This window comes from Chlorocebus sabaeus, chromosome 11 (assembly GCF_047675955.1).
Source record: "Chlorocebus sabaeus isolate Y175 chromosome 11, mChlSab1.0.hap1, whole genome shotgun sequence".
NCBI classification, from domain to species: domain Eukaryota; kingdom Metazoa; phylum Chordata; class Mammalia; order Primates; family Cercopithecidae; genus Chlorocebus; species Chlorocebus sabaeus.
In genome coordinates, this window is record NC_132914.1 from 129,411,536 (window position 1) to 129,696,296 (window position 284,761).

General features: G+C 57.7%; 1 protein-coding gene and 3 long non-coding RNA genes across 9 annotated transcripts; 2 read left to right on the forward strand and 2 right to left on the reverse strand.

Moving 5' to 3' along the window:
- Nucleotides 1-500: 500 nt before the first annotated feature.
- On the forward strand, nt 501-27,419 carry LOC119622613 (uncharacterized). The gene is made up of 4 exons (XR_005239224.2): nt 501-587; nt 23,665-24,625; nt 24,937-26,951; nt 27,320-27,419. It is a non-coding gene; the product is annotated as an uncharacterized lncRNA (long non-coding RNA).
- GALNT9 (polypeptide N-acetylgalactosaminyltransferase 9) lies at nt 25,913-147,271 on the reverse strand. Of its 2 annotated transcripts, none has more exons than XM_008005283.3 (11): nt 146,651-147,271; nt 112,749-112,929; nt 89,889-90,055; nt 88,406-88,580; nt 84,760-84,957; nt 74,117-74,234; nt 32,506-32,691; nt 30,220-30,357; nt 28,296-28,391; nt 27,263-27,430; nt 25,913-26,738 (listed from the first exon to the last, which is right to left on the reverse strand). In XM_008005283.3, the coding sequence occupies exons 1-11, from the start codon at nt 146,886-146,888 to the stop codon at nt 26,592-26,594; spliced, it is 1,812 nt and encodes a 603-aa protein (XP_008003474.2). In that variant the 5' UTR covers nt 146,889-147,271; the 3' UTR covers nt 25,913-26,591. The 2 variants fall into 2 exon arrangements, 1 of the variants encoding a protein (XP_008003474.2); XR_499572.3 differs by having other exon boundaries at nt 26,632-26,738; nt 27,263-27,513; nt 146,651-147,163.
- Nucleotides 147,272-147,504: 233 nt separating this feature from the next.
- Nucleotides 147,505-151,897, forward strand: LOC140712895 (uncharacterized). The gene is made up of 3 exons (XR_012094706.1): nt 147,505-147,840; nt 149,084-149,228; nt 149,334-151,897. It is a non-coding gene; the product is annotated as an uncharacterized lncRNA (long non-coding RNA).
- A 44,196-nt stretch (nt 151,898-196,093) lies between these two features.
- Nucleotides 196,094-209,118, reverse strand: LOC103239443 (uncharacterized). Of its 5 annotated transcripts, none has more exons than XR_012094637.1 (4): nt 206,819-209,118; nt 202,042-205,150; nt 199,894-201,674; nt 196,094-199,301 (listed from the first exon to the last, which is right to left on the reverse strand). It is a non-coding gene; the product is annotated as an uncharacterized lncRNA (long non-coding RNA). The 5 variants fall into 5 exon arrangements; XR_012094636.1 differs by having other exon boundaries at nt 199,894-201,678; XR_012094638.1 differs by having other exon boundaries at nt 199,894-199,970; nt 200,351-205,150.
- Between the last annotated feature and the right edge of the window lie 75,643 nt (nt 209,119-284,761).

Below are 284,761 nucleotides of genomic sequence, written 5' to 3' on the forward strand. Positions count from 1 at the left end.
GAGACAGAGGGGCCCTGGGAGGGAAACAGAGGACCCGGGGCTGCTGGGAGAGGCTGTCCTGGGAGAGATGGCGGCTTTCTCCTCCTTTTTGTTGCCTAGAACGTGCACGTAAGGGCTGGGGCTCAGCAGCTGCCGTGAGACCTCCAGGAAGGGAGAAAGGAATTGAAGACACCTGATTCTGATGTTGAACTAACGCTCCTAATTTATGGAAGGCGTCGTTTTGTAGGGGTTTCTGTTTCTCACAGCTGAAGGTGACCCTTAGCCGATCCCCTCTGCCAAACAGGATGATAATTTGGGTTTTGTAAGAGGACTCGCTAGGAAGAGGATGTCTGGAACATGCATTTGTGATCTTAGCTTAGTTAGAACACAGCTCAGCTGTGGGCGTGTTTTCTGTCTTAGATAAGACGGCGGATCACCTGCCAGGTGAGGTGAGCGCGTTGAGAAGTGTGAGCTGTTGGCTGAGGCAGGTCTGCCCTTGATGACGTGGATCTCGGGAGGTGGGAAAACACATTCCCGATTCATCTCAGAACACAAGGAAACGCCTCGGATGGCAAAATGAAACCCTGGTAGCCGAGCTGCTCTGGAAGGTGAGGAGGGCTGGGCTGTGAGCGCCCCGTGGTGGAACTGAGGCACCGTGGGGGACTGCTGCGGGGTTGGGCCGAGCGCAGGAGGAGAGGGGAGCCCCCAGGTCCCTGCCCACCTCGGCGAGGAGGGGCGGTGGCTATCACTGCAGGGGTTCTCAGGGCTAACTGCTGAGCCACTGCGGGGCGACCCCACCCCCACCACAGGCCGCGTGGGAGGTGTCGTGCCCTGGGGGTGCCATGCAGAGGACATGCCTGGCCTCCGAGAGTGGCAGGAATGCGTTCCCTCCACAGCGGAGGCTGAAACGTGGAGCTGCGGTGTGGGAGGTCGTGCTCCCTCTGGGGCTCCAGGGCAGGGCCCATCCCAGGCATCTCCGGGGTGCCCTGTGTTGGTACCTGGTGTCCCGTGGCCGCGTCCCTCCTGCTCTGGCCTGTGTGCCTGTGTGTCCCCTCCTCTACTTACAAGGACCCCACCCTAAGTCAGATGGGCTCTTCCCAAGCTCCTCAGCTAATGGACGTGATCCTGGTGTGTGTGGGTTGTGGGGGCCTCTTTTTAACCCAAGGGACCGTGGCATCTGGACGTGGCTCTTGTGGAGGGGCTGAGTTCTGAGCCCACCGAGGGCTGCGCAGGGCTGTGCTCCCTGGCCTGGGTTTCTGGGGCTGTGACAGAGCACCCCCAGTGCCAGCCCCACATGGGAGGAAGAGGGAGTGTTGGGCACGTCCCTGCCCCTGACCCCAGGGCTGCCAGGTCCCGCTGAGGGGATCCCACCAGCTTTGGACAGATACCCCCCAGCTCAGCCCCCAGCTCAGCCCCCAGCTCAGCACCGTCATTAGGGCTGCGACATGCTGTCCACCTGCCCCACCTGGGTCCTGGCCAGAGCGGCTGCTCCAGGGGGCCTGGCTGCCCGAGGTCTCCCCACATCCATCCCCTGCTCACCTCGCCTTTGGCTGGCTCTGCCCACTCCCAACCAGAGGGAGCCTCAGCCCAGAGCCTTCCAGCAGTGCCCGTGCCCTTGGAGTCAGAGCCAAAGACCTCACCTTGGCCCTGGCTGCACCCCTGAGGCCCCCTTGGCTCCGGGAACGCCCCGGTACCCGCCTCGGCAGGGCGGCCCTCCTCTGTCTGGAGGCTCTTCCCTGATGCCATGGGTACTAGCTGCCCTTCCTCAGGCCTTGCTCCCATGCCTCCTACCCTGGCCCCAGCCCAGGTGCCCGGCCCGGCTAGTCCCCTATTCCTGCTGCAATGAAGTAGTGGCTGGAAACTATTTGGTGGCTTCAACAACCCATTGATCCTCTTGGCTCCGTGGGCCAGAAAACGCAGTGTGGAGGCGGCCACGGTCCTCCTGGAGGAGCCACTCCTGCTATCCTAGTGTCCGGAGGCCACACTCCTGGACGGGGCCCTTCTCCTGCTTCCTGACTTCCGCTTCTGTCACCACATCCCTGTCCCCTCTGATGCTGACTCCCTGTCCCATGGGGGTGAATACACGCAGCACTGTCCTGTCATCCCAGCTGCCCCCCACCTCACACACCCCGTCATCCCGGCCGCCCCCCACCTCACACACCCCGTCATCCCGGCTGCTCCCCACCTCACACACCCCGTCATCCCGGCCGCCCCCCACCTCACACACCCCGTCATCCCGGCCGCCCCCCACCTCACACACCCCGTCATCCCGGCCGCCCCCCACCTCACACACCCCGTCATCCCGGCCGCCCCCCACCTCACACACCCCGTCATCCAGGCCGCCCCCGGCCTCACACACCCCGTCATCCCGGCCGCCCCCGGCCTTACACACCCCGTCATCCCGGCCGCCCCCCACCTCACACACCCCGTCATCCCGGCCGCCCCCCACCTCACACACCCCGTCATCCCGGCCGCCCCCCACCTCACACACCCCGTCATCCCGGCCGCCCCCCACCTCACACACCCCGTCATCCCGGCCGCCCCCCACCTCACACACCCCGTCATCCCGGCCGCCCCCCACCTCACACACCCCGTCATCCCGGCCGCCCCCCACCTCACACACCCCGTCATCCCGGCCGCCCCCCACCTCACACACCCCGTCATCCAGGCCGCCCCCGGCCTCACACACCCCGTCATCCCGGCCACCCCCCACCTTACACACCCCGTCATCCCGGCCGCCCCCCACCTCACACACCCCGTCATCCCGGCCGCCCCCCACCTCACACACCCCGTCATCCCGGCCGCCCCCCACCTCACACACCCCGTCATCCCGGCCGCCCCCCACCTCACACACCCCGTCATCCCGGCCGCCCCCCACCTCACACACCCCGTCATCCCGGCCGCCCCCCACCTCACACACCCCGTCATCCCGGCCGCCCCCCACCTCACACACCCCGTCATCCCGGCCGCCCCCCACCTCACACACCCCGTCATCCCGGCCGCCCCCCACCTTACACACCCCGTCATCCCGGCCACCCTCCCGCCTCACACCTGCAAGGCTCCCTACCCCAGGTTTTCCACCCCAGCCCCAGAGCCTCCAGCTTTGCTTCTCCCTGGCACCTCCATTACTACTCTGGTCCATCTCTGTCAAGCCTTGAGGAGCTGGGCCTGTCCTTGCCCCAAGCTGTGGCGGCCAATGGGGACAGTTAGGGAGCCTCGCAGTGGCCGCAGGCCAGGTCGTTCCCCGTCCAGCCCTGTGAGAGCTAACGATGGCCTCAGATGTGCTCTGTGACCTCCAGAATCTTCTTGCAGTTGGTTCAGGCCTGGGAGGGCAAGGCGTGGGGTTTGCAGGCACTGGGGGCCCCACCACTGTCCCCCTCCCCACCGTGGCCCCGGCTCTCAGGCTTCCAGCCAGGAGGGGCTCTGTCTTGCTTGCCTCTGGAAGGAGAGGCAGAGTGGAGCGGGTGCTGATTTGCCAAGCTCTTTGGAGACTTCTTTGTCATCCTTTTCAAAATAAATTTCCAGAAAGGGACAGGTGAGCTCCTCCTGAGTGTCCCTGTGCTGCTTGTGAGAGGCTGGGATGTCCCCTGGGCCTTGGAGGAGGCGATGGAGGTGAGGGTGTGTGTCAGCGCGGGGGCCGTTCCCTCCCTCCTGTGGTGGGCGGTACAGAGAAGCGGGTTGGCCTGGAGCCCATGGCTGCCCTTCCACAGGGCAGGCGACGCCCCAGGTTGCCTCGTGTCCTCCTTCCTGAGCATAAAGGAGCTGATTCCTGGGGAGCGCTGCCCCGGGGCCGGCATCCGGGAGTGGCAGGTGCACCTCCCCCGTCCTTCTCCAATGTGGTCCGGTGTTGGTGCCTCTCGAGAGAGCCTGTGGTGGAGTGAGGGGCACTGTGGGTTGTGAGGGGCTGCGTTGGGTCCTGTGAGTCCCTGCCTGTTGGGTCACCCATGGAACTTTGAGGGAAGGCCACCTCCCTCGGCAGCTTGTGTGGGGAGGAGGCAGCTTTGCCCATCCCTCTGCCCACTCCCTGCTTCTGCTTCCGGGGGAGGAATTGGTTTCTCCTTCCTGGGAGTCCCAGGGAGGGGCCTCCTGGGAGAGGGAAGTTATCTGCTCAGGTCCTCTCAGGCCTGTACTGGCCAGGGTCATGGCTGAGTTCAGGTGACCCTTCTTTCCTCCCTCCCTGCATCCTTCCTGCCTGCCTTTTCTCATTCATGCTTCCATGTAGTTATTGATCAATGACTGCACCTACCTCGTCCATCCACTCAATCATTCACCTACCCATCCATCCCTCCATCCCTCTATCCACCCACACACGCATCTACCCACCCATCCATCTACCCATCCGTCCACCCATCCATCTATTTACCTATCCACCCATCCATCTACCCATCCGTCCACCCATCCATCTATTTACCTATCCACCCATCCATCTACCATCCATCCATCCACCCTCACACACATTTATCCACTTACTTATCTACCTACTCATCCACCCACCTATCCACCAACTCATCTACCCACCCATCTATTCATCTATCCACCGTTTATCTACCCACCCATCTGTTCATCTACCCACCCCCCCATTCATCTACCCACCATCCACCCATCCATCTATCCTTCTGTTCATTAACCCACTTGTACATATATCCATCCACTCATTCACCCACTCATCCACGAACTTGTCTACCCACCCATTCATCCATCCACCCATCCATTTACTTACCGCCTACCCATCCAATAATCCTTCTGTTCATCCACCCATCCATCCACCCACCCACCCATCCCTCCACTCATCCACTCATCTGTTCACCTCCCCATTCTCCATTCATCCATCCATCTTTCCACCCATCCACTGAGAGAAACGTTTTCTGAGTACCTACTGTGTGCCTGACACTAGAGATACGATAATGAACAGTGCTGGCACAGTCCTTGCCTTCCAGGACCTTATAGTCAAGCAGAGCAACATCAGTGAACGTACTAACTGCGAATGGAAGAACGGACAGAGGTGAAAACCTGGGTCTCCGATGAGACTGTTGAGCTGAGTGGAGACTGAAGACTTCTTGCTGAAGAACCAATGTGTTTTTGTTTGTTTGTTTTATTTTGTTTTTCTTGAGATGGAGTCTTGCTCTGTTGCCCAGGCTGGAGTGCAGTGACACAATCTCTGCTCACTGCAACCTCCGCCTCCCAGGTTCAAGCGATTCTCCTGCCTCAGTCTCCTGAGTAGCTGGGATTACAGGCGTCTGCTACCACGCCCGGCTAATTTTTGTATTTTTAGTAGAGATGGGGTTTCACCATATTGGCCAGGCTGGTCTCTAACTCCTGACCTCAAGTGATCTGCTCACCTTGGCCTCCCAAAGTGCTAGGATTGCAGGCGTGAGACACTGCCCAGCCCAGCGTATTTTAATTCACCGTCAGTCTTTCTGTAACTTGAGGCTGAATGCATTCCTAATTGTGCTGGTCAACCGAGGATACTGCACCCACATTGCCCCGAAAAAGGAGAGCTTGGGTCCACTGCAGATCTCTCCGTGGAGTCTGACAGTGAAACCAGGGCTGGGAGATGGAGGGAACCCATATCCTGGGACAGCACTTAGACCTGGATCCGGCCAAGCCTGAAGGTGGTTTACTTGTAAACTTCTGAATTACATGAAGCAATACATTAATTTTTTTTTTTTTTTGAGATGGGGTCTTGTCCCGTTGCCCAGGCTGGAGTGGGGTGGTGTGATCACAGCTCACTGCAGCCTCGAGCTCCTGGGCTCAAGCAGTCCTCCTATCTCTGCCTCCTGAGTAGCTGGGACTACAGGCGGGTGCCCCCATGCCCGCTACTTAAAAATTTTTGTTTTTTATAGAAATGGGGTCTTGCTATGTTGCCCAGGCTGGCCTCAAGCAGTCTTCCTGCCTTGGCCTCCCAAAGTGCTGGGATTGTGACACGAGCTGCCGTGCCCAGCCCTAAGCCATTTTCTGTTGTTTTCTTACACTTCAAATGAAAATAGTCCAGTCATCTCCTGGAAAGCTCTTCCCAGCCCTTTGTGTTGCAGTGAGGAGGGTCCCGGGCCTCCCTCCTCAGCATCCTCTGCCAGGGCAATGACAGGTGCACCCTTGGCAAGGATGAACCCTCCACTAACCCTCCACTTCCCACAGGTGCCGGAGCCCCAGCCAGGGCCCTGTTCCCAGCGTCCCATGTGGTTCGGGCTTTTCCTTTAAAGAGCCTAGTTTCTGCTGGAAGAAGTGTGGGGTGTGGGTTTGCTGGGTGGCCAGGACATGACCTCAGGCATCAGGTCCATTGGCTTTGTGTAAATCCTCACACTGGTCGCAGAGGGAGGATGGTTTGCTGGCGAGCTGTTGACTAGCTGGGAGCTTGGGGGCAGCCGAGCGTTCGGCAGCAGGTCCCGGAGCACTGAGCTGCGATGGGCTCGCCACACGCCACGCCAGGAAGGTCCTGGAAACACAGGGCTTGATGAAAAAGGCCGTAGACCGAGATGTGCAGGCGCAACATCCTCCTGTAAACTAAACACACAGGAAACGGCACTGCACGTCCCACGGGGTCTTGTGCCTGTGGACAAGTGCCAGACGCTGAAGCTGGGGACCCGGCGGGCAGAGGGGAGGCGAGTGGGACGGGGCTGCAGGGGTGAGGTCAGAGGCAGCTGCGGGGACCCTGATAAAGCTCTGGAGATGGGGTGGCTGACACGCGGGACTCTGAAACCAAGACCAGGCGAAAGGAGGGGCCTTCTACTGGGAGCTCAAGGCCCGGGGTGGGAGCTTCTAGAAGCTGGGGGTGCTCTAGACAGCTGGTTCTCAAAGTGGGGTCCCCGGAGCACAGCAGCAGCCCCCGGGAGCCTGTTAGGAATGCTAGTTCTGGGGCCCTTCTGGCTCAGAAGCTCCGGGGCGGGCCTGCAATCTCTGCTTTTGCAGGCTCTGGCGGGGTTCTGGCTCCAAAGCACCCCATCGTGGCCCTCTCCCCAACATCACTGGTCCGAGGACAGGGCCTCTGCCGCGGGGACCGAGGCTTGGTGGAGAATGTTTGCTCAGGCGTCGCTTTGCCCGGAGACTGGCTGGGGGCAGACATAAAACTTGCTCTCACTGTAAGGATGGATGATGTTTCCTAGAGCAATTACAACTCATTTTCTGGGGATTCACAGGAAATTAAATTAGAGGCCGGTCACGAGAGGGAGGAGGCGGTGGGGAGTGACTGGAAGTGCCGTGGCCTGTGCAGACACAGCAGCGACAGCCTGGAGCTGAGACTGGCAGCTTTCAGCTTGTCACGGGCTCGGCGCAAGACTGATGGGCTCACCTTTGAGCGGCACCTCGGGGTCCTGGGGTCTGTGCCCACTTGCCTGAGAGGAAAGGGATGGGCTGATGGGCTCTGTGGGAGTCTGCTCGCCTGGTCTATTCCCGGAGCCCCTCGGCTCTGAGAGGAGGTAGCCACGCCCTGAGTCAGGGCAACGGCCTGATGGGCCCTGGAGGGGCTGCACCCAGACCTCTTGCCTGGCCGGTGTCCTTGGTGACCCACAGCTGACCACCTTGCTGCAAGGGTCCCTCAGCCAGGAGGAGACCCCTGGGCCCCACTCCACTCATCCCTTTATAGAAGGGATATAGAAATAAGAAAAGAGACTATTTTCTTATTTCTTTTAAAATAAGAATGTTTTCTTATTTTTTCTAAAGTAAGAATATTGTCTTATTTTAGAAAAACTGGAATTTATAACTAATTACAACTTTATTAAAATGAATAACGTAGTTGTGATGTATAATTACTATTTACAATTATAACTGAAAAAATGGAAGAATATTTTCTTACTACAGATGAAACAGAAGAGCAAAATTAAGGCATGAAAAAAGTCTTTGTAAACTCACTAGTGATACGTAATCACTGGTATTTAGGTATGTTTATTTCAAACCTTTTTACATGCATATACAAATACATATTTACTAGGTAGAATTATAGTTTATATACTCTAAAGGCAAAAATTACCTTTATTGAGGTACGATTTGTGTACAATAAAATGTGCATTTAAAAAAGCATTTTTTCTGCCAGGCACAGTGGCTCACGCCTGTAATCCCAGCTCTTTGGGAGCCAAAGTGGGAGGAGTGTTTGAGGCCAGGAGCTTGAGACCAGGCTGGGCAACATGGCAACAAAAAAAATTTAAAAATTAGCTGGGCACGGTGGTCCCAGTGACTCGGGGAGGGTCAGGAGCCCAGGAGTATGAGGCTGTACTGAGCTCAGAGCCCACCTCCTTCTCCTCCACCCCAAACCCCTCCCCCACACTCCAGCCTGGGCAACAGAACGAGACCCCTGAAAAGTGTTGGTTTCTGACTTTTTTTCGTTTTTGAAATCATTTCCGGCTGGCCCAAGTCGAGAAATAATGCAGATGTCCCCAGCTGTCCCTGAGAACATTTCCTGTTCCTTGATCTGTGGCCTGTGGTTCTCCCCTCCCTGTTCCTCTTAAACGTGGGGCTGCGGCTGCCCCTCCCTTTCGTGACCTTGGGATTGTATGACCCCAGGTCGGGTTCTCCCTTGAGATTTAGGGCCACAGATGTACCCGCTGGCCAGTCGAAGGGTGTGACCAGCTGTGCTGCTGAATGCCTCTCGATCTGGGTTTGTGATGTTTCCCTGTGATTAAATTCAGGGAATCCAGTTTTGGTGAGAGAACCACCGAAGCAACATTGTTCCCTGCTCGGAGATGCACCCACTTTACACGTGTAGAGTGGCGAGTCTGACAAAAGCAGCCACAGGCAGCCCCCGCCTGGGGAGCCAGACGTTTCCATCTACGCAGAGGGCAGCGTTCAGCCCAGGACCATGTAGGCCTGCTCCCTGGGCCGCGCCTGCCCCTCCTGTGTTCCGTGTCTGGCTTCTCCCATGGCTGCAGCCTGCGTTCCGTGTCTGGCATCTTGTGTGGTTGCCACCCTGAGTTCCATGCCTGGCTTCTGTCACTCAGCGAGTGTCGTCCGTGTCTCTGAGTTGCGCCCGTGCTGTTGTGTGTAAATACCATTCTGAGAGCTGTTGTTTGTTTAGGGACATATCATGGACTTGTTTTCAGCTTAACATTCGTGCCATTCGTGTGCCCTGGCGAGCCTCCCACCCCCAAAGTTATTGATGTGCCATGGGTATTCTCGGGTTTCTACTCTTCTTGCTGTCGCCAGTGCAGCCAGAGCACCAAGCAGGAAGCTCTGCCGAGTTCTTGGCTTCAGGTAACGTGTCAGACCCAGGGCACGAGCTCCAGTCCCTCTTACCACCACAAAGGAAAGCACATTTCCAGCTCAGTGTACTGTGGCCGACACCTTGCTGTGTGGCTGTGGCCAGTGTCAGCGCGAATCTCGGCTGCTCCAGGCCCTTGCTGTGGGCTTGGGGCCGGCGCTTTACCTCTCTGGCCTCAGTTTCCTTATCTGTTAACAGGGTTGGTGTGAGAATGAATGAGAAGGCGTGCACAAAGCGGGGCACAGCCTGCCCCAATCCAGGTAGCTGCCGGTATTGCTAATGGCGGTCTCAGCAGAGCCACAGTTGCTGAACAGTCCTGCAGAGATGTCCCCTTGGGTGCAGGGTCCCCGGGGAGGAACTGGGGACAGAAGGCAAAGCAGCTGGATCCACCCATGCCTGCAGCTTACTCTTTGCTTAACTGCTTGTTAGAGTTGCCTGTGCAGTGGCCCACAGGATGCTCACAGCTCAGGAAAGGGCAGGGAGAAGGAAGCTCTGTCCGTGGTGGGTGGCCTCAGTGGCTTTGGTGGGCAAAGGTTGTGTATCTGCAGAGACATGTCTATGTGAGCTGGGGGCCTGGCCAGGCTCTTCAGGACTGGCTGGAACTGACTGGCACAGTAGGGCCTGGGAGTGGGGCTGGCAGGGCAGGCCCTTCTCTGTCATCCACCACCTGCTGCAGGGAATGGGTGAGAGTTCAAGCCCCTGGGGGGGTCACCTGCAGGTCAATGGAAGGAGGAGCTGCTCCTCGTCAAGGCTGCCCCAGCTCGAGTCCTTCTTTGAGATTAGGGCTGCAAACATACGCACACGCGCGTGCACACATACCGTGCACACATACACACCATGCACACATACACACCGTGCACACATACACACCATGCACACACACGTTCATGCACACATCCATGCATGCACACAATCCATGCACACGTGCACATATCCGTGCACATACACACGCACACATACATCCATGCACACATGTGCACATACATCCATGCGCACGCACTTCCATGTACAAACACATCCATGCATGCACAGACATGCATGCACATGCATACACACATACATCCATGCACACACACACCTCTCGCTCTCTTGGTCATGTGAGGCATGGTGAGAAGGTGGCTACCAGCCAGGAAACAGACCCTCCCAGGGCTGGGGAGCTTGTGTTTCATGGGGACAAAGCCTGAGTTTGGAAGGTGACAGTTTCTGGGAGCAGGGGTGGGGATTTCGGCTGCACAGAGATACGACTGCTCTTAATGCTGCTAAACTGTGCACTTACAAATGTTACAATGGTGAGTTTTCTGTTATTAGATGAAATTAATATGTATTATATGTGTTCAATATCTGCATAAAATGCATATGACATGTATTATAATACATATAATTTCACACAATTAAAAAATGAAAACAAACGAAGCCAGCACAGCTGCTGAAACAGAGAAGGACTCAGCAGACTTGCAGCTCCGCGTGTCTCCATCGTGGCCACTGCAGGAAGCTTCCTCACTGTGGGGAGGGCCTGTGGGTCTCGGGGTGCACACTCGTTCCGGCCCACAGGTGCCCCTGCATTCTGTGGAGCTTTGGGGGTGTCTGTGTTGGGTGCATGTGGACACCATGGCCCTGAAAAGTCTCGTGTTGGGCACTGCCAGGTTTGCAGGGAGCGTGGGCTCCAGGGAGGGCAGGTGTCGGCCCCAAGGGGAGAGCTAGTGGAGGGACCTGCCCCATCCCCCACAGCCACGCCGAGTCCTCATGTTGTACACCGTCTTTGTCTTTGTGCCTTTTACACACTTAGCAACATGCAACTCCCTAACACACCTAACATACTCTCCCATCGCCAGTGCACACATAGCACACATGCTCGCACACTCAGCCTGCACAACTAAAGTGGCACACTCATTCAGTGCGCGCTCACACCCAGCACAGCACGTACACACACAGCACACACATCCTGCACAACTCACACAGCACACAACTCAGTACACACCCAGCACAACTCACACAGCACACACAGTGCATACACCCAGCACAACTCAGCACATACACAGCACACACACCCAGCACAACTCACACAGCACACACAGTTCACACACCCCACACCCCACACAACTCTCACTCAGTACACACACCCCACACAACTCACCCAGCCCACACACAACACACACACCCAGCACAACTCACACGGCACACACACAACACACACACCCAGCAAAACACACACACTCAGCACGCACACCCCACACAACTCACACACACTACACACCCTGCACAACTCACACAGCACACACACACACAGTGAACATACCCAGCACAACTCACACAGCACAACTCACACACACACACTCAGCACATGTGCACACCCAGCACACGTTCACTCACACCCTGCACAGCTCAGCGCACACACGCAGCAGACGGCACAGGCTCTCACATGCTGGTGGCAGCCGTCAGCCTCGGCTGCTGGAGGGTGTGGAGGAGGCGGGCGGTGAGCGCTGGGTGCTGGGGTCCCTGCCCTTCCAAGCCCCTGCATAGCGGCCCCCTTGGCTGGCAGTGACTGGAGGGTGTGAGGACAAGGCCGCCGGCACGGGTGTGTCCCTTCACCGTTTCCACCTCGTGTGCCTGCCACGCTCTTTTCCTGCCTCTGGTGACGTCTGTCCCCGCCCCAGTGACGGGGCCGCCTCCGACAGCCTGGCCACGGTGCCTGCACCTCCGCTCCTCCCGTCCCTGCACCCTTCAGGCCTGGGAGCCCCGGGGGGCTGACCTTGACCTTCCCACCTGCCCAGGTGTGGCTGGGACAGCACCGCAGCTGTGGCGCCCCCGGGTGGGCAGGAGGGCTGGAGAGTGTGCAGTGTGCTGTGTGGCCTCGCGTGGCTGTGTGGCTTGTGTGATGTGTTTCACGTGTGGTGTATTGCATACGTGTGTGTTGTATGGTTGAATGTGTGGTGTGCGTGTGTGTGTGTCACGCTGAGTGGTGTGTGTGTCGTGTGTATCGTGTGTGGCGTGTGTTGCGTGTGTGGCGTGTGTTGCACGGTTGAACATGTGCTGGTGGAGGCAGCTGTGGCCGCTGACCCTCTGCCCCTGGGCGGCAGGAGGAGAGCCTTGACTCTGAGCACTCCCAGGTATGCGGGTTCTGCAGGGTCCATGCGGGAGGGAAATCGGTTGACTCTGCTCTCAACAGTTGAGTATTTCTGGAGAAGGTGGCAGTGGCCCAGGGTGTTGGTGGGAGAGGGGCTCATGATGGGAAATTCTGGGGAAGGAGCTAAGGGTGGCGCAGGTGCACAGTGTGCCCTCGATAAGTGCCTGGGGAATGAATGCGTGGAGCCGCGTGGCTGTCCTCGGGCGTACGGTGCGTGGAGCCGCGTGGCTGTCCTCGGGCGTACGGTGCGTGGAGCCGCGTGGCTGCCCTCGGGCGTACGGTGCGTGGAGCCGCGTGGCTGCCCTCGGGCGTACGGTGCGTGGAGCCGCGTGGCTGTCCTCGGGCGTACGGTGCGTGGAGCTGCGTGGCTGTCATCAGATGAACAGGAGCAGGGCTGGGCGTCCCTGCGTCTCCCTGGTGTTCCTCTCCTCCTCTCACTCTCTGTGGCTGCAGTTTCTCCTTTCCCTGGGTTCCCTGAGAGCCTAGCCTCTTGGATCTGCCTCTCCCACGCACTGCTCCCTTTTACCTGACAAATAGCTCAAATCTCCCATCCTAACAACAGAAAACGTCACCCCAGGTCTCACTTTTCCTCCAAACACAAAACCGTCCCCCTTTATGTTACTTAGGAGTCATTTGGTTGCTAGTGATAGAAAAACTAACCAAAACTGATTGGGGCAGTCGGGAGTGTGTTGACTCCTGTTGGTAACTGCCTTCAGGTGTGGCTTGATCCAGGGCTCAAACGGCCAGCTCTGCTTTCTCTGGTTTGGCTCCACATTTGGGCCTGTGTGGTAGCCCCTGGTGGCTTCAAGCTCTTGTCACCACAACTTCCAACCTCTGAGAGCCTTTCCCATCCCACGAGTGTCCCGAGAGTTGTTCCGGTCAGAATGTTCTTGGTTGGTGCTCCTCACCGAGCCAGCGTGAGGGCTGAGTGTCAGTGTCACACGGTGCCACTTTCTCCTATCCAGCCGGCTGCCTTTTCTTTTCTTTCCTGGCATCGTGGCGCTGGTGATGAGAGATGCAGTGCCGGGCTGAGACGGCGTGGCACACACTCCCCCTGGCTGTGCTCCCGTCTGGAGGAAAGTGTTCATCTCTCACCGTTGAGTGCGATGCCAGCCGTGGGTGTTTCGTCCGTGCTCCTTATCGAGCTGGGAAAGCTCCTCTCTGTTTCTTCTGAGAGTTTTGGTCATGAATCCATGTTGAATTTTACCACATGCTTTTTTTCTGTGAGATTGTGTGATTTTTTTTTTTCTTGAGCCTGTTAGAATTGTGGATTATATTGACAGATTTAAAAATAATTGAACAAGACTTGTGTCCCTGGGTTAAATGCCTCTTGTATGTGGCATATGATTCTTTTCATATGTTGTAGAATTTGCTAATATTTTATTAAGGATTTTTGCATCTATATTCATAAGAGATATTGGTCTGGGTTTTTTGGGTACTATTTTTATCTAGTTTTGGTATCTGGGAGCTATTAATCCATAAAATGAACTAGAACATGTTCCCTACTTTTCTGTTTGCTGGAAGAGTTGCATAGAATTGGGCTAAATGTTTATTTAAAAGTGTGGTAAAATTTGCCAAACAATCTGGGCTTGGAGATTCCTTTATTAGGAGTTTTATAATTATGTATTACATTTCCTTCATAGTTACAGGGATAGTCACACTGTTTCATGTTGGGTAGGTTGTGGTATGCTGTGTTTTCTGAGGAATTGGTCTATTTCAACTAGGTTGTCAAATATTTCCTTATTTTTTTTTTTTTTTTAAAATAGAGTCTCACTCCATCACCCAGGCTGGAGAGGGCAGTGGTGCGATCATAGCTCACTGCAGCCTCAATCTCCTGGACTTAAGTGATCCTACCTCAGCCTCCAAAGTAGCTGAGACTACGGGCAGGTACCACCTGGCTAATTTTTAAACTCTGTTTGGTAGAGAAAGAGTCTCCTTATGTTGCCCAGGCTGGTCTCAAACTCCTGGACTGAAGTGATCCTCCCGTTTCAGCCTCACAGAGTGTTGAGATCACAGGCGTGAGCCACCGTGCCCAGCCATCCTTGTTCTTCTCACATGTATCTGTGGGGTTGGTAGTAGTGTCTCCTTCATTCCTGATACTTGTGATTTGTGTCTTTTTTTTTTTTTTTTTTTTTTGGTCTTTTTTGCTAGAGGTTCACCCTTTTAAATATTTTTAAAGAAACCAGCTCTTTGACTTTCTGTGTTGTTTCTCTGCTTTGCTTTCAGTGATTTCTGTCATTTTTCCTTCCCTTCTGTCTGCTTGCATTGGGTTGATTTTGTTCTTTTGTAGTTTCTTGAGGTGGGAGCTGTGATGATTGATTTGTTTAGACTCGTGCTGGAGCTTTTTAATTTTTATGTTGTGCTCTCTGTTGTTTCTGGATTACCAGCTGCTTCGGTCCCTGGGATCAAAGAAGCAAAAAGAAAATCCAAAGCTCTCACCACCATGTCATCCTTTGGGTCCTGAGGTCCCTGGCCAGCCTGCTTTCTTCTCTCCACCTGGCAGAGTCCTGTGCTTTCTCATACAGAGTTTTCTGCCATACTTAGTGGGCTGAATAGGGAACAGACCTCTGCTCTGTCTTCCCAGGAGCAGGAGACCCTCCCATTGACTTCTGACATCAAGCATTGGCGTGATGCCAGGGCTGACTTCCCTCTGGTCAGGGTCTGGCTCTATTTATTCCACCTGGATCACGTGCCAATTAAAATTCTGTGTCATCTCTTCCTGAAACACAGTCTACTATTTCAATGTACCGAAGGGGTGGCCTGCCCCTCCACACCTGTGGGCGTTTCTCGTTAGGTGGAACGAGAGACTTGAGAAAAGAAATGAGACACGGAGACAAAGTATAGAGAAAGAAAAAGTGGGCCCAGGGGACCGGCGCTCAGCTTACAGAGGACCCACACCGGCACCGGTCTCTGAGTTCCCTCAGTATTTATTGATCATTATCTTTGCCATCTTAGGAAAGGGAAGTGGCAGGATAATAGGATCATCTAGGGAGAAGGTCAGCAGTAAGACATATGAATAAAGATCTCTGTGACATAAGTTTAAGGAATGAGATGTTCCATTGCCCAGGAACGGGCAGGAGACAGATGCTTTTCTCTATCTCAACTGCCAAGAGGCCTTCTTTCCTCTTGTACTAGTCCTCCTCAGCACAGACCCTTCACGGGTGTGAGGCTGGGGGACGATCAGGTCTTTTCCTTCCCACGAGGTCATATTCAGACTATCACATGGGGAGAAACCTCGGACAATACCTAGCTTTCCTAGGCAGAGGTCCCTGCGACCTTCCGACCTTCCGCAGTGTATGTGTCCCTGGGTACTTGAGATTAAGAGAATGGTGATGACTTTTAACCAGCAAGCTGCCTTCAGGCACTTGTTTAACAAAGCACACCCTGCACAGCCCCAAATCCATTAGACCTTGAGTCACCACAGCACATGTCTCTTGCAAGGGCAGGGTTGGGGGTAAGGTCACAGATTAACAGTATCTCGAATATAGAACAAAACGGAGTCTCTTATGTCTACTTCTTTCTCTATAGACACAGTAACAGTCTGATCTCTCATTTCCCCACAATGTACAGATTAATCCTTCTTTCATGTCAGGTGAATTTTTTTGTATGATAGTTTTAAATAGCTCTCCCGCTTTACTTTGGAAATTTTCTTTCTTAGGGGCACCTATTCTCCCTGTGCGGACTTATCTTTGTGTGTATTCTGAATAATTCATTATCGTTTTTTTCTGTTGCTTCACCCTATGTATTAAAAAAATTTTTGGCTGGGTGTTGTGGCTCATGCCTGTAATCCCAGCACTTTGGGAGGGTGAGGCAGGTGCAGTGGTCAAGCCCAGGAGTTTGAGACCAGCCCAGGCAACACAGTGAGACCCAATCTCTTCAAAACACGAGCCCAGCATGGTGGTGTGCACCTGTGGTCCCAGCGACTTGGGAGGCTTAGGCGGGAGGATCACCTGAGCCCAGGAGGTCAAGGGTGCAGGGAGCTGAGAGTGTGCCCCACATTCCAGCCTGGGTGACACAGCAAGACCCTGTGTCAAAAACTGAAAAAAATCTCGAATCAGTGCCCCCGCCACAAGCATCTTTTCTTCGATGGCTGCTCAGTGTTCAGCTGCACTTACTCTGCTTCCCGCCCCTTTGGGTTTTCTCGTTAGTTTTATATTAGTGTTTTTGGAGCATTCTTTCGTTTATTCAACGCTGTGATCGGTCGTTTTCATTTCATTCTGTTAAAAGTTTACCGGCTTCGATTCTTCTGAAGTGGGAGGTGCCTGCGGAAGGAAGCACTCTTCTACTCCTGGGGCTGTGTTTTCTCCCGGAACGGAAGGTCTTGTCGGCAACTTCTGCTTCCTCTCTTTTCTTTCCCTTTCTTTTCCTTCTCTCTCCCTTCCTCCCTCCCTTCTTTTCTTTTCTTCTTCTTTCCTTCCTCCCTCCCTCCCTCCTTTTCTTACACATCTGAAGAGCTGCTGTGTTATTTTGTTTCTTTTGAATATGTAACAAGTCCCCAGTCCCCGTGTCTTCATTGGGTCAGACCCAGTCAGTTATCCCCGTTCCCTTCACGGCTTCAGACCTCCCTCTGAGCCACTTCCGACCTCCCTCTGAGCCACTTCCGGCCTCCCTCTGAGCCACTTTGGAGTTGGCGGGAGGGAGGGAGGGAGGGAGGGAGGGCTGTGGTCAGCTGAGCCCTGGCGTCGGCTTTGCTGCTGAGAACAGGACCTCTGGCTTCCTGCAGCCCCCAAAGCCGGACAGAGAGACAGAGGTGTGAGCACTGCCCAGGAGGCCGCTTTGGTTTCTGTGGGGACATCAGGACTCACCCACCAGACACCCCAGGAAGGCCACGCTCTGAGGTTAGAAAGGGGAAAAGTCAGATCTCACTGAACTGTGCCCATGAAGGGAGAAATGATCCCAGTTTTGAACGACAGGCCCCAGGGGCCTCGGGATGTCAGTGTGCCTCGTGTTGCCCCCGTGGTGGCCGTCCTGGCTGTCCCAGCCTATGTCGGGCTTGAGTGGGGTGGCAGGTTCCTAGATGAGGAGGAACCGCACTGAGACGCCTCCTCTGCATCTGAACCCGCTGGTCACTCTGATTGGTGGGTTTGTTTTTTGGAGCCGCCCATCATGAGCCACACTCTGCTAAGCTTTGGTCTCGACGCCGAATCAGATGGGGCTCCGGTGGTCTCGGGAGGGGAGGATGCGGTTTTATGAGAGGGGAAGGGGCTCGCAGGGGCCGAGGGTGGACTGCTGGACTCTCCGACCCCGGGCCCTGGCGATGCTCCTCTGTGTCCACGCATTGGTGGGACTGTGACTGGGCGGCACCTCCCCTCCCAGGATGGGTCTGTGTCCCTAGGCCCTGGGTCTCGGTGGCCTTTGATTTGCTGTGGCCGGTAGAATGTGCTGGAAGGGGTGTGCGGCCTTAAGACGCCTCTCTGCTGGGCCGTGGCTCTCCTGAAACACTGCCCTGCACCTACTGCGGAAGGAACGGGCCTGACCTACAGGAAGGTGAGGGTGGGTGCGGAATTTCTCCACAGGAGCCCTGGAACCTGAGGACGTGCCCCGTGTGGCACAGTTTAACTCCAAGCAGGGGTCATCGGGGTGGCCTTGCCTACTCACTAGCCCTTCAGAGCCAGGAGAATTGGCCATGCTGTTTCTGGTTGGAAGACGCGAAGGGCTCTTGAGGGGAAGATGCCGGAAGCCTTCAGGAGCCGAGAGGGGTCCCAGCTGACAACCCGCAAGGAGGCCGGGAGCTCAGCCCTGCCACTGCAGGCCCCCCATGAGCATGCAGGTGGGTTCTTCCCCAGAGCCTGCAGAACAGCACCTGCCCTGCCGGCACCTGGACTCCAGCCTGTGAGCCCTGACTGGCACATCCACCCACACCATGGCTGACTCCTGGCCATGGAAGCTGCGAGGGGATGAACTGGCTTTGCTCTGAGCCACTAGGTACGGGGCTCATCAGAAACAGAAAACTAAGTCAGGAGGCCGTGTGGAGGACAGCCCAGGCCACAGCGATGGCCAGACCTACCTGCCAGCTGCAAGGAGCCGTCTGCTGCCCAGCCTGGCCAGCCCTGCTGTGATCACAGTGACCCCATGAGCCAGCCCAGGGAGCCCCCATGGACCCAGAGAATTGTGAGGACCAGGAGCCTAGTGCTGCTTTAACCTGCTGCATTTCGGGTGGTTTATTTCATGTGTTGTGTGTGGACCCATCGTGGCACGTGGGATTCTGCCCAGCAACTGCTCTGTGTTCTGAGACACTAAAGGCCAGTGCCACGTTAGGCTGGAGGTGGGGGGCAGGGATGGGGGAGATGAGGATGAAGGGGGGATGAGAAATTGGGGGAGAGAGAGGAGGAGGAGGAGGAGGAGGAGGACGGGGGGAGGGGGGGAGGGGGGAGGGGAGGAGGGTGGTGCTGCTCACTGGGCAGCCAGGCTCCGTGCACAGAGAAGCTTCCCTCAGTGACTAAGCCAGGCCAGGAGAGGCTGGTTCTGGGGAATGAGCCGTCTGCTCTGGCCTCTTCCCATCCCGGCTCCATCACCTCCCCAGCTCTGTCCTGATTTCACACAAACCCATCATTCCATTTTATTCCAGAGATGAAATCAATTCTTCAGCTCACCCTGTCCCCATCTAGAGCACGGCCTGAGGGCACGGGTGGGGTCCCTCCCTGCCCAGCGTGGGGGCACCTGGAGCTGTGCTTCTCTCAAGGCCTCCCTGCCTGGTGAGGGTCTGTGCCCCTGGGGTCTGTCTCCCGGCATTTTTCATATTCCATGGGATTCCATCATCCTGACTGTGAAGGGCACACGGACCCGGGTCCTGGCCCATTTGACCAGCTCAGCTCACGCCTGGGCTGTCTGTTCGCCCGTGTCTGTCCATCCGTCCGTCCATCTGTCCGTCTGCTGGCCACGACTCTTCCACCCTCGGGGACGTGTTTTTCCCCCTCTGCTGAGCCTGCATGAAGATGTGTGTGCTCCGCCGACGTCTGCAGTGTAGACACAGCTCCCTTGGGGTGTGTGCAGTGTGGACGCTCTTCTGTGCCTGGTGTTATGATGTGTCAGGTGTAGTGCAGTTCTCTGGCTTGTTTGTGGTGTGTGCAGTGTAGACGCTGCCCCAGTGGGGCTCGGAGGGAACTGCCTGGCATAGTGTGAGGGGCGAGGTGTGGTGAGGGCGGGGCCATTCCTGCAGAGTCAAGCAGAGGTCGGCAGTGGGGGCTGCTTTGCGGAGGGAGTCGGGGCTGGGCCCGTCCTTCCGTGGCCAGCCTCCCGGGGCCACTTCCACGGGTTGTGATGATTGATTGTTCCAGCAGCGTCTCTACCGCCCTCCGCACCAATCGCCTCTCCCTCCCCAGCGCCTCTCCCTCCCCAGCGCCTCTCCTGGCTGCAGGCAGCGCTTGTCTGCACAGCACAGTGGAAGCCGGTGTACACCGGTAACCTGCCCGTGTGCACGTGTACCCTTGAACTTAAAGTATAACCAACAACAACGAAAAACAAAACACCTTTTACTTTGACGCACTGTTAGATTCCCAGGACGCTGCAAAGAAAATGCAGACAGAACCTGTGCCCTCTGCTCAGCTCACACCGTCCCAGGCAGCCTCGGCTCTGGCCCCGCTGGGCGTGGGTGACCGGCTGTGCGGGTTCCGAGGGCACCGTGTGCGCTTGCCCGGGCCGGCTCCCTGCGTCCTGGTCCCTCAGGCTCTCTCCTGCCTGCTGCTCCTCTCCGCCAAGTGCCGTTTCAGGCACAGGCCCCGCCGAGGCTGCCGCTCACTCGAGGGGCATCTGCGCTGCTGCAGCTCTGGACTATTGTGAATAACGCCGCTGTGAGTATTTTACTGTAAGTCTTTGGGGACGTGTCTTCATGCCCCTTGGGCGAATCCAGGTGTGGGACTGCCGGGCCGGGGAGCTGTGAGCTTTCTAGAGAGGTGGTGGCCCATGGTGGCTCCAAGTGCCTGTAGCCTCTCACGCTCCCGCCAGCGGTGGGTGAGGGGTGCCCGAGGCTCACCCGTGTGCCAGTGGGTGCGTTAGCCAGTCCGGCCGCCATGGCTTTCCTCTGCAGCCCGCGGTGCCTGCTGATGTTGCGCCTTTTCTGTGTGCTTGTTGGCCACGCACATGTCGAGGGGCCGTTCTGACGATGGACTTTGGGGGGCGCGACACGCGTGTCCAGTGTGGCAGGTCGGCCTTTCTCTTTTCCCCACAGACCTCAGTGCAGCTCTGCTCCTCAAAGGACCCGGGGAAGTTTCTGGGCCTATTTGGGCAATAGGAGAAGGTCATGGGCTGTCTCCAAAATTCGTGTCCACCCAGAATCCTCGAATGAGACCTATTTAAAGAGAAGGGCTTAGCCAGTGGAACATTAAGATGAGGGGCCCTGAATCCGAGGCTGGTGTCCCTGTTGGGTGACGTGAGGATGCGGCGTGGAAGAGACACATGGGGGTGGGGCGGGGAACAGGCCACCGGCAGCAGAGAGGGGTCAGGCCCAGCGAGCGAGGAGGCGGGAGGAGCCCTGGAGCCCTCAGAGGGAGCCGGGCCAGTACCTGGGCCTTGGACTCTGTTCCTGGGACTGTGAGGGAATCAGTTCTGCTGTCTGAAGCGGCCTGCTCTGGTCCTGTGTTACGGCAGCACTGGGCACAAAGATGGGAGGACCTTGTGACTGGAACTGGGGCAGTCACAGGCCCAGCAGGCTGGTGAGCCAGTGCCTGGCAGGTGGGGAGGACGTGGCGTGAGATGCGGCCTGCGACCAGCCAGTGAGCTCCAGCACGGGGCCTGGTTGCCGGACAGCAGTGAACGGTGAGCGGTGATTCCTCTAGAAGCCCTCCTTGTGTCTCGGGGCGGGAAGCCGGGCACCGCTCGGGAACGGGCCGCTGCTGTGAGGGAGAGCGTCATGAATGTTAATAAACAAAAGAGCCAATTATCCTTCACTGCAGACACGTTTCTTTGCAGAAAATTTAGGAAATACCAGAAGCAAATAAAAATCAAAACCACCCAAGAACGTAACGGCTATGATGTGCTTTCTTCCTAATCCTGAAAGCAAAGCTTTGGAGCCCGTATTATTTCTTCCTTGTTTGAATTAAACACAGTTCAGAAGGAGAAAGTAATTTCCCCAAAGCTGCCCAGCGAGGAGAGGGTGCCCAGGTGTGTCTGCTGCTGCCCCTCTCTGCAGACCCCAGAGCTGTCCCTGCAGCCCCCTCAGAGGGGCCCCCACCCTGGAGTCTGCCCTTCACCTTCCCCTTGCTTCGACCAGAGCTAAACTTGCCTGTGATGAAGATGGGGTGCTTGGGAGACCCCCACGTTCTGTGTGGTTGGGCCCCTGGTCAACACCAGCCTGGCCTGCACCCCTGCTGGGGCCCTTCAAGGCTGCCCCGCCCTGGGGACAGACCCCCCTGCACGCTGCTTCCTGTGGGACCTACTCTTGAAGTCGGTCTGAGCCATAAATGAGACTCATCAGGTGATGGTCATTTTTATTAGAGGCAAAATTAAATTCGGGCACCCATGATCTCTATCAAGAGCAAAGAAAGGAGAAGAGTGACGTGTGTGTTCACTGCTTCCACCAGGAGTGCCTGCTCCCATAATGGCCGCTCCAAGCCCCGGTCATCGGGCTGGGGGAGTGCCTGCTCCCGTAACGGCCGCTCCAAGCCCCGGTCATCAGGCTGGGGGAGTGCCTGCTCCCGTAACGGCCGCTCCGAGCCCCGGTCATCGGGCTGGGGGAGTGCCTGCTCCCGTAACGGCCGCTCCGAGCCCCGGTCATCGGGCTGGGGGAGTGCCTGCTCCCGTAACGGCCGCTCCGAGCCCCGGTCATCGGGCTGGGGGAGTGCCTGCTCCCGTAACGGCCGCTCCGAGCCCCGGTCATCAGGCTGGGGGAGTGCCTGCTCCCGTAACGGCCGCTCCGAGCCCTGCTTGTCAGGTGCCAATGAACCGTGTCAAACAGACGACATGGATTTTTCTGAATCTGCTGCAGAGCCAGATTTTAATTGGATCCATGTGAGAAGCAGGCCTGCTATTAAGTTTTATTAAATTCTATTTGCTCGTATCCTTGCCATTTAAAACATGACTGTTTAAAAAGAAAACAAATACTGGGCAGCCAGGCAGGGTGGAAGGTCACAGGTTTGGGGTCACATGGATCTGGGTGGGACCCCCGGGTTTGCCTGTGTGACGGTGTGTCTTGTGCAGAGTCGTTTTATTCCTCCGAGCCTCTGTTTCTCCTTAATGGGCACAGGAGTGCTCAGTACTACCTAAGGTATTTGAAGAATTAAATGGGATTAAAATTTCACCCTTATTTAAACATCTTCCTCCCTCCCTCGTCCTCCTCCGTCCTTCCTCATCCCTCCTCCTCCTCCTCCTCCTCCTCCTCCTCCTCCTCCTCCTCTTAGGAGAAGAGAATGGTTGCCGCAGTTTTTCTGAAGATCTGGGACAAGGAGCTGGCATTTCTGTAGACCTTGCTCTGAAAGGGTTCTCTTGTGCGTCCTGTCGGTCGCATCCATCGGACTGGGGAGATGCCCTGCATCTCGGTCGCGTCCGTCGGACTGGGGAGGTGCCCTGCGTCTCGGTCGCGTCCGTCGGACTGGGGAGATGCTGTACATCTGGGGGTCTTGGGAGAGTGAGTTGGGGGTGTGCTGGCCAGTGTCTGACACCAACTCTCGGAAGTGCAGCCGTGGCGTGTCGTGTCGCCAGCTGTGGTGTCTGTCTGTCCACCACAGACCGTTTCAGGTGACCAGCCCGCTATCTCTGAGCTTGGAGTTGCCTGCTGCAGGCCCCCCGCTGACCGCCAGAGCCCCAGCTCCCAGGCCCTCCAGCCCATGGGTGTGGGTAGGGGTTTCGGCAGTTGTGAGCCTGGGCCGACTCATCGTCCCCTGGTCAAAGCCTCGGTTCTTCCCTCACTTGGGCAATCGGTCCTCCATATTAAATCCCCTTTGTTTGACTGGTTGGATCCCACCTGATACAATTGGGGTGACCCCAACCAAGGACCCATGGTTACGAAACAGGACAGAGAAGTCCATGAGGAGGAGTGATTGTGCCTTACAGGAAGGGACGTGTCCACACATGTCAAAGGGTTTCGGGGATCACAGTGGCTTTGGCACAGCCCATGGATGGCACAGCCCATGGACAGCACAGCCCACGGACGGCACTGACGTTTTCCTGAGCCCAGGGACTGTGCCGGGGTCAGGGCAAGTGCGTGTCTCCGTCCGTTTGGCATTTTGCTATGTATATAAAGGAACATCTGAGATGGGGTAATTCATGAAGAAAAGGGGTGTAATTGGCCCACAGGCCTGCAGGAAGCCTGGCACTAGCATCTGCTTCTGGGAAGGCCTCAGGGAGCTTCTACTCGGAGCAGAGGGGACGTGGTGAGGGAGGGAGCAGGGAGGGTAGTGCCAGGACCCTTCTAACAACCAGCACCCTCGGGAACTACTAGAGTGGACGTCAGTTACCATGAGGATGCGCCGGACTGTTCATGAGGGATCCACCCAGACACCTCCCAGCAGGCACCACCTCCATGTTGGTCAAATTTCAACCTGAAATTTGGAGGGGACAAGCATCCGATCTACATCAGCATGTCACTGTGACTTAAACAGGTATGGCTGGTCCCCATGTGGGGCACCCTGTGAGGCAGGCGTGAGTCTAGGCCAGCAAGGATGTCCTGGTGGCCACGGCCGAGTGTTGGCCACACAGCTGCGCAGGGACCGTCTTCAACAGTGACACCATGTGGCAGCAGGTGCAGCGGCAGCAGCAGACGTTGGGGCGTCTCCAGCTCTGGCCCACCCGTGGGAGGGTGGGGAGCTCTTTGGATTAAATGATCTTTCGGATCCATGGGCACTTTCTCCGGAACAGGGGCAGGTCTTGAGAGGCGTGTGACCACTTAAGCAGGTAAGAACAGAGGGGAATAGTCAGGGAAATAAGGACGCTTGGGGGTGTCTTTGGTGAAGCAGTGTTCACCACATCGAGGTCGCGCCTATGAAGAGTCTCCTGTCCGGACAGCGTAGACAGTGCCTCACCTCTGCTGCCCTGCAGGGACCGGCCTTCCCAGGTGCTCCCCTCAGGACTCCTCCTGGTGCCAGGGAAGAGGGGCTGGGCCAGGTGAGGTGGGGCCGCCTTAGGCTTCCCCCAGCAGGAGGGATGAACGCTTACTTCCCTGGAGGGCGGGAGCTCTACTGAGGATTCGAGAGTAATTTTCCAGGCGTCAGGTTTTACGTGGGATCCTGTGTGGGCTACGAACAAGCCAGTTTTGACTTGCCTGTCAATTTGCCTAATGAATTGGAGTGTGAGCGAGCCAAGTTTGCACCTGCCATCCTCTTGGTCTAAACTACAGGCACTGCACGTTGCAAGCTAAGGGACTCTGCACATCCTGACTTCGCCTGGGAAGCTTCTGGAGTCCCGTGAGTCTGGCTGGGGGTGGTGGGGGGGGAGGTCCCTGGCAAGCCACTGACTTTTTTGACAAGGTCTGGACTAGCAGAGGGCTGAGGCTTGGGCTGGGGCTGGGAGAATTCTCTGCTGAGAACAGAGGAACTGGGACCCCTCAGGGCTTCTTACAGGAACAGGAAGCAGCAACCAGGGAGTCCCAGAGGAAGGGGTTGAGCAGAGGGGCCATGTGGTGGGTGGGCACCCCAGTGGCAGGGTGCAGGGGGAGGAACATGCCACCCCGGGCTTTGGAAAGAGCAGTGAAGCACAGCCCCACCGCCTCCCCCAGGGCTAGTGGACAGTGAAGTGTCCCTGCAGGCTGAACTCCGACTGGTGACAACAGGTCAGCGTCCTCACTCCCTGGAGACTCGGAGCCTGGACTTGCCAAATTTGGTACCTGCCCATCGTTTTATTTATCTGAGATGGAGTCTCTCTCTGTGGCCCAGGCTGGAGTGCTGTGGGGTGATTTTGGCTCACTGCAACCTCCACCTCCCGGGTTCAAGCTATTCTCCCGCCTCAGCCTCCAGAGTATCTGGCATTACAGGTGCCTCCACCATGCCTGGCTAATTTTTGTATTTTTAGTAGAGATGGGATTTCACCATGTTAGCCGGGATGGTCTCGAATTCCTGACCTCAGTTGATCCACCCGCCTCAGCCTCCCAAAGTGCTGGGATTATAGGCATGAGCCACTGTGCCGGGCCTGTTTTTTTTTAATTTTAGATTCACGGATACATGTGTGGGTTTGTTATGTGGGTATATAGCGTGATGCTGAGGTTTTGGCTTCTAACGATCCCTTCACCCAGGGAGCGGACGCGGCTCTCGACAGGTGGTTTTCCAGCCCTTGTCCTCGTCCTTCTCCCACCTGCCCCTCTGGAGTCCTGGGGTTTTCCAGCCCTTGTCCTCGTCCTCCTTACACCCGCCCCTCTGGAGTCCCTGGCGTCTGCTGTTCCCTCTCTGTGTCGTGTGCACACAGCGTTCAGCTCCCATGAATAAGAACACGTGGTTTTGGTTTTCTGTTCGGGTGAGTTCTCAGGCTGACGGCTCCAGCTGCCATGTGCGGCTGCCGGGGACATGCTCTCCTCCATTTTTCTGGCTGTGTCGAGTTCATGGTCTGTCTGCACACGTGAGGCCACCTGCTGGGCCACATCCCAGCACGGGCGTCAGCCAGATTCCACGTCTGCGGCTTTGTGAGCTACACGGCCATGGCTCAACTCTGCGCTGAGAGCCCCACAGCGGTGGCCACAGACAATAGTAAGCAAATGGGCATGGCTGGGTGCCAATAAAACTGTATTTATTAAAACAGGCAAGGGGCTGGGCTGTGGCAGGGCCCAGGCCCCACCCCCCAGTTCAGCTCCAAGGAAGACACACACAGTGCTGCTGCCTAATCCTCTTTATTTGGTCACTGCTGAAGCAGTCACACCAGCCTCCTAGACACAGCCGCAGGTTTGTCGCCATCCATGTCCCCCAGCACCCCTCTTACCAGACCATGAGGAGCTGCGTTGTGACGTAGGTCTCGGTTGGAGGGCTGAGCGGTTGCAAGGGCTGGGGGAGGCTGCTTGGAGCATGGGAGGCCACGGGTGGAGGACGCCGGGGCGCCGCCCGGCGCGTGGTCTGGGGCTTGGCCACCCTGTGGGGCGTAGGGGGCTGTGGTACATGCAGAGGCGGCGGCTGTCCCAGCAGCCTGGCCAGGAGATTCCGTGGAGAAGGCACGTGTTTGAATTGGCGTCACTGTCCCCAGACGCCCTCCCTTGGGTAGAGCCGCCTGTCCTAGGAGGAGCTGTACTCCAGGTGCAGTGGCTGACACCCCGGCCCCTTGGCCTCTGCTCTCCTGGCCGCACACAGAGCCCTGCCCTGCTGTGTCTGCTGGGTATACCCCGGCCACTCAGCCACACTGGCTTGGCCCAACGCCTTCCCGAGGTCCGTGGGGGTCCAGGCAGAGGCGGGGTCAGTGCCGTGCGTGTTTGATCCAGTTTCTGATCATCCACTTCTGCCCCGAGCACCTCTGCACCACCAGCCGGAGCCCGAAGTTGGCATCTTTGGACATCTCCACCTCCAGGCAGCGGCCCGTGGCCCGGCTCACAATGGGGCCGCTCTGTGGGGACAGTCACACCAAGTCAGCCGGGGTGCAGGCGTCCTCGTCCCCCACCCCCACCCCAGGGAGGCTGCTTCATGCTGTCAGCCCTCGTGCTCATTCTTGGGGCAGCTCGAATGGAAACCCAGCATCACAGCAGCACCCGGGGGCCGGGAAGGGGCTGACGTCAGTGGAGCTTTGAGGATCTCCCATGGTTCCTGCAGAGCAGCCCAGGTTGGAATCACACCTCATCCCCTCCCTAAATCCTGCCTCCACCCTGGGCACCTGAGGCTGGAAGAGGCAGACGCAGGGCTATGATCAGACTGTCCAGCCCGGCCCCTCTGGCTGTGTGACCCTGGCCAGTCACCTGCCCTCTCTGCGAGCATCGGGGCCCTCGAGGGAGCAGCTGATCCAAGGCCCTGTCCCCTGACCACCCACTGCGGCACTCCAGCTCCCACCCAGTGGGCTGGCTCTACTGGCAGAGGTGCCCAGGGGTCCCAGCGGCCCTGTCCCAACCCCACGGCCCCCCTTCCCCAATGGCTGACCTGGGTGAAGTCCCACAGCCGCTGTGTGGGCCTCGCCACATCCTCACACTTCCTCAGGGTGGGCGTGCGGCCCCTGCCGTCATCCACCAGACACTTGGAGTCGGGCAAGAAGGCTGTGGAGCCCAGAGGCCCCAGCTGCAGCAGGCCGTCCGCGCTGTACCGCACCAGCTGGGGACAGGACCACCGGGGCTGTGTGTGAGCAGCGTCCAGGCCCGGGGGTGCCATGGCCCATGCTCCAGCCCAGGCTCTCCCTGGTAAGCACAGAAAGGCTGTGCGAGCTGCCGCGAGCTGCAAACGGGGCCCTGAGTGGCTGCCTTGGAGCCTCCCACCCTGGGAACACTGTTGTGGGTGGCAGAGGCCTGCCGGGCAGGGTCCACGTGGGAATGTGGGCTGGACGGCGCCCAGAAGGTCCGCAGGGCCAGGCTCCCGACAGACGTCATGAACGGGGCTCAGACTCAGAGCATGGCCCCACTCATTTCGGGGAGGACAGGAGTCGGGTTTACTTTGGGTGACATGCAGAGCTCACTGAAAAGCGCCGTGTATGAGCGGAACACGCATTCCCGTGGGGCTACAAATGCCCAGCTCTTTATGGAGGTTGTGGTCAGAATGGCTCGGACCTTCACTATGGCCAGTCCCTGACCACCGATTCCACGGGGCTGGGCCTGCACTGCAGGTGAGTCCCGCCCAGGTGGGGATGGTTTCGCCACACTGCCCAGGCTGGTCTCAATTCCTGGGCTTACGTGATTAAGCAGACTCTGGCTTGGCCGCCCATCATGCTGGGATGACAGGTGTGAGCCGCTGCGCCCGGCCCAGGCTGTTTTCAATGCACCACATTCTGCTGCCTTCCAGGTGGGGCAGGCTGGGAGGCCTCTTCTAGAGGGGCCCTCAGGCTGCTCCAAGCCCTGGGCTGCAGCCCTGGTGGCATCAGAACACCCCAGCAGGCTGGCCCCGTGCCTCTGCCCCAGGGTGCGGGGTCCGGGTGGCCTGGGGTGCTCCCCTTGGGAGCTCCATGGGTGGCTGCTGCTACTCCTACCTGGGAGGACATCCCGTGGCAGGGGTAGAGGATCGCCCGGTCGCCGTCCTCCGCTCCCTGGTCCAGGCAGTAGCCGCTGGCTTTGCTATTTCTCACCTGCAACCAGAAGCCCCCGAGAAAGTCCAGGGTCACCTGAGGGTGGAGCCCCACAGAGCTTCACGCAGCCAGCACCTAAGGAGGTGCTCCCGGGAGGAGGAGGGGGGGCTTGTGGAGGGCTCTGGCTGGGTGGGCTGCCTGGGAAGGGACTTGCTGGACCTCCCGGGAACGGGTGGCCGACCGAGTTTATCACTGATGGAGACATGGACGTATCTGCCATGCACAGATGGAGACGTGGCCATCAGTCTATAGGGGAGGCTTGAGGACGGCGGTGTCAGCCTTTCTCAGCAGCAGGGATGGAGGCCCTAAGCCGGGGGTGGCTTCCCTGCCTTGCCGCCTGCTCCCTGCACCCTTGCAGCTCCCACTGAGTGGGCAGAGACCGCTCGCCGGCCCTGGAGTCTGGGCTGGCCTTGGCTTGGATCCTTGGGAGACCTTCCAGCTTCCACTCCGTCTGGGAAGGAATCCTGACACCACTCTGAGAACAAGCCTGGGCCAGCCTGCTGGGGCGTGAGTTGTCATCGGGCAGCCAACCTCCAGCCACCAGAACGGGCCCATCCGAGATCAGCACAGCCTGGCCCGGCCAGCAGCACTGCCCAGGTGGCCCTGGCTTGTGAGCGAGGGTAGACGCTTATTGCTTTTCTCCACTGCGTTTCCAGGCTGCTGGGTTTGCAGCGGCAGCTAACCCCTCCATCATGGCCACCGCAAGAGGTCACACAGGTTTGAACTGGGACCGCTGAGAAAGTCCAACAGTTTGGATGTTGACTACAAATTAGAAAACGCCCAGCTGCTCTGGGTGGGCGGTGCCTGAGCTTGGCTGATGGAGGACGGAGCGGGCAGAGCAGAAGCACAGGGAGGCTGGGGGACAGGGCGGCACACCGATGCACTCTCAGCGCTGCCTGGGACACCTCTGTGCCCAAGGGACTGGAGTCAGCGCAGGGTGGACCAGGAGCTGAGGGAGGGGAGGCTCAGTGAGGACCATCCACCCCAGGGACCCTTCTCCTTGCCCCATCCAAATGCCAGCTCAGGGCTGGGACACTCGAGTCTCATGGTGGGAGGCACCCTGTCCCCTGCACAGACTGGGGAGAGGGCAGAAGAGCAGCACCTTCTTGCTGGCTTTACAGAGCGCAGTGCAGGTGGGGGCCGGCGGAGACGGGGTCTGGTGTAGCTGATGTGCCTGTATGAGTGTGGGCGTGCATATCACCCATCGTGTGCGTCTGTGTGGGCACCGCATGCATGCGTGGTGGGGTATGAACACGGCTCTGCATGCACGCGTGGTGGGGTATGAACACGGCTCTGCATATGCGGATGCAGATGTGTACACACGCACATTATTGCACCTTGATAAGTGCTTGTATATCTGTGCACACACAGGCCCCTTTGGGGTTCATGCACTTAGTGAAACATACATTTGTGTATGAAGAGCTCTGTGTCTACGAGCAAAACTGTGCAGATGTACACTCATGTCCACGTGCACTTGTACATATGTTTGCATGGATTTGCGAACATGCCTGTGAATGTGTCCCTGTGCATACGTCTAGGTGAGTGCATGCATGCCTGTGTGCACATACATGTGAGTGCATAGGTACGTCTGAATCAGGCATGTGAACACGTGTATGCATGGATGTGACTACACGTCTGCCTCTAGGCAGGTCCCTGTGAAGGAATGGGTGTGTATGGACATGCGTGTCTGCAGGTGCATGTGTTCATGTGACCCTGCACCTTGTGTGTGCATGTGGATGTGCCTGCCTCCCACTGAATGCACACGTGTGTGCGGGAGTCAGAGCGGAAGGCCTGTCGGGCTGAGCGGGGCCCTCGGGGGAGGCGCTACCTCTCCGTACGTGAGGGTGTTGTTGTAGATCCTCATCTCTGGGTACACGTTCTCCAAGTACCACTTGAAGCTGCGGCACTTCAGCCTCTGGCGCAGGGCCAGCCTCTCAGACACGTCCCCGAAGTCCACCCCTGGGTTCTGCAAGGCCAGAAGTAGGCGGGAGGGCACATGAGTGTCACTGTCCCCATGATGAGGTTGGGGGGCTCCAGCGACCGAGTCCCCTCACAGGAGCAGCCTCCCCCAGGGATTTGGGGGCTGAGGCCCCACCCAGGTGGGAACCCCAGAGGGTCCGAGGCAGCTGCTCCCGAGGGGAAGGGCCCTGCTGAAGACCAGCCCCGGCCTGGACAGATGGCCCCTGCTGCAGCCGGCTCGTCCACACCCACCTGGGCCCAGGAACCTCCTGCCTGAGAAGACGGCCCTGCTCACCTGGTGTGACCGCTGGAGGGCGGAGACCAAGGTCAGCCATGTCTACGAGACCAGCCCTGGACACCGAGGCTCGGGGGCTCCTGGCTGGCCCCGCCTGGCACGTGTTGTTATGCATGGGTGCTGGAGAATCAAGTCCACAGGACCCCCCGGGAGGGGACACCGGGGAGCTCACGCCTGGTCTCTCCTGGGCCTGGCCCGGGCGTCTCTTCCCTCTGCTAACTTTGACCTGTGTCCTCTGCCATGAGAACCCACAGCCAAGTGTGGGGTTTGTGTCTTCCTGGGATTGTGGGGCTTGAGGGGCTGTGGGACCAGCACTCTGACGGGCAGCCAGCCCTGAGGGAGCACCTGCCTCCTGCCCAGGGACCCTCCAGGCTCAGGCCTTGTGAGGAAGGCAGACGACTTGGCCTGCACGGCCTGGGCTTGAATCCTGTCACCTTCTGGTGTGTGGCCCTGGGTCAGTCCCTTACCCTCTCTGTGCCTCAGTTTCTCATTGGTAAAGTGGGGCGATCACACCAGAAACTCATTGTTGCTTTGTTATGAGGCTTTGATTAGTCAAGGGGCTCATGCCAGGGCCCTTGGACACAGGGAGGTGACAGGCATTTGCCGGCCTCACTGCCCGGGGGCCTGGAGCCCCTCACTCAGTTGCCCACACACTTGGGGACGTCGTCACACTGCACATTTTCCAAATCACTTCGTGGAAAACAAGGCTGTAGGAGCACCAGGTACCCTCTTCTCATCTCTCAGACACAAGTGCACGTGTCCACAGACTCCTGACCTGCCTGATGGAAGCTGCCGTGGGAGCTGATCTGGGATGCTGGGTTTGCACGGTGAATGGTCCAGCCTGGGGCCCCTCTAGGCCGTGTCGCCCACACGCTAGGGTGCAGTCCAGCAGGGGGTGGTGAACCAATTTAGGGGCTATAGTGGAATTTTTAAGAAGTATATTGTGAGTGAGGATGACTGGTACTGTGGACGCAAAGTGCTGTATGTGGACGGATGTAAATATACACGTGTGTGTGCACACTGGGTCATGACTTAAGATCTGGTTCTTACTGGGGTTGGTGCAAAAAACAAGGCTGTTTCTAAGATGAGTCCTCCCAGAACTCAGGGACCCAATGCCTGCAGTGGCCAGGGAAGGAAGGGGGTGGTTCCCAGAGACGATGGGGGGTGGCAGGATGGGCGGAGGGTCACGACCTCCTGTCTCAGCACCTGCCCTTCTTAGGCTTGTGGGGGCTGGGGCGCTTTGAGAAAAGCCAGAATTCAGGCTCTTTATGGGAAACTGGTCGACTACAAATTAGAAAACAAACAGCAATCCTCGACTTGAAGCAGGTCAGTCACTCACAGGCCAAAACCCAACAGGAAACAGCCAAAACATCCATCCACGAAGGAGGATCCACACAACCGGCCCGTTCACACCGTGGACGTGACTCAGCCACGGCGGGGGTGACCTGGAAAATGTGGTGCTGAGGGCGGGAAGCCACAGTGTATGAGCCGTTCACGAAACAACCAGACATTTGAGGCTGCCCAGGGCTGGGGGAGGGGAGGGGCCGCGCTGGCCGACAGGTACCGTGCAGGGTGCTAAGTGGGGCCCTGGCTGAGGCAGCGGCACCAGGTTGGGGAGAGGCCGCCCCTCTCTGGCTTCTAACCACCAGCAGTTGAGAGAAAAACGTCCACCACAACAGGTTTGGGGTGAGCTGGTCTCTTCCCAGTGTGAGGAAGGCTCCTTCGCAGGCAGACAGCTCACCCGCTCACACCTGCACACACCCGCTCACACCTGCACGGGGCCTCCCTGCGCCCAGCCCTACCATGACGTTGACCCCGACCCTGGGGCGTGGCCCCGGCTCCCGGCCGTGGGGGACTCACCGTCATGGGGATGTTCCAGGCCATGTACACGTGGGACTTGAAGTCGTCCATCCACACCTCGGCGGCGCGCAGGGCGTTGCGCTTGGCATAGTAGTCGATGTCGTTGTTGTAGGGCTTCCTGGTGCGCTCGATGTGGGCCACGCGGGAGCAGGGCAGCACCTCCATGCTGCCACCACACTGCCACACCTAAAGGGAGACGGCACTGGGTGCGAGCGGCCTTCCTGACAGAGGCGGGCAGCCCAGCCAGCCAGGGGCCTGTGAGAGGCCAAGGGGCCCGGCCCTCCATTCCCAGGGCACCTGCAGGCCTGGTGGGCCCCAGGGCTTTGCCTCCTGGGGGCTGTTTTCAGGGGACCCTGCCCACAGAGAAGGTGCAGGTCTGGGCTGTGTCTGGTGCAGGCTCCTCTTTCTCTTGTGTGTTACACGACGGCCGTGGGGGCTGAGGGGGGCAGTTATTCCACCGACCTGAACACTTAACAGGTTTTTCATCCTGTGGTTCCCACCCCCAGTGCTTGTTCTGTGCAGGGAACCCCCCGCCCCACTGCACCAACCACCTCCCCCAGCACCCGAACACACCAACAATCTGTTTACAAACAGCTGCTTGCTGTGCAGATGCCGCTCCACACATCCCCAGAACACAAGCAGCCTGGGTCTGAACAACAGCCCAGCAAATAAACGCCTGCAGCCCCGGCTTTCTGACCCCCACACAGTAGAGATGTATCTGTCACTACGTATCCTTGTGTGCTTCCGTTTCACTGAACACCGCCCTGTCCCGCCACGCTGTCCTGCCTGTGAGGGTTCGTTTTGTGTCAACGTGGCAAGGGACAGAGCGCCGGGACACTTGCTCTCCCCTTATTCTGGGTGGTGTGTGCATGGCCTCTGGTGAGAGCCGTGTTTAAATCTGTCCCCTGCAGGCCTGAGTAGGGCAGAAAGGCTGAGGAAGGGAGTGTTCACACACACTGCTCGATTCGGGCTGGGACGTGGGTCCTCTCCTGCCTTCAAGCTTGGAGCTCACGCCACTGGCTCCCCTGGGTGCCTGCCAGCCGACGGCCAGTCTCGGTATTCTCAGCCTCCATAACCGTGTGAGTCAATTCCTTAGATGAACATCCACATCTAAACCCATGTCTGCTGGTAATCTGCTTCCCTGGAGAGCCCTGAGCCAGCCCCTGTCCCATCCTATCCACCTCTATCCTGTGCTGTCCCATCCCATCCACCCCATAAAATGCTGGTGCCACCCACAGGCTGAAGTCACCATGAACAAAGGGGTCTGATCCACGTGGCCCAAGCTCCGCTGTGCTCAGGTCCTCAGCCCTGAGCCTCCCGCGCTGGACGAGTGTGCCAGGCCCCGGGCGGGCACTGTGCTTGCCTCATCTCCTGAATCCCCCCCACCACCCGAGAAAGGGTGGGCAGCCCTGGCATTGCCCGTTCCCTCCGCGGTGCTGAGAAGGTGCCGAGGGCAGGTTCGCTGTCAGGGCGCACAGGGCGGAGCCTCTGCCCAGCGGAGCTCGGATCCCTCAGTTGTGCCTGGACTCTGGTTAATCCTGGTCCAGGCTGCTCTCGTCTCCAGGCCGTTATCTTAATCATGTCTGCAAAGACCCCTTTTCCCAAAGAGGGCCACCCTCACAGGGCCCCTAGCTGCATCCTCGGGGGCCGCCCGTCAGCCCACCCCAGAGCCCCAGTCCCTCGTGTGAGGAGCAGGGGGCTCCTCCCTCCCCGCGACTCTCTGCCTTCAGGAAGCCAAGTCCCAGGCGGGAGAGAACCGGGAGTCCGCGTCGCAGATCATTTACGGCCTCTCCCACACCACCGGCCGCAGGACAGACCCAGACGCGCTCCCTCCTCGAGGAGACGATTACACGGCACGCGGCTAACGCCAGTCTCCCTGCCCCAGTCCGGCGACCCAGAGCCTCCTCGCTGCTCAGCCCGGCCTGGGACACCCCAGCCCATAGTCCCACGTCACCCACAGGGCTCCGGCTCCTTCCCCGGGACGGTGGAGTCTGTGCTGCTGCGGCCAGCTGAGGTTGGCCTCTGCATCCCGAGGGAGTGAACCGCGTTTCTGCATCGGGTTCACCTCGTGGCAGGAGGGTGCCCTGGGAGCGTCGTGGTTTCTGGGTTTCTGTCTGTTGTCTCTGCTGTGGGACAGCCTGTCTGAGAAAAGCTGGCCTGGAGCTGCTGGGAGCCCAGCCTGGGGTTTTCCAGGCCCCTGAGCCGGGGCTTCCTTTCTGCCTTCGAGACCAGCGTCGGGATTTCTGTTTGCGGCGGGAAGGGGCCTTGCTGGTGAATCCCGTATGCCGGCCTCCCACTCTGCCGATGTCTCCACCTCAACCTGAGACCACCCAGGTTTCACGAGAAGGACGGGGTGGGGCCCACAGGGGAAAGAGCTTCGGAGCCGCCCTTCACTGGAAGGGGTCAGAACAGAGGAAGCTCCACAAGGGTGAGACAGAGCCTCGTCCTCCATCATCCACCCGCCCGTCTTCAGGAGCACCTGGCACACCAGCCTCTGGGGCGGCCTCCAGCAGCTTCAGCCTCCCTGTCTACCCCCAGCACTGAGGCCACAGACTTGGTCCCCCCACCCACCACAGCATCCTGTCCTCGGGCCTCACCCCGGGGAACACGAAGCCCCCCAGGGGCTCCTGACACCTACCTTGCCCACCCCCTGGGTTTGAAGCACCGTGGCCTTCCCAGCACCCCCACGCGCACCCCTCAGGGCCTTGGCACAGGCGGTGCCCACGCTGGGCATCCTTCCCCGGTCTCTGCATGCTCTGCTGCCTCCGGCCTTCAAAGCTCCAATGCCAGAGAGATTAAAGTCACAAAACCGGCCAGGCACAGTGGCTCACACTTGTAATCCCAGCACTTCGGGAGGCCGAGGCAGGTGGATCACTTGAGGCCAAGAGTTCGAGACCAGCCTGGCCAACATGATGAAACCCCATCTCTACTAAAAATACAAAAATTAGCTGGACGTGGTGGCAGATGCCTGTAGTCTCAGCTACTCAGGAGGCTGAGGCAGGAGAATGGCATGAACCCGGGAGGCGGAGCTTGCAGTGAGCTGAGATCACACCACTGCACTCCAGCCTGGGCGACAGAGCGAGACTACGTCTCAAAAAAAAAAAAAAAAAAAAGAACCAAAACCACGGGCAGAGAGGAGCGGGTGCCAGTGCCGGTGCCGCTGAGGGAGGACTGCGGACCTGACCATGACCCAGACAGCAGCTGGGAGGAGGAGCCGAGCCCCCACACAAGGAAACGGCAAATGTGGAGATGGCAGCTGTGCAGTCACCTGACCTGAGCGCGGCACGCCGCACCCCACGAACGGGGACAGTCCCATTTGTCCATTAAAAAAACAAGCGAGGCTGGGCAGCATAGTGAGGCCCCATCTCCACAGAAACAAACAAAAGTAGCTGGGCCGGGTGTGGTGGTGTGTGCCTGCAGTCCCAGCTGCTTGGGAGGCTGAGGTGGGAGGATCGCCTGAGCCCAGGAGGTTGAGGCTGCAGTGAGCCAAGATCACACAACACTTTCCAACCTGGGTAATAGAGAGAGACGCTGTCTGAAAACATAAAAAATAAAAATAAACGTCAGATGTCGCCATCAAGCCTTCAGTGTGAGTCCTCTCTCTACGTCCTGTTTAGGGCCACCGTCCTTGCCCTGCGGCTGGGTGTCTGGACCGGAGGCTCACACCCCTCAGTATGGCGCCACTTCCTGTCCATCCCCGTCTCCGCCTGCCCCTCCCCGCGGCTCAGCTACGCAGGACAAGGTTTCTGTCGCTTCTGCTCACGGCCGCCTCCCAGTGCTCAGAGTGAGGTCCCGCGCACAGTAGGTGCTTGATAAACAGCTGCGGAATGAATGTGTCCCCTTTAGGGACTCCACAGCCACTTACGGCCACTCTGTCCCCGGGGCTTTCTGAGGCGTTGGGCAGATTCCACGCGGGAACCTGGTGAGACTGCTGGCGGTCTACAAGGCCTGCCCAAGCCGGGTCCGCGGGTTCCAGCCCCGTCGGTGTGTGCTGAGCTTGCAGGTGGCACCGAGGCCCCTTCTTGGGTGAATGCAGCCTCAGGTCTCTCGGCCCTCGGGCCCCCACCATGTCTCTAGAAGGACTGAAGCTACGGGAGAGGCTCCTGGGTGGTGGGAGTCGGCTGGCTTCCGTCATTAGCTAAGGACCCGTCACGGCTGGGGGCTGGGCAGGTTCAGTCTCCAGGCTTGGGCCGCAGACCCCTGAGCTTTTGGGGTGTGTGGACTGCCCCCAACCACACAGGCCCACAGCTTGTGCGCCCTGGCTTTTCAGCAGTGCCATTAGCCCAGGAGTGATAAAGTCGGAGAGTGAACCCCCGTGCCCTCAGCAACATCCCCTTTCCAATCCCTGCAAAACAGGGAAAGAACAGGACAGCGCCCCCCGCCCCTACCCTGCACGACTCCTCGGGCAAGCAGCACTGGTGCGCGGCGTCCCCATGCCCAGGGCAGGTCTCTTTTCTGTGTCGGAGTTAATGACCTTGTAATTGTTCACACGTTTTGAAGCCAGGGACCAATACATCATCTGACTGGCAGATCTGCCTCCTGCCACGTTCCCTGGGAGACTGATGCTTATACAGAGGGAGAATTTAAAGGCCCTACCATCGCAGCCTCAAGGGAAACAGTTTAAACCTTCTATAAATTTCAGATAAATGTTGGCAATAAATTCTCCACTCTGTGGGCCAGAGGAGACCAACACCTAAGGATCAGGCAAAATCCTCCTGCGGGAGCCAGAGGCACGCGGCCCACCTCTCAGAGGCTCTCAAGAGGCAGGAGGCCTGGGCCCTCCCCTTCTTGGCCACACTGGAGGAAGATCAGGTGAAGGAGGCCGGAGCCTGGCTGGCACTCTGCGCTGAGAGCAACTGGGGCCAAGCTGAACTCACCTTCTGGTGTCAATGTGTGCAGCTCTCCCTACTGAGAGAGGGACGCTATCACCCTAGGCCTTCGTCACGATTTGCTTGGACCAACAGAAAGGGGCAGAACCCACCCAGTGCCAAGACCAAGCTGGGCCTCGGGAGACTATGCTCACACCAATCTCTGTCTTGTAACCTGCCCACCAGCATGAGGATGAGAGACCACATGGAACAGAGAGAAGCCGCCCAACTGAGCCCATTCCTCCCCACCCCAACCAGCCAACCTCGCTCATCTGGCAGCTGACTGCTGGCATCAGCAAGGCCAGCTGAGAGCAGAGCTGCTCTGTTCCACGAAGGCCAACCCGCAGAGCTGTGGGCCAAGGAAATGGTTGTCTTAGGCTGCAACATTTCCGAGTGGATTGTTACACATCCAAGAGCTGACACATCCATGCTGCTTCGGCAGGCACAGCTGGCAAAGGCCGTCACTCCTGTGGTTTCCTTGCACGCAGCAGATAGTCAGTCAGTACTAGTTAATGCTAGTTACTAGCCATGCATCCCCACTGCCCAAGACAACCCTAGTTGATACCCCTGACTTGGGGTGATTATTAATAACACCTCCGGTAACTCTCAGGTGTCCTGGTTTGGGTGACGATGCCTGTGGTCACCCCCATGCTACCTGACCATCTGGCCCCACAGCCAGGATGGAAGTCCGAGTGTCAGAGCCATTCAAACCACAGCGACTCCATCTTGAACAGGGGCTGGGCAAGACGAGGCTGAGACCTGCTGGGCTGCATTCCCAGACGGCGAGGGCATTCTGAGTCACAGGATGAGAGAGGAGGTCGGCACAAGACGCAGGTCACAAAGACCTTGCTGATAAAACAGGTTGCAGTAGGCCAGGCGCGGTGGCTCACGCCTGTAATCCCAGCACTTTGGGAGGCCGAGGCAGGCGGATCGCGAGTCAAGAGATCGTGACCATCCTGGCCAACATGGTGAAACGCTGTCTTCACTAAAAAAATAAATAAATAAATACAAAAATTAGCCGGGCATGGTGGTGTGCACCTGTAGTCCCAGCTACTCGGGAGGCTGAGGCAGGAGAATTGCTTGAACCTGAGAGGTGGAGCTTGCAGTGAGCCGAGAACACGCCACTGCACTGCAGCCTGGGTGACAGAGCAAGACTTCATCTCAAGCAAACAGGCTGAAGGAGCCAAGACTCACCAAAACCAAGATGGCGACGAGTGACCTGTGGTCGTCCTCGCAGCACATTATACGCTCATTATAATGCATTAGCTGCTAAAACACTCCCCGCAGCGCTATGACAGTTCACAGATGCCACAGCAACACCAGGAAGTGACCCTACACGGTCTAAAAAAGGTGCAGCCCTCAGTTCCGGGAAATCCCACCCTCTTTCCCAGAAAACTCACCAATATTCCACCCCTTGTTCAGCATAGGATCAAGAAATAACCACAGAAGTTAATTAATAACCAACCAGCAGCCCCGGGGGCCACTTGGCCTGTGGAGCAGTCATTCTTCTCTTCACTTCATTTATTTACTTGTCTAATAAACTTGCTTTCACCTTATTCTGTGGACTCGCCCCGAATTCTGCCTCGTATGAGATCCAAGAGCCCTCTCTTGGGGTCTGGATGGGGACCCCTTTCTGGTGACATGAGGAAGACACGGGTGGCTGAGGGGCCGTCACTAACTGCAGAGGCCACAGATGGGAAGATGGCCGACTCCTTCACAGATGGGTGGGGCCCTGGGGCCCCTCGTCTGTAGGCCCCAGGCTCAGGCATCACAGCGAGAGGAGAGACAGGAGAGGGGCCCCTACTGCGCGCGGGCGTCAGGTCAAAAATCCCCCTGTACACTGAGGACTGACGTCATCTTTGGCAGCCCTGTGGGCCTAGCACAGGGCCTGAGGGCGAGGCCATACCATGAAGTCGGAGCTGTTATTCTGGCCGAGACAAGCAAAGCAACAGGGCTTGTAGGGTTCTCCTGGAGGCGCTGGGGACACACGGCCTCCCTCGCGAAACTGTCGTCTAGAGGGGAGGCCGGCAAGGATCAGACGTCACACTGGTTGTGTGTGGACGCAGTCGGAGGACCGACCGGGGCCGTGGGACTTGGGCAGGAGGTGCACCCTGGCTGGGGTTGGGGATGGCTTCCCGAACCCCAGCTCTGAGCAGAGATGGATGATGAGTGGGGTTAACTGGTGGTGACATGCAGGCATGCTTGAGGCCCAGGCTCAGTTCTCCTGGGCCATGGGGCAGTGCAGAGCAGGCATGGGCAGGCTGTGCTGCAGTCAGGGATGTAGGGGCTCGGAGAGCGTTCTCAGGACTCCGGCTATGAGGCATCGTCAGATCACCAGGGGCAGGGTGGGTGGGAGGCACTGTTTCTGTGAGTGAGGCCGGAGCTGTGGCTCCCAACTCCACTGAGTCACTGGGGTTGCATCCACAAACCACCAGTTCCCTGGCCCATGGGCAGCTGGAGGTGGCCGCTGATAGAATCCTGGCCGATGAGGTGTAAGCAGGGGCCTCAGAATGGGGCTCCTGGCAAAGCTGTGACTTATCCCGACTTTTTTTCTTTTCTCAGATGGAGTCTTGCTCTGTCGCCAGGCTGGAGTGCAGTGGTGTGATCTCGGCTCACTGTAACCTCTGCCGCCTGGGTTCAAGCGATTCTCCTGTCTCAGCCTCCCGAGTAGCTGGGATTACAGGTGCCCACCACCACGCCCAGCTAATTTTTGTATTTTTACTGGAGACAGGGTTTCACCATGTTGGTCATGCTAGTCTCGATCTCTTGACCTTGTGATCCACCCACCTCGGCCTCCCAAAGTGCTGGGATTACAGGTGTGAGCCATCATGCCCGGCCTATCCTGATTTTTAAAAAAGGGAACAGCCTCAGCTGGCAGAACCTTTTGCCCCTTTCTGTTCTTTTTGTTAGGGATGTGGATGTGAGGTCTGGAGGGGTGGCAGCCATCTCGAGACCATGAGGCAACAAATACGCACGCCAGAGCCTGTATAACAAGGATGGCAGTGGACTGTTAGAGCCCACACCCCCGCCGTCACCGGTGAAGCACTGGGCTCTGTGTGTTCTGAGACACAAACCTCCATCAGTGCGAGCCTGAGGAACCAAGAGGACGTCTGCTGTTCTATCCCTAACGAACAAAGCGGGCCCAGGAGGTGGCAGCAGGGTGAAGAGGAAGCCCTACAACCTTGTGCCAGGGCAGGTGGGGCCAACCTCGTCGTCTGCAGGTGAACATGAGGCCAAGGCACAGAGGCTTGGTCCACTGCCTGAGGCCACATGGCTGGTGCAGGGTGGCAGGGAGCCCTGGCCACCGGGCTAAGCCTGAAGCTGCCTCTTTGCCTGGAGCTGTGGAGCTGTCACTGAACAGGGCCACCCACCCCTGCCCCTTGGCTCCTGGGCTGACTTGGTAAACCCCTGACGGGAGCAGCAAGCAAAGGGCAGGCGTCGGGGCTGCTGGTGGCTGCTCGGAGGGGAGGCGCTCGTGGACTTGGGCCCCCTCCTCGGGAGCAGGGGAGACCCTGCCTGGCCACCGGCCCCCACAGATCTCTGGGTCTCAGTGCGTCCCGGACGAACATCTGGAAGGTGAATTCCAGGGTGGCGGTGGGCAGGGGAGACCTGACTCTCGCAGGGTGGCGGTGGGCGGGGGAGACCTGACTCCCAATCCTCGACAAGGCTGGAGCTGTCACCGGCAGGGCGGTGCGGAGCGGCGTCCTCACTGTGAAGGGGCGAGCTCTGGAAGCCTGGCGCTGTCCTCCCTGGGCCTGTGGCTGGGCGTGAACCGCTGCCCCCACCTCCGTCTCCACAGTAAACACGGCTGCACCACGCAAGAGTGCCCGGCCTTGCCCGCAGCGCCGTGAACTTTACTCAGAAGCCGTCTCTCTTGCTGTCTTCATTTTCTTCCCGCCACCGCAGTGACCAGATGATCCCTTCCTGGAGTGCCCTGTGGTTAAGCAGTCAGCCCTTCCGGCAGGAACAGGACTTCCTGCGTGGCAACAGGACTTCCTGCGCGGGAACAGGACTTCCTGCGCGGGAACAGGGACCGGTGCGCAGCCTTGCCGCGGGGTGATGTGCATCGCTCCTGGACTCCAGACTCATTTCATTTTGTGGCTCGGCTTCTACGGCGCGGTGCGTAAGAGACCCCCCTGTGGCCATCCCCACTGCTCGTGGGACCCTCTGGCTTCTCGGGCACCAAGCAACGCCCTCCCCGTGAGTACTGGTGGGTGCCAGGGGCGCTGGACACGGCTGCCACACCTTGCATCCCTCAGCCCTGCCTGACCACATGGGAAACGGGTGAAACCTGGGCCTGGAGCTTCTCCCAGCTGCCCCGGACTCTAAACCACCCCAGGTGGGAACCGGCCCTGACCAGGAACCATGCCAGCTGGGCAGGTGGACGAGCCTGGGGCCCCTCTCCAGCCAAGGCGCCCCCGGCTCTTCCGGCGAGAACACCGACCCCGCCCGCCTGCAGCCTCTCAGTGCCCCTTGTGCCCGGACCCTCCTCCCAGCCGCTGCACGGCCCATTCCCCAGAGTCCTGCTGGCCTGGCAGAATGTGCCCGTGAGGGCCCTGGCCACAGAGAGGGACGGCACCGGCCCCTTCCCTTGGTCTCCACCCCCCAGCTCCTGGAAATATGCATTTGCTATTGCTACACCACAAAATAGCATGGTTTTTGAAACATGCTATTAGAAACATTTGCTATTTTTGTAAAAACAAGAATTTTGAAAATCACACACACAGACATCTGGAAGAAACTGTTCCCAGTGGTTATCATGGGACAGAATGTTTTATTTCCTATGCGACATTTCTGTAATATCTGAATTTTCATGCTGAGAATGTACGGTTTTCTCTTTTTTTTTTTTTTGAGACGGAGTCTCGCTCTGTGGCACAATCTCAGCTCACTGCAAGCTCCGCCTCCCGGGTTCACATCATTCTCCTGCCTCAGCCTCCCGAGTAGCTGGGAATACAGGCGCCGCCACCACGCCCGGCTAACTATTTTGTATTTACTTTAGTAAAGAGAGGGTTTCACCGTGTTAGCCAGGATGGTCTCGATCTCTTGACCTCGTGATCTGCCCGCCTTGGCCTCCCAAAGTGCTGGGATTACAGGGGTGAGCCAACGCGCCCGGCCCTGAATATATGACTTTTATCCCTGAAAATAACGCAGAGACATATGCACGGTGCTCCTGACTTCACCAGGCCTCACCCACGGCAGCCTCCTGGGGCCTTGTAGATGACACGACAGTGCCCGGGTGCAGCAGGTGACAAATTTGTCGTGTGTTTCAACTGAGTTATGAGGTGAGTGCAGAAGCAGCTGTGGTCTCGCGTTGCTGGAATGTTTGCCGTTTGATATTGGAATATGTGCTCCAATAAACATTATGTTATTTACCATTTTAATGTGCATTTCTCACTTTATGTTTTTGCTAATGACTTGTTACTTGCTGTTTATTTTATGTTTATTTTAGACTATGGAAATGATGTTAAACAAAAGCAAATTTGAGTGATTTTCTTATTAGAGTTCAACATGGGTCGTAAAGCCACAGAGACAACTCACAACATCAACAACACACTTGGCCCAGGAGCTGCTGACGACGCACAGGGCAGTGGTGGCCAGGAGCTGCCAATGAACACACAGGGCAGTGGTGGCCAGGAGCTGCCAACGATGCACAGGGCAGTGGTGGCCAGGAGCTGCCAATGAACACACAGGGCAGTGGTGGCCAGGAGCTGCCAACAACACACAGGGCAGTGGTGGTTTGGGAAGTTTTGTAAAGCAGAAGTTTTGCCTTGAAGATGAGGAGCGCAGTGGCTGCTGTCAGACATTGACAATGACCAACTGAGAGCGACCATCAAAGCCGATTCTCTCACAACCACACGAGAAGCTGCCGAAGAACTCAGCGCCAGCCATTCTACAGGAGTTCGGCATTTGAAGCAAATCGGAAAGATGAAAAAGCTCAGTAACTGGGTGCCTCACGAACTGAGTGAAACTTTTAATGAACCGTTTCTTGATTGGATTGCGATGTGCAATGAGAAGTGGATTTTATACGACGACTAGTGATGACCATCTTAACGGTTGAATTGAGAGAAGCTCCAACTTGCCAAAAGCCAAACTTGCACCAAAAAAGGGCCTGGTCACTCTCTGACCGTTGCTGTCTGGGGTCACTGTCTTGCCGTCACTGTCTTGCCGTCGCTGGTGGTCACTGTCTGGTGGTCACTGTCTGGTGGTCACTGGCCATCACTCTCTGGTGGTCACTATCTGGTGGCTGCTGTCCAGTGGTCACTGTCTGGCCGTCACTGTCTGGCCGTCGCTGTCTGGTGGTCACTCTCTGGCCGTCACTGTCTGGCAGTTGCTGTCTGGCGGTCACTGGCCATCACTGTCTGGTGGTCGCTGTCCGGTGGTCACTGTCTGGCCGTCGCTGTCTGGTGGTCACTCTCTGGCCGCCACTGTCGGCCTGACCCACAGCAGCTTTCTGAATCCTGCAAAACCATTACACTTGAGAAGTGTCCTCAGCAAATCCATGAGTTGCACCGAAAACTGCAGCGCCTGCTGCCGGGCTCGGTCCACAGAAAGGACCCAATTCTCCACCACAACGCCTGGCTGCACATCACACAACCAACATTTCACAAGCTGAACGCATTGGGCTGCGAAGTTTTGCCTCATCCGCCATATTCACCTGACGTCTCGCCAACCGTCACCTCTGCAGCCTCTCGACAACTTTTTGCAGGGAAAACGCTTCCACAACCAGCAGGATGCAGAAAATGTTTCCAAGAGTTTGTCAAATCCTGAAGCACAGATATTTATGCTACAGGAATAAACTTATTTCTCACTGGCAAAAACGTGTTGACTGTGATGGTTCCTATTTTGACGAGTAAAGGTGTGTTTGCGCCTAGTTGTAATGATTTAAAATTAACAATCTGAAACCACAATTACTTTTGCACCGACCTAATACAAGAAAACGCCTCATGTCTATTCGTGTCCATTCGGTCAAACCACACGTAGCCGCCTTCCGCACTGGCCAGAAACAGCTGTGGATCTGCAGTCTCACCGGGTTCAGCCTGTGATCCACTCACCCCGTCCACCCACTCACGTCCACCTGGCCATCCTGTCCCTCATCCTCTGTCTCCACCGTGGTTTTCCCAAATATTCTCTCTGCGAAAGGCAGCAGGCCCAGAGCTTCGCAGAGCATTTCCCCCTTCCTGTCAAGGGGACCCTGGGGCAGGTCCTTCAAGACCATTTGCAGGAATCAGGAGATGGGCATGGGAAGGCTGAAGAGTGTGTCCAAGTCACCCAGCTGGCACCCGGGGCAGCCAGACTTCAAAACTTGGTCCCCAACTGCAGGCCACGTGATCACACACCACACTCCTGCCCTGCAATCCACGCCTGTGGGCTGTGGCCCGTGTGACGGTTTTACGTCGGCTCAGGAGGTGAAGGTCCCGTTATTCAGTGGATGTGAGGTGCTGCTGGAACCGTGTCTGCAGCTGTGAGTGACACTTGCGTCAGGGGGCACTCCACATAGCAGCAGGCGTGCACAATGGGCAGGCCCCGCCCAGCCAGGCCTCGAGAGCAAAGACAGGGGTGGGGGTTCCCAGAGAAGGACGCCAGCTTTCAGACAACGCAGAAACCCCACCTGGGTCTGCAGCCTTCAAACCACAACACGGAAACCCCACCTGGGTCTGCAGCCTTCAGACCGTGACACAGAAACCCCACCCAGGTCTGCAGCTTTCAGACCATAACACAGAAACGACACGGAAACTCCACCTGGGTCTGCAGCCTTCAGACTGTCACACAGAAACAACACGAAAACCCCACTTGGGTCTGCAGCCTTCAGACCGTGACACAGAAACCCCACCCAGGTCTGCAGCTTTCAGACTGTCACACAGAAACAACACGGAAACTCCACCTGGGTCTGCAGCCTTCAGACTGTCACACAGAAACAACACGGAAACTCCACCTGGGTCTGCAGCCTTCAGACTGTCACACAGAAACAACACGGAAACTCCACCTGGGTCTGCAGCCTTCAGACCACGGCACGGAAACCCCACCTGCTGCCCACCTTAAGGATCTCAGACTTGGCAGCCCCGCAATTGCGTGAGCCAATTCTTAGAATCAATCACTTTCTTTACACATTCACACAAAAATGCACCATAGATGCACATGCGTGCAACACAATCAGGCATACACACACACTCCCACCCACACAGGCACACTCACACACAGTCACACGCACACTCACAGTCACACGCACACTCCCACCCACCCACAGGCACACTCCCACACACACAGGCACACTCACACTCCCACACACACAGGCACAGTCACACACCCACACACACAGGCACAGTCACACACACTTCCACCTACACACAGGCACACACACACTCACAGTCACACACACACTCCCACCCACCCACAGGCACACTCCCACACACACAGGCACACTCACACGCACACAGGCACACTCACACACCCACACACACAGGCACAGTCACACACCCACACACACAGGCACAGTCACACACACTTCCACCTACACACAGGCACACACACACTCACAGTCACACACACACTCCCACCCACCCACAGGCACACTCCCACACACACAGGCACACTCACACGCACACAGGCACACTCACACTCCCACACACACAGGCACAGTCACACACACTTCCACCTACACACAGGCACACACACACTTCCACCCACACACAGGCACACACACACACACAGGCACACTCCCACGTGCACTTGGCTGACCTCCCTGTCAGCCCCTGTGATGTACCTGCAGGGACAGCTCATTGTGTGATCACCCAGGGGCTCTGGGGTCAGCCTTCATGTCTGAGGAGGAGTGTTCCAGGGGACGTGAGGCCCACTGTGGCCTCTGCAGTCTCCAGGAGGCGCCGGGGGCCTGAGGAGGCCCCCGACTTGCTGCCAGCTCTCTAGAAAAGAATGCAGACACGTCCCAGAAGCTGAAAGAGCCTCGAGTGCATCAGCTGGCACGCATGGGCACTGACGGTCCAGAACAGCCGGGTCACGGAGCATCCCTGGAGATGTAGGCACGACTCAGCCCATGTCCACATGCCCTCCCTGCAGCATGAGTCCAGGGGGCACCCGCGACTCTGAGTCCTCAACCACCCCCCTTCCTGCTAGGTCAGGCCTGGGGATGGGGTCTGGGCGCCTCGGTCCTCCCAGGTAGAAGCCGGGACACCACCCTCACGAGGATTACCAGGAGGGGGACTGCCCCCAAGGGCACCTGGAGAAGAGGGAGCCAATTCCGGAGTGCCCCATGTGAGGTCCCTGATGGTGGCTCCTTCGGAGATGACTGGAGAACCATGCCTGAGATTCCACCGGCCCTTACCACGCCTGAGATTCCACCGGCCCTCCCCATGCCGGCGACTCCACCGTCCCTTACCACGCCTGAGATTCCACCGGCCCTCCCCATGCCGGCGACTCCACCGTCCCTTACCACGCCTGAGATTCCACCGGCCCTCCCCATGCCGGCGACTCCACCGTCCCTTACCACGCCTGAGATTCCACCGGCCCTCCCCATGCCGGCGACTTCACCGTCCCTTACCACGCCTGAGATTCCACCGGCCCTCCCCATGCCGGCGACTCCACCGTCCCTTACCACGCCTGAGATTCCACCATCCCTCCCCATGCCGGCGACTCCACCGTCAGCAGGAGCCCAGGGACAAAGGCGGCAAGCAGGAGCTGAGCCCGTGTCTTAATCATGCTTTCATATTGTCTGTATCTGATCCTTTGACATCTGGAACCTCACTGGCCCGAGAGGCCTGTGCCTGCCGGGTGAGCGATTTCCAAGAGCTAGTGAGCATCCCCCGCGCGTCTTTCCAAGTGCAAACCGGCCTCTGTTCTTCACTCTGGGCTGCCATCCTCCCGGCTCAGCCATTCGGGAGGATGGCCCCTGCCCCAGAGCTGCTGAGACAATGGAAGCCAGGTCCCCCAGGCCTGCTCACCCGGCCTTGCCCGTTCCTGGCCACGTCCCCCTCACACCCTCTGCCTCCTGTCCAGCCTGGTGCCTCCCAGGTGGCCCTGCCTGGTGGTACCCCCTTCTCTGGGATCCATGCGTAACAAACCATCTCACCAATGGCCGTTGTCTCCTGGCCTGCTGGCTGCGCTGTCCTGAATAACGATAAAGCCACTTGGAGACCAGGGCAGGCGGTGGCAGCCCGTTCCCGCTCACTTTCTGATCTTGCAGAACAGAGGATGCACACCCATCACAGAGGCCCGTCTCACTGTTCTACATGGAGCCGGAAGATTCTGGCTGACGGGCAAAGCCAGCGTGAGGCTGTGAGCCTGGAGAAACCTGCCGGCCTCTGCAGCACCCTGCGCTGGTGCCAACTATCCTGTCAGTGTCCTCACTGCCGCGCTGTCCTGCCCGTTCAAAGGCGTTTGGGAGGAAACGTGACACGATCACTGTTGGTTTTCAGACGTCGAGTCCACGCAGCTCCGGGTGGCTTTGCGGCCGCTTTGGCAGAACAGATACACTTAGGTTTCATCAGGGCCTCACCTGAGCCCCAGCTCTTTCTCGTGCGATTTGTAGGTGACACAGCCCAGGCTCTCAGGGACAAAAGTCTTTCCTCGCACACCGAGCTGCAATTCACCAGTCCTTCTATTGGGCTGCAGGCCCCGCACACAGACAGGTTCTAAACAGAGTCCAGGACGCAGTGCCCAGCACCGCTTGGATGCCAGTGCAGCCCGGGGAGGATTGCTGGGCGTGGCCCCGGCTCTCGGTGAGGCTGTTTGTGTGCTGGCCTCGGTGGAGAGCACGAGCAGCTCCTCCAGGGAGGGTGCACTTCCTCCCTCGTCCCAAGAGCGCTGCCCTGCCGGGGCTTGGCGAGTGCGCGGACCACTCCGAGGGCCGGGCAAGGCTGGCATGGCCCAGGGTCCACTTGATCCTGCCTGTTGGCTCCAAGACTGAGGTTCAAGAATGAAGCCAGTCATCTTTGTATTATGAGGAAACACGTGCCAACCGGCACCCGGTCCCACAGTGCCAGGCTGGCACCATCACAGCCACCACGTGGCTCACGTGGCAGCACAGACCGGCCAGTGGGCATGGGGGGCAGCCTCGCATGGCCACATGGGACCCAGCACGGGACCCAGGTGCCCTCTATCACCTCCTGGGTGCTGGCCCTCCCTGACTTGCAGCAGGGGTTGGAGAGGGTGCTGGGGGCGGACAGCAGGGTCGGGGGCGCTTCTGGGCCAGGCCCGAGGGGCTGCGTCCCCCTCCCCAATACCCTGTCCAGGGCTTAGCCAAAGGACTCCTAAGGGATGGTGGCTGGACGTGTAGAGGGAGGGGAGATGGTGGTGGGGGACACGCAGGGGCTTGTCCATGTCCATCTAATGAGAGACAGAGACAGACACAAAAACACAGAGAGATAGAGACAGAGACACAGAGAGACATGAGACATGAGAGACAGAGAGACACGGAGAGGCAGACAAAGAAACAGATTATAGAGAAGACAGAGAGACGAAGACACAGAGAAAGACACACAGAGACAGAGGGAGACAGAGAGAGGCGCACAGCCCCTTGCTTCTCTCCCCATGGGGTCCCTCACACAGGGAGAGCAATATGGAGGCTTTCCTGGGAGGGTCATTTGCTGACAACGTCCTGGAGACCAGCACCAAGCACTCTCATCTGCAGGAAAGATGGTGCGTGGTGCAGTCGCAGGCCCAGCAAGGAGCCAGGACCTGGGTGCTGAGTGCAGCCGGCAGCCTCGGAGGACAGGGTGTTTTCTGTGGCAGGAATAGGACGAGGAGGGGGTCCACAGGCAGGCGGCACTGAGTGTCCCCCATGTCTAGCTCCTCCCTGGTCTCCGCTGGGCATCTTCCTTCCTAAGATCTGTGCCCACGTGGCTGCCTTGGGAGGGGCTCCAGCATCTGGGGGGATGAGCCATTTTCTCTCTTTGGGCCACTGACTGGGATGCCCACTCACAAGACTGGAGAGACGCCGTGGCCGCTTCTGTGGCCAAAGTTCACCTCTTCACTTGGCGCCGTTCTGAGCTGGAGGCTTTGGCTCCCACGCAGCCTGTGAGGAGGCGTTTCTGGGCTTTTTGCCCTTGTGGGTGGTCTGCCCTTGTAAGGGGGAAGGAGAATTTGGGGATAACTTGGCTCTTTCTTGACTGAGAGGTTTAGTTGTGTGATGAACTGTGTGTTTCCTTTTGGCTGTTGTGATCCGCTAAACTGTTATAAAATCTGGTTTTCACCTTGAAAATAATGAGGATGAGACTTTACCTCTCAAGTTATGGCCAACATTTGCTCAAGCCCACCTCTCTTCCCTTTTGCCAATATTCCTTGGATAAAATAACTGATAGAATGACCCACACTTCCACCCATTTACCCATCTACTCACTCATTCACCCACCTAGCCACTATCTATCCATCTGTCCATGCGGACTCATCCATCCATCCATCCCCACATTCAGCCAGCCAGCCATTCACCCATCCATGCATCCCACCCATCCATCCACTCACTCATCCATCTATCCATCCACCCATCCATCCATCCCTGCATCCAACCAGCCAACCATCCATAATCCACTCACTCATCCATCCACTCACTCATCCATATATCCATCCACCCATCCATCCATCCACTCACTCATCCACCCATCCATCCATCCACTCACTCATCCATCTATCCATCCACCCATCCATCCATCCACTCACTCATCCACCCATCCATCCATCCACTCACTCATCCATCTATCCATCCACCCATCCATCCATCCACTCACTCATCCACCCATCCATCCATCCACTCACTCATCCATCTATCCATCCACCCATCCATCCATCCCTGCATCCAACCAGCCAACCATCCATAATCCACTCACTCATCCATCTATCCATCTATCCATCCATTCACTCACTCATCCATCCACCCACTCATTCATCCATTCCTTTATCCATCCATCTACCTACTCATTCACCCACCTAGCCACTATCTATCCATTCATCCATGTGCACTCATCCATCCATCCATCCCTGCATCCAGCCAGCCATCCATTCACCCATCCATCCATCCAACCATTCAACCAGCCATCCATTCACTCACTCATCCATCTATCCAGCCATCCAGCCATCCATCCATCCATCCACTCACTCATCCATCTATCCATCCATCCATCCAGCCATCCATCCATCCATCCACTCACTCATCCATCCATCCAGCCAGCCATCCATCCATCCACTCACTCATCCATCCATCCATCCATCCACTCACTCATCCATCTATCCATCCATCCAGCCATCCATCCATCCATCCACTCACTCATCCATCCATCCAGCCAGCCATCCATCCATCCACTCACTCATCCATCTATCCATCCATCCAGCCATCCATCCATCCATCCACTCACTCATCCATCTATCCATCCATCCAGCCATCTATCCATCCATCCAGCCATCTATCCATCCATCCAGCCATCCATCCATCCATCCATCCACTCACTCATCCATCTATCCATCCATCCATCCAGCCATCCATCCATCCACTTACTCATCCATCTATCCATCCATCCAGCCATCCATTCACTCACTCATCCATCTATCCATCCATCCAGCCATCCATCCATTCACCTATCCATCCACCCGCTCATCCATCCATTCCCCCACTCATCCATCCACCTACTCACTCACGTGCACTCATCCATCTATCCATCCACTCATTCATCCATCCATCCATCCATTCCTTTATCCATCCATCTACCTACTCATTCACCCACCTAGCCACTATCTATCCACCCATGCATTCATCCATCCACCCACCCATCCATCCATCCACCCACCCACCCGCTCACCACTCATCCATCCATCCATTCATTCATTTATCCATCAATCTACCCATTCATTTGCCCACCTAGACACCATCGATCCACCCATCCATCCACTCATCTACCCATCTATCCACCATTTAGCCATCAATCTACCCAATCATTCACCCACCTAGCCACCATCTATCCCTTCCTTCTCTCACCCACTCATCCATCCACCCATCTGCATTTGTCCCTAGAATCAGCATGACTCTGTCTAGGCATTGTGCAAAGCTGTGTCATCAAGATGAGGAAAAAACCTTAGAGGCCAAGCAATCCCTGTGTTCCTAGCCCAGGCCTCCAGGAAAAAGGTTGGATGCACCAGAGGTCCAGGCTGACGTGGACGGAACCCAGGCATCCTGACCCCCAGGTTGTCTCACCTGGTATAAACCCAAGAAGTGCCCAGTCAGCACTTTCCCTTTGGCAGAACAGAATTTCCCCCTTAACAAAAGGCAGGGCTTCATATTCACTCTGGAGGAAATTGTGTGCATCCCTTTGAGAGATTTCACATTGAACCTAATTTTTAAAAAAGATTTACAATCTGCTCAGTGTGTCCCTGCCCCTGGAGCCCAGGCCTGTTTCGGGAAATGATAATTCCTCCGGTGTGGCTGTGGGCAACGCCACCCTCTTGTCACACACATGCCTCGTTCTGCAGCAGTGATCCATCTTCAGGGCAGAATCTGCCTGGATTTATCGCTGGAAAGGCAAATCCCATCTCCCAGGGCGCAGTGGGCGCCATTCATCAACGTCAGACAGGAAACCATCTCTTCCTGGATGAGAGGCTGCAGATATACACCGGAGGCAATGGAGGCAGTGGCCACGGCGTTCCCGCCCCAGGGCCAGTTGCTGTCCAGACCCTCCTGCTCACCTCACCAAACACTGAACATCTCAAACAAATGAGAGAAACAGCATCTTCCTTCCAAATAAGTGGTTCTCAAAGTGACCCAGCAGCACCAGTGTCACCAGGAGCTCCCAAGAACCTCAAATTCCCAGACCCCACCTGGGACCTGTGGAGTCAGAAGCTCCGGGGAGGGGCGCCCCGCATTTTGAGCTCTCAGGATGCCACCAATGGAGCCGTTCGAGGACAGCAGAGCCAAGTGCCTGACGCTTCTCACCCGGTCCCACCCCCTCCACACAATCATCTGTCCCTGAAGCCCTGTCCCTTCAATGGCAGAACCACACCTCGTGGCTTTTTCTGTGATGTGCTTCTGTCCTCAGAGATGAGGCTACAGTTTAGTCATGGTTTCTGCGGAACCAGAGCCGCTGCAGCTGTGACAGATGAAACGGTGGGGAAGACATCTGTCAGCACCACAGACATAGAACTCTCCCCTGCTGGTTCAGACGCGCAGAAACAATAGATCAGTTGTTTTAAAAGTTAAAAGTAACATTAGAAAACAAGGTGAAATTCTCCATAGCTCAGGAGGAGCGAAGCCGGCTGCAGTGAGTGGCGTGGAAGCCAGGAGGTTCTGGGGACCGTCAGTAGGACAGGTGCTGGGCATGCAGCTCTGACGTCAATCGGCGGGGACAGGTGCTGGGTGTGCGGCCAGGATCCTGGCATGAACTCAGGGTGGGGATGAGCTCCCTGAGACGGAACAGACGCTGAAACCGCTCTGATAGACCCCTGGGGGCTGCAGCCAGAAGTGTCCCACAGCGAGAGGCAGCAGCACGAGTGCTTGGGCCGGCACACGCCTGGGAAGGGACACCTCCCCAGGGTAACACCCACCTGGGAAAGGGGAAGGGGCACCTTCTCAGGGTGGCACCTGCCACTGGCTTCCATGTCATGAGGCAGAAGTGCCGGGAGGAGACGCTCTGAAACTTGCTTCCCAGAGTGGGTGTTCATGGAATTAAGCTACAACTTCTGTAAAAGATGAGTGCTCAGCAAAATGACAAGGCAGCTGGGCACAGTGGCTCATGCCTGTAATCCCAGCACCTCGAGAGGTCGAGGCAGGAGGATCACTTGAGCCCAGGAGTTTGAGACCAGTCTGGGCAACCCTGTGAGACCCTGTTTTTACCAAAAAAAAAAAAAGAAAAATTAACCTGGGTGTGGTGGCACACGCCTGTAGTCCCAGCTACTCAGGAGGCTGAGACAGGAGGATCACCTGAGCCCAGGAGTTTGAGGCTGTAGTGAGTGATGACTGTACCACTGTACTCCAACCAGGATGACAGCGAAACCCTGACTCAAATAAATAAAAATGACAAAGCACCTGAGGAAATCCAATTCCAGGAGAGTCAGCCAAGAAATCCAACAAAATAAGTGAATTTAAACCCAGAGACAGAAAAAGAGTAATTAAAGAGGTCTTAGGGTGACTGTTAGAATTTCCAAAGACATTGGCCGGGCGCGGTGGCTCAAGCCTGTAATCCCAGCACTTTGGGAGGCCGAGGCGGGTGGATCACAAGGTCAGGAGATCGAGACCATCCTGGCTAACACGGTGAAACCCCGTCTCTACTAAAAAATAAAAAAAAACTAACCGGGCGAGGTGGCGGGCGCCTGTAGTCCCAGCTATTCGGGAGGCTGAGGCAGGAGAATGGCGTAAACCCAGGAGGCGGAGCTTGCAGTGAGCCGAGATCGCGCCACTGCACTCCAGCCTGGGGGACAGAGCAAGACTCCGTCTCAAAAAAAAAAAAAAAAAAAAAAAAAAGAATTTCCAAAGACATTAAGGAATGAGAGACAAGCATTAATCAAAAACGTGAGTTTATGAATCAAAATAATTATAAAAAAAAACCAGATATGAAAAATACCCATGGAAGAAAGTCTCCTAAATGTAAGATGCAGTCATTAACTGGAAAAACCAAGGCTAAGCAAGTGGCTCAAATTGCTGTCTGGATGTGGCTGAAGAGAGGACGTATTCCCTGGAATGCAGAACCAGGAGAATTTCCCGGGACACCCCTCAGAATGGAAAGGAGATGAGAAACAGGAAAGAGACACTGGTAACCTTGAGGGTCAATCGGAGGTCCCACCCACCTCCAGTAGGATTTCCACATGGGGAAGCCACGCACTGAGAAACTAAGGACTGTCCAGATTTGTAGAAACACACAGGTGGTGGCTCACATCTGTAATCCCAGCACTTTGTGGGGGCCGAGGCAGGTGGATCACTTGAGGTCAGGAGTTGGAGACCAGCTTGGCTAACATGGTGAAATCCTGTCTCTACTAAAGTACAAAAATTAGCTGGGTGTGGTGGCATGTGCCTGTAATCCCAGGTACTTGGGAAGCTGAGGCAGAAGAATCGCTTGAACCTGGGAGGTGGAGGTTGCAGTGAGTTGAGATCATGCTATTGGACTTCAGCCTGGTGACAGAGTGAGATTGTGTCAAAAAAAAAAAAAAAAAAAAAAAAAAAAGGGCTGGGCGCAGTGGCTCATGCCTATAATCCTAGCACTTTGGGAGGCCGAGGCGGGCAGATCATGAGGTCAGGAGTTCGAGACCAGCCTAGCCAACATGGTGAAACCTGTCTCTACTAAAAACACAAAAATTAGCTGGGCATGGTGGCGGGCACCTGTAATCCCAGGTACTCGGGAGGCTGAGGCAGGAGAATCGCTTGAACCCGGGAGGTGGAGCTTGCAGTGAGCTGTGATCATGCCACTGCACTCCAGCCTGGGCAACAGAGTGAGATGTCTCAAAAAAAAAAAAAAAAAAAAAAAAAGGACAGAAAGCCTGAGATGGACAATGTATGCAACACCCCAGAAAGGAAAGGAATCCACAAATGCACAAATGTCAGGGCTCTGTGATCAGAGGAACTTGGGGGCCCAGAAGCCCACCCCACAGCCGTTCCTGGTACCGTGCTGCTGGGTGACATCGGGTAAATGCAGCCCACACACATGGAATCGAATTTCAGCAAAAGGTTTCTCAAGTTCACATGAGAGAGTAAAAGCAAGAGAATAATAGGCAAGAAAGTCCCAAAATAGTAATGGGGACATGTTTAATCACTAGACATGCAGCTATTTTATAAATAATTGTATAAATAATAGCTTAGAGTAGAAAGCCCAAGACAGACAGTGGATTGAGTAAGCCTGTGACGAGGGCTGCTCTTCTGTTCGCAGCTGAGGATGGAGATTTGATGAGTGGCCTGAGAAGGCGTCGTCCACCATCTTAAAACCCGATAAAGATCAGCAGCTTCCTCATGTGAAAACACACAGCTCCAAATGGATGAAAGCTTTTTTTTTTTTTTTTTTTTTTTTTTTTTTTTTTTTTTTTTGAGAGGGAGTCTCGCGCTGTCGCCCAGACTGGAGTGCAGTGGCCGGATCTCAGCTCACTGCAAGCTCCGCCTCCCGGGTTTGCGCCGTTCTCCTGCCTCAGCCTCCCGAGTAGCTGGGACTACAGGCGCCCGCCACCTCGCCCGGCTAGTTTTTTGTATTTTTTAGTAGAGACGGGGTTTCACTGTGTTAGCCAGGATGGTCTCGATCTCCTGACCTCGTGATCCGCCCGTCTCGGCCTCCCAAAGTGCTGGGATTACAGGCTTGAGCCACCGCGCCCGGCCGGATGAAAGCTTTTAATTTGAACAAAGAATTGTACGAGTATCAGAAAGATGTGCAGAGGGTCAAACAGGCTTCTCCAAGAATGACAGCAAAGGCACAGGCCATTAAAACACAGATACCAGGCCGGGCGCAGTGGCTCAAGACTGTGGCCCCAGCACTTGGGGAGGCCGAGGCAGGAGGATTGCTCGAGGCCAGGAGTTCAAGGCCAGCCTGGGCAACATGGTGAAACCCCATCTCCTCACAAAAAGTAGATACAGTTCACATTTACTAATTCCTGTGTATCAAAAACTCAACACCATAAAATGAAGCCAGACGAACAGGGAAAGCGCTTGGTCATAAGCGCAGTTCCTGTCCCCAGGGCTAAGGGCTCCTCACGTGAATGAGCACACAAGGGGTGCCGCGAGCAGCAGCTGGCAAAGGAAGGAGGACACGCGGCTGACGATGCGCAGAGCACTCAGGCTCATTAGCCACGGAGGAAACACAGAGAAGCCGCAGAGGCACTTCCTGAGTACCTGTCGTGATTGCAAAAGTGACAATTATCACACTCAATCGGCTCCTGAGTGCTGCAAAACCTGGGACGCCACTTTCTCATGCACGACTGCGGAGGAGATACGAACGCTATGGACACACCCCCCTGCCACACAGCACACAACCCACACCCTACACAACCCACACCCCCCACATACACCCCACACAACCCACATACCCCACATACACCCCACACCCCATACATCCCATACACTGTACATACACATCCCACATACACCCCATACACCCCATATACACACCCCACTGTACATACACACCCCACACACCCTACATATACCCCAAATGCACCCCACACACTACACACTCTACATATACCCCAAATGTACCCCACACACTACACACCCTACATATACCCTATACACACTCCACACACTGTACCTACACAACAGACATACGCCCCATACACTCCCCACACCCCTCCCACACCCCACACACATACACCCCATACATACACACACCACACATACCCCCACCACATACACCACACAGTCCACACTCCACACTGTATATACACACGCCACACAAATAAACACAACCCACAACCCACACACAGTACATACACACCACACAACCCACACCACACACACTGTACATATATACCCCACACCACACAACCCACACCCCACTGTACATGCACACCCCCATACACACCACACAACCCACGCCCCATATGCTGTACATACACAACACCCACACACACCACACCCAAAACCCACACCCCACACACTGTACCTACACAACACCCACACACACACATACACCCCACACCCTGTACATACATACCCCCCCACACCACACAACCGACGCACTATACATACACAATCCACACACACGCCACACACTGTACACATACACCCCACACATATGCCCCATACACACTATAAACACACACCACACAACCCATCGCCCCACATACCACACATACATACACCCCATACACACCCCACAGCTTTTTTGGGGGGAGGAGGGAGGTGAATTTGGCAAATTGTATATAAATCCATGAAAATGCGCGTTTCCTGAGTCAGTAATTTCGTTTCTAGAAATTCAGCCTGAGGAAATGGTTAGGGTTCGAGGAGAGACTCAGACACAGGAAGAATCGTTTCTGCGCCAGATGGAACAGAGGCACCAAAATGGCCCCCAAGCTCGTCAGCAGAACCCCTGGGCACCGGTGTGCAGCTGTGCATGGTGCCGTCCCCGAACGCGTGTGTGGGGAAGTGCACTGCGCAAAGGCCCGCGACCCGCTCCCCGGCCCAGCTCCCCAGCCCCGCTGGCCACAGCTCCCTCCGAAGCCTATGCCTGTGAAAGCACCACCACAGGCCGTGTTACACCGGGCACAATCCTGCACCACAGACAGCGTCTGACAGACGCAGACGGGCTCCAGTGAGGTGCACGTCTCGGCACAGACGGAGGCAGCATTGTGGGCGATTTTTATTGTGTTCTAGTTAACTTATATCCAGTGCTTTTCCATCTAAAACAGTTCTTCTAAAGAAAAGAAAAATGGTATTTAAGGAATGTCTGCACGTGATGAAAATTAGCATTTATTGCACGCTTGCTGTATCCCAGGCACTGAGAACCCCACTGCATTTAATCCTAAAAGAGCCCCAGGGGTGTAGTCTGTAGTTGTATTTTTATCCTTAGTGACAGATGGGGAAACGGAGGCTCGGGGCTCAGAGGCGGCCCTGCTGGTTAATGGGCAGAGGCAGGGTCCAAAGGCAATGTGGAGGGGTCTTCTGAAGACCCCTTGTGCTCAGCGGGGCTTCTCCACAGGGAGGTGCAAACCGACAGAGACCTCCCCGTCCCCACGCCTCCTTGCTCTGAGCCTCAGCTTCCCCATCTGTCTCCTCCCTGCAGCCTGGAGGCCTGGTTGACCTGCTGAGGTTGAGCAGGGGGCTGTGGGCAGGTGAAGGGCCCGCCTTGTAGCCACAGCCTCCTCGGTGGTCTGCTGGGGAGGGGGGTGCCGGACTTGGTGAGGACACCACATGCGGCCCCGGCGGGGGGATGGGAGCGGCCAACCACCTGTGGCTGGTACAAGCCCTTGGAGAAAGCAGCTCTAGAGACAAGAACAGGGCCTCAGTCTCTCTCCAGCCTCTCCCTCTGCCCTCCACTCACGCAGAAAGGAGACACCCCTGGCATCCCTCGGACCCTGGCACTCCCTTTCCCTGAATGTGGGCAGCGGGGCAGCCCAGCAGCACCTCCTCACTCCCTCCCCAGAGGAAGGGTGACGCCTTTCTGCCTCTGGTGAGACAGGGCTTATTAACAGGACTTTGTGTGAACTCACCCCCTTGGAGGATCGCAAAAGCCACTCCCAGGCCCCAGACGCTCTGATGCTCACACAGCCCCCCAGCGGGGTGAGGTCTCGAGGGTCCGGGGTCCAGGAGGCACCTATCCGTGCGCGAGGGGAGGTTTTCTTGTAACACCCTGAGGAGCAGCAAGTCTGAACGTTTCAAGACAGAGAAGCAAACGATTTCCAATTTCCGCTCTGCAGACGGCCTTCCTGGCCCGACTCTCACACTTGATTTCATCCTGACCTTTATTAAGCGTAATGGATGCGATGGACTCATTTGCCTCTAACTGGCTCTAGCACTTTCCTCATTAGATGAGGAGCAGCTGGCGTTTCTACCGTTGCAGAAACGTAAATTAGCCCCAAGACAGGAGAATTCCTCCTCTAATTGCGCTGAATTGATCAGAGAGGCCGCCGGTGTGGATGGGTTAGACTCGGGTGCGCGGGAGCTGGGGCCAGAACACATGGCCACATGGTCCTGGAGCAGACGCCTGTGCCAGTGCATGGGCTGGGGGTTGCCCTCCCCTGGGCATGTACCAGCCTCAGGGCCACAGAGCTTTGTCCTTGCTGATCCCTCTGTTGGAACACTGTTCCCTGCAGCTGCCTCTGCTTCTCCATCCTGGCTCACAGGTCGCCGCTCCGTGCACCGTTCCCTGGTCTTCTCCCCACTTAGGCCTCTTCCCCGCAGGTGGAGCCCACGCCCCGGGTCCTCCCGGGTCACCTCGGGCAAGCCCCACGAGGCGCACGCTTTGTCTGCTTTGCTCTCCGTGGAACCCGAGCCCAGAGCAGCCTCCAGCACCTGAGCTCACTCAGAAGGAATCCGTTCAGCCAATGAATAACTCACTTCCCTTTGACGCCCCACCCGTCCCGCCCTGGCGCGAGCACTGCGGAGAGACTATCCCGATGACTCATCTGTTCCTTCACTAACACCCCGACACCGGCCACACCCTGCTGCAGGCCCTGGGGCCACACTCGCAGGCACAGCACTGCAGCAATTCTGCTCTCACGAGCACACATGTCGGGACGGGGCTGGGAGAGAGGCTGCCTAGGCCTTAGCAGGGCTGTCCCCACCCTACTCGGGCCACACGGCCGGCATGGTTGGCAAGTCCTTAGCTGGGAAGCCACCAGCCTCTCCCCGAGTCCCAGGTCAGACGGAAATCACGGTCACCAGCATCTGTGAAGCACCAACTCGGTGCCAGGCACAGGGTTCGGGGCACCACAGGTGTTCACTGGTTTAATCCTAATAAAGGAATCCTTTCTCCGACGAGGAAGCCGAGGCTGGGAGAAGCCAGGAGCTTGCCCAAGGTCACCGTCCGTCGGGGGTGGAGTCACAGGCTCTCGGCCCCATCTCAGCCACCTCCCTCTGCTGAACAAGCAAAGAACAGTGAAATAAACAAAGAACGCACATTCCCGACCCTCCTGCCAGGCCGACCTGGGTCCCGGCGCCGCCCCCTCGAGCCTGGATGGGCGTGTGGCTGCGTCCATCAACAGTCACCACCGGGTCATCCAAGGCGGGGCATGGAGGGCACCGTAACTCCAGCCTGGGCCACCAAAATTCACGTGCCGCCAGGAAGCCCAGCTGTGGAGAGGCTGCGCACAGCCACCTGCCCCAGCTGAACCCTCCGGAGGCCACGCGTGCCCTGCCGCCATGTGTGTGCGTGCACCTTGCTGGACGTCCCGCCGGCGAGCCTTGTGATGGGGGTCGCCGCAAAGGACAGCAACTGCCCTTCCCGAGTTCCTGACCCCCAAGATTGTGAGCAAAATGAAACGGTCACATTAAGCCACTAAACTATGGGGTGATCTGCTACGAGGCAAAAGGAGCTGGGATACAAACGACTGCGGGGGGGCGGTGGTGGGTCCGTGGGCACCTGGCGTTCGCTGCTGGATCAATGGGCACAGAAAAGGCCCCATAACCCACGCGGGCTGGGGAGCCCTGTTAATCCGTCCTCTGCCAAGGCCACGCCGCCTGGCCCTTGTGGCAGGGGAGCCCTCATGGAGTGGACGAGAAGGCTGTCCGGGCAGGATCCCTTCCCCACAGCCCTTAAATCAGAAGGGTGAGGCCCTGTCCTCCCGTAGCTGGGAGATGGCATATTTTGGCAGGGAGGGGCTGGCTGATAGCCACACCGGGGGCTGAGGTGTGTGTTAACGGGTTAACAATCCGGGTTAACGGGTTAACAATCCAGGTTAATGGATTGATTTGTTGGTGTTTCAGCCTCCTTTCAGCTCATTACAGGCAGACCACACCACAGGCCACTGCAGGGCTCCTAACCTCCATTCGGGACATCTTTGCGAGCCTCTGCTGAGCCTCATGCTCTTCCGGGCACTGGGAAAATAGTGACAGAGGCTCACCCTAGTGCCACACACTCGATGGCGTGAGAGAGGAGACAGCGTGGAGCCCCAAGTGCCACACACTCGATGGCGTGAGAGAGGAGACAACGTGGAGCCCCCTAGTGCCACACACTCGATGGCGTGAGAGAGACAGCGTGGAGCCCCTAGTGCCACACACTTGATGGCGTGAGGGAGGAGACAACGTGGAGCCCCTAGTGCCACACACTTGATGGCGCGAGAGAGGAGACAGCGTGGAGCCCCTAGTGCCACACAGTCAATGGCGTGAGAGGGACAGCATGGAGCTGGCCTGCAAACTCTGAGTGTGTGGGGCAGAAGACAGAGCTGGAGGAGTGAGGAGCCGAGTGTGGGGGGCGCTGTGCACAGTGTGGTCATTGGAGCCAAGACCTGGAGACTGGGAATCAGGCAGTTTCCAAAATGTGCCAAAGAACAAACCGTGTGGGGTAGAGCCAAGATTTGAACCCAGGGTCCTAGAGGAGAGGTGGATAGGAGGAGAGGGCAGAGGGAGAGAGTGTTGGGGGTGCCAGCTGCGGGAACTGGCGCTCAGAAGAGAAAGAGAAGCTGGGGCACAGCTCAGAGGTGGGGAAAGGTACCCGATCTGTTTCCAAACCCCTCAAAGTGCACCGCCAGGGTGGTCAGTGTGGAGTCGGGGAAGGGGGAGACCCCGCCCTGCCACCCACCCCATGGCAGCCAGAGCCAGTCGCTCAGCCGGGGCCTGTGTCCCTGGCTGCCCCTCCGCCCCCGTGGCCCTGGTGGCCAGCCCCTCAGGACAGGGCGAGAGGGTCCTCTGGGCTGGAGTTCAACCCTCGGGACAGGGCGGGAGGTCCCCTGGGCTGGAGTTCAACCCTCGGGACAGGGCGGGAGGTCTCCTGGGCTGGAATTCAAGGTCAGACGGGCCTTTTGAATACAAGCAAATGCCAGCCTCCCTCCCCTAGGCATTGATCTCGTGAATAAATCAGCAATGACAGTCCCACAAATCTTCAGCCAGCTGCCTCCAAGCTCCAGCAGGACAGGCGGCTGGTGGGAAGCGGGTGGGGGCCACGGCCCTGGGGTGGGGGACGCGGTAGGCCTGGGTCAGGGCCAAGGGAGCCACATCCAGTGTGGGGGCTGCGGGCTCCAGGCCTGATGTCTCCGGAGGGGGCCTCGGAACCGAAGGGGAAGACAGCACAGCCTCTGCAGACTTTCCCGAGGCCCCGCGGCACCTGTCACCATGGCTGCCAGGCAGTCAGCTCTGCGAAATTATCACAGACGTGGGGGGACGACGTCTCTCCCTCCCCCAGCCCTTTCCCCTCCCTTCCTTCCCACTTTCTTTCCTTTCTTCTATCTTTACTTTCAAGTTCCAAACTTGCCCTTTGATTTCCTTCAAAAGAGTTCACCCCATCTGTACCTGGTTAAAAGAATCAGCGAAAACCAAAGCCATCGTGAAGATCACCCGGCCTCGAAAGGTGCAAGGTTTCAGGGCATCAAGCCTGGCCTCTGCCAGCCACACCTCCTGGGGGTCTCCTGTGTCTGTCTTGCTGTGCCCCCAATTTCAAGTCCGTGGTGATCCCTGTGGTCTATCCTGGGCACGCCCGTTCGCCCAGGGTTGGTTCAGCCACAGCCTTTGTGGCATCAGGACAGGAAAGCCGTGTGGGCACCGGTCATGTGGCCTCCCACAGCCTGGCTTCCTTTCGCAGGCCCCATGGCTGTTCTCCTCATCCCATCTGGTAACCCGTGAGTCCTGGATCTCTCAGGGTGCTCCATGGGCCATGGGATTCCACCCAGGTCCTCTTCTCCACTGGATTCTCCATCTCTCCAGGAGCCCAGGGCTGCCCTGACCCCAGCGTGGAGCGGCCAGGTCTCTCAGGACTGTGGCTGCTGAGGCTGTGCAGGCAGCGTGGGACCCAGGGCTGGTCGGCTGTGTCCTGACCCAGAGTCTGACTGCCTTCACATGGAGCTCCTGTATCCCCCGTGTACCCTCGGCTGCCCCGGACCCCCTGCTCACACCCGTCCACACCTGCTCACACCTGTCCACACCAGTTCACAACTGCCCGCACCTGCCTACACCTTCTGACACCTGCTTATAGCTGTTCACAGCTGCTCACATCTGCCCACACCTGTTTTCACCTGCACACAGCTGCCCACACCTGCTGACACCTGCCTACAGCTGCCTGTACCTACCTATGTTTGCTCACAACTGCATATACCTGCTCACACCTGCCAGTACCCACTCACACCTGCCCACGGCTGCCTCTGCAGGAGCTGCCCAGTATGGTGGGTGGTGGGTGGTGGGTGGTGGGTGGTGGGTGGGGTCCCCTCCCCTGTGCTCAGGCAAAGGAAATATCTGCTCAGTTCGGGGCCACCTGTGCAGAGTTGGTGGGGCCTGACGCAGCCTCACCACATGGCATGGAAGCAAGCCCGGGACAGCGCTTGACCCGAGCTGGGAGGCCTCTGCCAGGCCTGTGGTGGAGGTTGGGGGGTGGGACTCTACATCCGTGGCAAGTGACCCAAAACCTCTGCACGAGGGACTCCTACACCAGGCCTGCTCGTGCTGCCCTCCAGCTTCAGGGCCTCCACCTCTCCCTAGCGTGCAGCCCAGACCCACGCGCTCAGGAAACATCTGTGACCCCAGCAGATGGGGAGCCGGGCTGCGATGCTGGAGTGGGTGAGCCAAGGTCAGGTGGAGGTCGTGTGCGTTTCCCATGGTTGCCGTCTGCCACGAATTCCACAACCCAGTGACTTGAAGGACATGGTCATGATCTTACGGAAACCAGCCTGTCCAACGCTTCCAACGCTGAGGACGCGGGCAGGGGCTGCCCAGGACCCAGGAGAGGGGGCGTCATCCCAGAGCCCACGAGGGACTCGGCCGGCTGCTGGGTCCCTTATGGCGGAGACCGAGGACAGCCCTTTGCAGGTAGCTCTGGGGTCCCTGGCGAGGGGGACAGAGCTGGATGGGGGGCTTCAGGAGGGGCCGGGCAGGAGTGCACTTGTAACCCCTCTACGGCTTCCTGTCAGGGGGAGTGGAGGCCAGGGCAGGAGCCGCAGGGGCAACGGTGTCAAGGGACCACGGTTGTGCAGGTGCCCAGGACAGGCCAGAGGGCGGGGCCCCGGCACAGGGAGGGGCTGCCCTAGGGACGGGGGCTCCTGGCCTGGCTGACCTGCACGTGGGCCAGTGGAAGGCGGAGTTGGGCAGGCCTGAGTGTGAGTCTCACATCCATCTGCTGTGTGGCCCTGGGCAGGTCACTCAGCCTCTCTGGGCCTCAGCTCCTCCCCGAGGCTGTGGGAAGGGCCAGGAGAACGACAGCCCGATTCCTCCGCCCCCTCATCTGCAGGCCGTCCGCCGGGGGATGTGCTACCATTTACCTAACACACGTCTTCACGTCCACCCAGAGGGTAACTGCGTGAATTTTAACAGGAAACTCCTTATCACTGCCTTAGGAGTGGACCGTTATCTCTTGCCAAAAATGAGAGATAACTGTACAAATAAATACCATAAAATTCACACCGCAGTTAAAGTGGTTGGATACCACAGTCTGAGACTGCGCAGCGTTAGAGGCGCTCTAGAACCCGGCCTAAATTTTCCTCTTGAAATAATCAGAAAGCTTAGAAGAGAACGGGGGTACTTTTCAGGATGAGGGAGAATTTTTTATCTTCATGTGGGGGTGGGGGCTACACAGCATTGACATCTGTCAGACCCCAGGAGCTATGTGGGGGTGGGAGACAGGCAGAGAGAGAGACAGAGAGACACAGAGAGACAAAGAGACACAGAGACAGAGAGAGTCAGAGACAGAGAGGCAGAGAGAGAGACAGAGACTGAAAGACTGACAGAGATCGAGACAAAGAAAGAGACAGAAAAAGAGACAGAGGCACAGACACAGAAATACAGAGACAAAGAGACAGACAAAGAGACACAGAGAGACAGAGACAGAGACAAAAAGACTGGGAGAGACAGAGACAGAGAGAATAAGACAGAGACTGAGAGGCAGAGACAGAGACGCAGAGACAGAGAGACAAAGAGAGACAGAGACAAAGAGAGACAGTGACACAGAGAGACAGGAAGACCACAGAGACAGAGAGACAAAGAGAGACAGAGACAAAGAGAGACAGTGACACAGAGAGACAGGAAGACCACAGAGACAGGGAGACACAGAGAGACAGAGACAAAGAGAGACAGTGACACAGAGAGACAGGAAGACCACAGAGAGAGGCAGACACAGAGAGAAGAATCCTTCTCTTGTGAGGGGCCTGGCCTCACGCAGCCGCCTGCCCGGGAGCTGCCCCGCTGCTGTGAGGCCGTCTGGTGTCTGTGGGGAGAGGAGTGATCAGAGGTTCGGAGAGGCTCCCCCACCCGGGCCGGCCGCTCTAAAAGCAGGAAGATCCACAGTCCTTGGTCAGTTTACAGAACCTCTCCCCTTGGGGCCCATCAGGATGTGTGGTCTTAAATCATGGCCGTTTAATATTCAACAGATGCTCCACTGAGAACAAGTGTGTTTAGGGGAGGTTGCTTGAGAGGAATCCCTCCCTAAACAGCGGGGTTGAGTGGGGTGGTCGCCCTACAGGACACAGATGTGGAACACGGCCAAGTTGGGCACCGCCGTCAGCCTGGGGGTCACCATGCCCCTCCCTGCAGCCCTGGCCCAGCCCTTGCCTCTGGCCTGCAGGCTCCAGGGCTACAGGGAGACCCCACTGTACACCCCACGTTGCCCGGGTGGCTGGTGAAAGGGATCCTTTGGCTTCTAGCCTCCGCGCGTTCAGCGCAGACATGGCCTCAGAACCAGCCCTCAGAATGGGGCAAGTATAGCCTGCCCATCTTGGACCCTGGGTGGCGCTCACTCCAGTCATTGGCAGTGCTGCTGCCGGCCTGGCGTGGCCCCGGGGCTCGGCTGTGGGCTCTGTGCGTGGCCTCGGGCTCGGCTGCATTCCGTGGGCCTCGGACCTGCTCCCCTTCACTCTCTGCTGTGTTTTTCTTTCTCTTTTATTCTGTTTATAATTTACCTTATCTTGCTGAAACCCTTCTGTTTCCTGGCAAGTTCCCAGAACCTGATCACCAGCAGAAGTGGAATGTGCAGTATGATCTATACATATTTACACACACACCACACACCCTTCCCCGGGCCATCCGCACCCACAGTGGCCTCAGTGTCCCGTCCTCCCCACCCTCTGGAGCTCTCTCTTGTGCAGGCCTTGACTCCTTTGCTGTTCTACCTGCAACGCTCTCCAGCTCCTAGGGGTGAATTCCCACTCGTCTTCGATGCCAGAGCCCCCGTCCCCCCAGGGCTGGTGCGCACTTGTCTCCCATCCGCCTGGGGCTCAGCTGCAGGTCCCGGGGCCACAAGGTCTCCCCACCCCTTGTCTCCATCAGCCCCTAGGCACCTGCACGGCGACGTCCTGGGTGGGCAACGCCTCCCCTCATGCCAACTTCTCCTTCAACAGACCAGAGGGCCTCAGGTGGGGGCCCCACCTCGCAGACCTGAAGGTCGGGCGTCCACTCTTTGGGGAAACGAAGCTGGGTTCATAGGGGCAGCTCTGGTGGTGTTGGTCCTTCCCAGACCCCGCGTGTCTCCTTGCCTGGCTCCCACGAGGTCCCGGTTCTATTTCTATTTCTCCCGCCTCCGTCATCCCCTCAAATGGCTTCTGCACAGCCCCCACTCTGCCCCTCAGGCTTCAACCCTAACTGTGAGCCCCAGCTGGTTATCCCGGGGCCCCTGACCTCCACGTGTCCATCGCGGCTCTCCCCACGCACCACCACGCACCAGCCAGCGTTCTGTCCCTATGAAGGCCCTGCCCGCCAGGGGACTGGGACTCAGCCACCGTCGCAGCCCACCCATCAATCACCGGCCAATCACCCATCAATCACCCATCAATCACCCGTCAGTCACCGGCCAATCACCCGTCAATCACCCATCAATCACCCATCAATCACCGGCCAATCACCCGTCAATCACCGTCCCTTGCCAGCTTTGCATCCTAAATATTTCTTGGAAGAGTCCCGTGTCTGCCACACCCCACAAGAAAGAAAGTTCACCCCACTGGGCTCAACGGGAAAGATGTTAATGAAGGGAAGCTTTAGGGATGTGTGGTCAGGGTCATGGGGACAGACGGGGGCGGTGCAACCTCAGGGGCGGCAATGTGCAGTTCTCAACACCAGCAGAGTGTGGCCTCGGGGGCCGGCCACTCGGACCACGGTGCAGCTTCCAACAGCCTGAGGTGCCTCCATAGGCTGAGTGCACAAGTTGGGAGCAGGCAAGGAGCTGGGGGACTGGAAAGCGGCGGTCAGCATCTGAGGGCCTGGCAGGGCTGGGGCTGGATGAGGGGAGTGGAGATGGGGCTGGAAGGGGTGTGGTGATGGGGACAGGTGAGTTGCCCATCCCTCGCAGGGAGAACCGGGTTCTGGTTCTCAGCCTGTCTCCCACCGTAGAGCAACCTCTGACTGCCAGACAGAACACCAAGGTGAAAACTGCCACGCCCCCAGGACGGGGGAGAGGTGGGGGGAGAGGTGGGGGGAGAGGTCGGGGAGAGGTCGGGGGACAGGTGGGGGGTGGTCGGGGGAGAGGTCGGGGGAGAGGTCGGGGAGGTCAGGAGGTCAGCTGGGGGAAGAGCAAACGCCAGGCGTGGCCACAGCTGTGCCTTGTCAGAGGATGAAGGTGGAAAGAACCAGCGGTCACACAGGCTGCCCCGCCCCTCGGAGGAGTCAGGCTGTCAGAAAGGCCCCTATGCTGGCCGGGCGCAGTGGCTCACACCTGGAATCCCAGCACTGTGGGAGGCCAAGGCGGGTGGATCACCTGAGCTCAGGAGTTCGAGACCAGCCTGACCGACAGGGTGAAACCTCGTCTCTACTAAAAGTATAAAAATTAACTGGGCGTGGTGGCGGGAGCCTGTAGTCCCAGCTACTGGGGAGGCTGAGGCAGGAGAATCACTTGAACTCGGGAGGTGGAGGTTGCAGTGAGCCGAGGTCACACCACTGCACTCCAGCCTGGGCGACAGGGTGAGACTCCATCTCAAAATATAAAAAAAGAAAAAAGAAAGGCTCCTGTGTCATGGAGACTGGAGGGAAGCTCTCCGACGGCTGCAGCCAGGGTCCCTGACCCTCGCCCGCCACACGGGTTCACGGTCGTCTCGGCTTTGCTCTGAGCCTGGGATGTGCCATGACTGAGCCTCCTGGCCTCTCACTGCAGCTGGGTTTGGCCCACGGAGCCAATTTTGTTTGGAGGGGGAGGTGGGGGCATTTCTCCCCTGGGCCCTTCCTGCATAGGTCAGTTGTCTTCTGCTGACAGTGGCTCTGTCCCCGGGACTACATCTGCTGGGTGCCCTCCACCCCAGGGCTCCCGTCCTCCCTCACTCTCCAGCCTCGGTGGCAGCTGTGCGCTGCCCGTCCCTGGCACCCTCCCCAGGCTGTCCTCAGTCTCTGCAGTGCGCTCTGTCCCTCTGAGGGCCGCGGCTTTCTTAGGCCCCTGACCCGCTGGCTGGCCTCCTGCCCTGCAGGGTGAGCATCGGCGGAGATGGTGAGAGAAGCCGACACCCACATGGGTGTGTTCAATCCACAGCTGAGGTCTGGTGTTTAACGATCACAACAGTTAAGGGAAGTCAGAATATTAAAGAGCCTGCCAGATTAACTTCCAGCTTCCATTTAAAAAATGTGTAATTGAGGATTGATTCTAGATGTGCAATTTAAAATCAGACAGGATGAGAGGATTAAAGGCACCTACAAACAGTCCTGACATGCTTCACAGAATTCCAGATCTGGTCTCAATTCAATTTACTAAACTAGAATTTTTAAAGCACTTGGTCGGGGGGATTTCTGGTATGAAATCAGGTATTCAAAATGATTAAAAGAAAATAAACATTACATTTATAAGTGCCATTTTTAACAGGCTCCAGGGACTTTAATTAACTAAAGGCACAAAAGCAGTGAATTGCTGTTTCATGGTATTATTATTATTTTATTTTATTATATATTTTTTGAGATGGAGTCTCACTCTGTCACCCAGACTGGAGTGCAGTGGCGCAATCTCAGCTCACTGCAATTTCCACCTCACGGGTTCAAGCGATTCTCCTGCCTCAGCCTCCTAAGTAGCTGGGACTACAGGCGTGCGCCATCACACCTGGTTAATTTTTGTATTTTTAGAACAGATAGGGTTTTACCATATTGGTCAGGGTGGTCTCGAACTTCTGACCTCGTGATCCGCCTGCCTCGGCCTCCCACAGTGCTGGGATTACAGGCGGGAGCCACGGTGCCCGGCCTCAGTGTATTATTTAATCTGCCCAACCTGAGTCAAACAATCGTGGCCACGGGGAAGGAGGCCGTTTTATTGATTGAATTTGTTTCCATGATAGTACACTGCAAGCTTACAGCACATAGGTTTTGAAAGGTGCAACTTAATAAACTATATATAAATTTTTAAAACGAGCCTTAAATCTTTTCTGTGAATAGAAGCCCCATGGGCAAAACACAAAGGAAACCAAACGAACCTCCAAAATAAAAATCCCATAACCTCCAAAATAAAAAACAAAGAAGCAGAAGGCTGGCCGGGCTCAGAGCCTCACACGACACAGTCCCTGGAGGTGCGGCCTGGCCTGAGGGCCCTTAGGTCTCCATATGCTGCAGGAGCCGCCTGTGCCACTGCGGTGCCGAAAGCAGATGCTGCTCGGGGATTCCTGGGCCAGGAGTCCTGCTCCGGGGACATTCCCAGCTCAGCCTCCTCAGACGCGATTTTCTCTTCTGTGAAGTGGGAACGTGAGTGGGGCCCATCTGCCCAGGGGCGTGGGGAGGATTAGCCGGGGTACGGAAGGAAAGGCACTCGGGTGGGGCCTGGCACATCGTCCACGCCCGCTGTTGGGTGACACGGATGCCGGTTAGTTCACACCGTGGCAGGTGCTGTGGGACCATGGTTTATGTGCCTTGTGACTCTCCTGCCCTCCGTGGGGCAAGCTGCGGCCCCATTTACACCGACGGAAACTGTCTCAGGCAGAGGCAGAGCAGGGGGAGGGCTGCGCCCTGTGGGAGGCCCTCTGTTCCCCTGGGCCCCCCCACCCACCCACCCAGCGTGGGAGCTGCTTGCTGAGGGCAGATCCGAAATGGATGCATCTGGATGAGCTGCTACCATCTAACGAGCTCTCTGCACCATGGGGCCGGACGCATCTGTCGCTCCTGTTAGGAGAACGGATTCTGTGGGTCACATGTTTGGAAAGGCCAGAGCGGGGACGACGTCTTGCCTGTGGCGTCTGCGCTTCTGCTGGGAAGACTCGGAGGCTGGGGCCAGAACCCCCCGGAAGCTCCTTCGTGTCCCTCTGGCTGTCGGCTGTGACCTTGGCGAGGGCGGGGCAGAACCCCTGGTCCCGTCTCTACCCGGCTGCTGGGCTTCCTCACAGGAGGGCGTCCGGAGGTTCTGGGAGCACGAGGCGGAGGCTGTGTGTGGATTACGGCCCAGCCTCGAGAATCACTCGGCACGGAGCCAGCTGAGCCCTACAGTGGACGGTCGCTCGGGCCGGCCCAGACTCACGGCAGAGGGGCCAGGCACTGTCTCTGCAGTCAGGGTGCGCGGACGAGGAGCGTGCGGGCCATGCAGTGGGGAGAGCCTGCGGGTCGGGTGTGTCTGGTGGCCGCCTGGGAAGGCCCCATCCACACAGTGTGTGCGTGGCACAGTGATGTGGTCAGACTCGAGGCTGCTGTGTCTCTCCTGGGTCAGGCACCGGATGGACCCAGGCACTGGTTGGTGTTCAGGGACCTGGTGTGAGCCGGGAGTCACAAACATCAGGTGAAGCACCTGCACTGAGGGCCGCCCCCGGCGTCTGTGGCAGAGACGGTGCCACCGCCATTTTTCACTGTGTCTTCTTCCCGCTGTTGGCGTTAGGAACCCCCAAGTGCTTGTAACTGAATGTGCCTGTGTCCACGTTACACGTCCCTTCTCCGCATCTGAATGTGCCTGCGTCCACGTTACACGTCCCTTCTCCGCATCTGAATGTGCCCGCGTCCACGTTACAGGTCCCTTCTCCATGTGTCCCATGTGACCGCACGTTTCCCGGGCTGGACCCACAGGCTACAGTATTTGGTGACGGCCTCTGTGACCTTCAAGGCCGCTCCTGTGAGCCGTGGTCAGGTGGTCCTATCTGGTTGGTTGCACCACGTCTCACAGGCTTCTGTGTCTCCCGGGACTGGACCCAGCACCCTGGGCCCCCAGATCTCCAGCCTGGAGGGGTCCGGAGGCTGTCATGGCACCCACTGCCCTCCGGGACTCTCGGGAGACCCAGGGGATTAGCGGTGAACAGCCAGGAAAGGCCTCCGTGCTTGGGCCTTCCCAGCGTTCCCAGGCATGGGCCTGGGAAACCCGGGTGCACAGGGCAAGTCCTCTGTCGTGGCTCCACTGTCGGGTCCCCAGAGCCACTGAGCCAAGGCCCCTGCTTCCCCTGGGCCGGACGCTGCTTCCTCGGGCTTCCCACTTCTTCAGGAAGTTCAGCTTCAGGACTGCAGGGTGGAAACAGAATCGGCGTCTCCTCCTTCATCCCCGGGTCCCTCCGGAGGCTCCAATGCTCCCTACTCAGATCCTAACTCATCACAACCACACAGCACATCCCTACTAGGAAGAAACTGTGCCCTAAAAAACATGCTGGAGGCTGAACCCCCGACCCTCGGAATGTCGTCTTATTTGGAAATAGGGTCTCTGCCGTGATAACTAGTTAAAATGGGGTTGTCAGGGTGGGCCCCGTCCAGCATGACTGGTGCGCTTATAAAGAGGGGAAAACAAGCCCGGAGGGAAGATGATGGCGGACACGGGGGGAAGACGGCAGCCGGTGCCTGGTGCAGCGAACCCGGGAATGCTGGGCAGCCCGCAGCACCTGAAGCTGGAAGGGGTAGGATGGATCCTCCCCGGAGCCTCTGACCGCCTGGCCCTGCCCTCGCCTGGATTTCAGCCTTCCAGACTCCAGAGCGGTGAGAGGGTGAATTCCTGTGGCTGTAATCCCCGCAGTCTTTGCTATTTTGTTCCTGCCACCCCCGAGACGAACACACCCAGGATCTGCGAATCCTGCACTGACCTCCAGGGCAGCACCTCCGTGTTAGAGACCCAGACCAGCTGGGGCTTAGCTCCTGCCTGGGTGCCCCGGCTCAGACACACCCGTTCTGCCTCCGTGGGGTCCCTGTGAAGGGGGCTCACTGACCCCGGGCAGGCTCCTGCAGGGCCATGGGGGCAAAGAAACTGCTTGGGCAGCACCTGGCACACGGCAGGGACTTGGCTGCCAGCGAGTCTCACACACCCGGCCTCAAAAGCTTCACAGCAACCCCTGCAGGAAGGGGGTTCTCCAAGCGGCATCCTCGGCACCCCACACCACACACAGTCTTTGAAAGCCTCTGCCACCAGGCCTGCACAGCTCTCATCAAGCCTCCTTTCATGGCTCGCCGAGCCCTGCCTGGTGTGACGAAGCCCTCAACGGAGGCGGTAGATTGGGCCGCGCCATCTCTAAGTCCAAACCCAATTTTATCTCTTTTCAGAATAAAATGATGCGTTGAACTTTTCTGCACAAAATACTCAGAAAGCAGATGGGGCAGCAGAGTCACTCTGGCGGAGTGGAACCTCAGGCCCTCCTCGCGCCCCGGCCTCTCCGGCACAGTGACGGTGCCTGGGGCCTGCTCGGGGCTCTCTGTGACCCTGGCCAGCAACAAGCACCCCCTCCGGTTAAGCTGCAGCCTGAGACCCACGCTGCCCAGCAGCGGCTCTGGGGGCCGCCCGGCAGGGGCTCTGGGGGCAGCAGGGCTGGTCCTGTGACAAGTGGGGGATTCCCAGGTCCTCCAGGGTCCTAGCGCTCCACGTCTGGAAGCAGTGTCTCCTCACCTCAGTGGGCACAGCTGTTTCCCAGCTGCACAGGCCCAACTGCAGGGCCTCCTGTGACCCCTACACCCCCTCGTTCCACCCACAAACCGCACGGAATTCATCCCTCTCGCCCCTGTCTCCCTCCTCCCTGGTGGCCCGGAGCCCAGGTCTCCTGGCTCTGACTCGGGGTGAGGTCTCCAGACCCCCTGCGGTCTGTCCTCTGCCACCCCAGGAATCACAGAGGCCACAGGGGTCCCTGGAGGAGGACGCTGGGCCCACTCCAAGCTCCCCCTCCCATTCCACCTGGAGCAGGAGTGGGTGGTACTGAGACGGCCCCAGGCCCTGCCTGCCCACCGCCTCCATTTCTTCCCTGCCCACTGCAGCTGCACCAGCCTCCGGCCTCTGGAGGAGCCGGGTCCTAAGCACAGTGCCACGAAGCCCCTGCCCCGCAGGGTGAGGGCCAGTGTGAGCTGAGGGGGTCCAGGAGGAGAACGAGCTCGGACACTCTGGATTCCCTCGTTCGTAACTCAGCTTCTTCCAGAACTTTCCATCAGTTCCCTAAGCCACCGTGGGAGGTTTGAAATGGGGAAGAGGGTGGGATGGAGGGGCCGAGGCTCATGGTTCTCCCTCTGGGACAGGCCTCACTGGGTGGCTGGGCGGGCAGCCAGGGGGAGCCTGCTGGGCTGGCCTGGGCCTCCTGTGTTCCTGGAAGGCGTGGGGCATGGAGCTGAGACCTGCCCTCCGCAGGCCTCCAGTTCTACACAGGCCTTCCCAGATGCACCCCAAGGGCCCCCCAGTACTACACAGGCTGCACCCCAGGTCCCTGCCATGGCTCCTCATGGGGACCCCAGGCACCCCTGCCTCCCTCTGCACCCTGCCCTCCACACTGAGCCAGGACAGAGGCACAGAGGATGGCTCGGGGTCGCCACCACTGCCCCCGCCCTCTGTGCCGAAGGACCCACTTTTCTAATCCATTGTCGCCTGGGGGCAATTCACATAACAGCAACACACAGGGCTTGAAAAATAAAGTAGACGTGGGAAATGCCATCTTTTGTGATTCTACAGAATTTCTCAGCAATGTTGCCACCAAACGTCTAGCGAGACTCAGGGTAGCCCCTTCTCTCTGTTCCCAACTCCAGCTCAGGGACCGTGGCAGCCTTGGCTGCCCAGCTTGGCTTCCAGCTGCCTCAACCCAGGCTCTGGAGAGGCCTCAGTGCTCTGAGCGGGAGCCCTGGACCTCACCCTGTCCCTAGACAGTGGCCGTACTTGCCTTTACCCCATCCCCAGATGCCACAGCCGCACTCGCCCGCACCCCCACCCCGTCCCGTCCCCGGATGCTATGGCCTCATTCGCCCTCACCCCATCCCCAGACGCCGTGGCCTCACTCACCCTCACCCTCGCCCTGTCCCCAGACACCGCAGCCGCATTCGCCCTCATCCTGTCCTCAGATGCCACGGTCTCACTCAGCCTCACTCTGTCCCCGGACACCGTGGCCACACTCACCCTCATGCCCAGTTCTACGTTCTCGCCACCGTACACCTCCATGCCAGGGTCTAGCAGCCCGATGTCTCCGAAGTACTCGCGGTCCACCACGAAGGAGCAGCCGATCATGGCCGGGGTCCTGGGAGGCAGAGATGGCGGCGTGAGGACCTCGCTGTGCAGGCCTGAGCCCTGCCTGCGGGGCCATGAGCCAGGAGAGCCTGGGAGATCCCACCACCTCCTCCCTCCTGTGCCTCCTCCCTGCACACTCAGATCCCTGTGCCCAAGGTGAGGGGCTGCTGCTCCTCCAGCCGTCAGGACTTGAGTCCCTGGAGCCTGGTGAAGCTCAGCCCAGACAGTGTCCAAACGCTGAACGCCAGTAGATGACAGGACCTGCATTGAATTCAGCTTAGTGTAGAGGTTTAAAAAAGAAGATCAGTCGGCTCATGCCTGTTATCCCAGCACTTAGGGAGGCTGAGGCAGGAGGATCACTGGAGCCTGGGAAGTTGAGGCTGCAGTGAGCAGCTATTGTACCACTACACTCCAGCCTGGACAACAGAGTGAGATCCTGTCTCCCCTCTCCCCTGAAAAAAGATCCGTTTACCTAAGGAGCCCTGTGGTTGCCTTGAACATCATTTCCCAAGCTCGAGTGAGTCACTTGCCCACCTCCCCCATGCTTCATCCTAACTGTGTATCAGGAACCAGGGCTGCACTGGGCAGTTGCATAGGTTGTGCACTGCTCAACTCCACAGAACCTTGTCGATGGCAGACTGAACAACACAGCTTGGAGCTGCAAGTACACAGCCTGTGTAGCTACGTGTAACAGATTGCCAGCTGTACTACACTTCCTGTAATAATTCTAAAATGTCAGCTGACTTAGCCTGGCCCCATCTCTGTGAAATCATGCATTTGTATGCTAGTTTTATTTTTTCTGATATGTATTGAGAGTGCCTTGGAGCTGCAAATCCCTCAGGAAGAGGCCGCATGGACAGCAGTGGTGAAGGCAGGATCTGCAGAGTGGAGCGGGAGGATAAGCTGGTGTGCCATTGTGGGTGATGCCGCGGGCTCATTCATTCATCCCTCTTGGCTTTCTATTGGGTGCCTGGAAGGTGGCAGGGATTGAAAAAGAGGCAAGAAAACCACATCTCCAGCAAGGAGCAGGCAGCATCTGTGTGTTGTAAGGAAGAAGGAACTTCTCATCTTTGCTGAAATATTTTGCCTCAAAACAATTTCCGTGTCCGTGGAGGGCTTCATTTCTTCCGAGGCCTCAGGAGCTGTCAGAGGAAGCCGCAAAGCCTCAGGCTGTCCCCAGATGCCACAGTAGGCCGGCCAAAAGCCCCCGCAGCCACGGTCAAGGCCAAGGCCACCCTGCAGGCCTTGAGCTTCTCCGATCCTCCTCTATGTGTCAGTGCATTCTTCCATAAAAACAACAGCAAAAAGTTGGCCTCTGTCATAATTTAAAAGAAGCGATTCTGTCCCCAGTGACTCAGCCGTCAGAAATAAATGCCCATCAATTGTCCAAGAATAACAGGAGCATTAAAAAGAGATTATCCTTTTCTTTGTGCAAACATCCAATTTGTTCTGTCATTAGATTTCGGCCACAAACCTAACAGTGATGAAATTTTAATACCCTCTTTGAGTTTTAATAGCAACGTTTGATTGGGTAAGTTATAGCTCATCGCTTACGACAGGTATCTCTCCCGTTTTCTTAACAACAACAATCATCTGGCGTGGGAGTGCCTGCCACTGTGGAGACAGCCTCCCCTCGGGGCGGTTCTGCCGCACGTGGGGCACAGGGGTGCAGGGTGGAGGCCCCAGGTCCTGCCTGCTGGAGCTGCTCTGCCCAATGCCCGCGCCTGCCCTCCGGTTCTCAGCTCCGGGGCCTTAATCCAGCCGGATGCCTCTCGTTCTTGTTAGCATCAGAAGTGAGTCAGCCCGGCAGCCACGGAGGGACAGGTGGATACATGGAGGTCTATCCCCGTCCAGGCTGTGGACCGCGATTCCGGTAGAAGGAGTGAGGCTGACACAGGTTGAGACGTGGAGGAACCCTGGAAACGTGGCACCAAGGGCAGGGAGCCAGGTGCAAGAGGCCGCCCCCCCGTCCGCATGCAAGGAACAGAAGAGGCAACTCCACGGGGGCAGGAAGTGGATCGTGGAGGCAGGGGCTGGGGTGGGGGGAGGGGAGTCCACAGAGGCAGGGGCTGGGGCAGGGGAGGGGAGTGGCTCCTTGTGGGTACGGGGTCCCCATGGGGAGGGAGGACGATGCTTTGGAACAGACGGAGGTGGCAGCTGTGTGACACTGTGATAGTCTAAACGCTGCTGAGGCGCGCACTTTAGTGTGGTTAATTGATGTTATGTGAGTTTCACTAAGGGCCCGTTGAGTGCTCTGATCCTCCACAGACCCTGATAACAAGAAAAGCCATCGTGGCCGGGTGCCGTGGCTCGTGGCTGGGCGCCGTGGCTCATGCCTGTAATCCCAGCACTTTGGGAGGCCGAGGCAGGCGGATCACCTGAGGTCAGGAGTTCAAGATCAGACTGGCCAATGTGATGAAACCCCATCTCTACTGAAAATACAAAAAATCAGCTGCGCGTGGTGGCACACACCTGTAATCCCAGCTACTTGGGAGGCTGAGGCAGGAAAATCACTTGGACCTGGGAGGCGGAGGTTGCAGTGAGCCAAAATCACACCACTGCACTCCAGCCTGGGCGACAGAGAGGGATTCCGTCTCTAACAACAACAACAAAGGCTCAGCTCATGCCTACGTAAGATGGCAAGGAGGCAGTGGGTGCTGCCCGTGTGGGTGGAGTCGGGACCCACGTCCCCGGAGGCCCGCAGTGGGCCTGTCGTCTGCACACGTGCACAGGGAGGCCTAGTGAGCCAAGTGTCCATGAACCTGGGATAGGGATGTAAACAGCAGAGCATGTGTAAGACACAATCCACGGAGAAGCTGAGACAAGGGCACCGGAGCTACGTCCTTCCACACGGAGTTCAGAACACGTGGAGAATAACGCACACCGAAACCTCGCTGTGCAAGACCCACATGGTGACCAGCATGCGGTACATGTATGTGCAGATGTGCGAGCCACAAACGCATGGAAACGTCACCTGAGAGCTTATTTACATTTCTTTCACACTCATTTGGTTTTATGAATTTCAGTCAATACAATTTTAACTTTGGTTTCAGTCAATACTTGCCATCTTCAATCAGAGGCACTGAAACGAAAAGTTAAAATTAAAACTGGGGTGCATGAAGGATGGAAAGCGCAGGAAGGCACGTCCAGTTCACGGTGCAGGCTATGGGGCAGGAAGCTGTGAAACAGGCCGGGTGCTCTGCGTCTTGCGGGCTCCCAGCATCCGCTTTCTGGGGAGGGGTGTGGCTGCTTTCGTTTCTGTGTGGCTTGTCAATGGGGTTGGGGTCGCTGACTCCTTAAATCCTTGGACCGCAGGGCCGTGCAAGCCCAGCTCTCAGAGGGGACTCCTCTAGCGCTGCAGGACCCTGCTGGGGCCTCTGGGCCCACACCACCCTCCCAGGTCCTCTTCTGAGCCGGAGAGGTCTCAGGGAGAGCACACTCTTCTTTGTTCCTCGGATGAAGGAGAAAATCAGGGGTCTCCTGCCTGCAGGCCCAGCCCCCGGCAGGCAGGGCTCTGCGAGCTGGAGGGCCCTGGGAAATGGAGGCAGTGCTTGGGGTTCCAGAGCTTTGGAGGGAATTTCTGAGTGGTTCTCCGCTGGGCAGGCCTGATGTCAGCACAGCCCTTGATCCTGGAGGGGCTGGTGGCATATCAGCAGCCTCTGGGCACCTACAGCCTGGGGCCCCTCCTCCTGGAACACGTGTCCCCAGGTGTCCTCTGAAGTCACACCTGAACCAGCAGCCCCGATGAGGGCCAGCTCCCCGGGCCAGCCCCCCCGGCCACCCCCACCTGCCAGGCTGCCAGTCCTTCCCGCGTTCTCCCGCCTTGCTCACGTGTTGGAGGTGCCAGGTCTTAACTGGGATCCCAGGAATCCTCCGGGATGAGGATGGTCCCCAGCGTTTGTCCCGGGAGAAAGGAGCAGGGGAGCGGGAAGAGGAATAGAACAGGGTGGAGGCCAGCAGGGCAGCCATCTCCACAGGCCCAGGCAGCGAGGCCACACTCCTGCCCAGGACTGTCCCATTGACCGGCTCAGGTGCTTCAACTCTGCAGGGGAGCAAAGAGGCCTCCGAGGATGAGCCACAGGCGGCTGTGAACGCAGGAAGGGCAGAGTCTCAGGCACATGGGCGCCTCCCGAAGCTGCATCCCCGCTGTGACGGAAGGCCCTCCTGTCCTGCGGCCACCAACACTGACATTTAATGTTATTTAAAATCTGTGTCTAAGAAGGCAGAGAAGCACGTGCCACGTTTTAGAAAGAGTTTGCATCCACAATGGGAAAAGTGAAAGACTGTTCGTACTTAAAAAGTGAGGTGGCTATTCCTGCACCTGAAGGTCCATTCCCCAGAGAGATCACGGAAACGCCGTCCTGGAGCAGGGCCCCCTTCCTCTGCCCGGGGCGAGCATGTAAATGTCTTGGCTCTGTGGCCAGAAGCCTGGGTGGCAGCCACTCCACTCTGCAGTGATATGCAAATGAAAACATGGCCATGTGTCAATAAAGCTTTATTTATAAATACAGGACTGTAGGCCATGATTCCCTGACCCCTGCTGTACATCCTTGAAAATGCTCTCCACCGAGGCCGGGCGCGGCGGCTCACACCTGTAATCCCAGCACTTTGGGAGGCCGAGGCAGGCAGATCACAAGGTCAGGAGATCGAGACCATCCTGGCTAACACGGTGAAACCCCATCTCTATTAAAAATACAACAAATGAGCTGGGCGCGGTGGTGGGCGCCTGTAGTCCCAGCTACGCAGGAGGCTGAGGCAGGAGAATGGTGTGAACCCGGGAGGTGGAGCTTGCAGTGAGCCAAGATCATGCCACTGTGCTCCAGCCTGGGTGACAGAGCAAGACTCCATCTCAAAAAAAAAGATAAAATGCCCTCCACTGCCTTTTTTTTTTTTTTTAAAAAAAAAAAAAAGACTGAATTTTGCTCTTGTGGCCCAGGCTGCAGTGCAAATGCACGATCTCAGCTCACTGCAACCTCCGCCTCCTCTGTTCAAGCAATTCTCCTGCCTCAGCCTCCCGAGTAGCTGGGATTACAGGTGCCTGATACCACGCCCTGCTAATTTTTGTATTTTTAGTGGAGACGAGGTTTTGCCAGGCTGGGAACTCCTGACCTCAGGTGATCCACCCGCCTCGGCCTCCCAAAGTGCTGGAAATACAGGTGTGAGCCACAGCACCCGGCCCCTCCGTTGCTTTTAATGTGCATATTTACTTTCATTTATGGAAATTTTCAAGCGTATGCAAAAGGAGAAAGATGAGGAGAATGTGTTCTCGGTTTCAGCGATGATTGGCATTGTGTCCTTATTTTTTTCTCTCACCTGTTACTCCCGATCCTCCAGCACGAGGGGAGTGATTCTGACGGGGCTGTTGTCTGTTACTCTGGTCCCCTGTGCGAGGGGAGCGATTCTGACGGGGCTGTTGTCTGTTACTCCTGATCCTCCAGCACGAGAGGAGTGATTCTGACAGGGCTGTTGTCTGTTACTCCGGTCCCCTGTGCGAGGGGAGCGATTCTGACAGGGCTGTTGTCTGTTACTCCGGTCCCCTGTGCGAGGGGAGTGATTCTGACGGGGCTGTTGTCTGTTACTCCGGTCCCCTGTGCGAGGGGAGTGATTCTGACGGGGCTGTTGTCTGTTACTCCGGTCCCCTGTGCGAGGGGAGTGATTCTGACGGGGCTGTTGTCTGTTACTCCGGTCCCCTGTGCGAGGGGAGTGATTCTGACGGGGCTGTTGTCTGTTACTCTGGTCCCCTGTGCGAGGGGAGTGATTCTGACGGGGCTGTTGTCTGTTACTCCGGTCCCCTGTGCGAGGGGAGTGATTCTGACGGGGCTGTTGTCTGTTACTCCGGTCCCCTGTGTGAGGGGAGCGATTCTGACAGGGCTGTTGTCTGTTACTCTGGTCCTCTGTGCGAGGGGAGTGATTCTGACGGGGCTGTTGTCTGTTACTCTGGTCCCCTGTGTGAGGGGAGTGATTCTGACAGGGCTCCAGCACGTGACTCTGTGACCCTCCAGTGAGTGGGGAGCTCATTTCTGACGGGGCTCTTGCCCAGACTCTGGTCCTCCAGGGTGAGTTTTGACGAACTCACTTACATGAAGGTCAGGCAGGTAAAGTACAGGAGAGAAGAGGACTAGTTTCACGTGTTGAACATGATGGAATCAAAGACTCCATCTTCTTTTTCTTGAAAGAGTCAATCCTCTCGGTCTATCGCTATCCTCCCTCTCTCCGTGAGGACCCAACTCTAGAGAAATATTCCCCCAAGTGGAGCAGCGGCATCAGCAAACGATAAACAACACAGGACAGACAGGCTTGCTGGGCGTGGCTGTTGGGACTGGTGGTGACTGTGGCTCTGCTCTGTCCCAGGGAGCAGCTGCAACTCAGCTTCAGCTCATCAAGACTGAGTAAGAATTGGGGCCTAGAATCTTCCAATTTTCAAAGAGTAGAAATCATTTTCACGTAAAATAAGATTTCATGTGAAAATGATTAAGTATTGGTTCTGTCAACCAAGAATAAAATTCTAAGACCCCCAACCAATTGAATGGAGCCCCTTCTCAACAAAAGGCACCCCAAAGTAACCCAGGAAAACCAGCTCAGGTCCTGATGGGAAGGGGGTTTGGACACGCCCCCTCAGACTCTCCTCCCTTTGGAATTCAGGAACACTAAAACAGAGATACTAAGTCTGACCAGACTCTTTGTAGAGATAAAACACATCCAAAATGGCAGTTAACAGGCCCTGAAAGAAATTAAGTATTTTACCCCAAAATATACTTCTTTGATGTATTTTGAAATGACCTGCAATGCGGTCTCTTGTGGGGGACTCCACATTCTGTAGAGACTTCCTTTTCCTTTGGAGGTCTTTTCTGACCCAGATGAGATTAACCAGAAGTCTGACCCCTTTTTAAGTCTGATAAGAAACATTTACAATCTCTTCCTTCTGAAGCTCCTTCTGAAGCCCGATACCTGGAGGTTTCATCTGCATCATAAAACCTTGGACTGCACAACCCCTTATCTTAACCAGACACTCCTTTCTACCGATGCCAGGTCTTTAGATAACAACCAATTGCCAGTCAGAAAATCTTTGAATCCACCCATGACCTGGAATTCCCCACTTCCGGTCGTCCTGCCTTTTGGACTGAACCAGTGCGCCCCTGACACGTGTGGACTGATTCCTATGTCTCCCTAAAACGTACAAATCCAGCGGGCTGCACGCCTGCACGCTGAGCATGGAAGCAGGGGCGCGGCCGCGACACCACCACGTGGACCCGAGTGCACTTTTGCGATCGTCACGCTGGGCGTCCAGTATGGAAGCTGTCCTGGAACTTCCAAGGTGGCCTCATCTCGTTGCGGCTGTCTGCTGTTTCTGTCCCCATGAGGGAGGGCGAAACCCTGAGCTCAGGCAATCCACCCACCTCAGCCTCCCAAGTGTCGGGATTACAGGCATGAACCACCACACCTGCCTTAGTATTTCATTTATTCTTTATAATCAACTTTGGGGGGTGAAATTTATATAAAATGAAATGCATCCATGTGATATTTGCATTTTGGTCCATTCTGACTGATGGAGATCCTGTCCTTGTCCAGGAGAGGACACTGCTGGCCTGGAACTGTCCCAGGCCCATCCCTGTGAGCCCCGAGCCTCGGCCTCTGCCCCAGGATGAGTTTTGCCTTCCGTGGAATTCTGTGTGCAGGAATCACGCAGAAACTCTCTTCCATGTGTGGCTCCTAGGCTCAGCACAAGCCTCTGCATCTCACCATGTTGTTAGGTGTGGAAGGGTCCACTCCTCCCTGTTTCTGAGTATTCTGTGATGCGAGTGGAGTCTGCCCTGCTCCACCATTCACCTGCTGACGCACAGGAGGTTACTGTGAGTAACACCACTGTGAACCTTTGTGTGGAAGCCTTTGCATGTACATATGTCTCATTTATTTTGAGAAAAATACCTGGGAGTGGGATAGGTGGGACACTGGAGTGGGGGACACTGGAGGGGGAACACTGGAGAGGGACACTGGAGGGAGACACTGAAGGGGGGACACGAGGGGGGACACTGGAGGGGAACACTGGAGGGGGACACTGGAGGGAGGGACACTGGAGGGGGGATACTGGAGGGAGGGACACTGGAGGGGGGATACTGGAGGGGGGACACTGGAGGGAGGACACTGGAGGGGAACATTGGAGGGGGACACTGGAGGGGGGACACTGGAGGGGACACTAGAGGGGGACACTGGAGGGGGATACTGGAGGGGGATACTGGAGGGGGATACTGGAGGGAGGAACACTGGAGGGGGACACTGGAGGGAGGAACACTGGAGGGGGACACTGGAGGGGGACACTGGAGGGGGACACTGGAGGGAGGAACACTGGAGGGGGGACACTGGAGGGGGGACACTGCAGGGGGACACTGGAGGGAGGGACACTGGAGGGGGACACTGGAGGGGGATACTGGAGGGGGATACTGGAGGGGGACACTGGAGGGAGGAACACTGGAGGGGGACACTGGAGGGAGGAACACTGGAGGGGGGACACTGGAGGGAGGACACTGGAGGGGAACATTGGAGGGGGACACTGGAGGGGGGACACTAGAGGGGACACTAGAGGGGGACACTGGAGGGGGATACTGGAGGGGGATACTGGAGGGGGACACTGGAGGAGGGACACTGGAGGGAGGAACACTGGAGGGGGGACACTGGAGGGGGGACACTGGAGGGGGATACTGGAGGGGGACACTGGAGGGAGGAACACTGGAGGGGGACACTGGAGGGAGGAACACTGGAGGGGGGACACTGGAGGGGGGACACTGGAGGGGGGACACTAGAGGGGGGCACTGGAGGGAGGAACACTGGAGGGGGGACACTGGAGGGGGACATTGGAGGGGGACACTGGAGGAGGGACACTGGAGGGAGGAACACTGGAGGGGGGACACTGGAGGGGGGACACTGGAGGGGGATACTGGAGGGGGACACTGGAGGGAGGAACACTGGAGGGGGAAACTGGAGGGAGGAACACTGGAGGGGGGAACACTGGAGGGGGGACACTGGAGGGGGGACACTGGAGGGGGGACACTGGAGGGAGGAATGCTGGAGGGGGGACACTGGAGGGGGACATTGGAGGGGGACACTGGAGGGGGACACTGGAGGGAGGAACACTGGAGGGGGTACACTGGAGGGGGGACACTGGAGGGGGGACACTGGAGGGGGACACTGGAGGGGGACACTGGAGGGGGACACTGGAGGGAGGGACACTGGAGGGGGACACTGGAGAGGGATACTGGAGGGGGGACTGGAGGGGGACACTGGAGGGGGGACACTGGAGGGGGACACTGGAGGGGGGACACTGGAGGGAGGGACACTGGAGGGGGACACTGGAGGGGGACACTGGAGGGCAACACTGGAGAGGGTTTTGGGCCTTCAGAAGGAGCTGCTGGTCTTGCAAAGCATCTGCGCTGATTCACAGTCCTGCCAGCCACGTCCAAGAGTTGCGTCTGTGCCGTGTCCTTGTCAACACTTGGTATTGTCAGCCTGCACCTTTCAGCCACCCCAGTGGGCACAGAGCCCCATCTCACTGCGGGTTGAATTTGCCTCTCCCTGGACCGTGGGGAACACCTTTCATGAGCTTTCTGGCACAGGCCAGTCTTCTCCTGGGTAGTGTCCGTTCACGTCGCTGCCTGTCCTTTAGCTGAGGATTGGAACGGGGGGTTTCAGCAGCTGTCCAGGTGGTAGCTATGAGGAGCAGTGTGCAGCCATGCCCTGAAGACTCGATGGGGCCAGTGAGCCTGCTCCTGCTGCAGCTCAGGGCATCCAGAGCCTGCCAAAAACTGTGGGAGGTGCCTCCCATTGGGTTCTCTGAATTTCACTCATTTTTAAAATGTCAAACACAAGGCAATCCTGATACAAGGCAATCCTTACACAACACAATCCTTTTCCTGCTGATTGGGGATTATCAAGTGCATTTTGAATGAAGAAAAATAACCTTCAAGCCTTAGTCCCGGCTCCAGTGAGCCCCGAGGGCTGTACCTGCATCTCTGTGATACAGACAAGCTCTGTGTGCCAAGTTTTTATGGCAAAGGCCAGGGGCCCCAGCACCTGGCCCAACCCTCACCATGGTCTCTGCGAGGGCCCTGCACCAGGCTGTGCTTGGTAGGGGACGTCCCCAGCCCCTGTCCCCCGCCCCCATCCCCCGCCCCCGTCCCCAGCCCCCGTCCCCAGCCCCCGTCCCCCGCCCCCGTCCCCAGCCCCCGTCCCCAGTCCCCATCCCCCACCCCCGTCCCCAGTCCCCGTCCCCAGCCCCCGTCCCCCTCCCCCGTCCCCAGCCCCCGTCCCCAGCCCCCGTCCCCTGTCCCCGTCCCCAGCCCCCGTCCCCAGTCCCCGTCCCCAGCCCCCGTCCTCAGCCCCCGTCCCCAGTCCCCGTCCCCAGCCCTTGTCCTCAGCCCCCGTCCCCAGCCCCCGTCCCCAGCCCCCGTCCTCAGCCCCCGTCCCCCGCCCCCATCCCCCACCTGCCTTGCTCTGCGCCTGCCCGGGCAGGGCTGCCCTCGACCCCTGCTGGGGCAGCTCACCTGATGGGTGCCGACTCGTCGCCGCGGTCCAGCCAGTCCTGCGGGGGGATGATGTACATGCACCAGAGGCCCCAGTTGTAGCCGTGGGCAGCGTTGGCGTACTGCTGCACCTCAAACGTGCTGTACTTGATGTTGTCTATGGCTGGCAGCACGATGCGACGCCGGTCCTCTCGGATCCGAGACAGTGCGGGCTCTGCCCTGTGGAGGCACATCCATGAGTGGGGGCGGCCCCAGCCCACCGCACTCCCCGAGGAGGGTCCACTCGCCCACAGGGAGGGGAGGCCAGGCCCCACCTGGTCTGCATCCAACCCTGCCACCCCCTGCTGAGCTGGACCCACTTGGAAGCCCCAGGGCCCCTCTCAGCAGCAGACCCACCCTGACCAAGGCCTCACCCCTGCTGGGGCAGCCCCTCGAATGCTGCTGGCCCCTGGGGGACGCTGGCACTGGCCACGCTGGCCCAGCTGCAGCGTCTCTGAAAGGCTGCCCAGGGGTCCACAACAGGTCAGCTATGTCTATCACAGGCTCTCCAGCTCAGTCTTCCTCTCTGCCCAGCCCAGAGTCCTTCCTCTCCTTTCTTGTTCCTGTGGGAGCTGCATTCATTTGCAAGAATTAATTGAGGATCTACTATGTGCCATGCCCTGTTCCCACAAATTGGAACACAATCATGAACTAAGGAATAAAAACAATCCGTGTCATGGGGAGCTCGCACAGTGTGGGATGGAAAAGCCACCAGGCACCGCTGTGCAGTGTGGAACCTGCACGAGTGTGCAGTGGCCCTGCTCCAGGACGGGACAGAGGATGAAGTATAAGCAGTCATGGATGTGGTAGAAGGGGCTCACAGTTTTAAGTAGGGCTGCCCTGGGTAGTGACTGGAAGGAGGCGGGGAGGGAGTCTCGGAGGGAACAGCAGTTGCACCGAAGCCCCAGCGTGTGCCTGACGGGCCTGCAGGGCTGGCCAGGAGGCCGGACAGAGCGATAGTATGGTGGGGGGCGAGGAGGGCAGAGAGGAAGGTGAGCAGAAGCCGCCTCCGTGGGCATCAGCTCAGTCTGCGATTCCCCATCCCAGGCAGGGGTCCTGGGAAGCAGGTCAGACACCATGGTCTACCGAAAGGTGAGACGGCTGCAGAGGCCCGCCATCCATGCTGGAGTCCCACGGGGCTACAGCCACCTAGCCACCAGCTGACACAGAGCCCAGAGGCCGCAGTGAGGGGCAGGACGGCCTGAGGGCAGATTTGGGTCGGCTCAGGCAGGGCCGGTATGGGGAGGGGCGAGGCCCTGACCCTGCCTGTGAGACCACGTGGCTGTCCTCACCCCTCCTTCCCATCCTTCTGAGCGTGAGGCCTGGTATTTACCTGCCTTTCAGCTTTGTGAGGAGGATTAATTAATTACTGTTAGCAAAGTGCTTCAAAGATGAAAAGCTCCCTGGAAATGCCAGGTCTGCTAATAAGGCAGAATCCTTTGTGGAGACAGTTATGGGAGGGGTTGCTATTTACAGAAGGATAACTGGGTTTTCAGTTGTGAAAATTAAAGTTGCACTGGTTTAAAATTGCATTTTGGCCGGGGGCGGTGGCTCACACCTGTAATCCCAGCACTTTGGGAGGACGAGGTGGGTGGATCACAAGGTCAGGAGGTCAAAACCATCCTGGCTAACACAGTGAAACCCTGTCTCTACTAAAAAAAAAAAAAAAAAAAAAAAATTAGCCAGGCACAGTGGCGGGCGCCTGTGGTCCCAGCTACTCAGGAGGCTGAGGCAGGAGAATGGCGTGAACCCGGGAGGCGGAGCTTGCAGTGAGCTGAGATCGCAGCACTGCACTGCAGCCTGGGCGACAGAGCGAAACCCTGTCTCAAAAAAAAAAAATTGCATTTTGACGTGACAGACACAAGGCTCCCCCACATGCCCTCAGGCCTCGGGGAGCTTACGCGGCGTCAGAGGGACTGAAAGGCTGCGGGTGTAGTTGTGCAGTGCACAACCTGTGCGACCATGTGGGGTGACCCTGAGGGGGGCAGGCAGTGGAACGCGATTCATGCACAACACATCAGAAGCTGATGAACATTGAGGGAAAGGGGAGCACCCGGCGGAGGAGCGAGGAAGGGGCAGGGAGGGCACAGGGCAGAGGAGGCAGCGTCTCATCAGAACAGCGCCGGCTGGGGGCTGAGATGTCCCAGGAAAGCCGAGTGTGAGGCGAGAAGCCTGAGAGGTGCCAAGTCCCCGCTCAAACCCCCTGATGCTGTTACAGAAACCACCGGTTTTCAGAAGCCCCAAAACGCCAGGTTCCCCGGGGACCCAGCAGGAGGCCCGGGTCACACGCAGAGGGGTGTCCCAGCCAACAGTGACAGTCCCCGGCCTCCGTGTAACCCTGAGATTGATCGTCAGCTGCCGCTTCCCACCAAAGTCCCCTGCGGCAACCACAGCTGGCATTTCCCTGAGTTTAGAGTTTAGAAAAATGAGTCAGGAGAGTTGATATAAAATCTTCAGTTTTGGTTTCTCCAGGAAGTGGGGAAAATGGCCTCCCGGGTCTTCCCTGTGGTTGGGTGGAGAGGGGCAGGGCCTGGCCCGGGGGCGGGGCACACAGCCCTGTGCATGGTGGGGGCGGGGCCTGGCCCGATGCGGGGCACACAGCCCTGTGCGTGGTGGGGTGGGGCCTGGCCCGATGCGGGGCACACAGCCCTGTGCATGGTGGGGCGGGGCCTGGCCCGGTGCTGGGCACACACCCCTGTGCATGGTGGGGCAGGGCCTGGCCCGGTGCTGGGCACACAGCCCTGTGCATTGTGGGCGGGGCCTGGCCTGGGTGCCGGGCACACACCGCTGTACACTATGGACCCCACAGGTGCCCTCTGTGGGGCTGGCTTTGGCGTTTGGATGGGGGCATCCTGGGCTGCCCCAACTCTAATGACAAGAGTCCTTGCACAAGGCAGGGATGGGGAGACAGACACAGGGAGGGCTTGGAGTGGGGGCTGCAGCCTCCAGGAGCTGAGAGAGGTGGGAGGGATCCTTGCCTGGAGCCTCTGGGGGAAACTTGGCCCTGCCCACACCTTGAGGTGAAGTCCTGCTGCCCTGAGCCTCCCAGCAGCGGTGCTTTGTGCTGGTGGCCCCAGGACCCCATACACAAGGTGACCCTCAGCCCAGGACCTTCACGGGTGAAGCCCGCGCTCACTTCCCATGCCCCTCGCACTCGGCTCAGGCCTCCAGGGCACCTGTGGCCACCTCCAGCGACTGAGCAGGGCCTGAGAGGCCGGACGTGTACACCTCAGCCCCGCCCCACCTGATCTGAGGTTCCCGCCCCACGGGGGACACACAGTACCCGAGACTGCTGCGGTCAGCACGGGTCACGTTCTCCCGGGGCAAGGTGGGCACAGACCAAGCCTCACACACGTGCCTCAGAGCTTCTAAGAACCATGTGCTTGGGTGCGTGCTGGGCCTGCCCTCCAGTGGTTCTGCATTCGGGAGCTGGACACGGAGAGGCCGCAGAGGTAACCGAACAGGTGGACTCGGTGGTGGCTCTCAGCCCCAGCTCCTGAAGGCTACGGCGGGTACCCCAGCCCCGGGGCCAGCCCAGCAGCCAGGCTGCAGCAGCACAGCGGCTGAGGAGGGGGATGGTGGAGGGGGACCCATTGACACTGGCTGTCCAGCCTGTTCCGGCCCTTACCAGCCCGTGTTGAACTCGACGTGGGCATCGAAGAAGCCGACAACTGGGGCAGTGGCCGCCTTCCAGCCCTGCAGCCGGGCGCGGATCAGTCCTTCCCGCCGGCTATTGCGGACGATCTTCACGAGGCCCGGGTACCGCTTGTTGACATACTGGTCCAGATTGAACTTGAGCTCCACTGAGGAGAGACAAGATGTCAGCACGCTAGCAGGTGCCGGCAGGCGCAGGGCCACCAAGACCCAAGGCCGGAAACGCTGCGTGCCCCGTGTGGGATGGGTGCCTCGTAAACGTTCTCTTAGGACCCACTGAGCTGCACGCGGTTCAGCGTGGGAGGTCACAGAGATGAGACCCCAGCCTCACAGCGCTGACATTCCCGTGGGAGACACAGCAAACAAGGAAACACACCAGACCAGACAGCAGCCCGTGCTGAGGAGACGGGAGACACAGGACTGAGCAGTCAGCCGTGAAAAAACCAAGTCCACAGATGGATGGGTGGACACACAAACGTGGTCTCTCCATGCTGGAGGCAGGGTGTCCTGATGGAGCTCCCTGTGGCCAAGGGCAAGACACAGGTAGCCAAGCTGGACTGGACGGTCCTCCCCACACACCACCCTCTGCAGCGAGATAGGGCTCAGGAGGGTGGCCACACCATTCAGTCCTCCGCACACAGACCCCAGTGTAGACGGTGCTGCCGGGCTGGGGCCAGAGCTTGCCCCGCAGCCCCACGGTGCAGCCTCTGCCTCCACAAGGGGTCGGGAAGGGCCTGCCTGTGTTTCCCTCCATTTCCGGAGGGAATGTCACGGCTGTGGGCTCTCTGCTCTGCACCTGGGAAGGGCAGATGGGGGACAGGCCTGGGGCAGTGCCAGATCCTTGTTTGGCGTTTCAAGCCTGTGTGCCAGAGGGTGTGAGCAGTGCTGCCCTCAGGGCACCTGAGGCTGAGGAGGGTGGCACTGAGGAACCACAGGGCTTGGGCTCCAGCCGCCAGCTCCGTCCAGCCAAGCTCTGGTGCCTCTGTGGGCATGAGAGGCGGGAGGTGGCACCCAGGAGAGCTCATGCTGGCCTCTGTGGAGGGTGGGGTGGCTGACCCCAACTTCATCTCTACCCGGAGCCTGAGAGGGGAGCTTGTCTGGAAGCAGGGACTTTGTAGATGTATCCGGTTGAGGATCTTGAGATGAGATCCTCCTGGATTTGGGGTGAGCTCTGAGTCTAGTGTGGGTCCTCATGAGAAGAGGAGAGGATGCAGACACAAGGGGAGAGGCTGTGTGACGGAGGCAGAGAGAGGCACAGGCAGCCACACAGTGGGGACAGCATGTACGAGTTATGACAGAGGCTGGAAGGCAGGAGGGACCCCCGTAGCTTTAGAGCCCCGTGGACAGACGGGGTGCGGTCCTCTGTCGCTCCGTCCCGGAAGGCTCCACCCAACCCCAGCTCAACCCAGCTACAGGCAGCCCCCCGTGAGCACTATGCCGAGGCCACGCCCACTCACCATTGTCACTGTTGTCGTCCACCAGGATGACCTCCTTGAGGAGCTGGGAGGGCGTGTGGTTGACCACGCTGTGCACGGAGCGCAGGATGACCGACAGCGCCTCGTTGACAAAGATGAAGACCACGGAGACCTGGGGCAGGTCCTGGGCATAGCTCATGTGTCTGCACCTGCAGGAGACATGGTTTGGGGTGTGGTCAGGGTGGGGCGCACAGGACCCTGGGAGCCAGGGGCACCCTTCGAGGGCTACTGGACAAGGCTTTGGTCCTACAACCAGACGTCAAGGGTGTACAGGGGTCAGAGCTGTTCTAGAAAGAAACTAGTAACAGTAACACAGCACCCAGCACACACACAGCCCCTGTGCCCACCGTCCTCACAGCAACCTCAGGAGATGAATGTCCCCATTCTACAGACAGGAGCCTCCCCCTGGGCCATGAGTGCAGGTGCTGGGATTCCAACCCCAGCTGTCAGCTTCAGGAGCACGTTGGGGACGGCGCTGCTGGACACAGCTGAGGAGCCAGGCACAGCCAAGGAGCCAGCCACCCTCATGGGCAGCCACTTCCCGCCCTGGCTAGCAGCTGGTTCCGAGCCTCTGGTGAGAATTTCAAAGGGACGAGGGCTGTGCGTCACCGTCACATTTATCTGGACTGTGGTGCTCAGCGAGGGAGATTTCATCACTCAGAAAAATGCATTCTGACAAGAAGACTTCACTCCATTAGTCTGTAGAGGAAAAAGCTTGGATCGCACAATTTTCATGAACTTGCAAAATGTGTAAAACAAAAAATCCTGAGAAAGGAAATAGATCTTAGGACAGACTGCGGGAGCGGCTGCAGGTTGGAGGGGAGATGTTTTGGGGTTGTGGGGGCAGAGGCACTCCCAGAGCCCAGCGGGAGAGGGGCAGGGCTGCTCAGAAAGCCTGGGACCAGCCCTGTCCCACGGGGCGGCCCCTCTCACCGTCCCCAAGCACACGCCCTGTACCTGTTTGTTCCTGCAGGTCTATCTCCCCCCATGACCAGAACGTGAGCCCCGGACAGCAAGCTCCTTTTCTGTCCCGTTGACAGCTCTATACCAAGAACCCAGGCTGTGCCCGGCACACAGCAGGTACTTTATAAACATCTGTGTAATGAGGGGACAAATGAAGACTCAAGGGGCCCCACAGGCACCGGCTGGGCCTGTGAAGTACTCATGCCTGTCCCCGATGCCTCCTCGGAGCAGTGGAGGAAGCCGCTGGCCTTGGAGACAGTGGTGGACTCCACCCCTTCTTTCTCCTTCCATCACTAGGTCAGGAGGCGTCTCAGGCCTGGCTGCGGGGCCACATGCACCTGTGCTGAAGAACTGGCAAGCAGCAAGGACAAGGGATTTATGGCGTGAGCATTCCCAGGGCCTCCAGCCTTTTCAGACTTTAGATCGAGGGCGGGTGGGGGCAGAGAATCCCTGTCACCTACGGCACTCATTCTCAATGACCTCTCATTTGATTTAGAATCCGTGTCCGGTACCCACTCCTTGCCCCAGGATATCGACGGCCTTTTATTGATGGATCTCAGCGGCCACTCGCTTTATAAACAAGCTGCCTGCGTGGAACAGAAGGCTTCCCTGCAAGCTCATGGCCGCAGGTTTGAGGGATGGACGCAGAGGCCCCCGGGACGCTGGCCATGCTGGGGAGCGTGTGAGGTGCCCAGGAGCGATGAGGGCAACAGAACCTTCCAGATGCACCCTCTGCTGTCCGCTCAGCAGGAACACGGAGAAGCCGAGCCGGGCTGGCCTAAGCAGAAAGGGGGTTGGTGGCTCATCCGTAGGAAAAGTCCAGGTGTATTTGGTTTTGGGCCAGCCTGACCGGGGGTCAAAGCTCATCAGTGGGACACGGGCCTCTGTCTGCCTTTCTTGGCTCCAGCCTTCTGGCTTGAGTTTAATCTCAGGAAGGCCTGTCCGTGTGGCCAGAGGCTGTGTCCTTGCAGGTCCAGACCTTCCAGGGGTTTGAGTCCAGGGCAGCAAACCCGCCTGTCTTCCCAGGACACGCAGGAAAAGCATCCGTGTGTCTCCGGGCTCTGACTGGGTGACGTGCCCTTCCCTGAACCAATCACTGTGGCCAGAGGAAATAGGGCGCTCTGATTGGCTTATGCTCCATTGCATCATGCTGGGCTCAGCGCCTGGCAGGTGGGGCTCCTAGAAGTGGGGCCTGTGGATGGTGGACCAGCTGTCAGCAGATGTTCCTGACGGGGAGCAGCGCCAGCGTCTGATCCAGGTTCGAGCCCGGGCGCCCACAGGTGAGACCGACAGCCGTTGGGAGCCTCAGTTCTCTGGCACAATGAGGATCCCAACCGCGTCCGCCTGGCAGGTCGTGCGAGGGAGATCCTGCCGGGTCATTTCCACACGCGTGGAGTTGAAGTGTTTTTATTTAACCCCCTGTCACCCACCGGCTGGCAAATGGAAGACAATGAAGACCAGGATGACTTTTCCAAATCTCACTTTTCTGCAAGGCTCAACCCAGCCCCAAGGAAAAGATAAAGGAGCGCAAAGATTTTCCAACAAATCCAAAATGCCCATCAATGAGGAAGGCAAGTCGCTCACCCTGAAGTTCGGCCCCCAGCCTTGTCCTCCTGCGCGCCTGCTGGGGATGAGGGAGAGGCCACGGGGAACAAAGGATGGCTGGGCCGGTCCTCCCTGAGGAAGCCTTTTCTTCCGTGGTGGACTGAACGGTGTCCTCCTCCCACGACCCAGGACATAGTGTCAGCAGGATGTGGGCCTCTGTCTCCGACCTCGGAAACGCGTGTTCTGGCCCGGGTTTAATCTCGGAAGGGCCTGTCCTCATGTGACTGATTGCAAGTAGGATCTTTGCAGATGTAGTTAAACTAGGGATCCTGAGATGACCTTGAGGCAGGATCGGTAGGGTGGGGAGGCCACACTGACGTCCTTGTTCCCTGTGTGAAGCCCCCCTGCCCAGTAGGGGCCCGGGAAAGAGAATGAAGGTACCTTCTTCCTGATGTAGCTTCCCCAATCTCCAGCCAGTCAGCACCCAAAGCCCACGAAGCTCTTAGCTACACACTCCTGCCTTGGAGGGGCCAGGGGCATCTCCAGGAAGCTGCACGCACAGTTAGGCTCCAAGTTCAGCTTACAGGGACCTTTCTGTCATTTTAATAGTAAGAGATACACCCCCAGTGAGGATTCCATATGTAATGATACAGGCAGTGTGTGTTGGAGCACTTAGGTACTGGGCATGTGCACCAACTGCAGGCCTGTCTGCCTTTACATGGCTGACCTCACCATATTTCATGAACACACATGTACAGCCAACCGCAGGTCTGTCTGCCTTTACACACCTGACCTCACCGTATTTCATGGATGCGCACACACAGCCAACCACAGGCCTATCTGCCTTTCATAACCAACCTCACTGTATTTAATGAACACACACGCACAGCCAACCGCAGGCCTGTCTGCCTTTACACACGTGAGCTCACCGTATTTCATGAACACGCACACACAGAGCTAACCGCAGGCCCATCTGCCTTTATATACCCAGCCTCACTGTATTTCATGAACACACACGCACAGCTCCCACGAAAGGACTCCCCTCAAGGCACCAGGGGCTGCTTCTCCCTCTGAGGAGCACTTTCGCTTTGTGACAAACTTCTTTGCCTACTCGTGCTTTGGACTTGCTCTCAAATTATTTTGTGCTGCAAAGTCAAGAACCTGACCCAGCCACCCACTGACGAAGAGGTCATCCTGGATTTAGGGTGAGTCCTAAATCCAACAGTGTCCTTAAAGAGAGGGCAGAGGAAACGCAACATGGAAGCCCAGGCAGGAGGCCACGTGGAGGCAGAGGCTGAGACTCAAATGGCACGGCCACAAGCCCAGGGATGCCTGGAGCCCCAGAAGCTGGGAGAGGCAGGAAGGATCCTCTGGAGGGGGCACAGCCCTGCCCACAACGTGATCTTGGGGTCTGGCCTCCAGAAGGAGGGGGCACAGCCCTGCCCACACCGTGATCTTGGGGTCTGGCCTCCAGAAGGAGGGGGCACAGCCCTGCCCACACCGTGATCTTGGGGTCTGGCCTCCAGAAGGAGGGGCACAGCCCTGCCCACACCGTGATCTTGGGGTCTGGCCTCCAGAAGGAGGGGGCACAGCCCTGCCCACACCGTGATCTTGGGGTCTGGCCTCCAGAAGGAGGGGCACAGCCCTGCCCACACTGTGATCTTGGGGTCTGGCCTCCAGAACGGGAGACGGTGCATCCACACTGTTGGAAGCCACCTGCTTGTGGCCCTTGTTACAGCAGCCACAGGAGATGTTTTGTCTTCTGCTCTCGAACGTGGGGCCGGGACCTCCCCTCCTGCAAGGCGGCTCTGCCAGCACAGCGGTGGCTGCTCCCGGCATTGCTGAGTGGGTCACCACCGAGTCGGGCAAGGGGGATAGGAGGGGGGTCCTGGGCCTCTGCCATTATTTCCTGCTGTCCCTAAACAGGCTCAGGGCCTCCCTTGGCTGGGGGCAGAGACTCAGGTGAGCATCCCGGCGTCTCTGAGAATAAAACGTCACAGACGCAGCCTCCACTCAGCGAGCGAAAGGGCCAGCCTGAGGCGTGATCTGCGTCTGGACGTGCAGTTGAGCTCTGTCCCCCAGGAGTGGTGAGGAGGTGGCATGTGGGCACAGAGAGGGATGGAGGTGGGAAAAGGGTGTGGAGGTGGCATGTGGGCACAGAGAGGGATGGAGGTGGGAAAAGTTGGGCTTGTCCCACAAAAAGGAAGACACCTGAGCCCAGAGCTGGAGCAGCCAGAGGAGGGGCGGGGAACAAAGGCAGGGCAGGAGGCAGGCGGGGAACCAGGGCGGGGCAGGAGGCAGGCAGGGCCACATGGCACCAGCTTGTGGCAGGGGTGGATGGGGTGGGCTCCAAAGCAGGGGCCACCGGAGCAGACCACACAGAGAGGTGTGTGACCAAACTCCCAGCCACTCACTTCAGCACACAGGCTGGCCCATGGCAAAAAGAGCAGACAGGAGGATGGGAGGTGAGCAGCGGGGGCTCCTCAGTGAGGCTAAGACACGCTCCCCTGCACACGCGGAGACCCCACACCGTCGCCTCAGCACCCCAGTGCGCTTCAGGGTAGAACCTGAGCAGCTGATTCTGAAATTCACGTGGGAATGCAAAGGACCTTGGAGAGCCAAAGCAATCTTGAAAAAGAACCAGGTGGGAGGATTCACACCACCTCAAGTTAACACTTATTTTAGAACCACAGCCATGGGCAGGGCAATGCTGGTGTGAAGCTAGACAAAGAGAAAAATAAATCAAAATAGATAAAGGAGTAAGGTGAAGAAAGGATACTGCTTTGGCAAATGGGGAAATACACAAGCGCACACACACGCAGTCACACACACGCACACAAACCCACACACACACACACGCAGTCACACACACGCACACAAACCCACACACACACACAGTCACACACACACAAACCCACACACACACTGACACACACACACACAAACCCACACACACACTGACACACACACACAGTCACACACATGCACACAAACCCACATGCGCTCACACACACACACACCCACACACACACACAGACACACACACAGTCACACACACACAAACCCACACACACACGCAGTCACACACATGCACACAAACCCACACACACACACACGCAGTCACACACACACAAACCCACACACACTCACAGACGCAGTCACACACACACTGACACAGTCACACACATGCACACAAACCCACATGCGCTCACACACACACATGCAGTCACACACACACACAAACCCACACACACACACACACGCAGTCACACACACAAACCCACACACAGACACACACACAGTCACACACATGCACACAAACCCCCCACACACTCACACATGCACTCACACGTGCACACAAAACCACACATGAACTCACGCTCACACACATGCAATCTCACACACAAGCACACTCTCAAACCCATACATGTACACACACACGCACTCACACCCATACATGCACGCACACACACGCACTCACACCCATACATGCACGCGCACACACGCACTCACCCCCATACATGCACGCGCACACACGCACTCACCCCCATACATGTACACGCACACACGCACTCACCCCCCTACATGTACGCGCACACGCACTCACACCCCTACATGTACGCGCACACACGCACTCACACCCATACATGTACGCGCACACACGCACTCACACCCATACATGTACGCGCACACACGCACTCACACCCATACACATACTCACACCCACTCATACCCACACCTACACACACACACACAAACTGAAACACAAACATATGCTCTCACTCACACACACCTTGGCAAGCAACAAACACTTCTCATTCTGGATAAATGAATTTTGATCCGTATCTTCCACCACATACAAAAATTAACCCAGAGTGGATCATTGACCTGAACGTAAAACCTAAAACCATGAAGTCCCTGGAAGGGACTAGAGGAGAAAGTCTTCGCGCCCTTGGCTTAGGCAGAGATTTCTTCAATATGGCAACAAAAGCACGATCCAAAACAAAACAAAATGGATAAATTGGACTTTATCAAAATACAAAAAGTCTGTTCTTTGAAAGACACTCTTAAGAGAATAGAAAGACATGCCACAGCAGACTGGGAGAAAATATTTTCAAAGCACGTGTCTGATAAAGGACTTGTATCCAGAAGTAACACAGAGCTCTCAAAACACAAAAGAAAACAAAATGTCCAGTGAAAACTGGGGAAAGATCAGAACAGACCTGTCAGCACTGAAGATACACAGGTAGTGCGCAGGTGCCCCCCAGGCGGCCGCCAGGGAGCTGACTGACACTTGGAGCCACACGGGGGCCGCTGTCTGGTTACCGGAAGGGCTGACGTGCCCCCGACGTACAAAAGCGGCGTCGATGAGGGTCACAGAGGGGCCAGAACGCCCACGTGCGGCGGGTGGGGATGGGAGGTGGCACAGACCCTTGGAAAACAATCTGGCCGTTTGTTGAAACATAAAACACGTGGATATTTGAGCCTGGAGTTCAAGCTAGGGCTAGAGCTAGATGTCTGGGACTGCTTGCCTCCATTAGACAGGACTGAAAGGCACAGACAGAGGGAGGAGGCCAAGGCCTGAGCCCTGGAACCCCAACCTCAGAGCTCTGCAAAGGCACAGAGGCCGTGGTGCGGCCAGGGAGGACCCAGGGCGGCTTCAGCACAGAGTCGGGGGAGGCGTCGCGAGGCAGCGTCACCTGCCCAACGGCGGCCGAGGAAGATGCTGGCCGAGAATTTGCACTGGGCATGGTGATGGGCGGCCTCAACGAGTGTGATTTCCACAAGTGGCAGGTCCCATCCCCACCGTGGGAAAAGAGAAAGCGGAACCAGTGGCTGTGAGCTTTTCCGAGGAGCGGGACCGCCAGGCAGAGCAGAGGAAGGGGCAGGAGGTCAGTGACGTCCTCTGGGCGGGAGCCACCGAGTCCCATTTGCGTCTGTGCTGCTGGAAAAAGTGGGAGACGGCGGAGGGGAGTCGGGGAGGAGCCTGTGCCGGGTCCTAGAGCCCAGGGCGGGGTGGCCTTCGCCCGGGGCAGGTGCCGCTCAGAGCAGAAGGGTGGGGCGTAGGAAGCCGGGCCTGTGGTCAGACATGGTTTCAGTTCAAATACCAGAAGTGACTGGGAAGAAAGCAGGAGTTCGGCTCCACGAATTCGGGGCCAAGGGCGGAATCAGGAAACAGACACCGCTGGGAATGCACACCTGGGGCAGGTGTCAGACGCACGGGGCCGGAGCCCTGTGGGGTGGCACAGGGTGCCTGCTGGGATCCTGGCCTGACCACTCACTTTCCCGTGTCTAACCAGCTACGCAGGCCTGGACTTTGCCTGCAGAACACACAGGCGAGGGAGACAGGTGCACTGGATCGGCCAGTTCCCCGGATGACTTAGGCCCAGCCTGCTTTATAAACAGCTCTGAGGCCTGAACTGCACAGACAGACCCTCTCACCGAGGGCACCCCAGATGACTTCGGTCTCCAGCTCTGTCTCAGGAGCCACGCTCTGGAAAAAACTCTTCAAAGAAAACTGTTCCTGAGACTGCTCTCATTCAGTTAGTCCAACAAGAACAAGTCCCATTTAGGGACGAGAAAGGAAATAGGGTCACGTCTATTACAGGATAGGGTCACAGTCTATTGACTGTGGCCAAGACAATTGTAAAATATGGGATCGATTAACACTGAGCTTGGCACATAGTGAGCACCTCTGATCCTGGGTGTGAGAAACAGAAGCTAAGTTGTCATAGAGGGGAGGGGGGCTGAGAATCAAACCCCATGTCTCCCTGAAATATGATCACCGGGAACCTCCTCCAGAAGGCAAAGGCAGGCACGGAATCCCGCAGGCTTCACGGAGCCCTGCCTGGGGGCAAACCGGAGAGCTGGAGCCTGGAGTATCCGGCAGGTGATGCCACCTCTGTGCCCTGCCAGGTGCCACCTGGAGATAAACCCCAGGGACAGGAGCCCCTGGGAACAGCTGGCTTCATACGCTAGCTCTTGGGTACATAATGGTTCGGATTTTACGACTGTAATCAATAGGAACCCAATTTGACTTTAATTGACTTCAATTCTTTCTTTAAGAAGAAATGGATCGGATGTGTCTGAGGTACCAGGTGGAGCTGTTGGCCATCATCTCCCGGCCAGAGCCCGGCCACACAGCCACAGCCATGGCCACAGCACCCTGCAAGGGATGCCAGGAAATGTGGTCTTCACTCTGGCTGGAGCCCAGATACATTTCAGAATTCTATCAGGGAGGAAGAGTGGGAGAAAAGTAAGAGGGAGATGATGGTCAGTCATCGCAACAGAGGGAGGAAGGGGAGTGGAGGCGGAGACAGGGAGGCAGAGGCTCAGAGAGAGGAAGGAGGAGACGAAGCAGAGAGACGGGGGGGAGGAAGGAGGGAGGGAGGAGACAGAGGCAGAGAGAACGAGACAACAGCAGCACAGTCCTTAAAAATCAAGCAGAGGGGACAGCAGGTGCCTCAGCCGCTGCCGTCCGCTGCTTCCCCACAAAAGACGCTGTGCCCTTCACTCTGTGCCCCTCGCTCTGCGCCCGTCACTCTGCGCCCGTCACTCTGCGCCCGTCACTCTGTGCCCGTCACTGTGCCCGTCACTCTGTGCCCGTCACTCTGTGCCCGTCACTCTGCTCCCGTCACTCTGTGCCCGTCACTCTGCCCGTCACTCTGCTCCCGTCACTCTGTGCCCGTCACTCTGCTCCCGTCACTCTGTGCCCATCACTCTGCCCGTCACTCTGCTCCCGTCACTCTGTGCCCATCACTCTGCTCCCGTCACTCTGTGCCCATCACTCTGCCCGTCACTCTGCTCCCGTCACTCTGCGCCCGTCACTGCACCCGTCACTCTGCGCCCGTCACTCTGCACCCCTCACTCTGTGCCCGTCCCCCGTGCACCCTTCAGTGCTGTGTATTACTGTGGCAGTAGCGGCCACATGGGGCCACACGTTCTCAGCAGGGCGGTCACACATGAACAGCTCGTGTTTGTCACACGCGAGCAGCTCGTGTTTGTCTCTGAGCCCTGGGGACACGTTTGCCAGCCGTCGAAACTCCAGTCACCCGCCACTGCCAGGGCTCGAGGGCGGGGGGAGGAGGAGACAGGAGAGAGGAGAACGCCGTCACGCCCCGCCAGGCTCCCCAGCTCAGAGCAGCCCCAGAGCCGTCGGGGATGCACCGTGGGGACGGACGCATGGCGGGGACCCCTCCGTGGGACCGGCCCAGGTCTCACGAGGACCCAGGGAAGTGCCCCCTCAACGGGACAGAGTGGGCAATGGCGCGGGGCAGGGTGGGGTCTGGGCAGGTGCTCCTTGGCGTTCTGACGGTGGCTCCACACAGGCCCGCCACGATGCCCCACAGCAAACTTGTGCAGAAGAAAATACCGCAGTACCACGGTCCCACTGCCGGGCGCTAAATTAGTTCCCAGCTTCCCGCGACACCCGGCAGCGGTGGGAGTGCCAGGGCAGGTTGTCGCACATTCCTTCTGGACTTTTCTGTGTTTTCCGCAGGAGAATGCTCTATCTCACTTCGTGCCATTAATGTGCACCTAACAACCTGGCACTCATCACAACCCTTTGTAGACAAATTGCTGTTTAAATTGGAAATAATGCAATACATACGCCTCATTTTTCACCCAGCACTAGTTAGCATAAAATAATTTGTTTTACCCATAATACAGTACCCTTCTCAATGAACAAATTGTCTTTAATTTTTAAAGGGATATTTATCAACCATACATTAAATATAACGATGAATGAAGCAATACAAAGCCTGTGCCCGACGCCCAGTTTAGGAAAAGTGGGTGATCACCCCGGCGTCCACCCCCCTCTGCTTCGCAGGCTGCCGTCTCTGGGCCTCGTGTGCGCCTGGGCTGGGCCTTCCCCATGGCTCTGCCCCACACCTTCCCATCCCCAGCCGCGCCCGGCATGCCTTTGAACTCGATGCCATGGCCGTTGTCTCCCGCACACAGGCCTCGGAGCCCCACTCCTTCTCCTGATGTTTGAGTTCCTGAGATTCCACCCGAGCGGCTGTGAGCTCTGTGGTCATTCTCGCTGCCAGGCTGTGTCTGTTCTATGAAATCACAGTTCCACTCTGCTGGTGGGGGCAGCAGTGGCTTCTGGACTCTCGTTCTTTCTTTCTTCTTTATTTTTGAGGCAGAGTCTTACTCTGTCGCCCAGGCTGGAGTGCAGTGGCGCAATCTCAGCTCACTGCAACCTCCACCTCCCGGGTTCAAGCGATTCTCTTGCCTCACCCTCCCAAGTAGCTGGGATTACAGGCGCGTGTCACCACACCTGGCTAATTTTTGTGTTTTCAGTAGAGACAGGGTTTCACCTTTTTGGCCAGGCTGGTCTCGCATGATCCACCCGCCTAGGCCTGGGGCTCCTGTTCTTGTTTGGCGCAGCTGCTGCTGGCTGCCTCCTTCTGGTTTCCAGCTGTGCCTGAACCAGCTCGCCCCACTTCAGTGGTGGCAAAGTGCTCTTCCTGGGGGCGGGCAGCCCAGGACCCACAGCTGGGCCCCCGTAGGCTTCAGCAGCTCTGTGTGAGCAGCCCTGGCCCCGGCCCGGTGCTGGAGGCAGTGTCCTCCCCATTCCCATGTCACAGAGGAAACAAATGCGAACCGCCCAGCAGTGGCCCCCAAATAACTCAGCCTGAGCTGAACCCGAGGGTTCTTTGTAGGATTTAAGTGGCGCCATTTCTGTCAGACAGAAAATAAACTAAATTTATGGTGTTTGAAAAGCATCAGAGTTGAACGAGATCATGGCATCCGGAGCCGCTTGAGAGCCGCTGTGATTGAGGGCTGGGCAGAGGCGATGCGGCTGGGGACCGGCCAGGAATGTCGGCCGTCGCCCCATCCAGGGAGCACAGGGCGCCCTTCCCAGGAAATTCAACCCTGTCAAGCTCTGAGGCCTTCGGCGCATTTAGCTGTTGAAGGAAGACCCACCATGGAGGGCTCCAACCAGCATTTTCACATTCACAGTGAGGCCAGCCCGTTCCCGCTCCCACCAGCCCATTGCAGGCCAGAGAAAAGCCAGACGCCTGCTCCACGTCCCTCGCACGCTTCTCCACTCTTCACAACAGGCAGCCTGGCCAGCCCCTTCTCACCTCCCTGGGCACTGCGGCTGCAACCCCAGGCCTGGCAAGGTCACGGTGACCTCCACACCGACCCATGCAATTCCAGGCTTCCCATCACCCCTGAGAAGGTCAAAGGCCCGGGTTGCTCAGCCAGGCTGCTCCTTCCACCATCCCCTCTCAGTTTCCTTTGGCTCACTCCCCTGTGGCCCAGCCCCTGGCTCTGTGGCCCGTGCTCTAGGCCTGCTCCTGCCCCAGGGCCTTTGCGCTCCCCACCCCCACCTGGGTGCCTGGATGGCCACAAGTGCCTTCACCCTTCAAGAGGCTCACCCCGTGCTCAACGTAAAATCACACCAGGGCCCCGGCCTCCAGCGTGCTGCTCTGCCTCTCCCGCCCCCACCCCCGGCTTGCTCTTTGCACCCCTGCCCTGCTCTCCTGCCAGCCAGGGCTCCTGGAGCAGGGGTTCTGCATGCGGGTTTGCTGTTTCACCACCTCATCCAGGCACCCAGAACTGTAGACGCACACGGGGCTCACAGTTCATCACTCACGGCAGAGGGGAAGGCAGGTGATGAGCGGGCGGTGTCCAAAGCCTCAAAGCTGTCAGTGAGTCTCCAAATGGTTTTATTTGAACATAACATTAAAAGTCTAAGTTGTGGCTTGGGCTGAATTAGAAGGTACAGCTCCACACGCACATGCACACGTGAACATATGCCACACGCAAGAACATACCCTCCACACCCACACACATGTGCAGACACATCTGTGAACACACCACAGACACACATGTGCACATAGGATACACTGCACACACACGCACCCTCCCCCATGGGCTCCTGGCAGCAGGGGCTGTTCCTATCGCTCGGGTGCTTACCCCACCTGGAAACTGTCCAGTTGTCACCAACTCACTTCTAAGCCATCTATCGGGGCTTCCCAGCCTTAATCCCAGACTGCACGCTCAGCCTCTCCCTATCCAGCCTGGCGTGCAGGGCATGATGTGAAAAGGTTCAGCCCCTCCCTGTCCCTTCTTTCCCCCACGTCTAGGCTGTCCTCGCCAGGCCATGGACTTCTGCTGTTGCCCTGCTCGGCTCCTTTCCTCCTCCTCCCCGTAAAACGTGGGACTCACCCTGGCAGGAACTCCCCAAGTAGCGGGGTGGAGTTCCAGCCCTGGATGAGGGGGAGGACACAGAACCAGGTCTGAGTCAATCAGCATAGCAATAGGCTCGGGGAGAGACGCATGGCCCAGTCAGAGCCAGGAGAGGGTGGCTGGGCTCCGGGAGACAGGACGTGAGGCTGGAGCGGTTGCAGCCTCTTGCAGACAGTGGAGGCTCAGGCTAAGCCCGCAAGGCCAAGAGGAGCGTGGAGAGCTGGCAAGACGCTGGCCCGATGACATTGCCTGAGCCATGAATCCTACTGGCCAATGCCAGGACTTCCTCAAGCCTCGTCATTGCAGGGACACTTCCCTCCCTTCCTCCGTCTCTCTCCCCACTGCCTCTCTGTCTAGCTTGAGCCAATTTGAGATGGATTTTCTGTCACTTGCTGTTGAAGGAGTCCTGCTCCAGCCCAGGTGGATTTCGTGCAAATGAAACCCACAGTATTCAGGTCTGTGTGGAAGCGCTCGCCTATGATCGGCGCGTGCCCTTCGCCTTGTGAACAGGAGCCGTGAGTGATACGAGCGCCTTGGCTGGGCTGCCAGTGTCCATCTGAGGTCCGTCTGTGGGTGAGATGCTGTGTGTGCATGTGCGTGTGCCCAGGTGTGTGTGTGGGAGAAGGGGGAGCTGGATCCCAGGCCTGAGAAGGCTCTTCCTGCTTCGAGAGTCCAGGGCTGCCTGGCATCGAGCGGGCTCTGCCCCACAGGTCCCAGTGAATCCACACTGCAGCAGGAAGCCACGGGTCCCACTGAATCCACACTGCAGCAGGAAGCCACAGGTCCCACTGAATCCACACTGCAGCAGGAAGCCACGGGTCCCACTGAATCCACACTGCAGCAGGGAGCCACGGGTCCCACTGAATCCACACTGCAGCAGGAAGCCACAGGTCCCACTGAATCCACACTGCAGCAGGAAGCCACAGGGCGGGAACCTCAGCTTTCTGGTTTGGCTTCCATGAACCAAGGACAAGACTGGCTTGAAGTTGTGCCCAGAGAGGCCTGCAGAGCTGCTTCAAAGGCAAAGACCACCCAGTGCGAGTGTGTCCCCCTTGAGCTCGCCCGAGGATCCCCCTGCCCCTGAGACATTTCCTTCCCAGGGCACAGACCCCAGGCCTGGACGGAGCCAGGCATGCGTGAAACGGGAAGATGTCAGTTGGGGAACCGGCTGCAGCTCCCACCCCTTGATGAGGAGCAAAACCTGGTAGCTGCCCCTGCGGAAAAGCCACATGGCTCCCCACACGTCTCCACAGTGGTGCCTGGCTTCTCCCATCCTCAATGTCCACGTTCCCCACTTCTCATCACAGACCCGACACGCAGGAGGCTTTAGACAGAGCACCTTCATCAGGAAGCTGGACTAGGCTGAGGTACCTGCTCCCAGCTCCTCAAAGTGCCATCCACTAAATATGCACCGATTAGCGCTGACGGCCAGGCTGCTCAGGCTTCCACGATTAATATGCTTGAAGACCCCACAAACACAGAGCAGGGGCATGTTACTGTGCTGGGATGTAGGACGGCTTCTTGGATAAGGTCGTTCATTTTTATGATTCTGCTTAATTTGGATTTGCCAGTTTTCCTTTCATTATCCCATGGGCCAGTCTTAATACTCAGGACCTATGTTACGTGCTTTGCGGCATAATTAAAGCCACTGCCTAATTAGAAAAGCATCTACTGCCCGACAAAAGGAAATCAGTAACGCAGCTCATGGAGAAAGTGGTGAGGAGTTGGTTTGAAAGTGGATGGAATCACCTGTTGGAGCCAGAACACACACACATGCACACACACACGCACACATGCACACATCACACACATGCACACATGTCCACACACACATGCACACACGTGCACACATGTCCACATACGCACACATGCACACACATCTGCGGACACACACACGTACACACAACACACGTGCACACACACATCTGTGGGCACACACACGGATACATGCACACATGTACACGCAGACACACATGCACACATACAGGCATGCACACACTCCTACGTTCTATGTGTGTTTCCGACGACTAGACCCATCAAACCAAACCAATCAGCAGTGCAGTTTCTGCCGAGATAGTTGGCGTCTGAGGGGTTAAAGCCATGCAGGAAATCCAAGTCTGAGTTTTCAGTGGGCCCGGCTGAGCTTGCTTTTGTTTACTTCTTTAATCATCCATGGACTCTTGCTGAGGCCTGCAATAGCCAGGCGCACCCACCCACGTGGGACAAGATGCAGCTTCCGTGGCTGCTTGCAGGGGATGGAAGACTCCCACAGACGCCTGCTAACATCACATGCCCGCGTGTCACCGTGATGCCATGTCCAGTCTGAGCCATTCCTTGCCCATATCCCTGTCCTTGTTGCATAGCCAGCCTCCAGCGTGTGGCTTCGTGCAGCGACCAGACTGTTGTGTGACTTTCTGCCACCGTTGCCAGGGTTGGCACTGAGGCAGACCTGCTGGGGGGTTCTGGGTTGCAGGTGGAGCGCTGGCACTGGCCGGACGCCTCTCTTCGTGCTGCCCCAGGGTCCGTCCACGTCGACTCCCCGTGTGAAGCGTGTGGGCTGCCTCACAGCCCAGCGGCTCCAGGACTGCTGGGGACTCCCCTGCAGCCCCGGCTCTGCTACCAGCACTGGGCTAGAAGCAACTCACCTTCCCACAGCCGCCCTGAAGGCACGTAGCATCACCCTGGATGTCCTGTCTTGATGGGTGCAGAATCCCACGGGTTTCAAGGGGAGAAACGAGGTTCTGGAAGGTGTGTTTCCATCCATCCTTGGAAAATACCATCTGCCACAATGGGCTCTGTGAAGAAGTGAGATTCTGGAGAAATGCACACCGTAGAACGGGAGCCAGCGCACGGCAGCCCAGGGGCCAAGTCCTGCCACCATCTGTTGCCATGGATGCAGGGTCCCAGCTCCCAGCCATGCCCGCTCACATGGGATTGACCGTGGCCACCCTCCTGCCACAACAACAGGGTTGGGGAAACTGATAACTATCCCTCAACAGCTATCCCCACGGAGACTGTGGGGCCCAGAAGCCTCAAATGTCGACATCTGGCCCTTTCTAGACAAAGTGTGCTGAGTCCCAGGACGTCAGCCACGAGGGAGTCGCTGCCCAGGCATGAGCGCAGCCTGGCGAGGGAGTCGCTGAGCAGGTGTGACTGCAGCCTGGCGCCTGAGCTGCAGCCGGGACTCCGGCTGGGGAGACACTTCTCCAGGGGCTGGGGAGCCCCTGCCCCGAGCACAGCTCTGAGCCTCTCTGTTCTGAAGCTGAGGCCCTGCCTCTCAGTCAGCATCCAACAGTGGCAGCCACAGAAATCCAGGTCAGCCTGGGGAGAGGCAGACGTGCTTTGGTTCACACAATGGCAGGGCCTAGGGAGGAGCTTCAGGTTCTGCTGAACTCAGGGCCTGGGATGTGCACTCGGGGGAGCCCCTCACACGAGGCCTCACTCACACCTGGATTCCCCGCACGTCCCAGCCGAGGCCTCACTCACACCCAGGCTTCCTGAGCGTCCCGGCCAAGGCGGTCCTCAGAGGCCCTAGCTCTGTGGTCTGCACATCTGTGTCCCTCCCACGGTCGCATGTTGAAGCCGTGACCCTCTAACCAGTGACACTCAGGAGGCGGGACCTTTGGGAGTGACGAGGTTGTGGGGTGGGGCCTTGTGAACGGGAAATGGGATTTGTGCCATATTCAAGGGAGTCCCGAGCTGCCTCGCCCATTTCACCCCAGGAGGATACAAGGGGACAGGTGCCGACACCCTGACAGAGACCCTGTGCCAGGCCCCACCCCACTGGCACCCTGACCTTGGACTTCTGGCCTCAAGAACAGTGAGAAACTCCGTGTGTTGTTTATAAGCCACCCGGTCAGTGGCGCCCTGACCACGGCCAGCAGCTCTGAGGCCCTCCGTCCACCCCGGCCCCCTTCCCCTCACCCCCACACCCTCTCTGGTTTTTCTAAACTCCTTCTCCCCATTCTAACCCCACCCTCTGGCCCCTGTGGGCTCTGGAGAAGCCCTGGGGACACTAGGCAGGGGCCAGGCTGCTGGGCTCCCCGAGACCCCTGGGGGCTGGGAGTGGGGGTTAAAGTCATCCAGGGTTTCACCAGGGAGGGGCTCCAGCAAGACCCTATTTAAACCTCCTTCCTACCACAGCGTGAGCACCAGGTCACACCCTTCCTACCACAGCATGAGCGCCGTGTGACGAGACCCTGTTTAAACCTCCTTCCTACCACAGCTTGAACATGGCGTCACACTCCTCCTACCACAGCGTAAGTGCCGCGTGACGCTCTTCCTACCACAGCATGGCCGCCGCCTCACAAGACCCTGTTTAAACCTCCTTCCCACTGCAGCGGGGCGCTGAGAGTGCCACGTCACACTCTTCCTACCACGGCGAGAGCACCGCGTCACAAGACCCTGTTTAAACCTCCTTCCTACCACAGCAGGGGCTCCGAGAGTGCCACGTCACACTCTTCCTACCATGGCGAGAGTGCCGCATCACAAGACCCTGTTTAAAGCTCCTTCCTGCCACAGCGTGAGGGCCAGGTCACACTCCTCCTACCACAGCGTGAGGGCCAGGTCACACTCCTCCTACCACAGCGTGAGGGCCACGTAACACTCTTCCTACCACATGGTGGGCGCTGCCTCACAAGACCCTGTTTAAAGCTCCTTCCCACCACAGCGGGGACACTGCATCGTGCTCTCTGGGTGTGTCTCAAGGTGTGGATAATCCAGACTTCTGAGTTTAAAAAAAATACCAAAATAAAACAATTAGGTATCAAACATACAAGTTACTTGAGGACTTAAAAATAGCACAGCAGGCTGGAACACGAGGCCCCTAACCCGATGGTGTCATCTACACCCACAACCCCCGCCTGGGAGGGTCTGAGCCAGGCAGCCTCCCTGGGAGCCGGTGCTGACACAGCCAGAGAAACCATTCCAGAACCGGACCCCGCTGTCCCCAACACCTGCAGGCCAGTGACTCAGGGCGGCGGAGAAAGCCCAGAGGAAGTGGAGGCGGAGCTGCCCTCCCCGGGGCCGGGCCCGCCGTGTCTCCAGCCGCTGGTTTGGGGGAATCGGGAGGGCTCACTTGAGTGTCCCTTCTCTGCTTGCTCTTCCAACCCGGGACAGAAGACCCGACTGCTGCCAGCACCAAACGGTGTTCCCAGGGCACACGCCGCTCGGGCCGGGCAGGCAGGGCCGCTCCTCGTGCCTGGGGAGCCTGGAGCTCTCGGCCCTGCAGCTGAGGCCCACGGGAGGCCAGGGACATGCAAGCGCGGTGCCCGAAGTCACTTCTAGAGTGGGTTCGGTGTCCCTGAAGGTCCAACTCTGCCCTGACGCATCGGAGAAAATGCCACTAGCCCCCGGTGTGGACGCTGGGCCCCCGGGGAGGCCTCTACCCCGTCACCCAGCCCGTCCCAACAGGTCTCAGCCTCCAGTGGCTGCCATCGGACCACGGCATGGTGACTGTCACCGCAGAGGGCCAGAGGCCGCGTGTGGGACGGCAGGGGCCGCAGGGGCTCTGTGCTCCCCAGTGACCCCAGTGTCCATGGTCTGCTCCGCTCCCCAGCCCCCTCCAATGCGGATTTAGTCTCGTTTCCCACAGGGAACGTGTAACAAGGCTTGACCAATCAGTGAACGCCATTCCCCAGGCTGCTGGCTGTGATTGGGTCCCAGACAAGCACGTGACCCACTACGGGCCAGTGAAAGTCGCCCGAGACTGTCGCTTGCATGGTTGCTGGGGCGGTTGAGTCCTCAGTGGTTCGGTGACTGCAGCTGCCACACTTGGAGCCTGAGGACGGCATGGGCCGGTTCCTCCCTGGGATCTCCCCTCCCCGAGTCCAGGCTCTGCTCTGCCCAGCCCCATGCTGTCCCCTGTGTGACTGCTGTGGGCTTCCTGCCAGGCTCCTCTGCCCTCCGGCTTCTGTTGGGTTCAGTCTTGGGAGGCAGCCCCAGAGCCTGAAGGGTGGAAGGAGTGAGGGGCACCCCCGATCCCCTCCCCACCGTCTTGGCAGTGGTTTCTTCTCTCCAGAGTTACTGTCCCTACCCCCGTCCTCTCTCTGCAGCTCCAGCTCTTGCTGGGCACCTGTGATTCTCGCCCCTGTCCCTTCAGGCCGTGGAGAGAAGAACATTCCAGTGCGGTCATTCCTGGATCAAATCCCTGGATGCCCAGTGTCCACCACGTGTCCTGGATTCACCGTGGTCACTGCCTGGATGCCCAGTGTCTGCCGGGTCTCCTGGATCCACTTCCTGGATGCCCAGTGTCCACCAGGTCTCCTGGATCCACTTCCTGGATGCCCAGTGTCCACCGGGTCTCCTGGATTCTGCCCATGTCCATGTGAGGGCACCATCAATTTCCTGCGAGGATCCTAAGAGAGTCAAGGTACATCTAACCCGAGAGCAGTCAGGGGTAGACTATCACCTAGATCAAGCCATACCTGAAGCCCCACCTTTCAGTTGCCTGAGTCAACAGAGTCCCTTTTTGGGTTGAGCCATTTTTAATTGGATTTTATGTCTTATTGACTGACCCATCCGGATGGCCAGCAGTAAGGGGTTTCTTTTTGGAGGATGAGGGACACCAATGTGTCTTCTCCAAGGTGAGGAGATGCCTGAAGGACAGGAGGCACTCACAGGAGGCCCTGGAGACAGATGTGCCCCACAGGCATCCCGAGGACGCCTGCGGCCTGGCAGCATGGAGACTCGGTGAAGACAGAACCTTGTGGTCTGCCCTGTCTGTGTCTGTGAAGCAGTGTCCGGAAGGGGCCTGTGGAAGCTTCTGAGAGCAGTTAGGGGAAGGGGCCACATCCTCCCCGAAGGGCTGGAGAGGGAGGCAGGCTGTGCCTCCAGCCCAGAGTCGGGAGGAGGCCGGCAGGCAGCAGCTGTGGAAAGGAGGCGGAGCCCCCCAACTCCTGAGCCAGCAGAGGAGGGAGCGGGACAGAGCCCGCCCCAGAGGGAGACGAGACCCTGGGGAAGAGACCCCTCAGGGCGGCCCCACAGCCCCTCCCGGGCTCAGCTTTCAGCCTGCACCCCCGTCTGGTCCCTCAGAATGACTGGGGTTTCCACTCTTTTTCTGTAAAATCTCTAGACTCCACGTCCCCGCTCTGCCACCACCTACCCTCTGTGGGATCTCAATAAGGAGATTTAACCCTTCCTGCCTCAGTTTCCCCATGTATAAAATGGGACAATAACAGGCTCTGCCTCTAAGCTCGCTGCAGGAATTAAGGGAACAGTGCGTGGTCTGCAGCCAGCCCCTTGCCGCCAGCAGTTCTTCAATGACCCCAGGGAAAGGCCGGGCACCGTGGAGATGCTTCCCAGCCATACTCACTGAGCCGCGCCGGGTTCGGGTCTCTCCACCCAAGCTCCTTTTTGGAGAGTGGTCCCTGGGAAGATGGATAAGACCCAGCGTCCACCGGGGTCTGCTTTCTAAGTGGTACGCTTGTGAGGGCTGTTGCAGGTGAATAATTCCCTGTGATCTATTCTCAGGCACCGGGGAAGCTCTGGGTTGGGTGCGGAGCTGGAGAGACCGTGGGCAGGGCCTGCGAGGGGCAGGCGAGGGGCCAGGAGGCCTTCGCGTTCGAGCTTCTCGGCCACATGTGCAGGGGCGGGCTGGGCGTGGGGTGGGTGTTTCACTGGTGTCAAAGCCTCCTCACTTTTTTGGGGAAAGAAATGGGATATAAATACATGTGTAAATATCTATATAAAATTCACATTCTCTAATTCAGGAGGCAGATAGCTGTGTGCCTTCAAACCAGAGTCTCTGTAAACTGGGTTTCTATCAGTGAGGGTATAGAGCAAATGCCAGTTCTTTCAAGGTTCACCCCGATGTCGTCTTCTGTGACATAAGAACGAAGCTGGGACTGGCCACTCCTGCCAGACTTTATCTTGGCAGACGGGTTTCCTGCCACACAACAGCTGCCTAGAGGCTCATAGCCAAGAACGGTGCTCACTCCAGCAGTGAGGCTAGCCCTGACAGCAAACAGAGTTCACCCCCAAATTTAGGACACACAGGAGCCTTCAACCCCACACACACGCACACCCACACGTGCACACACGCACACACGTGCACACACACGCACATGCGCGCGCACACACACACGCACACACACACCGTGCACACTCAGTGCACAGGTCAGCTGACGTGCACCAGCCACTTTCCAAACTGAAGTCATTCCAGCCCCAAGTCTGTAGCTGGCGCCACATGAAAACACCACTGTGTTCTTACTTATGGAGCATGTTTCTTTAAATTGGCCTATTTTAAAACTAAATGCATTTTTTATTTGAAAAGGAATCTTCATTTCACCGCTGCAAATGGAAAGCTGGCATCGCTTGTGTTAAATCATGGTAACCATGAAAATAAGTGAATGAAAATAAAATAATGTTGTCGCACTCTGGATGTGGTTCAGGTGCCGAAGCCTCCGTGCCCAGGCCTCGGCCCTGTTTGTCTAAACGACTCGTGGAGACCCCTTCCAGGAAGAGTCAGAGCCTCAGGAGCTGGGCACGCCTCACTTGCACCGCTGTGCTGTCTAAGGAAGACTCATCACACCTAGAATCGGTTCCCAGCGCGTGTTTGTGGGAAAGGTGTGAAGTGGGCCCCACCTGGCTAGAACAGGGAGCTCCAGCTTCCCACAGCCACCTCTACGTGGCCCAGGGCGCTCTCTGCACCCCCAGACACTGCAGGCCTGTCTGGCCATCTCACGTCCCTCCATCCACACGCGGGGAACCCCAGAGCAGCTGAGTGAACGCCCTGGGAACCACTGCCTGAGTCACAAGGAATGGAATGGGGCTGAGACACGCCTTCCTCCCCCCTTCTCTTCCCTGCCAGCCTCCCCATCCCCATCTCAAATGAGCTCCTGGTCCAAGAATCCTGGTGTCAGGGTCCCCTGGTGGGTGGGGCAGGCTGACCACACCAGGAGCTGCAGAGGGGGCTGCCCTCCCACCTGCCCTCCCTCTGGCAGCTCCAGGAGGAGGCAAGTATGGCTGAGGCCACCTGCCACCACCCCACAGTGACAACGCGGCCCTGCTGGGCAGCCCTGAGTGCCCGGCTTCTGCAGGACGATGCCACCAGGGGCCCTCCCAGGGACCATCCTGTCATGGGCTGGGCTCTGTGGATGGAGACGCAGAAGGGGCTGGCACATCCTGCCTTGTCATGGCTGCTCCCTCAGAGCAGGTGTGAGGGTCAGAGACCAGGCTCCATCCCGAGTGGCACTGAGGCAAAGCCGTAGCCTCCAGGGCCTGGCTCCTGATTCACCCACTCTTGCAGCTTGGGGGGCGACAGGATGGGAGGTGCGCAGGCCACGGATGGAATGGGAATGCCCTTCGCTTCAGACACAAGCGACACCCAGCTCGGCAGTGAGAGGCCACAGCAGGTGGGACCAGGGCTGGCAGGGCCTGACACAGGGTGCCTGTGCTGCATGAGCCATGATGCCTCAGCCCGGCTTCCGCGATCCCCAGATGCAGCTATGGCAGGGGTGCCCCAAGCCTGGGGTAGGCCCTGGGAAGGACGCCCGCAGCCAAAAGTGGGGGAGGGGGAGAGACACACAGAGAGAGAGACAGACAGAAGATACAGAGAGATTGAGAGAAGGAGAGAGGGAGAGATGGAGAGAGAGACAGGAGAAACAGGAGGAGACAGGGAAGACAGAGGAGGCAGGAGGGCCCCACAGGCCGGGGCTCTTGACCGCTCCACTTTCCCACAGCAGACCTTTGCGCCTTTCTCCCAGGAGCCCACAGCTCGGGGGGGGCCACTCACTTCCCCGGCCAGCTCGGGGGGGGCCACTCACTTCCCCGGCCAGCTCGGGAGACCACTCACTTCCCCGGCCAGCTCGGGGGGGGCACTCACTTCCCCGGCCAGCTCGGGGGGGGCACTCACTTCCCCGGCCAGCTCGGGGGGGGCACTCACTTCCCCCACCGGCGCGGGGGGGCACTCACTTCCCCGGCCGGTGCGGGGCTGGGGGCACTCACTTCCCCCACCGGCGCGGGGGGGGGCACTCACTTCCCTGGCCAGCTCGGGGGGGCCACTCACTTCCCCGGCCGGCGTGGGGGGCCACTCACTTCCCCGGCCAGCTCGGGGAGGGACACTCACTTCCCTGGCCCGGAGTGGGGGCGGCTCACTTCCCGGCTGGCATTGGGGGCGGCTCATTCACTCACTTTCTGGGCCGGTAGTCGGGGATGCTCCGATCCAGGGAGATGCGGTCGCTGAGCTGAGCGTTGTAGCCGTACTCCTCATACTTGCCTTCCGCCTCCTGGCCATCATCACGCAGGGTGGCCGCCAAGCCACCCTGGCCCAGGCCTCCTGGCCCCTCCACCAGGCCGATGGGCTTGGCGAGGCCTGGGGGAAAGGAAGAGAGGGAGGTCAGGCAGGCCCAGGACACGCTGCATCTGTACCCAGGAGACTCCCCTCCCGCCCCTCTCCCCGACAGCCACTTCCCCCACCCCTGGTGCAAGCCCAGCAAACTGCAGATGGCAGGCTGCCAGCTCGGGACATTCCAGAAAGTGCACGACTGTGTGCAGAGTGAAGGGCGGTGCTGGGCAGAGGAGGGAGGGATGAATGGGTGGTCCATGGGGCTCTGAAGGCGGTGGACTCTGTGTGATGCTGTAATGGTGGAATTTGTTACTATGTATTTTTTGATTCAGGGTCTTGCTCTGTCACTCAGACTGCAGTGCAGTGGCACTATCTCAGCTCACTGCAGCTGGGCAGCCTGGAACTCCCAGGCTCAAGTGATCCTCCCACCTCAGCCTCCTGAGTAGCTGGGCACACCACCACAACCGGCAAATTTTTGTATTTTTAGTGGAGACAGTTTCACTGTGTTGGTCAGGCTGGTCTTGAACTCCTGACTTCAAGCGATCCACCTACCTAGGCCTCCCAAAGTGCTGGGATTGCAGGCGTGAGTCACTGCACTGGCCAATACTTGTTCTTACACAATTGTCCAAACCCACAGCAGGTGTGACACCGAGTGAGCCCCTGTGAGCCATGGCCCTGGGTGAGTCGCCTGCGTCGGGCGGCGTCGGCTCGATACACAGTCACACTCACGCACGTTCACGCCCGGGCACTGTGCCTGGAGGGTGGAGGGTGCGGGAACTCCGCTCAGTCTCTATCAACCCGAAACTGCTCTGACGGTCAGGCCTACTGATGCTAAAAATATTGACTCAAAAACTGCAACGACTCTAAGTAGATTAGGTGTTTTAAACGCCACGCCACTGCCACCAACCCCACCAGCCCTGACGCCGTCTGCCTGCGTAACTTGAGCTGAACACATATCCACATGCGTGCTGCTACTCTGGGGTAGGAAGAACCGAGCCGTTGACACAGGCAGCAGCCGAGACGCAGCTCACACACGTGACGCCAAGTCAAAGAATCAACACAGGAGACCTCATCCCGTGTGGCCACCGGCGTGAGGTTCAAGAACAGACGGAATCCCAATCCCACCCCACAGCCATCGGGGCGGGACAGGGACCCTGGGCTGGGGCAGTGTCGACTGGAAAGGGGCCGGTGGAACCTCTGGGCTGACGGGGAGGCTCCACGGCTTTGTCAGGGTGTATGGAGTGGGTGCCCAAGGGGGCCGGGCCAGGGAAAGTTCTAGGTGCTCAGTTGTGCTGGGCAAGTGGACGTGCCTTAGGGATGCCGATCCCACGGGGACGGGGGTGAGAGGGGTATCTCCCCCCATAGATGGCACCGTTGGCTGTCTCTGAGCTGGGAGTCTCTGGGGCATCGTGGATTTGGGGGGCAGGTGCCCAGAAAGAGGTGGCATGGACCCCTGGGGTTGGGCTGCCTTTTGTCAGCTTGCACAGAGAGGTCTCTGGTCCTCAGAGGAAGGCCAGTGGAAACACAAACTTGGGAAATACCCGATGCTGACGTCCCACAGCTGCCCGCATGGGAGGGGCCTTCTCTTGTGGCACCAGCTCCTGGGGCCCGGCGGGATCTCCTGCTCCGGGGAGGGAGGGACCGATGCCCTGGGAAGACTCCAGTCTGTGACCCTCCACCCCCAACAGGGCAGTGAGTGGGTTTCTCCCCTCCGCAGAGCCGAGGCTTTGAGCCTCCTGGAACCTCTGGACTTTCTGGAATATTTTATTTTAAATGGATAAACAAAGTGTTCTTATTTATGTAGAACTGAAGGATACAGATTGGACGTACAATTGAAAAATGACACAAATCACTTCCCTTTCTTAATACTGTGCGATAAATACGTAATCATGCTATTTTAAAATATCAATACTGCACTTGCATTTTTCACTTTGGAAAGTCTGGAATTGGATGTCTCCCAGAGGCAGGCACAGCAGCTTCTACCTCGAGAGAGACCTCATCATTCCCGGGGCTCAGGCCTCAGGTGGGGATTGGCCGCCTGGCCAGAGGGTGGCTGAGCGTGATTCAGGACGGTTGCCCGATGCCCGGCATTGGGGCTTTACACCTGGCAGCAGGGTGGCTGAGCGTGGTTCTGGACAGCTGCCCAATGCCCGGCGTTGGGGCTTTACTTTTTCACTTGTAAAATAAAATATGCACAAGTTAAAAAATTCAAACAATCCAGAAAATCATGAAACGGAGAGTTGACAACTGTGTGCTCTGTCTCCTCTCCAAGCGCCACGCTTCAGAGGAGATGCCTTTTTCTGGTTTGAGTCCTTTTCACTGTGTCTGCTGCAGATCCAGGTCTCGCCTCGTCAGCCTGAGACGAGGTCCCCTGACTTCTTGGCATGAAAAATGAGGGGCTGAGCCCGTTTTCACCCCACCTTCTTCCCCTGCCCCCCTCCTTCCCTCGATTTTTCTTAGCTATTATTTTTAGTGATCCTGTGGTTACCTTGGTGGCTTCAAAAGGAATACGTAAGCCTCTATTTCTGGAAGCTCTGACTCTAGCCAGCATCTCCAGACTCTCTGCCTCATCAGATGAGAAATGGGAGCCCTGATCCACCTGCCGCTCAGCTGTGCCGCTACTTTTACACCCCTAAAGGCATCTGTGACACCCACCCTCGGCTCTGTCACCGTGAGTGAGTGTTCACAGGACTTGACGATGGGGTGGTTCTGAAATGCAAAGCAGGCCGGGCATGGTGGCTCACACCTGTCATCCCAGCACTTTGGGAGGCCGGGGCAGGCAGAACACTTGAGGTCAGGAGTTGGAGACCAGCCTGACCAACATGACAAGACCCCATCTCTACTAGAAATATAAAAATTAGCCGGGTGTGGTGGTGCGCATGCACTTGTAATCCCAGCTACACGGGAGGCCGAGGCAGGAGAATCGCTTGGACCCAGGAGGTGGAGGTTGCAGTGAGCTGAGATCGCGCTACTGCACTCCAGCCTGGGTGACAGAGCGAGTGAGGCTCTATCTCAAAAAAAGAAAGAAGTAAATTGACATGCCCACATCAGGATTACGTAGTTACAATCCACCATGGCGCCAGCACGGCATGGACACTATGACGGAAATATCATTCTATCACCCACTAAACCTGTGCTGCTTAATGAAGAACTTTCAAAGGTCAAGACAGTATCACTGATTTTCCTGTTACACTATCAATTTCTCAGAATTATGCGTATTTTGACTTGTTTTAGGTTTGGATCTTGACTTTTCATATGCCCTTTTAGAGAAGACAAATAGATAATAATAATAATATCTACTGAGCAAGCGCCCTTCACACACATTAACATGTCATTCCCCACAACACGCCTGGGACGTAGGCTCTGTATTTCACCCCATTTTGCAGATGAGGAAACTGAGGCTCAGAGAGGTCAGGCCACACACACAGGGTCACAGGGCTGGTCAGCATCAGAACCATGTTTGAACCCAGGCAACGTGGCATGGAGCAGCTCCTCCCGACAGCCGTGCTCTGCTGCCACGTGAGCTTAGGCCTCCTGGCGATGTGACCGGCGAGCACAGCCCCATCTTCCCAGAGATGTTCCCGACTGCAGGGCCGGCCCTCAGTGCCCTCGCCTCATGGCCTTCTCATTCCCAGGTCCCTTTGCATCAATTGTTTGCCCAGCGGCCACCCCCAGGCCCTCCTCACTCTAAGCCTGGATGGGCTCCATCGCCCTGTGGATCCCATGTCTGCTCAGGTCCTGGAGGTCCTCTCACCCCACTGAAGTATGTCTCTAAAGAAGACTGAAGAAGGGTTGTGTGGAAAGTAAACTTGCTGAGCCCTCAAATGTCTGGAAGTCTCTTTCGTTGCTCCTCATGCTGGCTTGATAATTGTGCTGGGTATAGAATTCCAGGCTCGATGGTTTTTTCGCCTCATGCAGCGCCCAGTGCTGCCTGTGAGTGTTCTGAGGTCGGCAGGACCCTCTTTCTTCTTCAGACTGGCATTTTGTTTCTGCCTGTCTCTGGACACTGATTTTTGTTGTTGTTGTTGGGATCCTAGATTTGGTCAGGGCATATCTTGAAGCGAATCACAGTCACACTTGGCAATCCACACTCATGTCGACGTTCAGCTCCAGGAAGTTTGTTCTGTTCATGATGTGACTGTATTCCCATCTGCCATCCCTGTTTTCTCTTCTGTAACTTCTGTTAAGTGAATGTTTCCTCTCCCGGTTTATCTCCTGCCTCCCAACACTTCATTCTCCATTTTCATTCTCTTGGTTTTGATCTCATCGGCTTGATCTCTTGTTGTGTTGCCAGTTAGCCTGTCCCTTGAACTGGCTTTGTCATCATCTATTTAATCCCAAAGGATGCTCTTGTCCTCCAGCCGCCCTGCCTTGCACGAATGGCAAACTCATTTTACTTTATGTGGTTGGCAGCAGCCCGAAAGCTGTCCACATCCAAATCCCTGGAACCGGTGAGTGTCTCGTTACACAGCTAAGGGGACTTGGCAGACGCCTCCAGCTTTGCCTGAATCTGCTTCATTAGCCAGAAGGCGCGGAGGAGCTGCGCCTTCACTGGCCTACGTGCTGTGATCCCATCACTTGCACGGGGGTTAGGGGACACCCTGGCTATGCCGCTGCTCACAGCTTCCTTGCGGAGGAATGAGGGTTGCCAGGCCTCCCACTGAGTGTGTTTTGAAGAGAGAGGCTGCCATTCCCATCCTTCCTCACCCTGGGGCTCCATGCCTCCCCTCACTGCTGCGCCTGTGCTTAAGAGAACCAAGCAGCCCCTGGTCCAGATGCTGCTGCCCACTGAGCTGCCTGATTTCTCCTGGCTGAGGGTCCTCCTTGGTCACAGGTGGGCCACCATCGAGTCTCTGTCCCAGGACTGTGCAGATGGTGGACATGGAGCTCAGGGATCCCGAGCCCTGCACTGGGCGTGCACTGGGGTGAAGGAGCCTTTGCTGCCTTGGATCCGATCTTCTTCCTCGGCTGGTGGAGTCAGTGCTGTCACCACCCCGTAGCTGCTGAGAAAAGCTGCCCGGGGGACACCAGTGCCAGCACTGGGCCTCCCCTTCCCTGCCCACACGGTGCCTGGCACTGGGCTGTCAGTGAAGCCAGGGCGTTGAGGGTGGGGAAGAACAGAGCAAACTCTCCAGGTGCCCGTCCGAAGGCCCCACTAGCTTCCCAGGCTGGAGGCCCCATCTCCAGCCCCTGGGCTGTGGCAGCACCGGCCACTCCCTGTGACCCCCAGTGCAGCTACAGGGACCACTGGCGGCTCCATCCCACAGTGGGTTTAGAGGGATTTGGTCCTGAGCCCTGCAGCCGCAGGCTGGGCGTCTCCACACTTTTACCAGTTTCTTCACCATTTGTCCTTGTTTCCTGGTGGGATCAAGCAACCCTGCCTCTTTGGAAAGAATTCTTTGTGAAAGAAGATATGAGGCCATGCTGCAGATAAGAGACAGGGAAGATGAGAGCTCCAGAAATCCTGCTGCGAGGCACCCACGGCAACCTTCCTCACTGGCAAAATCAGATCCGTGGGATTTTCACTTTTCTGAGCTATTAACAGATCCCTCCTGCTCCAAAGAACGTGACTGGGAAAGCCAAGCAGCTCTGACCGCACCTGCCATCCCAGAGGCTGCCCTGGGCCTGCGCCTGCTCCTGCCCTGCCCTCCCGGAGGCTGCCCTGGGCCTGCGCCTGCTCCTGCCCTGCCCTCCCGGCTGGAAGTCCTGACCCCAGCCTCTGCTGGCACCTTGGCGCTGCATGGCCACTGCCACCCTGAGCAGGACGCCTGAAGCCTCTGAGACCTGGCTCCAAGGCCAGAGCCAGAGTTGGTCCCCAGCCTCAGCCTCAGCATCACCCTGAGGTCACCAGAGCTCCTGAGTCTCCTGCCTGACGTGCGCCTGTGGATCAGACACTCCCGGAGGGGCCTGGCGGGCTGTGTTTTAACAAGGACCCAGGTGGTGCAGCCAGGTTTGAGAAGCACTGTTCTCAGGCTGCGGTTCACGGAGGAGCCTTCACCGTCAGAGGCCTCACCGGGCCTCAGGGGTGCAGGCTGGGGGCCATGGGGAGGCGGCTCCCATCTCTTTGCTGACTCTGGTCAGAGTCATTCGTTCATCTGACCCACCTGCTCCAGGGACAGCTCTCGGGGGAGGTCAATGGTGAAGACCTGGTGCCCCAGGAAAGCCTGTGCCCCCCAGTCCCACCAGCCCCACCAGTGTGTCCATAGCGGTTGCCAGAATACCAAAGTACCGTTGACCACATCATTCACAGATTCTGTGTTTGCAAATGTTCCTACTCCCTAAAATTCATCTGTAATCCCCAAATCGATGCTCGTGGTCTTCCATGGCCATTCACAGACAGGCTTAGAGGGGCAAGATCTTTGGTCAAACAGAGCCAGGCTCCACTTCTCCTTCCAGCTCCGACCGTACACGGGATCCCCCACAATCTCGTCCCAGCTCCAACTGTACACGGGGTCCCCCCATCTCATTCCAGCTCCAACTGTACACGGGATCCCCCACAATCTCGTCCCAGCTCCAACTGTACACGGGGTCTCCCGCCTTCTCCTTCCAGCTCCAACTGTACACGGGGTCCCCCCGTCTCATTCCAGCTCCAACTGTACACGGGGTCCCCCCGTCTCATTCCAGCTCCAACTGTACACGGGGTCCCCCCATCTCATCCCAGCTCCAACTGTACACGGGGTCCCCCCGTCTCATTCCAGCTCCAACTGTACACGGGATCCCCCACCATCTCATCCCAGCTCTGACTGTACACGGGATCCCCCACAATCTCGTCCCAGCTCCAACTGTACACGGGATCCCCCACCATCTCATCCCAGCTCTGACTGTACACGGGGTCCCACCATCTCATTCCAGCTCCAACTGTACACGGGGTCCCCCACCTTCTCCTTCTAGCCCTGACTGTACATAGGGCCCCTCTGCAGCCACTTCCATCATAACCAACTCACTCGAGATAACTAACTCACTCCCAGGATAACCAAGCCACTCCCAAGATAACCAACTCACTCCCATGATAACCGACTCACTCCTACAATAACCAGCTCACTCCTGAGACAACCGGGCCAATTCCACTAAGCGACTCACTCTCATAATAACCAACTCACTCCCAAGAAAACTAACTCACTTCTGAGAAAACCGACTCCCAAGATGACCAGCTCACTCCCGAGACAACCAATTCCCTCCCATGATAACCAACTCACTCCTGAGATAACCAAGCCATTCCCAAGACACCTAGCCCACTCCTGAGATAACTAACCCAGTCTCATAATGGCCAACCCATTCTTGTGATAACTAACTCATTCCCAAGGTAACCCACTCCCAAGTTAACTAACCCACTCCCATGATAACCATTGCACTCCAGAGCTAACCAAGCCACTCCTGAGATAACCCCCTCCCATGATAACTAACCTGCTCCCACCATACCTAACCCACCCACTCCTGAGATAACCCACCCACTCCTGAGATAAGCCACTCCCATAACTAACCCATTCTCACATTAAGGGCATTAGCCCCTTGGAGAGGGCAGAGCCCCGCAGACGCCTCTCAATGCCGTGGTGGGGGTGAAGCTTCCCACGCGGGGGCAACTGGCAACGCATTCACAGCACAGCACTGACCGTGTTCCTCGTGCAGGCGTTGCACGAGCTTTGCCTCCTTTAATGCCCAGGGTTCCCTCCAAGCCAGGTGCTTTTGTCACCCCCATGAAACTGATGAGACTACTGAGGCTGAAGGTTGGGCCCATGGCCAGGGGGCAGTGAGCCCCAGCCACACTCCGCCACAGTGCTCTGAACTGCAAAGCTCTCAGAGGGTGTCCCGGGGGACCGAGAAAGGCACCGCCCCTGTATCGTGTCAGGCAAAGGCGTTAAATAAACAGCCACTAAACCATGGTCACACCCCTTTCAGGAGAGGAAGGGCATCCTCTCCCAAGGAAGCAGGTGACGGTGCCCACCTGGCCTTGGGGACCACGGCTGTGCTTCACTCTGCGCCCCGCTTCACAGATGGAAGTGTTGCTGCGGTGGGCACGTGAGAACCATCCAACGAGAACCACACAGGAGTTTCTGGGCCAAACCAAGGTGCCAGCTGGACACTTCTCCTCCAGGGCACGTAAAGGGTCTCCATCCATGGGGCTGTCCCATCGCTAGCCCCTGCCCCTCCCAATTCCGCCTGGAGGTTGGGATGGCTGTGCGAACATTCACCACCGGCACCCAGGAGGACTGCCTGGTGGCCACGGGGAAGGAACATGCCGTGTGGACACATTCAGATTGAACCTGGTGGCCACGGGGAAGGAACATGCCGTGTGGACACATTCAGATTGAACCTGGTGGCCACGGGGAAGGAACATGTCGTGTGGACACATTCAGATTGAACCAGCCCTCAGAGGAGGGACCTGGGGCCCCACTCGGTGGCCGGAGAGGAAGGCCAACCCCTCCCTGGCAAATGCAGCCTCACCGCTGCCCTGCATGACTTTGGACAGGGCAGGTGATTTGGATGCGGCTCCAGGGGCGCACGGAACATTCGTGTGCCACCTTCAAGATGGAGGGGTCTGCATTTTGCCTTTTGCCTCCACATAAAGTTACGGCCACAGATGCCTTCTGTGCCGTCACAGGTAGAATTCAATTGCAGTCATAGCAATGACCTTCCAACCACCAGGAAACATCCATCAGACGGCAGAGTCCACAGAAACGACTGCCTGACACCCCTGAGAGCTCACGCGTTTATCACTTATTTATTAATTACATATTTAGGATTGCTTATTTCAGAAATTGAACCACTGCGTCAAAGATAGAGAAATTTCACGAACCTTGGTGCCAAGTCACTTTCCAGAAGGTTTAGATTAGTTTTGTTTCACTGCCAGCAATATATGCTTCCACTGCTTTAATTAGAAAGTGCATCACTTCTGATTGGAAAAGTCATAAATGCTTCCGGTAGAAAATTCTACACACACAGACACACACACACACACACTCATGCACACAGGATCACCTGGGGTCTCATGCTGCAGGGAAAACCAATATCAGTATTTTCGCGCTCCATATTATTTTATAAGATCACGTGAACCTCCTCGGCGCAGCTCCATCCACGTATCTGGTGTCTGCCGCCTGCGTTCTGCTGTTATCACTGCGTCTTGAGTATTTTCCCACGTCACTAAAAATTCTTCATAAACATAACTTTTGATGGCTGCAAACATAAAATGTCAGTTTGTAGCTGCGCCATTTATTCCTCCATCCAGTAGCAAAACTCACGGAGCTTCCGCTAAATCCCAAGAGCCGCCTGGGCCGGGGAGCCCCAGGTGGCCCCGGTGAACACAGCACACACCTGCCTGCCCCTCAGAGCTCATGCACACAGATGAGCAGGTGCCAGCCCAGGGCAGCGGCTTCCTTGCAGGTGCGGCCAGAGGCAGGGGCAGGGTCCCCACGAGGAGGAGTCTGAGGGGAGAGAAAGGCCAGGAGGGCAGGAAGGTGTCCTGCGAGTGGCTGCGTGTGCAGGTCGGGGCTGTGGGGGCAGACAGGGGACGATGGGACAGGGTGAGAGCTTTCTGTGCCGACTGGGATCTTGCTTTGAGCTTTGTAGGAAGTGGGAGTGCAGAGGAGCTTTGAGCTGAGGCGGAGAGACGAGGGTGGGCACAGCGGCCAGGCTTTCTACGCAGATAAACCACTCCGGTGACCATCCATGGGGGGACGAGGGTGGAACCCAGGGGCCTGTGCAGAGTCCAACGTTCTGATCAGCCCGGGGGCGAGATGGCATGTGGACATCGACGACTCGGTTTCCCACCCTCTGTCTGTCTGTCTCTCTCCGGACAGCCTCCCTGTGTATTTCAGGACTAGCCATCCCCATGCACACTGTGGCTGTCACCCCTGTGGCCTTCACCCAGCAGTCCCTGTCAGACCCTCCACCGCTGGGATGCAGTGATTGCCTGAGGCTGGGCCAGCGCCCTGAGTGGATTCATCTCCAGGAGAGAGGCCCCCACCCCAGGCATCTTGAGCAGCACAGATCACCAGGGCATCTTCGTCTAACATGAGAGGCAGCTGCTCAGAATCCGCCACGAAAAACGGAAGCAGAGGAGAGATGAGAAGCAGCACCCTTGCCCAGGCACACCCTCGCCTGGGCACACCCTCGCCTGGGCACACCCTCGCCCAGGCACACCTCCACCCGGGCACACCCTCGCCCAGGCACACCTCCGCCCAGGCACACCCTCGTCCGGGCACACCTCCGCCCAGGTACACCCTCACCCAGGCACACCCTCGCCCAGGCACACCTCCGCCCGGGCACACCCTCACCTGGGCACACCCTCGCCCAGGCACACCCTCACCTGGGCACACCCTTGCCTGGGCACAGCCTTGCCTGGGTGGCCTCCTGGAGCTCAATTTGGGGGGTGTTTGGGCTCAGTGGGCCCTGAGGGGGGAGCCAGGGAGCCCCTGCGGTGGAGGGTGCGGCCCAGGTGCCGATGTGGGGCTCCTCACAGCACTGGGTGATGGGGACCAGCAGTCCTGGGTGGGGCTTGGGTCCGAAGGAGCTGAGTCAGGGCTGGCAGCACAGCCTTTAGGATGGCGGCTCTCACAGTGGCACCTGGGCCGGGGGGCCCACCCTCAGGACAGGGGGACTCACGGCGGGGCCCACACTCAAGACAATGGCTCCCACCCTCAGGACAGCAGTGTCCACCTCACCTGGGAGCCTGTGGGGACCACACATTCTTGAGACCCTCCCCAAACCCGCCGAGTCAGAACCCCTGGGGTGCTGGTGCTTGTTCTAACCAGGCCTCCAGGGGACTCCCACACAGGCAGCACTGGAAGCGGCCATCTCAGGTCAGCGGATGAAGCCCGTCCATACCGGAACCACCTGGAGAGTCTGAGGGCGCCGGCGCCTGCCTGCGCCTCCCCCACGGAGTTGACGTAACTGCCGGGGCGTGGCCTGGACACTGGACGTCTAAACCATCCCCAGGTGACTCTCAAGTGCAGAGCAATGGGAGCTGCTGTCTGGGATGGCGAGGAGTCGGCCTGGCTCTAGGCCCTGGCCAGGAGGTGGCCCACTCAGGGGCATCCCGGAGCCGTGCAGACGCCTGTTGGGGGTGGCCCTCCCAGGGTCTAGGGGCCAAGGTCCAGGCGGGTGGGCAGAGCGGGTGTCCAGACTGTGGACAACAAGTTCTTAGGGAAAAGTGGTCGGACATAGTGGCTTGGAGGACACAGCCGCGTCTCCAGGCCTTTCTGGGTCCCCCTACCCGCCCCAGCGCTGCCGACGGAGTGCCATGGGGCACCCACTTTCCCCAGGACATTCTCCACGCCTTCGTCCCTGCTCAGAGCCAGGGACACCGCTTGGTTTTGGAGGCAGTGATTTGACTTGTGAGAGGAAAAGCAGCTTCCTTTTGAGATTCAGGGCTGAACACAAGGCTTCCTCCCCCTCATTCATCATCACTGTGGTAATTGGAAAAGATGGCTCACTTCCGACCACGGCTGCCGAGTGCCCATGGTCATTCTGCTTTTATGGAATCATCATTTGAAGTTCCTTTCTCATGACCTGAGGGAACGCACTTTTCTAATTATAGGAGATAATTTGGAAGACGATCACAGGGGAGGAAACGGCCGTCTGGGAGTGTGGCGGGGAAAGCGATTTCCTCGGGGGCTGACTCCGTTTGTGAGCAGATGGGCAGGCGGGGGTGGTCTGGGCTGTGAGGGGACCTGTGCCTGCTTCTCAGCCACCTCCTCTCAACGGACCCTGAGGAAAACAGGGAAGTTGAAGGATGAATAGATTGTCACTTGGCGTGTGTGTCTGGGGCAACGGGGAGTGGTGGGGACTGCGGCTCAGACCCACGGATTACTGCCACCCAGGGACTCAGGTCCAGAGATGCCAGATCTTCTAAAATTCCAACAGGAGGTGCCGGTGTACAGATTTCTGTCTCTATATGTCAGCAATGAATTCATGTTTTGGAAGAAATGGCATTAGGTTAACAAATACACACTGGGTCTGTCTATATCTGTTAATCGGGCAGGACAGGTGTGGTGGGACACATAACAGATCCCAAAGGCATCAGGCTCTGATGTCTGGAACCCACGAGTCTGTCACTTTCCATGGTCAAGGGACTTCACAGATATGATTAAGTTAGGGGCCCTGAGACAGAGGGTGCCCTTGCACCCAGGTGTACCCTGAATGCAATCACCAGTGTTTATAAGAGAGAAGTGGGCCAGGCACAGTGGCTCACACCTGTAATGCCAGCACTGTGGGAGGCCGAGGCAGGTGGATCACGAGGTCAGGAGTTCGAGACCAGCCTGGCCAACATGATGAACCCTCATCTCTACTAAAAAAAATTCAAAAATGAGCTGGGTGTGGTGGTGAGTGCCTGTAATCCCAGCTACTCAGGAGGCCGAGGCAGGAGAGTCGCTTTAACCCTGGAGGCAGAGGTTGCAGTGAGCTGAGATCGCGCTACTGCACTCCAGTCTGGGTGACAGAGTGAGACTCTGTCTCAAAACAAACAAACAAAAACAAGTGTCTTATGAGAGAGAATTGGGCCAGGCACAGTGGGTCACAGCTGTAACCCCAGAACATTGTGAGGCTGAGGCAGGAGAATCACTTGAGCCCAGGAGTCTGAGACCAGCCTGGCCAACACGGTGAAACTCCATCTCTACTAAAAACACAAAAATTACCCTGGTGTGGTGGTGGCCACTTGTAAGCCCAGCTACTTGTGAGGCTGAGGCAGGAGAATCACTTGAGCCCAGGAGTTTGAGACCAGCCTGGCCAACAAGGTGAAACTCCATCTCTACTAAAAACACAAAAATTACCCTGGTGTGGTGGTGGCCACTTGTAAGCCCAGCTACTTGGGAGGCTGAGGCAGGAGAATCACTTGACCTTAGGAGGCTGAGGCTGCAGTGAGCTGAGATCGCACCACTGCACCGTAGCCTGGGCAACAGAGTCAGACCCTGTCTCACACACAAAAAAGTAAAAGGCACGTGGAGGGAGATTTGATGCAGACAGAAGAGGAAACAGCTGCGTGTGATGGAGGCAGAGGGTGCAGCAATGTGGCCAAGGACGCCTGGAGCCCCCGGAGCTGGGAGGGAAGGACAGACCCTCCCTGCAGCCTCTGGAGGCTGCACAGCCCTGTCCGTAGCTCGGCGGTAGCTCAGTGAAATCCACTTTGGGCGTTTGGGTGCCGCAGCTATGAGAGAAGAAATGTATGTTTTTAGGCCCCATCTGTGGTGATCTGTGACAGCAGCCCCAGGAAAATAATATAGGAGGCTAAGCTGGTACAGCAAGCAGACCCCTAAACACCCTGCCCTGGGCCGACGCTCCCTTGCTGGGTGCTGCTGCCCATTCTGTTTGCTGGTCTCGTTCCAGCAGCCCCCAGGCAGTGCCTGCCCCTCGCGGGTTCCTAGACACTTCTAAAGGCAGGGGAGGCCTTGTGGGATGTGGGGCAGCCCCACGAAAGCAGGGCAGGCCGGGGAGGCAAGGCGGGGTGGGAGGGACCCTCGACCACTAGGGTTGAGACAAAGAGAGGGGCCCGGGACCCGCCTGGTACCTCGGAGTGCCCGTCCTGTAATCCTCACACTGCCCATGATGTCAGCGCCATGCTGTCCCCATTGCATAGACAGTGAGGCTCACCGCGGCCACACAGACCTGCCAGGCTGCGGTTCCTGGGCCCTTCCGAGCTTCGTGTGCACAGGCCGTCCTCATGCCTCATCCGCGGGGCTTGGGATGGCCACACTGTTCCCCCTGTGCCCGAGGAGGCAGGAGGTGGCCGTGGAGCAGGGGTGAGCTGGTGCCCGGGAGGACGCTGCTGGCCCCACCTCTCTGCCCCCAACCAGGGAGGTTCCTAGAGCCCCTGTTTACGGCCCTGCAGGGTGGTGGGCAGAAGCTGGCCCCGCCCATTCAGCCCACGTCCACCGGGCCGAAGGCGTGTCTGTCCCACGTGACACTCTCAGAATCCTGAGTTTTGCCAACATTGAAACCCTGTAGATTTCACCTGAAACCCTGGAGCTCCCGCTTCCTCGGGAGGATCCAGCAATCTGACAGCCCGGATCTGCCACGCATGTCAGAGATGGGCTGGAGTGGATCATGGCCCCCAGGACAGCCACGGCTGACTGGCCCCACACCTCTAGCTGCCCGTGGGACTCACGCAGCCGTCCTGGAGGTCAAGGGATCGTGCCCCAGTTCAGATGAATGGAGCGGGATGGTGGGTTGAATGAGGGCCCCAAAAGCTACCTCCACTCTGAACCTGTGGGTGTGGGAATAAGGTCTTTCCAGGTATAATTAAGTTAAGGATTTCAAGATGAGGTCATCCTGGACTCGGGGCAGGAGGGTAAATCCAGTAAGAAGCATGCTGATTAGACAATGAGAGGGCTCAGATAGTCACAGGCAGAGAAGAGAGGCCACGTGATGTCAGAGGCAGAGACGACGCCACGACTGCCCGGAGCCCCCCAAGTGGGACAGGCCTGCAGCAGACCTAGGCCCCCAGGGGAGCTGGCCCTGCCGGCACCGTGACTTTGGACTTCCGGCCTCCAGAACAGAGACAGAGTAAGTCTCCGTTGTGTACAGCCACCCAGTCTGTGGTCAGTGTTACAGCAGCACCAGGAGTCCCACAGAGGGCAGAGAAAGAGACCACGCGAGGAGGGCAGTTAGAGGGAAAGGGCCCAGCAGATGCCGGGGCCACCACCCATCCCCAGTCCCTCAGCAGCAGAACGATAGTTCGCTTGACGGCAGCGGGCACAGATGAGACCCCGGCCTCCCCGGGTGACCTCGCAGCGGAAGGTGGTGCCCGACTAACACCTAGTCCGTAAGATTCAAGTGGAATTTGTTGGGTGGAATGCCTGAGAAATATGTCTGAAACAGCAGACTGCTGGAATCTGAGGTTTTCGCTTTTTATCCACAGCGCTGTACTGTTTTATTGTGCCTGGAACCAGGACTCAATGCTCGGGGCTGGAGCAGCCAGTGTGTGACCCTGAGGCCGAATGCCTCCAGCAGAAAGGGAGGAGCTGGGATTCACATAGGGCTGGGCTTGTGAGGGTCCCACCAGCCCTCCAGGTTTTCCCAGCCACACCGCGGTTCTGCATTTCAGTCGGGGTCTGTAACACGCAGAAGTAAAGGAACTGAGGCATGCAAAGGCCGGTACTGTCAGAGGCTCCGAGTTCCCTCACCCAGAGGAGCCAGGGCCAAGTGCCAGGAGCGAGAGGGCACCCACATGAGGTCAGGCTGCCTCCCACCCAACAGCCCCACCCAGAAGGACGGTGCTGGCCGTCTCCTGGGGGCTGAGAGCGCTCCAGAAAGGCAGGCATCCCTGCCAGCTTCCTCTGGGTCCCTGCCCCCGAAGAGTCATTTCACACTTGGCTGCCTGCTCTCCCAGCACATGATACCTGGGATATGTGGGCGGCTGTGATTTTCCAACTTGGAAGGAAGTGGGCTTTCACGCTCCCGGCTTCTCTTTGAGTCACGGATTTCCATCTGTCACAGCGACTGAAGCCAATATTCCAAGAGAGGAAACAGCACAAACTGAGAGGTGGCCAGGCACAAGATAATCAGGAGGAAGTGGCAGAGGGAGGGCACTGCTAGGAAGGTGGGAGCCACGTGGGAGCCACGCTGTGCTCCCACGCAAAGAGAAACTGGGCATGGCTGTGGCCCGAGGGAGGTGATCCCCAAACAGCCCAAACCCGGCTGTCCTGTTTTGGAGCCTCCGCCTGTCCACACCCATCCTTCAGGGCACCGGCTCTCCCTGGGCCCATGGCGCTGGCAGCCCAAGACAGGGACTCGGCCCCAGCTGAAGTTTCCCAGAACTGTGGCCTCTTCGAGCCAGACCAACCTGCCTCCCGCTGAAAAGCACTCAGAATGCTGGATTTAAACAACAACATCAACTTCTAAAAAGCAATAAATACCTGACAAGATGGCAAGAAATTGCTAGGCCAAAAGTGAAGGGAAAACGGGAATCAGAGAAATGAGTGGGCCTGCAATTTGCTTTTTTCCTAAGGGGGTGTTCTGAATATTGTGACTTTGACATTTCAAAGAGGGAGAAAGGGGGAAGAAACCAGAGGTGCCAAATAGAAAATTCTCCCTCCATAAACAGCGGTGAGGGTGAAGCACTGGGGGACTCGCCTTCAGGACGTGCAGCCTCGGCGTGGTCCAAGCAACCATCAAGACCTGAACTTGATGGAGGAGCAGTACGGGCAGGGACAGCACGGGCAGGGACAGCACAGGCAGCCTCCAGGAGCCTGGAGGAGCAAACAGAACCCTCTCCAGAGAGGAAAGCTTCCAGCCTAGGCCTTGGGTTATGCCTGCAAATCAATGTTCAACGACAACGACTAGCCTACAGTCAAACGTAACAAGGCACACAAGGAAAAGAAACACCGTGAGCAAGTGCCGGCAGAAAGAACAGAGGTGGACTCCAGACCAGGGCAGCTGCCATGGGACAGCGGGCCCTCCCTCCACCCTCAGATTCCGGGACACCAGCAGCCGCCACCATGACCTTTGTCCAGCAAGCAGGACTCCACCCTGTTTGCAGTGGGGGAACCAGCAGCACCATCACCTTCCAGCACTCCAGGCCCCGTGTCCTTCACGTGTGTGCAACCTTGGCTGTCCACTTCAGGGAGTGTGGAGGGCAGAGGGGAGTGTGGAAGCTGCAGCAGGCAAAGCGTCCCACCAGCTCCCTTGTCCCTCTCTTTATCTCCACTATAAAAATGTAAACCGATTTAATGTGCCTGGCTATTAATTTTGATGATTACAAAGTGAAGATAAAAAGGAGAGACCCTGGTTTGCTTTTGTAGATGTCTCTCTCTCTCTCCCAGCTTCGATTTTATCCACTCTCTCCAAATACAACAGCTAATTTCATTACAGACCGGTCTGTTAAGATTCCCTGGGGACCCAAACTAGTAACATACTGTCAATAGTGAAAAGACTGACTGCCCTTCCGAAACCATGAAGTCATGAATATTTTGCAGGACATGGCAATACCTGTAAAATATATTCTCACTGAGACTAATATGGTGTTTGATAAATCTTCATACATAATACTTGTGTTCAACGAATATGAATATTTATGGGGCCAAAGCAAGGGAGATGGGGAATGACTGGAAGGATCTGGCGGGAAGGATTTCCTGGCCCTCTGCTTCCCTTTGGAAAGCATGCAGGGCTCCGGAACATCCCGTGGCTGCTCTGTGCAGCAATAAATGCCAACCTGACCCAGGTTTGGGTTTAAGGGCGGCTGGAGCAAGGATGAGGGACATTTGGGTGCCCCATCCCCTTGGCGGCCACCTCTGAGAGAAGCTGCAGAGAGGAGCAGAGTGGACGGGCCCCCACCCCTCCCCGCGCCCATGCTGTCCTTTGATGGTGCACGTGCCTGGGTCAGCTCTCTGCTCAAACCCTGACTCTGGAATCTCCTGGAAATGCCCGTCCTTTGGACACAGCCCCGCCTTGAGGGTCACAGACAGGAGGAGACCTCAGGAACCCACACACGGAGGACGGGAGGGGAAACTGGCCCTGCCCCTGGTGAAGCCCTCAGTGGAGTCCAGGGCATCTGGCTTTCCCTCAGCCGCTTGCTTAAGGGGATCCTGCCCTGAACCCCTGTTGTCAGGGGGCAGCAGAGGCTCCATGTCTGCTCCCAAGGTTGATCCCCTTCTGCCGGGGCCCAGGTCAAAGATGAGGTTGTCAGTCCAGCGCTTGTGTCAGTCTGGGCTGCTCAACAACACATGGATGCACTGGGACCCAACCTGCCTTCCTGGTCTTCTCTCCTAGTCCAGCACTCCAGACACTGTCCCTCCTGGTCCAGCGGTCCAGACACAGTCCCTCCTGGTCCAGCATTCCAGATACTGTCTTCCCTTTCTCAATGCTTGGCTGTCCTCACTCTATAGAGTCTCCTCCTATATTTATTCATCCTCCACTCATCCACCCGCCCATCCATCCACCCACCCATCCATCCACACATCCACCCATCCATCCATTCACCCAGCTACCCATCCACCCACTCATCCATCCACCTGCCTCCTCATCCATTCATCCATCCACCCATTCACCCACAAATCCATCCACCCACCCACCCATACATACATCCACCCATCCATCCATTCACCCCCCAACTCATCCATCCACACATCCACCCATCCATTCTTATACCCACCTACCCATCTGCCCACTCATCATCCACCCATCTGCCTGCCCATCCAGTTGGATCGATTAGGACTCAGATCCATCCAACTCCGAATGTGCAGCTCAAAGATTCCTCTTCCATGAAGCTGTCCTGACCTTCCCCTTCAAAGCAATCCCTCTCCTGTGCCTTAGAGAGCAGACAGTGCAGGCTGCCCCCCCACCCCCCGCATGATTGTGAACTCCCAGGGGGCACCTGCTCGGGGCACTGGGCACACCCTGCTGGGCTCTGCATGGTAGGGCAGTCATCTGGTGAATGAAGTGTGAATCGGATCAAACCCTCTCCCCAGTGCCCCCTCCAGTTTCCCGTGGAAGCCGGGAGTTCATGCATCTCGGGCGGAGTGGAACTAGCTTCCGTGGGGTGGAGTCAGGCTAGAAGGTCGGGTGGACCTCGGATGGTGGAAAAGAGAAACCACAGTGGCCTTTGCCGAAGCAGCTCCCAGAGCTCCTCCCATCCAGCATCCTCATGACAGAGGTCTCCGCACGCTCCTCCCGTCCAGCGTCCTCACGACAGAAGTGAATGCTGTTCTCACCCCATTTTACAGACGAGGAAGCTGAGGAGTGGGATGCTGGGCGGCCTGACAGAGGTGGCACAGGGGGAGGTGGTGGGGCCGGGCTCTGAGTCCAGGCGGCCCAGCACTCCAGCCACGTTTTAACCACAAGGCTCTGCACCGAGCAACTAAGATAATCATGGTGGCCTCCCCTGTGTCCACTGCAAAGTGCTCGAGCCTCAGAATATTAACAGGCATTTTCCACAATTTTCTCAAAATAGTGTGAAAATCGCCCCTTGCAGAATTCAGACCCTGTCTGTTCTTTTCCGACTTAGAAATAAAATCAGTGCTTGCTGGATTTCACGCTGGGGCTACACACGGAGCTGATGCGACTGAACTATTCTGTTGGAAGTAAAAACAGCCCCTTTCTGCCGTGGGCCATGGGCGAGGTCGCACAGTGCCTGCTGATCTGAGAAGGTCACGGCTTCTGGGCCAGTCTCTGTGGAGGCCGCCGGTTCGGGCCCCAGCTCTGCCGCTACCAGGCTGTGCATCCACACTCAGCCCTGGTGTCCGTGCAGGAACACAGGGCCCAGAGACAGCCTCCCACAGGCAGCAGAGGGCTGAGGCGCGCACTCATACTCCCCACCACGTCACGCAGGGTGTGAGTGACACGGCCTCAGGGGGAGACCCCTCTACGTTGGGGCTGCAATAAACCGCTGTGCTGGGCCCATTCCAAGACGTTAATGGGGACTTGGAGCCTGAGAAAGGGGATGGTCTCTGGCCCTGAGAAGTCTCCAGAATGTTGGAGAGTGGAGGATGGTGGGGACGCCAGGTCCTGGAGAGGGCACGGCGGGCAGGCAGCCCCTGAAACGGCCCGCCCCCCACCTCACATCTGCAGGTCTTGGGTTCCATCGTTTCCTCATCAGCCTTTCACCTCCTCTCTCACTCGAAGAGGCAGGCAGAGGCAGGAGCCAGCCAGTGGGCTGGGAGGCAACGCTACAGGCCCCAGCACCCCGGTCCAGGGTCAGCTCTCCAGCAGAGGCGTGGAGCTGGATCAAAAGGGGCTCCCTGCCTGGCAGACACGGCCGTGATTCTCCACTACACAGCCTGTGGGTTCTTCCCCAGCCTGACCCCACGTCCCCATTTCACGATGCATTTTTACGTCCCTATTCTGGGAGGAAACAGATTCCCTATAACTGAGCATATACTTCCTTTAAAAATCTATTTAGTGCTACAGCTTCACTAAAAAAGGAAAAAGAAAGAAAAGGAATTTGCAGTTCTCAACCTCAGGTGACCTTGCTTCCTTCCTCCCTGGGAAACAGAGAATCCAGGAGCACTCGGCTTCCGCCTGTGCACAGGGAACGGCCATCGAGGTGCTGCTGGGACCTCCCGGGGCCTCGTCCCTCTTCCTGCCAGGCCGTGTCCCTGCTCTCTTTCCGCCACTTCAGCAAATCCCCCCATGCTCTGTGTGGTCCCTCGGCCACCCTTTCACATCCGACAGGAACGCCCACCCCAGCCCACTCCCTCTGCAGCCACCCAGCCTCCTCCCCGTCTCGAGCACTGGCACTCACATGGGCACTCGGACCCATGGGGACATTTGGTGAGACCTGGGCAGGTTTGGCTCTCACACCTGGGGAGGGGCGGGGCAGCTACCAGCATCTAGTGTGAGGAGGCCAGGAATGCTGCACAGCCCGGCCCACATCCTACACCCCACAGAGCACAGCCTCATCCTACACCCCACAGAGCACGGCCTCATCCTACACCCCACAGAGCATGGCCTCATCCTACACCCCACAGAGCACAGCCACATCCTATATCCCACAGAGCACAGCCTCATCCTACACCCCACAGAGCACGGCCTCATCCTACACCCCACAGAGCATGGCCTCATCCTACACCCCACAGAGCACAGCCACATCCTATATCCCACAGAGCACGGCCTCATCCCACACCCCACAGATCACGGCCTCATCCCACACCCCACAGAGCACGGCCACATCCCACACCCCACAGAGCACGGCCTCATCCCACACCCCACAGAGCACAGCCTCATCCTACACCCCACAGAGCATGGCCTCATCCTACACCCCACAGAGCACAGCCACATCCTATATCCCACAGAGCATGGCCTCATCCCACACCCCACAGAACACAGCCCCCATCCCATACCCCACAAAGCACGGCCACATCCCACACCCCACAGAACACAGCCCCCATCCCATACCCCACAAAGCACGGCCACATCCTACACCCCACAGAGGACGGCCTCATCCCACACCCCACAGAGCACGGCCTCATCCCACACCCCACAGAGCACGGCCACATCCCACACCCCACCGAGCACGGCCTCATCCCACACCCCACAGAGCACAGCCACATCCCACACCCCACAGAGCATGGCCTCATCCTACACCCCACAGGTCACGGCCACATCCCACACCCCACCGAGCACGGCCTCATCCTACACCCCACAGAGCACGGCCTCATCCTACACCCCACAGAGCACGGCCTCATCCTACACCCCACAGAGCACAGCCTCATCCTACACCCCACCGAGCACGGCCTCATCCTACACCCCACAGAGCACGGCCTCATCCCACACCCCACCGAGCACGGCCTCATCCTACACCCCACAGAGCACAGTCTCATCCCACACCCCACAGAGCACGGTCTCATCCCACACCCCACAGAGCACGGCCACATCCCACACCCCACAGAGCACAGCCTCATCCTACACCCCACCGAGCATGGCCTCATCCTACACCCCACAGATCACGGCCTCATCCCACACCCCACAGAGCACAGCCTCATCTTACACCCCACAGAGCACGGCCTCATCCTACACCCCACAGAGCACAGCCTCATCTTACACCCCACAGAGCACGGCCTCATCCTACACCCTACAGAGCACAGCCCCCATCCCACACCCCACAGAGCACAGCCTCATCCTACACCCCACAGAGCACAGCCCCCATCCCACACCCCACAGAGCACAGCCTCATCCTACACCCCACCGAGCACGGCCTCATCCTACACCCCACAGAACACGGTCTCATCCCACACCCCACAGAGCACGGCCTCATCCTACACCCCACAGATCACGGCCTCATCTTACACCCCACAGAGCACAGCCACATCCTACACCCCACAGAGCACAGTCTCATCCCACACCCCACGGAGCACGGCCTGAATCCCACACCCCGTGGAGCACAGCCCCCATCCCACACCCCACAGAAGCAGCTGGCAGGGTCAGCTTACCCAACTTGGGAGACAGGACCCTTGTGCCGCTCCCACCACCCCCAGGCCATACTCTCTCTCCTGCTCCTTCCACTCATGTCCTCACAGTGGGTGCCCAGACCCAGGACTTGGACTTGCCACTCTTCCATCCACACTGGCTCCCTAGCGTGGGGTCAGCTCCTCTCCGGGGCCACCTCACCGTGGAGACCTGTGGTTTTTATTTTTTTTGAGACGGAGTCTTGCTCTGTCGCCCAGGTTGGAGTGCAGTGGCCGGATCTCAGCTCACTGCAAGCTCCGCCTCCCGGGTTCACGCCATTCTCCTGCCTCAGCCTCCCGAGTAGCTGGGACTACAGGCGCCCGCCACCTCGCCTGGCTAGTTTTCTTTTGTTTTTGTTTTTTTTGGTATTTTTTAGTAGAGACAGAGTTTCACCAGGTTAGCCAGAATGATCTCCATCTCCTGACCTCATGATCCGCCCATCTCAGCCTCCCAAAGTGCTGGGATTACAGGCTTGAGCCACCGCACCCAGCCACCTGTGGTTTTTATTAATTCCAGGATCATCCTGGGCCACCTCACTGCGGAGACCTGTGGATTTTATGAATTCCAGGATCATCTGTGAACAGCACAATTGGATCACACTCCAGTGAGCCTGTTAAAAGCATTAATTTGTTATCCATGAACATGTAAATACATCATAATTTTGGTAAGCCTGTGTTGAGATTTTGTTTTTAAAAATCTTCCTAAAAGCTCAAAAACGCAGCCTCCCCAGCTGGCCCCACCTTCGGGCCCCTCCAGCCCCGGGGCCCAGCCTTGTCCCTCCCAACCAGGGCAGGGAAAGAAGCAGGAGCGGTGTCGGTGGGGCTGCTCGGGGGCTGCTGGGAGCCTCAGGAAGATCCATGGTCGACATGGCACCTCTAGATCTCATTATTTCTCTGGCGTTCCACCAGGGTCCAGGATGGTGTTTCAAAGAGCAATTGCACTTGGCTTATTTACTTAAAATAAAACATCGATGGGCACGTTGGCTCACGCCTGTAATCCCTGCACTTTGGGAGGCTGAGGCGGGTGGATCACTTGAGTTCAGGAGTTCAAGACCAGCCTGGGCAACGTGGCGAAACCCCATCTCTATCAAAAAATAAAAAATTAGCTGGGTGTGGTGGTGTGTGCCTGTAATCCCAGCTACTCGGGATGCTGAGGCAGGAGAATTGCTTGACCCTAGGTGGTGGGGGTGAAACCCTGCCTCAAAAAAGTTTAAAAAATAAAAATAAAATGCAGACAGCCAAGGGCCTGAGCACAGCCCCTCTGGCCAGGCAAGCGTGGGTGGCAGGATGCTGACCAAGAGTGCTGGATGGCGCATGGGGCTGGGCGGGTTCTGGGCAGGCCTGACCCAGAACAGGAGACAAGTTGGGTGCTCGGGGAACCCACATGGCCGCCTCTCCTCAGGGCCAGAGGTGGGGCTCGAAGAGCACCTGCCCTTCGTGCCCCAGCTTTCGGTCCAGCCTCCAATGCAGGGGCCTCAGGCCACCAGGGACACGAATCTGCCATCCCATCAGCACAGGGCCGCAGGGCCTCACGGTGGCATCCACGCTTGACTCCCGGCGCAGTGTCGCAGCTGCAGCTGTAGGATCATGCAGAGATGGTGACTTGCAGGTTCGGGGCCGCCCTAAACCTCCTGGTGGATCCTGGGATGTGCACCCTGACTGACCTCCCAGCTGGGCCTGCATCCCGGCATGTGGGCGGTGCCGACGCCTGGGGCCAGTTATGACCAGGCCAGTCCCACAGGGCACTCCTCCCGCCCTCTGCCAGTGGCTGGCTAGGTGCTCAGAGACGACACAGTCCTAACAGAGAGGCAGGAAGCTTGTGTGTCCCCAGACGTCCCTGCGGGGCCTCCCGCTTCTCAGGGCCCTGCTCATGCACACCTGGTGGCTGCACAGGTCCTTGGACGCCAGCAGCGACTCTCTGGGAGGGAGGAGCAGAGACAGACCTGGGTGTCCGTGGCCGCCACCGAGCCACCAAGCCTGCAGCGTGCGTGCGTGCCTGCACGGGAGGGACACTCCCCGTGGTTGAAGTGCTGTGATGGCGAATTCTGCGTCCGCCGAGAGGGCCTTGGATGCCTAGGTGGCTGGAAGTATTGCTTCCAGGTGCGTCTGTGCGAGAGTCGAGTCTGAATCAGGGGCTGAGGAAGAAAGGTCTGTCCTCCCCAGTGCGGACAGGGAGCAGCCCCTCCTCAGAGGCCCGGCTGGAACAGAAAGGCAGAGGACGGCAGCTTCATGTCCTGTGTGAGCTGAGACCTCCCTCTGCTCCTGCCTGTGGACAGCGGACGGAGCTGCCAGGTCTCGAGCCTTTGGAGTAGAAGTTGTGCCATTCTCCCCAACGTGACCCCGGGTCTCAGGTCTCTGCACTCAGGCCAAAGGACCCCACCCGGCTTCCCTGGCCTGCAGCGTGCAGACGGCAAACGGTAGGGCCTCTTGGCCTGCATAGTCGCGGGGCCAGTCCTCACTCTGCATCTCCTCTCAGGTCTCTCTCTATCCACTGGCTCGGTTCCTCGGGAGAGCCCTGACCCACGCACCAGCCGAGTTTGCTTTTCATCAAGCCTTTCCGTCTGGTGCAGGTCAACACCCCACTCCGCCACGCACACAGCTGTGCCCGGCACAACACACGTCCACAGGTCATCTCGGGTCCCTCGGGTGCTCCTCCCACAGCCCCACGTAGACAGAAGGCATTCCTCAGGCCTGGGAGCCCAGCCTCCCGCGTCCTTCTAAGGGCAGCCGGATTTCCTGCGGAGCCCGTGTCTTCTCCACTCCCAGCGTCCTGAGGTCCAGAGGGCAGGGACCCCACCATGCAGGCAGGGATACGAGGCAGGCGCTCCTAAGGAAAAGGGGCGGCAAGCAGCCCCCGCCACTGGGTCACGCCTCACCCTCCGCCAGAACCACTGGGCTGCTGGGTCCCGTTAGTGTTCACTCTGTTAGACTTGAGTTTTCTGTAGCTGAAAATCAAAGATCTCAACTGCTAACAGAGCTGGCGAGCCTCAAGCTGCTCCCGCAGAAACAGCTCCTGCAGCGACGTCCCCAAGTCCGCGTGGGTACAATGTGCCAGGGCCGGCCGCCAAGCCCAGGAGCCTCCCGGCAGCACATCCACATGCGCTTGTTTTGTTTTTATTTGTTGCTGTTGTTTAAACTCAGGCTGAGAGGCACAGAACACCCCGGGGAGAGTGTAGCCCGCAGAGCCGGGAGCTCGCTTCCTGGGTTCTGATTCAACCTGGAGCACACGGGTGCAGCAGACACGGCCCAGAGCCCTCAAGGGCCACGCGGCGCAGACGCCCCCACCTCAGATCTTTCCGGATTCCTGGGGAATCTGTCGTCTCTGCAGAAGCTTGAGTTCATATTACTTAACAGTTTCTTTTAAATCGACCCATCTTTTAAGTTCAATTAATTCGTTTCTCAAATAAGTGATGGGTTGGCACCAAACATAGAAAACATGTATCGTTTTACTAGTAAATATCAGTAAACAGAATGGAAACAGGATGTTGCACTGAGAGTCTGGCCAGGTGTGCCTGTTAGAAAGCCCGTGTGCCCGGGAAAGGCCCCTCTCCGATGAAGAGAGAGGTTGCCCAGGTCAGAAGCCAAGAGGCGGGTCCTGGTGCCGTGGGAAAGGGTGGAGGAGGGTGGATGGAAGCTCCCGCAGCATGATCTGATTCTCTCCAACTCCATGTCCCTGGGCCAGCTCAAGGCCTCTGCCCCCACCAGGCACGCTCGGGGTGGAGAAGCAGCAGCCCACCTCATCTCAGAGGCAGAGGGGAGGTGGGCAGCGCCAGCGGGCGGTCCTTCTGCTGTGCTGGGTGCCTCCTTCAGTGCCCACAGGGACCCCCAAGGCTGTTGCTCTGGGCACCCCCCTTTTACAGACAGGGAAACTGAGGTGCAGGGGGCGTGTGACCGGCCCACAGTCATGCAGCTGAGGAGCGAAGAGCTGGGTTTGAACCGAAGCAGTCGACGCCATAGTCAGCGAGGCAGGTGCCCAGGGTGGGCTCTTGCTCCAGGGGCCTCCTGGCGTCCCAGTGGGGAGGAGGGTGCCTGGCAGTGGGTGGAGCCAAACGCTGCTCAACGTCCATGACCCACCACGGGGCAGCCCCGCCAGGAAGAACTGCCCGGCCTGTGTCAGCCCTGACTGAGGCCCCCATCGGTGCAGGATCGAGGCCCCCGTCGGTGCGTGATCGATGCCCCCGTCGGTGCGAGATCGAGGCCCCCGTCGGTGCGGGATCGAGGCCCCCGTCAGTGCGGGATCGAGGCCCCCGTCGGTCCGGAATCAAGGCCATGGTACACCAGCCGCTCCGGAGACCTTGGTTTCCCGTCTGCTGATGAGTCGCCCGTCTCATCTGGGTCCTGGCAGATCCGAGTGAAACTGAAAATGTGCTTCAAGCAGCGGGGAGACAGGCACCACCAGAGATGGGACCTCAGTGCCCCCGGGAAACGGACACCCACAGCGTCACATCCCTCATCAAGAACCTTCTGGCACGGCCTGGAGCCTAGGAGTGCAGCCAGCCTCCTTCCGAGGCCTATGGGCCGTCCAGGAGACCGAGGCCCGCCCTGGTACCTCATTATCTTCCTCACTCACTTTGCCCCAACCACCCTGACCCCAGGGCCCACTGGGGCTTCTGCACCTGCCACCGACACCCGTTGCTTCCCCCCAATTCTCTCCTGGCAGCTCCTTCTCCTCATTCACAATTCAAAGAGTAGCTCCCTCCCCACCCAGTTGTGTGTGTCCCAGGTCACTGCAGTGGCACCAAACAGGGAGGCTCCACCCCACACACCTGTCCCCTCACACGGGACCCCACACAGCTGTCCCCTGACAGACCTGTCCCCTCACACAGGAGGCCGGGAGTCGGATGTCAGGTGCGCAGGGCCACACTCCCTCTGAAGGCCGTGGGTAGGACACATCCTGCCTCTGCCAGGGCCCCCGGCTGTGGCCACACCACTCCAGTCCCCGCCCCTGCCCCCACGGGGCCTCCTCCCCTCCAACCCCCCACGGTCTCTCCTCGTCTTATAAGGACCACAGTCACTGGATTTGGGGCCCACCGAATCCCCAGTCCTGGCTGAGGGCATCTTAACTAAGCACCTCTGCAAAGACCCTGTTTCTAAATAAGCCATATTCCGAGGTTCCAGGTGGACGTGAGCTTCCAGGCGGGCCCCATTTAACCATTCCGCCCCCACCTGGTACCATCCATCCACATCACTCGGGCCTCCTCATAGGTTTGGCTCTGTCTGAGACCATCGGGACGATGCAGCATGCTCACTCCCCGTCTTCCTCCCTAGGATGTCAGCCCCTGAGGTGGGGACATCTCTGCTCAGGCCCAGGTCCTCAGCGCAGTGCACGAACGCAGCAGGTGTTCACGGCTTTGCCGGGAAGGAGCAGACGTGCGGCGCACGAGGTGGTGCCACTGCCCACAGACACAGGCCTTCGGGTTGAAGAGGCCGGGCCCACAAATGCCAGTTCGAGCACAGCAAGGACCCGGGACCCCGTCCGTGGCTCAGTCGTCCCACAGAAGGCTCCGGGAGGGGTGAGTGTCTGCACAGGAAATGGGGGCATCTCCCTGACCCCAGCTCCTGTCACCCCTTCACAGTTTGCCCCCTCCTACTTCCAGAACTCAGGCAGCACCATGAGCGTCCCTAGGCATGGGGGCGGGGTTTGTAGGCTCTGCGAGGATGGAGGCGGGAGCGGTCCTGGGCGGCCTTCTGGGAGGGCATCATGAGCCCAGGAGACGGGGTGCAGAGCCCAGGGCTGAGCCACTTCCATGCTACAAGATGATGCAACCCTTGGCACCTTTTCAATGACTGGAATATGAGTTTCTCCTTTCTGTGACTGGCAACCAGAGGGCGGACTGTGAGACTTCGGCTGACACCGGTCCCCTCGCTGAGTGGCGGGGCAGCCATCATTCTCCTCACCATCCCGTAAGGGAAGCCCAGGTCACAGGGCTTCTCCTAGGGCGTTGAGAGCCGTGCGTCAGCCTTGCCCCCTCCTCTAGCGCCTCCCGGCTTCTCCACCTCCTTGTCCCTTCACAGGCATCTGTGCTTGTTCAAGAGAGAACGGGCCGCTGACCACACGGGTCTGAAGACACGGATCCCATCCTGCCCGCTTGTCCTCAGTGGGATATCTGACATGGAAATTTACAGACTTATTTTTGTCAAGTTTCCAGCCAATGAAGGATAAACTGTCCTTTCAGAAAATAGTTCCAAGACTCTGGAATACGCAGGTTGCTGAGCTGAACTGTAAATGCAAACACTCAGCCCAGCACACGCCGACGCTGGGGATCACCGCCTGCCTGGGTCGTTCCTAGAAGCTTGGGCTGCTGCGTTTGCAGACAGAAGGCTGCGGACCGGGCCTGCCCCATGCTGACAAGTGGCTGACAAGTGTTTAGGAACTCATCTCCCCCAAGACTCAAAGGTGCAGGTCTGCAGAGAGCCCAGCCTCCGGGTCAAGGGAGCAGGTTGAGTGGCTCTGACCCGTCTATGGTCACATGGGGTCAAAATCCCCAACAAATCCGGGGGCAGCTGTGGGGAGGACGGCTGTGTGCGAGCGCACGCGAGGAAGAGAACACACAACCAAAATGTGTTCATCTCCTCAGCCGGGAAATGCCAGACTCCTCCGAGTGTCAGGAGGCCCAGCGGACGTCGGGAAACAGGAGAGGCAATTCCCAGCCTGTAGCCACGAACCAGCCTCGTCATCGGAGTCAGAGCGGGGGCTCTGGCCGTGGCTAGTAACTATTTTTTCACTTTTTGTAGTAAATTCGCAATCATGGGGAAGCTGTGAAACTCCGCGAGGGCCTGGAGGTTAATGATCCAGGCGGAAAAACGGTCACCACGTCAATGTTGCTGCCATTTTGAAGCGAGACCTGCTGGGGCCACGACTGAAGCCTCCAGGGCACTGCAGCTGTCTTCCCGGCCACGGCCACTCCAGCCGTTTGGATCAGCAACGTGGGATGTTGTGACACACGGAGGGAATTCAGGGGAGGGTAGAGACGATGAACTCAAGCTGGAAAGGCTGCCTGGAACCAGCAGGAGTCATTTGGGAAATAAAACTCACGAATGAATAGGAAAAGCTTTCTGCTGGAAACCGCATTTCCTCGCAAGGAGAATTTCTCAAAGTATTTCCAAAATGGAAATGCTTACGCAGAGCAGACGCTTGGAAAGCCCTTTTTAGAAACCCACACCTGACACCCTCCAGAGCTCTCGAGGGAGGGTGTGCCGGAGCCGGCAGAGCGGGGGCCGCAGGACATGCCAAGACACTCGCCAGGCACTGCTGGGACCCAACCCTGTGTGCCTCCGACCGCGCCTTCTGCACCACCCCATGCAGCTCCGACGGCACTGTCTGCGAGCTCCTGCCTGGCCTTCACTCATCACACAGGACTGACGTCCGAGACCCCGGACCAGCGGCTGTGGACGGGACAAGGGCAGTGTGGGCCGACCGCCTGTCACTTTGACAGCACAGCGTCTTGGGACTGGCTCCCCAAGTTCACGCGCTCAGCCATGCGGTCTGCCTGCCGCTGAAGCAGACGCCGTCGCCCCTGCTCTTGTAGGGGAGACACCCTCCCATCTAGCCTGCCGCCCCTCTGCAGCCACGTGCAAGGCAAGAGTTGGGTGGCCTGGCATTCTCCCCCAACCTCCCCTTTCTCACCTCCCCAGCCTCTACATTCTGGTTCAGCCAGGTCTTCACTGGTAGTCACTCATGGTGCCGGGACTCCTGGCAGTGTTTTGCGTCCGAATTAGAGTTCTGGGCCCCCACTGTGGCGAAGGCAGCCTGGGGAGATACGCCCCTTGGCAACCTGACCACCCCTTCCCCAAGTCCTCCAGCCCCACAGGAAAGTCCCCTCGGCTGCTGCTCTGCACACACTCTGGGGCTTCCCAAAGCAGGGGCTGCGTCCCAGTGGGCCCAGCTTGCAGATATGGCTGTGGGCCATGCACGGGCACAGTTCCATGAGACACCACCCCTCTTCAGGCCTTGCTGTCCCTGGCTCAGGCCTCCCTCGGGCACAGGGCGGGCCTCGGTGGGGCGGCTTCTTCCCTGGGGCACAGGGCGGGCCTCGGTGGGGTGGCGCCTGCCGGAGTCTCCAGGCTGTTCCCATGACACTCAGTCACCTTCTACTCATGGGTGCACTGGAGACACACAAGTGTCTCTTAAGTTCATTTAAACAAAACAATGAATTGCTTGGAGAAAAATCCCCTCGCTTGCTCACTGGACAGATATCCATGGAGCGCTGTGTTTGTGGTACCGCCAGAGGCCTTGGGCGTCAGAGCCGGGACCAGACAGACACAGCCTCGCCCTCAGTGGACACGAGTGAGGTGTCACACGGTCATGAGGGGATGCATGAGGCACGTGGGAATTCCTGAGACTGGAGGGAGCCTGAGTCCGTGTTCCTGGAGAGGGGGGCATGGGCAGGATGAGTGTGAATGAGCGTGCGCCATACCCCAACCTTCTCTGGCCAGCAACCACCTGGCCACAGTGGGGCCTTCTGTTTTTTCAATTTAAACTTTTAGTAACTACAGAAGCCTAGCTCCCTCTGAAGCCAGTGCCACCTCGCTGGACCTCTCTGGGCCCCGTGGCCCGCCCCGTCCCAGCCTCCCAGCTTTCCTGCTGCTCAGGCCCAGACCTCTCAGACCAGAGCCTGCCCGTGACCTGGGCTGGGGCAGGTCAGTTAGACGGAATTCACATGTGTGTGCTCTGAATTTTAGAAACGACCTCCCTCACCACCAACCAACAAAAGGAACACTTCCCATCGCCATCCCCGGCTCCATCCTCCGTTCAGAGCCTTTCTTCCTGAGGGGCAGGAGGGCCGGAACCGCGCCAGGCGGGGGGCAATTCTCCTCTCCCAGCAGAGTGCGTCCAGCCGCCACGACGTGGGCAGCCCTGCTCCCTGGTTGTGACCTTCACCCCCTCCACACCCACAGCAACAAACAGCCCAGCGTGACTTAGCGCTGCCCAGGCCTCGCATGGACACAGGGTGGGCCCTGCAAATGCCTAGAGAAAGTGGGGGCTCTTTGTCTCCCTCTCCCCTTCCCATCCCAAGGGGCTTGAAAATCTTCCTAAAGGCAGATGGGTTTGAATGCCCAGACAACTGAACAGAGACCGTTCCTCCCCTTCTTTTCCTTGAGTTTGGAAGCTCTGAAATTTAGTGTTTATGAGACCCTCTGTGTCTGCTGCATGCACAAAACCATGGATGCTGTCATTTATGTGCAATTGAAGATACTCAGAAGGATGGCTTTTGTGTATAAACATTTTTTCCTTGCCTTGAGCGCTGAATTTAGAAGCAAACCCTGACGTACACAGAGGAGTGACCACACAGAGCTTCCTTAACCAGCATCCCTCCAGGGCCTCATGAATTTGAAACTGCACACATTTCTTAGGACTTCTTTGCCAAGGTCAATGGACATCCCAAAGAAAGGCCACTGGGCCAGCGGAGGCAGGGTGCAGGGAGAACTTCAGATTCCAGGCCCCTCCCCAGCCCGACGGCCCTCCTGCTCCTCCACTCCGAGGAAGACGTGGACTTCCTTCCACCAGGCCCCTCCCAGCCAGCAGAGGAATTCCAGGAAGCAATCAAGGCAGGGAAAAGTGATCAATCCATTTTGTTTTGGATTTCCCCCTCTCCTTTCTGAACTCAGACAGATTAGTATCGAGTGGGAGCTCCCAGGAATCAATCTTGCATCCTGGGATGTCACATTCTGGAACAGGCTGTGATGGAAGCAGGCTGCCTCCTCCAGGGAGCCTTCTTCCACACCTTGAACACCGACGGCCTGTGCCAGCATCGGAGCGGGTAATGCTGTTTCGAACGGCCTCGTGGGGACAAACGTCAAGCCTCTACTGCACTGCCCTCCCCTTAGGGCCCCACCAGGGGTGAGAGTAATTTGGTGTCTCCCACCATTTCCTGGGGCCAAGATTGACTGACTCTTGGGTTAGACACTGTGCCAGGCCCACTGGTCACAGAGAGGAACGCGGCACAGCCTCATCACAGAGGGGGATGGAACTCGGCCTCATCAAAAGGTGGACGGCAGACAGAGCGGACAGATGGTGGGGGCAGTTCAGAGGCAGGCTGACAAGGGAGGAAGCTGGGATGAAGGAAAGAAGGAGAAACGATTTTAAAAGCAAGAAAGGAGGAAGGGGGAGGGAAGCGAAGAGGAAGAAGGGAGGGGAAAGAGGACCAGAGGAGGGGGGACAGGAGAAGGTACTGGGGGCGGCGGGCTGGGGCAGGGGGAGACACACTTTCCTGGAATGCTTCCTGATCTCCCGCTAATGTCAGCAAAGCAGATCATGGGTCCTGGCTTTTTCCACCAGCAAGAATCCCGGCCGAGTCTCACCTTGAAGGGTGAGGCAGGGAAAACGACTCACAGGGCCGAGCTGCCCTCGTGGTGTTACACAACCTCAGCGTGGTGCCAATGTTTTTATGTAATCCTCCGACTCTCCCCATAAAACAGACCACAACACCGTGGCAAGCACACTTCCACAGAGCCATGTGCTATTGCCAGGCACGCCGCCTTCCGGGAGACAATCGCACTGCCGGGCGGCCAGGCAGCTGCTTGAACTACTTTTCTCCCCTCGTGGTTCCAGCTGAATCAGAAAAGATCAGAGAAGCCACAGAGCTCACCAAGCACAGCTCTGCGGAAACTCAGGGGTTCTGTGGGTGATGGTGCTCGGGAAGTCGGGGTGCTCTGAGCCAGACAAAGCTGGTACGACCCCTTGTCATGGGGACTCACCTTCCCTCACACCCCACGGCCTGTCTGCAGCTTGCCCTCAAGAGAGGGTGCGGCTCCTGAAGGAAACACAAGACCACCCCCGTGTCTTCGCCCCCACACACAGCAGGCACATCCGGAGCCCGTGCTTGCCCGCGTAACCCCAGCTCCCGTCACCTCCCACTCCAGCCTGTTACGGATGCTTTCTGGAGGAGGTTTGCTGGGGCTGCCAATGCAGAAACCTGAATCATCGACAGGGAACGGAAAGCCACGTCGGGTAGTGATGTGGGCACATGCAAACTTTCTCCTCCTGCCTGGCGCCCCAATGCAGCGCGGCCTTGGGGGCAGCTGCTCCTCCGGTCCTGCTCCAGGAGGGTAGAGCGAGTGGAAAAGTGCTTGCTCTCAGCAGCTGTGGCCGCTGACCCTGACCTGTGGTGACACCGGTGCTGCCTCTCGGGCTGACCGACATCCACTCGTGATGAAATAGACCCACCAGGAGCTGGAGGCTTTCATGGACTCTGGGGCTCCCAGGTGCCACAACCTGCGTCTCCCTGGGCAATGAGTCCTGCCAAGCCCTGCTTGATCCTCAACTCCATCCTCCCACGAGTCTCAGGTCTCAGCCTCATGCTTCTCCCATCACAACTTTCTAACGAGGCCTTGGGCACCCCCAGGACAGGGGCTGCCTAGCACAGTGGTTGAAGCATTTGGGGTGCCTTCGAACCTCAGGGCAAAGGACACTGCACCAGCAGCCTCCCGGGGTGGCGACCCCACCCTCCTCTTTCCCCACCTTCAAGAGTGGAGGGGTCGGGGCAGCCTAAACCTGACGCCCCCGCCTAAACCTGACAACCCCCACTCCTGAAGCGCCAAGCCAGCCCCCTACCCCACACTCCTGGACCTGGGGCACTGCCTGCTCCTAGAGCCCCTGCAGAAGTTCCCCTGGGGAGTAAGTTTGGAGTCATTGTGGGGGCAGGGGGACTCCTCAAGTCTCCCCTGGAGGGGTGGGTGCCGTGGGGCGGGGGGGGGGGCACCCAGGTTGCTGCCTGCTGCTAGAGGGGCCTCCGCGGCCCCTCCCTTTCCTCTCTCCTGCATATTCCCTCCCACAGGGGCGCAGAGGGGCGCCCACCCGAGTCCGGCCTGACCCATCGCGCCCGGGGTGGCCGCCGTACCCAGCAGGGCTTCCCCTGCACCCTGGCGCCCCCGCTCACCGTTGAGCTGGTTGTAGACCACCTCCTCCAGGTGGTCCAGGCGCTGCAGGATGGCCTCGCGGTCCCCCAGCGCGCCCACCTTGGCGTGTCGGCTGCGCACCCGGCGGTCGCCGCTCACGATGCGCACGAGCTCCTGGGAGCGGCCCTGCAGGCGGCAGTACACGGAGAACAGGACGATGCCCACGAACACCAGGATGTTCACCGTCAGCAAAGTTCGGATCTTCCTGGCCACCGCCATGAACGCGGCTGCAGCGGGGGCCTCACTCGCGGGGCATCCCCAGCATCCCCGCCCGGGCCTGGGCTTCGGCTTCGGCTTCGGCTTCGGGGACCATGAGCCGCCCGGGGCTGCGGGGCTCGGCCGGGAGCTGTCCCTTCAGCACCAGCTCAGCGCGCCCGGCCACGGCCGCCCGGGGTCCCCCAGAGCGCAGGGGGCTGCCCGGGGCTGGGGTCGCGGGGCGCGGCCGGCATCCCCGACTCAGAGGGCGCGGCCCCGCCCCGGGGAGCGGCGAGGGGGGCCGGGGGCGCCGGGGGCGGCGGGGGAGGTGCGGGCGGGCGGCGCTCGGTGTCTGTGCCGGCTCCTGTCCTGCCCGCCCCGCAGCCACCGCGCCGGTGCAGAGTGACGCGGCCTCAGCTCAGCTCATCTGCATCCGCGGCCCCAGGACCGCCCCGCCCCGCCTCCCCCGCCCCGCAAGGCCGCCCCCCGGGACCAGCCCGCGCGCCCGCCCCGCCCCCCCCACCGCGCCCCCCGGGGACCCCAGCACAGCAGGTCCGGGGGCAGCGCGCAGAGCCTGGGCCAAGGGCACACGGGCGCGGGGGGCGGGGCGGGCGCGGACCCTCCCTCCCCAGGACCCGCCAGACGCCCGGGGCTCCCAATGGCCAGCACGGTCCGAATCGACCCCAAGCTTGACCCGAGGGCAGCGGGGCCTCCGGGAATGCCCGGCCAGGGCGGTGTCGCCGGCGTGAATGGGGGAGGGGGCGGCCGGGGCAGGACGGGGCAGGGCCGCTCTGGTGGTCTCCTGCCCACCCCTCCCCAAGCCCAGCTCCCGGCCTCCCTCCCTCTCCCCCATCGAGGGCTGAGGACTGGGGAAGCTGAGTCCCGGGGCGGGTGTGGGGGTGGGGCTTGGGATGCAGCAGAGGACCCCAGAGCCACCAGCAGGGGAGAAGGCCCCGTCCCTGAGCCAGGCTCGCAGGTAAGACGCGAGGCCGCAAACCCCGGCGGCCCCCACCCCCAGCCCAGGCTCTGATCTGGCCCCACACTGGCGTTTTGTGGAGGAGAACCTGGAATCCACGGGAGATGCCAGCCAAGCCACGCAGCACAGGGGCCCAACTTCCAGTCGCAGAATGCGAGCACCCAAGAGACGGGAGTTTCACCCAAAGGCAGGGTTCACCCCTGTGTTCCCAGAGACCGGACACGGAGTGGTGCTCAGTAAATGTGTGTGGGATAAGTGAATAAATGATGGAGCATTTATTTAAGCACCTGTGCTTGGCTCTCCACACAGAGATGAGTAGGACAAGGGGCTTCCCAGCTCTTGGCTCTGTGTGTGTGTGTGTGTGTGTGCGCGCGCGCATGAGCGTGCATGCATTTGCCTCTGCGTGCCCATGTATCTGCATATGTGCATGTCCGTTTGTCAGCGCACATGCATGTACGTGTCCACATGTTTCCGTGTGCATGTGTCTGTGTGCCCACCTGTGTCCATGTGTCTGTGTGTATATCTGTGTGTGCATGTGCCTGCGTGTCAGTGTGCATTGTGTCTGTGTGTGCTCATGTCTGTGTCTGTGCATGTATCTGCATATGTGTCTGTGTGTCTGTGTGTCTGTGTGTGTGTTCATATCTCTGTTCATGCGTGCATGTGTCTCTGTATGTATATCTGTGTGCATGTGTCTGTGTATCTATGTGTCTGTGTGTGTCCACGTGTGCATGTGTCTGTGTATCTGTGTACAAGTGTCTCTGTGTGTCTGTGTGCGTGCATGTCTATGTTTGTGTGTTCATGTGTGCATGTTTCTCTCCAGGTATGTGTGTCTCTGTGTTTATGTTCGTGTGTGTGGATGTCTATGTGTGTTCATGTGTACATGTTTCTGTGTGTGTATAAGTGTCTATGTATGTTCATGTGTGTGTTGTCTGTGCATGTTCACATGTGTACATGTCTCTGTTCATATCTGTTTGTTCATGTGTTCATGTGTCTGTTTGTATGTATATCTGTGTGTGCATGTGCCTCTGTGTGTGTGTGTGCATGTGTCTGTGTTTGCACATGTGTGTAGGGAGAGCTGGGGGGTTCTGGCTCTGAGCTTAGTATTCTAGTCTTCAAATATCCATTTCTTGGTGTCAGGTATGACAGCCTATCTAACTTGGAGGTTTTCTGCCCCTTCGCTGAGGCTGGGTGAGATGAACACCCATTTCTCCTTTCTTTGTTGAGCCGTTCTTTTCTTCCTCAGGACGTTTGTCTCAGGAAATGCAGAGGACCAGAACCAGGCAGGACCGGGCACTGGGACGGAGGCAGCTGTCCGCAGGGCGTTTACCGTAGAATGTATCACCTGTTCTGAGATGGAGCCGGGGAGGCTGTTTTTAATCATCCGGGAGGTGATTATGACGCAGCCAGTGTGATAAACCCTGGTCTGTTTTTGATCAATAGCCATTCCCGCGTCCCTCCTTAAAATGCCGTATTTTTCTGTTTATAAAATGCAGGTTGTAAAATGTTTCCCAACGTTACGAGGACAGCTGCTGGAATAATGATGCAGGTAGCTGGCACACACGAGGGCAAAGGCTTCACCAGGCATGGTCTTCTATGCCTGTCACTTGGTTAGTACCAACAGTAGCCACGTTAAGGTGTGATACAAACTGGTGTTACCTAATTTTCCATGTGAGGAAATTGAGGCACCCAAAGGGCAACTGGCTTGCTCAAGGTCACGTCAATGGCAAAGCATGGATCTGGGATTCAAGCCCAGACAATTGGGCTCCAGAATCGACTTTATTAGTCATGGTCACTCAAGAAAACATCGAGCACTTTTCATTACATGTTTAATGAAAATGATGTTAAAGTGGCTTTGTAGGAGAAAACATTTTATTCGTGTAAATACATTTTACTGCATTGTAAAATCTAGCAGGAAAAGATGTGGCCTAACTACCATCAAGATTTGGGTAAATTTCATTGGAAATATAAGCACACTGGACGTGGGAAAATACTGGTGTACTTTACATGGAAGAGAACGCATCTGATAGTCTGGCAAACTATCATTTGCTGGATTTTCAGGACATACGGGAGGCCGGGTGGAGTGACCTCCCCCTGGCAATTTGGGAGGCTGAGGCCAGTGGATTGCTTGAGCCCAGGAGTCTAAGACTAGCCCGGGCAACATGGCGAAACCTCATCTCTACAAAAAAGTACAAAAAATTAGCCGGGCGTGGTGGAGCACAGCTGTAGTCTCAGCTACGTGGGAGATTGAGGTGGGAGCATCACCTGAGCCTGGGGAAGTCAAGGCTACAGTGAGCTGAGATCACACCACTGCACTCCAGCCTGGGTAACAGAGTGAGACCCTGTCTCAACAAACACACACAAACGAACACAAAATATACATATGCTGGATGCTCAGTGAGTTGTAACATGTGAGGCAGCCCCCGGGGTACAGATAAGCCCCTGTCTGAGAAGACGCATTACCCCACAGAGTGCAGAGATGAACCCCTGTCTGAGAAGACGCATTACCCCACAGAGTGCAGAGATGAACCCCTGTCTGAGAAGACGCATTACCCCACAGAGTGCAGAGATGAACCCCTGTCTGAGAAGACGCATTACCCCACAGAGTGCAGAGATGAACCCCTGTCTGAGAAGATGCAGGTACCCACGGGGTGCAGAGATGAACCCCTGAGAAGATGCATGTACCCACGGGGTGCAGAGATGAACCCCTGAGAAGACGCATGTACCCACGGCTGCCCCTCATCTTAGCACCACAGTGCCAGCCCCACCCCGTCTTTGATAAACCCTGACCTTCCAGGGCCTCCCTTAGAGAGCCAGCCCCTGCCGAGTCCACAAAGGTAGCTGCGGTCCGGGGTGCCGACCCTTCGCATTGGGAGAAACCCTCACCAGTAGCATCACCCCCCAGTGAGCCGAGGTCACGCCACTGCAGCATCACCGGGGAGGCATCTGGTTGTCGCTGCAGAACTCTGGAGGGGCAGGCTCTCGTGTGGGTGGGGGCCATGGAGGACGCAGCGTGGGATTTAAAACGAGCCCAGTGAAGGGAAATGCTGGTACTTCAATGTCCATGAGCTCAAGCCCTGTGGGAGGTGTAGCCTCGATTACTCTGTACAAATCTGAACAGCATTCACACCCAGTTGGACGTGGCCCTTTCCTCGAACCACAGATTGGAACTCAAGGTCACTGAAGTGCTTTCTGGCCACATCATGGAGAGAAAGGCATTTTCCCACTCAGGCGTCACCCAGGGAACGCAGCGTGCTGTGTTTTAGCATCTAAATGTGTCCCTCGAGGAGGCAGGGTTATGCCGTGATCACAAGCAACCCCCAAATCTCAATGGCATAAATGGCACAGGGTAATTTCTCACGGGATTGCGCGTCCACCTGGGTCACTGCGGAGTTCTGCTGGCCAGAGTCGCTCGGAGCCCCCGCGTGAATGCTGGATGGCCAGCCGGGGAGGGCACTCAGGGGCCTCGCACCGTCCACGCCCCACTCCGAAGCGACACCCGTTGCTTCCACCCGTCACCTGCTGGAGACAGACAGTCACACGGGCCCCTGGACGCAGTGGGGTGGGAAGGGAGATCCTACCGCGTGCTTGGAAGACGGGAGAACCCGGGTGTTTTGGTGAGTAGTGCTCTCTCAGTCAGCACCGCAGCCTTCCAGCAAATCGGGATTTTATGCCAAACCCACCTCACGCCCCCAAATACCAGGCTCCCCAGTGTAGCAACGAATGACACGCTGTCGAATCAGACTTCAATGCAACCATGTCACAGAAGACATGACTAAAGCAAAACACGACTTTTGGTTTTGACGACTTTGGGTCTGGGCCTCTGCTTCCCTTTCCTGGGCCAAGATCCTCTGGGCGTGGAGTTCAGGAATGAGGGTGGGAGCTTCCCCAGGAGACCCAAGTGTGGGCGGCGGTTGCTCGGACCAAGTCCTCACTGAGAGTGACCTCGACAGACATCCACTGGCAGCTCCAGCTTAGGCCCAGGAGACAAAGTGGGGGTCACTGACACCCCAGATTTTTTTAAATGACTGAATCATTATTTGAACGCTGGTCTGTTGGATTTCAAGGCCTGTGATTTTTCCACTGCTGACTCCTGGGACAGCAGAGTTTCTTAGATTGGACATAACAACACACTGATCCCCGCCCCTCCTGCTTTTCTGTTTTTAAAATCATTTTGTTTTTAATTCACAAATATTGCATATGTCATATGGGGTACCATGCGATGTTGATATATGTTTAAAATGTGGAATGATTAAATCAGGCTAATTTACTATTTTTTCTAAAAGGACCTTGGATTCAAAATTAACTTTAATTTTCTTTCCACTTTGCCTATTTAGCCTTGGCAAGATCAGTCCTTTGTGGCACGTCCAGGATTTAAGCTTTGGACCACCAATGAGGAGGGCGTTGGTCTGAGCCTGTTTTTCCAAATGCTGTCTTCCCTTCTTGGGCTTAGGCAGCAGATCCAACTGTAGGTGGCTTTAAAGAGACAGCAGACATGTTTGTGGCAGTTTATCCATTACCCCTGGGTGCCACCCTTGCATGCCCCCATGTGACAGCTGGTGGCCCACAGCCCATTAACTCTGCAGATGGGCACAGCAGGCCTTGGGAAGGCAATGCAGGTTCACAGTGTGCTGAAGACGAAGAGATGCAGGGGACTCAAACCCACCGGCCGAGGCACCACCCGCTTCTCTAGGTAAAGTGGTGAGTCCCAACCGGTGAAGAGATGTGAGAAGTGGTGCCAGGGTGAAAATGTGTGTGTGCCTCTGTGTATGACTGTGTGTGCTTTTTGTGTGCATGTGTGTGTGCATATGAGCCTCTGCATGTGTGCACCTGCACATGTGTGCATATATCTGTGTGTGTGTGCATGTGCGTGCATGTGCACCTGAGTATGTACATGTGTGTGCACGTGTCTGTGTGTGCATGAGCTTCTGTATGTCTGCGCCTGCACATGTGCCTGTGTGCCTAAGTATGTACACGTGTGTGCATGTATGTGTGCCTGTGTGCCTATGTACATGTGTACCTGAGTGTGTGTCTGCACATAAGCACATGTGTGTGCATGTTTGCCTGAGTATGTACACATGTGTGCATGTGTGTGATGTTTGCCTGAGTATGTACACGTGTGTGCATGCATGTGTGTGCATGTTTGCCTGAGTATGTACACGTGTGTGCGTGCATGTGTGCATGTTTGCCTGAGTATGTACACGTGTGTGCATGCGTGTACATGCGTGCCTCTGTGTATACTTGAGTATGTACGTGTGTGCATGCATGTTTGTGTGAGACAGGGAGAGAGAGGGAGTGAAGGAGGGAGAAAGAGAAAAAGGGAGAGAGAGGAAGATGGAATGGGGATAGAAGGGAGTTATAATAAAAATGGAGGACTTTGGGTGCATTTTCTGCTATTTTCTTCTCCCCAAAACACTGTAAAGGGGTTATAGAATTTGAGTTTCCTCCCGGCTGAAATTGCGTTTACCCCTTGGGTGCTGACCCAGCTCTGTGATGACTGTGGTGCGATCCCGGTTCCCTGGCAGCACTTGTCAACAGGGTCAAATGCCTGTTCTTTGCTGGTCTCTTCCGTGGAACAAAAACCTCACCTAGGAGGTTTCAGGTTTTGCCTCAATTTATCAAATCTGGCATTAGCACACCAGATACCGCTCCAGACACTTTTCAAAAATGCATTCTCTGCACCTTCAGAGCAGCCCTTCGAGAGGGGGCATCTGTGCTATGCCCGTGGTATAGATGGGGAAGCAGAGGCAGTTGGAGTTTCCATAACTGGCCTGAGGCCGCACAGTTACAGGAGATGGGGCTGGGGCTCTGCCCGGCAGTCCAGCTGTTAAATTCATCTCTAACCTGCCTCTGCTGCCAGTGAATCTAAAATAGATTTTTTTTTATCCTACAAAGGATTCATTTTTCCTGTTTCCTCCTGGCCCATGATGTGGACAACTTGCCCCTTCATCATAAGCGCTCAGGTTGGTGAACAAGTCACCCACCAGCATATTCAAACCATGGCCAAACAGTGGCTGAAAATGACAGCAAGCAGCCACTTAGCACAGGGATCTGTCAGTGGGCTGGACGCGACAGGGAGGATTTGGCTCTGCGCCTGGGTCCGGGACCCCGAATGGCAGTGGGGTTGGCTCTGCACCTGGGGCCCGGGACCTTGACTGGCGGTGGGGGCTGGAGGAAGCTGCACTCATTGGACGGCTCGGCACTCACACATCTGAGGGTTGTGGCTGGCCTTGGCAGAGACCTGCTCCTGGCAGTGGCTGAGCTGTCGGAATCCAGCACCTGCCCCTCCACTTGACCTGAGCTTCCTCACAGCATGGCTACCCGGTTCCAAGCTCCAGCCCCAGGAGAGATGGCCAGGCGGGAGCTGCATCATGTTCTCCCATTTCCTGTTCTTGATTCACCCCCACTGGGCACTGCAGCCTTCCTGCCAACACAGCTCTCAGGAGTATGGCTGCCACACGCAGAGGCATTTCCCCATATGGCCCTCCTGTGTGCTGTAAATGCTGACAGCTCCTCAATGGAACCCTCGTGTGGTGGGCGCTGCTTCCTCGTGTAAATGCTCTCGTCATAACTGGTTTCAAGCCGACAGTACGACCACTGAGTCCAGAGTCAGGAACAACGGCTCTGCACGCTGGTGGGAATTCGCCCCGGCTCACGCCTGCACCCCGGCCATGGCTCTGTGGAGCTCTCCGTCCCAGGGAACCTTCTCCTGGCTTTCGCATCCTGCCCCTTCCCAGATTTCCGACCTCTCTGGCTGTGCCTTCTGTGCCTTCCCCGCAGCCCTGATATGGGCACGGCTCATGTCCAGCACTCCTCAGCACTTCCTTCTTTCCCAGCTCCGCCCACAACTTCCTCCACGCCTGCTCCGTTTCTGTCTGAGTGCAGGCCACTCCCAGGTTGACACCTGTGTTCCACGTTGCACGGCTCGGCGTGTGGGCTTGGACCGTGGGAGATGCAGCTTTCCATGAACAGCCCTGGTGTGTGGTCTGGCAAGTGGCAAGGCGGCTCCGTGGTGGTCAGGACTGAACTCGGGGTCTTGCTGCTCTGCCACCCTCCACCCAGATCTGCAGCTCAGAGCTGAAGGTGACATTGTGCCTTCTGGTCAGTGGGAAGGAGTTAGGAGAAGAGAGGGCGGGACCTGCTTCTCTGTTGAGGGTGTGGGCGGGAAGCACAGGCTTCACTCCCCTCCACAGCCAGGCATGTGGGTGACGTGGCGACGTGCCGGTGACGTGGCGACGTGCGGGTGACGTGGCGGTGAGCGGGTTACGTGGCGACGTGCGGGTGACGTGGCGGCAAGCAGGTGATGTGGCGACGTGCGGGTGACGTGGCGGTGAGTGGGTGACGTGGTGGCGTGCCGGTGACATGGCAGCATGTGGGTGACGTGGCAGTGAGCGGGTGACATGGTGACGTGCGGGTGACGTGGCGGTGAGCGGGTGACATGGTGACGTGCAGGTGATGTGGCGGCGAGCGGGTGACGTGGCAGCGAGCAGGTGACGTGGTGGCGTGCTGGTGACGTGGCAGCATGTGGGTAATGTGGTGACAAGGTGACGTGGCACCCTGGGCATGGGGAAAGTGGGAAGCACTGGCCTCGGCTGAGCAGCTGCCGCCACCTGTCCCTATGTGAGCAGGAGAATGGCTCACGGTTTTCGTGTCAAGGTTCTCCCGAGGAACAGTCACTGGTCGTGTGGGGATTGAAGGCAGCTCATTCTCAGAAATCGGCCCACGGGATGACAGAGCCTGAAAAACCCAGATCTACAGGGAAGACCCTCAGACTGTCTGAAGGTCGACTGCCAAGGAGGCCCCATGTCAGGGAGGGAAATCGGTGCAGCTCGAAGTCCACGATTTAAATGTCAGTCTCATCCAAAAACACCCTTGCGGAAGCATCCAGAGAAACATCTGACCGAATGTCTGGACCCTGTGGCCCAGCCAAGTCTACATGTAAAATTAGCCATCACGGGCCACGCAGACGCCTCTCTGGGTGGCACCGACTGCGGTGGTCTTCACGGTTCTCTCGAGCTAGAACTTCCCATTCACGGGCAGAGCCTCCCAGCAGGCCCACGGCCCATGCACCGTGGCCCCACAACTGTCCTCCTGGGTGCAGGGCTTGGTCCACGGGGACATGTGCACCAGCAGACCCCACGAGACCACCCACGCATGTGCAGGCTCTGAGCGAGAGAGACCCTAGACCACAGCTGCTACTGTGCCTGTCACATGGAGAAGCAGCCTGAGGATGCAGAGGAAGAGCCGGCCACCCCCAGAGGAGACCTCGGACGGGGAGAGAACAGGGCAAGGGCTGGCGGGTGACAGGTTTCAGTTCTGGCTCCAAGGAGGGCCGCTGTTGCCTCCGACTTCCCAGAAGTGGCACGAACAAAATCCTCCTATCCCTTAAGCTGGGTGGAGTTGGGTCCACATCGCTGCAGCTGTGAGTGTCCGGCTGTCCCCACGCGGCGTCCTGAGCGAACATCACATTCTGCTCAGAAGGGACATGTCACCTCGCCAGCATCCCCTCACAGGCAGGACACCTCGCCCTTCACCAGGTCCACCTCCTGACAAGACGTGTGGCCGGGGCCCAGGAGTGCCGCGTGGCCGACGTTTCGGTCACTTCTGCGGCAAGTCTTGCTCTCCCCGTCGGCTCCTTGGACGTCCCTCCCTGTCACAGCAGGTTGAAGTGGGCCCTGTGAGACCACTGGTGTCCGTGTAGCAAGAGAGAAGTTTGGGCACAGACAGAGGGAGAAGGCCGCGCGGGCACCGGGGCAGAGGCTGCAGCGAGGTGCGGCCAGGAGGGCGTGGCGCGGCCTTGCCAGCTGAAGGCCGGATGTCTCTGGTGGGCCTCGCAGGCAGGGCTGGAGAAAGGTATCCGCCGGATTAACGGCTGCACAGCAGGCACCACAGTGAGTGGATCTGCTCGAGCAGCGAAGCCACGCCTGGCACAGCAGCTGCAGTTGGAGGCCCCACCTGGGCCAGCCTCAGGCACCCATTGCTTCCCCAGGACGCATCTGTCTTCTGCACGGGCCAGATGGCTGAGCCGGATGGGGCTGGGGGTGGATCACCACCGCTGCATCTTCCAAGGACCTGGTGGGGACACTGAGCTCTGTGGCCCTTCTGCCATGTGGTCTTGCTTTTGATTTATGGCTTTTTTAAAAAAAGTAGAAGCAGCTCTGATGTCTCCCACCAGCATCTTCCTCCAACCCAGCCCTCACGCCACAGGGCAGGGAGCGGACATGGGGTCTGCCAGCTCTAGTGTGTCCGTTCCAGTTGTGCACCTGGAGCTGGGAAATGGCCCTGGGATGCATCCCGGGACCCACTGGGCCTGCGGTGTCAAACCTGAGCTAAAATGGCACGGCCACCTGCCCTCCACAAGCCCCTAAGTGGAGAGCCACAGTGATGCTTTAGGGTTCCCAGAACCAATGTCAGTTCAGCGCCCATGTCCAGGAGTCCCTGAAAGGTCTAGTTCAGATCTGGTCACCGAGGCAGAAGCCCACAGGTCCCGCAGGGCAGGGTGGGGAAGAGGAGCCCACACTTTCGGGGGGGCCCAGGGCCCTTTCTGAAGGGGTTTGGTATGTAAACCGCACGCATCTGAGAACCCGAGACCTGCTGGAGGGGCTGAGACTGGTGTGATGACTCCATTAGACTTTTGTTAATCTAAAACCTTCCTGTTTATGTAGATTAGGTAAAGATTTGGGAGGCCTCCCATCAGTCCTTGGAAGGAGTGCGGTGGTGGGTCGCCGATGCTACAGGTCCACAACGTCCCCTCGCCTTCAGCTTCACTCCAGTTTCTATTACTCACAGCCAACTGCGGCCAAGAATACGAAAGCCCAGGAGGAAATCGCTCACGGGTTTTCAATCGTGCCGTTCTGAGCAGCGCGGTGAACCCTCACGCCACCGGGCTCTGTCCTTCCCGGGTCGGGCGCCCTCCCTGCGCCCAGCGTCTCTGTGCTGCGCACAATGCCAGCCCGCACAGGGTCACGCCACAGGAAAAGGCATCGCGTACGGGATTCGGAACCACCTGGGGCTTCGGGCATCCACTGGGGGTCTTGGAAATAGCCCCCACACCTCGCGACAAGGGGGACGACCGCGGGTGCATAAGGCTACCCTGACTGCCTCTCGGCCTGGCCGTCCACATGGTCACACCTCCCGCCCTCCCCTGGCAGTGGGTGAGTCCCACCTCTGGCTCTGCCTCCCGGGATCCGTTCGTCCCGTGGTGCTCAGGTTTCTGAGGCAGTGGCCACGTTTCCCACCAGAAGGAGCCATCATGGAGCCCTCCCAGGTGTGGAGTCCCCACCAATGTATTTCTCCCAGCTGTGGTGACAGCCTTGTCCCCAGGCCCCTGCTGGGGTGGCTGGCAGGTCTAACGACAGGTCCAGCCTGACACTGCCGCCTCCCTAGGCCTCTGGATCCTTCCCTCCAGTTACACCAAGGCAGGTGCGCATTTCCAGCCCTCTCACTGGGCCACCATGGGGCCTGTGTTCCAGGCAGCCAGATAAGCAGCTCACACCCATCCTGCCCCCTGAGCTGCAGCCTTCAGCACAGGAGCTCTGCATAGCGAGCCCACTTCCAAAGTCAGCCCAATGCTGCGTTCTGTTCCTCCGTTACCCACACCCTCAATACCCGCATGCTCACCCTGGGCCCTGATCCCTGGAACTGCTGGAGCTCCAAGACGAACCCTACTCCCCGTGCCTGATTCCTGGGGCAGCCTTTGCCTGCTGTGGACCGTGTGTGCTCCAGCATGCGGATGAGCTGCTCCAAGCTGTGTGGTGTGTACACGTGGGCCCTGAGCACTTGGGGGTCTCCCAAGGAGGGAGGACCAGCCACTGGCAGCTGATGAGCTCGTGGGAGGCTGGAGGAGGCAGAGTGGAGCGCCGACATCTGATTTGGGGTGGGGGGACCCAGGCAGGGACTGCAGGAGGGTGGGGGTAAAACACTGGGGGAGGCAGGGGGAGGACCTGCTGGAGGCTTCTGCTGGGCTGGGGGCAACGCTGGGGGTTCCCAGGAGGTTGGGCAGGACCGAGAGTCCCAGTGTGGTCGCCAGGGCTCAGTCCAGTGTGGTTGGCTGGTGTCCGGGCGCCAGCACCTCCCGAGCTGAGTGTGTGCAGATGAGACTGTTTGTTACACAGAGCAGCCCCAGGCCCGTGCCTGGCACCACGACAGTGTGCGGGCCAGACAGGGCCTCCTGCAGCCTCTCCAGGGCACCCACGCACAGCACACACGGCAGGCAGCCTCCTCCAACATGAGGCAGTCTCCTCCTCCCGCTCGACACCTCCCAAGCCCCTCCCTATAGCTGGTTGCAAAGTGCAGGAAACACCTGCCCGGTTTTCTGTCCCAAGGGTGGCTGAGACCCCGGCACTGGACCCCTGAGGCAACCTGTCTAAATGCAGAAGACACGCAGGCCCACGGTCCCGGCCACGGCCCCAAGAAACCCACTGCTTTCCCCTGGGGGCTACCAATCGGCCGCCTCTGTGGCCAGGCACAGGCCAGGGAGTGCAGAGAAGCCCACCCCCGACAGCCAGCCTGAGATGCGGAGACCTCACAGCAGAGCAGAAAGGCCTCACTGCAGTGGGCATCCCGGGCCAGGATTTGGCCATGCCCGGGGCAGGTATGACAAAGGGGGCCACGTACACTGCATCGTCTCTCGCCGTCCTGCTCCATGCACACTTTGATCAGATCAAATCCCATGGGGTGGGGAATGGGAAAATACCAGAAATTATTTTCTTTGCAAGTACAAAAGAGCCGTGACTTTTGTTGCGCTAAAAATGAATTCACAGAATGAAGACAGTTCGGGAAGCAGGTGTCCTCCGATGCACCGGGCCACCCGCCGTCCCAAGCCCAGCCCGCCTTCCCTTCTCCGTGGCCTCCCTTGCAGTGGAGGCTTGGAGGGAGCCAGTCGCTGAGCCTGCCTCTGCACACATCCAGCTGCCACCTCACCTTCCCCCTCACCCTGGCTCAAGCCCAGGCCTTGGTTTGCAGTTGCTGCTCCCGTCCTCCCTCCCCCAGCCCACAAGATTCCAGCTGGGAAGGGAAGGGCGGAGAGGCCGGCAGTGTCCCCTCAGGGGAATCCCACCCTTTGCAGGTGATTCCCTGGTGGTCATGGGAGTCACTGGGTCCCTCCGTCCCTGCTCCACCCTTCCTTGAGAGGAGAGAGGCCTGGGGGTCACCATCTCCCCCGCCCACCTGCTGTCAGCTGGGGTTCCTGCCCGTCCTTCCCAGTGGCTCCTCTGAGGAAGAGGATGTGGCAACCTCCCCACTGGGCCTTGGGAACACGAAGCCAAACTTGCCGTGAAATTCTCTCCTGTCACTCAACTGCTTCCCCCTCCTGCCCGGTGTGAACCACTCAGCAAGGCCCCACCCTCAGGAGAGAAAGCACAGGAGATGCTGGAGTGCTGTGAAGGAGACTGGGGTACGGGGACGCTGTGTGTGCACATGTGTGTAGCTGTGTTTGTACATGTGTGTGTACAAATGTGTGCACTCATGAGTGTGTAAGTGTGCATGTGTGCTTATACATGTCTGTGCACGTGTGTGAATTGTGAGTATGCACATGTGTGCATTGTGAGTATGCACGTGTGCAAGGTGTATGCATGTGTGTATGCACATATGGGTGTGTGTACACACATGTGCATGTGTGAAAATGCATGTGTGCATTGTGAAGTACATGAGTGTGCAAGTGTGTGAATGTGTGTAAATGTGCGTACACGTGTGAGTTTGTATATACAAGTGCATGCATGTGTGTGCGCACACGTGTGTGTACATGTGCATGTGCAAATGTATGTTGTGTGTGTATAGGTGTGAGCATGTGTATACGTGTGTCTATGCGTGGATGCATGTGTGTACAAGTGCATGCATGTGTGTACCAAGCATGTATGTCCACTTGTGCATCTGCATATATGTACAGGTTTGTGCATGTCTGTGCATGTGTGGGTGTGCATGTATGTGCATGAGTGCGCGTGTGAGTGTGCATGTGTGTGCATGAGTGCACATGTGTGTACAAGCATGTGAGTGCATATGCATCTGTGTACACATGCGTGCATGAGGATGTGCACGTGCACAAGCATGTGCGTGTCCCTGTGTGCATGTGTATGTGAGTGCTTTCGTGAGTGTGCGTGTATGTGTGTATGTGTGAGTGTGTATCTTTTGCCCACCTCAGAAGGGTGGTGGAGAGCTGTTCCCTCTGGGGAGACCACATCTGAACTGGATGAATGGCGAAAGAGCTGTGTAAAAATTGGGTGAAGATGTTAGCAGGTCGCAAAATCCCCCAGGGCTGAGGCCTTACACGGGATGGACAGAGAGGAACTTTGGAAACATGAGCGCTCCCCCATTCGCTGTTCTAAGCCCTTGCTGAGTGCAGCTTTTCTGTGCCCAGGATCTGAGCTGAGCGGGGATGTTCCGCTCCGTGCAATGCCAGTGCTGACTGGCAGCCGCTGGGGAGAACGGGCCGCCCCTGGAAGGCGCTCCAACTCGAATGATTTATGAGGCGCCCTCAATGTGAGCTGGAACAGCTTGCTCCTTCACACTAAATAAAACCAAAAGCGGCACAGGAGTGCGGTGGCTGTGAGCGCCTTGTGTATACAAATGACCATCATAAATCTTTCTGTTTCATGATGCATCTTTGGGGAGCTTGGCTGAGAAGCCAGAGCTGGAGAGAGCGCCAGGAGGGAGAGGAAGCAGAGTCCAAATGTCCTGTGTGTCTACGTGGGTCCTGGGGGGGTGGGTGCTGTCCTGCAGGAGACGGGGTCTCTTTTGCTCTCCCTCTCCCCACTCCTGCTGTTCGCAGTTCCTGAATGGCACAAAGCAAGCCTGTCTGTGCGGAGCGTTGCTGCCGGCCAAGGCGTTCGGCTTGAAAAAGTTCTTGGGAAGCCCAGTGAAGGTCCCTCTGTAACAATCTAGAAGGTCACTTCTTAGAACAAAGAAACCACCCCTGGTGTTTGGGCCTGACGGGGTTTTGTGTTAATAGAGAAGATTTTGTCAGCGGCAGCAGAGATCCACCGCAAACCAGCCTAACCAAAGGAGGAAAGATGCTGATTTATAGAACCAGGACTTGCGTAACAAGTCGAGGGCCTCGGGCACAGCTGGATCCAGGAGTTAAATGAAGTCATCGTGCTCCTTCTGTGGGTGCGTGTGGCTGACTCTCCCCATTCTCAGTGGCCACACTCTACAGCCTCACCACCACACGGGCAAATGCTGAGCCTCTGGTCCTTAGGGAAACAGGGTCAGGTTCCTTTCAGCCTCTGGTCACCACATTTTCACCACCCATCAGTCTGTCACCTTGGTCTATGTCTATTTCTGCTTAAAGACACTGTATTTAGTGTATAGAGTTGATTCATTTACTTTGAACTCATGGCCAACAGCCCACACAGGCCTGGGCAACGCCTCTCCATCGCACGTCACAGCTCCTGCACTCAGGATCACTGGACAGAACCTCAGCTCTGTTCCTGAGGCCACTCTAAGCTGCAACATCACCAACAAGAGCACAAAAATGCGAACGACGTGACGCTAAAGAGAAAAGGATGCACGTTTACTCCGAGAGCGGACACAAGAAGGCGGTGCGGCCTCGCTCCCTCCCCGCCAGGGACGCGCATGGCGACGCGGCTTCCCGAAGCTCTGTGCACGCCTGTGAATGACCAGGAAAGACCCAGGTACTGACCTGGAGATTACGAATACATTTTAGCAAGTAAGTGGACGTGTCTGCGTCTCTGCCCGCCCCCCTCCCTCCCACCTCCCCTCCATCCTGCGCCCCTGGGCTGACTTGATTCCCTAGCGGGGCCCTCCCAGGATTTCTATCAGCAGCTCCAGATTCGCCTCTTGCCCCTAGAGTTCCCCACCAGAAATGCCAAGGGCCTCTTCTCAGCAGCCCAGCTACAGCTGCCGGCCCCCAGCAGGCATCTGGTTCCACCCCAAGAACAGAAGTGGCCTCGTGGGCTCTGTAGGCCAGTGGGTTGGAGGTGGAGAGGGAGAGGCCACGGCTATCGGCGGGTGGCGGGCAACAACCTGGCCTTTACCCTCAGGGTCCCTTTGCAGGAAGTCAAAGCCCCCACGCTCAGCGTCCGGAGCTCAGCACCTGCCTGCCCCAACCTGCCTGCCCCTCCATCCCCACGCAGTGAACAGTGACTCTGTCCCCGCTGTGCCTGGCGGCAAAGTTGACCCCTGACTTCCAATCTGTCAGCAAACACCGTGGGCTCCACCCCCAGGTTAGGTGCAGAATCTGCCCAATTCTGGCCACCTCTGCAGCCCAGCCTTGACCCCAGGAACCCTAGTCTCTCAGCTGAACAACGGCCGAGGCCATAGCTACAGCACCCACCGCCCTCCTGCCTCTCCCAGGTCTCAGTCGGTCTCCAGCACAGCAGCTGCCGTCACACTGAGGTCAGTACACTGCCCTCCGCGCCAGGCCCCGCAGCACCCCCCTCCCTCCCAGTCAAAGGCTCAGTCTTCACGGAGGTCGACCGAGGCCATGCAGCCCTCCCCTGCTCCAGGCAGCTCCCACCCAGGGCCCTCCCGCGCCAACCCCTCTGCCCGGCGCTCCTCCCTCCAAGGACAACTCCCCGTGTCCTTCTCCTGACCTGGCTGCTCACGGCCACGCAGAGGACACGCTGTGCGCCCTCGAGCACTCCCAGGCCATTCACACGCATGTCCGTGATGCTGTGGGCAGCGGTCGCTGGGACCCGCCAACGTGGGCTCCGTGTGCTGAAGCCCTGTGGAGGTGACTGACCGGAGAGCAGGTGCCTCGGCCAAGCCGGGCCCTCTGGGGCCATCATAGGTAAAGTTTTCCCATCTGCAAACGAGAATGCAGGGATACTGACCCCGCACCATCCGCCGGGACTCCCCAGTGCTCCATGGGTGGGTCTGTCTGCTGCAAGGGTGCACGACCCAGGGGGGGAAATGGAAGACAGCAGAGGTCACCTGGGGGTAGGAGCCCAGGACGCCCAGCCCGTGACCACACTCAGAGCTGTCTCAGCCCATGGATGACTGCGGTTTCCTTGTGTGCAGACCCCGTGAGGAACCTGACTGCACAAGGCTCCTCCAGGGCTCCGTGAGGCTCTGTCTTAGGGGCCTTCACCTGCTCTCAGCTTTAAACGAACCACTGAGAATCACCTGTAACCACCTCACAAAGAAAATAAATCTCCGTGCTGGCTTCAAGGCTCTGGGGCCAGGGCTGTGGGCTTTTCAAATCCTGCAGGCTGTGGCCTGGGCATTTGCCAACTCTCACTACTGCGTAATTTAATCTAATTGATCAATTAAATCCAGATAATTTTTAAACAAGCTGTAATAACAGTTATATAATTTCAGTACCACGTATAATTATCTTTACCAAAGGAAATGACTTTTGAAGACGTGCCGTCTGCGTTCTGGAAAGTGTCACCTCTGGAGCTGCAGGACTGGCAGGCAGCTGTCCTCTGAGCCGGCCGACCCTGGGACGTCAAGGTTGCCCTCGGAGGAGGCCGTCACTGTGGGTCTGAGTCCCGCGGCCCTTCTGAACCACCACGTCGTGTGGCCTGTGGGGATGCTGTGACGCCTTCTGTGTCATCCGTAAGAATGAGAAACAACCGCCTGGATCTGTGGAGTTAGGAATCCGTTTCTATTGCCACAGTTACACTGTGTGACAACCACATAAATCCTCAGAGAAGAGCAGGAAATACTCACTTTTGCTCACGAATCTGTGGGTTGGCTGTGGGTTCTGAGGACTTGGTTGGGCCTATGAATCCGTGGCCGGCTCTGGGTCTCCCCAGACTTGGCCATGTTCACCTGTGAATCTGTGGACCCTGTGGGTCCCCCTGGACTTGGTTGGGCTTACCTGTGAATCAGTGGCTGGCTATGGGTTTGTCGGTGGCTCTGCTGCCCCACCTGGCTCCTCTGTCTGGGCGTCCATTGAGATGATCCCACTCTCTCCTGGAGAGCTGGCCTGGGCACATTTCCGTGGCGATCATGGGGTCAGAAAAGACACGAAGATACTCAAGTGCCGTTCTGAGCCCTGCGTGCATCCTGGTGGCCGCTGTCCCAGGCAGCAGAGGTCCACTTCGGGGGACTGGTCGCACCTGTGACCTGGGCGCAGCCGTCCGCGCCCCAGCCTCCGCCTGGTACACCTTGGGTTCCTCCCACTCTGATGCCGCGGTGGTGTCGGGTGGCCTCTGGGTGCCCTTCAAGGTGGGGGGGTGGAAACTTACAGGCTTCTGTGTCCTGGAGACCCACACTGGGGACACGCCTGAGCTCAGGTCTGGCTCTGTGACCTCGAGCAAGTTACCCCACCTTCCCGTGCCTCAACCTAACCTCGCTTCACCTGTCAAACGCCAGCACCCACCCGGCCCTGGCAGAGTCGCACAGGGAGCGTGCAGGGCGCTGACCCCACAGCAACACCCACACAGCGTGAGCCCCGCCCAAGCCCCGCTGCTTAGTTCATTTCATGACAGACACTGGGAGAGCCATAAGTCCCCATCCCGACACAGAGGAGCCGAGGCCAGGGAGGCGGAGGCTGGAGCTGGTCGCCGGCGTTCAGTTCTGGGCCCGCCACGGAGTCCGTGTGCCAGGCAGCCTAACGAGCCCTGCTGGCCGGGCGCCTCCACCTCCAAACACATACCCTCTTGTGGCTCTGGAGGCCATGGCCTGCACAGCTGCTTCCTTCTGAGGTGGGAGGTGCAGTCTGTCCCTGCCTTTCTCCAGGGCGGCTGGCGTTCTCCACCTTTCCTGGCTCTAGACCCGTCTCCCAGCCTCTGGCTTCATCTCCCGTGGCCTCCTCCCTGTGTGCGTGTTTCTGTGCCCGGATCTCCCCTTTTCATCAGGGCACAGTCGTGCTAGGTTCAACCCATCCCACTCCAGGGTGGCCTCATCTTAACCCCTCACGGCTGCCACAGCCCCAGATCCAACCGAGGTCACGCACACGGGTTCTGGGAGGTCAGGGCCCCCACAGTGACTGTGGGGAAATGTGAGTGAACCTGGGATAACCGGTGAAGAGCATGAGCCTCGAACAAGTCCTTCAGCTCTCTGGGCCGTCCCGTCCTGTCTGTGTCTGCGAGATGACCTTGCTGTTCCACCCGGGCCGTGAGGAGGATTGAAGAGGAAATGCGTGTCGAAGGCAAGGCACAGACCAGCCACGAGCAGCTCAGGCTGCACCAGCCAGAGTTACAGCCACGAGCAGCTCAGGCTGCACCAGCCACAGTTACAGCCACGAGCCACGAGCCACGAGCAGCTCAGGCTGCACCAGGCACAGTTATAGCCACGAGCCACGAGCAGCTCAGCCACAGTTACAGTTGGCCTGAGCGAGGAGACTGCCCCAACCCAGCCCCAGTCTCCACCACCTCTTTTCCTCCATCTCTGTCTCCCATTTTCTCCTCTGACCCAGAATCCTTTCTGCCCCTGTAGCCGAGGCCCAAAGAAAAGGCCTTTCCTCCTGGTCAGAACTCTATCTCCTTCATCGGCCCCTTGAGGAGCTGGGAGGGGCCTCTCAGAGCCCCTCATGAGGAAATTCCCAACGTTTCCTCTTAACTGCAGCAACAAAGCTTTTGTTAATTCTCTGTAAGTGTAAATGTTCCCACAGGCCCCAATTACAGGCCTCCAGGGAAGTGAGTTTTCCCAAACAAGCACCATTTTAATTTGAATATCAAACACTTTACACAACAGGGCTGCTGCAGTGGGTTCCCATGGATCCAGGTCCCGGGAGAGCCAGGGCACCCTTTGGAACCCTGGGATCCCCACTTCAGTCAGCCCCTACTTGCTTTCTCTAAGGAGGTACCCTTGGGACCCAGGACTCCCCAGGCCTCAGAAGTGGAGGGAAAGCAGATTTGGAGGAACCTGGAGCCCCCTGGGGGATGGAGGCCTGGGAGGGACCCTGGCCCACCTTCCTGGAATGCAGCGGGTGGAGGGAAAGGGTCCTGCTCCCAAGGCCCTTGATTTCCTTCTCTTCTACACTTCACCTGCATTCTGAAAAGATGCTTTCAATATTTCCAGTGAATACGTCTTCTGTGGCACACCAACACTGCTTTAAGTTTTTTAGTTATTGGCCAATATTTTCAAAGCAGAAAATTTTGCAGTTTTTCTGGTGTCTGTAGAAGTATTAGAAAATGTGGCTGCATAGAGCTCCTGTTTCCTCACGGCAGACGGTGGTGGACCTGAGTAAGTACTGCTGCTTTTAGAAGAATATGCAAAATCCAATTTCCCACAATTCCCATCCAGCCCACATCAAACTTCCTGCCCATATCAATACATCCCTGGCTTGTGGACTTTCATATTTGGAATCACGTTTACAGAGTTCTCCGACCTCTCTTCAGATCTCCTGTTTCAGGAACAAAGTTCTGCGATCACTACCGTAATCTCCACCACTACCCACTCCACCACCAATACCACCATCACCATAATTATCATCATCATAATCACTACCATTCATAATCACTGCCATTTTCATCACCACCACCACCATCATCATTATCAGTCACCACCATCACCATCATCACCACCATCACCATCACCATCATCACCATCATCACCATCACCATCACCATACTTATCATCATCATCACCATCATCATCACTATCACTATTATCACCATCACTATTATCATCACCATCATTATCACACCATCACCATCATCATCACCATCACCACCATCATCACCATCACCACCGTTATCATCATCATCACCATCACCACTATTATCATCACATAATCACTACCATTTTCATCACCACCACCACCATCATCATTATCCGTCACCATCATCACCATCACCACCATCATCACCATCACCATCACCATCATCACTACCATCATCACCACCATCACCACCACCATCATCACCATCATCATCATCATCATCACCATTATCACATCACCACCATTATCATCATCACCATCACCATTATCATCACATAATCACTACCATTTTCATCACCATCACCACCATCATCATTATCAGTCACCATCATCACCATCATCACCACCATCATCACCATCATCACCACCATCACCACCATCATCACCACCATCACCATCATCACCACCATCATCACCACCATCACCACCATCACCACCATCACCATCACCATCATCACCATCACCTCCACCACCATCACCATCACCACCATCATCATTATCAGTCACCATCATCACCATCATCACCATCACCACCATCATCACCACCATCACCACCACCATCACCACCATCACCACCATCATCACCACCATCACCACCATCACCACCATCATCACCATCACCACCATTATCATCATCATCACCGTCACCACTATCATAATCACATAATCACTACCATTTTCATCACCACCACCACCATCATCATTATCAGTCACCATCACCACCATCACCATCACCATCACCACCATCACCACCATCATTACCACCATCACCATCACCATCATCACCATCATCATCACCACCATCATCACCACCATCACCATCATCACCATCATCATCATCACCACCATTATCATCATCATCACCATCACCATTATCATCACATAATCACTACCATTTTCATCACCACCACCACCATCATCCTTATCAGTCACCATCACCACTATCACCATCACCACCATCACCATCGCCATCATCACCATCACCATCATCACCATCATCATCATCACCATTATCACCATCACCATCATCATCATCACCATCACCATTATCATCACATAATCATTACCATTTTCATCACCATCATCACCATCACCATTATCATCACATAATCATTACCATTTTCATCACCATCATCACCATCACCATTATCATCATCACATAATCACTACCATTTTTGTCACCACCACCACCATCATCATTATCAGTCACCATCATCACCATCACCACCATCATCACCATCATCACCACCATCACCATCACCATCATCACTATCATCATCATCACCATCATCACACCATCGTCATCACCATCACCACCATTATCATCATCATCACCATCACCATTATCATCACCACATAATCACTACCATTTTCATCACCATCACCACCATCACCATCATCAGTCACCATTATCACCATCACACCACCATCACCATCACCATCATTATCACTATCATCATGGTCTCCACCTCCATCACTACCAACTTCCCTGATACTATCACCACTATCACTGCATATACACACAGAGACTCTGTCTCATCAGATTCATTTGGTACCTCTGACCCCTCTGGGAGCTCTCTCAATACATCCAATCCATACACGTTAGTAAAATTGGGTCAGAGCTGGGGGTGGGGGATTAGGTACAAGTGGAGGTGGGTTGGAATCCTCTGTTGAGAATGCCTGTCTTGCACAGTCCTGAAGAAGCTGGTGAAACTTACTCGTGCTGTGCAGCTAGCTTCGGCTCCGTGTCTAGCTGAGGAAGGATGCTCATGCCGTGGTTCTCTGGCTGGCACATCACTGTCCTCCAATCTTTCCCTCCTTGTGTAACTGTCCTCCAAAATGTCATTGAAAAGCTGCCTTTTTTTTTTTTTTTTTTTTGAGACAGAGTTTCACTCTTGTTGCCCACACTGGAGTGCAATGGTGTGATCTCGGCTCACTGCAACCTCCACCTCCTGGGTTCAAGTGATTCTTCTGCCTCAGCCTACTGAGTAGCTGGGATCACAGGCATGCGCCACCATACCTGGCTAATTTTTTGTTTTTTAGTAGAGATGCGGTGTCTCCATGTTGGTCAGGCTGTTCTCAAACTCCTGACCTCAGGTGATCCGCCCACCTCGGCCTCCCAAAGTGCTGGGATTACAAGCGTGAGCCACCGCGCCCGGCCTTGCCCTCTCTTAATCTATTGGTTGGGATAAGGTTGACCCAACTCTCAACTCCAGAAATGGCCCATGACTTGTCTGTCCTGTTAACATATACCAAGCCCTCAGCCCAATGATTGGGTCAGGGTTAGGCATGTGGCCCCAGCCAGGCCAATGAGACTCGATTCTTAGACTTTTTTGTAGAGGACCAACAAATGGTGCCTCTTTTCCGTGGGGGGGGCACGTCTGGTGGGATGTGATGAGCAGCTACTGGGATCGTCTTCACCAGCAACGGGGAGCCTGGTTGGGACTGCAGGGCTTGGGGAAGGAAGCAGAGAGAGCTGGAGGCAGAGCCAGGGTCCCCGGGATGCCCTCGGCCCCTGTGCTCAGCTGCGTCACCTGAATCCAGCTGCAAACCTGAATCCAGCTGTGAACCTGAATCCAGCTGCGTCACCTGAATCCAGCTGCAAACCTGAATCCAGCTGTGAACCTGAATCCAGCTGCGTCACCTGAATCCAGCTGCAAACCTGAATCCAGCTGTGAACCTGAATCCAGCTGCATCACCTGAATCCAGCTGCAAACCTGAATCCAGCTGTGAACCTGAATCCAGCTGTGTCACTTGAATCCAGCTGTGAACCTGAATCCAGCTGCGTCACCTGAATCCAGCTGCAAACCTGAATCCAGCTGTGAACCTGAATCCAGCTGTGTCACCTGAATCCAGCTGTGAACCTGAATCCAGCTGTGAACCTGAATCCAGCTGCGTCACCTGAATCCAGCTGCAAACCTGAATCCAGCTGTGTCACCTGAATCCAGCTGCAAACCTGAATCCAGCTGTGTCACCTGAATCCAGCTGTGAACCTGAATCCAGCTGTGTCACCTGAATCCAGCTGCGTCACCTGAATCCAGCTGTGTCACCTGAATCCAGCTGTGAACCTGAATCCAGCTGTGTCACCTGAATCCAGCTGTGAACCTGAATCCAGCTGTGTCACTTGAATCCAGCTACGTCACCTGAATCCAGCTACGTCACCTGAATCCAGCTGCATCACCTGAATCCAGCTGTGAACCTGAATCCAGCTGTGTCACTTGAATCCAGCTGCGTCACCTGAATCCAGCTGCATCACCTGAATCCAGCTGCGTCACCTGAATCCAGCTGCGAACCTGAATCCAGCTGCGTCACCTGAATCCAGCTGTGTCACCTGAATCCAGCTGTGAACCTGAATCCAGCTGTGTCACCTGAATCCAGCTGTGTCACCTGAATCCAGCTGTGAACCTGAATCCAGCTGTGTCACTTGAATCCAGCTACGTCACCTGAATCCAGCTGCGTCACCTGAATCCAGCTGCGTCACCTGAATCCAGCTGTGTCGCCTGAATCCAGCTGTGAACCTGAATCCAGCTGTGTCACCTGAATCCAGCTGTGTCACCTGAATCCAGCTGTGAACCTGAATCCAGCTGTGTCACTTGAATCCAGCTGTGAACCTGAATCCAGCTGCGTCACCTGAATCCAGTTGCGTCACCTGAATCCAGCTGTGAACCTGAATCCAGCTGCGAACCTGAATCCAGTTGCGTCACCTGAATCCAGTTGCGTCACCTGAATCTAGCTGTGAACCTGAATCCAGTTGTGTCACCTGAATCCAGCTGTGAACCTGAATCCAGCTGCGTCACCTTCCTTTGCTCTTTTTGCTCTGCCACCTTGAGTTGGGTTCTGCTGCTTGTCATCACAATAGCCTGGGCACATCCATTTCCTTCCCTGGATGACCTGTCTGGCAGTGCCCCAGCGCAGCCTGTCTCCTCTGGGGCTCAAAGGTCACTTGATGCTCTCAGCTTCCATTTCCCTCTCCAGGAAGCAGGGTGAGCATGCCGGCCTCGATGAGCACACGAGCTAGACACAGGCTGCTCACCAACCAAGGTGCCTCCTTGGAATTACCAGAAAGTGGACCCTTGGGGGCTGGGCCCTGTGCTTCCCCACCCACCCAGCCCAGCCTGGTCCCTCTGGTTGGATTCTTAGGCAACGGAATGGCCCCTGTCCCCCTATCTGTGTCCCCACCTCACCAGGCATCTGTCCTTTGAGATTCTGAGCTGAGCACAGCTGTGGGCCTCTGGGGACAGGAGGGATGGACACTGAGAGTTAAAGCTGGGAGAGCCTGGTGCCTCTTTAGACGTCCCAGCACAGCCCTAGAGGCCGGCGTGAGGACCGAGACCACGGGGCTACCCAGCCCCTGCCCCAGGAACTCATGAAGGACCCAAGGGCTCCTGGACCTCTGGCCTGGCTGAACAAGTCCCTGGGCTCTGCGCCGGGCTCTGAGCTGGGATGCAGAGTTGGGTGCAGCAGGCCGGGTGCTCCCATTCCAGTTCCTGCAGCTCCGCAGGGAGCTCTGCCCAACCTGCCTCCCTCAGCCCAGGCTCACCCAGCTGTCGACCACCATGGTCACGACCCCCAGGGACGGCTTTTCTTGTTGTTTTAAAAGTGCAGGCCCGGGATCCCCCCATCGCCAGCATGGGACCTCCTACCAGTGTGGGGTTTTCTCATCTGCAAAATAGGCAGAAAAATCTGAAGGTGGCTCTTTCCCGAGTCACGTGGAGGCAGAGGCAGAGCTCGGTGGGCTGAGCGAAGGTGACGTGAGTGGTGGGCGTGTCGTGTCTCCTGTGCTCTCGACTTGGCACTGCCCGTCACCCCCACGCCCCCGCACGGCCACGGCTGCTGGTGTCCCGGACACTGCTGCTGCTTTGCGAGAGGCCAGAGCCCCCCCTCATCCAGAACGTAGTCCGCAGAGCTGCCACACAAGCGTGGAGACCCCTTTTGTGAGCCTGCAGCTCCGTGACAGGACACGTAGGTCACCCCGGTGGAGGGCCCTGTGCTGACCTCCAAAGAAGCCTCATTAAGGCTGATGACAGAAAGACACTGGGGGAAGGGCGGCCTCTATGAACACCCCGGGAAGGGACTGGCTGCAGCAGTGCGGAAGCGAAGGAGCACAGACGGCAGAGACTCAGGCCGAAGAGCTTAGCTCATGCTCCTAAAAAGAATACAGCAAAAAGTGGGTCATGGTGGCGCTCACCTGTGGCCCCAGCTACTTGGGAAGAGGCTGAGGCAGGAGGATGGCTTGAGCCCAGGAGGTCGAGGCTGCAGTGAGCCATGATCGCGCTGGTGAACAGCCACTGCCCTCCAGCCTGGGCGCACAGCTAGGCATGGGGCTTTGCTTTCATGGAATAATAGCCCCGTGTTGTGGTCACACAGGACCTTGCAGCTGCCACAAGCTACAAGCTGTGTTGCGTTTCTGGGCAAATAGGGAGCAGTGGAATCTTGGTGCCTTCTCTGGGTTTCTGAGAATTCATCTGGGGGCTGGGCCTTCTCATGGAATGCACATGTGTTCCCCAGCTGCAGGCCCTCCCTCTTCTCGGAACCCCACGGGCCATCCGCCTTGCACTCTTAGATGAACATCCGATGAGCACAATGGTGTCCCAGGCTGGGCGTGACTCAGCAGACACAGGGCCTCCACCTCAAGGAACCCGGCCTGCCAGGGGGTCCCAAACCCCAACCCCACCTGAGGTGACGGTGGCTCAGGGGGCCCTGAGGGAGGCCCCTATCCCGCCCTTGTCCTGGGTTTCTTCTCGTGTTTGTTTTTTCTCCATGTCTCTGTTTGCATCCTTCTGCGTTTTTCCTGCATTTGGAGAAGAGGCGCCCAGTCTCCACACTGACCACAGCTCTGAGCTCACCCGTGCGGGCAACGCAGGAGGCCTCAACGGGGCGCCCACTGCCCAGCTGGCCGTGAGTGACGCCTGCATAGCTCGGGAAGGCAGAGACTATGGCAAGTGTATAGGTGAAGCTGGTACTAAAAGACAGACAGCCTTACAGACAACGCCAATCCCTAGAAGCAGCCAAGGCAGCCGTGTCCACCCCCTGCTGGGGGCCCTTCCTGCACAGCTCAGGGATCCCAGCCCTTTGCTGCCACTCCCGACCCAGAGACCGGGCCCAGCCTCTGCCCCAACCCCACCAAGCCTGTGTGCACGCCCGCCAGGCCACTCCTCCACCGCCCCTTCCTTCGAGGCCCCGAGCGTTCACTCCAGGCTTCTGGCAGGAGACTGCAAGCGGCAGGATGTACGGGCACCACGTTCCCCCAACCCTGGAAGAAACTGCTTCTCAGGGGATGGGCTCAAACCCCCTCCTCCTGCCAGCACCCCTCAATGAAGGTCCCAGTGTTTTTGGAAGGAGGGAGGAGAAAGGGAGGGAGGAAAAGGAGTCAATCAATGAATGCACACCTGCAAGAAGGAGTGATGAACCGGGCGCTGGGGGCTCACGCAGACCCACCTATGTTGTGCTGATTAATGTCCCCCACGGTTCAACATCATCTGGAGAGGCAGGAAGGACTGCAGAAAATTGGCTTTTCTGTCTGGCTTCCCCCAAGGGAGGTGGGTCATGTGCAGGGTCCGTGGTCCCGTTCCACCAGCAGTGATTACAGCAGTAATCCCGAGTTGTGATCAGGAAGCGGCTCTGGCCCTTCCTGGAATAACTTTGCGCTAAGCCTCCCTCCCGTGTCGGGGCAGCTGCGACGCCCCACGTGCACTCAGGCGCCTCGAGCTACACTGAGGCGTGTTTGGTCCGTTAGCTCAGTGGGGGATCGGCTTCCCTGTGTCTGTCTCCAGTGTCTTGTGAGAGTGTGGTGGCACCGCCACTGCCTCCTTCAGTCCACAGAGAGTTGCAGGGGTCAGAATACGGCGTGACGAGGGCTGGGCGGGGGCAGTTGGGGCCCAGCTGTCTCCAGGGTGTCGGGGGCAGACGGCATCCCGCCGAGGAGGTTTCCAGCTCTGGCATCAGCACGGCAGTGAGCACGAAGCCAGCCGTGAAGGAGGGCGGCTGGCGGCCTTGCCTCTGCGGTTCCACTCGGGTGTGCAGCGGGACCGCATTCCCATGGGGCTGGGCCCCGACAGGTGTGGGCGTCCCTGCAGGCCTGGCACTCAGGCCTCCTTCCCGCCTATCTTCATGCCCTGCTCCCAGCCTCTGGCTGAGTGACGAGAATTCAGAGGGTCAGAGGGAGACACACGACGGCGGAAGAGGCTGGTCACTCAGAGACACTGGGCCACCGGGGACTGCGCCTTCCCCCGCCGACCAGCCACATGGCTGCGCTTGATGACAACACCGCCTTTTGATGCCGAGGGCGAACATTTTGTTTGAAGTCGCTGAGATTAGCGGCCGCGGCTGCCCCAGCAGCCAGCATTTCCCCCGTGCCGGGGATGTCGTCCTCGGACTCAGTGTTTGGCAGCTTGCTCGGGGCTTTTTGTAGCAAGTAACAGGAAACTCAGCTCTTGGGGCTGGAGCAGATCCCATAGGATTCACAGCCCCTGAGTGTAGGTGCAGGGTGGGGAGATGGAGGCATGGCTTGCTCAAGGCCCCAGAGCCCGGGGGGCTGGTCTCTGGTCTCTCCCTCCTTCGGCAGAGGCCCCTCTGGCCCGTGCCTCGGCAGCCAGGCCCACCTGCATGGGGCGGAAGGGTGCACCTGGCGGAGACCCATGGGGCCCTCCCAACCCCGGCCGGAGCTCACAGGGAGGCCCTGGCACTGTGGGCTCTGGTGTGCCCAGGGGACAGGAGCTCTTACTGTCCAGGCCAAGGCACACAGACCCTTCAGCTCAGCCAGCATCACCGAGGGAGGCAGTGGTGTCTCCAAGCCAAGGTGGGGACTCTCACTAGAGAACAGTGGGGGGTTCTTGGCTGGTTCCCTGAACACGGGGTGCCAGAGCCAGGGATGTGGGTAACGGTGGAGAACTGGGCTTCTGGGGCTGCTGCGACCTTGCCCAGCCCTCGCACCCTCTTCCTTCGGGGCCCCACCTTTGGGAAACACCCCCCCCGCTCCAGCGCACGGTCCTGGGGCAGCCTCCGTGTGGAATCAGCCCGTGTTCAGCCAGCCGGCCAGGACGGAGAACGAGGCAAGACTCCAGTGACAGATCCCGCGAGCACGGGGACCCCAGAGCTGCCGGCCTTTCCCACCTGGGGAGGGATAAGTTCGTAGGACCCAGCGCTGGGGGGCTTGTGGACCCCTTTGAGTCTGGAGATGGGCCACAGGCTTCTGCCCTTGATTGCATGACACCCTTCTAGCGCATTCCTCATTCCAAAATGAGTTCAGATAGATTTTCTATCACTTGCAACCAAAGCAAACCTGAAAAATGCAGCGTTGTCTGGAGCCCGAGTCTCTTCCTTCTCCACTGTGAAGGAACTTCAGGTTTATCCGAAGTGACTTAGACGTGATCAGGCTCCAGCCTCCCGTGCCGTTTGGGGCTGGGCCTGGGCCCAGGGACTCCTGAGGTCTGGTCTCAGTGGTGCTGCTGCGGCCTTCAGACCCTCCCACCCCGGGCCCACCAGTCCCCACCCATCGAAGCGGCGGCCAGTGGGAAAACCACAGAGGCAGCAGCCCTCGGTCCATCTTACGTCAACTTCCTCGGTCCTACATAAATGTGAAATGTTGCTTCAGGAAGCACAGCTGGTTCTGTCGTCTCTGACGAACGACTGAAGTTTAACGTATCCTCACCAGGGACAGATATTGTTGGACCATCCCCTCTCCTGAGTATTCAAAAGCAGACGGAAGCCGGCGCCGCCGCCTGCCCCCACCACCACAGACACTCTGGAGCCCTCACTGCTCAGGGCTGCAAGTCCCCTGAACCCACCAGGGCCTCCTCCAACCCAGCTGAGGTTCGGAGACAGGCGTGGCTGCCTTTGACAGACACGGGGATTGGGCTGCACTCTGGGCGGTGGCCCCACAGGCAGAACGTCCCCTTTGGGAGTAGATTTGGGAGCACGATCTGTTCTGCAGCCGCCAAGCCGGGCAGCTCCCTCCTCCATCCATGCGTGAGCCGGCCCTGGTGCGATTCCACCCAAGACCCCTGCCCAGCCCCAGCAGGACAGTTTTGGCCCAACCTCCTCTCTGCAGGGGTGACCTCCCTGCCCCAGGCAGTCCCCAAGATGCTGCCCGGCTGAGTGTGCCGGTTTCACACCCTGGGCAGAAGAAGGGATGCTGGCGGCTTGACGTGAGCTCTGCCATCATCCTCCCCTCCTTCTGGGCTCCTGGGAGGCACCTGAAGTCGGAGGAGGGAGGCAGCGGCTTCCCGGCCCTGCAGAGAGTGACTCACGCAGCTCGTCGGGGGACGTGCCCGCCTCCAAGGAGCTGGCTCCGCAATCCCAGCCCCACCATCTGGCACTTCTGACTCGGGTCTGTTGGTGTTTACTTCCTGAAACTTTGCATTCCCAGGGTCTGTGCCCAGGAGCAACTGTGTGTGGAGAATCACACTTCCTTTCATATGTTCCAGCGACACAGAACAGCTTGCTTTCAGGCCTTTGCAAAACACAAACCAGAGAGAGAAAAAAACCCTCTTCCCATGAATGCAAAAAGCCAAGACACTCGGAGGGAGCAGAAGGTGCTCTGCGAGGTGGGCACCTACGGCAGGTGCGGGGATGCCAGGCGGTGCAGGGCAGGTAGCAGGTGCAGAACCTTCCATGTGGCATGAGCCAGGCCCAGGCCAGCAGAGTCCACTCCAGGAACCCCCACGGCCGTCGGACTTGGGTCCCTGCCCCGTGCATCTGGGTAGCCCAGACCTCCTGGAATTCTTGAGGCAGGGTGAGCTGGGGCGAGTGTGGGAAAGAATCATCTCTCGTGCAGAAGAAAGGCTATGCAGGAGCCCACGGGAACCAAATGAACGGGGGAGTCGGGGGCCTTCAGCGCAAGCAGAGGACGTGGCAACGGTCACGACTCCCTCTGGCCCCAGGCGCCGTCGGGGCTGATGGTGAGTGGTGGGAACCCGCCTGAACCTGCCTAATTAGGAGGCGCGTGTAAACCCCCAAGATCTAACTCTGGGGAGATGGCGGTGGACGCTGGAAGGTCGAGTCCCACCTGGCTGCTCTCTCCCTTTGCCAGCCCCATCCGTGCCCTGCCGCCTCCGTGCCCTGCGCTGGGTGAGGGGCCTCTGTGGCACCGTCTGAGGGCCGTCCTCACACACCCACCCACCCGCTCTTTACCTTCCCGGCAGCGATGGGGCCCAGGCACGGGGCTCCCAGAATGAGGACGGCGTTTCCACCCTCCCGTGCAGTGAGAGGTGGCTGTGTGACCACCTGGCCATGGGACCTGAGGAGTGGGCTCTGGCTGGAGCCGCCCGGGGGAGCCATCCAGACGCGTCCACGGGCAGTCGGGAGAGCTGGGTGCAGGTGGCAGGGCTGGTGCCATATGGAGCAGAGCTGCTGCGTGGCCACAGAGATGACGGCTGCCTGGGAATCTGTATTTTGACCAAATCATGTCTCTGATTCCAAGGGAAGAGGCCCCAGAGGGCACTGACTGGCCTCACTTGGGTTGGTGCCCCTTTAGGTCAGGGCCCGTGGTCAGGAACTCACGTGGTCCCTCAGAGCAGCGACAGCGAGGGGAGAGGACACATTTCACAGTGGAGGCTGCGCAGGGTGGGGTGGACTCGGCGAGGGGGCTCTCGGGCAAGTTTCTGGCCTGAGAAATAAAGCTGGAGAAATTGTCATCTTAGCATCCATCCCCCTCCACGCTCACGGCAGCCAAGGCCTCTGGGCTCGGGACTGAACCCGGCCGCACTCGTGACCCCCTCTCTGGGAGCTCCGTCCAGCACTGCCTGCCTCTCGCAGGGCCCTGCTGTCCATGGCGATGTGTAGGGGAAGCTGCCAGGTTCGGTGTCACCGAGAGTGAGCCTGGTGCTTCGTCTATAGCAGGAGCCGCGGGAGGCAGGTGGTCGGCCCAGGTTCGGCCGTCCGGCACTGAAACCCACTGTATTTCCTCAGGGTCTCCATCCTCACCCCAGAAGCAGAACCGCTTCAGTCCTGTGGCCTCCACACCACCTCTGCGAGTCCCGTGGACAGCGGCTCATCCTTGGCCCAGTGTGCTCAGGCTTCACCGTTGTGGGTGGATGTGGGCCCTGCACAGCTCCACACACAGCCACCATCGCCCTAAGAAGCCCTTTCTGTCCTCGAGGGACCCCTCAACAGTCCTAGGGGGCTCTGCGGCTTTGGGAGTGAAGGCCCGCCCTCACCCGTGTCCACAAAGCCCCTGCCACGTCTGCGGCTCACGGCTTCCTTCTCCCTCCGTCTTACCGCGTTCTAACCTCTGGTCCTCTCTGGGTTCCTCGGATGGGCCAGGCCCTCTCCCATCTCAGGGTCCACTGTCCCCTCCATCGGGGTCACTGCCCTCATCTTCCCAACCTCAGCCCCCTCCCAGGATGTGTCAGGATGGCCTGGCTTTCTCTTGGCCACCGTGTTCCTTCTTTCACACTCACCCGAGAGTGCAGAAATGCCATGGTGTGATGATCTGATGCGCGTCTGTCTTTCCATCTAGACTGGAAAGCCCCTGGGGACTGAAGTGTACATCAACCACAGTGTCCCCAGAGGAGAAGGGCGGTCGGGTCCCCCGCGGACATGGGTAATGCAGACGCGGCTCCCCAGCTCACCCAGAAACCGGTCCAGCACCAGGATCTGCACCCACATTGGAGGCACGTGGGGTAGAGGGTAGAGTGCTGCCCTGAGCTCCATCCACAGCCTGCGCCGGGCTGGGTGGACAGCTGTTTTCCATTTAACCCAAGGGGAACCTTGGAGGAGCTAGAAGGTCGGGCTGGAGGAGGATTCCTCAAACCAGACAGCTTTAGTGTCACCTAAGACAAAGCACTTCAATTGTTTCCATTATCTTTGAGCTTTCATCATTCTGGCTATTGATCTTCCCTCGTAATGAAGACCATAATTAAGCTACTAGGATCCTGCGGCCGGCTTAATGAACGGCTACCGCACAGCTCAGCCAAGGAGCCCACTGCGTGAAGGAGACACACCGCCGCCTCCATCTCCTGACCGCCTGTGTCCCATGTGGTCTGAAGAACAAAGACGGGAAGGGCTGGGATGCAGAGGGGCCCGCGGGGGCCTCCCTGGGATGTCCTCATGGGCTACAGGCAGGAGCCACCCTCCTTCCCAGGGCCAGACACACAGGAGGGCCTGGCCCCACCCCTCCAGAGCTTACGGAAAGGGAGGATTTGGACATAGAGGCGGGTGCAGGGAGATGGAGACAGCCCAGGAGGGAGGCCTGGGGCAGACCTCCCCCAACCCCTGACAGCCTCTGAGGAACCAGCGACACCTTGGCTGTGGCTTTGCCGCCTCCAGAATGGTGAGAAAATACGTCTGCGCGAATGGCAGTCTGTGGTCGTCCTCATGGCCTCCACAGAAAGGGGCTCCTGCGGCAGCTGTCGCAGGGAACACGCTGCGCTGCGGCCTCCGACACGCTGGCCTCAGGAGGAAAAGGGGCCGAGCATGTGCAGGGGACGTGCTGGAAGGGGCTGCGCAGCCCTGGGGGTCAGGCTGGGCCAGGGCTGGGGGGCGGCAAGGAGGCCACAGCAGGAACGCCACAGTGGCCACGCAGGGCCTGGCCCGATGCTCCCTCCTTCCACAGCGCCCTCCACGGCGCCTCCGCAGCGTTTCTTGGGATGTCAGCCTCTGTGATGCCCTGAGCGGCCAGGATTCTGAGGAAGCTCTGGAGATGCTCCCAGCATGACCCTCCCCACCCTCCCTCCCTGTCCCAGCTACACACACACCCCTCCTCCTCAAAGCTGCTCTGAAGGCCTGCTGCCCGAGGAGCCCTGCTGGACCCTCACCGGGGCTTAGGGCACTCACACCTCACATGTGCAAGCCCACAGCTACAGAGGCTTCCCTCCGCCGCACGGGGAGACCTGGGCACCCCCACTGTGACGCGACCTTCTGTACAGTGGGCATCTGGTCACTTGGCGTGAAGGTGAAGGCAGCCCAGGGGAGGCGAGCCAGCAGGGAGCTTGGCCAGGTGGGAACAGGTCCGGGTTGGACTGCATGAGTTGGGCCAAAGTCCAGACCTGAGCTGTCCCCAGGACACAGCCCAGGAGAGCAGCTTGTGCAATGGACCCACCCAGGCAGCCAGGACACTCCGCTGCCCACACCAGTGGCCCGCACACTCACGCCTCGATGTGCTGTCTGTGCTCTGAAGATTCTTCAAGGGTTCCAGAGCTTTCTGCAGGAAGAGGCCGACATCAGTCTAACATGCGACCGCAAATTACAAGGTAAATACACGACCGCTTTCCTCCTCAAATTATGGGTAATTACACCTGGACTAAGTGTAATAATTACAGACAAAACGCTGAGGACGCCGTCATCGGGCCGACGTGTACTCAGCAAACCTGCCTGCTGTGAAGAATGAATAGCTGTGTGAGAGCCGTAGAAAAGGAGAAAGCTGCCTCTGAAATAGTCTCCATCCCCGCCCCCGCAGGAAGAGAGCAGCTATGACGCCACCATTCAGGTCGTGCCAGGGCCGGGGAAAAGCGGGGCACTTGGCCCTCCCAGCACCTGGGGCACTGTCGCACCGGCCACCTCCACCCCATGTGAACCCCACTCCTCCGAGAGTTCAGACTGGGACCAGTCACACGTGATGTCCAATGCTGGCTCATTATGCATTTGTCAAAACCCACAGGATGTGCAGCACGGGGGGCCCGACGCGAGTGTGGAATTTTGTAACTGACCGCGTGTGATGTCGGCCCGTCGGTGGTAACAGGTGCACCTCGCCAGCATAACATGTTAATTACAGGGGACACTGGCGGTGGGGGAGGGGCTCTACTTTCTGCTCGATTTCCCATAAGCCTAAACCGCTCTAAAAACAAACATGTGACATAACTTTTTAAATGAACTCAAAATGTCCATTTTCACTTGTGCGCAGCCGCCTTCTCCACCCAGGTGTGTCTCGTGCCCGGCCTGCCTGGCCCTTGCAATGGAGGGCTGGACCCCTTGGTCCCTTGACCTCTTGACCTCTTGGCCCTTTGCCCCCCTTGGTCCCTTGACCTCTTCACCTCTTGGTCCCTTGACTTCTTGACCTCTTGGTCCCTTGACCTCTTGGCCCATCCCCCTCTGCTCTGTTTTCTCCTCGGGGTATGGCAGCAGCCGTCAGCCGTCCACTGGGCCCACCCTCCCCTTTGCTTCCTAGCAAACCCGATTTCGTGTGGGGTTTAGCAGGACAGCTTTAGAAACCACACTCCCCAGAGGCCTTTGTGGTGACATGTCACCTTGTGTCAAGTCCCCAGGGATTTCTGGGAGAGGCTCAGGCTTTCTGACTTAGCCGTTGCCCCTGTTCCCTCTCCCTGTTGGAATGTGGGTGTGATGCTTGAGGGGTGGCAGCCTCTTTGGGGCCATGAGATCTAGAGATGCGCACCACAGACGGTGGGGTAGGAGTGAGCCTGCGTTCCCACTGACGTCCTCACCGCAGACGGCGGGGTGGGAGTGAGCCCGCGTTCCCACTGATGTCCTCACCGCAGACGGCGGGGCGGGAGTGAGCCCGCGTTCCCACTGACGTCCTCACCGCAGACGGCGGGGCGGGAGTGAGCCCGCGTTCCCACTGACGTCCTCACCGCAGACGGCGGGGCGGGAGTGAGCCCGCGTTCCCACTGACGTCCTCACCGCAGACGGCGGGGCGGGAGTGAGCCTGAGTTCCCACTGACGTCCTCAGGAGTTACTTCTTCCTGACGCTGCCTCTCTGCCCCCGTTGGTTTAAATCTCCAAAGCCGGGCTTCTGTCAGATGCAGTTGACCATAATCCCAAATGACGGGTGCTGCTTTGGGGACCAGCCCCCACAGGCCCACGTGCAGCGTTACATGGGCAGATCCCTCTCCCACGCCGTGGCCTCAGTATCCCAGTTCCTGGCCAGCAGCCAGCTCAGTGACAAAGGACCAATGACTCAGACTCCAGCCATACCCGAGCCGCCATAGGGACAGGCTTTGGCCAGGATGGAGAGGAGGGAGCTGCTCGTTCCCGTCTGGCCTGGAAACTGCCCAGCTCAGCCCGAGGCCACCACCTCTGCTCATCCAAGAGGCATTCAGTGGTCAGGAGGTCCACAGAGTGGGAGAGGGTCCCACGACTCAGAGCGGCGCCCAGAACCACCAGGCTTGTCTTGCCTCAGGTGATGGGGCAGGGTGAGCAGCTTCTGTGGGCACCACGTCTGTGCACACGGTGCCCACAGAAGGAATTTGGGCCACTTCCTCTTAATTTGCTTAATTTAAACAAAAGGGAACCTTTGTATTGTGCTTCTCAGCCTCCTGCTGGCCCAGAAACCCAGTGACATCACAGGTTCCTGGCTCAGTATCTCCCTTGTTGTCAGACGAAATCTCTTTCCCAAAGCAGCTCATGGGGGTGCTTTGACCTTGAGCCTTTGAGGCCAGTTCTGCAAAGAGGACTTCCAAAAACAGCGGCCAGCGAGGAACCAGGCCCAGAAGTTACTCTTGGCAAGGGCAAGGCCCTCCTGCCTTCCTCCGCAGCAGGCGGGGGACAGGGGCGGCGTCCAGGGTCACTCACAGGCGGGGACGGGGGCGGCGTCCAGGGTCACTCACAGGTGGGGACGGGGATGGTGTCCAGGGTCACTTTCAGGCGGGGACAAGGCAGTGTCCAGGTCACTCACAGGCCGTGGCAGAGCCAAACCCTGATGCCAGGAGCTGTTAGGACTGAAGGAAGAGTTTGCAAGTGAGTCTGTGGAAGGCCAAGAAAGCCTCCGGCGGTGCTGGGGATTCCACCATGTTGGTCATATTCTCTGTGGGTGCCCAAAGCGTTGCCTGCAAAGGCTGAGATACGGGTCCTGTGCCAGCCACTCCTGGAGAGGGAGGAAGGAGAGCTCTGGCTTCATTTGCTGAGGCCCACAGTCCCTTGACAGAAAAGCTGGCCCAGGCACCACACGGCCACGCTCCCTGTAGATAAGAAGCCTCAGCTCTGGGTTTCTGGCCCAGGTGCTACGCAGCCACGCACCATGTACATAAGAAGCCTCAGCTCTCAGTTTCTGGCCCATTTCCACGGAGCCACGTGCCACGTACATAAGAAGCCTCAGCTCTGGGTTTCTGGCCCAGGTGCCATGGAGCCACGTGCCACGTACATAAGAAGCCTCAGCTCTGGATCCTGAGTGTAAAAATCACCAATGAATACTCGGTCCCTGCACCCATCCGGACACTCTCAGCTATAACAGAAAACCCACCTGAAAAGTGACTGAAAGGATAAGAGGCAGCTCATCCCTCATAGGGACTGCACAGCAGCTGCCCACCCCACAGCCCCCTCCTGCGTCACCATCCCAGAGCCCCAGGACCCAGCCCTTCCTCGTGTCCCTTTGTGAGAGTGAGGACAACTTCCCCGCAGCCCCTCAGACCCTCCCTGGGTCCCGCCGTCAGGGTGGCCTGGCTGGTTCGGGTCTCTCCAACCATGGCGAGGCTGACTGAATTCCACCGTGGGCTGAGGCCAGAGGGGTGTCACGCAGGGGCTGGGGAGGGGCTGCCTTCCCTGAGCACATGGCTGCTGCTCAGAGTTTGAACAAAACCGGCCTTGGTTAGCCAGGGAGGGGTTGCCTAGGCAACCACAGTGTTGGTCCTTCTCAAGCAACTGCTGCTCCGCTCAGCTGGACACAGCCTCACAGGTATGAGAGCAGGAGGGAATCGCCCCGTGGAAAGGAACTGGGAAAGCCCGTAGATGTGCCATGAAGGCAGGTGCCTTCCTGGGCACCCAGGGTCAACCCTGCCAGCCAGCGCTGCTACCAGGCACTCTGTCCATCCCAAACGCCAGAATCTGCACAAGCTCCTGGTGGCAGGCCCTGGGGGGTGGCGTCCACTTTCCCTGGATGTCCAGCACACTTAGGTTCCACCATCTGCAGCCAAGAAAAACAAAGTCAGGCCATCCTGTTTGTTCACCCTGGTCTGCCCAGGAATATGGCAAGGAGCTATTAGAGGGGAGTTTGCTAGTAAATATCCACTGAACAGGTGCACACGTGCACACTCACACGTACATCCATGCACACATGCTCATGGAACACATATGCACACGTGCACACACACTCGTGCAACACACACGCACACGTGTGCATGCACACACACAATCCGTGCACACACACTCGTGCAACACACACGCACACGTGTGCGTGCACACACATGCCTACATATATGAGCACAGGCCTGCATGCATATCCTTGTACACACACATGTAAACAGCTCATGCACCACACCACATTGAGATCCAGCCCCACAAAAGAAGAAGCTGGTTTATGTGTCCAATTATAAATATAATTACCTCTCTGATGCCGTTGGCACGACCATTCTGTGAACGCCCAGCGCACCACGTGGCAGGCAGGGATGAGATTCATGAGCGCAGATGAGCCAGCACTGGGAATTTTAATTTTTATTTTACTTGAAATTCAACACCAGATAATAACAGCACTGCCTGGATGGAACGCACTTCCACATTCAATTACAACAGAAGCGATCATTTTTAGCAGACGCTCTGGAGGCAGCAGGCCCAAAGGTTGTGCAACTGAGGGAGGGTAAAGAAGCCACACCCCCAGTCCTCCAGCACAGCCCCCAGGGGGAGATCCTGGGAACGCAGAGGGAAGTTGTCAGACCCAGAGCAAAGGTGCGTGCGGACGGGCTGAGCAATGTTCAAGAGATGTTTCTGGACTTGGCGGCATCCACCAGCTCCCAGCAGAGGGAGGAGGAGGAGCTGAGCCTCTAGGGCACCACCCCAGGATGCCTAGAACTGTGTCCTGTGGCTCAACAGAGTGGACTCCAGGAGTCAGGGCCCCGGCTGTGAGGTCTCAGCGAGGTCTCAGCCCTCCTCGGGGCAGCCATGACCTCCGACCCCAGAGCCCCCCACCCTCCCACTCCCGGATCTCCCGTCACTGGGTTGCCTCTGTTTCTGCTGAGATCTGGGGTGACAAGGACAGGAGGGGACGCTGTGTCGGCATGCAAGCCCTTTACCCCATCCTCCCTGGTCACAGCAGAGAAAACCGCGCTGGCATTGGGAGAAACAGCGACCCCAGCGACCCCCAGCGACCCCCAGCGACCCCCAGCGACCCCAGCGACCCCCAGCGACCCCCAGCGACCCCAGCGACCCCCAGCGACCCTAGTGACCCCCAGCGACCCCCAGCGAACCCAGCGACCCCAGTGACTCCCAGTGACTCCCAGTGACCCCCAGCGACCCCCAGCAACCCCAGCGACCCCAGCGATCCCCAGCTACCCCAGCGACCCCAGCGACCCCCAGTGACCCCAGCGACCTCAGCGACCCCCAGCGACCCCAGCGACCCCCAGCGAACCCAGCGAACGCAGCGACTCCCAGTGACCCCCAGTGACCCCCAGTGACCCCCAGCAAAACCAGCGACCCCAGCGACCCCCAGCGACCCCAGCGACCCCCAGCGACCCCAGCGACTCCCAGTGACCCCCAGCAACCCCAGCGACCCCAGCGAACCCCAGCGACCCCCAGCGACCTCAGCAACCCCCAGCAACCCCCAGTGAACCCCAGCGACCCCAGCGACTCCCAGTGACCCCCAGCGACCCCCAGCGACCCCAGTGACTCCCAGCGACCCTCAGTGACCCCCAGCGAACCCAGCGACCCAGCGACCCCCAGCGACCCCAGTGACCCCCAGCGACCCCCAGCAACCTCAGCGACCCCCAGTGACCCCCAGCGACCCTCAGCGACCCCCAGCGACCCCAGCAGGGGAGCCCAAGCAGGGACCCGGCTCTTCCGTCCACCACTGGTTTTGTCTCCTTAGCACCCATCTCTCCTCTCTTGGAAACTCAACCCCATTCTCGATTTCCCTCCCCAGAATCTATCCCTTCCTCCTCAGCCCTCGATTTCAGTGTGAGATGGTTAATTTTAGATGTCAATTTGGCCAGGCCATGGTTTTTGGCTAAGACCAGTCTAAATGTTGTGAAGGTAAATTTTAGATGCAATTCATTTTTTTTTTTTCGAGATGGAGCCTCGCTCTGTCACCCAGGCTGGAGTGCAGTGGCGTGATCTCAGCTCACTGCAGCCTCTGCATCCCGGGTTCAAGCGATTCTTCTGCCTCAGCCTCCTGAGTAGCTGGGACTACAGGTGCCCACCACCATGCCTAGCTAATTTTTTGTATTTTTAGTAGAGACGAGGTTTCACCATGTTGGCCAGGACGGTCTCGATCTCTTGACCTTGTGATCTGCCCGCCTCAGCCTCCTGAAGTGCTGGGATAACAGGCGTGAGCCACCGCCCATGGCAGCAATTAATTATTCTTAATTGTGGCAAAATATTCATGACATAAGTTTTGCCGTTTTAACCATTTTTAACCATTCTTAAAACTGCATCTTCAGCAGCAGGAGGCACATTCATGTTGCTGTGCAGCCATCACCAGTGCCCACCTCCAGAACCTTCCCACCTCCAGAACCTTCCCACCTCCGGAAACTTCCCACCTCCCGAACCTTCCCACCTCCGGAACCTTCCCACCTCCGGAACCTTCCCATCCTCCCAAACGGAAACCCTGTCCCCAGGAAGCACAAACTCCCCACTGCCCTCCCCCAGCTCTGGCAACCTCTGTTCTACTTTCTCTAAATCTGATGACTCTGGGGACCTCATATAAGTGGAATCAGAGGGATTTGTCCTTCTGTCACTGGCTCAGCTCACTTCGCCTAATGTCCTTGAGGTCCATCCACCTTGCAGCCTGCGTTAGAATTTCCTTCCTTTTCAAGGCAGAATCATGTCCCATTGTATGGGTAGACTGCATTGCATTTATCTGTTCATGTCAATGGACACCTGGGCTGTGTTCACCTGTTGTCTATTGTGAATAATGTTGTATGAACATGGCTGTGCAAATATCTCTTTGAGACCGTGCCTTTTTTTTTTTTCTTGAGTCAGAGTCTTGCTCTGTTGCCCAGGCTGGAATGCAGTGGTGTGATCTTGGCTGACTGCAAGCTCCACCTCCCGGGTTCAAGTGATTCTCCTGCCTCAGCCTCCCGAATAGCTGGGATTACAGGCACCCACCACCATGACCGGCTAATTTTTTGTACTCTTAGTAGAGATGGGGTTTCACCATGTTGGCCAGGCTGGTCTTGAACTCCTGACCTCAGGTGATCCTCCTGCCTCAGCCTCCCAAAGTGCTGGAATTACAGGCATGAGCCACCATGCCCAGCTGCTGCCTTTAACTCTTTTGGATGTCTACCCAGAGAGGAATTGCTGATCCGACGGTAGCTCTAGTTTTAATTTTTTGAGGACCCTCCACACTCTCTTCCGCAGTAGCTACACCACTCTCCTTCCCACCAGCGATGCACAAGGATTCCAGTTTCTCCGCATTTTCACCAATACTTGTACTTTCTGGCTTTTAGCATGTGTGCGAGGTGGTTTCTCACTGCGGTTTGATCTGCATGTCCCTAATGATGAGTGACATGGAGCATCTTTTCATGGGTTTGTTGGCTTTGCATATCTTCTTTGGAGAAGATTTCTGTGTCTCCATTTCCTCTTCGGAGTAATTTGTATTTTCCCAATTGTTAAATGTTTTGACATAGAATAACTGCATGATAGTCAAGGGTTCCATAGTGCTCTTTTGATATATATAACCCACACTGACCACATAGGGTAATTAGCGTGTCCATTGTTAAATCAAATCCATTGGCCTAAGGCTGCGTCCTTCCACGTTTTAAGTTCGGCCTGAAGGTTTCTCTGTACGTGGTGAACTGTAGCCTACACGGAGGTGCAAACAGACCGTCACCTACTCTAGTGCCAATCACTGAGTTTTGGCCAATCACAGGTGGTCAACTGTTCAAACCGTGTTCAAATAAGACAAATGCCAAGCTGCCACCAATCCGGCTGTTTCTGTCCCTCACTTCCGTTTTCTGTACATCACTTTCCTTTTCCCGTCCGTAAATCTTCTTCCGCCACGTGGCTGCACGGGAGTCTCTGCACCTACTCTGGCTCGGGAGGCTGCCCAATTTGCAAATTGTTCTTTGCTCAATTTTACTCTTTTAGCTTTAATTTGGCTGAAGTTTCTTTTTTTTAACACCATTGTCTCAAACATGTATCTCTTTCTGTTAGGAACATTCAATGTCCTTCCAGCTGTTTGAAGCTATATAACATGTCAACTCTGGTCATCCTGTGGTGACATAGACACTCACACCTTCCCCTGCCTGGCCGTAATTTTGTTTCCTTTAACAAATCTTTCCCTCTCCTTTCCCCTCCCCTTCCCACCATCCAGTATATTCTGTTCTACTTTTTACTTATTTGAGGTCAACATTTTTTAGCTTCCCCATGTGAGAACATGTGATATTTGTCTTTCTGTTCCTGGCTTATTTCATTTAACCTAATGTCCTCCAGTTCCATCCATGTTGCCACCAATGACAGGATCTCATTCTTTTTCATGGATGAATAGTATTCTGCAGTGTGTGTGCCACATTTTCTTCATCAATCATCTGCTGTCAGACACCCAAGTTGGTTCCACATCGTGGCTGCTGTGAACGGTGCTGCAGTCAACACAGGGTGAAGACGTCTCTCCGATGCACTGACTTCCTTCCCTTTAGATAAACACCCAGAAGTGGGGTTGCTGGATCGTGTGGTCCTGTCTGCAGTTTCCTGAGGAGCCTCCGTGCTGTTCTCCACAGCGGTTGTGTTCATTCACCTTCCCACCAACAGGGTGCAGGTTCCCTTTTCTCTGCATCCCTGCCAGCATTTGTTACTTCTTGTCGTTTTGATAATAGACCAGCTCTGACTGGTATAAGATGGTATCTCCTCGTGGTTTTGATTTGCAGTTCCCTGATGGCTAGTGATGTTGAGCATTTTTTTATAGATCTGTTGACAATTTGCATGTCTTCTTTTGAGAAATGTCTGTTCAGATCATTTGCCAATGTTTTAATCAAATTGTTGCTGTTTAATCTGGTTTTTTGTTGTTGAGTTTTTTGAGTTTCTTGTATGTTCTGGATGTTAGTTCCTTGTCAAATGAATAGTTGATAAATATCTTCTCCCATTTGGTAGGTTGGCTTTTCACTCTCTTGATTGCTTCCCTCACCATGCAGAAGCTTTTTAGTTTGACATAAACTCCATGTGTTTATTTTTGCTTGTGTTGCCTGTGCTTTTGCTATTTTACTGATAAAATATTTTCCCGACCAATGTCCTAAGGCATTCTCCCTTTGTTTCGTACTTTTGGGTCTTCCACTTAGGTTTTTTATCCCTTTTGAATTGATTTTTGTGTAGGGTGAGAGGTGGGCGTCTAGCTTCATTCTTCTGCATTATGGATATCCAGGTTTTCCAGCACCTTTTATTGAAGAGGCTGTCCTTTTCCCCAGTGGGTGCTCTTGGCACCTTTGTTAAAAATCAGTTAGTGGTAGATAGATGGATTAATTTCTAGGTTATCTACTCTGTTGCATTGGTCTATGTATCTGTTTTTTTAATGCCAGTACCATGCTGTTTTGGTTACTACAGCTTTGTCATATATTCTGAGGTCTGGTAATGTGATTCCTCCAGCACTTTTTTTTTTTTTTTTTTTTTTTTGTTAGATGGAGTTTCACTCTGTGGCCCAGGCTGGAGTGCAGTGGCACAATCTCAGCTCACTGCAACCTCTGCCTCCTAGGTTCAAACGATTCTTCTGCCTCAGCTTCCCAAGCAGCTGGAATTACAGGCATGTGCCACCACATCCAGCTAATTTTTGTACCAGCTTTGTTCTTTTTGCTCAGGATTGCTTGGGCTATTCTGTGTCTTTTGCGGTTAAGAATTTTAATGTTAAGATTGTTAAGATCTTTTTAATGTTAAGTTTTTTTCTATTTCTGTGAAGGAATGTCATGGGTATTTTGATAGGAATTGCATTGAATCTGTAGACCGCTTTGGGTAGTATGGCCATTTTAATGACATTAATTCTGACCCATGAGCATGGGATGTCTTTCCATTTGTTTGTATCCTCTTCAATTTCTTTCGAGTGATTATAGAGACTGAGAAGTCCCACAGGCTGTCTGCACGCTGGAGAAACAAGGAAGCTGATATCATGGCTCAGTCCAAGTCTGAAGGCCTCGGAAACGGGGAAGGTAATGGTGTGACTCTGAATCCAAGGCTGAAGGCGTGAGAACAAGGGGTGGCGGATGCTGGCTAAGCCCTGGGGGCCAAAGGCCAGGGAACCTGGAGCTCTGATCTCCAAGGGCAGGAGAAGAAGGGCATTCCTGGCCGGGCACAGTGACTCACGCCTGTAATCCCAGCACTTTGGGAGGCCGAGGCGGGTAGATCATGAGGTCAGGAGATCGAGACTACCCTGGCTAACACGGTGAAACCCCAACTCTACTAAAAATACAAAAATTGGCCAGGCACTGTGGCGGGCACCTATAGTCCCAGCTACTTGGGAGGCTGAGGCAGGAGAATGGCATGAACCCGGGGGGCGGAGCTTACAGTGAGCTGAGATCGTGCCACCACACTCCAGCCTGGGCGACAGATCGAGACTCCGTCTCTAAAAATAAAAAATAAAATAAAATAAAATAAGAAGGGCATTCCTGTTCCAGGAGAGAGAGAGAGAAAGAGAGGGAGAAAGAGAGGGCAAGAGACAGAGAGAGGAAGGAGGAGGCAGGGAGAGGGGGGAAGAGAAAGAGAGAGGGAATTCACCTTTCCTCCACCTTTTCGTTCTCTCTGGGCCCCCAGCAGACTGGATGGGTGAGGGCGGAGCTTCTCCACTCTGTCCACCAACTCAGGCATCACGCAGACACACACAGTAAGAATGTTTCACCAGCTTTCTAGGTATCCCTTAGCCCAGGCAAGTTGATACCTAGGAATAACCATCACAGCCACTGAAAAAGCATTAGCTTTTCCCTGCAGCGACACCCAGCCTAGGTTGACTCGTACATTGAAACAGCGAGGGAAGAGCTCCACATCCAGCAGGAGACTGGCTGGATAAATGCAGTGTGTTTAAACAATGGCTACCCCTCCAGCATTTAAATCATGTTATAAAAAGTATAATGTATACAGAATATATCACGTTTTTAAAATGTTATAAACTCATGCCCAGTATGCACTCGGTTTTGTAAAACTGAGGAGGAGAGTTATGTGGAATACATAACCGAAATGTAAAGTGTGATTTTCATGGAGCTACAGCTTTAGAGACAACACCTATTTTCTTTTTTACACTTCAGTTTATTTTACTAGTTCTCTACAATAAACATCAAGTACTGACATAATCAGAAAAAGTTTATTTTTCTACATACAAAAGCACAAAGAACAATAAATATGTCACAGATATAGCACATTTGCACAACCCCATTTTTGACACCGAGGACACCCCCGTCTCTCTGATCTGCCCAGTCCAGTTCTGCATCCCTGAGCCAAATCTCTGCAAGTGTTCCAGTCAGGACAGATTAAGTTTCACCGTAAACCAAGAAGCTCATCTTTATTTCTAAGCAATTTATTTAAGAGCCTCCTAAAATCTACTAACTTCCAGGCTGAAAATCATTTAAAATCAAATGAGTTTCCTCGCAGATAAAACTCGAGATCATCCTTCAGCTTTGGGGATAATAGAACTCAGCGGTCCTTTCCTCCCCGCCCGAGGGGGAGACGGGTGATGGAGGAGCGGCATAGGACCTCCAAGGAGGCCCATGAGCCCCACGGCTGTTTCCCGACGCCAGCGGAGGAAGGAGGTTAGAGGCTCCCTCTGCTGTTATCCCTCGGGTGGAGGAAGCCCTGAGCATCCCTCCAGCCCCTGAGGTCTGAGTCCTGGGGGCCCACGCCCCCGTCAGCCTGGCCTGGCCTCAATCCCACTTATGCCCAGCCCAGACCACCCCCTGCCCAGTGAGCTCCCCCAAGGCTCTTCCTTGTGGCAAATGAGATTCTCAGAGCCCTCTGGAGAGTGCTAAGTGCATGGGGAGGTCACAGCTGACCCGTCACCCCCGCCCCAACTGCTCAATGCCCCAGACTTCTCACCGTGCATGGCCTCAGGCCGTGCAGAGTCTGTCCCACTCCCTCCAGCCTCCTGTTGCCCTTCCTCACCACATCAGTTCACCTTTGTAGCAATAATGTTTAGAAACAAATCACCTGGAAACTCTGGTTTCAACCCGAGTATTTATTTAGCTCACAAGCTGCAGGTCAGGGGTCAGGCTGAGCTCAGCAGGTGACTCTTCTGTCCTCTCCGGGGTCACTCGGGCTCACTCACTCGTCTGGGGCTGCTTGTCTCTCTGCTGCCACCAGGCAGCTCTGTCCCATCCCTCGATGTGTCTCATTCTCAGCTGGGGAGCCTAGACACTGCTCAGCGATGGCGACGGAGAGAGGAAGAGCCAGCTGGGGAGCCTAGACACTGCTCAGCGATGGCGACGGAGAGAGGAAGAGCCAGCTGGGGAGCCTAGACACTGCTCAGCGATGGCGACGGAGAGAGGAAGAGCCAGCTGGGGAGCCTAGACACTGCTCAGCGATGGCGACGGAGAGAGGAAGAGCCAGCTGGGGAGCCTAGACACTGCTCAGCGATGGTGACGGAGAGAGGAAGAGCCAGCAGGTGCCTTCCCAGCCTCTGCCCGCATCCCATCCCACGGCCAGACACAGAACAAAGGAACGGGAAAGATACTCCACCCTCGGTAGGGTGAGCGGCTGAGTCACATGGCAGGGGTGGGAGACAGGTGGGTGAGAGTCGGGGGAAATGCAGCGACCCCTCCCTCAGCGCCTGGGCTGGGACCCGCTGGCCCCTGCTGACCGAAGCCCACCCTCCTTGCAGCTCAGCGTGCAGCACCACTGGCCCAGGCAGCCTCACCTCCCTCCTCTCCAGCCACACCTGGGCCCAGGAGAGTGTCCCCTCTGGAGAAGCCCCCAAGAGCACCCCAGCCTGAGTCACAGACTTTGACACACTCTGACACTTTCCTTCCCACAGTCGTCACAGTTTGGGACAATAAATGATTCCCCAGGGCGTCAGCCCAGGATGGACGCCGCAGACAGAGACCTTGACCATTGCATTCCACCAGGTTGGACCTCCTGGCCCAGGGCAGGGCATGGCAGGTACTCAGTGGACCCTGGTCGGCAGAACAAACAGCAGAGGTGCCACGGGGATGGCCTGGGGGACAGAGCAACCGACTGAATGTGGCGCTTTGCTATACGTGATTTACTCCTCACCAGAGGTGGCCGAGCCGCTGCCCTGGCGCTGCTTTCTCCCTCCCTGGGGGAGGGCCCTGTCCCGAGGGTAAGGCCAACGCCTGCCCTCCCCACCCACCCAGCCTGGCCCACAGGGTGCACTTGGTCACCCCGTCATGAAGGACTCAGGTCCAGGCCCCTGTTCCTCTCTCCAGCCCTGCTTGTGAATTCCGCACAGCAAAGACAGGGCGCTTCCCGACAGCGTGGGCTCGGCCTCCAGGAAACATGCTCGGGAGAAACTGGGTGACGTGGATGAATCACTCGTGCTCGGAGGCAAATCGACTGCGACTACTCCCTACAGCAGCCCCAGAGCAATGCCTTCTGGATCCTCACTGTCGTTGTGATACGAAAATACATTATTTTTAAAGACCGTTGAGTGAGTCAAACCCCAGCACTCTCATTACTCTCATTAACGTTCCCAGGCTCAGAGGAGCAAACCCTGGAGAGCTTTGGCCCCCACTCTGCCTGCCTGAGGCTTAGGAAACGGCCAGCGCAGAGGCGAGCCCGGGGGACGCGGACGCTGGGGTTGGCTGTCTGGCAGCACGAAGGCTCCAGGACTCTGCATAGAGCCCAGCCCCGGGGCCTCCCCAGGGAGTGAGGGACACCCGTCCGATCTCGAAGAATAAAACCTGCAGGGAATTCACAGTCTGGGAGACCCAGAGCCCAGCACCCCAGGCAGGGGTCACACCCAGCTACGCGAAGCTGAAACCTGACGAAACAGCGGCTGGACACCTGCTCCTCAGAGTGTGGCCCCAGACCAGCTGCGTCCGCATCACGCAAGAGCCCCTCGGGAATGCAGAGCCCCAGGCCCCTCCCCAGAGCTGCCGAACCTGAATCTTACCAGCATCTTGTGCATTTTATCATAGTCCCCAGAGGATCTCTACTTACAGCAAGATGACCACAGGGACCTGCATGGCTTAAGGCCATCACAGCTCAGGTCTCTGCAAGAAGAGTGCAGGACGCAGCCCCAGCCATCAAGGTGCCATCAGAAAGAAAGGGGGATGGGGCAGGGAGAGGGACAGCACCTAAGGAGACACGTCCCTTTAAGTCCCCACAGACCAGAATCCATCCCATGGCCACATCTAACTGCAAGGGACGTGTGGACAACAGATTCTGTTTCCAGCTGGGCACACAGCTGCCTTGAACAGAAGCAAGGTTTGGTAAGAAACGAGGTGGAGGGGAGTCGCTGCGTGGTAGGCAAGGTCTGCTACACAAATACGCAAAGGGTGCACACTGTCGTTCCCCGCCATCCCCGCGCCCACAGGAGTCCCCATCTGAGGCCGGAAGAGGCAACCAGTCTGTGGCAGATGCCCAGAGGAAGGAGTCCAAAGCCACCCCATGACACCACAGCAAAGGGAATATCTGGACAATTATACTCCAGATGTCAAGGTCAAGGTCACCTGGACACTACATGGGGAGTGGGGAGAGAGAGAGAGAGGGAGAGATAGACACAGAGATAGAGAGAGAGAGAGAGAGAGAGAGGGAGAGAGAGACAGAGAGAGAGGGAGACCGAGAGAGAAGGAGGGAGAGAAAAAGTGGGGGAGAGAAAGACAGAGACAGGGAGAGGAAGAGAGACACAGAGAGAGAGGGAGACCGAGAGGGCAGGGGGAGAGAGAGAGAGACAGAAACAGAGAGAGGGAGAGAGAGATGGAGAGAGAGACAGAGAGAGAGGGAGAGACAGGGGAAGGGAGACAGAGAGAGAGTCAGAGAGAGAGGGAGAGAGAGGGGGAGACAGAGGGAGAGAGAGAGACAGAGAGAGAGACAGAGGGAGAGAGAAACAGAGAGAGTGGGGGAGACAAAGAGACAGAGATGGAGAGAGAGGGGGAAATAGAGAAGGAGAAAGAGGATGAGAAAGAGGGGGGAGAGAAAGGGGGGGGAGAGAGAGAGACAGAGAGAGATGGAGAGAGAGAGGGAGATAGAGAGGGAGAAAGAGAGGGGGAGAGAGACAGAGAGGAAGAGAGAGACAGAGAGAGAGAAAGAGAGAGAGAAAGAGAGAGACAGAAGGGGGAAAGAGGGGGGGAGAGAGACAGAGAGGAAGAGAGAGACAGAGAGAGAGAAAGAGAGAGAGAAAGAGAGAGACAGAAGGGGGAAAGAGGGGGGGAGAGAGAGACAGAGAGATGGAAAGAGAGAGAGAGAGAGGGAGAGAGAGGGAAATAGAGAGGGAGGGAGAGAGAGAGAGATGGAGAGAGTGAGAGGGAGAGGGAGAGAGAGGGAAATAGGGAGGGAGAGAGAGACAGAGAGATGGAGAGAGAGAGAGGGAGAGGGAGAGAGAGGGAAATAGAGAGGGAGGGAGAGAGAGACAGAGATGGAGAGAGAGAGAGGGAGAGGGAGGGAAATAGAGAGGGAGGGAGGGAGAGGGGAAAGAGATGGAGCAGGGGACAGACAGAAACACAGGAAACCTAATTCTAGGACCAAAGGAAGTTTTTCATAATTTCTTCATAGTAAAACAACTTAATAATAACCTAAGTTCAATAAAAATAAGAATTTAAAATAAGGTAATAAAATGAAGTGATATGAAGAGACAGATTGCAGATCTAAGGAAACAAATTGAAGACCAAAATAACACCATTAAGGTCCTAATAAAGAACCTAAAAGCACTGAGAAATATAATAGCACCATTAAAAATCAATGTTTTAAGAATTCTGTATACTACTTTTATTGGTAAAACAACCCTTTTATTATTATAGAAGTAATAGATACACATTTTAGAATATTAGAAAATATAAGCAAAATGAGAAAACACTTGTGGTCAGGAGTTTGAGACCAGCAGGGTCAACATAATGAAACCCTGTCTCTACTAAAAATACATGGCGGGCCAGGCACTGTGGCTCACGCCTGTTGTCCCAGCACTTTGGGAGGCCGAGGTGGGTGGATCACCTGAGGTTAGGAGTTTGAGACCAGTCTGATCAACATGGCGAAACCCATCTCTGCTAAAAAAATAAATAAATACATACAAAAATTAGCTGGGTTTGGCAGCATGCATCTGTAATCCCAGCTATTCGGGAGGCTCAGGCAGGAGAATCACTTGAACCTGGGAGGTGGAGGTTGCCGTGAGCCAAGATCGCGCCATTGCACTCCAGCCTGCAGGGCAAGAGTGAAACTCTGTCTCAAAAAAATAAATACAAAATAAAAATACATGATGGCACATGCCTGTAGTCCCAGCTACTCCGGAAGCTGAGGCAGGAGAATCGCTTGAACCCAGGAGGTGGAGGCTGCAGTGAGCCGAGATTATGCTGCTGCACTCCAGCCTGGGAGACAGAGTAAGACTCCGACAAAAAAATAAAAATGAAAATTCCACATTTCCACAGTGCAGACCCTTCAGCCCCTTCCTTGTGCGAACACTCACACAGCCCACACCTGCGTGGGCACCCGGCACACACCCCTCACCGCTGCCTGCTTAGATCGGTGCACGGTCCCCTTCCTTCCGTTTCACACTGTTTTGACTCAGTGAATACTCAGGCCTGAACTGACCTAAAAACTGTCCCGGGCAGTAGGTCTGTGGAAAGCAGAACCCATCGGGAGCTACATGTGGCCCTGGGCTGTCGTGCCACCAAGCAGAGTCCGGCCTGCTGAGGGGACACCGGACGCTGGTTCTGCAGGCGCCTCGGTGGCTGGACGGTCGCGTTGCTCTGCCTGGTGTTCTTAGCTCCACCTCTGCCGTTATCTGGACGCTGCAGGTTACTCTAAAGGCTTTCTGAAATCACCAGAAGTCTGGCGTGTCCGCTTTCCACAGGCCGCGCTGTGTCTGTCAAGTTCCTCACAACAATGACAGCACCAGTGTGAGCCACGGCGAGGTCAGCCCGGGGAGGGAGCGAGCACACGCTGCCTCCTCCATTTCCAGCCGCCTCGCCACGCCCGCGTCCGGAAGGTCATCTTCACGGGGTTGCACTGGTGCCCTGTGGACACAGCCCCTCGTCTGCCATTCCCGGAATTGTTTTAATGCCAGTTGATAATCCTTGCCTGGAGCCATAATGTCACCAGCATTTACTGAGTTATATTTTTCAAATTCTATTATCATTTCTATTTCGTATTATCTGTCACTGAAAATCAAATATCGCCCTAGGAGAAAATCTTGAAATCAACAGAGTAAATGTAGATGAAAGAGACGTCGAGAGAGAAGCTAATCAACATGAAAGACGTGCAAAGAATCAACATAAGGAAAAAGGGTTTCCCTGAAGTCAAGAGCCCAGCAAGTGGAAGACATGGTGTCTCCAAAGACAAATTTCTCTAAAACAACAATAATAATAATAATAAACACTGGACTGGCGGATCTGAAGAGGGTATTATTTTCCAGAAAATGCTGAAAGAAAACATCCGACCCTGAGCACTGAGGGTAAAGAAGACTCTTTAGGCAACAAAAAGTAAACCATTTACAAGAAGATAATCAGCCACACTGGCCTCAGTCGTTCCCATCCGTCTTCGGAGCCAAAAGACACGGGAAAACCACGGCTGGGTGTGGAGGGAACGGCTGCAGGGCCACAGAAGCCACACCCAGCTAAGGCAGCACCTGGTTCGCAGGCAGAGGTGCTCACCCTCCAGCATGAAGGAACGTCAGCACCCAAGAGCCCTTCCTGAAAACACAGATTCCAGCCGGCAAAGCAATCCAGAGTGGAATCCAACTTCAGGAATAGAGAAGCGGCAGCCACGGTGTTCGCGGGAGCACGGGGTTGTGGAAAGACGGCCCATACCCAGTGGCGCAGGCATTATCGTCACAGAGTGCAAACCAACGTTGCAAAGCAGGACAATCTAAAAGCAAGGATAAAACCAACAACAGTCGGAAGGTGGGAGGAAAAGAGGCAGAAGCACCAACACACGAATTCTTCATGTTTTACCGCCATGTCTGAAAGTGTCATACATCCTTAAAAGATGACTCGAAGCTTGCAGTGCTTTGTAAACTTTTTACAACAGCCTTAGAGAGCACTCTCAAAAATAAGTTGACAGAGAACCACGCATTTGCCAGTCAAAAGAACTCCATGAGTTTCCTTCTCTCATCTTAAGCTCAAGTGAATGAAATTTAACTCTGACTGAAAATAGCACCTGCAGCGTGTTCAGAGTGTTTCTGCTCCTCCGTTATTCACCTGGAGTCACGATCACTGGATACCAGTGCCAGCTTTTCCTGGGCGAAGGCATTTTTTTCTTGGCACATTTCCGCATTGATTAAATTCTTTGTAATGAGCGTGTGTGATTTTTACAGAAACAATCGAGTACCTTGAATGGAGGAAAAGCACAGAGGGGCTGGAAGCAACCATGCAGGATTTTACACGTTTTTAATGCTGGGTCATGACCAAAGGAATATTTCCGCCCTGTTCACAGTTTTTTAAATCTTTTTAAAGGAGAGGAACACGGCTCCACCTTTCACACCGTATTTTCCTTTGTCTGTTTCTCATCTGATGAATTTCATTACAGTCCATGAATCTGACACAGCAAAGCAGCTCACCGCCCTCAGGAGAGGCCCCTCTGTCCTGGCTGCCCTTCAGGTGCAGGCAAAGTGATTCCCAGGGCTCCGGGAACAGCCACGTGCCTAGACGGCCCAGGTGGCATTGAGCCGGCCACAGAGGTCACAAATGTACCACAAGGAGAACAAAGGCCGAGGAGGGGTCAGCCATTGGCCCCGGTCCAGGGGGGTCTTCCTGGTGGACAAACAAGATTTCAGCCACCACAGTGCAATCCCTGAACTGGGGCTAGAGCAGGCATTGGAGCTAAGGGGGTGTCAGGATGTGAGCGAGGCTCCTGCAGCCCCCAGAACACGGAGATCAAAGACCCCAGAGCAAGCCTGGATTCCTGGAGCCCTGGCCTCAGAGCTGTGGCCGCCCTGTCGAAGACAGTGTGTCCCTCCTCCACCTCTGCCCTCCTTCCTCGTCCTCAGCTCACACGAGGCAGCACCCTGTACACAGGCACACAGAAGCCACACCCAGCTAATTTGCGGGTGTGCAGCAAATTAATCCACAGAAGAGTCCCTGCTCCCCAGGGCCCTGAGCTGGCCTCGTGCCCTCTACCCCCGCCCCAGTCACTCCAAAACCTGAGCAGCTTTTCTCTCCTTGGGCAACTGGCTCACTTCGGGTCTAGGTTGTCACCCTCCCTCCTGCCTCGGTGCCTCACTGCGAGGAGAGAGAGTTGGCTGTGTGGAGCCCTGCACTGCAGGGGAGGGCATGGGGAAGACTGGGTTCCGGGCTCAGGGAGCCTGGCCTGCCGCACAGGGGCCCCCGTCCTGGGCTGGAACGCCAGAGCCAGGCACTGCCCAGCCACCAGGAACTGCTCGGTCCAGATGGGAGATTGTGTTTCTGAGGGCAAGGAAGAGGAAGAGGTTCCCCACGGCCCTCCCTTCTCAGCCACCCCCACCCTAGCCTACACCATCTTCTCGGAACGATCTCGAAGGACGTGCTCAGTCGCCAGGACTTAGGGCCTATGGAGGGAGATCCTGAAAGTCCACCACAAGACGCTCGCACCTCCCACCCCTCATGGGGCAAGGGGCTCACCAGGCCTTCTCAGAGCAGGAGAAAAGCACAGGCCGGGTCCTAGTGAAGGGGGTGACCGTGATCCAGGGTGGAAATCCCTGTGGAGAGGCCGTCACAGGTGGGGTCTGGAACCAGCACGCCCTCCTGAAATGGGGAGAGGGCTCTGGCCCACCCACCGCCCATGTACAAACCCTCAGCCCAGGGAGACTCGCTCGCCCACTCAGCAGGCCTTCCCGAGACGGCACCGTGGACCAAGGACACAGCTCAGAGTAAATACACTGTGTCCCTGCCCTCCAGGTAACCTGGCAGTGGGTGAGGCACGTTAATCAAGGAAATAAATGAGCTCCATAAAGAAAAACGAGTAGTGAAGAAGCGGGCATTGCTTGAGTGGGCGGCAGGGGTGGCCGGGGCCACTGAGCTTCCCCCTGAATGATGAGTGGGGAGAGTGGGCTGAAGGGAGGCCCCCAGAACCACTGACCACGCCCACGCCCCAGGGCCTGTGATGGGACCGTGTTTGGAAATCGATGTCACTGCAGATGTACTGGGTTAAGGATCCAGAGATGAGACCGTCCCGGATTTAGAAGGATCCTACATCCAATGACAAGCATCGTATACATAACAGAGAGAGAGAGGAGACATGAGCTCTGAGAGAGGGAGACGTGAGCTCAGAGAGAGGGGAGGGAGACGTGAGCTCAGAGAGAGGGGAGGGAGACGTGAGCTCAGAGACGGGGGAGGGAGATGTGGGGGAGGGAGACGGGAGCTCAGAGACGGGGAGGGAGACGTGAGATCAGAGAGAGGGAAGGGAGATGTGAGCTCAGAGATGGGGGAGGGAGATGTGAGCTCAGAGATGGGGGAGGGAGATGTGAGCTCAGAGAGGGAGGAGGGAGACGTGAGCTCAGAGATGGGGGGAGATGTGAGCTCAGAGATGGGGGAGGGAGATGTGAGCTCAGAGATGGGGGGAGATGTGAGCTCAGAGATGGGGGAGGGAGACGTGAGCTCAGAGATGGGGGGAGATGTGAGCTCAGAGATGGGGGAGGGAGACGTGAGCTCAGAGAGGGAGGCCACGGAAGGCAGTGGCCGAGGCTAGAGAATGCGCCACAGACCCAGAACCACAGGCAGCGGCAGAGGCAGAGAGGCCTGGAGTTGGGGGGACTCTCGCTCTGCGCCTCCAAGAGCCCAGCCAGCAAGCCTCGGCCTCAGCCCTCCGGCCTCCGGAACAGAGGGAAGACGAGGTTCTGTCGATTCTGGTGGCCCCGTGTGTGCTGTGCTGGGCCGGCAGTCGCAGGAAACAGATTGGAGAGAAAGAGGCAGCTGTGGGCGAGGGTTCCGGGCAGAAGGAGGAGCAGGTGCAAAGGCCCTGGAGCAGGGGCGGTGTCAGGGCTGGAGGCTGAGGGATGGACCCACAAATCTTGTACAACTTCCAGTGCAGAGGAGGCCCCTGCAGGTTCCCAGGCAAAGAAACAATGCTGGAGGCCTTTGTGTGAGGTGAGATGCGGCGTGGCCAACAAAGCAAGAACAAGATGAGGACAAACAGAGGCTGAGAGGCAGGGCAGGGGTGGCACAAACCCCCACAGACCCAACCCTACAGACCATCCCCTAACCATCCCCCACAGGCCCATCTCCCACTGGGAAGGGCACCGGAGGACAGGCCACAGCTGCTCCCAAGAAGACGCCAAAGGCAGGAAGGAAGCGTCGGTGCAGACAACAGAGCATTGGAAAAAGCTGCAGAGTCGTTTTCTAGAACTGCGGGCGGGTGGGAGGCGTTCGTGCCCACGACAGCTCCCCGTGAGGCTTCAGCGGATCTGGCTTCATGGAAAGGACAGTGAGGAGACACTCCCTCCCCCCAGCTGAGCCCACACCCTCAGAACTTCTGCGGGAAAACGGTTTTCCAGCTGCCTGTGACCAGGTGGCCGCAGCTCAGGGCTCAGAGGGGCTCTGCCCTGGGGTTCTGAAGCCCAGCAGCTGTGTTAATTGCCTCGTAAGGTGCACTGCGTGTTGCTGTATGAAAACAATTGGCATCCAGGCACTATCCTCTGTCCACAAGTTGAGATTTGATTACTTTTTTATCTCTAAATTAAATTCCCTCTCGTGCCTGTCTTGTTACATTAAATCTCTTTAAATCTTAATAGACTGCAGCTCAGGCCCCTGAAAACAGCATCTGGTACTCACGGGGCCCTGGGCCTCAAGGCAAGGACGAGGGAAGGGGATCGCCAGCAAGGCAGCTGGGTCCGGGCACCTGGACGCTGAGGCAGAGGAGAGAGGGTCCTGGGACCCAAGGAGGGTTCTTGCTCCTCAGAACTGCTGCAGACACCAGCAACAACCTTCGAGGGGCCTCCCAGGGCAGGAAGAGCACCAGCACCTGCAAAAACGGTTTGCCGGGCTCCTCCCCACTCCCCAGGCTCCTCCCCCGGCTTCCAGACCCAGCTCCAATCGTGCGGGAAGCCCCCGCCCCGGCCCCACCTGGGCTCAGTCCAGCCAGGCCGACCCCAGCCCCACCCCATGCAGGGCCACAAAAGGCCTTGGCGCTCCTCTGCCTGCACCAAGTTTTGGCCTTTCCCCGACCCTGTCTAGCTGGGAGTGGGGGTCTCAGGCCTGCAGCAGGCAGGGGAGTGGGGGTCTCAGGCCTGCAGCAGGCAGGGGAGTGGGGGTCTCAGGCCTGCGGCGGGCAGGGGAGTGGGGGTCTCAGGCCTGCGGCAGGCAGGAGGGCACAGCCGCGGGCCGGCGGGAAACTCGGTGGCTGACGGAAAGTGTCGCTCTGGCAGGTGACGGGGCCGGGACTGGGGGGGGGCTTGCCCCTCAGCTCTCACCCACGCACTCTTCCGAAATTACGCTTGGAACTTGTACTGTGTCAGTGACAATCACAGGCCGCCTATCACGGGTGCGCAGATGGGGCCTGTAACACGGCCTGCGTTCATCTTCTGAAACCAAAGACCCCACGCTCCCCTCACTAAAGGGCTCTGGGGAGGCACAAATGGCCTCTGGTGGCCGCTGTGGCGACTATGGCCTCGGGGCCTCCTTACAGCACCCGGGCCAGGTTAACCACCCTGTAAGCTGCGCGGAGCACCAGGGGCCACGTGAGCTGAGCTGGAGCTGGGGACTCAGGAGGAGCCGTAGCCCCGGCTCACAGGCGTGTCCCTACTCAAGGCCCCCGCGAGCTGTCACAAAAGCAGGAGGAGGCGCCAGGGAGAGGAGGGCTGGGCTGGAGATCCACAGCCGGCCGAGGGCACGGGTGAGGGCAAGGCCCTGTCCACCCAGCAAGGGCGGCCCTGCAGCCTCTGGCTCGCGTCCCCGTACCCAGGGCTGCTGCCTCCAGTTTCAGGACGAGCCACGTCACCTGGCTTAGGTGAAAGTAATTCTATGTAACCACAGACTGAAAAAGAGGAGGATGGCTGTGTGGAGAGAATTTTGGTTACAGGGTCCCAAGGCCCCCTGTCCAGCTCAGCCCGCTCCTGACCCTCCCCTGTCCAGGCCCTAACACAGCCGTCGCTCCTGTCTGCTCATGAAGGGCCTCGTATGGGAACACGGTGCCCCCGTTTCTCTGGCTGCAAATTCACGCCTGCCCCCCTCTGAGGAGAAGAAAGGCCGATGGGAGATTCGTGACAGGTGCCTTCCAAAGCTGTGTGTGATGGGCGCGCTCGAGCATGGCCGGATGTGGTCAGGGATGCAGCCACACCAGGATTTGCTTTTGAGAAATCCTCCTTAATGCTTGCTCAGAACTCTGGGATCATTATTTCTTTATTTGCCTCTTCTTGCCTTTTGCTATTTCAGAGTGAAATGCATTATCCTAAGAAGCTCCCTTTTTGAGGGAAGAAAAAGGAAAGAGGTTTCAATGTTTTCATTGAGGTTTCAACCGATTTCAATGTTACGGAGGGAAATGTGGGGAAACAGAATGCCAGGCGCTGCCCCGGATGAGGGTCCAGGTGGCTGCAGTGAGAGCAGGTGGCTGCAGCTAAGACGACAGCAAAAGACCCCCAAGCTCCGCCGTCCAAGCACGTGCACCACCCGGCGGACGAAACGCAGCCGAGATGACAGCAAATAAGTACAATTCATTCACCAGACCCCAGACACCGCCACCGGAACACAGACACCCAACAGGCCAGACAAAACGCCACTCCGGACGCCTTGTAGGACCATCTCCCCACACGGGGCCCGGCGTCACCCTCTCTAACACTGGGGGTGGCTGCAGGTGACAGAGACCCGAAGAACAGTCACCTCCACAAGAGAGGCATTTGCTCTCCTTCCCCCGAGAGCAGAGGCCGAGGGCCGAGGGCCACCAAGACGAGTCCACTCCTCCAAGTCTCAGGCTCTGGGGCCGGGCACCCTCAATCTGCCACCCTGCTCTCCCCAGGGACCATCTGGCCACCCTGATTTTCCCGGGGACCCTCTGCCACCCTGCTCTCTGTGGGGACCCTCCGGCCACCCCACTGTCCCCAGGCACCCTCCAGCCACACTGCTCTCCCCAGGGACCGTCTGCCACCCTGCTCTCCCCAGGGACCGTCTGCCATCCCGCTCTCCCCAGGGACCGTCTGCCATCCCGCTCTCCCCAGGGTTCTAGCACAGCCCACGGGGGCTGCCCCACATCTGCCTCCATCTGCAGGGGGGCCCCCCCTAACCCTACCTTAAACCCTTGCTGGGCCGACTGCACCACCGCCCCAGAGCTTGCTAGAGCACAAAGCCAGCCCAGAAGAAAGAAGAAAGCCAGGAGAGGGAGAACAGCAGACTCCAGACATGGTGGGAACGCCCGGACCGCGCCACGCCTGGAGCCTGTTACCGTCACTCTCATCTCAGTTCTTCTCAGTGAGTCACCTGTTTCTTTGTTTTTTCTTTGTTTTTTGTTTGTTTGTTTGTTTGTTTGTGCTTAAACCACTTTGAGGTGCGCTCTGTCCCTGTGATTAGACACCTGGCAGATTGTCAAAGCTGCGTGACGTCAGGGCTGTGATGCCTCTGTAGCAAGGTGAAGTACTCAAGTTTCTACGAGCTCAGATCCTCTGCGTGGGCCCCAGAGCGTGGGGGCCACTGGGCCAAGAAGGTGCCTCAGCGTCGGACAACCCTGGAGCCGGCAGACGGCGCCCAGCAGCAGGTATCCCGGGGACCTACTGACTCCAGCCTGGTCTGCGACCCTCATTGAAGACGCTCTTACCTGTAGGAAGGTGCCGGGGACCTGTATGACAAACCTCCCACTGACTTGGGCTCCAGGAACCACGTGCGGTGCTGAAGTTCAGGCGGCATATCCCACCGGACCGTCTTCACTGCCATGGCAGCAGCTAACCTAGACTGGCTTAAGTAGAAAAGGAAATTTTTTGATTTAGGTCAGACAAATCAACACCGGTGGGCTCAAGGAGTGCTGAACACAGGACCTGGTGTACCTGGGAGGACGCCCACCTCCCCAGCCCTGCTCTGCTCTCCCGGTTCCAGTTTCAAACAAGCTGCCCCCATGGGGCAAGACAGTGGCAGGGGTCACAGCCAAACCCTCCTGCGAGTGGCTGCAGCCCAGGGTCACCCATCAGTCTGTGTGTTCGGGAAGAGGCAAGGCTCTGGCCAGGTCAAGAGCAGAGCATGAGGCCCCTCAAAGCACTGACTGGCGAATGGAAAGGGGCTCAGTTCTCAGAGTGACAGAGACACAGAGACTTTGAGACAGCATCACACAAACGGACGGGGGCTGGGTCATCCTCAGGGCAGACAGGCACCGACTCACTGGGGAACCACCTGGAAACATGGGAGGTAGGACTTAGAGCCAGAGGCGGGGACCGAACCTCCAGACCAGACTGAGGACTGACAAAACAAGGAGAGGCGAAAGCACCTCCACAAGAGACAGGCCACCAGGGCCAGGTCCGTTTACTGTTGGGCGACCGCACCTCTCCACAGCAACAACCCCACAACCCAGGAGTTACCACCTTTTCTGGAAATGTCTGCCTAACCTGCCCCTTCATCTGCACGAAATTCAGTGTGGGTATAAATGAGGCAGCAGAACTGCCCTGCGCGGCTACCCTCGGCGCCCTGCCTGTGGGGGGCCTGTGACCCTGCGCCTCTGTAAAGCTGCTTGTCCCACCACCAGCTGACTCTTGAATTCATTCCTGAGCAAAACCAAGAAACCTCCCGGGCTGAACCCCAATTTGGGGCTCCCCGTCCTGCATCACTGGGGGAGAATGAAGGAGAAAGCTGAGTCACCTGGGGGAGGCCAAGGGTCAGTCATCCAAGAGAGAATGGGCGCTGAGTCACCCGGGACAGTGGACGCCGAGTCACCCCGGACAGTGGATGCCGAGTCACCGGGGACAGTGGACACCGAGTCACCCTCGGGACAACCATTGCCGAACAACAAAATACCGGCCAGCTCCCTCCTGTCACTGGGTCTGTTACTGCTGTGACATCACATCACCAGCACCGAGACAGCTCAGAACAACAGCCACGTGTTCCTCACAGTTCTGGGGGCCGGATGTCTTCCCCTGGAGGCCCTGGGCGGGAGCCTTCTTTGCCTCTGTCGGCCTCAGGGGCCTGCTGGCTGCCCTTGGCATCCCTGGGCTTGTGACTACTCCCTCACCAGTGACCTCACCCTCCCCCATGACCGCATCCTCCCCCGTGATCACACCCTCCTCCATGACCAATCCCACCCCCATGACCTCACCCTCCCCCATGACCAATCCCTCCGCCGTGACTGCGCCCTCCTCTGTGACCTCACCCTCCGCCGTGACCACACCTTCCCCCATGACCTCACCCTCCGCCGTGACCTCACCCTCCCCCGGACCGTGCCCTCCCCCGTGGCCTCACCCTCCGCTGTGACCGCACCCTCCCCGTGACCACGCCCTCCCCCGTGGCCTCACCCTCTGCCGTGACCGCGCTCTCCCCCGTGACCTCACCCTCCGCCAGACCGCGCCCTCCTCTGTGGCCTTGTTCTCTGCTGATGGTGGAATCTCCCTCCCCCTCTCTTGTGATTGACTTTAGGGCTCACCTGGATGATCCAGGACACTCTTCCACGTCGAGCTTCTTAATGTATTCACATCTGCTGACTCCTTTTTTCTCCTAAGGCCACGTTCACAGGCTCCATGGATCAGGACCTGAGGTCTTCAGAGGCCATCACTGGCCTCCCACAGGGACCCGCACTGGAGGTGCTGCTGACCAGCTCTGACCAGCACATTGCAACCTGGGAGCCGCTTCGCTGTGCATGGCCTGCAGTGCATCCTGAACCCCATCCTTCCAGCGTTCTATACACAGACACACACAGGCACACAGACATGCCAGCAAACCCATATGCATGTGTACATACACACACACGTATGCACATATACACTTCCAAACACACTTATACACATGCACGCATAGACACACAGACATGCCAGCAAACCCATATGTATATGTACACACACACATATGCACACACACGAATACACTTCCAAACATTTACGTATACACATGCAAGCCCAGGCACGTGCAAACACATGTGGACACATGTAAACACATGTCACACACAAATGTGCACAGCATGCTCATATGCACACATGTACACACATGCACAGATAGAGCTGTACATGTCAGACATGAACACATACATGTACACATCTACATACGTACAGTTGCAAATGCACATGCACGTATGTGTGCTTCATGTGTGTATGCATAGATACACGTGAGCACGTACATATACTCATGCACACACATGAAGTCACACAGATACACATAGACATGCATGGATTGTGAACATACATATACACATGTGTGCATGTATGTGCACATATGCACCTGTGCATGTATGCAGGTACACACATGCATGCACACACAAGCATGCACATATGCACACATGTACACATACACACATGTAAACTCAAACACACACAAAACACACACACCCCTGGTGCTTTCTGGGATTGCCTCCCAGTAAGCTACAAACATGTAGGCCCTTGTCTCATGCTTTCTGGGAGAGCCCCAGCCAGTGCCAGGGAAGCTTGTTCCCCCCCACCTCCCCCGGCCCCGTGGGTCACCTGCTCACTCTGACCCGACCCAGCTGGGGGAAGAACCTGCTCACTGGCCAGTCCAGGTCATTGGCCCTGTAGAGCAAGGGGTGGAGCCAGCACCTCCTGGGCCACAGATGCAGCCTTCGGGGTGGGAGGTTCCTGGAGGAAGACCCAGGACCCTGTTACCAAAGGAAGGGTCCAAGGATGCCAGGAGGCAAAATAAGAGACGTCCAAGTAGAGGCTGGGTGTGCAGGGAGACCCCAGTCGGCTGGACCTGCTCCTGTATGTTCCACAGACGTGGCATCTCAGGGATGCCAGTGCCCTGGGACCCATATCGTCCTGGCTTTGAGGGTCTGTGGCTCCATACGTGAAAGAAATGAGCACCAATGAGCATGATACACTCATCCCTAATTTGCCTGATGGCTGGTCCCGCAGCCAGCTGTAGCTGGTTGCCCACCACCTGTCCCCGGGGCCAGCACACCCACGTCCAGTGATGCAGCGGTGGGCTCCCCCAGAACGTGCAGGCAGTTCACATATGCGTAATCCAAAATGCACACGTTCACAAAAACAGGAGCAGCACGGCAGGTGTGACTCTCTGCCGAGCAGAGGAAGCCCGAGAAGGGCCCAGTGCCTCTACCACCAGCTGAACGTGAAGGCAGGGAAGTGCCGGGGGCTCGGACCTGTAGTGCACGGCCACACTGCCTCCGCGTCGTACTGAAGCCAGTCCTGGATAAGCGCGTGCAGGAGAGAAACACAGTGACCTGGACCTTGGGCCCTTCACAGCTCTGGAGTCACCCGTGTTTCCTTAACGTCCAAATGAGGCGGCCTGGGTGCCCGCCCCACCTGCCGGGAGGACCCGGCAAACCCCGCAGCCTGTGCAGAAGCTGAAGGGCCCCGGCCCCCTCTCCTGCCTCATCTGTGGGTCTGTGGGACGTTCTCCTTCCATCTGGCTCCCCCAGGACAGGGGACGGCCCCGCAGCACTGCCGAGACCAGGAAACCGACCAAATGTCTTCAGGAAACAAGCGGGTGAGCAGCTCCGCGGAACGTGAGGCAGCAGGAGACTCACAGGGGTCTTCGCGTCCCACCCCTCCACAGACCCTGGCTCTCCGGGGACCCAGCCCCTCCAGCAGCGAGGCCTTCTCCTGCAGCGACCCCCATGGGCTTGGGACAGCCCCACTGAGGAGACAGGCCATTTCTCTTACCGTCTCATCTCTGAAGAGAAGGAGGAAGTAAAAGCTGAAAAACAGGAATGAAGTCAGTGGCAAGACCAGCTGGTGCCACTGATGACCAGGCCTCAGGTTAAAAGATTAACCCCCCACTGTAACCAGCCCGCACTGTAACCACCCCCCACTGTAACCACCCCCCACTGTAACCACTCTCCACTGTAACTACCCTCCAATGTAACCACCCCCAACCACCCCCCACTGTAACCAGCCCCCACTGTAACCACCCCCTGCTGTAACCACCCCCCAACCACCCCCCACTGTAACCACCCCCTGCTGTAACCACCCCCCAACCACCACCACTGTAACCACCCCCCACTGTAACCACCCTCCACTGTAACCACCCTCCACTGTAACCACCTCCCGCTGTAACTACCCCCCACTGTAACCAGCCCCCGCTGTAACCACCCCCCACTGTAACCACCCCCCGTAACTACCCCTCAACCACCCCCCACTGTAACCAGCCCCCCGTAACTACCCCTCAACCACCCCCACTGTAACCAGCCCCCACTGTAACTACCCCCCACTGTAACTACCCCCCAACCACCCCTGACTGTAACCAGCCCCCACTGTAACCACCTCCCACTGTAACTACCCCCCAACCACCCCCCACTGTAACCACCCCCCACTGTAACTACCCCCCAACCACCCCCCACTGTAACCAGCCCCCACTGTAACCACCCCCCACTGTAACTACCCCCAACCACCCCCCACTGTAACCAACCCCCTCTGTAACTACATGTGCTCTCAACCTATCACGACCCTTTCACGTGGGACCCCTTGGGGGTGGGGCCACTGTAAACAGGGCTGGCTCTCTCTCTGCTGGAGGCTGGGCCTGCTTTTCTCTCCGGGCCTCTACATGGGCTGCTTGGGCTTCATCCCTGAACAGGACTGCTTTCTAGGAGCCCCGAGCAGAAGCTGTATCACCTGGAAAGTCTAGTTTTGCTCCCACCAAAATCCCAAATCCCCCCAGTTTCACAGGAGACACAGGCCCCATCCCTTCTCAGGAGGGTCCCTCTCGCAGGAGAACCTGAGTAGGGGGCTGTTGCGTTATCTTGAAAATCCAGAATCTGCCACTCAATCACCACTTGATGAATAAATGGACGAGCAAATGAATGAGTTGGAGAAGACGTCAAATCACCACCGGAGGAGGGGCCGCCCCTGCAGGAGGAGGCTGGGCTGTCCAAGCCAAACTGGCCCCAATCCACTCATACACCCATGTACTCACACACCCACCCACCCATCCAAACACACATCCACTCATCCACCAATTGCCCATCCATCAACCCATCTAGGCATTCACCTATCCCCCACCCACCCATTCATCCACCAACCAATCCATCCATCTGTCCACCCACCCACCCGTTCATCCACCAACTGAGCCATTCATCCACCCACCCACCTCCCCCATCCAAACACACATCCACTATCCACCATTCGACCATCCATCAAACCATCTAGGAATTCACCTATCCACCCACCCACCCATCCATCTATCTATCCACACACCCATCCACTCATCCACCATCCATCCACCCATTTATCCATCTAGCCATTCACCCATACACCTACCCACCCACCTAGTCACTCACCCATTCATCCACCCACCCATCCACCTGTCTACACACCCATCCACTCATCCAAACACCCATCCACTCATCCACCATCCACCCATCCATCAGCCCATCTAGGCGTTCACCTGTACACCTACCCACCTACACATCCACCCACCCATCCATCCACCCACCCACCCATCCATCCATCCACACACCCATCCACCCTATCACTCATTCATCTATCCATCCACCCATCCACCCACCCCTTCACCTCCCACCCACCCACCCATCTATCCTTATTTACTGAGTGTCCACTGGGCACCTGCTGTGTGACTGTTCTCCATCCTGAGACAACTGCTCCCTCCCAGGCAGAAAACCTGTGTTCTCATGGGCCTTATATGTGAGTGGGGGTCGTCAGGGAGATGAAAGGAGTGTAGGGGGCTCTTCCAACTGTGGGAGGGGCAGACATCTGAGGAGAGCTGACGTTCAGCAAGGGTCCCATCCCCAGCTGCCCAGGTGAGGACCAACATCACAGACACATTTTCCTGTGTGCCCGGGCAGCTGTGGCCTCAGGGGGCTGGAGAAGGCCTGATGTGGCCTCACAGGCTGCAACCCAAGCCCCTGCCTCCACCTCCCCTGCTTGTGGGGGGGTGCAGTGAGGAGCCGGGGCCACTGCGGGGGGCTGAAAGGATGTCCATGCTGAGCACGCACCAGCCGGCTTTGCATTTCAGGTAACAGGAGATTTGCTTGTGTGTGTTTTATTTTTTGCCCAGTGATCAATAAAATGTAATTAATTTTAAAAGAAGACCACCAGTCTGTTCTGCACACTTGGTAAACGTGGGAGGCGTCTGCATCGCAGCCGTGGAGGCAGGACGGAGGAGGGACTGGCAGGAGGCCCTGCCAGGCGGCTGAGGAGGAGATGAGGGGACCGCAGGAGGGAGGAGGGACATGCAGGAGGGAGGAGGGACACGCAGCAGCCCCTGCCAGGCGGCTGAGGAGACGAGGGGACCGCACGAGGAAGGAGGGACACGCAGGAGGGAGAAGGGACACGCAGGAGGGAGGAGGGACATGCAGGAGGGAGGGGGGACACGCTGGAGGGAGAAGGGACACGCAGGAGGGAGGAGGGACACGCAGGAGGCCCTGCCAGGCAGCCGAGGAGGAGACGAGGGGACCCCCAGCGTCCTCCTTCCCAGGAGCAGCATCTCCTCGGACAAGAAAGTGAATTCCTCCCGGAAGTGGCATCTGGGAGGAATCACAGCCCTCAGGCCAGAGACCAGGACATCTGCGAGGTCAGGGAACGCCCAGGAGCCGCAGGACGGGGGCACAGTTGGAGCCTGCAGAGGAGCAGGTGGTGTGAGGCGTGGGAGGAGGGCTCCGGCCCTGCACTCACGGCGATGCTGCGGGACCAGCTGCTGGACTCTGGGACGGAGAGGGACGGGAGGTGCTGAGGTGCAGCCGGAGGGGGAGCATCGTTGGCCCGGGGGACCCCAGGCAGCCGCTGGAACTGCCATGGAGCCCAGGAGCCCTGTGGGGCAAGGCAAGGGTTCCAGGAGGCGGCCAGGGACCCTGCTGGATTCCAGGATCTCAGGGAGCGACCCAAGCAGGAGGCCCGCCTTGTGGAGCCATCAGGGTAAACAAACAGCATTTAAAGGCAACAGAACCCTTGTGTTGACGGCGCCTGGCCCTGGTGCGGAGATGTGATCTTCGAGGCTCAGAAAACAAAGCTTTCCCAGGACCTTGAAAATGTTTTAGACCAAAGAACAAAAACCCTTGCTCCAAAATACCGAAAAGAAAACTTCACCTTAGAAATTGATCGGGTTGGATGACATGTTTAAAACCGGTGTCGCCATATCAAGGAGGCAGGATGCTGCCAGGGCCAGGCCGACTTCCCGGCCTGCTCAGCCCCAGGCCCTGATGGACCCCTCTGCGGAACGACTCTGGGTCCCACAGAACGACCTTGCCCTTCAGTTGCCAGCGGCTGCCTGGTGGGGATGGATGGAGGGTTGGGCCTCGTTCCCCGAGGGAAGGGGCGGGTGCATTTGAACCCCAGGACCTCGCCCTGGAGCCAGGGAGGGAAGGCACAGCCTGGGGAGCTGAGGGGACCTGGGGAAGCTCCCAGCCCACGACAGGACAGTGATGTCACCCGGAGACCGGGTGCTGCCAGCGGGAACTGCAGCCGTCTCTCTCACGGAGGTCCCGTGCTTTGGTGCCCGTCAGGGCCCAGTGAGGATGCAGAAATCCGCCAAGCCGTTTCGCTGCCAGGGCTAAGGGACCAGTGAGGACCACGGAGTGAGGCAGAGGCTCTTCCCACAGAGGGGGACTCAGAGCAGCAGGAACCGCGATCCCCCAGCCTACAGGTGTGGGAGGAGAGGTCGCCCATGCAGGGACACAGCCAGGCCAATGACGTTGGGGGACGGAGACCCCAACCTCTCCCTTCCCGACCTCTGACCTCCTGCAGGTGCCACAGGGGCTGAATCTGACCCAGAAGCTGGTGGCCAGTACCCCAGTCACAGCACAGGTGGGAGGGCAGCTCCCCAGCCAGGGTCAGCCACCTGGGTGGCTGCAGGTCAGGACGTGGACAGGTTGAGCCACGTCTACTGTCCGGGGAAAGACACTGGGGTCTATGGGTTCCTCCCTGCTGGATCCTGAGGGGCTGTCTCTGAGGGGCACAAAACTGTGCCCACAGGCCCTGGCGTCCTCCAAGAGCTTCTGCTGTTCTAAGGTTCCTGCATCCAAACAGGACCACACGCCCTGCCCTGGAGCCCCAGCACCCCCACTCCGTCCCGTGAGGAGCACATCCGTGACCCAGGACCACGGAGCCCCCAACCCCCACCACCAGACCCCAACAGGGCTGGGCCAGAGGCCAAGGTGGAACCGGAATCCTGAGGACCCACAAGGCGGCAGGGTCCCTTCCCCAGACTGCAGGTAGGAGCCTCTCACCCTCGACGCCTCTGAGGACCTCCTGCTCCCAGCAGTTCTGCAGCTAAAATGCTGCCTCGTCAACACCCTCCCGTGACTCCTTCCCTGGCTCTGTGCTAACGAGGGGGGTGTCCAGAGCCGGCAGGGGGGCGTCCAGAGCCGGCAGGGGGCGTCCAGAGCCGGCAGGGGGGAGTCCAGAGCCGGCAGGGGGGCGTCCAGAGCCGGCAGGGGGCGTTCAGAGCTGGCAGGGGGGCGTCCAGAGCCGGCAGGGGGCGTCCAGAGCCGGCAGGGGGGAGTCCAGAGCCGGCAGGGGGGCGTCCAGAGCCAGCAGGGGGCGTTCAGAGCTGGCAGGGGGGCGTCCAGAGCCAGCAGGGGGGCTTCCAGAGCCTGCAGGGACGTGTCCAGAGCCGGCAGGGGGGCATCCAGAGCCGGCAGGGGGTGTCCAGAGCCGGCAGGGGGGCGTCCAGAGCCGGCAGGGGGCGTTCAGAGCTGGCAGGGGGGCGTCCAGAGCCGGCAGGGGGGCTTCCAGAGCCTGCAGGGACGTGTCCAGAGCCGGCAGGGGGGCATCCAGAGCCGGCAGGGACGTGTCCAGAGCCGGCAGGGGGTGTCCAGAGCCGGCAGGGGGCGTTCAGAGCCGGCAGGGGGCATCCAGAGCCGGCAGGGGGTGTCCAGAGCCGGCAGGGGGGTGTCCAGAGCCGGGAGGGGGGCGTCCAGAGCCGGCAGGGGGGTGTCCAGAGCCGGGAGGGGGGCGTCCAGAGCCGGCAGGGGGCGTTCAGAGCCGGCAGGGGGGCATCCAGAGCTGGCAGGACCAGGAGCGGATGGCAGCAGCTGCAGAGGTACCGGCAGCCAGGCCAAGATGCCGTGATGGCTGGTGGAGGACTCGGGTCCCTGGCCTTCTCAGGAGGGGCTGCCTGTGGAGCACCGCCGGGTCCTGCGGGGGGCGCACAGAGGCAGAGGCGGTCCCGGGAGGTCCTGGGGAGCAGGCGGCCCTGCTGTCCCCTCCGAGAGCCTCCCTCAGCTGCCCTGGTCTGACTGCAGCAGCCGGGTCCTTGCTGTCCGACTTCTCCTTGGGTCCAGCCCGTGGGGGTCACTGGCTGGATGGAGAGGTGGGTGCTCCCCTGCCCCGTGCCTTGGGGCTGTATCCCAGCCGCAGGTCCGTTCACCGGAGGCCCTTCGTCCCCAGCCTGGCTCTCCTGGGTTCCCAGAAACTCCACTTCCTCCCCTCTCCCTTCTGGGGTGGGCACAGGTGGAGCTGCAGTCAAACCCTCAGAGACAGAAAGCAGAAGGGGAGCCAGTGGCTGGGGACGGGGCGTCATGTTTCATGGGGGCCGGGTTTCCACCCGGGAAGAGGGGAAGGGGGCCGGGTTTCCGCCCAGGGAGAGGGGAAGGGGGCCGGGTTTCCGCCCGGGAAGAGGGGAAGGGGGCCGGGTTTCCGCCCAGGGAGAGGGGAAGGGGGCCGGGTTTCCGCCCGGGAAGAGGGGAAGGGGGCCGGGTTTCCGCCCGGGAAGAGGGGAAGGTTCTGGGCGCTGTGACAGGGGAATGTGCTTCACGCCACTGAGCTGTGCACTTAAAATGGTCCTGGGGTAGATTTTATGTTATGTATATTGCACCACGCTTTTTAAAAATAAATATGTTTTTAAAAGCAGATGGCAAAAATGCCAGGTGCGCTGGACCTGGTGTGGGGAGGAAGACGGAGTGGCTGTCTTCTCTCTGCCACGGCGCAGCTTCCAGGGCCGAGTGCGGCTCAGGTGCCCAAGGCCCCGCCTGTGCCTAGTGAGGGCTGAGCACACACAGATGGCCTGTTTCTGAGAAGCACATTTAGGCTCTTGGGACAGCAGAGGCAGACTCGGGGCCTGGGGCTCCCACCCCACGTGGCAGGTGTGTGCTGGGAAACCACGGGGCTCCAGGTGCGTCTAAGGCAGCACCTACCCAACTCGCAGGGCCCTGGGCTGGGGCTTTGCTCCTGCCCAGTCCCAGCCCCTGGAGGACCCTTTTGTCTGGCGCCTCTCCCACAGAGCCCCCCCAGTGCCTGCACCAGAGCTGGGGAAGCCGCCGCCTGGCCCTGTGGAAGGCGACGCCCTTTTCTGTTCAGAAGACAAATGAGGCAATGGCCTGCAGTCAGCACCCCAGAGGGGATGACCTGGGGGCCACCCCAGACCCCACCCGTCCCCCCACCTCCAGCCCTGTGGGCCTGACCCAAGGCTCTGTCCCCCAGGGAAGTCCAGCCACATCCTGCCTGAATCCCAGACCCCAAGAACAGTGAGGTGAGAGGCCCATAAACAGGCCTATGGGGCAGGTGGGCAGAATGACCCACCATGTAGAGATGAAGGACCCCCTGCCTGGGGAGAAGAAAACACAGGCCCTCTGATCGTCCTGAATAGAGGGGCTGGGGGCCCCAAAATCTCCCTCCCCCAAGTTCCAAGCGCCATGGCAGACAGGGTCTCCAGCCCTGGGGGTAAGAGACAGCCCACAGCAAGGAGCCGGGCTTTCCTGGATGGCTTCATAGCTGAGCCACGTTGAGCCGAGGGATGCTGCCCTCGACATTCCCAGCAGGCATGGCTCAGGAGCACCTCGCCATCTGCAGCTCCCTGGGGGACGAGAAGAAACGGCAGCCACCCCTTTCTTGGGCACTTTCGGCTCCGCCGAGAAGACTCGACACGCAGAGACCCTGCTCCTTGTTAAATGGGAATGAGACGTGGCACAGACACAGGGCAGCCACCTACCACCGCACAGGTTGTCCACCGCCCAGCTCTGGGGCCAACCCCCTCGGCATCTGCGAAAACCACACCTCCCGCATGACGGCCGTGTCCGGCCTGCTCACCTGTGCAAGGCAGCCCTGCACAGCAGGTCCCCAGACCACAGGGGCACCAGAGGAGAAGCCATGCCCACCTCGAGGGCCATCCGGGTTCACTTCCCTGTCTCCACTCAGCCCCAGGCCCACAACCACAGCCACACAGCCCCACATAGCATCGTCATCTCCGGGATCCATCGGCGGTGGGGGGGGGGGCATCTCCCACCTCCCACCTCTTACCTCCCTCCGCTTCCCCAGGGCACGCACTCCCTGGCTCCTGCGCAATGCCCAGCAGGGTCCAAAATGCACCTGGATGGCCAGGAGCCATCACCCACCCCACAGGCAGCCCCAGGAGCCATCACCCACGCCACAGGCCCCCAGGAGCCATCGCCCACCCCACAGGCCCCCAGGAGCCATCGCCCACCCCACAGGCAGCCCCAGGAGCCATCACCCACGCCACAGGCCCCCAGGAGCCATCGCCCACCCCACAGGCCCCCAGGAGCCATCGCCCACCCCACAGGCAGCCCCAGGAGCCATCGCCCACCCCACAGGCAGCCCCAGGAGCCATCACCCACGCCACAGGCCCCCAGCCATCGCCCCCCACCACGGGCAGCCCCAGCAATTCAGACAGTGTGTTCGGTCCGGTCACAGCGTTCATTCCCGAGGCTCTGATGTTGGAACAGTGGTGACCTGTGCGGCTCCAGCACCCGTTCCACTGATGCCAACACACACACACACACAGGCCCACACACACACACACACACAGCAAATTAAGTGACTTCCTAGAACAAAGAACACCCACTTTAAGATAATTTGCTGCCTAGACGGTGAAGAGCCAGCAATTTTCAAAGGGCAGCTTCATTTAATTACAAACAAAATCCAAGTGCTGCCCCACAGCCTGAGTGGTGAGTGCAGGAGGGATGTGGACGCCGGGCTCTGCCCTGGCCAGCGGCCCCGACTGTGGAAGGAGCAGCTCAGGGGGAACTGCCTCCTTGGACGGGGCTTGGCCAGTCGGTCCCACTGGCCAAATGCTCTGGGGTATGGGATGTGGGGGAGTCCAGCCGGGGGGTCACAGGGTGTGGGGGTGTCAGCCAAGAAGGCTGGGGTGTGGGCAAGGGGGTCTAGGGTGTCAGCCAGGGGGTCTGGGATTTCTGGCTGGAGAGTCTGGGGGCCAGGGATCTGGGATGTGGGCCCCAGGGTCTGGGGGTGTCAGTCAAGGGGTGCGAGGGTGTCCGACTGGGGTCTGGGGTGTCAGCGGAAGTCAGGGGTGTCAGCTGGGGGCTGGGGTATCTGGCTGAGGGGCTGGGGGTGTTGCTGGGGGCCTGGAGGTGTCAGTGGGGTCTGGGGGTGTCAGTCAGGTCTGGGGTGTCAGTGGGGGTCTGGGGGTGTCAGTCAGGTCTGGGGTGTCAGTGGAGGTCTGGGATGTCAGTGGGGTCTGGGGGTGTTGCTGGGGGCCTGGAGGTGTCAGTGGGGTCTGGGGGTGTCAGTCAGGTCTGGGGTGTCAGTGGAGGTCTGGGATGTCAGTGGGGGCCTGGGGGTATCAGTAGGGGTCTGGGGCTGTGGGTCTGGGTTGTCAGTGGGGGTTTGGGGGTGTCAGTGGGGGTCTGGGGGTGTCAGTGGGATCTGGGAGTGTCAGTGGGATCTGGGGTATCATTGGGGGTCTGGGGTGTCAGTGGGGGTCTGGGGGTGTCAGTGGGGGTCTGGGGGTGTCAGTGGGGGTCTAGGGTGTCAGTGGGGGTCTGGGGGTGTCAGTGGGGGTCTAGGGTGTCAGTGGGGGTCTGTGGGTGTCAGTGGGGGTTTGGGGGCGTCAGTGGGGGTCTGGGGTGTCAGTGGGGGTCTGCAGGTGTCAGTGGGGGTCTGTGGGGGTCAGTGGGGGTCTAGGGTGTCAGTGGGGGTCTGGGGGTGTCAGTGGGGGTCTAGGGTGTCAGTGGGGGTCTGTGGGTGTCAGTGGGGGTTTGGGGGCGTCAGTGGGGGTCTGGGGTGTCAGTGGGGGTCTGCAGGTGTCAGTGGGGGTCTGGGGGTGTCAGTGGAGGTCTGGGGGTGTCAGTGGGGGTCTGGGGGTGTCAGTGGGGGTCTAGGGGTGGTGGGGGTCTAGGGGTGCCACGTTAACCACTGTAGGCTGTCCTGCAGGGCTGCCTGGGCTGTTTCAGCACATGGAGGTTCCAGAACAGCAGGAGGTTCCCAGAAGACAAGCTAGGTTCCACACCAGGACCTGGGGTTTCTGGCCCAGAGACCACAGCCCTGTCTGTGCCCGGCGCTGAGGGCACAGCAGGTCGTCCTGGCGGTCTTCTTGCCAGTCCTGTGAGGTATCAGGAGCCTAAAAGGCTGGTGAGGGGCTGCCTGCCCACCCTTGCTGCCTCTGGAGGGTAACCCAGCTCCTGCCCCTCCCTGGCCGGGCTCCCCGGAGCGGGCTGTGGTCGGTGGTCCAGGGCCACAGAGCGCTGCTACCCTCTAGTGGGCATATGGGGTCCTGCAGCCCAGAACCCTACCCCGGCCCACGGGAGTCTCTGCCCCCACGCACCTGGACGTCCTCCTGCAGCAGGCACCCCGGAGGCCCCTCCAGCGTTCCCACCTCAGCTCCCAGGAAGACCTCAGGGTCTCTCCCAACCAAGTCGCTTCCCCCAAGAGCCCTCCCTCCAGCCCAGGATCTGCCACACCTTGTCCCAGCCGCTGCCCCATGCTCAGTGAGACCTGCATGGTTTTGGAGGACGTTGGCTGGGGTTTCTAGACTCTCGCTCAACCGGGGGCTCCTCCAGTGACCGCAGTAGAGTGGAGGGTCTGGGGCCTCCATCCAGGCTGCGGTGGTCTGTCCCTCTGCAAGCCGCTGTCTCTGGGGTCCATGCTCTGGCTTCGGAAGTGGGAACGAGTGTTGAAATCCAGCCACCCTCAGGGGAAGGCCTGTGGCTGCAGGTCTCACCCTGCAAGCCTGTCCCGGCGCACAGAGAAGGTGACAGCTTCTAGGAGAAGGTGCATTCCGCAGCTTGAAGGCACCAGCATGCGGGGAACAGCAAGTCACGGAGCCCCTGGAGACCCAGGCAGGAGGCAGACCCCTACCTAGGCCCGGGTTGCACACAGGGCAGGGCAGAGACTGCGGGAGCCAGGAGGAGGCCTGGGGTCTGGGGAGCCCTGCCCCACCCCAGGAAGCTGTGGAGCTCCCCCGACCAGGCGAGTGAGGCTCTCCCCCCATTTCACGGCCATGCACAACCCTGGGCCCCCGTGGGTCTGGGGCCAAGACCCAGTTTCCCTGAGGGTGAGTATCTGTGATTTCTCCCCCAGCAGAGAGGAGGGCCTGGGCCCTGGCACCTGCACCCCCGGCACAGGGACAGTTCTGGGAAGGGCATGGCGCCCGTCCTGGCCGCTGGAGGACGGGACTGACCCTCTGGCCACTAGGGGTCTTGCTGGCTCCGCTCTGTGCCAGAGCCACCTACGGGAGTCCTGGGATCAGGGGCTGGGGCAGAGCCCGGGAGCAGGGTGGGTCCTGAGCTCTCAGGCACCGTTGCACCTGCGGCTTCCCTCACGGCCCCTGGCAGAGTCACTCAGCCCCAGGGGCCCAAGGATGCCCTCACACACCCCTGGCACCACGCCTGGCACGGCCGGGCTCTCTGCACCTGGCATGGGGCTCCCCGAGGCTGACTCAGGGCTGGGGGTCCAGGGAGTCTGCATCCTGATGTGCTCCCGGGCAATGTGGATGCCGCTGTTGAGGGACCCCAGCTGGAGAACCCCAGTCCCAGGTGTACCCCCTCCCCACACCAGACAGCTGGGCCTCTGCCTGAGAACTGCCTCAGGGTCTGTCCCCGCCCAGAAGTGCCGCCCCAGATCTGTGGGCACAGACTCAGCCTCCTGGTGCTCTCCCGGCCCTGCGCCTCTCCACCCTCTGCCATGGGCACCCCGTCCCACAGCCCTGAGGCAGCAGCTCCCTCTCAGGTGCCAGCTCCGTCTCCCGCACCCTGGGGTCCTGGCAAGTGTCCTGGGGCCTGTGGAGCTGCCGCCCCATGCTCAGGCCGCAGAGGGTGACACAGCCATTTGTCCAGGCTCCCCACCAGACCCCTGCAAGGACGGTGCAGAAGGTCAGCTGTGGTGGCCTCTGGTGAAGGATGTCCCCTCGCCCAGGAAGTCAGGGGCCCCTCGCCCTCACTGTAGCAAACACACACCCAGGACCCTCTCCCAAAGTCAAGGCCACAGCCAGGCCGGGGAGGGCACGGCTCCTACCCCACTGGAGGACGGGAACGCGGGGCTGCCGCGTGTGAGAACCCGGCACGGCAGCGTCTCTGGGGACCAGGCAGGAGTGTCCAGAAGAGAAAATAGACGCACTTCCCATTGTCTTCTCTTCTCTGTAGTTTAAGTTATATTTGACCCAAGGCCAGAATTCAGGGAGGTGCCCTGGCCTTCTCAAGGAGAGGACGTATTCACTGTGCCGCTCCACAGCCAAGTGCAAACGGCTGCTCTCACGACCGCCGCTGACCGGCTCCCAGCACCACTTGAGCTGTTCTCTGAAAGGATGTCAGGCCAGCCTGACGATTAAGGCCAGCTTGGGGAGGTGGGTAGCCGTCCCAGGCAGGGCCGCCCTAGCAGCCGGGCCCCACAACCCCGGAAACCTGGTCAGCAACTCTGTCCTGGCCTCCCAGAGAGGCCCCCATGCCCAGGGGACCTGAGTGTCGCGCCTGCCGGCTGCCTAACGAGCCACCCGGAACTTAGTGGCGGCTCACCCCGTCCCCGGAGTGAGGACTCTTGGTTACAGGTGAGCCACCACCCACCCAGCTTCGAGCCAGGGCAGGGGCCACCTCCGGGGGGGGGATGCAGGTCCCGGGTTCCGAGGTCTGGAGGAGCACGTGGGGACACGGCGGTGGCCGTCTCTGGAAACACGACTGGCTGTGGTTTGAGGAACGTGTTACCACTTCCCGATCCTGGACAGAGCCTTCTGATGGATAACAGGCCACAGACACAGCCAGTGCACCCGGCCTGAGACCCCCACTCAAATCCTGCGGACCCTGAGGAAGGAGAGCTCCGGCCAAGAGAGGAAGAGAGGGGGCCCGGTCAGGTCTCTGGAGTTGAGACCTCGTCCCTAGAGGGAGCGGGGCAGCAGAGGGGCCTCCCTCCCCACCCCACAGTGGGCGCCTACGGGAGGAGATGCCTCCAAAAAGACTGACGGCCAGCAGCACCCAGTGCAGGAAGGGTCCCACACCCCAGAGGTCAAGACCAGAGGGCCCAGAATGGCCCCTGAAGGGTTGCAGCTCGGGGCCCTGATGCTCCCTTGCTGCCTAGGGCTCCTGGGCCCACCCCTGCCAGCCCCCAACACCCGGGAGTCCGCAAGGAACCTCCCACCCCCTTGCTGGCCGCAGCCCCAGAGAGGCAGGGCAGGGGGTTCTCAGCCAAGGCTGACCAGTAGCTGAGCGGGGCCCAGAGTCCTGCTGTGGCCGTGCCACTGACCTGAAACCAGGCCTGGTGGGCAGGAGGGAGAAACAGACACATCCCACCTACCTCTGCTGAAACCACACACAGAAGCCAAATGTCTCGCACCCACCCAGCCCCACGGCAGTCCAGCCACTGTCCTGGTCTCCACACCAGGGTCCTCCGCCCCGGCACAGCCAATCCCTTGAAACGATGCCTCCACTGTGTTGTTCATGGTGCTGGGGTCAGCGACTCAGGGGGCCTGGCTGGAGGGATCCTTGCTGAGGACTCAGGGGGCCTGGCTGGGGGGATCCTTGCTGAGGACTCAGCAGGCCTGTCTGGGGGATCTTCACTAGGGTCTCTCGTGTTGTGCCACTGGCCAGGGCTGTGTCCCATGAGGGTGACTGGGCTGGACATGGGCAACCACTGGCCTGGTTGCGGGCTGGGTGCTCCCTGGCTTGGTGGGGGTCTCTTCCCAAGGTCCCCCACACAGTGGTCCTGGGATCAGAATCTTCAGGCAGTGGCCGCCCCTGCAGTGCAGTGGCTCCAAGAACCAGGCAGAGGCCTTGGGCCTTTCAAGAGCCGGCCGCAGGACTAAAGCCTACAGTGTCACCCCTCCATGGTCCACAAAGTCAGGGAGGGCTGGACCCAGCTCTGTGGGAAGCATGGCAAAGCCACTGGGCACACATTTCAGCACCGCCCACAGCCTCCTGCCTGTCCCCCTGCCTGTCCCCTCCTCCCACGGCCCAGCCTCCTGCCGGTCCCCCTGCCTGTCCCCTCCTCCCACGGCCCAGCCTCCTGCCTGTCCCCCTGCCTGTCCCCTCCTCCCATGGCCCAGCCTCCTGCCTGTCCCCCTGCCTGTCCCCTCCTCCCATGGCCCAGCCTCCTGCCTGTCCCCCTGCCTGTCCCCTCCTCCCATGGCCCAGCCTCCTGCCTGTCCCCCTGCCTGTCCCCTCCTCCCACGGCCCAGCCTCCTGCTGGTCCCCCTGCCTGTCCCCTCCTCCCACGGCCCAGCCTCCTGCCTGTCCCCCTGCCTATCCCCTCCTCCCATGGCCCAGCCTCCTGCCTGTCCCCCTGCCTGTCCCCTCCTCCCATGGCCCAGCCTCCTGCCTGTCCCCCTGCCTGTCCCCTCCTCCCATGGCCCAGCCTCCTGCCCAGCTGGGGCCGAAACCAACGCCACCCACAGCGCCTTCCTGCTCTCAGGTCAAAGCCCGAGCCAGGGCCTGCAGAGCCCGAGGGACCCACCCAGCTTCCCCTCTGGCCTCCGACTGTGCTGCCCCGGCCGTGGCCGCACCGCCCGCTCTGCTGCCGACACTTGGAGCTCTCCCACCGCCAGGCCCTTCCCCGCCTGCTCCTCCTGGCTGTCCAGGCAGCCGGATCTCACTCCGAGCACTCCGTGTGTCTGGCGTGGTCTCGCGCACACCTTTGCTTCCCGTCTACCCTGTCCCCATGGGGATCTGCGGCAGCGGAGACTTGTCCTCTGGTGTCCAGCTGCTTCCCCAGCGGGCGGAGGGCTGCCCGGCACACACACGCAGAGCATCCCTCACGCAAAAATCCAGAACCAGAAAGCTCCGGAACCTGAAACGTTCTGCGCACTGGCATGAGCTCAGGTGAAAGGCATGCAATGCCCATTGGAAGAGTTTGCATTTCAGAGTCTGGATTTTCAGAGGAGGGATGCTTAACTGAATAAGTACAAGTCAAGTATCTAAAATGAAAAAAGATTACAGGTGCGGTGGCTCATGCCTGTAATCCCAGCCCTTTGGGAGGCTGAGGTGGGGGGATCACTTGAGCCCAGGAGTTCAAGACCAGCCTGGGCAACATAGCAAGACCCTATCTCTACAAAAAACAAATGACTAGCCAGGAGTGGTGGCGCGTGCCTGTAGTCCCAGCTACTTGGGAGGGACTTGAGGTGGGAGAATCGCTGAAGCAATCAGGTCAAGGCTACTATGAGCTGTGATTGCACCTATGCACTCCAGCCTGGGCAACATAGCAAGACCCTGTCTCAAAAATAAAAATGAAGAGAGGGGAGGGGAGGGGAGGGGAAAGGAGGGGAGGGAAGGGGAGGAGAGGGGAGGGGAGAAGAGAAAGAAAGGAAGGCAGAATCCTGGGCTCCTCTAGACCTCTTGGTGGAGAATCTTTATTCTAACAATACCCGCAGTGATTTACTGCACATTGAGGGTTTAGAAGCTCTGTTCCATGAAGTGGGCCCTGGGGCAGGGAGTTCAGTGGAGAGGGGGTGTCTCTCTCACAGTCCACAAAAGAGAAACAGGGAAGAAACACCAAGGCTCAGAGGTCAGAGGCTCCTCCGCATCCTCCACAGCCTCTGCAGCCTGAGAGCTGAGTAAGTGTGACGGTGGTTGTGAATTTCCCCAAATATATTGTCTTGTTGATGTAAAGTTACCCAAATAAACTCTGGACTCCACAGCATTCAGTGCCTGCTGAGATCCTTTTGAAAAGGCATAATTCAGGGCCAAGCGTAGTAGCCTATGCCTGTAATCCTAGCACTTTGGGAAGCAGAGGCAGGCGGATCACAAGGTCAAGACCAGCCTGGCCAACATGGTGGAACCCCATCTCTACTAAACATGCAAAAAATTAGCCGGGCGTGGTGGCACGCACCTGTAGTCCCAGCTACTTGGGAGGCTGAGGCAGGAGAATCACTTGAACATGGCAGGCAGAGGTTGCAGTGAGCCAAGATCACCCCACTGCACTCCAGCCTGGGTGACAGATGGAGACTCTATCTCAAAAAAAAAAAAAAAAAAAAAAGGCATAATTCAGCTGCCACATGGTAACTTTCAATGGGCCTCTCATTTTACCTGCAAACTGAAAGGGGGGCAACTCCGAGCTACCCTCTAACCTTTTCCTTCCTTCCTCCATTCAGTTTTCTTGCCCCGGGAGATGCTCTGAACCCGCTCCCACCTCCAACCCTGAAATCCGTTCTCCAGCCTGAACCCACAGGGCAGCTTTCTTCTCTCTGCCTCCCCAACCAGATGTTTTCTGTAGATGATTTGGCATCTGGCTGTGCCCTCCCAGCCCTCCACGGCCCACACACTCCCTTTCATGAAGGTTCTATTCTTCCTGATCCAGCTTCCTAATTTTTTTAATCAGAAATGTTCCAGGAACTCAATTGGCAAAGACCCTCCTTTATGGGTGAAAGGGAAGGAAAACAGAAAGCATTCACCCATCCTGAACCTTGCCGTGGTCAGTCACGGTAACACATGTTGCCTGACAACCCTTTTGTGAAGGCAGAACAGCCATCAGGCTTTGGATCGACGACTGGCTAAGTGCGTTCGGGCTGGTTAATTCACCGAAGTACAAAAAGCAAAGCCAGAGTTGAGAGATGCATATTCCCATGATATAAAAGCGGAGAAGTGGTGTCAACAGGGCATTGTTAGAGCTATTTCAGCTGGAGATGTGTGGAAAGAAGTGAAATAGAAAAAAAAAAAAAAAAAAAGCTACATTTCAAGGGAAAGAAAATTAGCCACAGAGGAAACGCGATGCATGGTAAGTACGAGGAACCGCGTAAAGGCGGGAATAAATGTATAGCTCACATACACGCTCTTGAAAGACTATTCGACGGTCTCTGTCAGGGATTATTTGTTTGGTTGCAAAACCTAGAAACACCCTCACGATTGGGAACCACATTGAACTCAACAATTTTTTTTTCTTTTTTTTTTTTGAGATGGAGTCTCACTTTGTTGCCCAGCCTAGAGTGCAACCGGTGATCTCGGCTCACTGCAACCTCTGTCGCGCAAGCTCAAGCGATCCTCCTGCCTCAGCTTCCCGAGTAGCTGGGATTACAGGCACCCGCCACCACGCCCAGTTAATTTTGTATTTTTGGTAGAGACGGGGTTTCGCCATGTTGGCCAGGCTGGTCTCAAACTGCTGACCTCAGGCGATCCATCCACCTCGACCTCCCAAAGGCTGGGATTACAGGCGTGAGCCACCATGCCCGGCCTAAAATGTTTTTTTTTTTTTTTTTAAAACGAATTGATTGTTTTGTTGTTGCTGTTGTTTGGAGATGGGATCTCACCATGTTGCCCAGGCTGGTCTTGCCCCATAATCAAAATGTTCCAGTGCCTTCAGGTAAGACTTAATCCAGCATCTCAAATGTTGCCATACTCTGCCTCACATGGGTGGGTCAAGTTCAGGCTGCAGAAGAGGCTGCGTCAGGTGACCAGTCAGGCACATAGCTACTTCCTCCCGATGCCTGGCTGTGTCCTGGCCAGGGGTGAGTTCAGAGTAGACCCACATCTGGTAAACTGGGCTTTATGATTTCGGGGCCTGGCCAATGTTGGTGTTTGCCTTTGTGATGACTGTGAGAAAAGACTTTGAAGCAAATTAATGGTGCAAAATATTGAAGGAGAAAATGTCCAACTTACTATTTAAATCCCATTAGCAGAGTCAACATTGCCATGCAAACGGAAATTATTAATTTGGGGTGTGTGTGTGTGTGTGTGTGTGTGTGTGTGTGTATTTTTTTTTTTTTTTTTTTTTTTTTTTTTTTTTTTTTTTTTTTGAGACAGTGTTTCGCTCTTGTTGCCCAAGCTGGAGTACAATGGCGCAATCTTGGCTCACTCCACCTCCCAGGTTCAAGCGATTCTCCTGCCTCAGCCTCCTGAGTTGCTGGGATTACAGGCACCTGGCACCATGCCCAGCTAATTTTTTGAAGTTTTAGTAGAGACAGGGTTTCATCATGTTGGCCAGGCTGGTCTTGAACTCCTGACCTTAGGTGATCCACCCGCCTCAGCCTCCCAAAGTGCTGGGATTACAGGCATGAGCCACCGCACCCGGCCGAGATTGGTAATTTGGGATAACTTCATCGATTTATTAAGATAGGTCCTGCAGATGAATTAACCCACATCAGAGGAATCAGATGAGAGGACTCTAGAAATGGGGCTGGGAATCCCAAAACAATCCCCAGGACATCCCCGAGATAGGAAACTCCTGTGAAGTTTGAGATGCCCACTGGATGTCCCAGGAGAGCATGGAGTGTGCAGGTGGGTGTGGGAGGCTGGAACTGGCATCCAGGCCAGTGACAGAATAGGCAGGAACAGGCGTGGAGGCCATGAGGCCGGGTGAGATGCCGGGGCTGAGTGTGGACAGGGCAGTGAGAGGATAGGCATGGAGGCCATGACTGGATGAGGTGTCGGGATGAGTGTGGATGGCGCAGAGGACAGGCTGTAGGTACCGGGTCCTGAGACCGGATGAGATGCCGGGGGTGAGTGTGAATCAGGCAGAGGAGAGGCTGTGGGCACTGGGTCTCCAAGGCGCCCCCTCAGGGAGGAGAGAGAACCAACAGCCACCAGCCCCATAGCAGGAGGACAGTGAGAAGGAGGGGATGGGGCAGCGTGGGGTGGGGGGTGCCTGGAAGTCAAGGGAAGACACCGATTCCAGGGGAAGGACTGGACGGGTCGGCGTGGAACTAGGATACCCGGCCATCGCGACAGTTTTGGGAACAAGCACAGACCTCAGAGGCTGCCTGACATCACTCCTCCTTTGGGTCATGGCCTGGGAAGCCCCATGGCCTCTCCACTGAGAAAGTCACACAGGCAGGCTCCGGGGAGGGGAACAGACTCCACCTCTCGATGGGGACAGTCAGTTCTGGAAGAACAAGGAGGCCTGGAAACACCTGGGGAAATGCCAGCCACAGCAGGAAGCAGGACGATTCAGCCTGGCGGGCACAGGGTCCAGAGCCTCCCGCTCCACGACCAAGGGCGGCAGCTCCGCCTGCAGATGGATGTCCTCGCCGGAGCCCAACCTGCCAGTCCACACTCTAGGAGCTGCCATTAGCAACTAGTCCACCCCACACCAATGTGTGTTAGGGTCTTTCTGATGCAAGTTATGGAAACCAACTCACAGAAAACAAGGGGATGAAGGAGTTTTAAACGCAGGCGTCCAGGCGCCTCGGATTTCACAGAGGGTTCAGATAACATCATTAGAGCACAGTCGTCTCCGCCTCTGTCTCTCTCTCTCTGCCCCTTTCCATCTGTTTCTGCCTCTTTCTCTTCTCTGTTTCTCTGTTCCTCTCTCTGTCTCTCTATCTATATCTCCATCTCTGACTCTCTTTGCCTCTCTCCATCTGCTTCTGTCTCTCTGTCTCTCTCCCTCTATCTCTGTCTCTCTTCTGTTTCTCTGTCCCTGTCTCTCTGTGTGTCTCTCTCTTCTATCTCTGTCTCTGCTTCTCTCTTTGCCTCTCTCCATCTGCTTCTGTCTCTCTGTGTCTCTCTCCCTCTGTCTCTCTGTCTCTCTCTTCTCTGTTTCTCTGTCCATGTCTCTCTGTGTGTCTCTCTTTATCTCTATCTCTGTCTCTGCCTCTCTCCATCTGCTTCTGTCTCTCTCCCTCTGTCTCTCCTCTGTTTCTCTGTCCCTCTCTCTGTCTCTTTATGTCTCTGCCTCTCTCTCTGCCCCTCTCCATCTGTTTCTGCCTCTGTCTTTCTCTAACTCTGTCTCTCCTGTTTCTCTGCCCCGTCTCTCTCTTTTTTTCTCTCTCTCCCTCTCTCTGCTCCCTCCATCTGTTTCTGTCTCTCTGTGTCTCTCTCCCTCTATCTCTGTCTCTCTCTTCTCTGTTTCTCTGTCCCTGTCTCTCTCTGTCTCTATCTCTATCTCTTTCTCTCCTCCCCACCCAGGCCCGTCGGCCTCAGGCTGCTCCACTCCCTCCGGGACCCCAGCCGACTCTCCCCTCCTGCTCCTGCCAGCCCCGCCAAAATCCCAGGCCTGGCTTTCATTAGTCTAGCTGGGATCACGTGCTCACCACTGGGCCAATAACAGTGTCCAGCGGGCCGGGAGCCGACACGGGAGCCAATCAGCAGTGCTGGGTGGGGCACTGGGCGGGGCCTGGGCGGCCATGCCCCTCCCCCGAACAAGGCGGACCAGGGCAGAGAACAGCGGTCCGCGGAGGACGGGGCGGACGGGGTCCGCGGATGAGGAGGGGCAGGGGGCACGGAGTCTGCAGGCGGAGCAGGGGCTGGGCCTCCTGTGGGACCGGAAGGGCGTGCGGTGCCCAGGACAGGGCGGGACTTTCACAAAGGGCGACAGGAAGAGTGAATTGCCAGGTCCCAGCTCTGCCACTGTGCTGTGTGGCCTCAGGCAGGTCACTCAACCTCTCTGTGCCTGGTTCCCCGCCTGTAAAGTGGGGCCAGCAAGCAGGTGCTGTGGGGTTCACCCTGATGTGTGCGTCACTCAGAAGGGCGGCTGCACCTCTAAGTTACTGTCACAGCAGAGACCTCCCCCGGGCGAGGCGACTGGATCCACAGAGAGAACATGGGCTGCCCTCCAGAAAGCACCTCCCGCCCGCGGGGCACGCAGAGGGCCCAGGAGTTTCCCTTCCCGGGGCGGGAGCTAGGCATCCAGGATCCAGCTGCAGACCCACAGGGGCCTGGGCTGCGGGATCCCCAGGCCAGCGACCTCCACCCTCGCCTAATTGTCCCAGCTGCGTCTCCTTCACGCCTAGTTAGATTTTGTTGTAAAGAGATAAAAGGCTGTTACTTTGTATCAGCAAGCTGTCTTTTTCTGCAGGACTGAGTTCGCCAAAGGGGAAGGCGGTGGGGGTGCGGAGGAGTAGAAGGAAGAGGGGGCGTTAATAGACTTTGGAATAAAATCCTGACAGACTCAAATTGATTCTGCAGCCTGAGAAAAATGGAGTGCAGAGCAAATGAGATTTATGCGCTGTTAACTGTAACTGCCTCTCAGTGTCTGCACCAAAAGCTGTTAAAATGGTGATTTTTAGTCACGTATGGAAATTGTGTGTGAAGAGACGGATGAACCGTCTGGGAGCAGTCTCCTTCCACGCCATGTCTTATACACAGCGATATTATCACCAGTGACATAATGTATTATGGGTGTAATTTAATCCAAGCATCTAAAGGTACACACAAACCAAAGGTTCCTGGCACATGTTCCACGCCTATGGTTACCAGAGAACTCTGGGGGCTGTGAAGACAGTGGTGGGCCCGTCAGTCACTGGCACCTGGTGGGCTGTGGGGGGGTCTCACCTCTCCCAGCTTGGGGTGGGGAGGGCTGGGCCCACTTCTACTCATGCGCCAGCCCCGATCCAGGACACTGCTAAGGAGACCAGCCCCTCCCTCGGGGACAGGGCCCTGGGGGATTGTCAAGCCCTTCCTCAGCAGGGCAGAGCTGTGCCCACCCTGCCATGACCAGCTCCTCCACAGATGCCTCCCGTGGTGTTTCTTGTCATTGTTCCTGGGGGACGTAGGAGTAAAGTGTTCTGGACATTGCTGAAAAACAGCCCTGGGTCCCACTCCCCTCACTGGAGAAGCAGAGCCCTATTCATGCTTGAGGGAGTGTATCAGTCAGGCTGGTCTTGGCTGGGCTGTGTAACAAACAGCCCCACACCACAGCAGCTGAGCACTTCACAGATGCACTTCTTTCTCACACAGGCGTCCAGTGTGGGCTGGCAGGGGCCTTTGCTGTTTGTCATCACTGGGGGACAGGGACCGAGGTGTCAACACACATCCACAATCCCCAAAGCAGGAAGCTTCATGAACTCATGTTTAAAGGCTAGAATTTCATTGGCCAAAGCAGGTCATATGGCCGGGCCTAACTTGGAGAGAGAGGGAAAGCATAATCCTAAATGTATCTGGAAAAGGAGACTGAAATATTAGTGGGCGGCACCACTGACTTCCACGTCTGCCTTCTGGACTAATCGACTGTGTTCACTCCCCATCATGGCTCCCCAGGTGAGACAACCCCAAATCACAGCCATATTGGGTCTGGGTGACCCCAGACACCTCTTCACTGGAGACTCACGGACTGAAGAGGTTGGTCACTGCCTCCCTCACACTCGGCACACAGTGGACGGCAGGGAATGGACACGACGAGCCCCAGCAGCGGGGAGAGAGAGAAGGGAGATGACAGCAGTCACTGGTGCACGGAGGACCTGAAACCCCTGGGAAGGCCCCGAGCGCCCACCCTGGTGCTGGTCCACGCTCCTTCACTCAGTCTAGATTCAGTTCCTCCTGAAGGTCACCTCCTTTTCTGCCGTCCTCCGAGATCCCTGGCTCTGCCCTCCAAGAGGTTTCTGATTCCTCCATGACCCTTCTCGGCCAGTATGAGGCGGGTACCTGGGACATGCCTTCCTCGGGGTGGGTCAGTGTTCACCGCCCGCATCCTGGTCGCAGGGGTTAGTGGTGGTTTCCATTAATGCACACGTTTATCTTGTAGACTGAATGGGTGCCGTCCTGTCATCGTGACTCTCTCAAGACCCCACAAGCTTTCTCATCTCTGACTTCAGCCAGCTCCACATGCAGCAGCCACCCCTGCAGCTCCTCTGCCATCAACCCTCCCAGGGCCGCAGAGCCTTCTGCCCACGCCAATGGCTCGACTGAGTTTCAGGGACGTCATCCCCTTCTCTCTAGCTGGTCGCTTTCCCCTGCGCTGTTTCGTCCCAGTGAAAAGCACGCCCGCTGCACCTTCACCGTGAGATGCCTCGATCCACAGGAGAGGAACCAAGGCTGTGACACCGTGCCCTGCATGAAACTTTTGTCAGCAGCTGCATAATCGGTCTGCAGCCAGCTCTTCCAACGCTCTGGGAGTATAACATTTTGAAATCTCCTTGTTCACTTTCACGCCTGCTGGCAGGATGGACAGTTCCTGTCTGGGTCTGACTCCTCAAAACATCTCACTGGTGTGTCTGCCGACGTGCAATTTTCCAGCCTTTCCCTAGAGCTGCGGTTTCATCCAGTTCATGGTCCAACTTCCAAGTTGCCAAGTGTTCCACACGGAGTGTGCTCCGGCCTCCGCCCGCCTCCCCTCTGTCCTCCACGTGAGCAGGACACGTGCTCCAGGTGCCCTGTGGCTGTGGCAGCACCTCATTTCTCGGAGCTGCTTTCTGTGCTGTCAGGACTGCTCGGTTCTGCTGCTCTAGCAAACAGTCCCCAGACTCAGTGCCTTCAATGGTGAAGACGTCTCTCTCACTCAAGCAACTGCTCTCACACGTCCTCAAGGGACCTGCTGTTTGTCCTCACTCAGGGACACAGGCAGAGGGATGATCCCTTTGACACACCTTTCCGTGAGGACTCGGTTGGCCAGAGGAGGAGATGTGGCGAAACATGCTGGGCGGGGGAGGCCTCTGCCGGGGCGGATCAGGGCACCTGCTCACATTCTCACGGCAACGCAGGCACGAGCTCACACCGATTTGCCCTCCACTCCCGCAGTTTATTCCTTGAACAAATGTTTGCTGAGACTCCGCCGTGGGTCAGACACTGCTCCAGGCCCTGGGGGTGCTTCAGGGGAGAAAAAAGACACAGGAGAACCCTGCCCTTGTGGAGTGTGCATCCCAGTGGCAGCGGGGGGAAGTCAGCAGCTGGGAGGACCTGATGCTGATGAATCCTGCAGAGACAAATATGCAGGGGTGGCAGGGACACGGGAGGAATCTGAGGCTAAGCAGGGAGGTCAGGGAGGGGCTCACTGAGAAGCTGATGTTGGAAGGAGTGAGGGAGCAAGCTGTTCACACATCTCAGGGAACAGCATCTCAAGCAGAGGGAACTGCCTGTGCAAACACAGTGGGAATGTTCAGGAAACTGCCCCACGTGGCTGGAGGCCAGGAAGCAAGGAAAGAGTAGGTGGTGGCCAGAGGGTGACGAACGGGGCAGGGCCTGGGGCGGGTGGCCGGAGGGTGATGAACGGGGCAGGGCCTGGGGCAGGTGGCCGGAGGGTGACGAACGGGGCAGGGCCTGGGGCGGGGGTGGCTGGAGAGTGACGAACGGGGCAGGGCCTGGGGTGGATGGCTGGGGGGTGATGAACAGTTCAGGGCCTGTGGGGAGGTGATGAACCGGGCAGGTCTGGGGAGCAAAGCAGTGGCTAGGGGGTGACAAACAGTGCAGGGCCTGGGACAGGTGGCTGTGGGGGGATGAATGGGATAGGCCTGGGGAGCAGGTGGTGGCCACCGGGTGATGAACAGTGCAGGGCCTGGGGCGGGTGACTGGGAGGTGATGAATGGTGCAGGGCCTGGGGCTGTTGAGACACTAGGAGCCATGAGCAGGGAAGTGCTGTGAGCTGGTCTGGTCTTGACACAATCGCGCTGGCTCGGAGGAGAAGGCAGGGTGGGCCTGTGGCATCTACTGACTCCTGCATCACAAAGGGTCCTACACTTATCAGCTCCCGTTTTCCTTAGATCAAGGATCAGGTGTGGCTTGGCTGGATCCCCAGGCTCAGGGTCTCAGGCTCAATTCGGGCTCAGCTGGGCAGGGGTCTCATCTGACAGCTCCACTGGGGGAGAACCAGCCTCCAAGCTCAGGCGTGTAGTTCTGGGCGTGTAGTTCTGGGCAGGATTCAGTTCTTTAGGGCCTCAGCTCCTCACTCGCGTTTAGCTGGAGGCCACCCTCAGTCTCTCGCCCCATGGCAGCTCTCAGCACAGCTGCTGGCTTCACCAGACCATGGGAGAGGGTGAGAGGGATGAGCAAGACGGACACAGGGTCTTTCTGTGACCAGATTTGGAAGTGACATCCCATTGCTTTTGCCATTTTCTATTCATTCGAGATGAGCCACAGGTCCTGCACGTGCTCAAGGGAGGGAGCGCACGAGGACTGAGCACCACATGAGCCGTGTGAGGCTGCCCCACAGAGGGCAACAGCAGGAGCTGCACCAGTCCAGGCCTGAGACAGCAGTGGCTTGGACCAGCATGGCCGGGGTGGAGGCCGTGAGAAGCAATCGGATGCTGGGTACTTGCTGACGACAGGCTCCGCCTCAGGCTGGGAGAAGAGCTGCACCTTGGCCTTCACCTGAAGGGGGCTGCTGTGACCTGAGATGGGGCTGCCGTGACCCATGACCTGAGATGGGGCAGCCGTGACCCATGACCTGAGATAGGGCAGCCATGACCCGAGATGGGGCAGCTGTGACCCGAGATGAGGCTGCCGTGACCCATGACCTGAGATGGGGCAGCTGTGACCCGAGATGGGGCTGCCGTGACCCATGACCTGAGATGGGGACGCCATGACCTGAGATGGGGCTGCCGTGACCCATGACCTGAGATAGGGCAGCTGTGACCCGAGATGGGGCTGCCGTGACCCATGACCTGAGATGGGGCAGCTGTGACCCGAGATGGGGCTGCCGTGACCCATGACCTGAGATGGGGACGCCGTGACCCATGACCTGAGATAGGGCAGCCATGACCCGAGATGGGGCAGCTGTGACCCGAGATGGGGCTGCCGTGACCCATGACCTGAGATGGGGATGCCGTGGCCTGAGATGGGGCTGCCCAGCTCCACTCTAGACAGGGTCCCTCCTGTGCCCAGGGACCTTCCTCCCAGTAGAAGAGGAAGGTGAAGAGAGCGTGGTGGGAAACCCAGGAGCCTTGAGAGCAGCAGGCAGGGCAGACAGTCCTCACGGAGAGACACCCACGCCCAGCTCCAGCCACCCACCTGGAGCACAGCAGCCTGCCCGTTGTCACTACCAAGCTCGCCACCACGTGAGGGGGCTGCCCCGAACCACCAGCCCTCCCACTAATCCGCTTTAAACCCACGATGTGGATGCGGTGGGGGCCTGTAAGCAGCTTTTCAAGTGAGAGACAATGTCCCACACGGCGCGTTGCCCAGGAGACTGCGGGGCTGAGCTGCAGGCTGAGGTCGGCCCGCTGTGTGCTGTGTTTACGCTTCCGTATGTGTTCACCCTGCTCCGCCCCAGGCCCAGGAGGGACTCAGAGGCTGAACTCCTGAGAGCAGGAGCACAAAGAAAAATTCATGGGAAAATGCAGACAGGCAACGGGAATTTGCTGTCAGTCCCAGCTTCCCCATGTACCTTTCAGCTCAAAATACTCCCTGATCTGCTCATCCCCACAGGTCCCGGAAGGGAGCAGTCGGCCAGCCTGGGAAGGCGCCGACTCAGACAGAAACTGATCCAAGCCCTCGTCTCTGTCCCCGCAGACGCCCTGGGAAAGGAAACCTGTCCAAAACCTGCGAGTCCCAACTGACAGCTGCCAACGGCAGCCACCCTGCTGCCTCCCTGACCACACAGCCTCTTCCCGACGACGGTGCCGCTCAGGTTCCTACCCCACGGCCTGGGACTTGCTCACCTCCCCACCTCCCGTCCACCTCCCGCCCGCCTCCCCGCCTCCCGCCCGCCTCCCCGCCTCCCGTCCATCCTCCCCGCCTCCCGCCCACCTCCCCGCCTCCCGTCCACCTCCCCATTTTCACACGCGTGGGTTCTCAGGCCCCAGCTCAGACGTCCTTTCCATGGGGCCCGTGGGAAGCAGCCACCTGCAGCCACTCTCCCTCTCCCAGGGCACTGGTCACTTCCTGAAACCCGCTCCTGGCCCATCACCCGTCGCCCTCCCCAGGCTGGAAGTTCCCGAGGTCCCAGGCCTTGAATTTCCCCAACAGCCCCTGTGGCCCTGCCCACAACAGGAAACCGCGGAAGGCAGCAGAGTCCGGGTGCCCCTGTGGGATGCCTGCCCGACAGCGGGGCTCAGGCAGGGACCCTGACGGGCTGCAGCCCCTCGGCAGCCTGCGTCCTCTGGTCCTGGGGGAGCCACGGGTGTCAGGAGCCTGCCGGTGGGCTCTGGACAGGAACCTGGAATTTCCTAGTTCCTGGGAGGCAGCCACCAGATGGCAGCGTGGGCACGTCCTTGCCTGGCCCCTCCAGCACAGCCCCCAAGCCCGAGAGGACTGGGCAGATGGCCAAGGAAGGGAAGGTACCCTCCCCCATCCTGAGCAGGCGGCCATGAGGCCTTGGCAGACCTCCCACCCTGGAACTGGGCCACTGGAGCCTGGCGTAAGACATGTGGAGGGGCCTTGGCTCCTGGTGCCTGGCCCTCAACACACCTGAGCACACCTAGGCACATTGGCACACACCTGGGCACACCTGCACACACCTGGGCATACGTGCACACACTCGAGCACACCTATGCACACCTGCACACACCTGCAGCGCTCATCGTCCCTATGTGACCTGGAGTAAGTCACCTACCTCTTGGTGCCTGAGTTTCCTTATCTGTGACAGTGACGACGGCCACCCCGGAGAGCTGTCATGAGAACGAAATGAGGTGATGCCCTTACAGGTGTGTAAGGGCGATGCCTGGCACATTGTGAGGTCATCTGAGGGTTGCTCATCATCCCCCCTCCCGGAAGCTCGCCACCATGCCCAGGTGTAAGATCACAGAGAGGCAGGTCTGGGAAGGGGCTGCCAGCCCTGGTCTGGTGAGCAGCAGGTGGAGCGCCAGCTGCAACGCGGTGGGGAGCAGTGGCGGCTGTGGCGCAGCAGGCATGAGCCCCATGGGGCAAGGCGGCAGCCTGCACACAGCTGCAGCTGCTTCCTGACTTGCAGGGTGTGGACTCAGCCTTGCTCCACCTTCTGTTTTTTAAAGAAAAGCTAATATGAGGTTTCCGTAGTGTAGTGGTTATCACGTTTGCCTAACACACGAGAGGTCCCAGCTCAAAACTTGATATTATGGCCGGGTGCGGTGACTCACGCCTGTAATCCCAGCACTTTGGGAGGCCGAGGTGGGTGGATCACGAGGTCAGGAGATGGAGACCATCCTGGCTAACACGGTGAAACCCTGTCTCTACTAAAAATACAAAACAATAGGCCGGGCGCGGTGGCTCAAGCCTGTAATCCCAGCACTTTGGGAGGCCGAGACAGGCGGATCACGAGGTCAGGAGATCGAGACCATCCTGGCTAACACGGTGAAACCCCGTCTCTGCTAAAAAATACAAAAAACTAGCCAGGCGAGGTGGCGGGCGCCTGTAGTCCCAGCTACTCGGGAGGCTGAGCCAGGAGAATGGCAGGAACCCGGGAGGCGCAGCTTGCAGTGAGCTGAGATCCGGCCACTGCACTCCAGCCTGGGCGACAGAGCGAGACTGCGTCTCAAAAAAATAAAAAAATAAAAAAATAAAATACAAAAAAATAGCTGGGTGTGGTGGCGGGTGCCTATAGTCCCAGCTACTCAGGAGGCTGAGGCAGGAGAATGGTGTGAACCCAGGAGGCGGAGTTTGTGTGAACTGAGATCGCACCATTGCACTCCAGCCTGGGCAACTGAGCAAGACTCGGTCTCAAAAAAAGAAAAGAAAAGCTGGGAGTCTGGATTTGGGGGCAGAGGTCCCACGTTTGGAAACACTGTGCTGTTCAAATTTGCAACATGCCTGGGTGTTGGCCACGGCCCGAGAGCCCGGGGGCGACGTCAGCCTCAGCATCAAGGTGGGCTCCAGAGTCCACACTCGTACTGCACGTTCTGAGTGTGCACCCGTCTCCCGGCAGGCCTAGGCTGCTTCCATGGGTCTGAAGCTGCAGACGACAGGATCCGCCTATGAGGCTGCTGTGAGCAACATGTCTTCTCTCTTGGATTCAGGGTCCACCGAGAGAGGTGGAGTTAAATATCATTCCCCGGCCTAACCATATGACAACTGCAACAACAGTCCCCGCCCAGCACCCGCCCTCCTGCCGGCCTGGCTCACCGGCAGGCGCTACCCAGATGTGGCTTGACCTGTGTTGAGCCAGAGCCCTAGGTCCAAAGACTTGAGTTTCCAGGTTTGGAATCGGTGTCTACTCATATGATAGATTGTGCCAAAAACACACAAATGACCAAAACAGTATTTTCAGTCCTGCGTGTTCTTCTAGACCTTTGCCCTCCCCCTCAAGCCCCCCTGAGAGGAGCCCTGCTCCCCTGCTTGAATATCCGGCCCTCATGGCAGGCTGGGGAGGGGAACAGGGCAGGAGGTTGCAGCCGGCCCACCTGGTCTGCTCCTGGCTCTGGGCTCTGGGCTGGGGACTCTGGGCTGTCTCGTGGAACCAGCCACCAGGCTGTGTGGGAGCCCAGACCACACGGAGGAGCCCCTGCAGGTGTCTGGTCACAGCCCAGCCAGGGCTCAGCCGACAGCTACCATGACCCACCAGTAGCCTGAGCCTTGGGTGACCTCAGCCCCCAGCGTCCACGCAGCCCAGCTCCTGCCAAGTGTAGCAGAAACAAGCCGTCCCCAGCAAACCTGCCTGGGCTGTGGATTCATGATAAAAATCAGCCCTGGTGTTGCTGCAGGTCACAAAGTATGGGGGTGGTTTCTGTGCAGCAGCAGGCAACGGGGACATGTGCCCAGCACCGAGCGACCCTGTGCAGCTCAGCCTCCTCCTGGCATTTTCACACCTGTAAACTGGGGACCATCGGGGCCCCTCTCTTAGGAGCGGTGGAGGGTTCCGTATGTACATACGTGGTACTCGGTAGACTGGTGTCCACCCAGAACCTCAGGCTGCAGCCTCATCTGGAAACAGGGCCTTTGCAGGTGGAGTTGGTTAAGATGAGACCCAGCCTATCAGGGTAGACCCTAAGTCCAAACACAGGCATCCTTATAAGAAAACAGAGACACGGAGGAGACGCAGGGGAAGGAGGCAGAGACTGCAGCACTGCGGCCACAGCTGGGACCTTGGAGCCAGCAGAGGCCGGAACGGATGGCAGGATCCTCCCCTGGAGCCTCGGCCCAGTGACGCCTGACTCCAGACTCCGGGCCCCAGGCGGGGAGCACATGTTCCGCTGCGTTTCGTCACTAGCGTGCTGCAGACGCCTATGAGCCTTTGCCGCTGCCCATCCCGTTCCCTCGAGAACTTACTGTTCTATATTCTCAGAAAGATGGAAAACTTAATTTTTAAATTACACAGAAAGAAAATCCTCCTGCTGCAGGCCCCGCTACCTTCTAACGGGACGCCTGGGATGGAATCTTCTAGAAAGCACGTTCTGTGCTCAGTAGAGATGGTAGTTTCTCATGGGTTTTCCTAAAATGAGAAGCACCAGAGGGGGTGGGATGTGGGGACCCTGAACAGCCCTGAGCACACAGTCACCGCTGGTTTCTCCAAGATGCTCAGCACAGAGGCCCAGAGACAGAAGGCCAGCCACAGGGCACAGCTGTCCTGGAGGCCTCCAGCAACTCCATAACCCTCCCAGCTCTGTCCTGGAGGCCCCCAGCAGCTCTGCAGCCCTCCCACCCTGCTGCTGGGCTGCTGAAGAGCCTCAGCATTGGCTGCATTTCCAAAACCAGCAGCTCAGAGGCCCCATGGGAGATGCTGCCAAGTGGGGCCCCGAGAGGGGCTGGACTGCAGCTGTTTGGAGCCTTTCTTCCAATGCACAGCCTCCACATCTTCCCTCCGCCCCCACCCCCACCCCCACCCCCGCCACGGGGAGCCCTGCCAACGTTTAACTGACTGTGTAAGGCTGGGCCTCTTGCCTTCCCACTCCTGTCCAGCACAGTGAGGAACTGTTCCATCCATCAGAGATAAAGGCCTCCGCAGAAGCCGGGAGCCGTGCCTTCGCGTGTGCACACCTGAGGGCTCACATGTCTGGGTACTCAGGGTTCTATGTGTACACAGATCTGAATGCAGGCGCATGTGCCCGTGAGCACGCACGTCCCGAGAGATGCATGTCTGCTTATCCACGAGGCGCACGCGTGTGTCTGGATCTGCACAAGTGCGCGTCTGCTCGTGGACACGCAGAGGCAGGTGGGGCTGTGCACATGTGCCTGTCTGCACAGGAGGCTGGAAACATAACCGCAGGTGACTTGAGGGCCCGTGTGTGATGGCATCAGGGTCTGTGGCCTGCCTGGTAGGCATGTGTATGTGTGCACCTCGGTTGCATGTGTCTGCATGTTCATGCTTATCTTGGCGTGTCTGCGTGTTTGGTGTACACAGTGGATGTCTGTGTGCGTGTGCTGTCTCTCCGTCGGCACGCAGTGTACATATGGTGGGTGCAGGGAAAGAATGTAAGATCGGGGAGCTGGCCAGGACATGCCCTCGCCTGGCCAGCCGAGGAAGCCTGTCCTTCGTTGCCATGGCAAGCACTGGCATCTGCGCGTGGCCTCAGCACGGCCCCTCCCCCCAGGTTAGCTCCCAGGGCCCCAGGCAGGCGCTGCTCACCAGGGCAGATGCTTCCCCTGCGGGTGTGGCAGGCTGGGGTGGGAGCTCATGGGCCCCTGCGCGTGCAGAGGGAGAGGGTCTCCCCAACACCGTGGTCAGGTGCTGGAGGGACCCCTGAGCTGCCCCCGTCATCCTGGCCTGGGCAGAGGCAGTGACAGGCAGACAGCCCAGAGCAGGGACACACCTGGAGTCAGACCAAGGCTGCAGCCTGGCCCAGCAAGCAGGGCATCGGCCTGTGGTTTCTGACTTGAGAGCCACTGGGCCCTAATATCTCCAAGGCCAGAACAGTCCCTGGAGTGAAGGGGTGTCCTCCCAGGGTGCCTGGAGCCCAGGGAAAGACGGGACAGCAGAAGGAACTGCAGGTGGCGCCCACAGGTGCACAGCTGAGACCCCGTCACCACATCGTGGCATCCGTCAGGCATGAGTTGACCCTGGGGAGACGTCGGCGCCGTGCCCGGGGTCACCAGGACCGTGCCGAGCCAAAGCGCCCCGGCAGCCCACCGCGAAGCTTGTGCACCCACGGGCGCAGCCACGGGGCTGGTTCTGACCCAGGGCACGCCCACCCACTCTGCGGCCTCCGTCTTCATTGGTACAACAGGGGCCACGGGGCCCAGTGTGTGTGTCCTCTTCCAGAAAGTTCCAGAGACGGCCTGTGCCCTGTTGCTGCTACACTGAAGATCCGCTGTGAGTGTAGCCGCCTTCATCCATGATCTCAGCTGGATCTTCAGGAGAATCTGCTGCGGCTTCATCAGGGAGCTGGATGTGCTGCCTCACCTGCCTCATCTGTGCTTCTGTGTGATGGAGGTGGCTTCTGTCCCTAAACCTCAGGAAGCTACCTCAGCCAGCTGCCAGCTTTTCTTCTGGAGCTTCCTCACCTCTCTCAGCCTCCACAGAATTGAGAAGAGTTACAGCCTTGGTCTGGATCCAGCTGTGGCTTGAGGAGACATCATGGCTGGTTTGATCTTCTGTGCCGACTGCTGCAACATTTTCCACATCGGCAACAGGCCTTTTTGCTTCCTTTCCATTCGCATGTTCACTGGAGTAGCTCTTACAATTTCCTTCAAAGACTTTTCCTTTATACTCAAAACTCTACTAACTCTTTGGCACAAGAGGCCTGGCTTTCAGCCTGTCCAGATTTTGGCATGCCTTTCTCACCAGGCTTAGCCATTCCTAACTTCTGATTTGAAGGAGAGACCTGCAACCCTTCCTTCCATTTGAACATCCGAGGCCAGTGGACGGTATCACGTGGCCTGACTTCAGTGCTCTGTGTCTCAGGGACTAGAAGGGCCAGAGGAGAGAGGGGGGGATGGGAAGCTGCCGGTCGGTGGAGCACTCAGAACACACAACATGTATTGATGAAGCTTGCTGTCTTATGTGGGTGCAGTTTGTGGTGCCCCAAAACAATGATCACACTAACATAAAAATTCACTGATCACAGATCACCAAACAGATATAATAAAGATGAAAATGTTTTGGCCAGGTGCAGTACCTCAAGCCTGTAATCCCAGCACTTTAGGAGGCCGAGGTGGGCGGATCACCTGAGGTCAGGAGTTGGAGACCAGCCTGGCCAACATGGTGAAACCCCGTCTCTACTAAAAATACAAAAATTAGCCGGGTGTGGTGGCGCATGCCTGTAATCCCAGTTACTCGGGAGGCTGAGGCAGGAGAATCACTTGAACCCGGGAGGTGGAAGTTGCAGTGAGCTGAGATCACGCCACTGCACTCCAGCCTGGGCAACAAAATCGAAACTCTGTCTCAAAAAATAAGAGAACATGTTTGGAACTGCAAGAGCTACCAAATCCTGACACGTGGCAACGTGAGCACAGGCTGTTGGAAAAGTGGCATTGACAGACTTGCTCCACAAGGTGGCCGCACCCTCAGTATGTAAAACCCTCAGTATGTAAAACACGCGCACTGCCGTGAGCAAGGCCGGCCTGTGAGCCCGGCAGGTGGGGGTCAGCATTTTTCTCTCTTAAAGGGGCTGTGTGGATTCCAGCATGTTACAGTCAAGGCAGCCAGGCCCCCAGCTTCACTGCGGGTGGGAGCGGAGGGTCGACTCAGAGTGGGCCCCGTTTATTTACCCTGTGCCGGGGCTCTGCAGACACAGCCCAAGCCCCCAGCACCAGCCCAAGGCAAGCCCTATCCTCGGGGTCACCTTCCCACACTCACCCGGCCCCTCACCTGTTGCAGCAGCAGGGTTTACCGCCTGGATGAGCAGTGCCAGCATATTCCAGCCTTCACATCACAACCCCGGACACGTGACCTTGCTGGTGGAAGCTGGCATTTGTCATCATTGTCCTCATTCTAGGGCCCCAGTAAAAGGTGACAACGTGCTAGCAGCCCTCGCTCTCAGTGCCTCCTCTGCCTTGGCATCCACTTGGTGGCGCTTGAGGAGCCCTTCAGCCCGCCACTGCACTGTGGGAGCCCCTCTCTGGGCTGGCTGAGGCCGGAGCCGCCTCACTCTGCTAGTGGGGAGGTGTAGAGGGAGAGGCGTGGGCGGGAACCGGGGCTGCGCTCAGCGCTTGCGGGCCAGCACGAGTTCCGGCGGGTGGGGGCGCGGGCTCTGCGGGCCCCACACGGCAGCCTGCCATGTCCCAGCCTCCCTGGCGCCCCCCATGTCCGAGCCCCTCCCCCTGGCCATGTCCGAGCCCCCTTCCCCCCACCCCAAAGCCGAGCCTCCCCGACGGGCACCGCCCCCACTCCATGGCGCTCCGTCCCATTGACCGCCCAAGGGCTGAGGAGTGCAGGCACCGCTGGGGTACTGGCAGGCAGCTCTGCCTGCAGCCCTGGTGCAGCATCCACTAGGTGAAGTCAGCTGGGCTCCTGAGTCTAGTGAGGGCTTGGAGAACTTTTATGTCTAGCCAAGGGATTGTAAATACACCAATCAGCACCCTGTGTCTAGCTCAAGGTTTGTAAACACACCAATCAGTACTCTGTATCTAGCTAACCTAGTGGAGACCTTGGAGAACTTTTCTGTCTGGCACTCTGTGTCTAGCTAAAGGATTGTAAACGCACCAATCAGCACTCTGTGTCTAGCTCAGGGTTTCTAAATACACCAATCAGTACTCTGTATCTAGCTAACCTAGTGGGGACTTGGAGAACTTTTCTGTCTAGCACTCTGTGTCTAGCTCAGGGATTGTAAATGCACCAAACAGCACTCTGTCAAAACAGACCAATCAGCTCTCTGTAAAATGGACCAATCAGCAGGATGTGGGTGGGGCCAGATAAGGGAATAAAACCAGGCTGCCCAAGCCAGCCAGTGACAACCCGCTGGGGTCCCCCTTCCACACTGTGGAAGTGTTATTCTTTTGCTCTTTACAATAAATCTTGCTGTTGTTCACTTTTCGGGTCCATGCTGCCTTTATGAGCTGTAACACTCACCGCAAAGGTCTGCAGTTTCACTCCTGAAGCCAGAGAGACCACGAACCCACCGGGAAGAACAATCAACTCCAGACACGCTGCCTTTAAGAGCTGTAACACTTACCGCAAAGGTCCGCAGCTTCACTCCTGTCAGCGAGACCACAAACCCACCAGAAGGAAGAAGCTCCAGACGCATCTGAATATCTGAAGGAATAAACTCCGGACATACCATCTTTAAGAACTGTAACACTCACCGCGAGGGTCCACGGCTTCATTCTTGAAGTCAGCGAGACCAAGAACCCAACAATTCCGGACACACTGGCAAGTAGCGGCCTCTCAGGAGAACACAGCCAAGCACCATCAGAGAGTGTCATGGTTTCACTCACCGTCATGTGCCCGCCAACGAGTGAGACTATGCTTTGGTCCCAAAGAAGAGAGACCCTAACCCCAAAGGAGAGAGACCCTGACCCTGAAGGAGAGAGAGACCCTGGGCCCGAAGGAGAGAGACCCTGAGCCCAGAGAGACCCTGGGCCCGAAGGAGGGAGAGACCCTGAGCCCGAAGGAGAGCGAGAGACCCTGAGCCCGAAGGAGGGAGAGACCCTGACCAGAAAGATAGACCCTGAGCCCAAAGGAGGGAGAGACCCTCAGCCTGAAGGAGGGAGAGAGACTGAACCCGAAGGAAAGAGAGAGACCCTGAGCCCAAAGGAGGGAGAGACCCTCAGCCCGAAGGAGAGAGTGTGACCCTGAAGGAGGGAGACACCCTGAGCCCACCTGTCCCTCTAGCCCGCCAGGCTCCCTCCCAAATCGAATGGCTCTGCTCCTGCCCACTACCCCCACTGGCTGCCCGGCACCCTCTGCTCGGGGCAGCAGAGCAGGCTCAGAAGCACCTGGCTTCCGCCCCAGGGCTTTGGGGTAAGAACACCATGAGACTGGATAATTCTCAATAGAAACTTACTTCTCACAGTGCTGGGGGCTGAAAAGCCAAGACCAAGGCAACTGCATTTGGTGAGGGCTGCTCTCTGCCCAAGACAGCGCCTGGCATGCGGTGTCCCCTAGAGGGAGGAACGCGGGTCCTCCGGAGGCAATGGTGGGAGGGACAGACCCCTGATAAGGCCCCTTCTAGGGGCACTAATCTCACGCACAGGGAAGGGCTCTCAGGCCGGTCACCACTTCACACCATCACATCGGCAAACAAAAAAATTGGCAGGTTCCTGGTTTATTTTCTTCTCCCCAGACTCCACCCCCAACCTCACACAGAGCAGGGGAAACTCAGTAGGTATCTGTCAAATGAATAAACAGAAGAAAGGAATGTGGGGGGTGGGAGGAAAGGACTGGAGAGGAGGGGGGAGAGGATGGAGGGGAGAGAAGATGGAGTGGAGAGAGGAAAGGAGGGAGGAGGGAGGGGAGAGACGATGGAGGGGAGAGAGGAAAGAAGGGAGGGAGGAGGGAGGGGAGAGAGGATGGAGGGGAGAGAGGAAGAAAGGAAGGGAGGATAGAGGGGAGAGAGGACAGAGGAAAAAGGCAGGCAGGGAGGAGGGAGAGAGGGAGGGGACAGGCGCTCAGTGGTGAAGGGCAGAGGGGTAGCAGCTGGCCAGGCCTGCCCAACACAGGGATGGGCTATTCCCAGGACCAGGGGCCGACCCCACAAGGCTTATGCAATCAGGAGCCAGGCTTTGTGGGTGCAGGAGCTGGAGAGCAGTCCCCAGCCACACACCTCAGGCTTGGTGGGCATCCGGGAGGGGTGCCTGGGCCAGTGCTGGTGAGCCCTGAGCCAGGGCTGAGGCTAAGCGCACATTGCCTGCCTGCCTGCCCTCTTGGCCTGGGTCTGGGTGATGTGAGAACCTTCCCACATCTACGTCCCCATGTCGCTCTGCACAGCTTGGGTGCCATGGCTGCCACACTCTTTATACGTATTTTAAAACCCACAGTGTAGGCCGGGCGCGGTGGCTCACATCTGTAATCCCAGCACTTTGGGAGGCCGAGGCAGGCGGATCACGAGGTCAGGAGATCAAGACCATCGTGGCTAACACAGTGAAACCCTGTCTCTACTAAAAATACAAAAAAAAATTAGCTGGGCGTGGTGGCAGGTGCCTGTAGTCCCAGCTACTCGGGAGACTGAGGCAGGAGAATGGCATGAACTGGGAGGTGGAGCTTGCAGTGAGCCGAGATGGCGCCACTCACTCCAGCCTGGGCAACAGAACAAGACTGGGTCTCAAAAAAAAAAAAAAACCCCACAGTGCATTGTGAATATTTTGTTTAAACAGTCAATTATCTTTGACAGATACTTCATCCATTTGTCAAATTTCAGGTATTTAAGTCACCCACACCATGGCTGTTCCGGGTGCTCCGAGTCTCTCCAGCCCACATCTGCGCTGCTCCTGCTGGAAGGACATGCCCACGCCCCACAGCGGTCCGCTCCCCACCACTCTTTCAGGTGTTACCTCTGGACTCGTTCCACCTCGTCTCTGAGAGATATTCTTTTTTTTTTTTTTTTTTTTTGAGACGGAGTCTCGCTCTGTCGCCCAGGCTGGAGTGCAGTGGCCGGATCTCAGCTCACTGCAAGCTCTGCCTCCCGGGTTCACGCCATTCTCCTGCCTCAGCCTCCCGAGTAGCTGGGACTACAGGCGCCGCCACCACACCCGGCTTGTTTTTTTGTATTTTTTTAGTAGAGACAGGGTTTCACCATGTTAGCCAGGATGGTCTCCATCTCCTGACCTCGTGATCCGCCCGTCTCGGCCTCCCAAAGTGCTGGGATTACAGGCTTGAGCCACCGCGCCCGGCTCTGAGAGATATTCTTGCTGAGTAGGAGATGTAGGCTGACAGGTTTCTTCTTATGACGCTGCTCCCACATGGGTTCACTCGCATTGCTCCTCAGGAAAAACGAGAGTGAGTGTTTTCCCCCGGTGACCCAGAAGGTGACCGTCTGTGTTTTCCTCCGGTGACCCGGAAGGTGACCTTCTGTGGCTGGCCGGGCACTCTGGCTTTCGTGGGCCTCTATCCCATTTCTTCACCTTTCGTGTCATTGAGGCTTGTTGAGCTTCTATCATCTATGGGTTCCCAGTTGGTGTCAGATTTGGAAATCTTGGAGTTAAGATTTCCTCGTATCTTTTCAGTGTCTCTGTGGTCGGCTCTTCTTCAGGGACCCCCATATGTATTACAGTTGTGTGTTGGGTACTCACACTCACAGGGGTACCGGGCCCCTGGAACCCACAACTCACGCAGGTTGCTCTTTTAACTTACTGTATTATTTTTCCTGTTTTATATGGTGCTATATCGTTTGCTCTGTCTTCAAGTTCATTCATCTTTTCTTTCATATGCAGTCTGTGAATCCCATCCATTGTAGCCTTAATATCTAGAAGTTTGGTTTGCATATTTTTAAATGGTCTACGTTTCTACTTAGTTCTTTGAACACAGGGAATGCAGTTATGATGACTGTCAGTGTCACTGTCTGGCAATTCTAACACTTGTGTTAGTTCTGATCAGGATTTCGTGGTGGATTTTTCTGCCCTTACGGGTGGGTTTTCCTGCTTCCCCGTATGTAATCTTTGAATCGATGGCAGACTTTGTTAACATTGCCTTTGTTGGGTGTGGATGTTTGTGTTTATATGGCAACATTCCTCCACCTTTTTCTGGTGTGCAGTTCAGTTACATGGAAAAGGTTTGGCCTCTCAGATCTTACTTTAAAGTGGTCGTCAGGTCGAATGTTCTGCCCATTTTGTCCACACTAATTATCCCTCCTTGGGGAGCAAGACCCTTGTGAGATGCCACCGCCACCACCACCCTTGGGGGGCCTCCAGGCTGGGGGGGGGCACTGTAGGCTGCTGGTGTAGGGCTCGACTCTCTCGGACAGTTTTGCCTCTGGCCTCCAGAGGCTTCCTCCCAAGCTGCAGGGGTTGGGGGTCTTCTGAACACTTTGTAGGACTCTGTACAGCCCTCTCCCCTCCATACTCTGTCCTGTCCATACTTTAACCCTCTGGGCCCCCCAGAGCCCTCTGTCTCCTCCGACCCGGTGGTCTGCTGGGCTCCACCGGGCCCCGCCCTGTCTGCAGCCTGGAGCGACCCCGGAGGCCGGGGCTGGGAAACCACGAGCCCTGCCTTGTCTGTGTCCCTCTCAGGGATTCTCGTCCTTTCCAGCCTGGTGCCTGATGTCCGGAAGCTCCTCTTCTGTCGGGGCTGCTGTGTTTTCAAACGGGACGGCGAATCCAGTCCTTATTACTCCATTTTGGCCAGAAACAGAAGTCCTCCATGATTTATATTTTCACTGGAGCCTTTTAAAAGGGCACAAAGGGGGGTGTTCTGCAGACATACAGAAGCCCCCCGTCACTCCTCCCGCCTCGTCTCCGAACCGCTGTGGCGTGGGGAGGGGTCTCTCTCTCCAGCCCACATCACTTTCGCCCCACCCAGCCAAGGCTGCGTTTCCCTCGCCCCCACCCCAGCCCCTCGCGTTGGTAGTGGGATCGGTTTGGTATTCTGAGGCTTCTCTCATTTATCCTTTATCACCATCTGCCCCACAGCAAGCAGGCCCGGAGCCTCTGCAGAAGGCGGGAATCAGGTTCAGGCCCAACGCCGGTCTCTCAGTGTGGCAGCCTTGCTCCCTAGCAGAAGGCCTGGTTCCTACTCTGCAGCCTTGGCTACCAGGCACGGAGAACATTTTAGCAGAAACACTGCTGGAAAACCACTTCCTGGCCGGGTCCCAGCCAAACACCACCCTCCTCCTTCACCCCAGGGCTCCGTCCCCATCTCCAGGCTCAGCCCAGCACCCAACCCCCCCCACCTAACCCCCAGCCTCACTGCATCTGCCTGGGCCATCTGCCTCCGCCCTGCCTCACTAACACAGTTATTAATGAGCAATTTTCCTGTAATTACAACGCAGTTATGCCAATTACCCCGACCTGCTGACAGAGAGCATTCACTTCCATGTGGAATTAGCCCCCAGGCCTGAGAGGAGGCAAACACTAGCCCCTCGTTCGCTGTCCCCCCCACCCCCACCCCCACCCTGCCAGCCAGCACCACTCTCCACCCACTCTAGGCCCTGAAGGAAGGAGGGAGGGCCACGGGGATGAGCTCTCAGATCCTGACGCCCTATTCCCCCTGCAAGGAAGGCTATGAGCTTGGCCCCACCCCACTGCCAGGTCCCCAGACAGCTCCCACCTCGCTCCGCGGCCTTCTGAAGGGACCACACTCCCCTAGCCCCTCCAAAATTCGCCAATGAACGAACAGTACGCGCAGAGGGCCCCGCCACCTACGTGCTCCTGTTCTGAAACCGCCTTTGCAAAGACGGTAGCCGTGAGGAATCACGACAGTGAAAGAGGCCAACCTGACCCGCTCCACCTGCCTCCAGCCCACCTGCCTCCACCCCAAGCCGCCCGGCTCCTTCCTGAGCGTGGGCCAAACCAACTTTGAGAAGAACTTGGTTTACAGTTTAAGTTTCAGACAAAAATGATAACAGCCCCTCCCCAAAACAGACTTCCTCCTCGCTTGGGAGGACCACCAGACCCCCTTGTAAAACCAACACACCGCAGGATTAGGAATTCCGGCTCCGGATTCACGCAGAGGCCACAGGACCCTCCCAGCCGCTCCTGTAGATGACGTCACCAACGTAAGCCCACAGGATGCTCCCCTAGTCGCTCCTGTAGATGACGTCACCGCCGTAAGCCCACAGGATGCTCTCCTAGTCGCGCCTGTAGATGACGTCACCGCCGTAAACCCACAGGATGCTCTCCTAGTCGCTCCTGTAGATGACGTCACCGTCACCAGCGTAAGCCCACAGGACGCCCTCCCATTCGCGCCTGTAGATGACGTTACCGCCGTAAGCCCACAGGTCGCTCTCCTAGTCCCGCCTGTAGATGACGTCACCGTCACCGCCCACAGGACTCCCTCCCAGCCGCTCCTGTAGATGACGTCACCGCCCTAAGCCCTGAGATTGATGCTGGAGCGGTTCTTCAAACCGTGCGTTCTGACGGCTCAGCTGGTGCCACCCGCGGGTCAACTAGCTCCTCCGGTCTGTGGCTCCCATCCAGGAACCCACTGGGCGCAGCAGGACAGCTTCAGCCCCTGTGATTTCATCCTGGACCAACCAACCAGCACCCCCACTCCCTAGCCCCCTGCCTGCCAAACTATCTTTAAAAAATCTCTAGCGGCCAGGCGCGGTGGCTCAAGCCTGTAAACCCAGCACTTTGGGAGGCCGAGACAGGCGGATCACGAGGTCAGGAGATCGAGACCATCCTGGCTAACACAGTGAAACCCCGTCTCTACTAGAAAATACAAAAAACTAGCTGGGCGAGGTGGCGGGTGCCTGTAGTCCCAGCTACTCGGGAGGCTGAGGCAGGAGAATGGCGTAAACCCAGGAGGCTGAGCTTGCAGTGAGCTGAGATTCGGCCACTGCACTCCAGGCTGGGTGACAGAGCGAGACTCCGTCTCAAAAAAAAAAAAAAAACTCTAGCTTCCAAATTTTCAGGGAGGCTGATTTGAGTAATAATAAAACTCCAGTCTCCCGCTAGCTGGCTCTAGATGCACTAGACTCTATTGCAATTCTCCTGTCTTGATATATCGGCTCTGCCAGGCCAGGAGAACCCGTTGGGTGCTTACAGTTTCAAGGCTGTAGTCATAGAAATATCCACTAATTAAATATCTGTTTATGCGTAGGTCCCACCCCCACACCCTCCCTGCTCAAACTGCCTGCAATCCGGCACAGCTTTGTTGACAGTGTTCCCATCAGCCAACAAAATGTAACAAAATGCACTTTCTCTCAGTTATCTTCTGTTGCCTAATAAACCTCCCCAGGAGATGGTGGTTGCCATGAGCCTAGATTGTACCATTGCACTCCAGCCTGAGCAACAAGAGCAAAACTCCGTCTCAAAAATAAGTAAATAAGCCTCCCCAGAGCTTGGTGGCCTAAACAGCAATCTACCGTGAGTGCTCAGGGCTCCGGGGTTGACTGGGCTGCGCAGGGTGGTTCCTGCCTGGGGTCTCTAATGTGGTTGCAGGGGATGCAGGCTTGAGCTGTCCAGCATCACTCTCTGAGTAGCCTCTCCACGCTCAGTTTGGACCCCCTCACAGCATGGCTGCCAACGTCATCAAGCTTCTCAGCAGGCAACTGGCCTCCCCCAGGACACACCCACGAAGCTGAGGCAGGAGTTCCAGGGCTACTAAGACGCAGTCTCAGAGTCGCACTCTGCCACCTCCAGCTCATGCCACTGGCTACACAGGCCCGGAGTCCATGTGTCTCAGGAGGCACCATCCTGAGAGGCCATCTTACAAGTTAGAAGTGGGTCCCAGGAAGTGGGGTGCCACCATGATTAGCACCCCAAATATGTGCCATCACCTTTGGAGTCACGCAGAACCTGGGGGTCTCCAGGAGTCTATGGGGGATGGTGGGAAGGCTGGGGAAGAGGATAGAAAGGAGACCCCCGCTGAGGGGAGGTGGAGCGCTGGGATGGACCACCTCTGGCCGTGACCCGGCAAGGAACTGTCTAGACAGAGGCTGAAGTGGGGGGCGGGAAGGCGGGGGGGCAGGCACGTGAGAAACCATGGAGTTTGCAGAATCTGGAGGAATCAGGAGGGCCCAGGACAGTCTTTTAAGCTAGTACCAGGTTCTCAAAGCAAGAAATGGCCTCTGGCCTAAGGGTGAAGACCTCAAAGGCATGGCTGTAGCAGCTTTGTTGAGATTTGCAAGATTCACAAGTGTGTCTTGTAGACTCGGTAGACAGTCAGGCCTCTGAGAACCTTGAGGATGCCCTTCCGCAGCCCCCTGGGTCTTAGCCCAAGGAGACAAGGGCTTGCCCCAACCAGTGAGCAGGTGTGGGTTAGCTCAGTCACGCTCACAGGAGACGCACAGGGTTCTACAGAGAGCTCTGTTGAGGAAGTGCCGTCAGAGAGAGGTGGCTTGGTGTGGAAAGAGGCCCCTTTATGCTCAGGCGGCAGGCTAAGAAGCTGCACAGCCACAGACACAGGCCACCTCCTGCAGAAGAGGGACCTTAACTCTGACCACAGTCAAGAGCCCAGGAGACAAAGCCTGAGGCCACAGAGTCAGCTCCCAGGAGCAGGTGGCGCTCACCTAGAAGCTGCAGGTGTGGACCTGGCTGGACCTCAGGTTTCTGCCAACAGTGTCTGCCCCTCCTGTCCCTGCTGTTTGAACGGAGGTATCGGTGTGATTGTCCCGCCCCTTCCTTGCCATCACAGATACCCCCCAGATAAGTGCACGCCTGTGATCCCAGGCTTCTTAGTTCCGTTCCTCAGATGGAGAGGAGCTGCAGATGGAGATGTGGGTGAGAGACACTGACGGCCTCCTCCCCAGCCCTCATTCTGACATGATCAAGGACTCCAAGCCTGGGCCCGAGGATACAGCAGGATGAGAGGCCGAGGTCTCCAGAGGCTGAGTGTGTTTTCACGTGGAAGGTCGAGTGAGAGGGCGGCCGCCCCTTGTGCTGGCTTCTCCCTCGATGAATCTGGACTGGCCCCGAGCTACCGATTGAATCATCCCAAACTGGGTGACTTACACAAGCCTCTCTCCAGCTTCCAAAAGTTCCTTGGCTTGAGGATAACTCGGCAACCTCCCCTTGTGGAAGGACCCCTGTCCAGGCCTCATCTTTGCTCATCACATCTTCGATGGCCCTATTTCTAAACAAGTTCACCCCCGATGACCCTTTTTTTTTTTTTTTTTGAGAGGGAGTCTTGCTCTGTCGCCCAGGCTGGAGTGCCGTGGTGCAATCTCGGCTCACTGCAAGCTCTGCTTCCCAGGCTCAACTGATTCTCCTGCCTCAGCCTCCCAAGTAGCTGGGATTACAGGCACGTGCCACCACACCCGGCTAATTTTTGTATTTTTAGTAGAGCCAGGGTTTCTCCATGTTGGCCAGGTTGGTCTCAAACTCCTGACCTCGTGATCCGCCTGCCTCGGCCTCCCAAAGTGCTGAGATTACAGGCATGAGCCTCCACACCCTGCTGAAAAAATTTATTTTTTTAAGAAGAGAGAAGTGCTTAGGAAATTCAATAAACTTCCTTTTTTTTTTTTTTTTTTTTCCCCAGAAATTGTCCCTCTTGGAGCATGCTTTGAAAGTCTCAAATAAAGGCTGTTATGTTGTGGCATTCAACCATTTTGTCTGAAAAGCAACTTCCAAAAATCAGCTGTGGATTCATTGTGTTTCTTTCTAAAAATGAATGTTGTAATTAACACTACCCAGTTTCATAAATATAGAAAACATATTTTCTTGCATTCTAGTTTCAGGTTTCAGATGGAAACCTCCATTGATATCTCTAGTTCCTTCAAGTCTGTTGAAATGTCACCTTCCCTGTGGCAAGCGTATCTTAGGTAAGGAGTAAAGGCAGCCTGCCCCTCCCCGCACCCCACTTCCCCTTGCTTGTTTCGTTTGAGTATTTGAGTGACGTGCTTACCTATGATGACCACGGCTCACATCCCCCCATCAACCTCCAGGGGCCCCGGGAGGGCAGAGAGCATGTGCTTTGTTCACTGTTGCTTTGAAAGTGCTTAAAACAGTATCTGGTACATAGCAAATGTTCAGTTACTTTTTTTTTCAGTTTTACTTTTCACATGTAAGCCTTTAATCCACTTGCAGTACAGGCAACCCTCGATATTCTCAGGGGTTGGTTTCAGGCCCGCCCTTGGATCCTGAAATCGGCAGGTTCCCAAGGGTCTGTTATAAAGTGGCCTGGTGTTTGCATAGAGCCTACTCACCTTCTCCCGATACTTTGTCATCTCTGGATGACTTGTAATACCTAATTCCGAGTAAATGCATCCCCTGGCGTCCCCGGATGCCTGCCTGCATCACACAGTCCTTGCCGGTCCATCTCGCAGCTTTACAGCCCAGGAAGGGCCCAGGCCCGGCTCCTCCAGGCCTCCCCCAAGTCCCTTTCCCTGAGCCTTGGTCCCGGAAACAGCCGGCTTGAGGTGGAGGCAGTGAACGCTCAGGGTGGAGTTGCAGGCTAAGCCCTCCTAAGCTGCCTGGGAGAAGCGCTTTTCTGCCAGCAGCTCTGCGGAGGAAAATTGATTTCCTTGGTAATGAAGTGTTAACCCGCTGGGGGTGCTCGGAGCCGCGCCAGGCAGGCGGGAGGCCCCAGTTTGCACAGGCAATCTTCCCAGACATGTCCCGGAGTCCCCGCCCCGAGCTGCCTGGGGCCTGGGCGGGCCTGGAGTGACCGAGGGCACACAGACCTGCTTGCAGGGTGAGCACAGCAGGCAGGGCCCGTCTCCTCAGGCTGGGAGGCTGTCACCTTGTAATCAAGGAGGCTCTGTCACCTTGTAATCAGCTGGTGGCCTGCTGCCTGCCAGTTTGGGAGAGTCACACACGCAGTAAAATCCTCCAAAATCAAATACAGCTGCTTCTGCTCCTCCTGGAAAGGCGATGAGAAGCCCCGGAGGAGGTTAGCGAAGTGCCTTTGAGCCTTGGAGCCCTCCGCCTGAGCTGCGGCTGCTGATCTTCCAAGCAGGGCCATCTGAACAGGGGAGGCTTCTCCCAGGGCCCCCTGGGTTGATGTGGGGCCTCAACTGTCTCCATTCCGGAGGCTGGACCTGTCCTTGATGAGGGTCACGCCCGGCAGGGAGGGCCAGGCAGCATCAGCGCAGGTGTGACCACTCTCTCCCGCCCTCGTCCTACGCTGCCCCATGGCAGGCCCCCAGGGACTACGAAGCCTTGAATCCCCTCAGGGAGGGCCCCAGGGCCCTTGTCGAGAGCTGGGCGTGCCCAGCACACCTGCCTAGCTCCTGCAGGGAGGGGTCCGTCTCTTCCTGGCTGTGCTGGGTTTTCCAGTCTAGGCCAGTGAGGAACCTTCCCACGATCAAGCCCAAGAGCCTCCTCGAGGCCAGAGCCCAGCGGAGCCCCCTGCCTCCAGCCCGGGGGGCCGAGGAAGAGCAGGTGAACTGTTCTGAGACCCCGACCAGTTCAGGGTGTCCAGGAGGTGCCGGGGCACCCTCTGCACAGCTGGCGTGTCCTCCCAGGAGGTCACCCCTCCTACTGTCACTGGCCCACGAGGCATCTGGAGGGCCCACGCCCCCCGGTGTCCCCTCTGGGGGGTTGTCACTGACGTCCTTTCTGCGGCTCAGGTGACACAGACGGTGACTCTCCAGGGCAGGGCAGAGGCTGGCAGGGCTGCCGGGTGTTCCCTGACCCTGGAGGCTCTGAGGAGGGAGGGGAGGAGGCCAAGCAGGGGTGGGAGCTTAGAGTCCCCCCAGCAGCTCGTCTGGCCACACGCGTCCTGCAGGGTGGTCTGGGATGGCCCCTTGCCCTCTGACGTCCTCCTAGGCTGGGCCAGTGAGGAGCAATCACAGGAAGGTGGAGGGTCAGGGGTGGAGGTTGGAAGGCAGAGGGTGGAGGGTGGGTGGGGGCATCCGTTCTCCCGAACGGGGGTCTTGCTGCATGGTTCCTCCATCTCACACTGCAGGACCTGTCTCTTCCCCGCCGTCCAGGACCTGTCTCTTCCCCGGTCCAGGCTGAGGATGGTTTTAGTGATTTCCCCGGGTTCTGTGCCCTAAATCCTGCCACACTTCAGCCACATCCCCCTCATTACTCCCAACTCAGATTCCCAGGTGGAGGGGCCAGCCCACCCTGGCCGTGGTGGGAGGGCAGCCCCTGACATGCGCAGCCTGTGGCCCACAGAGGATGGGGTCTATGTTCTGAGGAGGGTTCCCAGCCCCCATCAGTCAAGGCAGAGACGAGGAGGAGGCCGTGAGGCTGGAGTGGTGTGGCCACGGCCCAGCTGGAGGAGAGGGTATTTGCACGGGATCCAATGGTGTTTCCCCAAATTCATATCCACTGAAACCTCGGAATGTGGCCTTATTTGGAAATGGGGCCTTTGCAGGTGTGATGTTAAGTGAGGATAAGGTCATCTTGGATTGGGGTGGGCCCTAAATCCAGTGAACGGTGTCATAAGAGAGGAGAGACAGATATACACAGAGAGGAGATGACCATGAAGATGGAGACAGAAATGCACACAGATACACAAATACTCAGGGAAGACGAACAACAGACCAGAGGGGCCGTCAAACGCTCAGGGATTTTAACTTCACCTACTGCGTGTTTCAGTCTTAAAATGTCCACGATTCTTTTGTCATGATTTCCAATTTTCTGATGAAATTCTCTCTCTTGCATATTTTCTTGAATACACTGGATGCTGCAGTTTTAAACTCGAGTCACTGCTGCATCTGTTTCTATTGACTTTCCTCTGCTGCTGCTGCTGCTGCTGCTGGTTTTATTACCTGGTCCTGTCACTCCCATGCCTGGATGTTTTTGACTGAATGCTTGGCATTGTGAATACAAATTTACAGCGGGCTTGGGTGATGTTGTCTCCTCTGGAGATGACTTGCTTCTCTTTAGGGTGGTAGTTAGGGTAGGGGCGACTGCCGTGACCCCTTCAGGGCCGGGACCACTGGAGGCCGCCAGTCTCTATGAGGCTGCTCTCTTCTGGTCCCCTCACTCCCAGGCTGCAGCATTCAAGGGCATCAACAGAAAGCCTGATGCAAGTTCTTCCCTCCCAGCTCTGACTCTCAGGCACCCTGAGGCTGCCTCAGGGAAGCATGAAGTCTCCTTCTCCCTGGGGCCATTGCCCCTCAAGTCCTAGCTGCGTTGGTTACCCTCTGGCACCTTTGAACAGCCACCTGTTCCTCTGACCCAGCTTTGAAAGCAACTCCCAGGAGCAGGTGCGCTTGGACCATGCGGCCCTGTGGTCAGATCCCTCACTAATCTCCCCTTCATTAATCCCATCCAAATGTGGCCACATTCTGAGTTCGTCCTGGTGAATTTCAGGGACTCTCTTCAACTCAGTGCGCCGTCCCCCACAGAGCAAGCCACCATCCTGCTGGGGCAGCCTTGGCCGCTTTGCCCCCGCTGGCCCCATGACACTGCCCCCAGTCATTGCGCCTCCAGGAGGGTCCTCAAACGCTGCAGCCCTCCATCCTCAGGCCTGGAGTTGGCTGCTCCTCTGCCTGTGTGCCCCTGCCTGCACCCCAATATGCCAGGATCTCCCCACACCTCCTCATTCTACCATCACCTTACGGAGACGTCCTGGTCACACCATGAGGCGTTGCTCACGCCCTCCCTGGCACTCCACAGCCTTGAGGGGCACTGACCACAGGTGCCTCCGCCCACTGTGCCTCCCGACCAGACTGCAAGCCCCCCAGCCAGGGCTCATCCCGGTTCACAGCTGTGTCCCGCAGGTCTGCAGTGCCTCCTGGCTCGAGGTAGGCCTGGATCCTGTTGGGGGAGGGGCAGCCTTCATGACGAAGGGTCTCCCCGGCTGTTTTCAGACCAGGCTCGCCTGCCGGGCTCCTGATCACCTTCCTGGGCAGCCTCTCCAGGAACCCAGGAGCCAGAGGACGGCTGATGTCATTGAATTCCGGAATCCGTCATGACCGGGAAGTGGATGCCTGTGGTTTGTGGGCTCAGCTGACGGCCGACACCTTTGGGGCTTTGTCACTCCTCACACGGGGAGGCTGATGAGAGCCAGGAGCTCTGCGGTGCCTCCGGCTGGCTGCTCCAGCAGGCGCTGAGCTCCAGTTAACCTCCCTGGCCCTGGGGAGCCGGGCGTCAAGGCTGGGGCTGGGGGTTGCTGGCATCGGTACCCAGGCTCAGCCTGCAGGTGACAGGCCCCGAGGGGGAGGGGAGCACCCCGCAGCCCTGCCGCTCCCTCTGGGTGCTTGGCCTGCACCCTGCCCAAGGAAACTAGGAGCCGTGGTCGTGAGAAGGGCAGAGGAAACCCCTGGCCAGCTAGTTAAGCATCCCAAGTGCATCCCAGGGACTGGGCAGGGCAGAGCAGGCTTGGTCAGCAGTGATGGGGTGGAGAGATGCCTGCTCAGAGTCCGCACACAAGACAGCTGTAGCCAGCTCTGCTCCCCGGGCCTCCTGGGAGGCCCCGTCTGAGTTCCTGGGCCAGACGAAGAGAGGTGGGTGGAGTTAGGGGAACAGCTCTTGGCGCTGAGTGGACAGTCAGTCTTAGGTCCTGAGGAGGGAGGGTTAGGAGTTAAGGTTAGCTGTGATTGGTGGTGGGGGGTGGGGGGTGTTGTTAGGATTAGGATTAGGGTAGATGTGATGGGTGTTGGGGGGTGAGGGGGTATTACGTTTAGGGTTAGCGCTAGGATTAGGGTTGGGGTACATGTGATGGGTGTTGGGTGTGGGGTGTTGTTAGGATTAGGGTTAGGGTAGATGTGATTGGTGGTGGAGGTGGGGGGTGTGGGGTGTTAGGATAGGGTTGGGGTAGATGTGATGGGTGTGGGGGTTGAGGGGGCGGGGGGTATTAGGATTAGGGTTGGTGTTGAGGGTGTGGTATGTTGTTCAGTTTAGGGTTGGGGTACATGTGATGGGTGTGGTGGGTGTGGGGTGGGGGTGTTAGGTTTAGGGTTGGGGTACATGTGATGGGTGTGGGGGTGAGGGGGTGGTGTGTTAGGATTAGGGTTGTTGTTGGGGTGTGATATGTTGTTAGGATTAGGGTTGGGGTACATGTGATGGGTGTGGAGGGTGTGGTATGTTAGGTTTAGGGTTGGGGCACATGTGATGGGTGTGGGGGGTGGGGGGCAGGGTGTTAGGATTAGGGTTGTTGTTGGGGTGTGATATGTTGTTAGGATTAGGGTTGGGGTACATGTGATGGGGGTGGGGGGTGGGGGGGCGGGGGTGTTAGGTTTAGGGTTGGGGTACATGTGATGGGTGTGGGGGGTGGGGGGCAGGGTGTTAGGATTAGGGTTGTTGTTGGGGTGTGATATGTTGTTAGGATTAGGGTTGGGGTACATGTGATGGGTGTGGGGGTGGGGGGCGGGGGTGTTAGGTTTAGGGTTGGGGTACATGTGATGGGTGTGGGGGGTGGGGGGCAGGGTGTTAGGATTAGGGTTGTTGTTGGGGTGTGATATGTTGTTAGGATTAGGGTTGGGGTACATGTGATGGGTGTGGGGGGTGGGGGGCGGGGGTGTTAGGTTTAGGGTTGGGGTACATGTGATGGGTGTTGGGGGTGGGGGGCAGGGTGTTAGGATTAGGGTTGTTGTTGGTGTGTGATATGTTGTTAGGATTAGGGTTGGGGAACATGTGATGGGTGTGGGGGGTGGGGGGCGGGGGTGTTAGGTTTAGGGTTGGGGTACATGTGATTGGTGTGGGGGGTGGGGGGCAGGGTGTTAGGATTAGGGTTGTTGTTGGGGTGTGATATGTTGTTAGGATTAGGGTTGGGGTACTTGTGATGGGTGTGGGGGTGAGGGACGGGGGTGTTAGGATTAGGGTTGTTGTTGGGGTGTGATGTTAGGATTAGGGTTGTTGTTGGGGTGTGATGTTAGGATTAGGGTTGGGGTACTTGTGATGGGTGTGGGGGTGAGGGGCAGGGGTGTTAGGATTAGGGTTGTTGTTGGGGTGTGATGTTAGGATTAGGGTTGTTGTTGGGGTGTGATGTTAGGATTAGGGTTGGGGTACTTGTGATGGGTGTGGAGGGTGTGGTATGTTAGGTTTAGGGTTGGGGTACTTGTGATGAGTGTGGGGGTGAGGGACGGGGGTGTTAGGATTAGGGTTGGTGTTGGGGTGTGATGTTAGGATTAGGGTTGGGGTACATGTGATGGGTGTGGGGGGTGAGGGGCGGGGGTGTTAGGATTAGGGTTGGTGTTGGGGGTGTGGTCACGGGAGGATTTGGCTTTTATTATTGGGGACGTTCTGCACTGAGCTGAACAGGGCCCCAGCACCAGCCTCCTCCTCTGACCCGATGCTATTTAGACCTCTCCCCCCACCCCTGTGTCCTTGGAACCCCTCCCTCTGCCCCGTGCCTCTCCCTGAGTTTGCTCTTCTCTGGGGTAAGAGTGAGGGCCGCCTTTGACTTCCAGGCAGGCAGCTTGGAGGATGGGCAGGGCGAGGAAGTGGACTCTGCCTCTTGCAGGGAATCTGAGGCCAGAGGCGGCTCTGAGCAGCCCAGCTGTGCAGGGGGCAACTGGTGGAGGGCTGCGGCCACCCCAGGGCTCTCCTCCATGCTAAGCCAGCATCTGGAAGGCCAAGGGGAGCCGGCTGCAGATGGGATGGGAGCCAGGGTGACCAACCACTCATGTTCCCCAAGATGAAGGGGGCCATGGGGGGTCCCAGGCAAACGTGGGAGATCTGTCACCCTCTGAGAGCAGAGTCCAGTGGGGACGACGTGAGTCTGGGCAGGACCCCTGGGAGGGGCAGCAGGTCAGGGGGCCCCCTGGTTTCCAAGGAGCAGACATTGCCGGGGAGAGGAAGGTGCTGACCCTGGGCAGAGGCCCAGGCTGAGGAGAGTGGGGTCAGGGCCACCAGGAGCAGCCAGGGGCAGTAGCCCCCACCTCACAGCAACACCTGGACAGACACCAGTGGGGGACCATAGAAAGGTCCGGGATCCATGGGTTATGCCCACCCACAGCAGACCCTGTGTGTGGGTGCGTGTGAACGTGTGTGTGAACATGTCTGTGTAGACGTATGTGTGGATGTGCATGTGTGCATGTGGATGTGTGTGTGAGAACATGGGTATGTGCGTGTGAACATGGGTGTGTGCGTGTGAGTGGGTGCGTGCGTGTGAACATGGGTGTGTGAGAGTGGGTGTGCACGTGTGAACATGGGTGTGTGCTTGTGGACGTGTGTGTGAGAACACGGGTGTGTGCGTGTGAGTAGATGTGTGTGCGTGAACATGGGTGTGTCCATGTGGACATGTGTGTGTGAACATGAGTGTGTGCATGTGAACACGGGTGTGTGCGTGTGAGTGGGTGTGTGCATGTGAACACGGGTGTGTGCGTGTGAGTGGGTGTGTGCGTGTGAACATGGGTGTGTGAGAGTGGGTGTGCACGTGTGAACATGGGTGTGTGCTTGTGGACATGTGTGAGAACACGGGTGTGTGCGTGTGAGTGGGTGTGTGCGTGTGAACATGGGTGTGTGTGTGAGTGGGGGTGCACGTGTGAACATGGGTGTGTGCTTGTGGACGTGTGTGAGAACACGGGTGTGTGCGTGTGAGTGGCTGTGTGCATGTGAACACGCGTGTGTGCTTGTGGATGTGTGTGTGTGAACACGGGTGTGTGCGTATCATTGTGTGTTTGTGTATGAACATGGGAGCTCAATGCAGGTTCTGCCTCCCCCCAATCAGAGCTGCCCTGGCATCTGGCTTTGACCTTAGGATGGGGCGTGGTGACCTTGGGAGGCCGTGAGCTCTCCCCTCGAACTGTGGAAGCCCTGGGGACTCAGGGCCGCGTGAGAGGAGCCATGCCACAGCCGGCGACAGCTCCTGATGTGTGAGCGAGGCCAGGTGAGACCTCCGCCCAGCCGAGCAGCTGATGAAGCCACAGAGGTGACCCAGGGAGCTCAGCAGAGGGGCCTGGACAGCAACTCCCTGCACCTGAGACTTGCAGACCCTGGGCAAGCGCAGGTGTTCACCGCCTCGTAGCAGAGGTGACATGCAGACGCTGGGCCCCAGCACACTCACCTGCCAGAGAGGAGGTGAGGGCCCCATGGGGTGAGGGGTCCACGGGGGTGAGAGGCCTGGTGTGGTTGAGGGTCCTGTGGAGTAGAATGAGGAGCCAGCCCCTGCCCTTGCCCCAGGCTGAGCAGGACCACCTGGCCAGGGCGCATGGAGCTCCTGCTGCCAGGCGTTGTCCCCAGGACTTGGGGAGGCTGAGTCGTGCCCCAGACCTGTCTTGTCCCAGCCCCAGCACCCAAGAAGGTGCCCCTGTGTGGAGAAGGGAGCTCGTGCTGGATGGAGGTCAGACGTGGCCGCCGTGCTAATCCCCAGAGCCTGTGCCTGCGTCAGGTGACCGGGCGGGGGAGTGACGGCAGCAAACATTCAAACTGCTGATCAGCTGACCTTAAACACAGTTACCCGGATTATCTGTGGGCCCAGCGCAATCACAAGGGCCCTTGAACAGGGAGGAGGAGGCAGCAGACGAGGCCGGGAGACGCTGCAGGGAGACCACGGACGCAGCCGCTCTGAAGATAGAGGGAGCGCCTGGCCCAGGCGGGCCACTCCTGGGGCTGACTAGGTGGGTGGTGGGTCCTCCCCAGGCCCCAGCGGAGCTGGCCCCACTCACCCCATGCTGGGCTTCCGACCTCCAGAGCTATGAGATGACAAATCTGCACGGCATTGCGGTCACTTGCTCTGGAGGCCACAGGAAGCTCTCATATGGCAAGGCGTCAGGAGAGAGGGCTCCCGGCCTCCACGCCCACCCAGTCCTTGTGCCCGAAACCCCTTCCTGAGCCCATTTCTCCACCCGGAAGGGCTGGGCAGGGCCAGTGGGTCTCACACAGGTGGTACACTGGGCCCCAGGGGACCGAGCTTGGAAGGTGAGACTGCGGGACGGGGCGGAGCCCAGGAATTCATGCTTAGGAGGCACCTGACACGCCCTGCGACTCGAGGGCTGGCTGCTCCCGGCTCCCACAGACATGCACAGCGAGCTGCCTTTTCCCCGTAGCAGCAATGAGCAGGCAGGGCTCTCCTTCCTGGTTTGGGTTTCAGCCCCGGTGCTGCTGTTGCATTTTGGAGGGAAGATGGTTGTGGGGCCGTCCCGTGCGCTATGGGAAACTTAGCAGGGTGCCTGGTACGGTGGCCGGACTGCGCCTCCCACGGAAGATACACTCACATCCTAACTCAGGTACCTGTGAAAGTGACCTTATTAGGAAACAGGGTCTCTGCAGGTGTAAGCCCACTGAAGTCACGCTGGGTGGGCCCTAAATCCAATGGCCAGTGTCCCTGCAAGAGGAGACACAGAGAGAGAGAAGGTGTGCGCTTGGAGGCCAGGAACGGAGCAATGCAGCCACAAGCCAAGGATGCCTGGAGCCCCCAGGAGCTAAGAGAGGCAGGAAGAAGCCTCCGCAGGAGCCTCCAGAGGGAGCACGGCCCTGAGACACCGGGATTTCAGGCTTCTGCCCTCGGAAATGTGAGAGAGAAACCCCGTCGTTTTAAGCCCCAGGGACTTTGTGGCCGCAGCCCCGGAGGGTGACATCCCCACCCCACAGGCATCGATGCCCAGACCTGGCAGCCAGAGGCGTGTCCAAGCACCACCAGGTGTCCCCGGGAGCAAGAGCACCACCCTTGAGGCCGCTCTGGTCTGACGGGGTCCCCACGGCACCGTGCAGTGCCAGGACCCCATAGGACCACGGCCACCCAGTCCTCCTTGGTGGAGGGCACAGCAGGGGCAGGAGGCCAGGACCCCACAGGACCACGGCCACCCGGTCCTCCCTGGTGGAGGGCACAGCAGGGGCAGGAGGCCAGGACCCCACAGGACCACGGCCACCCGGTCCTCCCTGGTGGAGGGCACAGCAGGGGCAGGAGGCCAGGACCCCACAGGACCACGGCCACCCGGTCCTCCCTGGTGGAGGGCACAGCAGGGGCAGGAGGCCAGGACCCCACAGGACCACGGCCACCCGGTCCTCCCTGGTGGAGGGCACAGCAGGGGCAGGAGGCCAGGACCCCACAGGACCACGGCCACCCGGTCCTCCCTGGTGGAGGGCACAGCAGGGGCAGGAGGCCAGGACCCCACAGGACCACGGCCACCCGGTCCTCCCTGGTGGAGGGCACAGCAGGGGCAGGAGGCCAGGACCCCACAGGACCACGGCCACCCGGTCCTCCCTGGTGGAGGGCACAGCAGGGCAGACCCACAGAAGGGACCCTGAGCCTGCAGGGAAGGCTCAAAATAGACCATGAGCAGCTCAGTCCATGTCTGCAGAGAGGGACTGTGTCCCTCGACCCAGATGGGACTGAAATGGACAAACAAAAACGTGAGAATAAATATTAGAAGGAACAGAAAGACAATGTTCCAGAGCAGCCTGTCAAAAGTCAGCAATGTGAAGCAGGAGGGAAGGCCAGGGACCAGCAGGACAGGTGTTGTGGGCGGCCTCCAGATGGAAGCGGGAGAAGCAGATGTGGGAAGAGGGGAGGTGACGGGAAGGTGAAGATGAGGCGGGTGAGTGGATTGGTGGGTGGACGGGCGGGTGAGTGGGTGGGCGAGTGAGTGGATGGCTGGGTGGGTGGGTGAGCAGGCAGGTGGGTGGACAGATGGCTGTGAAACTTTGTATCCTAATTAGAGGGAGATGCAGATACGTATTGAAATCTCAGCCTTGCCAGGCACGGCGGCTCACGCGTGTAATCCCAGCACTTTGGGAGGCCAAGGCGGGCGGATCACGAGGTCAGGAGATCGAGACCATCCTCGCTAACACGGTGAAACCCTGTCTCTACTTAAAAAAAATACAAAAAAATTAGCCGGGCGTGATGGCGGGCACCTGTAGTCCCAGCTACTTAGGAGGCTGAGGCAGGAGAATGGCGTGAACCCGGGAGGCAGAGCTTACAGTGAGCCGAGATGGTGCCACTGCACTGCAGCCTGGGTGACAGAGCGAGATTCCGTCTCAAAAAAAAAAAAAGAAAAAGAAAAGAAAAAGAAAAAGAAATCTCAGCCGTATGAATACAGGCATATATCGAATCCGGTTTCCACTCCTTCAAACATTCTGTGTGCTGTCAGTATTGATTGACCATTTCCCACACTCATGTAGCATTCACTGTGTGTCTGGCACTGTTCTCCACACTTATTTAATTTGAACTCATCTGGTCTTTGCAGCATCCACAAGGGAGGTGCTGCTATCCTCCCCCTTTACAGGTGAGGAGACTAAGGCTGAAGGATGGAGTGATCTGCCAGGATCAGTGGCCGAGTGCAGATATGAACGCTACCGGCGGCACCTCAGCCCTGCACTGGCCTCAGGCCCCGCACCACCTCAGCCCTGCACTGGCCTCGGGCCCCGACCATGCTCTGCTGGGTCCACCGCCCCACGGTGCACCCTCCATGCCACCAGCTCCCAGCTCATTTCCAGGGGTGGTGGTGCCCAAAAGCTGAGCCTGGGACAGGCCCCTGGGACCTCAGGGGTGAGGGGCAGGAAACTGAGCATCACGCTTTTGGCTTTCACAGCAAGAGGCTGCCTCTGCGTCCCACCCGCCCTTGAGGCGGACAATTCCCCACACAGGATGTGGGCTCAGATGCTGGGTAGGCAAAGAATGGCCAGTGGCCACCGCACCTGTCCTGTCCAGAGAGGGCAGGACGCCTCCCCTGTGACTGGGGTTTTATCAAATTTCTCTTGAAATTCCTCCTTTTTTTTTTTTTTTTTTTTTTCAGAGACAGGGTCTTGCTCTGTCGCCCAGGCTGGAGCGCAGTGGTGTGATCTTAGCTCACTGCAGTCTGGAACTCCTGGGCTCAAGCCATCCTCCAGCCTCAGCCTCCCGAGTAGCTGGGACCACAGGTGCCACCACCATGCCCGGCCCGATTCCTCCAGTTGTGTGTGGTCTAGTTCTATTCCGCACTGGTCAGCACACAAAGGCTTATGTCTGTTGAACCTTTGGAAGGCACAGGACATTTTTATCCCTTTATAAACTCAAAACATGATCCTATCTATGTTTAAAAAGCAGACGTGAACAGCGGTGGACATGAGGAAAGGCCGGAGGCAGCAGCCAGCCCATCTCAGGCACGTCGCTGTGGAAGCAACAGCCGGAGGAGCCACAGAAAGCAGAACTCCCAAAGCCACCACGTACTTCGTGTCTCAGCTCGGATCTCCTGGAGACAGGCCCTGCAAAGGAGCTGGGTTGGGAGCAGGTTTATCGGGGCGTGATCTTAGGAGGCTGCCGTAGGAGGTGAGGAAGGCAGAGTGTGCAGAGTGCAGCTGACCCGACCGGCCAGGCTGACCCATGGGACGCCCTGGGCTGAGACGCTGTCAGCACTGCCCCAGGCTGAGACCACCTTGGGAGGGGTGTAACCTTGTGCAGGGCGGCTCTCCACAGCGGAGGGCAGTCCCAGGGGAGGACACAGCTGGGGACACCAGCAGCAACGTCCCAGCATACCCAGGGGTAGGAAGGGTCGGGGGGCCATCCAGTGCCCACGACCCTCATGAACACAAAAGCCAACCAGAGAAAACCGAGTCTCCAGCAAAGAGCCAAGCGCTGAGTGTGGAGTGTTCACCTGTCTGTCCCGTTGCCCACCTCTATCCCAGGCAGGCCCTCCCCGGTCTTGCCACCACACTGGACCACCGTGTGGACCCTGTGCTCACCCAGGCCTCACCTTTCAGCCCCCTAAGCTGGGCCCAAAGCAGCAGACTGTGTTGTGCAGATGCTGTGGTTCACGGCCCCCACTCCCTGCTAGGCAGAGGTGCCGGGTAAGACAGGATAACCAATAAAATTAGAACGTCAGAGAAACAGTGATTTTTTTTTTTTTTTTTTTTTTTTTTTTGAGATGGAGTCTCCTTCTGTCACCCATGCTGGAGTGCAGTGGCACCATCTCAGCTCACTGCAAGCTCCGCCTCCTGGGTTCACGCCATTCTCCAGCCTCAGCCTCCTGAGTAGCTGGGACTACAGGCACCTGCCACCACACCCGGCTAATATTTTTGTATTTTTAGTAGAGACGGGGTTTCACCATGTTAGCCAGGATGGTCTCGATCTCCAGACCCCATGATCCACCTGCCTTGGCCTCCCAAAGTGCTGGGATTACAGGCGTGAGCCACTGCACCCGGCCAAAACACAGTGATTTTTGGCATGAGTTCATGGGGTGCATGAGACCAAAAAATTATCCATCGCCAGCAGGGGCTGAGGAGGAGGGAATGGAGAATTATCAGTTAACAGTTGCAGGGTTTCTCTTTGGGGCAACGAAGAAGTCTCAGAAACAGATGGTGGCGGCGACAGCACAACAGTGCGACTGGAATTAAGGCCGCTCCAGACACATTCACAATGGTTACAATGGCACATTTTATGCCGTATATATTTCACGACTCTTAAAAAATAACCCCAGTCGGGCGCGGTGGCTCACGCCTGTAATCCCAGCACTTTGGGAGGCCAAGGCGGGCAGATCATGGGGTCAGGAGATGGAGACCATCCTGACTAACACGGTGAAACCCCGTCTCTACTGAGAACACAAAAAATTAGCCGGGCGTGGTGGCTGCGCCTGTGGTCCCAGCTACCGGGAGGCTGAGGCAGGAGAATGGCGTGAACTAGGGAGGCGGAGCTTGCAGTGAGCGGAGATTGCACCACCGCACTCCAGCCTGGGCGACAGAGCGAGACTCCGTCTCAAAATAAATAAATAAATAATCAATAATCCCCAAAACCTCTGACTCTTACACTTTAAATGGAGAGTAATGTATGACAATTATACACAGCTCAACAAAACTGCTGTGTAAGCCGACTGGAGCCCTTCCCCGGGACTTGGGAACCAGACTGAGGAGGAAAGCTCACCTCTCTCCAATAGGGGGCGCTGTGGGGCACGTTTCCACGTTTCACGCCGCCTGGGAGAGGCTGTGCCTGGAAAGACGCGGGACACAGAGACAGGGACGCAGCAGGGGAAGCAGCTACGGAGTCTTGACCGCAGACCAGGCACAGCAGCTCACGCCTGGAATCCCAGCACTTTGGGAAGCTGAGACAGGGGTATCACCTGAGGTCGGGAGTTTGAGACCAGCCTGGCCAACACGGTGAAACCCTGTCTCTACTAAAAATACAAAAATTAGCCAGGCATAGTGGCAGGCGCCTGTAGTCCCAGCTACTCGGGAGGCTGAGGCAGGAGAATCACTTGATCCCAGGAGGCGGAGGTTGCAGTGAGCTGAGATCTCGCCACTGCACTCCAGCCTGAGCGACAGAGAGAGACTCCATCTCAAAAAAACACAAAAACAAACAAAAAACAAAACAAGTCCTAACTGCATGGAGCACGTCTGCACCCCACTTCCAGCTGCACCTGAGGCCCACCCACGCCTGACCTCCCAAGGAGTCCTCTGTTCAGCCTTCCTCCAACTGGACAACCTCCAGGATCCTTCCCGTGTGGCCCTTTTTCTGCCCAAGTCAGTTGAAGTTAAAGTTGGGTGTCTGCCATTTGCAGCAACAGCAAAAAAGGAACATTCAGAGACATGGGTGTCTGGAAGCTCGTTCACCTGTGGGTTCTCCATAACCTGAGATAAATGCTGGAGTTCAGGGCAGCTCAGGAAATGTCTGATATATAAACAAAGAAAAGGACAGCTTGGTTCCTGACAGCTGAGGGTGCCAGACCCCTCAGGTCCGTCTCCTGCCCTGAGCAGGCAGTTCGTGGCCTCAGCCCTGACTGAGGGGATGCCAGGAGCCTGGGCAGGGAGGATCAGGGCTGTAGTCCCAGAAACTGGAGAACTGGGCCATATCCCCCTTCCATGGCTCCCTCGGGCTTCTGGTAGGTGACAGTGGCATTCCAGACAGCATTCTTCCAGTAAGATGTGGCCTGCGGCGGAAAACTCAGCTTACGCAGCAAGGGAATGCAACGAACCGTGCATCTGTGAAGTCCACGAGCAGTGCCAGCTTCAGGTATGGATGCATTCCAGAGGCTACCCGTGTCCTCCGGTCTTTGTCTCTCTGTGTCCTTGCCCGCCGTCCTCCATGTGAGCATCCAGAAACCCAAGCCTACACCTCCTGCCCCAAGACCTGAGGGAAGGAGGGAACTTTATTCCACTCACTGCCATCGAGGTCCTGGGTCATGCCCCAAGACTGGGCCAATCACAGGGCAAAGAGGAACAGGGTGCTCCCACTGGCAACGCCTGAGGGACACACACACACCTGGACCCAAGGATGGAGTGGAACCATGGGCCAAACACAGGAGAGCAGCGTTTCCCAGAGGAAAACGGGAACTGTTGCCAAAGACAGGGCATGGTGCACAGTCCTACTGCCCACCGTGTGCCCACCCGCGCCTCCTCTGTCCTGCTCAGAGAGCCCCAGTTTTGTTCCAATAAGAGGCAGAAGCCTCTCGGTCTCAGGAAACATAGACTCCATCCCCCAGCCTTGTGATGAATTCTATTTGGATTGAGACAGTCACAGTAAGTCCATCACTCTTGCCTGATTTCCACTTTCCCAGCCTCATTTGCAACAAGCAATGCCATGAGACAGCCTTCTGGTCAATGAGATTTGAGAAGCCAGGGAGCTCCTGGCTGCTACACCACTGTTTACTTGCCTCTCTGCACAGGGTGCTAGAATGCGAATATGATGCCTGGAGCTGCAGCAGCCTTGTTGGGTCAATAAGACATCAAGTAGGAGACGCAAGAGCCAACACTGCTAGTAATATTCTATTTCCTGATTGTTACATTTGTAACATGTAACACACAACATTTTGTGAGAATTCAAGGAGCTGCACATTTTTGTTAGTGTGTTACACCTCGCCAACACCGTGTCACACCTCGCCAACACTGCTACACCTTGCCAACACTGTCACACCTCACCAACACTGTGTCACACCTTGCCAACACTGTGTCACACCTCGTCAACACTGTTACACCTCACCAACACTGTCACACCTCATTAACACTGTTACACCTCACCAACACTGTCACACCTCGCCAACACCATGCCACACCTCACCAATACTGTTACACCTCGCCAACACTGTGTCACACCTCATCAACACGGTGTCACACCTCGCCAACACTGTGTCACACCTCGTTAACAGTTACACCTCATCAACACTGTTACACCTCACCAACACTGTGTCACACCTCATTAACACTGTTACACCTCATCAACACTGTGTCAAACCTCACCAACACTGTGTCACATCTCGTTAACACTGTTACACCTCACCAACACCGTGTCACACCTCGCCAATACCGTTACACCTCGCCAACACCGTATCGCACCTTGCCAACACCGTTACACCTCGCCAACACCGTGTCACACCTCACCAACACTGTTACACCTTGCCAACACTGTGTCACACCTCGCCAACACGTGTCACACCTCGCCAAAACAGTTAAGTAAAAATCTAACACCCTGAGGATGGCAGAGCAAACCCCTGAAAACATGGGTAAACTGGTTAACCAGCCTCACATACTGTAACTCTGAGCTTCTGATTAAGAGAATAAAATGGCTTTGTTGCTTAATTACTAAGTTTTCTAATACTTGAAGCTGAATGTATTCTTGATTAACCCAAAGAATGACTGGAGGCTGGGTGGCAAAATACTAAGGTGCACTCTTCAGGAAATCCCCACACCCCAAGGCTGACCCTGAAGAGCAGAGTTCCCTTCCTCTTCCTGCTGACGGGTGAACCGCCCAGCACAAGGGTGCTCAGCCCTGAGAACCATGCCTTCCCCATTCCCAGCTTTAGCAGGGAGCTTGCCATTGCTGGACAGAAACTCCACTCCAGATGTCTCCCAGCCTTAGTCTTGTTCCAGAGATGCTGAGATTCAAAAGGCCCTCTGGCCAAGCACCCAGAAGGTGAGCTCAGCTGTGGACGGGGATGCTGCCTGGGGACAGTAAACTACGAGGCTCTTTCCTGGTGCCAGCACATCCAGCTTTCTCTCCTGGGGGACACTTCTTCCCACAACCCCCTCCTTGTGAAAGCATAGTTGAGTTCTCTTTGAGAAAAGGAGTACAACAGAGATTGGACACAGGCATTCTGACCACCCATAAATACCAGCCAGTGACTCACAGTGTGCCTGAAGAGAAACAGGGGAGCCTAACTAGGAATCTGAACTGGATTAAATAGTACCACTATCACCATCATCATCAGCATCATCATCACCATCAGCACCATCACCATCACCATCAGCAGCAGCATCACCATCACCATCATCACCATCATTATCATCATCACCATCACCATCACCACCATCACCATCACCATCATCATCATCACCACCATCACCATCACCATCACCACCATCACCATCACCACCATCACCATCATCATCACCATCATCAGCATCACCACCATCATCACCATCATCACCATCTCCAGCATCATTACCATCATCACCATCACCATCATCATCACCATCACCATCATCACCATCACCATCATCACCATCATCACCATCACCATCATCACCATCACCATCATCATCATCACTATCATCACCACCATCATCATCACCATCATCACCACCATCACCAGCATCATCATCATCACCATCATCATCACCATCATCAGCATCACCACCATCATCATCACCATCATCACCATCTCCAGCATCATTACCATCATCACCATCACCATCATCACCATCACCACCATCATCATCACCATCATCACCACCATCATCAGCATCATCACCATCATCACCATCATCAGCACCATCACCATCATCATCACCATCACCATCACCATCATCACCATCACCATCATCACCATCATCAGCATCATCACCATCACCAGCAGCATCACCATCACCATCAGCAGCAGCATCACCATCACCATCATCACCATCACCATCATCACCATCACCATCATCACCATCACCATCACCATCATCACCATCACCATCATCACCATCACCATCATCATCACTATCATCACCATCATCACCATCACCATCATCACCATCATCACTATCACCATCATCATCACTATCATCACCATCATCATCACCACCATCACCATCATCACCATCACCATCATCACCATCATCACCATCACCATCACCATCATCACCATCACCATCACCATCATCACCATCACCATCATCATCACTATCATCACCATCATCATCACCATCATCACCATCACCATCATCACCATCACCATCACCATCATCACCATCACCATCATCATCACTATCATCACCATCATCATCACCACCATCACCATCATCACCATCACCATCATCACCATCGTCACCATCACCATCATCACCATCACCATCATCACCATCATCACCATCACCATCATCACCATCACCATCATCATCATCACTATCATCACCATCATCACCATCACCATCATCACCATCACCATCAGCATCACCAGCATTACCACCGTCACCATCATCACCATCACCACCACCATCATCACCACCACCACCATTTCTATCACCACCATTATCACCATCACCACTACCATGTCCATTCCCCACCCCACTACCACCACCAGCATCATCACCATCATAATCATCTTCATTGCCATCATCACCAGTGTCACCATTATCTTGTGCTCTGGTTCCCGGTTGGGCTCAGCAGCAGAAGCCCCAGAGCAGGTCCTAGGGCTCCTGGAGAACCGCCTTTCTCTCCACTTCCCCTCTGCATCCCCTTTCCATAGCTGCCTCATTTAGCCATGTTCTGGCACCACTAACTTCTCCCCTGCCCTTGCCGGCTTCTGGGTGGTGGTGGCTTCCCACAGTGCACATCCCTGGGTCCTCAGCAACCCTCATGGGTTCCCATCCTGCCTGCCCCTGGGGAAGTCAGGCCTCAGTAGCCCCCTCACAACCTGTGCCTGTTTCCTGCTGAGACCCCCACTGGCATGGACTTAGTGAATACACATAGAGCAGGCAGGCAGGCCCAGGGGCTTGCATTTCCAGGGAGCCCAGAGCAACAGCCCCTGCAGGTGCTCCAGAGGCAGAGAGCGACCCGACACCACCCGGACAGGAAGCAGGCTCTGTGTGGAGGGAACACTCAAAGAAGAGGCGCCAAGGCAGCCCAGTCCGCAGTGTGGACCTGAATGTCTCAGGGGTTGGGGATGGTGAGTGTCTGTCTGGGTGCAGGTTGCAGAGGGACAGTGCAGGCCGTTCTGGGGACAGGCCAGGGAGGCCACAGGAAGAGCCTGCACACCTTACTCTCAGAGGCACGGCCCCGGGGCGGGAGCTGCCTTGCAGAGGAGATCAGACCCCGGAGTGCTTGCTGTTCAGTTGAATCCATGTGTGCTCAGGAGAGCACTGACAGGAAATGAGTGCTCTCCGGTGCAGGAGAGCTGCTCCCTCCCTGGAAGAGGGCACTCCTGTGTGCACAGAGCCTGAGCCCCTCCCTTCACTGGTGGGAGCTTTCCCGGAGCTGAGCCCAGAGAAGAGACCCTGCCAGGCGTAATCTTGGATCAGATGCCAGGAAGCTAAGGACGGTGACACCCCTACATGGACCTGCCGTGCAGGGCAAAGGCAGACGGCAGCCTGGGGGTCTCTCCTCCCCTGCCAACTTCTGTTCTGTGCCCTGGCGGTAACTTACAGACCCTTGCCGGGCTGCCCTCCAACTTCCTGTAAGATTTGGTCATGGAAAACTGTGTGGGGAGTCTGGAGCCAAGAAGAGGGAGGTCGGAGGTCAAAGGTCAGAGGATTTATCCTTGACTCCTGAGGCTTTGAGCTGACCACAGCCCCTCCAGGCAGCCCGCTCCTCCCTCCCTCCCCTGGGGCCTCTGTGTCCTCATCATGCCCTCAGCCTGGCCCACTTTTCTGGGAGTCTCCCCAGGAAGGACAGAACAGAAAGTGTGGTGAGGGAGGGTCCAGCCACCATAGCCTCCCTGGGTCTCTGCTGCCCGTCCCCACCCCCTTCCTCTCTCTTCAACTCCACAGGATGCTTTTCTCCAACCATTTATCTCTCTTTCCCATCTCTTCTGTCTCTCACTCTCTTTTCTTTGTGTCTCTGTTTCTCTCTGCTCCCTGCATCAGCTTCCTGTGGCTGTCTGTCCAGGGACACCTGTGACTGGGGACACCTGTGACCGGGGACACCTGTGACCGGGAACACCTGTGATCAGGCACACTTGTGCCTGGGGACACCTGTGACCGGGAACACCTGTGCCTGGGGACATCTGTGACTGGGGACACCTATGACTGGGGACACCTGTGCCTGGGGACACCTGTGACCAGGGACACCTGTGACCGGGAACACCTGTGCCTGGGGACATCTGTGACTGGGGACACCTATGACCAGGGATGTGTCCAGGGATGCCTGTGCCTGGGGACACCTGTGACCGGGAACACCTGTGCCTGGGGACACCTGTGACCAGGGACACCTGTGACCGGGAACACCTGTGCCTGGGGACATCTGTGACTGGGGACACCTATGACCAGGGATGTGTCCAGGGATGCCTGTGCCTGGGGACACCTGTGACCGGGAACACCTGTGCCTGGGGATACCTGTGCCTGGGGACACCTGTGACCGGGAACACCTGTGATCAGGCACACTTGTGCCTGGGGACACCTGTGACCAGGAACACCTGTGCCTGGGGACATCTGTGACTGGGGACACCTATGACCGGGGACACCTGTGACCGGGAACACCTGTGACCAGTGACATCTGTGACTGGGGACACCTATGACTGGGGACACCTGGACTCAGTCGTGAACACCCCCCTGGCCAGTCATGCAGGGAGGTCGGGCTTCCTCCACGGCACGGTGGAAAGAGAAAGGTGGGCGAGGACCAGGCCTCAAGGACTGAGGCCAGGATTGGAGCTTTGCCGAGCCCAGAGCAGCTCCAGGTCCAGGCTCCTCCCTAAGAGCTGAAGGCCTTGAGCAACTGGCAATTCATTCTCACCTCGGGGTAATGGGATTACAAAAAATCCTTCCACATAGGGGCTGTCATCGTAGTACATGAAATACAAAGACAAGCAACCCAGCCAAATGTGGGCAAAGGACTCAGATAAGCATTTCCCAAAGTAGATACACAAATAGCCATGAGCATAGGGAGAGACACTCAGACATCATTAGCCATAAAAGCAATGCAAACCCAAAGCAGAGGGAGAGTCAGCTCCACATCCACTTAGATGGCGTGTTTTTTTTTTAAAGGGAAGGGTTGGGGATGTAGAGAAACTGGAATTCTTGCACACTGCTGGCAGGAATGTGAAATGGTGTAGTCACTGTGTTAAAACGCCTGGTGGCTCCTCAGAACGTTAAATGTAAAGTCATCAGGTGGCCCAGCAATTCCGCTCCTAGGCATATGCCCAAGAGTGCACAGGAACATTTGCTGTGGCATTGTTCATAATAACCAACTAGCAGAAGCAACCCAAATGATCAACTGATGAGTGGGTTTTAGTGGTGGATTCACACAACAGACTACTAGTCAGCAATAAAAAGGAATGATGGCCAGGCACAATGGCTCATGCCTATAATCGCAACACTTTGGGAGGCTGAGGCAGGTGGATTGTCTGAGGTCAGGAGTTCGAGACCAGCCTGGCCAACAAGGCAAAACCCTGTCTCTACCAACGATACAAAAAAAAAATTAGCAGGACAAAAACCCACATTTGGCTGGGTTGTCTGACGAACCTGTAGTCCCAGCTACTTGGGAGGTTAAGGCAGGAGCATCGATTGAACCCCAGAGGCGGAGGTTGCTGTGAGCCAAGATCACGCCACCGCACTCCAGCCTGGGTGACAAGAGCAAGACTCTGTCTCAAAAAAAAAAAAAAAAAAAGGAATTAAGTACCAATATAGATGACAACATGGGTGAACTCAAGCATCACACCGAGTGAAAGAGGAAGGCACAGAAGACCACACACGGGTGTGTGAAATGTCCACAACAGGCAGATCCACAGAGAGACGCAGGTGAGCAACCTGGGGCTGGGACCAGGGCTGGGGTGGGAGGAATAGGGGGAGGGACAGCTAGTGAGTGAGGTTTCTTTTAGGGCTGATGAAAATGTTCTAAAATTAGATGGTGGTGATGGTTACACAACTCGGTAAATATATTAAGTCACTGAATTGCACACTTCAATCCATAAGTGAACTTCATGGTACATAAATTATATCTCAATGGAGTTGTGTAAAACAAAAAAAAGATTAAATGAGTTATGCTTCTCAGACACATAGTCCAATGCCTGCCATGTGTGTTGACTCCCTCACCCTTCCAGTCAACACTGATTATGCACCTGCTGTATGCATACACTGTCCCAGACACAGGGGACGCAACACTGAAGAATGGGACAGATGCCCCACCCTCAGGAGTGTGCAGCCCAGTGAGGAAAACATACAACAAACAAGAAAATTCAAAATATTCATGGCCAAATGTGGCGGCTCACACCTGTAATCCCAACACTTTGGGAGGCCAAGGTGGGAGGATCACTTAAGATCAGGAATTCGAGACCAGCCTGACCAGCTTGTTTTTTTTTTTTTTTTTTTTTAAACGCCGCTCTAGTAAAAACAAAAAACAAAACAAAACAAAAAATACAAAAATTAGCCGGGTGTGGTGGTGCACACCTGTAATCCCAGCTACTCGGGAGGCTGAGGCAGGAGAATCACTTGAACCTGGGAGGCAAAGGTTGCAGTGAGCTGAGATCATGCCATTGCACTCCAGCCTGGGGGACAAGAGTGAAACTCCGTCTCAAAAATAAATAAATAAAATAAGATAAAATAAAATATATATAGTAGGTCGGGGGTGATTCATGCCATGGAGAAAAAGTAAGGGAGGGGGTGGGGCATGTGGGGCACAGGGCACCAGGGGGGCCAGGAAGGGTCCCCATGCACAGTCACGGCCAACTGACCTTCAGCAAAGGTATTAAGGACACACGACAGGGAAGGGGGTGTCCTCAATAGGTGGTGCTGGGAAAAGTGGAGGAGGATGAAAGGGCCTCATCCAACACCACCTACGAAAATCAACACAGATTAAAGACTTAAATGTAAGACCTGACACCACAAAACTCTTGGAAGAAAACACAGGAGGAAAGCTTCTTGCCATTGGTCTGGGCAATGATTTTTTAAAATATGGCCCCAAAGCACAGGCAACAAAAGCAAAACTAGGTGAGAATACAACTAACCAAAAAGCTTCTGCACAGCAAAGGAAACCAACAGAGTGGAAAGTCAACCCACACGGGGAGGCGGGAATATTTGCAATCCATGTATCTTTTTTTTTTTTTTTTTTTTTTTTTTTTTTGAGACGGAGTCTTGCTCTGTCGCCTGGGCTGGAGTGCAGTGGCCGGATCTCAGCTCACTGCAATCTCCGCCTCCCGGGTTTACGCCATTCTCCTGCCTCAGCCTCCCGAGTAGCGGGGACTACAGGCGCCCGCCACCTCGCCCGGCTAGTTTTTTGTGTTTTTAGTAGAGACGGGGTTTCACTGTGTTAGCCAGGATGGTCTCGATCTCCTGACCTCGTGATCCGCCCGTCTCGGCCTCCCAAAGTGCTGGGATTACAGGCTTGAGCCACCGCGCCCGGCCAATCCATGTATCTTGATGGTTAATCTGCAAATTGTAGAAGGAACTCAAACAACTCAATAACAAAAACAAACAAACAAACATTTTAAAATGTGCAAAGGACCTGAATCTGCGTGTCTCAAAGGAAAACATATAAGTGGCCGATGTGTAGAAGAAATAATGTCCAGCATCACTAATCATCAGGAAAATCAAATAAAAACCACATGAGGTACCAACTGGCACCTGTTAGGATGACTGTCATCAAAACGCAAAAGATAGCGAGTGTTGGTGAGGACATGGAGGAAAGGGGCCTCTTGCACTCTGTTCCTGGGAACGTCATTGGCACAGCCACCATGGAAGACAGTAGGGAGCTTCCTCAAAAATGTGGAAATAGAGCTCCCACAGGATCCAGCAATCCCACTGCTGGGTGTCTATCCAAAGAGTTAAAATTAGCGCGTAGAAGAGGGGTCTGCACCCTCGTGTTCATCGCAGCACTGTCCCAGCAGCCACGACACAGAATCAACCCAAGTGTCCATCAGTGGATGCATGGATGAAAATAAGTGAGAAATACACACACATGCACACACAGACACACAGGAGTGTTATTCTACAGGAGGAAAAGGGAAGGGGAGGGGAAGGGAGGGGAGGAGAGGAAAGAAATACACACACATGCATACACACACACACACGAGTATTATTCCACAGGAGGGAAAGGGAAGAGAAGGGGATGGGAGGGGAGGGGAAGGGAGAGGAGGGAAGGGGAGAAATACACACACATGTGTACACACACACACAGGAGTGTTATTCCACAGGAGGCAAAGGGAAGGGGAAGAGAAGGGAGGAGAGGAGGGGGGAGGAGGAGGGGAGGCGAGGGGAGGGGAAGGGAGGGGAGGGGACGGAAGGGAAGGGGAGAAATACACACACATGCCTACACACACAGGAGTGTTATTCCACAGGAGGGAAAGGGAAGGGAAGGGGTGGGGGGAGAGAGAGAGAGAGAGGAGAGAAAGGAGAGAAGGGAAAGGAGGGGAGGGGAAGGGAGGGGAGGGGAGGGGAGGGAAGGGCAGGGCAGGGCAAGCCCGCCATTTGTGAGGACACCTGAAGGGCATTGTGCTAAGTGAGATAAGCCAGGCACAGAAAGACAAATAGCCCGTGGCCTCACTTGAGTGACGTGTGAAAAAGCTGAACTCATAGAAGCAGAGAGAACAGCGACTGTCAGGGCTAGAGAGGGGATGGGGAGTTGAGGGTCACGGGAAACAAAGGTACAGTTATGAGATTAACAGGTCCTAAGATGGAATGAACATGGTGACTACAGCTAATAATAATGTGTCCTTTATTTATTTATGTATTTATTTATTTTGAGATAGGGCCTCCCTCTGTCGCCCAGGCTGGAGTGCACTGCAACCTCCACCTCCCAGGCTCAAGTGATTCTCCAGCCTCAGCTTCCCAAGTAGCTGGGACCACAGGTGCGCACCACCATGCCTGGGTAATTTTTTTTATATTTGTAGAGACAGGGTCTCGCTCTGTTGCCCAGCCTGTGTGTCCTCTATTTAAAATTTGAAGTGTTCTCACCACAGACAGAAGTAACCATGTAAGGTGATGGGTGCATTAATTAGCCCAACTGTGGGACTCATTTCACAATGCATACACGTGTCAGGTTGTGATGCTGCATACCTTGAGTACACGTGGTCCTGAATTGTCAACTATACTTCAATAAAGCTGGAGAGAGAGAAAGAAAGAAAAGAAAAGGTGTCTCCAGAACTGTGACGGAGGCAACAGGCCCCAGGGCACTCACAGAGACCGGGAATGCAGGTGCAAAGGTCCTGGGGCAGTGACGAACAGGAAGCAGGAAGAAGGGCCAGGGGTACAGGGATGGGGCCTGGCCGACCTCCACGCCCAGAGCCTTCCTTTCCCAAGTGGGAAGAGGTAGGAGGTTCCTGTAGAACAAACGCCAGGGAAGAGGTGGCTCGGAGCCCCAAGGGGGCTCAGGCGAGGGTCCAGGCCGGGTGGGCAGGTGGGGGCAGCACTCTGCAAGGGCAGGAGCCGTCAGAAGAGCATCGGCTGTCCCCGGAGAAGGCCCTCTTGGAAGTAGGGAGCTGGTAACAGGAGTTGGGGGGCGGATTTGGGGGTCAAGTGCAGGTTCCTGAGTGGCCAGGCGGTGAGCGTCTGCACTGCCCTGCAGTCCTCAGGTATCACTGGCATCTTGAAGCAGAAATGACATAATCAGGTTTTGCTTTAGGAATAATTATCTCTATCCCCAAAGCCAGCAAGCATATGAAGAGATGCTTGAAATCATCAGTCATCAGAGAAATGCAAATTAAAACCACCACGATGATCCTGTCCCACCATCTGGCTGCCAAGATGAGAAGCTGGATCTGCCAAGTCCTGATAGAGGTGTGGGGGCATCCTCTGGAGGGAGGGAACCCTCATCCACTGCCCCGTGCCCAAGGGAGAAGGGGTGAGGCAGCCCTTAGGGAGAGCAGCCAGAGCCGGGGAAGGGCTGGGAAGTCCTCACCCAGGTCCATGGGGGCAGGTCCAAGGCTGCGCACCGAGGCGCCATCATGGACCCCTTCTCTGCCAGCCACCCGCCGCAGTTCTGGGGGTCAAGCATAGGGAGTTCTGCCAGGGAAGGTGGGACAGGAGATCAAGCCCCTCCACCAAAGCCTGCCTGGAGAGACAGCAGGGCCTGTTTCTGATCTTTTCTCTAATTTACACAAAGGCACGACATGGGCTGGCAGGAGCCCTGAACCTGGGTCCCTTCCTGGAGAGGGCGTGGGCAGCTGGTGGACCCGGGTCCCTTCCTGGAGAGGGCGTGGGCAGCTCGTGGACCCGGGTCCCTTCCTGGGGAGGGCGTGGGCAGCTCACGGACCCGGGTCCCTTCCTGGAGAGGGCGTGGGCAGCTCGTGGTGGACGCGCACTGGTTCCATCAGGGCGGGCATCATTTGCTGCAGGAACAAACAGCCCCGAAACGGACCCACTCGCAGCCACACAGGCTCACTCCCCACTCACTTCAGGATTTACGGGGCTCTGGTCCACTTCACCCCCTGCCTCCAGGCCCCAGGCCTGGGCGGCCTCCCTCTCACCGCGCCTGCGCGGCTTTGCCCGTCCTCAGGGCTGTGGCCCGGCTGCGCTCCTGGAAGCCGGGCCCGGTGTATCTCCCTGATTCCCGGGTGAGCGTCCAGCAGAGGCCGGACAGGACCAGAAGTGCCCGACCCTCAGGGTCCTCCTCAGGGCCGCTGCGGGATCACTTAGGCGCCTCCGGAAACAACACTGTCATTGCACAGGAATTTTCAAAACACGACTGCCCTTCCCCTCTCTCCGCGGTGACCCCTCCCTCTCCCTCCGCGGGGGCCCCGCCCCCTCCCTCCGCGGTGACCCCTCCCCTCCCTCCGCGGTGACCCCTCCCCCTCCCTCCGCGGTGACCTCGCGCCCTCCCTCTGTGACCCCGCCCCCTCCCTTCGCGGTGACCCCGCCCCCTCCCTCTGTGGCCCCTCCCCCTCCCTCCGCGGTGACCCCTCCCCTCCCTCCGCGGTGACCCCTCCCCTCCCTCTGCGGTGACCCTCCCCCTCCCTCCGCGGTGACCCCTCCCCTCCCTCTGCGGTGACCCTCCCCCTCCCTCTGTGGCCCCTCCCCCTCCCTCCGCGGTGACCCCTCCCCTCCCTCCGCGGTGACCCCTCCCCTCCCTCCGCGGTGACCCCTCCCCTCCCTCTGCGGTGACCCTCCCCCTCCCTCCGCGGTGACCCTGCCACCTCCCTTCGCTGGGGCTCCTCCCTCTCCCTTCGCGGTGACCCCGTCCCCTCCCTTCGCGGTGACCCCTCAAGCTCCCTCCGCGGTGACCCCTCCCCCTCCCTTCGCTGGGGCGCCTCCCTCTCCCTCCGCGGTGACCCCGCCCCCTCCCTTCGCTGGGGCTCCTCCCTCTCGCTCCGTGGTGACCCCTCCCCTCCCTCTGCGGTGACCCCTCCCTCTCCCTCTGCGGTAACCCCGCCCCCTCCCTCCGCGGTGACCCCTTAGAAGCGCTAAATGGTGCTGATGTGTGTTCTTAGTTAGGAATGTTCTCAACCTTCAAAGTTCAAAAGGCTCACGTGATGGTATCTATGCAAAGTGTGCGCATCCGTGAGGACGTGGTATCTGCATCCGCGTGGCCAGCGTGTCCCTCTAGAAACAAACAGGCCCCTCCCGTCCTCCACGGCGATGTGGTCCAGGCACCTCCTCATCAGCGCTGCAGGCCCCGGCATCTGAGCAGCCATTCCTGCAGGAAGCCCCTGAGGCTTGGGATGGCCGTTGCCACCACATGGTCCTGCCAGCCTCACTGGGGCATCTCCTGCCTGCAGCTTCGGCTCATCCACCACACTCAGCGACCGTGTGAGTCTCTTCAGGACACCACAACACACACCGGCCAGTGGCTCAAATCACATGCACCCATCACCCACCCCGGAGGCCAGGGCACCCGTCACCCGCCCCGGAGGCTGGAAGTCCCCACCTCGGGGCCAGCAGGGCGGGTTCATCCTGTGCCTCCCTCCTTGGCCGGCAGTCGGTGTCTCCTCCGTGCATTCATCTGCGGCCCCCTGTGCCTGTCTGCATCCTTACCTCCTCCTTGTCCATCACAGGCCGGTCATCACGAGCCAGTTATCACCGGCCAGTTATTACAGGCCAGTCATCCCGAGTTGGTCATCAGTCTCTAAGCCACTGTCTGGGAACTTTTCCTCCCCGATCTCCTCTTCATATTGCATCACCCGTGGGACTGGATCAGGGTCCACCCCAACAACCTCGTTTTACCTTGACAGACTCGTTAAAGACCCCTTTTCTGAATGCAGTCACATCCTGAGGTCGTGGGGCTGGGGCTTCAGCGTGTGGATCTGTGGGGGACATAGCCCAGCCATCACAGCTCCCAAGCCCACATCTCCTCAGAGCCCCTGGTGGCCCCCCAGGAGTCTCCTCACCCATGTGCTCAGAACTGAACTGGGGACTTCTGCTCTATGTCCAGCAGAACCTGACTCCATCGCGGTCTCCAGTGCCCATGCCGGAGACCCCACAGCCCTCTTCCTGCAATCTCGAACCTCACGGCTGCCACCCCCCACACTGACCATGCAGCTTCTGACCCCACAAGCCTTCCTGAAGAGGCCCTCAGACCCATAGCTATGCCGGCCAGGGTGTCCCCACGCCCTGCGCCCTGGCAGGAGCCCCCAGAGGCCAGGACGGCTGGAGTGCCCCCAGCTTCCATCACTGTGTCCAGCTCTCCCCAGCCCGCCCTCTCCTTCCTCCGACACATTCTCCGCACGACACCTGGCCTGTTGGAAACAACCCCAGCCCTGAGCTCCCCTCGGTGCTTCCGGCGCTTCATGGGGTGCAGCCTCCCCGCCGGCCCCCAGGCTAGACCGCACCCCTCCCACTGCTGGCCCCCAGGCTGGGCCGCACCCCTCCCACTGCTGGCCCCCAGGCTGGGCCGTACCCCTCCCACCACCGGCCTGACTGCACTTTCCTCCTCCCTCCAGGTGGCTCCCGGCTCCACTGGCCTCCCCAGCTCTGGGCCTCCCTGCAGGGCCCCCTCACCCCGAGTGCCTCTTCCAGTGGAAGCCCTGGAACGCACAGGTCAGATCGGCTCCTGCCCCCGAGCTTCCCTCCCCAGCCCTGCTGCAGCTGCTCCGGTTTGCTCAGGTGGGGCCTGTGCCCCTGGGTCAGCATCCACCCCCTGCACGCCACAGAGGTTCTCCAAGTCCCTGCGGAACTGAGGGCCGATTCCCAGCCTGACCACACTGCAGCTGTCACACAGCCTGGTGGAGCAGTGACGTTTGGGCTGACTGTGGTGGCTCCTCCCACGTTGGGAGCCTGAAAGTGCCCTCCCATCCCCCGCCCCACCTCCCTACAGCTGAGGCACTAGGAGGTCCTCCCCAGTCATAATCACCAAGATGCATTCCCGACTCTCCTCTCACCCCACCTGCGTCTGTCTCCCCTACCTCCTCAGTGGGCTAGCCTGGGCTCCTCCTGGGATCAGTGAGCTAGCCTGAGTGTGTCCTTTTGGGGCCAGTGGGCTAGCCTGGGTGCATCCTCCTGACATCAGTGTCTGGAGCTGGGCTTGTGATAGGTTCACAATCACTTGCATCCCTTCTGTGAAGCACCACAGCTGGCCGGGCCCTGAGGTGGGGGCGGGAGAGGCTGAGGTGGGGGCGGGAGAGGCCCTGAGGTGGGGGCGGGAGAAGCCGAGGTGGGGGCGGGAGAGGCCGAGGTGGGGGCGGGAGAGGCCCTGAGGTGGGGGCGGGAGAGGCCGAGGTGGGGGCGGGAGAGGCCGACGTGGGGGCGGGAGAGGCCGAGGTGGGGGCGGGAGAGGCTGACGTGGGGGCGAGAGAAGCCGAGGTGGGGGCGGGAGAGGCCGAGGTGGGGGCGGGAGAGGCTGACGTGGGGGTGAGAGAAGCCTAGGTGGGGGCGGGAGAAGCCGAGGTGGGGGCGGGGAGAGGCTGACGTGGGGGCGGGAGAAGCCGAGGTGGGGGCGGGAGAGGCTGACGTGGGGGTGAGAGAGGCCGAGGTGGGGGCGGGAGAGAGGCCGAGGTGGGGGCGGGAGAGAGGCCGAGGTGGGGGCGGGAGAGGCCGAGGTGGGGGCGGGAGAGAGGCCGAGGTGGGGGCGGGAGAGAGGCCGAGGTGGGGGCGGGAGAGGCCGAGGTGGGGGCGGGAGAGGTGGGAGTGGAGAGGCCGAGGTGGGGGCGGGAGAGGCCGAGGTGGGGGCGGGAGAGAGGCCGAGGTGGGGGCGGGAGAGGCCGAGGTGGGGGCGGGAGAGGCCGAGGTGGGGGCGGGAGAGGTGGGAGTGGGAGAGGCTGAGGTGGGGGCGGGAGAGGCCGAGGTGGGGGCGGGAGAGGCCGAGGTGGGGGCGGGAGAGGTGGGAGTGGGAGAGGCCGAGGTGGGAGTGGGAGAGGCCGAGGTGAGGGCGGGAGAGGCCGAGGTGGGGGCGGGAGAGGCAGCCATCCCCAGCACCCTCCTGCTCCACACCTGAGGATCCACCGGGCCGTGCACCTTGGGGGCCCTGGGCCCCATCCATGACACTTGGTGCTCGGCCGGGGGCTGATTCCTGAGCTCTGGCCCTGGGGATTCCCCTTCTTGATACACGTTTTCTTCTCTCCTGACTGCACAACCCCACACAAGTCAGGGCATTCTGAGTTGTGACGGAAAAGGCAACACAAAGTGGTTGAAGCCAAAGGAGAATTTAGTGACTCACATAACCAGGAAGTCCTGGAGTGGGCAGCTTCGGTCTAGCTGGATCCAGGGGCTCAAAGGACATCATGGGGGCCTTGCTTCTGTCTCCCTCTCACCTTCACTCTTGGGGTCAGCTCCACTCTCAGACCAGGTCACCCTTCCCGCACGACACCCACAGGGGCCCAGTTCCTATCCTCCCAGGAAATGCTCTCCCCGGGAGCCTCCGGGAGGAACCCCCTGCCCACACCTTGATCTGGGCCTCATGAGCACCTTTCAGAGGCCTCCCCCTTCGAGCTGTCCCATGCACCATGTTCTCTGCTGGGAACCGTTTCTTTCATGACACTCACGTGAGCAGCTCCCTGTGCACTGGGCGATGTTCCAGCCACGAGGGTCAGCAGTGAAGGGACAGAGTCCCTGGGGCTCATGGTGTAGTGCGGGCAGCACTAAACCAGTGAAAGCCACCATCGGTCCCGTGGGCACCAGCGCGGGGCAAGGTGGCCTGGTGCCACCCTGAGGGGCCCGGCCACGCCCCTCTGAGAAGGCACGAGCAGAGGCTGCCAGCAAGGAGAGAACACGGGCAGAGGCCCCAAGGCAGGAGCCGCTCTGAGGCCTGCATGCAGGGTGGGCAGGGGTGGAGAGAGTGCCCAGAGGTGGGGGGGGGGTCCCAGGACTCAGGCCGCGTTGGGCGTCAGCATGTGCTTCTGAGGATGCCTGTCTATCGGTGCAGGCCACAGGGCGCTGTCCAGCCCGGCAGGAGCAATACTCTCAGGAGGGAATCTGCGTTGTGTGCCTCACAACCTCCCAGGCCCGCCTTAGGAATGAAATTCAGACCTCCAAACTGACCAGGACACGGGAAGGGTGGGAGTGGGCCAGAGTGGACTGTAGGAGGCTGGGGTGGGCCGCAGGAGGCCGGGGTGGGCCGCAGGAGGCCAGAGTGGGCCAGAGTGGACTGTAGGAGGCCGGGGTGGGCCGCAGGAGGCCAGAGTGGGCCCTTCCTTGTGTCGCCTGCACGGTGGGCTGCTCTTCTCACCTACGCTCCTGATGCGGGGGGTTGCAGCCACCTGTCGCTGGGACACCATCTCCCTTCCCGCAGCTGCCATAAATGAGCCACCACAGACTGGGTGGTTTAAAACCACACACTTACCCTCTCACAGCCTGAAGTCCCAGAGGGCCTCCTAGGGCTGACGTGGAGGTGTGGGAGGCTGGGTTCCTCTGCAGGCTGTGGGAGGGTCCCACCCTTGAATCTTCCAGCGTCTGGAGGGTGCCGAGCCTCCCACAAGGATGCTTGTGAACAAGCCCAGGGCTGCCTGGACCACAGAGGGCTCCATCACCATCTCAAGATCCTCAGCTCAACCACATCCACCAAGTCTTGCCACGGAAGGTGCTACATCACAGGCTCCCAGGACCGGGCATGGAGCTCCCAGAGCCCAAGGCTGGTCCCCACGGCCTCAGAATCCTCCCTCAATGCCCTGAACAGACTGGTGAGGGGTCAGGACTGCACCTCCAGCTGCGGCCGTCAGCTCTGCCTCACTCCCCAAACAGCCGGGAACAAGTCCTGTTGGAAACACTCCCCTGCTGCCCAGAAGTGAGGCCCCACGCCGGACAGGTACAGGCCACCGCTGCCTCTCCCTGGGCCCTGTAGCAGCCTCCTCAGCCCCTCAGCACTTCTACTTTTGGCCCCCGGCCCACGGTCTACAGAGCAGTGCAGAAACCCTTCTAAATACAAGTCAGATGTCGGCAGTCTCGCCCCAAACTCAGACTGGAGAAATGAGGAAAGGGCTCCAAGGGCCGTCCCGGGAGGTTGTGTGGGCTGCACACTCCATGATGCTGGGAAGCGCACGGGGGAAATAGGGAAGTGGGGAGCTCAGCTTGGCCCCTCGCCCCACCCCTGACCTTGCCAGAGGATTGAACTCCGCAGGGGCACCTCCTCCA

Coding starts and splice junctions, on each gene's coding strand:
- GALNT9 (XM_008005283.3), bottom strand. CDS start 146,888: ATGGCGGTGGCCAGGAAGATCCGAACTTTGCTGACGGTGAACATCCTG. Junction 30,358..32,505: donor CCTGGAACATCCCCATGACG/GTGAGTCCCCCA, acceptor CTGGCCTTGCAG/AACCCAGGGGTGGACTTCGG. Junction 28,392..30,219: donor ACACCCTCACGTACGGAGAG/GTAGCGCCTCCC, acceptor TTCTGGTTGCAG/GTGAGAAATAGCAAAGCCAG.